The 280,073-nt window shown below is 33.3% G+C and overlaps 1 protein-coding gene across 3 annotated transcripts; it reads left to right on the top strand.

Annotated features, from left to right (window-relative positions):
• The first annotated feature begins 58,587 nt into the window (after nucleotides 1-58,587).
• On the top strand, nucleotides 58,588-277,312 carry LOC145296668 (F-BAR domain only protein 2-like). Of its 3 annotated transcripts, none has more exons than XM_080142609.1 (26): nucleotides 58,588-58,750; nucleotides 98,893-98,984; nucleotides 115,319-115,393; nucleotides 152,934-153,075; nucleotides 156,902-156,973; nucleotides 159,250-159,330; nucleotides 160,789-160,813; nucleotides 166,692-166,771; nucleotides 170,274-170,372; nucleotides 172,078-172,174; nucleotides 190,905-191,024; nucleotides 198,412-198,498; nucleotides 220,813-220,885; nucleotides 222,714-222,735; nucleotides 224,466-224,526; nucleotides 228,244-228,294; nucleotides 229,256-229,389; nucleotides 239,993-240,060; nucleotides 247,159-247,331; nucleotides 252,121-252,332; nucleotides 254,904-255,106; nucleotides 258,220-258,375; nucleotides 261,281-261,413; nucleotides 269,066-269,268; nucleotides 271,318-271,547; nucleotides 276,570-277,312. In XM_080142609.1, the coding sequence occupies exons 1-26, from the start codon at nucleotides 58,715-58,717 to the stop codon at nucleotides 276,611-276,613; spliced, it is 2,769 nt and encodes a 922-aa protein (XP_079998735.1). In that variant the 5' UTR covers nucleotides 58,588-58,714; the 3' UTR covers nucleotides 276,614-277,312. The 3 variants fall into 3 exon arrangements, with proteins under 3 accessions (XP_079998735.1, XP_079998736.1, XP_079998737.1); XM_080142610.1 differs by lacking the exon at nucleotides 198,412-198,498 and adding an exon at nucleotides 204,603-204,635 and having other exon boundaries at nucleotides 58,611-58,750; XM_080142611.1 differs by lacking the exon at nucleotides 198,412-198,498 and having other exon boundaries at nucleotides 58,611-58,750.
• The last annotated feature ends 2,761 nt before the right edge of the window (nucleotides 277,313-280,073 follow it).

Below are 280,073 nucleotides of genomic sequence, written 5' to 3'. Positions count from 1 at the left end.
AGTAGTTCTTATTTTTCCCTCAGTATCTACCGTCCTCTTCCCGCACCCAGTCTACATCCGGAAGATATATACACATTGCATCTATGTTTTCCAGGCACATTTCTTAACTGGATCATAAACTCCTATATAAACCATTAACTTTCCATTTTCCGTTACACAAAAAATAAGTTCTCCCTTACACAGTTCCGGCACTTCCTATTGGTTGCTAGCTATCAACTCGCCTATTCGAGAATACTTTATTGAATAAACGAACATGCTAGATGTTTAAAAACATGGCCGCTCTGTATACGCGCCACAATAGTTTAAACCTAAAACAAACTAATTGTTTCTTTCTGTTTTATTTTCTTTTTCTCAACTTCAATTCTTCTACTGTTGTTAACTACAATTATTTTTTCTGAAAAAAAAAAAAACGTAAGCACGATATTCGAGGTTTGCCATAACAGCGAGCGAACGAGCAAGCGACAGATTTTGTAAACAAATGCACATGGAGACAGATAGATACACCCACAGAGTAAGAAAGATAGGAGAGAGGGAGAGAGGCATATAGATAGATACAGAGAGAGAGAGAGAGAGAGAGAGAGAGAGAGAGAGAGAGAGAGAGAGAGAGAGAGAGAGAGATAAACAACTTTTTAAAAAAGATTGCACACTTTATATTTATTTTAAACGGAAAATAATCTTTATTTTCAAACAATACACATAGAAGTTTTTACATTTTTAAACATTATAAATTTTTTATTTACTTATCAACAATATGGACAGAACTGTTTTTACATTTTTTATTTTTTATTTCATGCATGATAAATAGAACTTTGGTGCTTGTTTATTTGTGGTACCGCGCTATTTTACATTAGTTCTTTTCAGATTATATTCACGTATCACGATAACTTTTTGTATTTTATATTGTTAGGTGGAAGCACAGATTAGTTACAAAACACCCTCTCCCCTCATGTTAAGAATGGCTTACCGAACTTTTTATAATTTTAAACTGGAAAAATATGCTGACAACAAATACCACATTTTAATAATAAGTAGTTTTTCGATTATTAAGCAATATAATTTTTTAATGACTATTTAAAAAGAAAAAATATACTGTGGGGGTAATCTACGTGTTTAAGCACAAAATTATTTTATAGAAAATACAGTTGCGAAATTATTTTTAAAAATCATTTTGGTTTACTTGTGACCTTATTGCATTTTAAAAAGATAATAGAAGTGTTCTGACAAGGTAGTTAAGACCTTGCTGAGAGAACGATTGGATTGTGATTTTCACTGTTATGAAAATCGTTGACAATATCATTTTTTTGTAAATTGTACTCCGAAAATGGAATGACTCAGGGTTCGAAACTAAGGATGTTTATAGTTTGAGTACAATGCCAGCGACCCTCTAGGTCGCTCAGAATAACCTTTTGGGGCATGAGAACGTTTGTAAATCCATAGGTGCACACGGGAAAGAGAGAACCTCCCCTAGGGATGATGTAACTGGATACAATTGGTCCAGTAAACGTCCCCGGTCTCACCTCTTTCCTGAGTATATGAACGGGTCCCAGAGTCGAAACCGGTAGTTAAGCTGTAGTTTGGAGCAAAGTTGAGCGCAGTTGAAGAGTCGCTACACCTCTCTCTTTCTGCATCATTCCACCGTGACACCAAGAGAAATCCACCCATTGACTCAACGAGGTCTGTCAAAATCAACATTGAACTATGGACAATTGTATATAACTATATATTTGTATACCTTATCTTGAATTTAAACAGTAGAATAGAGCACCGAGTTGTTTTTCTTTTGTGTGCATGAAATTGCTTTCCTTCTAGTGTGACAGATCGACAAAGTGGCGACATATCAACCCGATCACAAAATTAAGACCAACCAAATTGATTGACGGGTCCTGCCACACTGAAACACCTTGCTAACCTATGAAGGACGGGTCACAGAAGCACAGATTACTTACAAAACACTTTCTTTTAACATGTTCAGAATGGCTTTCAAAGTAATAACATTATTATTTCAGCGCGGTAACAAAAATACATATATACCCAACATTTTCATTTTTTTTTCAAACCGAGACTGCACACCAACAAGTTCCACATATTTAGGGCAGATATTCGGACCCCCCCCCGCCAAATGGGGTATCTATTCCGAAAGCCGTTCTTAACAGAGGGAAGTTGGGGCGTCCATTCTGAAAGCTATTATTGCTATGAGGATGTTGAGGGTGTCTATTCCAAAGGCCGTTCTTAACATGAGGAGGTTGGGGGTTGGGCAATACCAACAATAGCTTAAACTATTTACGAGGGAGAGGGTTGCTTCCACCGGGCAACACTAGTTAATAGCTCCTGCTAGTTTTAAATAAATAGAAAAAGGGGTTTTAAAATGAATATCAATACACATGAAACACACACACACACACACACACACACAAATTTATAGAAGTATAGATATAAGATGGCGGCTTGAGAACCTTCCAAAGTGGTATCAGATATCTCTTGGCGGGGGGGGGGGTCTTTTCTCTGATTATACTCTTTAAAGTGTTTCATGTATTTGACTTGTTATTCTTTTTATCTTTCTTAAGAAGTTTTTTTTTTTTAATTTTGTTTTGCAACACTGTGTCGCTTTTTACTGATTTACATTCCAAAACCAGAAGATGGATTTAATTCTCACGCTTAATATTTTATTTATATTTTTTATGAAATATGTCTTACAGGTGTTTAATTGCAAAGCGAAAGCCCACCAAACAACCTATACACACACATGAATTTCCAATATATATATATATATATATATATATATATATATATATATATATATATATATATATATATATATATATATATGTGTTATGGGGTTTAATAGTAATAAGAAAGAAGGAATACAGGTTTTTAGGAAACGAACATGTTTCTACCAGTGAGACTGCTGCTGGTGTGTTCGGGTTGGGTATAAACTTATACACGTGTAGAAATTGTTGAAGTGCTTTATCTGTTGGGGTCCCTTGACCCTTCTTCAGTGCTGTTTCAAGAGTGTCCACAAAGCGTTCCGCTTGCCCATTCGACCTCAGATGGTATTGAGGAGTGGTGATGTGATTAATTTGGAACGTATCACAAAAGCTTTTGAACTCAGCAGACGTAAACTGGGTTCCATTATCACTTACGATGCAATCGACTACACTGAAACGTGCAGACAGTTCATGTAAGAAATTTATAGTCGTTCCAGTTGTTGGTCTTCTGCACCTCAATACCTCAGGCCACTTGGTGAAACTATCGACTACGATTAAGTAATAATTGTCCTCAAGTGGACCTGCAAAATCGATGTGCACCCTAAACCATGGCTGATCAGTCTTCGGCCAAGGTTTAAACGTAATCGGTGGTGATTTAGCCACAAGGGCACAGCCTGTGCACGAGTCTATCCTCTCATTGATTTCCTTGTCCATTTTAGGCCAGTTGACATAGCTCCTCATCAAACTCTTTATACGATTTTTTCCAGGATATCCTGTGTGAAAATCCTGCAGAATTTGTTTTTGGAGACATTTGGGAATCACCACTCTTTCGCCATACAGTAAAACCTCATAGCAAAGCAAAAATACTTCTGGAACATTGCCCTTTGTGGCGATCTTATTTTTTATGTCACAGATGAAGTCATCCTTGTCTGCTTCCCTTTTAATCTCCAGTAGAGACATCGGGAGTTCTCTGATTGTGTTGCCCATCATCGTTTTTATTTCTCCGTCCGTCCGAAGAGTGGAAATGATGGAATCTTCAAACGGATCCCTTTTCAGTAGTATCTGCCTAGATAGGGTATCCGCATGGCAAATTTGTTTCGAAGACAAGTACTCCAGGGTGAAATCATAATTTAGTAATAATGTACTCTATCTCAACAGTCTAATAGCCGTATATGTCGGTAAGCCTTTTTTGGAACCAAAAATCGTGAGTAACAGCTTATGTCTGTCTGCAATGTAAATTTTCTGCCGTGTAAATATCTATGAAACTTTGTCACAGCAAATATAATACTCAATTTGTCTTTAGGTCTTTAGTAGAGTTCTAGATGCATGTGCGATCGGTTTCCTGGTACCGTCAGGGATTATATGAAGTGTGCAAGCCTTTTCTAATCGCACACAAAAACACGCGCTTACATTTCAAGCCACTTTTTTTGTCATACACATATGTGCACACAAACGTATGTATGCATGTACACACATGTACATATATTCATGTGCACGTACATACACTCACATTCATGTGCATACACACACATGCTAACGTACACACTAACGTACACACACATACGCGCACATGGGCAACGTCACTTCTCTTTAAAGGAAATCCACACATGTGCGAAGGACACCAGAAACAACTACAAAAGCAAGAGACCTAAGCTTTTTCCTTCTTTTCAATTCGGCTCCCGACTTGATTTAACACGTTGTTCGTTTCTTTCTCGATTCAATTCAATTTTCCTATTTTGTACGACTGGGGGATATATATAATATACCACCAGTCCGCTACAGAAGTATGCAAGCTCCCACACCAAATGAGCTTGCGTCACACGCTACTATTATTCTCAACATTGGATCATAGTGTGTCAAAAAGAAGTTAATGTCCCTTTGATCTTCTCAAATGCCTTCTGCCATTCTGGCGTCCAGTCCCAGGCTTTCTCTTTCTTCAGCAGTTCATTTAGTGGGGCGCACAAATCATGCATATTCTTGATGAAGACTTGGTAGAAATTAATAACATCCAGAAAGCTTTGTAGGGCTTGCACGTTATTGGGAGCCGGAATGTTTTTTATGGCTTCCACTCTCTTAGGATCGGGGTGTCTACAATTCGACCTCGGATGGTATTGAGGAGTGGTGATATGATTAATTTGGAACGTGTCACAAAAGCTTTTGAACTCAGCAGACATAAACTGGGTTCCATAATCACTTATGATGCAATCGACTACACCGAAACGTGTGAACAGTTCATGTAAGAAATTAAGTAACGTATTTCATCAGGAAGTCACATTTTGCTTCTGTTACTTTCAACCCGAAACTTTGAATTCTTTCAAAAACTTCATGTATGTGTTTTCGATGCTCATCTGTGGATTTACTGGCTATGACAATATCACACAAGTAGACGCAAGCGAAATCAAGGCCACCCAGCATAGTGTCCATGACCTGCGGGAAAATCGCAGGTGCGACCTTGACTCCAAAAGCTAACCTTTCAAACTTGTAGAGTCCCTGTGTGTAATTTATACAGGAGTTTTGAACATTCCGCCTCGATGGGGATCTGCAAACATGCGTCGCTCAAATCCACCTTAGGAAATACTTTACCACCGTTTAATTTGTTGAATATCTCCTCTGGTGTGGGGAGTAGATAGTTGTAAGCTTTGAGGGCTGCATTCAGACCCGTGGATAAATCCGCACATACATGAATCTGGTTTGTTTTCTTGGTCACATATACGGTAGGGACTGCCCAATCACTGCTGCTTACTTTCGATAGTATTCCGGCCTCTTCTAGCTGATCTAATTCCTTGTCAATTTTCTCTGTTGCTACAAATGGGACGTTTTGTTTCTTCTTGAAAAGGGACAGAGTGTTTTCTTTTAGTTCGAATCTTGCTATAGCCTTTGTACATTTTGCTTGTCCTGGTGAAAATACTTCTGGAAATTCTGTTTTAACTCGTCCTTCAGTTGTTGCGCTTCCGTAGACGAGTCTTCTACACTATGACAGAATTTTTTCATAGGTTAGTCCCACAATTCGAATCACTCCATCCAATCAGTACCGAAAAGGTTTTCGGGTGTCCTATGTACATACACTTTCACTTTTTTAGTAATACCATTTAAGGTCACCGGGAGTGTGAGCTCTCCCTCAAATTCCACTTTATTGCCTGTCACAGCTCAAGCTGATTTGTTCGTCTTCTGCACGGTTGGTTTCCTTAGCCTTTTCCACGTCTTAAGGTTAATGATGGACAGGTCTGATCCAGAATCCAATTGTAGATGCAATTTTATTTGCGATGTTAACTGTGATATATTTGCGCTGGTTGTTATCCGAATCTAAGTTAGATCTAGTCTGTCGTACACTGTTCTTGACCTTGTTCTTCCTGCACTGGGTCGCTTTGTGGCCCTTCCTGTCACATTCATTGCAGTACTTATCTTTCTAAAAACTCGACCAATGTTTCCTGCCGCAGTGATAGCACGGGCTTGTAGTGGATCTGGGTCTTGTGACTGGGTGATACTTATTAGGTGTAGTCTGAGTTTTTGTACTTCCAGCTTTGCTTTTTTGGGGTGAGTATTTTTCCAGTCTGAAGGTCATCCTTCTAATGCATGTTGCACCTGACCCCTCAACGTGTCTTGAGTTGTTCCTTATGCAGACTACCCATTGACAATCCTCAGCCAAATTCTGGAGGGTGAGGCCCTGTTCATTTTCAAGTCTAGAAAGAACACATTGTCTAAGCTCAGCGGTTTGGGATAAGACTAGACCCTGCGCAAAAATTAAACACTTGAAGTCATCTGCCGATAAGTCAGATAGACTGAAATCATTGCAGTATTTATTAACCATGGGTGCGAAGGTCAGGTAATCGTCGTCGCTTTTTTGCAGGTTCCAGTGCTTTCATCTTCTATGAATTTGGGCTGCACAGTTTGGATAAAATCAGAAAATTCCAATTCACTCGTCTTCCTGGGGAGAATATAATTCACAAACTTGCTATTTTCAGTGGTCCCTACTTTCCCTGCTAGTCCATCTGGGTCTTTATTAACTGTATTAATATTGCTTTAACATCCTCCATCTTTTAATGGCTTTTCCAAACGCACGAGAAAAAAAAAATTATTTCCGTTTTTGACTAGAGAAGAGAGATAAAATAATTAAAAAAAACCCCCAGAAAACTTCCTTTCGTATTAGGAAGGAACAATTTATCCCTTGCTTCTTGGTAAAAACCTTAAAGATAACCCAATATGAGGGTGGACAAAATAATTTTACTTGTGAAACAAAAACAAGCAAAAAATGTACTGTGATACAATACAGTTGCAAAAGAATAAAAATACTTGTGGAATTGTCTGGAAGTTAACCAAAATGGCTGTTTTTTTTCCACACACGGAAGAAAAATAAATTTTCCTTTAGAACTGACAGTTAAAAATAGAATATTTCAGAAAATTCCACTCAATGAAAAAGTATCTTTCTTTTAGTCTAAATAAAACAAAAGGGCAGAAAAAAGAAACATTTCTCTCTCATTAAAATATTGCATAAAGTTAACAGCAAAAACAAAAGCAAAAAACTTTTCACTTCATTTGAAAAATGTTCAAATTTGCATACAAATAAACAGTCGACAGTTTACAATAGAGTTGTTCTCGCGGTGAAAATTGGGTCAACATTTCTTTCTTTTTTTTTCCTGCTTTTTTCAATAAACAACCAAAACTAACTTTTACAAACTTAATAAAATGCGTTAAGCACAGTTTTTTTTCAATTTAAATATAGAGACAAAAAGATTAATTACAATTGCGTCGATAACTTTGCCATGTGTTCGTTTTCTTTTTTTTTGTTTTTAGAATTTTGTTTTTAGAAAGTAATTGCCAGACGACTTCTTAGCTTGTAAATCTGAAGTTCTTTTGAAGTCAATAAGAATTTTGTTTTTTGTTGTGAAAGTCGAATTCGTCGTCGCCAGTTGTTATGGGGTTAAATGGTAATAAGAAGAAAGGAACACAGGATTTTTAGGAACAAAACATGTATGCACATATATTACAAGCAAAGCGAGTTGAGCAATACCATTCAACGGTGGGGCATGTGTACCCGACCTCCTTGGTCACATGCCAATCTTTGGGCACGTTTTGTTACCGGAAGTGACGTCATCAGAGGAAGTGACGTCATGAGATAGTCCATTAAGAGGGGTGTCTCCAACAAATACCTACGGACACTAGTGTTTCATCCTTTCAGGAATCATCAGTGCAGGGTGTTACGATTAATGATTATACACACACACACACACACACACACACACACACTCACACACACACAAACACACATATATGTATATATATATATATATACCATAAGCATGAATAAAACTGCAAATCAGAAATTTATATCTACAAATTTATTTTTTGACAGAATACCTCCAATAATTGTATCAAACTTTTTTTATGATTTACATTTACCTAGTAAACTTCTATTAATTACATAGTTGTGTGTATATATATATATATATATATATATATATATATATATATATATATATATATATAGTAGTGTTGGGATGATTAATCGGGAATTAGAAAAATCGGAACTTTTTGGGGTATCGGAATCGGTATCGGAATCGGAAAAATTATAGTCTAAGTTCCAATTCTAAACCGATTCTTTAAAATTTTTAAATAAAAAATGAAACAAGCACAAATTATTATTTTTATTAGAAGTTGTTCCTTTACAACATAAGACTGAGAAGGGCACAAAATGAGTTATAACTCTCATTTACAGATTTAACATTGATTAGCAGAGTTTAATTTATTTTATTTATTGGTCATTTATAACTTCCCTATTGCCTTTGTAATCGTTTAGCATCTATTCAAGAGAATATGATTAATATCGTATGATTCATATGATTATTAACAAATTTTAAATGCTCGGGGAGAGTTAAATTTCGTTGGCGCCAGCTGTACATTAGGATGTTTGTCATGGACGACTTCTGAAATAATTAAAGTTTTATGGCACAAGGAAATCCTTAGACTCTCCAAACCTAATTTAATTTGTTTTTATTAGTTTTTATTGTAAACAAAGCAAATGTTCTAGAGGTCACTTGCCTATTCAATATCACTGATTTTAAATAGCTTTTCATACCTATTTGATAAATGGCCATATGGCGTCTATTAGAGACTTTGGACTTTAATATCAAAGATTTAACATGCTTGGAATTTTTTTTCTGGTGTCGGTTTTGTATGATCACCACATCCTTTGAAATATTTCATGTTTCCTTATATTTTGTTTGGTTTTGGCACAAGTGAAAATATAGATGAAAATCTCACAAGTTCATCGAAAGTTTGAAAGAGCAAACATTGAGAAGTTTGTTAACTTAAAAAAACTTTCATTTACATTCAAAATACCCTAAACATGAGATTGTACTTTTTTAAGGCGATTATGTGTGAGCAAACTGAAACGTAATTTAAAAATTTAGAATGGGGTTCAGTTGTACATATAAATATAATGTAAACGGATCCCATTTCGGTACATTATAACTTTTTAAGCAGTTCAGTAATTTTTACCACTAATTCTAAGGTCGATCAACAAAATCATAAAATCACATGTAATTGCTATATTTTTCGTATTGCCGCCCGTACTTAGGGTTATGACTTTTAACAATAGGGTTAGTAGTAGGAAAGGAGCGTGGTTTTTATGACTTTTAACAATAATATATATTAATACGATAGCGTGTGTGTTATTTATTTTGTGTGTCACGATTACATCCGAGTGACTATTGTTTAATTATGGATTCCCATTTCTTATAATAAATAATTTTCATAAGTTTTGGTTTTGGTTGGGATTATAGCTGATGGCACTCAAGTCATTTATTTTCTTATAAATAATTTTACCAACAATTATTCATAAGTTTTGGTTTCGATTTCGATTATAGCTGATGGAACTCCAGTGATCTATTTTTTTTGATAAATAATTTTATCAACAATTTTCATAAATTTTGGTTTGGGTTCCGAGTATAGCTGAAAGAATCAAGCTGATGCACCAAAGGCATATTTTTTAGAAATTTGAAAATTTTGAAAACTTAAAGTGTCAGAAAAATGCTAAAATCATTTTTATGTCCGTTTGTTAAAAATAGCCTCATCAGGGTAGTTAGTCAGCTCGTAGTTTGTTTGTTTTTTTCTTCATTTTTTTGTTATAGAGGAAGTAAGCCCTGGAGAAGAAATTTAAAAGTACGAGCTGTACATTTTTGACGTGTGCGTTCGCCCCAGTTTCGAGCAGAATATATGAAATATGAAAATTATAGTGTACAACTATTTTCTTATTTAATTTTTTTTTTAATTTTTGAAATCGCAACTTTATAATATATAAAAATCGATAGAACATTAACTCTATAATAATAATATATACAAAATCTACAAGAATTAAACTATCATATTTAAGCGTACTTTACGACTTGGCTACGCTGGGCGTCCTTGCTAGATTAGATAAATACTTTTGCAGTTTTAACAAGAGTTACAATAATATCAGAGCATCTCTATTTACGCCATGAATACCACCATCAATATATTACATATGAATCAGTCGCCTGTGGAATTTCCACAGGTCCCGCTAGTTGTTATTATTTACATCCCGTTTTTATTTATTTATTTTTTTCTACAATCAATTTAATAACCCACCAAATTTAAAATAAAATTAAACATTCATAGAAGGAAGGCACATAATAGTTAACGAAGCCCAACGCCCTCTCCATGTTAAAAATGGTTTTTCAAATAGTAACATTATTCTTTAGAAATTCATTTGCAACAATGCGAGGGGCGTTGTTAATATCTTGTTTTTACATCGTTTTCTCATTTTACTTACCAATCGTCGACTATTTTCAACTGTTTATGAAAACTGTTGGAATTTTTTTTGTACCAATAATGGTGCATTCCCCCCTGTTTACATTTATTATTTTTTATCTGGTTCTTATATATGATTTTTTGTATTTTATATACATTATGATTTTTAGTTTCGTATATTTTCGGTTTGTATGAAACTCCCTTTAATTTGGAGAAAAGGGAAATGCTAGTTCTGTGGTGACGTCACACGCCCAGCATGTATTTCTTCCTCTTTTGAAATTCTGCTGACGTGGAGAGTGAAAGTGTTCATTGCCCGGCGCTGAAAATGGAATTTTGAAGAGCCTCCTTCAAAGAAGTAAACCCGGCAAGAAATTAATACTTGGCTGTGACGAGACAGACTTCTGGAAATTAACTACGTGGCTGCGGTCTTGCGCATATTTATTTTACAAGGAGTGGAATTTAAAGAAAATACCTTTTTATGTGACAAGGAATTATGGAATTTCCTATCCGGACAAGCAACTAGGTCTTGCTCCTGTAATACATGTGTGTCTACAGTTTGCATGCAACATGGAGGGATGGAAAATTCTAAAAGAACTTTAAACAAAAAAAAAGGAAAAGGCACGTGCCTAACAGGCTTTCAATTGTGAGTACACTCCTAAAATTAATTTCATATGCGAGTGTGATTAGGAGATACTACTATTTTGTACATTATTGTTGCATTCGTTAATGGATGCACACAGCTTCTTTATAAGAACCAGTGTTGTTATGTTTTCATTACATGTTACGTTGGCGTTTCTTAAGTTTAATGCCCGCAAAGGGAAAAATTTGCAACTTATTGTAAATAAAGTTTCTTCTTCGTTTCAAAGCAAGACATTTATATTTTATTCTTTAACCCCCCCTTTTGTTTCATGCTTTTTTTTTCAGCTTAGTTACTTTAGCGTCGAATTTATCTGGAAGCAGGATAAATTCCGACAAAACTTTCAAGTAGCATGTTGTATATTAACGACGAAATGATACAATTTGGCTTTGTTTAAAATCAAAATAAACCTTTAGTTGTCTTTCAATTTGTAATACATTGCAAGGAAAGCATTTAAAAAAAATATACCCGGAAATTATCCGGGGATTTATGTAATAATTTGAAAATTTACGAAAAAAAAACAAAAAAAAAAAAAAAAAACAACAACAACAACAACAACAACAACAACAACAACAACAACAACAACAGTCTCTAATTAAATATTTATAAATATTAAAAGAATCGGAATCGGAATCGGAAATCGAATCGGAAATTTAGAACAGAATCGGCCATTGGATCGAAATCGGAAAAAATTTTTGGAATCCTTCCACCACTAATCTATAGTCATCCATATACACCAAACTGTTTTGCTGTATCACAGCTTTTTAATACGGTTAGACTAGCAACTACCTCGAGATTTTGAATATATATCCTTTCTGGCTTGTTCAATCAGAAGCCAGCTCTCAGTCACGTAACTGAGTTTATTAAAGGTGAAACACACGGTAATTCTCTTTCTTCCTAGTACTCGGACTGAAGACATCTCCACATGGCACGGATCAATCCGCAACATCTCCACGTGGGATGCCACACAACCCACCCCGGCCTTCAGGCACAGGGTTCGACTAAGGTAGAATACAAATAATCCAGCAACCAGACTTCAATATGATACATAAATTAACTTTTATCATCCTACAGTGCTGTCTCTAATCTTTTGTGTCCGTCCATACACATAGACGCACGTTTCTACTACTGACTTTGACACACACATAAACATGAACCCTTTCTCTTTCAACAAGCCTGTTTAATAATTCATTAACGTCTCTACACAGTAACTCCTTCACGACTAACCCTTTCTCTATAAAAATCAAACAAAGATAATCAATAAAGATGTTTTTTTAATGTTAGAATGAGACTTCTTGTTTTTCTCATTTCTATAAGGGGTTCGAAAGGATTCAAAGCAATGCAGTATTAATCCAAAAAAAAAAAAAAGCAAAAATTTAAAGGAAGTTGTTCAATTTAAAATTGTAGAAAATATCAATCCATTTATAACACCATTTTGAAATTGTCTAAATAAAATATTGCAATAATTATACACCAAATATGTGTTTTGTTTGAATTCTTGGAACCGATATAAATAATGTGCTAATTTTATTTATCTCTATAATAGTAGGAAAAAGTATAAATGCATGTGGTGTAGAATGGGATCGTAAGAGAACTTATGGAACTACTTCCTCTGCAGGTTATGACGATGATGAAGATGGCGCCTCTAGGAATAAATGTAATGTTTTAATATTACGAAATAATGTGTATGTAATGGCATTCTATAATTAAATAAGGTAATGGCTAATAGCATAAACATAATAAATTTGTATGTAGCATCTGTTGTTGTAAACCTATAGCAAGCCCCACTCTCCCCAATGGTTTACTTCTACTTGTGCAGCTGCCATAGCGCAAAGGCAGCATGTGTACCGCAAATGTAACTGACATAAGTCCAGATCAAACAGACAGAAGTACATGGAAGCCAGAAATAACTGTAAGAAAGAAATAGCGACAGCTAAGAGAGAATTTATTGAAACCACCAAAAACCGCATCGAAGCACAGAAATTAGGAACACGAGACTTCTGGAAAATCTACAACAGTGTAGTAAATAATGGGCAATCAACAATTCCCCCACTATCCAACAATCATGAGGTTGTTTGCTCTGCAACTGAGAAGGCTAACACGGTTTTCCTCCAACTCTACACTGGGCTCTGCTAACCACCCCCTCCGTGACTTTCCTTTGCGGACAGACGCCACACTAGACGATCTGAAAATCACCCCTTCTCAGGTGAATGCTATCATAAGAAAGCTTAACATTGCAAAAGTATGTGGACCTGATCTCATCCCGGCTATGCTATTAAAAAAGTGCTCCGCCGAAGTAGCTCCAGTTCTCTCCAAACTTTACAACAAATGCCTTAGTGAATATTGTTTTCCTGCCTGCTGGAAAACTGCTTCTGTAGTACCAGTTTTCAAGAATTCTGGCGAAAGAACTGACCCACTAAATTATCGCTCCATTAGCCTCCTTCCACTTTTCGCCAAAATATTTGAGACCATAATTAACCAATCTCTAGTCCATCATCTTACAGATGTTAAACTTCTGACTGACAAACAATATGGATTTAGGCAAGCCCGTTCCACAGCAGACATCCTAACTGTAATCTCAGAACATATATAACGTTCACTGGACAAAGCGGGGGAGAGTAGAGCGGTAGCTCTAGATATATCTAAGGCTTTTGACAGAGTATGGCATGAGGGTCTTCTCAAGAAAATCAGATCATACGGCATCACTGGAAGAATACATAATTAGATCCTTCTTAGATAAGAGAAAAATCCAGGTTGTCCTTGACAGTCGTACATCTAAACAATATGATATAAATGCGGGAGTGTCTCAGGGGTCTATTCTTGGACCACTATTATTCCTAATATTCATAAATGCCCTCCCTGACAAAATTGTCTGTGAGATGGGTATGTATGATAACAACACCACACTCTATAACAGACACGACAGGAAAACAAATGAACACAAGCTATTAACCCCTGAAAGTATATGTCTCTCGCTCTTAGACAGGGTTCAAAAGAGAGTCGCCAATCTGATAGATCCTGAACTATCTTCTAAACTTCAGCCTCTGTCTCATCGACGAAATGTTGCATCCTTCTGCCTGTTCTACCAGTACTTTAATGGTGAATGCTCTGACGAACTGCAAGCATTTGTACCCCCTCGACGTAAATACCCCCGACAAACCCGACAAGCAGCTAAATCCCACCCCTTCACAGTAGAGATCCCTAGATGTAATAGAGCCTTCTACTCCAGTAGTTTCTTCCCCAGAACCACTAGACTTTGGAATTCCCTTCCGAGTCCCTGCTTCCCCAACTGTACTGACATGCAGAAGTTCAAGTGTAATGTGAACCGACATCTTGCTGCCCAACTCCCTACACAGTACCCCTGATGCTTATGTCCCTGATAATAGCCCCCTACAACAAAGTTGCAATGTGCCTTGTTTAGGGTGAAAAAGCAATAAAAAAAAATTTTGGTCCAGAGGGGGAAAACTGCACCTCTTTTATTATATAGAAGATTATTAAACCAAGGATACATCTGCAAGGCAAAAATGAAGAAGAGAATAATTATGTTCTGTCTAATCTTAAAAATCATTGAGCTACACTATTTGAAGCATTAAGATATATTCACTACGTCACTATCGACTTACTTTATTATATAGAGAGAAAGAAGAAAAAGAAAGAATATAGATAGATGTGTGTGTGTGTGTGTGTGTGTGTGTGTGTGTGTGTGTGTGTGTGTGTGTTGGTGAAGTCAAATGTAGTAAAAAGTGAAGAATGCAGGGGAATAAATAATTCAGATCAACATATGTCCTGATTGATGGATTCAATATTGATTGGTGGCTTGTGAATATCCGTCTTTTTAATTTTTTTTTTGATGATAGATTACTGGTGATTAGTCAGAATGCTGCCTCTCTAGATTCATCTATCTATTTATTGATTAATATATATATATATATATATATATATATATATATATATATATATATATATATATATATATATATAATCTTTTTCCATATAAAAAATTATTTTATATGAGGGTCATTCCAAAAGTAAAGTCGTCTATATATTTTAATTCAAAAAGTTGAAGAGCTATGAAAACGAAAGTGTAATCATTAAAACTAGCAACCTTTTGTGCTCCATATATATATATATATATATATATATATATATATATATATATATGTATATATTTTTTTTTATTTTATTTTATATTTTATATTTTTTTTATTTTTTATTTATTTATTAATTTATTTATTTATTATATATTTTTTTTCATTTAGTGTCTTTTAATAACTTTTGCTGACATTTTCTTAAGTAATAACCTGTACATTTCAGTTGACCTCTTTTTTTGCCTTATATTGTTCTCGCCTTTTAACGTCATCTTGTCTGGGTCATTTTGATATTTGCTTTTCTATTTTATATTTAATTCTATCACCATTTAATTTTTTTTCTCTTCTTAATTACTCATTTTTCTTAATTATACTTTGTTTCGCCAGTCGTGTTAAATGCATGTCTTATTTTTCTTTTATTAATATTATTGGAATTTTCCCCCTTTTTCCTTGTACCTTTTTGTGAATTATTCCACGGATTTCGGCCTGTTGGATTATTTTGGACCATCTTCCAATTACGCGATTTCCTTGGATTTTACTTGTGCGAATGGAAATTTAACTAACTTTCTTGGATTTACATTTTTGGATTTTACCGTCATTGGATACTTTACCTTTCACCAGACTATCCATTCACGTGAAATCACTTTTTTCTTCGCCCTATTCTCTCCGTTTCACGTTTTGTTATCAAGTAAGATCTTTGACTTACTTGTAGTTTCATCAAATACTTTTCCAAGCAAAATCCGATCCCGCATTTTGCTAAATCCTACCTTCTGATGAGAAAGAAAGTATTTCTTCGACACTCTGCAGATTAAGGACTATCCACTTATTTAAATTAAATTTCAAATTAAATTTTTTAGTTCTTTTTCAAAGTGATTTTAACATGTTTTATTAACTACTTGCTGTTAAATATATATATATATATATATATATATATATATATATATACAGTGATGATCATATTTATTGGCACGGTAAAATAAAAGTTAAATTTTGTCTAATAAATTCTAAAAAAGGGATTAAATTAAAGAAAATAACAAAGTATATTATGTATTTTTAACTGGCCTTTCCGATGCAGCAATCGGATTTTAGAAAAAATAAATAACAAAGGAACAACAAACATAATTGCAAAAAAACCCTTGTTCAAAATTATTGGCACGGCTTTGTTTTTCTTTTACTATCAGTATAATATCAATCAATTTCCGGTTTACGTGCTTTCTGAACTTTTTTATAGCCATATTATGCTTGTTTAACGCTAATTCAGTGAATAATTTTTTTCAGATAATTTTTAGATAGCGATTTATTTAAACTATTATAAGTGACTAAATTATAATTTTCAATCGCCATGGTTAAAACTAAGGAACACAGCGAAGACGTCAGGAAGCTTGTTGTAGCATGCCATACCAATGGGGAGAGCTATGATAAGATTTCAAAGAAGCTAAACCTTCCCAAATCCACTGTTAGAGCCATAATAAACAAGTTCAAATCGCAAGGCCACGTTATGAGTTTAGAGGGTAGAGGGAGAAAAAGGATTCTTTCCCCAAGAGATGAACGGAAAATTGTTCGACAAGTAAAACAAAACCCAAGGATCTCTGTTGGGGAGATTGTTGATGAACAGAGCACCTCTAGAGTGAATGTATCTCGACATACAGTTGGTAGAGTTTTGAAGAGAGCTGGTTTAAAAGCATGTCGTCCGAGAAACTCCCTTATTGAAGCCTATGCACCTGAAAGCAAGGCTAGCCTTTGCAAAACGTCATATTGATAAAGATGTTGCATTCTGGAAACGTGTTCTATGGACTGACGAAACGAAAATAGAGTTATTTGGCCATAATAAAGTGTCTTATATTTACAGAAAATCTGGCGAAGCTTTCCTGCCTAAGAACACCATACCCACAGTGAAGCACGGTGAAGGCAGTTTGATGTTTTGGGGATCCTTTGCTGCCTCTGGACCAGGGCGACTTGTTAAGGTCACAGGTAGCATAAAAAAGGAAGATTATGTTAAAATATTGGATGAAAACCTGAAAGACTCTGCTAAAGAGCTCTCACTTGGTCGTCGTTGGTGGTTCATGCAAGATAATGACCCAAAGCATTCGGCTAAACTGACTAAGAAATGGCTTGAGGACAATCATATTAATGTTTTGGAGTGGCCATCACAAAGCCCAGACCTTAATCCAATTGAAAATTTATGGAGAACATTAAAATTGAGGGTAATGCAAAGGAAGCCTAAGAATTTTATTCAATTGGAGGATTATTGTCAGGAAGAGTGGGCTAAAATTACTACTGAAGAGTGCAACAACTTGGTTGTAAACTATGAAAAGCGACTGAGGAAGGTAATCAAGGCCAAAGGCTATACAATTGATTATTAAATAAATCGTGCCAATAATTTTGAACAAGGGTTTTTTGCAATTATGTTTGTTGTTCCTTTGTTATTTATTTTTTCTAAAATACGATTGCTGCATCGGAAAGGCCAGTTAAAAATACATAATATACTTTGTTATTTTCTTTAATTTAATCCCTTTTTAGAATTTATTAGACAAAATTTAACTTTTATTTTACCGTGCCAATAAATATGATCATCACTATATATATATATATATATATATATATATATATATATATATATATATATATATATATACATACATATATATATATAGAGAGAGAGAGATAGAGAGAGAGAGAGAAAGAGATTGATAGATAGATAGATAGATAGATAGATAGATAGATAGATAAATCTACCACCTTTTTTGACAATTTTATAAGTTCGTAATCCCAGCGACTATTGATCAGAATGTAACAAATGAAAGCTTGTTGGAAAGTTATTAACCTGAATTGTGTAGTGTAAAACTTTATATGTATATATATATATATATATATATATATATATATATATATATATATATATATATATATATATATATATATATATATATTAAGTAATGTGATTTACAATTTAAAAATTTAAAAAAAGTTTTAAAATTTAAAAATCAAATTTTAATTAAATTAAAAATCAGTGTACTTAATATTGAATTAGCTCTAGGACATTTAACTATCGAGCTTATTATATATCTAAATTACAACGAGCACTTTCTATTTCCTGTATTTTAATTAAACTAGTAATTTCACTGTTACATTAAAATACACTTAGCTCTTTAGACTATTGTTCTAATCTCCTTTATATATATATATATATATATATATATATATATATATATATATATATTGGTTTGAGAAAATTCAAAATGGTGTAATGGAAAAATACAAAAAGTATATGCAGCTTCTTTTCCAATTTTCGGATTTTAATCATGTCAAACCACACTTCATTTCCTTTTGACGGATTGATTGTTGCTATTTCTTCTGATGAGTTAAGGACATAATAGATTCACTGATTGATATAATAATTAAGTGATTGATTTTGCGCTACGAAACAGATACTGTTAATAATTGTATAAGTCAACTGAATTAAAGGAATAAATTATAAAATGGTCAATATCACAAATTTTGGAATATAATTTTTTGTTATTTATTCTCTATATTGCTCTGTAATTACATTGAGCTTCTTAAATAAGGTTTGGTATATATTATAAGAAAATATATTTCTACAGAAATACACACACACACACACATATATATATGTATAAAACGTATATATATATATATATATATATATATATATATATATATATATATATATATATATATATATAAACTTCGTTTACATGTCAAATATCGCATAATCATCCCCACAGTACTTACGCTCTTAAAAAACATTGTCTCTAATATAGGTAACATCACACACACAAAATAGCACAAGCTATCAGAAAAATATTACACCTTCTCGTCTGCTGGAATTTTTTAAGGATACAAGGCGCCTTTTATTATTCATGAACAATGGATTACTATCATTATTTTGCATTCTTACTAAAAAGGAAAGAAAAAGCAGTTATGATTACAGATTAACAAGAGTTTCATTGTCACACTTGTGAGTAAAGAGGTATTCATTGGATTTATTTTATATGGAAAATAAAATTATTAATATAAACATCTTCAAGGCGGTTGCATGTTTAGTATGATTCATAGGTGCAATGTATGTGAAGAATGAACCTGAGAAAGAAAAGAAAAATCACTAAAGATATTGGAGATATTTCTGATTTAGGATTTGGCCACACAGAATTGTATTTTTCCACTTGAAAAATAATATTCCTTTAGATATGACGTTCTCTGCTTATGGTTATTACCCACTCGAGTTTAATAAAAATTATCATTAGTCAATTTGATTTTCTGGAGTCTAATAGTTGATTTTTGGTAGTCCGCGAAAACAAATGGTCTATTGGTATTCAATTGGGCTTAAGTAATTTGAAATTGTATTCTTAATATTGCCCACTATCAATATTAAACCAAGAATTTTATCCATTATGTATTACTTTATCAATTAAAACTGTGATACAATGGATAAAGTACTAGGTAAAATTCAGCTTTAAATGAAATTCTTTGGGAGGTTTTAGGTTTAATCCTCATTGCAGGCGATAGTAAGAATATAATTGCTAATTACTGCTGGAATGAGAGCATGCTACATTTGTGGAGTTTGAGAAGACACACCTGAAGAAGCTCGGAGGTTATGTCAGCCGAAACGTTGTAAAAAATATATCTCAAGATGAGGATAGTAGTTTGAATAATCCGATTAATTCAAATTATAACTATTCATCTAAAAAATTTCGAAACATAATTTAAGTTGAGTTTTGCCTTTTAGGTTATAATTAAAACTGTTATCATTTTACTAATCTTTCAGACCCCAATAACTATTTTTTTTAAAGAAACTGAAGTAAAGCTCGTTTTTTATTGTAAAATATATGATAGAACAACAATAAATAAAAACTAGCTAGGTAGAATAAAATATCGATTTATGAAATGTAATACTATTTAGGTCTAGAGTCGAGAATCAGGCTGACTTTTCTTCTTTTCATTCAGTGTGTATGTCTTTGAAGTGTGTGGTCATATAACAGTTTCTCATTTTTTTAGCCGTCTTTTGAATTATTGTTGTGCAACATCTTTCAAGCTGCACTGGTTGGGCAGTCGAGGTCTGATAAGGCAGTTTGCATGGTATGATTCTCCTCTCCATATTCATAGATGGTCAGTTTTGAAGTCACACAACTTTTGATCATCCTATTCCTGTTCTCATTCGATTGGGTGTTTCCACTTTAGTCAGGATGCTTCTGAACCAGGATAAGATCTCAGAAAGGGGAGAGTCTCATGTCAGTAGAAGGTGAAAGCATATTCTCGTCGTCTGGTCCACAGCTGTAGTCTGATCTCTTCTTGAAATATTGTTGGGGGTTTGACATTGCTAGGGAAGTTTATCTTTAGTTTCAGTCATTGGTCTGTCTAAGAGAAGACGTTATTAAACCACCTGAAGCAGGAAAAACTGGCTAGTTAGAAACAAATAGCGATTTTTCACATACATTGCTATATATATATATATATATATATATATATATATATATATATATATATATATATATGTATGTGTGTGTGTGTGTGTGTGTGTGCACTCAATCTGGTTACCTATGTAACTATTATCACACTTATCAATAATTAAAAGAAATCTTTCTTTACAGAATGTCTCCTGTAAAGAATACATTTCTTCCCGTTACGAAAGCTTTTCGCGCTCAATCTGTGGTATTGCTCTTTGAGACAAGGTATCCAATGCTAACAAAGTGCAATATTCATGAAGTGCCATATTTCTGGAATTGGGTCATTCCTTATTCAGTGCCAACTGCGGTGGACTGGTCATGTCCCGAGAATGCCTGATGACAGGATACCAAAATTCCTAATGTACAGTCAGTTGGACAGTTGGACTGCGGTACAAAGATAAGTTAAAGAGTAATCTGTCTTCAATTGGTATCGCAAACAGCAGTCTTGAGTACAAGATCTTGGATCGCAAAGAGTGGACACCAATTTGTTTTGAGGGTTTTCGCTGTTTTCATTCTGACAGTTTGAATCATTTGCATGCAAAAAGATAAAGAGCTATACCATCCATCCCATAAATGAGGGTGAAGCATAATTGAATTTGAACAATAATTTGTTGGAATCTTGGAATCTCATATATCGAAATCGATGGGAGAGTCTAATATATATATATATATATATATATATATATATATATATATATATATATATATATATATATATATATATTGTAAAGAAGATACAAAATTATGACATATTAATCTAAGTATACAAGCTCCAAAATTCAACGTCAACAAAGATTTAGTGTACATATTATTAATTGAGATGGTATTAAGTCAATAGTTGTCAGTTGAGTTATCTCCCATTTGCAGATTGGTTGTTTAAAATGTTTAAAGCTAGATGGCTCTGATTTGCAGTCAACATGAATAGGTGGTTGTATTATTGTTGGAGACGCCTCTCCATGGGATAAATGGACTATCTCATGACATCACTTCCTCTGGTGACGTCACTTCCGGCAGCGAGACCGATGCCCAAAGTGAGAGATTGGCATGCGATCAAGCAGCTCGGGGGAACACGCCCCACTGTTGAGGAATGGTATTGTTCAACTCGCTTTGCCTATAATATATGTGAACCCTATGTTCCTTTCGTTTATTACCATTTAGCCCCATAACAACTGGCGACGACGGATTTGACTTTCACACAGGTTAACTCAATAAAAAAACAAAATTCTAATTGATTTCAAAAGAACTTCGGATTTACAAGCTAAGAAGTCGGCTGGCAATTACGTTCTAAAAACAAAAAAACAAAAAAGGAAAAACGAACACATGGCAAAGTTATCGATTAAATTGTAAGTTAAACTTTTTGTCTCTATATTTAAATTGAAAAGAACTGTACGAAACGCATTTTCGTAATACTTAAAATTAATTAAGAAAGAAAAAAAAGAAGAGAAAAATGTTGACCCAATTCACTGCAAGAACAATTCTATCGTAAAATGTCGACTGTTTATTCGTATGCAAATTTGAACATTTTTCAAATGAAGTGAAACTTTTTTGCCTTTGTTTTTGCTGCTAACCTTATACAATATTTTAATGGGAGAAAATTTTTTTCCCCCTTTTCGTTTTACTTGGACTAAAAGAAAGATTTTTTGTCATTGAGTAGAATTTTCTGAAATATTATATTTTTAACTGTCGGTTCTAAAGTGAAAAAAAAATTTTTTCTTCCGCGTGGGGACAATTCCCCCCCCCCCAAAAAAAACAAAAAAAAACACTAGCAATTTTAGTTAACTGCCAGATAATTCCACAATTATTTTTATTGTTTTGCAACTGTATGGTATCACAGTACAATTTTTTTTGTGTTTTTGTTTTGCCATTAAAATTTTTGGTCCACCCTTATATTGAGTTATCTCTAAGGTTTTTACCAAGAAACAAAGGATAAATTACCCCCTCCTTTATATGCACGCATTTGGAAAAGCCATTAAAAGATGGAGGAGGTTAAAACAGTATTAATACAGCTAATCAAGGCCCAGATGAACCAGCAGCAGAAAGCTGAGGAAAATTTAAAAGAACGTGAAAAACAGCTCCAGTTACAATTTTAAGAGAGGCAACAAGCGTTGAAGGAGAGAATGCTACTTCAACAACAGAGACAAGAAGAAATATTGTTTAAAATATTCGATAGAACAGAACACAGGGACGACAGTTTTGCTTTTTCCCAAAGTATAATATGGAACGCTATAGGAACATTCAACTACCAACCGGAGTTGGATGGGATGTTTGACGTTTTCTATCGGAGATATGAGGACCTATTCACCGTGGATTGTCAAGAGTGGAGCAATGCTAAGAAAGTTCGCCTACTTCTGAGGAAAGTAGGGACCACAGAACATAGCAAGTTTGTGGATTATATTCTCCCCAGAAAGACGAGTGAATTGGAATTTTCTGAAGTGCTCAAACTTTTACCGGAACTATTCAGCCCTAATTCTATGCTCTTTCATAGATGGAAGTGCTTTAACCTGCAAATAAGCAACGATGACGATTACCTAACCTTCGCGTCTGTGGTAAATAAACACTGCTATGATTTCCGTCTATCTGACTTATCAGCAGATGACTTCAAGTGTTTAATTTTTGCGCAGGGTCTAGTCTCATCCAAAAACGCTGAGATTAGACTTGAGAGCGAACAGGCCCTCACCCTCCAGAAGTTGGCCGAGGATTGTCAATGGATACTTGGTGTAAGGAACAACTCAAGACATGTTGAGGAGTCATGTGCAACATGCATTAGAAGACCGGAAAAATACTCACTCTGAAAAAACAAACCTGGAAGTACACCCAATAAGTACCACCCAGTCACAAGACCCGGATCTCCTACAAGCCTGTGCTATTGCTGCGGTGGGAAACGTTGGTCGAGTCAATGTTTTTACAAAGATAAGTACTGCATTGATGGTAAACCCTAAAGGGTAGAGGTACTGACAGCTTTTATGAACAAAAAGCTTGGGAGGGGGGGTGTTGGAGACGCTCCTCCATGGGAGTAATGGACTATCTCATGACGTCACTTCCTCTGGTGACGTCACTTCCGGTATCGAGACCGGTGCCCAGAGTGAGAGATTGGCATGCGACCAAGGAGGTTGGGTGCAGACGCCCCACCATTGAGGAATGGTATTGCTCAACTCGCTTTGCCTGTAATCTATGTGAATACATGTCTGTTTCGTAAAAAATCCTTTTGTTTATTACCATTTAACCCCATAACAATTATTGACATAAAAACTGCATTATAAAAGAAGCGTTATTAAATCATCTGAGGGAGGAAAAACTGATCCAGTTTATCTCTGATCAAATTCACTCATGAAAGGAATACAAAGAATATATGTATTGCTGATGAGCCTGGCCAATATCAGATGGGTGACCATTTGAGAAGGCTAGGTGCTATATGTACTGTGCTGAACCGTAGAAATTTCCAGGTTGATATTGTAAGGCGCATTTAATTCACTGGGGGAGATGCACACCCGAATAAACTTGCCTGGCAGGTAGGCAACAACGCGGTACTTCACATAATGGTGTACCAGCAACCTGCTGCAAGATGCCTTCCTCAACCTGCATATATATATATATATATATATAGGCATTCACATACAGTACTGTTTCACTGTATCACAGCTCCTCAGTGCGACTAGACAGGCAACTAGCCAACTACCTCAAGCCAGGATCGAAACCTGACTGCCCGTACAACAGTCAAGGCTTCTGACCATTATGCTAAACGGCTGCTGCTGTGCGAGTAGTGAATTAACGATGTTTTGACATCGTCTGAAATACCTAAGCTCTATTTATTTACAAAAAGAGCATTACTTAATATGCTAATAGTAAATCGTATATCACTTCCCAATATGCTCAACTCAAGATAAGGAGTATTATAGCCATCCACATACAGTAGTGTTTCGCAGTATCACAGCTCATCAGTGCGGCTAGACAGGCAACTATCTTAACCAGGATCGAAACCCGACCGCCCGTACGACAGTCAAGGCTTCTAACTATTATGCTAAATAGCTGCTGCTGTGTGAGTATATATATATATATATATATATATATATATATATATATATATATATATATATATATATATAAGGTAGTTTGTTTGAAACATTGCTGGCAATCAAATATATAAGAGTATAAAAAGGCTGTAGCAATGAAGAATATATATACACAGACCATAAGGTTGAAATAAATTATTGCATCGACAATTATGTAATTTCTGTTATGTAATTGTCGATGCAATAATTTATTTCAACCTTATGGTATTTTCAAGCATCTAAACTAGACAATTACATTTTTGATACTCAAAAATGTAATTGTCTAGTTTAGATGCTTGGAAATACCATAAGGTTGAAATAAATTATTGCATCGACAATTATGTAATTTCTGTGTTATATTTTTATGTTATTGCTCTGTTTACCACATTGAGCTCTCATACCCGGATTTCCTCCTGGAATTATTCCACTATAACACTATATATATATATATATATATATATATATATATATATATATATATATATATATATATATATATATATATATATATATATATATATATATGAGGAGACTGCAATAACTTTCCGGACTTTTTTGTACAGGAATTTAAAATTGTCATAGATTCTTGAAAATTCAGTATGGTGTTGCCATACATTTTATGAGATGACTGACCAAGTTTATGATTTCAGGTTCAAATGAAGACTACAGCAGGAATTGGAATGCACTCTACTAAAGCTTGATAGTCACAGCTGGTGAATTTCAAAAATGCAATCTGAACATGAGAACACTTAAGTCGAATAAAATAAAATTCTGTTTTGAACTTGATAAAATGCCACCTACTGCTTTTGGACCATGAATCGAGCATCAATTTTTGAGTGGCATAAAAGATTCAAGAGAATCCGTGAGGGATGATGATAGGTGTGGAAGGAGTAAGAAAGTCAGAACATTAGAGTTTATTGGCCAAATAAAGAATTTCATGGATAAGTGTCTATGGAGACAATAAGTGCACAATTTGATGTCAGTGTGGGAACTGTACACATAATTTACAAAGAACTGAAACTATTTAATCAACATGGCATCAAGACATGAAGTCCAGACCTTGCTCCATATGACTTGGTTATTCCCTAAGCTCAAGGAAAATCTTAGAAGCTATCGTTATGAGAATTGAGGAGATGAAAGAGGCTATGACAAGGGTCATTGACATGGTCACACAAGAGACCTTCCATGGGGTCTTCCATAAGTTGTAGGAACGATACAACAAGTGCATTGCAGCTGGAAGAGATTACTTCGAAGGGGACTAAAGTTTCATGAATATACTATGAATAAAAGAGCCCATACGAAAAAGTCTGGAAACTTATTGAAGGCACCTCGGATATATATATATATATATATATATATATATATATATATATATATATATATATATATATATATATATATATATATATATATATATATTTCCTTCAGAGGATACATACTATTATCATTCAAAACCCATAAGACGTAATTAATTCACACTTATAAGTACTTATCCTTTTTTTTTTTACTAATAAAAAAATCTAATTTCAGAGCATACATACCATTAATTATGATTTCAAAACCAGAGAAAGTTGAGTTTTTTTTTTATCAAGTCTTATGAGCGTTTTACTGAAAAAAAAAAAAAAAAAACACCAAGCAACTCATCACAGACAAATGTATGTTCCTAAAAAAAGCTGTTGAAAAAATTTTGAAATGGAATGAAAAACGATTTAGGAAAGAAAAAAAAATAAAAGGAAATGGAGATACAAAAACATAATTAAATAAAAAAAATAACACTTAATTAAAAAAGCTGTCTGAAATTCATACTCTACTCTCTAGTACACAGAATCTGCACCATAATCACAAACTCTTAACCCCACTAAATGAACTACAAATAACCCTGAAGAAAAGAGGATACCCACCACAATTAATACATAAAGGTATCGAACTGGCAGAAAAAATACCAGTAGAAAAACTAAGAACCCCCTCAAAAACGTAACAAAGAACAAATTCTAGCATACGTCTCTACACACAATGCAAACAAACCAGAACTATTTGTAGAGATAACAAAAACCTTGTCCTATTCAGCCAAAATGATAAACTAAACATCATACTCAAAACAATAAAAAATACTAAAAAGCAAACACCAACCCAAAAACTTAAAATATATTCGAACCTCCTCCAAACTCAATCAATACACTTCAAAAGGGGTTACAAAATGCAACAAGCGGCAATGTGCATTTTATGATATAATAATAGGGGAAAGCACATATGCATTAAAAAACCCAACACAAACATTCAAAATAAAAAAAGACTTAGACTGCACCTCCAGATATGTAGTATATGACTAAAATGCACAGCATGCAGCAAATCCTACATAAGCGTCACCAAAAATCTCAGCAATAGAGTGGCCTTACATAAAAGTAACATAAAAAGCACAGAAAACAGATATCTATATGTTTAAAAACACATACATGCATACAATGGAAATAACTTCAAGATAATGCCAAACTTTCAAACCGACAATTACTTCTACTTACTCACACAGGAAAAAAACAAAATGCAAAACATACTCTTGGGGGTACAAAACTTTATTAAAGCAATTATGAAGGGAAAACGTATTCCTTTGGAATTCATTTTATATAAAAAAAAAAAGACCGAGGAGAAAAGGAAAATGGATAGCGACTAAAAAATAAAGTAGGGAAATAGAAAAAAAAAAAAATCAAAACGAGTCAATTGACATGTTTCCCCCTCACTCATCAAAGTTGGAATCGAGGGATTTATTTTTTAGTAATTTGTTTTCCTTAATGATAAAATCTAAAAAAAGAAACGGGAACAAGAGCAATCGTATGGTGATGAATTTTAGAGACTGATCACGTTCAAACCCAACAAGCAGTCCTTTTGCTTACAAAGGGAAGACTTAGATGATATACGGAGTGAGCTCGACTCAATACGGAGAAAGAGTTGATGCTGAAGTTTGTTGCACAATCCCGGTATTTAATAAAGTGTTCCGTTATAGTGGATCCATATGTGTTGTTTACAGCGTCAGTAGGTAGGAATGTTCCATTTCTGATTTTGCTCGGTACATGTTGTATACGACTTACCAATTTTAAAGACGTTCGATCTACGTAGTCGGCACCGCAACCACATTTAAATGAATAAATGACATTACTAATATGATGAGGGGGTAGAACATCTTTTTTATTGGAAGCCATTAATGGTTTTGCATTATACGCAGCACGAAGATTTGAAACAAAATAAAATCCTTCAACAGTTGAACTAATTTGTTTGGTGAATTTTTCACTTACTTTCCCCAACCACGGCAATTGAATATAAACCAGATATTTATCCACCATATTGGGTTTTATTCGTAAAAAATCTGCTCTTTTCCTTTTAATGGTGGTTTCAATTACATCTAAAGGATACCCATTATTGGACAAAGCCTCTGTAATTGTATTTAATTCCTCATCCAATTTTTCTGGCGAGCAGATCATTAGGGCACGATGTGTTAATGTCCAAATTAAATTATATTTGCGCTTGTTAGGGCAGAATGAATCCCAGCGTGTATACAGCCCAGTGAATGTTGGTTTGTGATAAATCGATGTAAGGTAACTAGATGGAGTTTTCGTTACCAAAACATCGAGAAACGCCAGGGCAGAATTATCTTCACTTTCACACGTATACTTTAACGCCAGATGCATACTGTTTAGTAACGAGAAAAATTTGTTTGCCTCCGAATTACTATCAAATAGGCAAAACGTGTCGTCTACGTATCTAATGTTTTTATGGGTCCGGACATTAATTTTTCCTCATGGAATCCTACAAAAATGTTGGCCAATGTGGGTCCTAACATGGAGCCCATCGACACCATCAATTTGCCTATACATTACATCATTAAAGCTACATTCAACAGATGTAACGGCAAATTTAATTAGTTCAACAAATATGTGTTCAGGAACGGAAGGTGTTGGACTTTGGCTGCGATATAAAAAGTCAGCATAAATATCTATCGTTTCTAAAACTGGGACGCAAGTAAATAAATTGCTGATATCACACGAACACATAAATTTATTTGTACTTGTTGATTTTTACATGTAGTCAGCGAAATGAAATGAATCTTTCAGACAGTATTTACTATAATAATTTGATACTGGCTGAAGAATATTGAATATCCATTTTGCAAACTTCTGTTGTGAGGACCCTACCATAGATAGAATGGGTCTTAAGGGAATATCCACTTTGTATGTTTTGGGTAGGCTATATAATCTTGGACGGATAGAGCCCGAGGGTCTAATCTCACTAGCTACCTCAGAAGAAAGTAAACCACTTTTTACCCATTTAACTAATTTTTTCTGGAATTTAGATTCCAGAGTACTCGTGGAATCATGGGTGTCAACAGGGCCTAATTTAACAAATTTGTCACTATCGCTTAATATAAGTGACATTTTGTTGACGTATTCCTCATGATTCATTATGACTACCCCAGACCCTTTATCGGGTCTAGTTATCACGATGGATCTATTTTAACGTAGAGTTTTAATGACGTGAAGGTGTTCATTACGCCATTTAAACTCTGAATGGGATACTTGTGTACTAGCGTAACGGTGGGCAAGGTTGTTTAAACTTGCTTTTAAGTCCCTTAATTTATTCACGGAAACCGGTTGAAGTTTATCTGAGAGCCTAAAACTTCAAACTCAGAGAATATTTCTTCTCGTTTTGTATTACTTGGTGGAATGCAAAATTCCAACCCATGATCGAGTACGAGAAGTTCAACTGGGGACAGTTTCCAAGAAGATAGATTTAACACGTTACCACCTACATTTGCGTTGGTAAAGCAACTTTTATCGCTATCCATTTTCCTTTTCTCCGCGGTCTTTTTTTTTTTAATATAAAATGAATTCCGAAGGAATACGTCTTCCCTTCATGATTGCCTTAATACATATGTATGTACACACCTCCATACATAAATCAGAACCAGCACATTAAGACATCCATACACACACGCACACATGTACGTCCACACACAGAGACACAAAATTCCTCTCATCTAATGTAACACATTGAACAACATCAGCCTAACTTTACTATTAGATCAACAACACTAAGAAATACCTAAGATCACAGTGTAGTATCTGTTCTGATGCTACACTTCATTTTTTTCTGTTCTCAAACACTGGAGAAGAAATCCTTCATGACTGAGACAATATCAAGAGTGCCCCCTTTTGGGGACCTGTATTTTCTTTGCGTTGAAACCGACCTTGTGTCTAGCTCTACCCTTGTAGGCAGACAAGTAAATAGAAATGCTAAGAAGTACCTTTATTCATGAGTATTGCCACTTTCTTATCAACAAATGCTTTTAATCAATACCATATAATATGAATAAAAACATTAGGATGTTCTAGATTGTTGTTGGTTTATGTTCTTACATAGATATAGGAACATGGACCAAGAACTGTCCAGAAAATTCTAACTTCAATCTCAGAAGTGAATAACAGTATCCAGAATGTTATAATTAGTGATATAATTAGTTATCTATAGTATAAATCTCACTGGTCTGTTTAAATGTATGGATGTATGTATGTGTTTATGTATGTATGTATGTATGTATGTATGTATGTATGTATGTGTGTATATATGTTTGTATATCTCACAAAAACTTTCAACAGAGGCGATGGATTTTCACGAGATCACTATCGTTTTGAAGCTCGACCCTTCGGATGACAAATATCGAAAAATTGGCCCAAAACATTAATTCCTTCATCCTCAACTGAGCAGTTTTCTTCAGAAAGGGTCGTTTTTTTCGCTGACATTTTTTGCAAGTCATTCAACCCTCGTGCCCACGACGTCAGATAAAAGGCGTTATTTCGACTGGCTGTGACGTCACAACTACGGTAGGCACATCGGTTTTTACACCTCTTTTTTCACTGGCGCGTTACTGATTCAAGCCTGCTTACTATTCATACTTTTTTTTTTTTGCACTCGCATTTTTTTTTTTTTTTTTTTGCTCAACCAACACCTTTACACACACCTCCACTTTCTTTTCTGCCTTCTCGTCATGGGTTCGAGCCTGCCTGCCTAGTACAACTTTTTTTTTTCAATACACACCTCCAAACACCCGGGCAACGTTGGGCACCCATGCTAGTCTATAATATAAATCTCACCTGTCTGTTTAAATATATGCATGTATGTATGTTTGCTTGTCTGCCTAAAACTTTTGACAGAGGCGACGAATTTTAACGAGATCTGTATTCTTTTGAAGCTCAACCCTTCGGACAAATATCGAATGATGGCGATGGACACAATGGCAAAGACGTCACGTTTTTTTTTTTGTCATGTTCTTCTCCTCCTTCACGGTATGGGTTTGAGCCTGCCTGCCTACTACCACTTTTGTTTTGCTCAACACACACCTCCAAACACACGGGTAACACCGGGCACCCAGGCTAGTTAAATTATAATTATAAAATTATAAGTACTTCTAATACAAAAATGTTATATATATCTTAACAGACTAAAACGAAAATCGCAATAGAAAGAAATTAAAATCTAAAAATCAAAATTAAATAAGTCCCCCTTCAAAACTACCAAATATAACTTCTATTTTATAAGTCAATTCAAGAAACTCCCCACTCACACACTCTACCCCACACGCGAACACATACACACAGACACACTTATGAGACGAAGTAGCCTCCACACAAGAAGAAAAAGAAATAAAAAGAAAAAATGGAAAGCAAACAAGGCCGAGATCACTCAATGATCCTGAACTTGCCCCAGCAAAACCAAGGGAGGGATGAAACACACTCAAGTTTGAGAATGTTTAGAGGCACACAGTATATCTTTACTCCTTCGGAAAAGCATTTATCTCAAAATGGCTGTGCGAAAACAAATTTTACAAATTTTCTGAAGAGGGTGCTTAAAAAGATACAGCAAAAATCGTCCAAGACACATTAAAATTATTTCAGAAAATGAAAATGAAAGGCAAAAATAAAAAAAAAAACTCTTTTGGCCATGGCATTTTGAAGCTAGATGCTTCTCATCAGAAGTTATTTATATAGTTATTGGGACTCAGAAAATTAGTAAAATGTTGATATTTTTTCCTTATGACTTACAAAGCAAAAATCAAATAATTATGAGAAATGAATATAATTTTTTATCCAATAGTAAAAAAAAAAGAAGCAATTTACTTATTTATCTGATAGTTAAAATAAATAGAGCAACACTGAAATTGTTTTTTTAATTAATAATAGAGGTTGATTTTTTTTTTTTAGGTCATAATTAAAAAATGCTACCATTTTATCAATCTTCCAAAACCCAATAACTACTTTTTTTTTTTTTTAAAGAAACTAAAACAAGTTTTTTTATTTTTTTATTTATTATTGTTCTTAGCCAGAAGTTTTCTCGGAAGCTACTCGATCCATCTGGCTACAATTTTGTATGAATCAGAAGAAAAATAGATTTAAAAAAAAAAATGGAAAGCAAACAAAGCCGAGATCACTCAATGATCCTGAACTGGCCCCAGCAAAACCAGGGGAGGGATGAAACACACATCAGTTTGAGAACATTTAGAGACACAGAATCTCTTTACTCCTTGGGAAAATATTTATCCTCAAAATGATAAAGTGCGGCAAACTAAGTATTATGGTATCCGTTCAATGCACTGTTAGGAATTAATAGGGATTAATATGGATTAATAGGGATTAATATGGATTACTATTAAATGCAAAAATGAGCACAAATTTAACTATATTCAATCATCAGTTTGACATAACACATTCATTCTTAGTCAATGAGCTATAACTTTTGCCTGTTTGGTACTAGTGCACTTATTGATCCGTGCTGAAATAATAACGTTATTATTTAAAAAGCCATTCTACATGGGGAGGGGAGGGTGTTTTGTACCTATTCAATATTTTAACCTTATAATTGAATAAAAAAACATATAATAAAACTTTAATTAAACTTGGAAATACGATTTTAAAAAATAATGCGAATCAGTAAGTGCACTAGCACCGCCTGTTTTAAATAACATAAATAAATGGCTGCCATTTTAATGTCTACAATGCTCCTATTTACTTGCCTCCCCACGAGGGCAGAGTTAGATACAAGGTCGGTTTTTAACATGAGGAAATCAAGCTCTTCAAAAACAGGCACGCTGGATTGGAACAAAAATAAAACTTGCTTCAGATTGTTTCTAACTCAAATTCATTACTTATTGTCAGGTTAGTCAAATAATGTGAAGACATGAATGCACAAAATATTATTGCTTATCCAATTTAAAAACAAAATGTATAATTGTTTATTTATCATTTGATAAATAGCTGGACCCATGAGAAATATGTTTAATTAACAAATGTGTTTTGATAAAGCTTATATATTTCTAGATAGCTCATAAAAATTAGTTTTTGCACAGAGAAATCAATAACACACAGCAAATATAAATATTAATATACCTACAAAAATAGTGCCCACTGTATTTTAAATTTTAAATATAAAACTGACCCAAAATGAGATAAATAAATACTAATAAATACTCAGAAAATAATATTGTGCTACATAGTTCAATACAAATAAATTAATTACATTGTAAGAGACAATCTTTAATTTACTTCTTCAGTCCAGAACCTTTTGGCAGACAATGTCTTTTTATTTCCCTGTTTCTTTCACATGTTCTCTTTTTTACGTAATATTTCACTGACTTCTTTCTTTGGTGAAGAATTGCTGCATGTCGAAATTACTAAAAACCCCTTTATCACACTTACAACAATGATCATATATTATTATAATCATATTAAAAAAAAAAAAACGAGGCTACATCAAAGGAAAATCACTCTCATCTTCTTGTCCAGGGTTGCCAGATTGGCCTTTTTATAGCCAAATTTTTCGAATGTGATCTTTTTTTTTTAAAAGCAGCTTAGCCTTCAATTGACTGTTTTCAGAGCGTAACGAAACAAGCAGAATGTTATATAGGTAAATAAATAAAGCAACACTGAAATTGTTTTTATCAATGATGTAAAAAAATGCAAGAGAAAAGTGGTTAAATAAATGGAAAGATGAAGATATTATTTGGAAAGAAAAGAAAGGAAAAAATTGTAGATCAAGTGTTAGCTAGACATAGTTCGATAAGAAGGGAGAGTATATATTAATCAATAGATGTAGAAAAAAAAAGAGAGAGACAAAATATATGAAGAGAATTACCTATCTGAAATGGTACGATTAATGCAAAAGAGGCAAAGGTAGTTAAATGGATCAAGAAATATGCTTAGATGTGTGGATTGTTAGGTAGTCAAGCAGGTTGGTTGATTCGTTACGGCATTAATCCTGCCCAAAAGCCGGGCAGTTTAGTCTATGTGTCGTGATCCAGCTCTTATCTGATTGGCTGTTTCTGTTTGACTGATGTCAAAGCTTAAAACGACGGCCATCTTTGTTATCTCATTCAAAATCAATTTTTGATTTTTTTCATACGCAACTTTTAACTGAAATAATTCGGATATTTCTCTCAGTTTTGTGATTATTTTTTTTCAACCATTTGATAAATCAAATTCATAAAAACTTGCTCCACAAAAAAAAAAAAAAAAAAAAAAATCAATTATATTTTAGAAGAAACCCCAAAAGTACAAGAAGAAGACAAGAAGAGGACGACAGTGATTGTGTCCCCCTGGGAAAGTTTCTTCAACCTTAGTATTCATTCCATTTTAATGCAATCTGACATGTCTTTCATCTATTCTGAGCAAGACAGTATAATGTCCCGAATGATGGACACCCTGAAGAGCATGTCGCCCTACAAGGAAAAAGTCGTTCAGTCATCACTTGTCGATGAGGTGCCAACATTGACTGTTTCGAAAACAGATACAAATTTGCAAATTTTCCCAAAAAGTTCAATTTTCTCATTTCAAGACAACAGTCCGCAACTCTCACCATTTCGAGTAAGTTAAATTTTTATATTTTCAAATTTGATATTATAATCATGTTTGATTAAGCGAAAAAGGTTCAGCCCTCTTGTTTATTTATTTACTAGAAGATGTACCCGGCGTTGCCCGGTATTAAACGTAACGTTAAATTCCTTTTAAAAAAAATGAAGTAAAAGAATAAACAACAGAAAGAAACTGAGACATATGCATACGAGTATTATATTTTTTTTTTCTAAATAGTTCACTTCTTGTAAGTAAAAAAAAAAAATACTCGAACTGAAATCGAAACCAAAACCTAAAGACAGTGAATCAAATATGATAACCATTAGACCAGCTTGACACGTTCTTTAAAGTGTTTTCAAACCTTATGAAACAGTTGGCAAATAGATAAAAATCCGATGACACCTTCCCCAAGTACCAAAGTTTTCAATTTTGACCCCTTAGCAGCCCTTTCTTCCAGATGAAAACCGATTAAAAAGTTTTCTACCTGTCTGAATAGTCTATATACCAAATTCCAAGTCTGTAGATCAAAAATTCGTTGAGGTTGAGAAGTGTTCACACACACACACACACACAAACACACACAAACACACACACACATTTTCACTTTTATAGATTATATAGATTTAATGACAAGGCATAAAGCCACTTGATATAAGGAGATAAAATAAGAACGAAAGATCATTTATGCAAAGACAAGGGATGCCTATTGACATTAGGAATAGATCATAACTTGTTGAAAATCAAATTGGTCCCTTTAAGAAATAAAACATTTGCACACAAATGCTAAATATTTGTCCAGGGAATAAAATAATATTGCGATATTGAACTGTTTGTTATATCAAAATTAAAACAATCATTGAAAAACAATAACAAATAATAATTAATTAATGAAAATGTCCATTTTTTTTTCAAAATTAATATGCAGAATAGTTAACCTTGTGATTGATATTGCACGTACATATGCAAAATTTGAAGTTAAATCTTGTTTTTTTTTTACGTGTTGCAAAACAAAAACCCCTCTGGATGTCATCTTTTTTTATTTATTTGTATATATGTGTACTGATGTATTGAACCGTGCTGAAATTATAACGTTATTACTTAGAAAGCCATTCTTAACATGGGGAAAGAATGGTGTTTTGTAACTATTCTATACTTTCACTTAACAATTTAACAAAATAAACGATATTGTAAAACTTGAATTTAACTTGAAAATACTATTTAAAAATAACATGGTTCAATAAGTGCATTAGCATATATATATATATATATATATATATATATATATATATATATATATATATGCTAATGCACTTATTTATATATATATATATATATATATATATATATATATATATATATATATATGGGGGGTCTGAGTTGACATTGTTATATACCAGTGGCAAATGAAGTGTATGTACAGGACGACTGGAAACAAATGCCAAGATAAGCGGAGAACACGTACAGCGCTTAGAATTCACAAATATATGGCATAATAATGTTGACACACCAGTTCTCGTCAGATCACTGAAGTTAAACAACATTGAGCCTGGTTAGTACCAGATCGGTGATCATTTGGGAATTCAAGGCGCTGTATGTACTCTCCGCTTATATATATATATATATATATATATATATATATATATATATATATATATATATATATATAAGAGCAAACAGTTAATAAAACATGTTAAAAAACACTTTGAAAAAGAGTTAAAAACATATTTAATCTGAAAATGAAACACTTGATAAGTGGATAGTCCTTAATCCGTGGAGTTTCGAAGAAATACTTTCCTTCTCATCAGAGGGTAGGAATGAGCAAAATGCGGGATCGGATTTTGCATACAAAAGTATTTGATGAAACTACAAGTAAGTCAAAGATCTTACTTGATAACAAAAAGTGAAACAAAGGGAATATGGTGAAGAAAAGAGTGATTACACGTGAATGGATAGTCTGGTGAAAGGTAAATAATCCAATGACGATAAAATCCAAAAATATAACTTCAAGAAAGTTAATTGAGTTTCCATTTGCACAAGTAAAATCCAAGGAAATCACGTAATTGGAAGATTGTCCAAAATAATCCAAAAGGCCGAAATCTATGGAATAATTCATAAATATGTACAAAGAAAAGAAAAGGGGAAAATTTTCTTTGTACATATTTATGAATTATTCTATACTATAAGGACTATCCACTTATCAAGTGTTTCCTTTTCAGATTAAATATGTTTTTAACTCTTTTTCAAAGTGTTTTTTAACATGTTTTATTAACTGTTTGCTCTTATTATAAGCTCTATCTCCTATTTGGTTTTATCGAGCTTTTACATCTGGTTGAGATTACTTTACAAATATTAATTCTTTAATATTTATAATATACTTTAGTTTTACCATCTTGGATCAATTTGGTAAATTTAATTGTAATTTTTATTTTATATATATATATATATATATATATATATATATATATATATATATATATATAACTACTTAATTTACTCACATAAAATTAATATACGAAAGTATAAATTTATGCGTAAACTTTAAGTATTTACTTCAAAAGTGTTCAATACGTAGGTAGAGCTAGTTAGTAATTTATAAAATATATATGGCGATTAAGCTACACTGAATATTCCGCATTTCATCTACTCTAGGACTCTTCAGGCTTATGCGCCTAAGCCTGAAGAGTCCTAGAGTGGATGAAACGCGGAATATTCAGTGTAGCTTAATCGCCATATATATTTTATAAATTACTATATATATATATATATATATATATATATATATATATAATTAGCTGGCTTCACTGGTCTGTTTTCGTTCCGCAAAATTTGCTTAATATAAATACTCGAAACATTAATTTAAAAGTAATAAACATTTCATTCATAAACTGAACTGATTGTTATATTGAAACAATCAAGAACTTTTTTATCAACTTAGCAATAAACATTTCATTCATAACTTTGTTGTAAACACAAAACAAAATATTTATCATTTCTTCATATAAATAGATAGACATTAAAATTTTGGTAATTTTAATACAAATTTATTTATCTTTTAAATGTGACCAAAAAGAAAAGAAAAAAAAAATCAGTTCGACTTTTCACTTGCAATTTAGAAATAGATCGCAATCAATCATGTTGATCTCTCTAAAGAAAAAACAAAACAACATTTGAACACAAATGGTAAATATTTGTCCAGGAAATAAAACAATCTTGCAAAACAGATTTTTTTTTACAAAGGAGTCACCACTTATCAAGGCCCGGAGGTCACTCGAGGATAAAGGTTAATGAGTGTATGGTAGTCAATGGGAAAATATTGTAGTCATCGTTAGTAGTGGAAATTTGGTAAACTGGATTACTTAAGGGGACGGCTCATCAAGAATTTATTTACACTGGACTTGAAGACGGCCATATTGTAATCAGTTGGAAAGCAGGAAAACGGAAGAGAGTTCTACAGGATTACTGGAAATAATACTGAGGTAAATAGAGAACACATACAGCACCTAGAATTCCCAGATGGTCACCCCATTTAGTACCAACCAAGCTCAACGTTGCTTAACCGGTGATTTAATGGGGATTAGTGTGTCAATGTGATTATGCTGCATATATTACCTATTTATATTACCTACACTATTTGGTATAAAAACATAAAGTTAGACAATGTCTAAGTGAAGAAAGGAAAGATAGAAAGTTCCTTGGGCTGTCGATGGTCTGTCAGCAATTATCTTTAAGTTACAATAGTCGATGCTTGAGCATCTAGTTGACAAAGATAGAAGTGAGGAAGAAAACATCTGTTATACTTTCTCTTGCTGCAGTTAGTATTTGTTGTTGCATTTAGAAGAATAACAAAATACGAAAACATCTTTACATTTTTTTAATATAAATCTCACCTGTCTGTTTAAATGTATGTATATATGTATGTATGTTTGTATGTATTGACCCACCGGCGTGTGGAGTATGCTCTGATGCCCAGCAACCTAAGTCCCAGTCATGAATCAAATGGAATGATGGGTGGAGAGGACTCCGTAAGCCGTTGTGAAGACAACCTCTCTAGGAGAAGGAAAACCCTCATATAAAACCTGCAGTGACTGCTGCATCCCTGATGTTGACTTGCTCTACTTTTTGGTTCAATGTGGCAGTTGTTCAGAGAGTGGGATTGTCTCGGTGCAAAGTCTTTCCTCACTATAAAAAGCTTCAAACAGGAGCATTACTTGATATGTAATGGAATACACATTTTACCATCAGTGTGTATATCTCAATAGCAAAAAGGCTGACTGTAGCCTAAAATGACCAATGGACACTCAATGAGGTCTGATGGGGATATGGACGTCAATGGAAATAAAGGCTCTGGAACATCCAAGGTCTGGTCTGGCAGGTGTTCAGGGTACCACAGCTTGGACCCAGTCATCGGCAGATGTGCAGGACTATAGAAGGTTCATAGAAGTGACCGTCCAGCACGTGCTTCTGGTGGCGCTCATGTCTGCTCCATTTGAGCCAGAGATGTATTAATCTCTGAACGTATATACCATTCACTGGACAAAGCAGGGGAGGTTAGAGCAGCAGCTCTAGATATATCTAAGGCTTTTGACAGAGTATGGCATGAAGGTCCTCTCAGGAAAATCAGATCATATGGTATCACTGGAAGAATACTTAACATAATTAAATCCTTATTAGATAAGAGAAAATCCAGGCTGTCCTTGACAGTCATAGATCCAAACAATATGATATAAATGAGGGAGTGCCTCAGTGGTCTATCCTTGGACCTCTATTATTCCTAATATTCATAAATGACCTCCCTGACAAAATTATCTCTTAAATGGATATATATGCTGATGACACCTATAACAGACACGACAGGAAAACAAATGAACACATATCTAAAGAAATGGCAGAAACACTAGAGGATGACCTCCAATCTGAAGTGGAATGGAGACAAAGATGGATAGTCACATTCAATGCTGCTAAGACTAAACTTGTTTCCTTCAATTACTACAAGAAACCTTCTCTACCACCAATAGCAATGGCCAAAAACTCTTTATCTGAAAGTACATCTTTTAAACTCCTCAGCCTAAACGTTCACAGGAAACATGAGTTGGAACAATTACATTGAGAGCATTTCCAGGACTACTGCGAGAAAGGTAGGTTCTCTCTACCGTGCTAGAAAGGTACTAACGCCCGAAAGTATCCTGTACCTTTATAAGGCCACCATTCACCCATGTATGGAGTATTGTTGTCATATTTGGGCTGGTGCATTTGCTACTAGTCTCTCACTCCTTGACAAGGTTAAAAAAAGAGTCACCAACCTGATAGGTCCTGAATTGTCATCTAAGCTTTAGCCTCTGTCCCATCGACGAAATCTAGCATCCCTCTGTCTGTTCTACAAGTACTTTAATGGTGAATGCTACAACGAACTGCAAGCACTTGTACCCCCTCGACGTAAATACCCCTGACAAACCCGACAAGCAGCAAAATCTCACCCCTTCACAGTTGAGATCCCTAGATGTAAGAGAGCCTCCTACTCCAGTAGTTTCTTCCCCAGAACCGCAAGACTCTGGAATTCCCTTGCGGGTTCCTGTTTCCGAACTGTACTGACATGCAGAAGTTCAAGTGTAATGTGAACTGACATCTTGCTGCCCAACTCCCCACATAGTACCCCTGTAGCTTATGTCCCTGATAGTAGACTCCTACATCAAAGTGGCAATGTGTCTTGTTTGGGGTGAAAATGTAATAAAAAAAAAGTAATGGCAATACACGAGAACGAGTTTGCTGCCATTATGTATGTATGTATGTATGTATGTATGTATGCATGCCGCAAACTTTCAACAGAGGCGACAGATTTTCACAAGATTGCTATCGTTTTGAAGCTCAACCCTTAGGACGACAAATATCGAAAAATTTGCTAAAACATTAATTCTTTCACACTCAACTGGGCACTTTTCTACAGGGAGGGGTAGCTTTTATCGCCGATATTTTTTAAAGTCATCCCCTCTTTTTGATTGTCTAACCTTAATTTAAACTTTTACCACTTCCGGTTTGGCGATGGACGTAATGGCAAAAACGTCAATTTTTTTTTCTTTTCCTTCTTCGGTGTTAGGGTTTGAGCCTGCCTTCTTATTACCATTTTTTTTTATTTTGCTCAGCATACACCCCCAGACACCCGGGCAATGTCATGCACTAAGCTAGTTATAAATAAAGTCTCATATTTTTGTAGCTGTTACACATCTTTCTTTATTGCTGATCAACCGTGATTCCTAAAATGGCTGAAGTAATTCGGTGGGAAAAAAGGTAACGATATGCATTCAAATTTATGACTGTGACCGCAGCATAGGTCATAACCCCTTTTCCTTAGAAGAAAATCAAACAAAAAACGTCAATAAATAGCAACAACTAGGAAACAAATTCTAAACTCAAAATAATAAATTTTATTTTACCAGAAGTTTCTTTGTATATATGGGAGATGTGTATTCAATCCTGCATGTTTATGATCTCTCATGAGTATGAAATTAAAAAGATTAAAGTCCATGGATAAAGCGGAGGAATATGCATTTTTATAAGACAAAAGTCCAGAATTATAATTCAAGTGAAAAAATAATATTTGTGTAATTATGAAGGTATTGGTTGGAAATATTTTGTGACTGAGGAAATCGTTATTGTTAACATATTTTATAAAGAAATACTGCGAATAAAGTTATACCAGGAAGGTAAGAGCAAGGAAAAATACTTCTCCTTTTGTTGTTTGTGTAAGCTACATTAGTAAAGGATTGAGTAGTGCAGCTTGAGCTCGGCATTGTTCGCGCTGCAGTTTTGATTTTCTAGAATGTTCCAGCCTGTTCATTGTCTATATGCGCAAATAGACAAAAATATCGTTCCATGGATTTGTGTGTAAAAAGGTTACGTCACAACCATGATTCTACGTGCTGATAGAATTATGTGGGCGAATGATGACAAAACAAAATTGTTCCTGAAATGAATAAAGTCTGGAAGAATACATTCCTCTGATTATGTGACAAGCAATTTGATTTAGCTGGTCACTACACTTCTTCAGGGGACAGGTGGAGTCAATGCACCCTACAAGCTGATGGTTCAGTGTGTAACCAAATCATCTGGCAGGGACATTTTTACATGAAAGAAGTCCTTATTTATGATTGCTATAAGTTTTCAAGACTTGATTTATCACAATTAAGATTTCCAAATCGCTATTTTATTTACCTCTCTGAGTGCATGTTCCCACCCTTCTGCTGCCTCCGCACGTCACTGTACTAGTACTGTGTAATCTTTTCCTTCGAAGCGCCTTGTTTATTGGCTTAGGACTAATGACTGTGACATAAACAGCAAAATGAAACAATAAAAAGGCCCTCTCTAGACGACTGGTACCCAGGATTAAGTAAAATGTTTCATGTGTGTAATGAATTGCTACAATTATATGCGGAAGTTTTGAAGAAGAAAAAAATCTGCTGCATTTTTTTGTCTTTTTTTTGTTACATGTTTTTGTTGTGAGTCATCTGTTGCTTTTGTTGTTGTTGTTGTTGTTGTTGTTCCGAGTTATTGATTATTGTTTTGGAGGGAAAATGCTTCAGGGGAGATAACTCGCTATTTTTATTTACATGGTATTTCTTTCTTTCTTTTTTTGCTATTCAGTTTGTTTGTCTCCTTCCTACGGTGTAAAAATGTGACACAAGGTCACTAATGAAATTTTGAAACCCGCTCCATAAAGGAAGAGCATGGTTGGAGATATGCGACTCTCCCTTTAAAATTTATGCTATTTTTTTAAAACAAATTTCTGATAAAAAAAAAAAAGATTATTAAAAAAATCAAAAAATCTTGGTTCTTATTTAAAATTTAACCATATTAACAAACAAAAATACAAAATAATGTTTATAATTTACGTACCTGTCATGGAACGAAGATGTTATGTCCCAACCAAAACTCACATAAATTAAGCCAATAGTTTTATTTTTAACTAAGAAAATCAAATTTAATAAGCAAAAATTGCATTGCCATTTTGAAAAAAACAAGGGCAGATAAGTTCACAATAATTATGACTTGTGAGATCAGCCTTATAAATGCTAACGATTTCACATTAATTGCTTTAAATCACTTAAAAATGATTTTCTAAAACTCTTTGATCAAAATACATGGTTTTTGGAATATTAAATTTTCGTTCCATGATGGGTACATGCACCATAAAGGTATTTCTATAGTTTTGTTTGTTTTAATTCGGTTGAATACTAAATAAGAACCAAAAGCGTTAAAAAATTACTTGTATAATATTTAGAAAATGAACTTCAGCTTTTCTTTTTTCGGTGCTTGTACAGTATTGTTGATTTTTAAACAAATGCATTTCAGATGAAAACATTATTACGTACTTACATGTCATGTTAAAATTAGTATAGATTCCAAAAATTACAAAAAATAATCCAGTAGAAAAATAATTACAAGTAAAAATAGAATTCCTCAAATTATCAGGTTTTATCATACATTTTAATGTGGAAGAGTTGTGCGACCAATTCTGTATAACAAACTGACTCATCTCCCTTGATTTTCTTGAAACCCGCCATTTAAAAAATAGAAAATGTCCGACTGTTAGTTCCTACAATTTTTTCTGAAAAATAAATCTAGCATATCTTCTACTGGATCATTTTACATAATTTTTGGAACTTATACTAATTTTGACATGATATGTAAGTATGTGATAATGTTCTCACCTGAAATGCGTTTGTTTCAAAATTTACTATTCTGCACAAGCACCGTTTTTTTTTTTAATGTAAATTAAACATAAAATGCTCCTCTCCTCCCATCTGGATTTTTGATCATTTTTAGCTAAAATAAACCCATGTAAACAACGTTTTTGCCAACTATTCCTCTGGCCTTTGTCAAATGGTAACCACGACGGGATAGCAGCTCTAAATCTCCTAACTGCATCCTTCGGGGCCCATAGCGCAGTTGATAGAGACATTGAATCTCTACGGTTCCAGGTGAGAATTATCTGAAGATAGCAGTTTCAATCCTACCTAAAGCTGGCCAGAGGCTTACTTGGACAAAAACGAGAGAGAGAGATAGATAGAGAGATAGAGAGAGAGAGAGAGAGAGAGAGAGAGAGAGAGAGAGAGAGAGAGAGAATGAATATCTTTAATTGATATTGTGAGAAATTAATCTCACAAACTCAATAGCTGAGGCAAAAATAATTCCACAATTACAAAACCATACCTTTAAACTCAAATTTTATTCAGTCATAACATCAAAGAAAGGTTATTGGTTCGGGTACAGTCCTTGCAAAACGGTGGGTCAATTTTGCCTCCCAAATTGGGAGCCAGTAGTTAACTCTTTTTGTTGGAGTGGTAACGTGGTTTTCCCCCGAAAAGGTTCATGATAATTCATGGTGTTCTCGGCAAGAGTTCTGGTGCCTTTAAGTAGGCATAAATCGAGTCCCTTGGGACACTAATTGAATTGAGAAAAGTTCAAACATTTAGGTGATATAAACATGATGAAAATATTCAAATGATGCCTTCCTTCAATTGGGATATCTTCGGCACAATATAAAGGTGTCTCTGCTTGTAGAGATTTCAAGTCCTTTTTTTCACCAAACATTTAGGGGATTTAAACATGTAGAAATTGTTGCGGCTCCATTCTCGATAAGGCATTCTTCTTGGAGCCAACTTTTGGTGAGTCTCGCTCTTGCCGCATGTTTTTTCGTAGACTGAAAAACAAAATGGATGTTTACAAAAAAGGCGCCAAGTAATTATCTTGGCCTATACAAATTAACCAATCACAGGCTTCTACAAGAAATGTGCGTAGGTGGCTTAAAACATGAAAATGGCATTGTAACTGGAATTTCTCACAATATTCATACAATATGATTTCTTGTATAAAAAAGAAGAAATTGCTTTATCACCGAATAAAAATATTAGACATTTGGTTTATTTAATTTTTTTTTTTTTTTTTTTTTACACAGTGATCACCACTTATCAAGGCCTGGAAGCCACTCAGGGATAAGGGTTATTGCAAGTACATTAGGTTAGTGTGGAGATTTGATGAAGTGTTTACTTAAGGGGGCGGTTCATTAGGAATTTGTTAACATTGGACTTGAAGACATCCAAGTTGTAGTCCGGTGGGAAGCAGGCAGACGGAACAGAGTTCCACAGGCGTGCAGTTCTAAGAAAGAAGCTTTGTTCATGGAATCCGCGTTTTGATTTAGGCACAGATATAGAGTGGGGGAAATTTTTCACAGTGGATTCAGCTAGACGGGTGTTTTTCGTGAAAGATTGGCGAGGGGGGACCAGAGATTGGAGTTCAGACGAGCACCTGCTATGGAAATAATGATAAAACAAGGATAGGCTCGCAACGTCTCTTCTGTGGGAGAGAGGTTGCAGGGTAGAGAAAAGGGCATCCCCCACTAAGCCACGAAGTCTATTTTGTACTCTGACAAGGCAGGATAGGCTGTTTTTAGCAGCTCCTGCCCAGATATGGCAACAGTATTCCATCCTTGGACGTACAATTGCATCAGTAGTGAGATATCTTCTGGAGCGGTAGAAGGATCCCACCATCTTTCCAGCGACCCTGGCAACAGACTTGATGTACGTGTTCCATTTCAGATCAGGAGTAAAGGTCAAACCCAGAAGCTTGTCAAAACACGGGGCCTCACCCAGACGAGAGCCATCCATCACAATTGATGCCAGATGGGGATTTAATAATAAAGTTGCATGTGTTTTTTGTGATTAATACTCAACAACTGTGTGTGTTTGTGTGTGCGTGTGTGTGTAAGAGAGAGAGAGAGAGAGAGAGAGAGAGAGAGAGAGAGAGAGAGAGAGAGAGAGAGAGAGAGAGAGAGAGAGAGAGAGAGAGAGAGTGATTTCTTAGAAATCAAGCGAGTCCATTCCACAGGCTAACACTTGATCTCTGTATGAGAGACATAGATATGTGATCTGGTCTCTGGCTTTTGTAGAGGCCATTTTAAAGGATGATAGCGTTTTTGTGTACAGCCAAGAAACACACTGATACTTAATATGTATTGGAGTATAAAAGTTATTGTTTTAGTGAAAGAAAAAAAGAATGGACGAGTATGCATATAGAAATGGAAATAAATGAAACATTAAGAGAATAGAAAAGTCACAAGTGCTACTTAAAAACCTGAATAGAGTTTTGTAAATAAAGATTTGAGAAAAACGAAATTTTCTAACAAAACATTGTTTTGACAAGAGATAAGAATATAAAAGTTATTTCCAATCATGAAATTTGTGAAACACGTGTTTGTATAAAGTTGAGGAAGTGGTTATAAGTCAAAATGTTCGTTGTGTGAATAATATGCGTGTTTTTTTTTGTTTTTTTTTGTTTTCCAAAAGAAGTCACCACATCAAGGCCAGAGGCCACTCGAGGATAAGAGTTAATGAGTGTACACTGGTCAAGAGGAACATGTCGTAGTCATCGTTTGTAGTGGAAATTTGATAAATTCGATTACTTAAGGGGATGGCTCATTAAGAATTTGTTCACGTTAGACTTGAAGATGACCATATTGTAGTCAGTTGGAAGGTAGGAAAACGAAACAGAGTTCCACAGTCATGCTGTTCTAAGAAAGTAGCTTTGTTCATGGAATCTATGCTTAGATTTAGGCACAGATAAAGAGTGGAGGAAATTATTGATAGTGGTTTTAGTTAGACGAGTGCTTTTCGTAAAAGTCAGGCAAGGGGGACTGTAGATTGGAGCTCAGATGAGCACTTGCCATGAATAATGATTAAGCAGAGACAGACTTGCAACGTCTCTTCTGTGGGAAAGAGGTTGCAGGGAAGAAAAAAAGGGCATCCCCCACTAGGCTACGAAGTCTATTTTGAATTCTATCAAGATAGAATAAGGTGTTTCTAGCAGCTCCTGCCCAGATGTGGCAAAAGTACTTCAGTTCCATAGTTATCACGAGCGCTTTCGATTTGACTATGAATTATTTTCACGTGTTGATGAAGTGAAGGTGATTAGAATCGAAAACGGAAAATAGAAAAGCGAAAAGTAAAAGGCACAATAAATTGTGTCGCCTGATGGAAGGTTAAAAGTATATAATTTTAAAATTCTTTTTCAACCTAAACAAGACATATTGCCACTTGAAATATAAGGGGCTACTATTTAGGATTATGTCTAACAGGGAACCGTGTGGAGTTGAGCAGCGAGATGTCAGTTTACATTACATTTAAACTTCAGCAGGTTAGTACAGTCAGGGAACATGAGGGAATTCCAAAGTCTAGCCCTCTGAGGGAAGAAATAATTACAGTAGAAGGCTTTCTGGCATCTAGGAACCTCGATAGTGAAGGGGTGGAATTTTGCTACTTGTCAATAATATGTACGTCGAAGTAGCATAAGTGAGATGAGTTCTCCAGAGCGCATGCCATTAAAGTACTTGCAAAACAAGCAAAGGGAGCTTAGCTGACAGTGCGGGACTTATTAGATTTGAGACTTTATTACGGAGCGTGTCTAAAAGTGAGAGAATGGTGATAGATGCACCAACGTACATACTAAAGAATAAGTTAGCTTCGTTTTTAATATCTCCTTCTTAATCAATGACTAAAAAATAAAAGCAGATCATCCGCTGATAATAATTTAATAAAAAGAAAACAACTAAAAATAAAACTAAAAACAACAAATAAAAAACATGCAAACTGTTAATCTCTGAGGCCATGGCATTAACTTAGATTTTGGACCCTTGTATGACTAGGTAAGTAATTTGAAATCTTTATAAAGCCATATTATCATGATTTCCTTTGTTTTTAATTAAACAATAGGATGTTTGAAGTCGGAAAAAAAGGACAATTGTGCAGTATAGTTAATAAGAAAAAAGGATTCATCAGCCAACTGTTCTCATCTTGAGTGTCATTTTTACAACGTTTCGATTGATGTAACCTTCAACCTTCTTCAGATGTATCTTGCCAAACTCGGGAATCTTTCTATTGAACTCATGAACTTGGACAGAATTTTGAATGGGGTAGCATGTTCTCGTTCCGTCAGACATGACTGGATAGAGATCCTAAATAATTTGCAGTTGTATTTTTTGGTCGCTTCGACTGAATTGAACCATCAACCTTCAGGAAAATATCAATTTCGCAATTAAATTTTCCAAGCACTCTAACCACTATGCCATGGGTCCTTGAGGATAGTTCTAGTATAAATGTTGGGACCTATTGTTTATTTCTAGTTGTAAATATCACTATTTTATTACTAGTTATTATTACTATATATATATATATATATATATATATATATATTATTTTGGTCCCCCAATTTATCAGAGAGGGGCCTATGTTTTCAGTGGCGTCCGTGCGTCCATGCGTCTGTACGTCCGTGTGTCTGTTAGTCCAGACCATTGCCAGATAACCGTCCATTAGTTTTTCCTGAAATTTTTTTTATTTATTGTGCACTGTATATATTATCTATTATTTACAATTAACGGTTCCCCATATCATTTTAAATTCTACATTAGGTCTACTTAGTAACTGAGTGTCTCCCAGCATATGTGCTTCTTCTTTGAGTCGTCTTACTCTCCACCGTTTTTCTCTGTCTATAATGATAACAAAAAACAGACGAATTCAAATTTATTGGCACCAATGATTTTTATCATAGAATTCACGATATTTTATGCAAAATAATGCTTATTTATTATGATTTGGGTATTGCATAATCTTCTAGAACGTTCCAAAGCCTTCGTGCATTAGTCAATCCTTCACTTTATCAATAACACCAGACTGCAAAGATGGCTAAAATTAAGGAACACAGTTTCGATGTTAGACAGAAAATAGTGGATGCACACATGAAAGGTAGTGGTACTCCATTTTTAAGCATTTTGAAGTCCCTGTGTCAACAGTGAGAAATATTATCAAGAAGTGTGGGTTTTTCAATACGATTCAGAACTTGACGGGTCCAGGCCGTAAAAAGAAACTTTCTCCCAGAAGTCATTCGAGAAGTGGAAAAGGACCCGAAAACTACTGGTAAAAAAGTAGTCCAACAATTGAGCGATTAAGGTATTGAAATTTCTGTTTCGACATTGAGGAGGGCACTGAAGTCACACAGGATTCAGGGGTACCAACCAAGGAAGATTGCTCTCCTCTCCAAGAAACATGTTAAAGCCCGCTTACAGTTTGCACTGGAGTTTATTGACAAGGATTCAACTTTTTGGGGTTCAGTTTTATGGTCAGATGAGACTAAAATTGAACTTTTTGGCAGCAGAGATGTGTCGTTTGTGTGGCGGAAGAAAGGAGAAGTCTTCAACCCAAAGAATACAGTCCCTACAGTGAAGTATGGTGGAGGAAACCATATGTTTTGGGGTTGCTTTTCGGTCAATGGTACTAGAAAATTTGTCACTGTGGATGGCATCATGAGGCAAGATCGATACATTAAAATACTGACTGAAAATCTGAAACCTTCTGCAGAAGCCCTTAGTCTTGAAACCAACTGAGTCTTCCAACAGGAGAATGATCCAAAACATACGGTGAAATCGGTGAAGAAATGGCTTTTGGATAATGAATAAAACGTCCTGAAGTGGCCAAGTCAAAGTCTGGACTTGAATCCAATGGAAAACTTGTGGGCTGTGGTGAAGGCGAACGTGAAAAAAGGGAAACCAAGGAACCTGAGGGAATTAGAAGACATCGCCAAGGAAGAATGGTTTAATATTCCTGTTGATGTGTGTAGGAATTTAGTAATGTCGTATAGAAAACGTCTGAAAGCTGTTATTAAAAACAAAGGTTTTTGAATTGGTCTGTTTTTGTGTAATAATATTTATTTTGAATATTTTATAATAAACTAAAAGTGTTTCAGGAGATCTGTAGATGGTCGATATAAATGCTCATCAACACTTTAATAAAAATAATTAGTGAAAAAATGTTTTATCTCCCAAAATCGTAAAAATTGAAAGGTTGCCAATAATTTCGGCTTCAACTGTATATACAGTGCACAATATATATATATATATATATATATATATATATATATATATATATATATATATATATATATATATATATATATATATATATATAAAATAAAAATCTTGTTATTAAAAATTTGGATAAATTTTCAAGACCTTATAAACCTGTAAGGAAGGTATACAAAATTTTAATTATCTGACAAATAAACAAGAAAAATCTTATTCCATGGAGTTTCGAAGAATGCAATTCTTCTCATCAGAGGGAAGAAGTTTGCAAAATATACAATAAATTTTGCAGGTTAATGCATTAAAGGAAACAAACAAATATGAAATTAATCATAATTGCATCAAAAAAATTATTTAACAATTGTGACAGTTTATAGGGATTCAATGAGATTAAAAAAGCAAGAATTGGGAAAAAGGGAGAAAAAGGGAGAAAAAGGATATGGAAAACATCCAATGAGAAAAACGGTAAAGTCCAGAACAGAAAAAATTCATTATATATATATATATATATATATATATATATATATATATATATATATATATATATAGTAATTTATAAAATATATATGGCGATTAAGCTACACTGAATATTCCGCGTTTCATCCATTCTAGGACTCCTCAGGCTTATGTGCGAATTCTGTGGTTGTGTATCGTTTTTATATGCTCCTCTTCTATTGAGATTTTAGTTAGCCAATCAGCTTTCTAGTATCCACCGCGCCCTTCCTATCAGCCAATGGGCATGCATTTTATCGGACAAAGGATCTGTTTTAAAATTAGGTTAGTGTTTTTTAAAAATTATTTTTATTGTTAGTTTATATATAAATATATATATGTGTGCATACATATATGCACATATATATACACACACATATATATATATACATACATATATGTGTGATCGTTTATGTATATTCATGTTTATTTAATTTATTTATTTGTTTATTTTCTATTGTTTTTGTTAGTTTTAAAACTATTTTGTATTACTATCCTAGAGTAAATTTCTACATATTGAGCACTTTTGAAGTAAATACTTAAAGTTTACGCATAAATCTATACTTTCGTATATTAATTTTATGTGAGTAAATTAAATAGTTATATATATATATATATATATATATATATATATATATATATATATATATATATATAACGTAGATTCCATGAACAAAGCTTCTTTCTTAGAAGTGCACGACTGTGGAACTCTCTTCCATTTGCCTGTTTCCCACTTGACTATAACTTGGATATATTCAAGTCCAACATAAACAAATTCCTGATAAACCGCCCCCTTAAGTAAGGCACTTTATCAAATTTCCATTACTAATGATTACTATGATATTATCCCATTGATTACTGTACATGCAATAACCCTTATCCCCGAATGGCTCCCGGGCCTTGATAAATGGTGACTACCATGTAAAATATATATATATATATATATATATGCATATATACTTGGATTTTACCGTCATTGGATTATTTATCTTTCACCAGACTATCCATTCACGTGTAATCACCTTTTTCTTCACCATATTCCCTCTGCTTCACTTTTTTGTTATCAAGTAAGATCTTTGACTTACTTGATGTTTTATCAAATACTTTTGCATGCAAAATCCGATCCTGCATTTTGCTAATTCCTACCCTCTGATGAGAAGGAAAGTATTTCTTTAAAACTCCGCGGATTAAGGACTATCCACTTATCAAGTGTTTCCTTTTCAGATTAAATATGTTTTTAACTCTTTTTCAAAGTGTTTTTTTAACATGTTTTGATTAACTGTTTGCTCGTATATTTATATATATATATATATATATATATATATATATATATATATATATATATATATATAAACAGTTTTGAATTACTTCTTGGCGTTTGTTAAGAAGGTTTTCTTTGGATATTATTATATGATACGATTCGAGATTGCAAAGGTTACATCGGCCCAACTTGTTTGATGAGTATTTACTAGCACTGCCCAATATTGACCATTTCAGTTTGTATTCAATTTTGTTTTTCCTTAATTCCCTAATACAATTTACTAGTGATGTTGTTTTCTTCTTATTGTTGACATGTAGTCTTTTGAAGGATGCTATATGATTATTAAATCTTTCTTTAAAGCTACAATTTTTAGCCCAAATATATGTTCTAATTCTGTTATCATCTGTTACATCACATTTATATATTACATTAGAAATGAGACATTTACCTTCTAATGGACATTCATCAATATTCCTGCAGTTGCAAAACAAGTTAGGCCAATGTAACATTTGCAATCTCGAATCGTATATATATATATATATATATATATATATATATATATATATATATATATATATATATATATATGTATATATATATATATATATATATATATATATATATGTATGTGTGTATTGGGTATATTTAGGCAGCATATTTTCATTGAGACAAATGTTATTGAAAACGGAATTCTTTTTTACTTTCTTTGTGTTTTTTTTCAAAATTATTTAGGTGGAGCCGTATGTTTGTTTAACGTGCACTTTCGATCGGAATACTTCCATCATCCTCAGGCATATTATTTCTTAAAATTGCATTATAAAAATTATGTTTTGGATTATATATATATACATGGTGGCTAATTAAGAATTAGGTGGGCGGACAATTTTTAACAGGGGGGGAGGGGGTTCACATTGATATTTACATTATTTTTTTTTATACATATTTAAAATTTATGACACTAAGCATTTAAAAATATTTCGACTACATTCGTAATTTACAATATTTATCTGTCTTTATATATAATACTTTAAGTATTTTCAATCTATTTATATTATTTTCGCTTTGTAAAACTTTAGTATTTGCAACCATGATTCTTTGGAATTCAGAATGATGGCAGCCATGTTTTTTTTTAAAAATGTTGCAATATTGAACTGGAGTCAGAAATGGGTAGAGTTAGTCTTCGCAACAACGTGTTTGTAGTATAGCCTATGTAGTTAGCAGTATTAAAGATACACTCTCCTAATGGGCAGTTAAATTGGTAAACTACAGTGTTTTTTCTAACGAGTTATTTGTCTGTGAAATGTTTTTGATTATGAGGTTAGTCATCTGTAGTTTTTAATAATAGATAATAAATTTTGTTTTTTTGTTATCATTGGAAACCATGTATCGACGGATTATATCTTTTAGAATACTTTCATCAGTTTTTGAGTTCTTGTGTAGCTGGTTATGGTAATATATATAAATATATATAAACAGGTTGACGATTTTCTTGTTGGATATTAGTAGCTTGTTTTAAGTTGTTGATAGTTTTATTTGTTTATCTACAAGAGAGTTTGGGAACTGGTTATTGTCTAAAACCTGTTTTATATTTTTAATTCGATAAAGAATTTTTTTTGTGTGAGGAAATCACCTTTGTGTGATGTAAGACTTTTTTTTTATTATTGCGTTTTTTAATGAAACGGACATTCATTTTTGAAATTTCAAATGCAGAAATTAATGGATGTCGGCTTTTAAAAAAATGGATGTGATAAATTTATGTTGAGGCATGCTATTGATGACTGCCAACTGTGGACGTATCACTTCTGTAATATGACCTGGTTTGAATTTTAATATACAAGGTACTTGTCGATTTTTTACCAAAACTATGTCTCCCTCTCTATAATATGTAGAGATCCTTCAACGAACTCAATGAGACATAAAATTGCCCCCTTTTACTCTGATTTGGTATAAGTGCAGCAAGTTGGAAGATGCTGACAAGGTGGACACATCATCTTTGGGGGTAATGCTGTACAAATACACAACTGGGCAGCTCTTTCATGCAGCAACATATAACACCTTTCTATTATACCATTTCATAATGGCTTATATGTGCAGCATGGTTGGAAGTTGATACTGCATTCATTTATGAACTGCCAAAATTGTTGACCACAGAAAAATTATCATTATCAGAATCTCGAGTGGGAGGTCACATTAAAAAACACACACACAAAAAAAAAACACTGATTCGAATTGATTTGCTGCATCACATATGCAGTGTCTTGCTGTTGTAGCAACTGCCAGACTGAAAATAACATGAGAAGTCAGAGTTAATCAGTGTCAAAAAATGGCAAGAACTGTAGTGCGTCATGTCCATGTCTAGTTGGTTCCATACTTCATTTGTACTGAGCCCTTCCTTTTTCCCTTCTACTAGAGGTAGGTCTATTGTCTGATATTTCTCACATCTGATGTAGGCATGAAAAGTTTGATTCTGAACACAAATAATAATATTCGCCTGACTCCAGGATGTCCGCTATGTTGGTGGACTTTGTTCAGCAGTGTTGGGTTCAGCTTCCCTGTGGCAAAAGAACATGTTAGCTGTGTAGCAAGAGTAACGATTATAGATGACCAATACAGCAACAGCAGCGACAGCTCATAGTTTGTGATTTTTGATCTGTGTTTGGTTTATAAGCTTGGTGCTGATTGGTGCAAGCATTCAACGTTCTTTTTGGTTTGTCCAATCAGAGATCCTTTCTCAAGTGAGCTGAGCACATGATAGACGTTAATAAAAAGGGTAAACACACGGTCTACTTCCTCTTTTCCATCCAGATTATTGAAGCATGTAAACTCCTTTCACAGTACTTCTTCCAACCCCAATCTTCTCTCTTAGGGAGCAATCATCCCCCACCCTCGACCGTGCGGCCCAGATGTTCGACAAGAAGCACTATAAACTCAACATATTCACTATAGTCGCCCACATTTAGACTTGCTATAACACACACATACACACATGCACACACATACCTACATGGCCCTGACTTCAACACTGCTGCATGATACACATTCTTAATTAATGGACACTTTCTTTTTCTTATACAAAGGATATTCATCCTTTCTTAAAAAATGAACACTTTTCTCTTCCCTACCAACTAGACATTCATTTAACACCACATGAAGTTCCTAACGTTTTTGTCTTCATTCATACTTGCCCACTTATTCCAATACTAACACTTTTCTTCTTTTCCATACTTTTTCTCTTTTATTAACACGTAAACAAAGATGATCAATAATGTTGTTTTCAAATGTTATAATAAGACTTTGTCTTCTATTCTATAGCTGTGTGGATTCAATCTCTCTCTTCAAATCATTGTGCCGCTATTCTGGAAGTCAGAGAATCTGTGTGATTCTGCTCAGATCTTACTAGTGCTGTATCATCTTAAACATGCGTTTTTTACAATTGTGAGCAGCTCGTTTGCAACCTTGGTACTCAACTGAGACTTTCTTATAAAGGCATTGATGACTGCTTTTATGCATAACATTTAAGCACAAGGTTTAATACATTTAGCACGGCATCCAGCTCTGCCATGTTCATATAGCTTCACTAGTGTCCAGGTCCATACCCAAAGTCAGCCCAGCGAGCTTGTGTCTAACCAATATCAATAATTCCCCCCCCCACTCTTTATCTGTGCCTAAACCTAAACATAGATTCCATGAACAAAGCTTCTTTCTTAGAACTGCACGCCTGTGGAACTGTCTTCCGTTTTCCTGCTTTCCAGTTGACTACAATATGGTTGCCTTCAAGTCCAATGTAAACAAGTTCTTGATAAGCCGTTCCCCTTAAATTAACAAATTTACTGAATTTCCATTACTGACAATTACTATATTGTCCAATTGACTACTGTACACTTTTAACCCTTATCCTCGAGTGGCCCCTGTGCCTTGGTAAGTGGTGATGCTTATGTAAAAAAAAAACAAAAAAAAAACACATATCCAGTTCTTTTATGCCCATGCACCACTTTCCTTGGACGAGATCTGATTGCTGTACCCGAGCAAAGTATATCTGCTATCATGCATTCCAGAAAAGCATTGATAATTTTGTTAGCCACTCGTGTGTTTCAGTTGCAGTGCAACATTTGATAAAGCCTCTCTGCACTCAAAGTCACCAATACATGGTGTGTGCCGACATTGCTCTCCTTATTTTCTCATCCTGGGTTAACATAACCCGGAGCATAACCCACATTACAAGCAGTGCCATATTTAAACTAAACTGGTTAGACAATATTTTTATTCTTTAAGTATAACTGTCTGATACGGGCAGAAAGATTACTTAACATGGATCTGTAAGTATGTAACGTTTTTAGCAATAAAATGTTCCTTTTTTTTTTTCTTTTACTCAGGAGTCACCACTTATCAAGGCCTGATAGCCACTCGAGGATAAGCGTTAATGAATGTAAGGTGGTAGTTTAGTAATCGTTAATGGTGTAAATTGGGTAGAAATTGATTATTTATGGGGACGACTCAACAAGAATTTGTTTACATTGGATTTGAAGGCTACCATGTTGTATTAAACCAGGAAGCAGGCCAGCGGAACAGTGTTCCACAGATGGCCAGTTCTGGGAAAAGAAGCTTTATATGAGCATTTTGCGTTCTCTTCTCTTATGTAGCTTTCGCGTTTAATTCATTCAATCTCTTTCTATTTCTTTTTTTAATAGTCAGCAGCAAGCTTGAATCAGAAAGATGACACAAGGAGACAGTTGCTGAGATTTCTACAAGGTTTTATTTGGAGAGAATTTACTTATGGAAAAAGAAACTAAATATTTAAATAATTATTTCCTTGTAAACTTATTCTTTCTAGCTTAAGAAATAAGTAATTCAAACAAACAGAGACATTGGTAACCTTCTGATGAGATGATCAGTTTTCAACATCATTAGCATGTCTCGTTTGCATGGCTTCCAGCGGAGAGACTAATCTGCTTCCCAGTTGAATACAACATGGTAGCCTGCAAATCCAATGTAAACAAATTCTTGTTGAGTCGTCCCCATAAATAATCAAATTCTACCCAAATTTACACCATTAATGATTACTAAACTACCATTTTACATTTATTAACGCTTATCCTCGAGTGGCTATCAGGCCTTGATAAATGGTACTCCAGGTTATGTTAACCTACGATGAGAAAATAAGGAGAGTAATCTCGGCACATAACATGTATGAAAACCTATATTTCTCTCACTGGAAAAAATGAACATCATGTTTGTTCTGTCTACCGTGGTTTAAGCTCTGCTCTGGCTTTGTCACTCATCTTTCAGAGATGCAACATTGCGACAAGGAGACAGAGATTAGAATTTGGATAATAATGCAGGAGCTATTAGATTTGAGACTCTTTTTGGACCCTGTCTGAGAGTTAGAGACTATTAGTAGATATACCAACCAGTCCAAATGTGGCAACAATACTCCATGCATACACAAATTGTGGCCTTGTAAAGATCTAGGATACTCTCTGGTGTGAGTGATTTTCTAACATGATAGAGGGAGCCCATCTTTCTTACAGTAGCTTTAGCAATATCCTCAATGTATTTGTTCCAATTCATGTTGTCTGTGAATATTAAATGCATGATGTGGATTAACGGTGTCGATGCCAAGTAGCTTATAAAAGTCAAGAGTTTTTAGTTGCATAACCAGCAAGTTGATTGCGGTAACCTTAGTAATTTATGTATGAATCCTAATACTGCCATTTCTAAAGCTGGTCTGTGTTGCGCTGGTTGGTGTGATTATTGCCATCTTCTGCTTTAACCAAGATTGACATAGCTTTGTGCTCAAAATGGAACGTGAACACCAAAACGAGGCTCTGGCAGTAATACCTGTTGTATCACTAAAGAAAGCTATCAGACAATATCTCATATTTATGTATTTATCGTGCATACGTAACTTTCACACACACACACACACACACACACACACACACACATATATATATATATATATATATATATATATATATATATATATATATATATATATATATATATGTAGCAGACGCAAATAGCGAGGTTGAGAAACAATATATATACGAGACGATCACATAAAGCTCTGTAGCAGACGCAAATAGACCTCTTTCTTCTTGCACATATTCCTCTCTAGTGATTTGGCCATATCGACATGGACTCACGTGTTCCTTAGAAAGGACGCAGTAAAAGCCCCCCCCCCTAACTCCACTTTACACTGGCGCACTGGCCCTTATCGCGTGCTTTCACGCACTGACAAAACGTTGATCTTAGATATTAGTGGTAAAAAAGAGACAGTATCGGTAGATAGGGTAAAAAGAGCCTTTCTGGACACATTAACACCTGAGCCACACATTCCTCCAACATACACACAGCATCATCATACACCTGTGTATATATATATTGAAATATTTTTGTATTGTTGTAGATTAATACCATGAGTTACTCCTCTACTCCTCCCTAAAAAAATGAGGTTCTACTCTTTTTTTTTTTAGCTGATTACGTGAACAAACAGTCAACAAACACCATGTAAAACTTAGCGGGAATAGAAAAAAAGGCACATTTATTTTAGAATTTAGAGTAGGGAATCAGTGTTGTTGCTGCAATCGTGTTAGGGGTGTCAAAAATTCCTACAAAAATTCTGATACTGCTAAGTTGCATATAAATTAAATGTAAAATGATTCGCTCATTTATAGCGTTTTAGAGCAATTAACTAATTTTTTTTAATTGTGCTATGGTAGATATTCCTGTACGTTTTTTTTTAATTTTATTTTTTACTTTTAAGGCCATTAATTTAAGCGCGTTTTTATAACATTGTTAATCAAACTTAGCCTTAAGTTCGGAAATGGGTGGTCATTTTACGTTTAATTCGCATTCAGAACTGGTCCCCACTCTAAATTAAAATATAATTGTTTTCCGCTAAGGTTGTTTAAAAAAAAAAAAAAGTAGAATCTCATATTTCGGAGGTGAGGTGTGCACTGATTCACGATTCAGTAGAGTGCGGTGATCTTTTGTCATTTTGGTACTTATACGGAATATGGACCATACTTAAATAACAACGTTATTACTTAGAAATCCATTACATGGGATAGGAGAGTGTTTTTTTTTTTGTTTTTTTTGTAACTATTCGGGTAATTTTACTTAATAAACAAAAAATACCGTAAAAATTGAATTTGAAAATCCTATCTAAAAACAAAGCATAGTTCAATTAACCATGCTATATTTTTTTTTAAAGCTTACTATTAATTAATATGTACGTTTCAAGAACGAGGAGGTAATTCCTGGGAGAGTGACCTCCTAAGAGAATTCCAGCTGTTGAAGGAGAGGCGTGTATTGTTGTTGTTGTCAGCTGAGCGGAAGTTACGCTCGCCCGCGCGCAAAGCCACGTGTGAATCGGCGAGACTTGCAACGCACATGCGTAGTGCGGCCATTTTCTATCCTAGGATATCACGCCATTTTTGCTCGTAAAATGTCAAAGAAATGTCAGTAATGACTTCGTTTTCCGACAATTTTTGGGTAAGTACTTACTTAATAGGACTCACCAGCGTTGACAATCCATACATGAATCCATCAGGAAACGTGTTGAGTTTCTAATCGCGACATCGTCTTCTCCTTTGTAGAGTATGGGCGCTTCTGCTATGTGTTAAAGAAAATAATGGGGTGTAGCCTGTTATTTTTTTTTCTTACTGAAATGACGACGATTTATTTATTTATTTTTCTCTTTGTAAAAAAAAAAAAATAAAATAAAAGGACAGCCTTGCGTTTCATATTAGATTATTGCTGACATATATTTACGATTAAGATACGCCTTTTTGATTCCATTAAATGTTAAAAGATCGCCAATTTTTAAACTGTCATAAAGCGATTTTAATAAAAGAACAGAGCGAAGTGTTGAACTTCATATTAACTTATGATGTTTTTAATAAAATAAAACAAAAACGTTTTTGTTTTATTCCCCTTTTATCAAAATTAACCTACATATATTATTTTTCCTTTTTTTGTTTATTTTTTGTCTTACTAGAAACTAAGTTCTCAATGTTTACTTTTTATAAGTTTTTACCGACAATTCTAAAAATAGACTAAAAAAATATTTTAAAAACAAAACGAGACTTTTTAAATGTCTCGTTTTTATTATTAAATTATATAATGTCTACAATAATAATAAAAAAAAATTGAGATAATTTTTATTCGCGCGTCAGTGGGTTTGTGTTTCTCGTCTTTACATACACATACTTTTATTTAATTATTAATCCAGCATTGAAATAAAAATAAAACGAAATATGAAAATCCTATATTAAAAATATACAGAATTAAATCTACCAAAATGCATTTGACTTATTCGCAAAAATTAGCCGTTTGAATTTTTAGTTTATTAAAAAAAAGCAATTTCGTGACCCTTCAAAATTTAAAAGGGATTCTGAAGCATTTAAACTGTTGAATATGCTATTTTTTTTTTTAAACTCTCTTTAAACTATTTAGCAAATCTTCATGTGGCGAAAGTTTTGGTAGCTATTTATATCCATTAATTTTATAAAGCATAACCATTCAGTTTAATTTAGATGAAAGTACTTTCTAACTAAATATTTCAGCAAGGTCAGTAAACTGCAGAAGAGTATTTAGAAAACTATTTTTAACACGGAGGGGGATCTCTGTACTTTCACCTAACAATATAAGTACATTGGCAACTACATTGCTTGTCAAAATTTGTCAAACCACAGACAAGGGTAAGCGACCCAAAACAGGAAATCTTTAATATCAGGAATTGAATCTGACTGGAAACCGTTTGCTGTGGACTTTTGAGTTGGGAATTATTTTGGTTTGCTTTTGGTTTAATACAAGGAACCAACGTTCAAAGAATGTTGGCACTTGCGGAATCAGTTCCCAGACCCAGTAGTATTGACAGAGAGAATCCCGCGTCAATCTCGGAAATGACCGAAATCGTTTACGATTTGCCCCCCCCCCTTTTTTTGAGAGGCTAAAATATTAACTGTGCTTAATAACGTAAATTATGTAGAAATCCATTGTTTACATTTTAACTATTCTGTACTTTCACCTAACAATTTAGATATCCTAACTTGAAAATTGAATCTAAAAATAGCACTGTTCGTTATCTGCATAAAAGTACCTTTAATCCTAACTCAGCCCTTCTTTCCATACATATTTTTACTACTTCAGCCATTTCCGGGATTTACCCGAGATTACTCAGAACTGACTCCGCAAGTACTGAAATCCCCTGGGTACCCATTCCTTACAAAAAGCCACCATCCTTCCAAGCGAAACAAAAAATGATAGTAAAAGAGGTACTAGTGCACTTATTGATCCGTGCTGAAATATTTAGAAAGCTATTCTTAACATGGGGAGGGTGTTTTGCTTTCTATACTTTAACCTTATAATGTAATAAAAACTCTAATTAAACTTGAAAATACTATTTAAAAAATAGCGCGGATACTAGCATCGTAAAATAACTCCCGGGCATCGCCGTGTATGCACAGCTATTTAATTACTAATATCTTTGCGAATCTATTTAAAACAAAACTGAGGAAACAACCGATATCTGGTAGATTTTAAAATTGAATATTTATTTACAAAAATCTTTTTGACTTGCGAAAAACAAAACAAAAAAAATCAGGTTACGAACAGACTTGCGATAAAACGATCTCGTGATTTTTGTTGTTTTTGTTACGACTCCAACTCCAACAAGTGAACATTCTAATTTTTCATTGTATTATACCCTTTTATTTTTATTTTTTAAGTAATGATAATAAAATAATCTGGTATTATTATACAAACACCGTGACAGCGTTAGGGTTAGGGGGTTAGGGTTAGGGTTAATTCGCTGTCACGGTGTTTGTATAATAATACCAATAATCTTAAGTTGTACTTTTTATAACGGAAAGATTGTTTCAAGTTAAACTATGTATGTTTTTGAAATAAGCGCTACTTAAAATATAACCTCCTCCACAAACATTCAACGTGAATGAACTTAAAAAATTGCAAGTTTTCAGAATCAATTAAATGAACGAACTATAAAATTATTTGGGATTATTTATTTGTATTTGGGCTACTATTCTCATCTTGGTCGTTATGTCCACAACGTTTCAACCGATGTTAACTCCGACCTTCCACATGCATTCTTCAAACTTGGAAGGCCAAAACATACTTTATTAATATACTCAATACTTATGCAAAATGCGGACTATGCTATTTAAAAAATTCTTTTGTTGTAGAATTTTGACGTTAAATGTAATTTTTACGGTATCTTTTGTTTATTAAATCATTAGAACATCCCATCGCCCCATCATTCTCCATGTGACGAATGTGTTTCTAAATAATTGTATTGTTTCAGCATATATAACATAATTAAATACACTATACATTCAATACATTCATAGATCGAAAGTTACATCGGCGGGAACGTTGCAATTATAAATAACCGAGATGAGAATAGTAGTCAAATTTATCAATCCTCATCTCAAAGGTTGTCGACATAATATTATCGGATTCGTTATTGATTATTGCCAATATTTCAATTGCAGTCAAAAAGCAAATGAAAAAATATGGTTTTTGATTTATGAAAACAAACAACAACAAAAAAAAAAACATGATTAGGCTTATCATTATTTCTTGTTTTATGTATTGTCATATTATAATTAATTGTATTTTTACTGAAGTAATTAATATTTTCTCAATTGTGTACCATACAATAATTTGATCTAGAGGGAGAAAAAAAGAGTTCTTATGTTACCGTACTGAAATAACGTTATTATTTAGAAAACCGTTGTTAACATGGGGAGGGAAGGGTATTTTGTAATTATTCTGTACTTTCACTTAACAATTTAATAAAAAATATACCGTAAAACTTGAATCTAACTTAAAAAATACTCTTAAAAAAGAAAAGAAAAAAGGCAAACAAACAGCACGGTTACATAAGTGCAGGAGCACCGAAAAAAGATACTTGTATAAATCGACTCCCATGGCTGTCCAGATTATCTCGCAACGTGTCACAAAACGAAAAAGCACTTATTAATTTGCATTAAAAAAAAATTACTTTCATTTATTTGTATTGTATTTATCATTTTGTAATTATTTTTACTTAACCCCCCCCCCCAGAAAATATGGTACTTATATTACCGTGCTGAATTAATAACGTTATTAATAAAGCCATTCTTAACATGGGCGGGGGGGGGGTGTGTGTGTGTAATTTTGCTGTACTTTCACCTAACAATTTAATAAAAAGGATATCATAAAACTTGAATTTAACTTGCAAATACTATTTTTTAAGAACATAAGTGCATAAACACAGACAATTTTTGTGATGTATGTATGTATGTATGTACTTGTCACAGAACGAAGATGTCATATTCCAAAAATCACATAAATTGATCAAGTATTTTTTTTTTTTTTTTTTAACTAAAGAAACCAAATTTTATGAAGAAGTGACATAGGGGTCCGGGAACCGCCATTTTGTTTTAAAATTCAAGGGCGACAATTCAATTTGGCTATTGAGATTTTGTTTGTATTCAAAATAATTAAATCTTTTTAATCGTTAAAAATCGTAAATTTTGATTTTCTTAGTGAGAAAAAAAAAAAAAAAATTTGATTAATTTACGCGATTCTATGGAATAGGACATCTTCGTTCTGTAACGTGTATGTACATCATAAATATTTTTTTTCTGAATTTTTGCACGATTCGTAAATTGCACCTAAAAAGGTAACAATTTATACAAAACTGTAATGCAACAAATGTAAATGAATAAGTTTTTCCATTTCCGGAACCTTGGTTTCATTTTGTATAATCGCCTTTCGGCCTTTGTAACTCGTTACCGGATTTTACCGTTCCAATTGGTGGACTGGATGATCTATATAAGCACCCTATAAACTTTATTTTCCACTCAAAATTACCTTTAAATTGACAATTTAAAAGCTTGAAAAAAATCTCTATCGAATTGTACACGCTCTCTGGACAGCCATTTTTGTATCTATAATAAGTGTGCGTGTGTGTGTGTGGGGGGGGTAGAGAATAGCCCGAAACTGTGTTTACTTCGAAAGTGATTTTAAATTAGCTAATTTTGATGAAAATTCAAGTTTATATAAACCAAAGTCAAGTAGTATGGTTCATTTGTGCTGATAAGTAACATTTCACGGTTATATCAAGTGACTTGTTTTGATATTAAGAAATTCGAATTTCATCACCTGATCTGTTCATTCTTTGAAATTAACAACACTAATTTCTTCCTTCATTCTTTTTTTTTATGAATCGAACATTTGTCGTGGCTGCTCTATTCGTAGATAATTATTAATTTGACTGATTTCATGACCTTCATATTATACTTTTCGAAATTTATTTCGTTAATAATTATTTTGAAAGTAAAAACCGAAAAACGCCCCCCAAATAGGCAAATTTTCACTTTAATTCCAAAGAACGAGAGTCAGAACGTGGTTCAATTGTAGAATAGGGTCACCGTGGAAAAATATATTTTTTTCCCCCGCATTTCTTTTTTGGATAAATCTAATTTTTGAGAGTGCTCAAAACGGTACAAAATTGAAAAATGAATTTGGGACGTTTCGAAGAAGAAGAAAAAAAAAAAAAAAAAAAATGATATTCACGGTCTATCTTTTCTTCGTGTACGTACACTAATTATTAATTATAATTAAAGTTTCTAAAAAGAAATTTTTTTTAATTTTAATTTTCATTTATTTAAAATCAACGGAAGTGGAACAATATATTTTTCTTTAGTTATTTAACTTAACACTAGATTTAAGTTAAGGCGATTAATATTAATATATAATATAATCACTTAATACAATGCGCAGAAAAGAAAAAGTTAATAGTTTAATCGAGTTGAAAATTCATTTAATGGTTCGTTTCAAATCCACGATCGACCTTAATAATCATCTTGGCCGCCAGTAATTAAAACATTGAATCAAAGTTATATTTTCATTTAACAAGTAAATTAAAAAATATAGTTTATGATTAAACAGACGAAGGAGGTGTGTTTTTAATAGCCCCTGTTCTATAATTGAGTTAAAAACATTTATTTTTGTATAAAAACTTTCTTTTCCTTAAAAAACAAAACAAAAGAAACTTGGATGAAGGATTTTATTTTTTTGTTCTTTGATTTTTTTTTTTTTTTTGGATTTGGATTATTTTATAATGACAGTGTAATAATAATAATAATAATAATAATAATAATAATAACCACAACAACAAAATAATGTAAATAGTTAATTTTCAGTTTCAAATAAAATGTGAATAAAATGTTGCATTTCTCAGGCCAAAATAATCTCGAATTTCCAGTACAGCTTCTTTAAAGATAAATTTGAATGATTCTTTCTTTTGACTGTGCCAACCAATGAATAACATAAAAAAATGTTACAAGAATTTTTTTAATTCAAATCATTGAATAATATCAGGCAATCATTTGCGGCAACGATTTTTTTTACTTGATGTATTAACATATGCTAATTATATTGCTGTTGGCATAACAACGCATCATCAACAATTGATGAAGAAACCCCAAATCGTTCGAAATGTTTGGAAAGCGGTTGGTTCAATGGTTCACTTGGTAAACATATTTAGTCTCGAGCGGTTTCAACTTTTTTTAACATTATACACAGGAAGTCTTTATTTTATTGACAGTATCTATTGAATAAATTCTTTTTGTAAGGCGTCGCACTTTTAAGTCTCCTCTATCTTCTAGTGTATTTATTTTTATTAATTAAAAAAAAAATACTTAGTGATAATGGTTATGAAATGAATAGATTTCTTGTTGAATAAGGATGAATATTATGAGAAGATTGAAAATAGTTCTGATTTATTAGGACGTTTATTTTTTTGTCGACGTTAAAATGATTTAAAAAATTTGAAATTGTATTAACAAAACAAACAAAAACAAAAAAACCCTGAGTTTTTATAATCTTCCCAAGGATAATTTCGATGCTAATGTGTTAGAGCGATACCAATAAAAAAAAAAAAATGAATCTTGGGTGTTAAAACTTACACAATTAAAATATGGTCTGAAATCCAATGCCTTTCTTTTTGTTCCTATGCACTAATTGGAATTAATTTTAAAGAATACAATTGGAGAGTGGAAAACCGTGTCAAAAATAATTAAAATTTAATGTGCAACAAAGAAAACAAAGGCAGATGGTGGATTTGAGACCATTTTTCAATTCTGTAGGTTTTAGCGTCCCAAATTCATCTTTCAAATTGGTACTGCTCTCATACTTTAGCATCTAACTTCTGTTAATAGGTACGTACAAAATGAATGCCGATGCTCAAACTGTATAAGTATTTTGACCCCTCCTTTTACTTAAAAATTCACTAAAAATCAGGAAATTAACCAATTTTAGTGAAATTTTCAGTATTTATCAAATAATGATCACGGAATATAATGAACTCATTATTTTTACTTAAATCTTAGTGGAAATGTACTATTTTGTTTAAACAAAAAAATACCTTTACTAAAGTTATGGCTTTTAGTATTAAAAAAAAAAAATGCATGAATTTATTTTTGCTTTTTTATAAAAATAAAGCATTGTAAATTGTAACAATTAAAAAAAAGCCCCTAAAGTCGATATTAATGAATTCGATATAACTCGAAGAAAAATGAATTTCTTGAATTACCGATATCATCATTGAATTAAACATTGTTTAATATTTTCACACAAAAAATTATAATTGCAAAAAATATTTCTACTATTTTAGATTACAGGTTTCGCATGATTTTTATATGTAAGATTCTAATATTTTTCCTTGCTTGCATGAATGTGAAACTTTTGGCGTAATATAATTTTTATATAATCTTGAAAAATAAAAAAAACATTTAAATTTAAAAGCAGGAACATAAAAAAATAATTAAATTATACAAACAATCATGATAGGAATGTATAGATGCATAACTGGTGGGGGTGTGTGTGAAGAAAAATAGCACCCCCCGATCTCCTTTTAACTACTTGACGTCATTTTCAGACAGCCTTTCGACTGTCTAAGATTTTGGGCTTCTGTATAATCTATGTGACGAGGACTTCGTTTTGTTTTGGTTGAATGAAGCAAGAATATCTCGCTTTTTGGGGCTAATTAAGCTATTATTTTATACAAACATGGTGTTTTTTTTTTATTTTTTTTATTTAATTCAATATCTTAGGACTTAATTTTATTACTTGTCTTTGAAATAGACCCAGAAAACTAATATTTATCTTTCAAAGGATTTTTACAATGAATTTGTTTAACTTCAAAATTTAGCTGAATTTGTTAGCTCACTGTAAAAACATTTTTCACAACTTTTTTTTTTTCATTTGTACAAATATTTTTTTCCTTTTGGAAATAAACTTTAGTCTTTAAAATACAATCAAAAAGTAGTCGGAAACCTACAAAAAATTATGACAAATCGGCTACCCCCCCCATCTTTATACCATCAGTTTTGCTCGTGCCTATCTGATATTTTATTAAAATGTTTTTGTTGAATTACAAAATATGAAGTTTAACAAAATAAAGTAATCATATAAAAAAATATGAAGTTTAACAAAATAAAGTAATCATATAAAAATATGAAGTTTAACAAAATAAAGTAATCATATACAAAATATGAAGTTTAACAAAATAAAGTAATCATATAAAAAAATATGAAATTTAACAAAATAAAGTAATCATATAAAAAAATATGAAGTTTAACAAAATAAAGTAATCATATAAAAAAATATGAAGTTTAACAAAATAAAGTAATCATATACAAAATATGAAGTTTAACATAATAAAGTAATCATATAAAAATATGAAGTTTAACAAAATAAAGTAATCATATAAAAATGTGAAGTTTAACAAAATAAAGTAATCATATAAAAAATATGAAGTTTAACAAAATAAAGTAATCATATAAAAAATATGAAGTTTAACATAATAAAGTAATCATATAAAAATATGAAGTTTAACAAAATAAAGTAATCATATAAAAATATGAAGTTTAACAAAATAAAGTAATCATATAAAAAATATGAAGTTTAACAAAATAAAGTAATCATATAAAAAATATGAAGTTTAACAAAATAAAGTAATCATATAAAAAATATGAAGTTTAACAAAATAAAGTAATCATATATAAAATATTAAGTTTAACAAAATAAAGTAATATAAAAAATATGAAGTTTAACAAAATAAAGTAATCATATAAAAATATGAAGTTTAACAAAATAAAGTAATCATATAAAAAATATGAAGTTTAACAAAATAAAGTAATCATATACAAAATATGAAGTTTAACAAAATAAAGTAATCATATACAAAATATGAAGTATAACAAAATAAAGTAATCATATACAAAATATGAAGTTTAACAAAATAAAGTAATCATATACAAAATATGGAGTTTAACAAAATAAAGTAATCATATACAAAATATGAAGTTTAACAAAATAAAGTAATCATATACAAAATATGAAGTTTAACAAAATAAAGTAATCATATACAAAATATGAAGTTTAACAAAATAAAGTAATCACATACAAAATATGAAGTTTAACAAAATAAAGTAATCATATAAAAATATGAAGTTTAACAAAATAAAGTAATCATATAAAAAATATGAAGTTTAACAAAATAAAGTAATCATATAAAAAATATGAAGTTTAACAAAATAAAGTAATCATATAAAAAATATGAAGTTTAACAAAATAAAGTAATCATATAAAAAATATGAAGTTTAACAAAATAAAGTAATCATATAAAAAATATGAAGTTTAACAAAATAAAGTAATCATATAAAAAATATGAAGTTTAACAAAATAAAGTAATCATATAAAAAATATGAAGTTTAACAAATTAATCATATAAAAAATATGAAGTTTAGAAATTAAAGTAATCATATAAAAAAATATGAAGTCTAACAAATTAAAGTAATCATATAACAAATATGAAGTCTAACAAATTAAAGTAATCATATAAAAACAAAAACATTGGCATAGCTTTTTTATTGCTTCCTAACGTTCAACTTTTATAATTATTCATTTGGAAAACAATAAGCAAAAAAATATTCTTCTGTTTTATTCACAAATTTTTGTTTTCAACATAAAATTTTGAAATTTTCAGGCAAGGATTTATAATTTGCATTTTCTATGGATGTAGCATGCTCTTGTTCTGTCAGCCATGACCAGGTAGAGGTGGTATAAAGTAATTCACAATTGTATTCTTGGTATTGCTCGTACTGAGGATTAAACCTTCAACTTCTAGAAGACAGTCACTTAGAATTGAATTTTACTTAGCAATTTATCCATTATGCCATGATTCTTGCAGATATGGCTGATGGAAGAGAGCATGCTACCATCATGGATTAAATAAAGAGTTCCATTCGAAATTCTGCATAGATTCCAGAGTTCAACAGAAACATTCCAATCAGATACACTTGAAGAAGGTCAGAGGTTACATTAACTAAAACATTGTAAGCATAATACTCAAGATAAAAACAGTAGTCCAAAAATAATTCAAACAATACAAACTCAACATACAACTTTTATAATTAAAAAAAAAGTTATTTTGATTACCAATACTTCAATTCAGTTGCTACTGATGCTTGCATTCACTTGAAATATATACTGAATTATTTCTTTAGTGTCAAGCGCAAAAGAATATTAAAGAAACATTATCATTTATTTTCGTTATATATATTTTTCATCTTATGTCAAGGTTAGACATTTTGTGAATGATTTCCAACTTTTCCTATCTGTTGCCATTTTAATTGTGCTGTCCGCCAGCATCAGATTGTCATCAATTAATCCCCTCCATCTTTTAAGCAGCCTATCATATGGCTTTCAGCCATTGACATTAAAATATGGGACATGTTTTGAAACATTTCAGATAACTGATGCTGGTTGACGTGGCTGTATCAGTTATGATGTTTTCGTGTGATAGAATTTCTCACGGAGACGTGTACAGTAAGATTGTCAGTTTTCTTTGTCTGATGTGCTGGATCATGTCATTTTGTTTCAGTATCAACCACGTCCTACAACCGTACAAAAATACAGGTTGGACATATGTGGTGTAAGCTAACAATTCTTGTATATGATTGGATCAGATTTTCTCTTGGAGAATAAAACATCATTTAGATTTTGTGCAGACTGCCACCATATCGAAAAAAAGAATAGTTTTATTTGAAAAAATTGTTTATTACCTCAGCTGATTTGTATAATTTGTATTAATGTTCTCATCTTGCGTTATTTGCACAACGTTTCGGCTGATGTAACTGCCGACCTTCATGTGCATCTTGTCGAACTTGGGAATGCACTGAATTTTGAATGGAGGAACCCTTTATTTATTCCGTGAGGATAGCATACTCTTGTTTCATTAAGCATGACTGGGTAGAAATCGGTATTTATTTCTCACAATGAGAACATGTAACGAAAGTTGAAATATGGAATTGAAGGACCAGTGCCTTAGAGAATGAGTGCTGGCCTGCAAAACATGCCTGGATAACTCTGTTGGCATTTCTTGGTAGAAGCACCTCAAGAAATTAGCAATACACTAACTCTTTTACAGAGAGAGAAGGTAAAGCCTGGTTGGGTGGACCTCCTAGATTGTTGCTTTGAGGCAGTAATGGTTGAAGAACATCATGACTAAGCAGTTTGTGACGCCCCCATAAGACATTCGCTCTCATACAATTCAACGACGAATCTTAGAAAAGACACTCAATTTGAAAGACACTTTCGACTTTGCTCATTCTCTAGAAACAGCAGCGGGGGGGGGGGGGGTTCTTCTGCGGTAATCGATTACATCCGCGTATTAAATGCCTCGCTGGTGATGTGGTCTGTAGAAGCTACGGCAAGAGAGGACATTTTCAACTAGTCTGCCAATCAAATCGCTCTCATAAGAAAGTGACTTCTGCTGATGAATCATCAATCACATCCGTTGTAACCGCTGAGTCACTTGATTGTCTGTTGAAAGCCATAATTAAACTTTCAGTGAATGTAATAATCCTGGAGGCTCTGGTGGATACTGGTAGCTGAGAAAGCTATATATCATTGAATATCATCCATAAGTACAACTGGCTGACACAATCTTCTCATACGAAGATATCAATGGGGTCCACAGCCTTATCAAGCAGTACATTAGGTCACCGCTACGCAATATTAGTATATAAAGGGTTTATCTATATGCGTTTCAGACTTTCAGTCCTTTCTTCTCTTTGCTCAGATGTCTTATCTAGAAGTGTAAGCCATTTTGAGTTTCAGAACAGTTTCAGATGGTTCGCTGTTACACACAAGTCCTGGGAGGTGACTTGTTTGTAGTAGACAGTTCCACAGAACAAAATATTCTTACCGTGTCGAAACGGAAAAGAACATGTGAAATTGCTCCAGAAAAGGTTTAATATTTATGAAGCAATTCTGGTTTCTGATTCGTTGGTAGCAGCAAGTGAATTGATTTGATTCGTCAGTTCTTAGCAGCATCGTTTATAAATAGAATCGTCCAACTGTGTGGGATCATACCCCATTACAACTCCAAAATATTGCAACATCTTACTTGGCCGCAAACTACACTCAAAGGTAGAAATACTCGTTGGGGTTCACAAAGATCTCTTCACTGAATGCGCTGTAATGGCGTCCCATCTTGTTTCTCCACCACTATTTGCCTGGTTGCCAGCCTATTGCTATAAAATTCAGAAGACACTCACTGATCAATCAGCAGTTTATACAATACAAAATTCATGACCTTTTAAAAGACGATGTTATCGAACCCTCTTGTTCTCCTTGGAGAACACAGGTTGTAGTAACCACTAACGATCGACAGAAGAAGCATCTTGTCATTGACTATAGTCAGACCATCCACCGGTTCATGTACCTTCATGTTATCCTTTACCAAGAATTGCTGAACATGATAAAAACCTTAATTGTTTCTTGATGTTGCCAGGAAGTACAGCATAAATTTCAATGAGAACAAGAACATTATGCAAACTGAGAGTCACCTTCTTAGGGTGTGAAGTGTCATTTGGAGATGTAAAACCAGATCCTAAACACTGGCACGCTTTGAGATATCTACCTGCACCACATGATGCTAAATCACAACAGCAGGTTGTCAGAATGTTTTCGTATTATGCTCAATGGATTCCTTGTTTCTCAGATAAAATTCGACGGCTCACACAGAACCAAGTTTTCCCTCTACCTGAATCCTGCTTAGCAGATTTTTTTTTTTTTTTTTTACACGGTGGTCACCACTTATCAAGGCCCGGAAGCCACTCAGGGATAAGGGTTATTGCAAGTACAGTACGTTAGTGTGGAGATTTATTGAAGTGTTTAAGGGGGCGGTTCATTAGGAATTTGTTTACGTTGGACTTGAAGACATCGAAGTTGTAGTCCGGTGGGAAGCAGGCAGACGGAACAGTTCCACAGGCGTGCAGTTCTAAGAAAGAAGCTTTGTTCATGGAATCCACGTTTTGATTTAGGCACAGATAAAGAGTGGGAAAAATTTTTGACAGTGGATTCAGCTAGACGGGTGTTTTTCGTGAAGGATTGGCGAGGGGGGACCAGAGATTGGAGTTCAGACGAGCACCTGCCATGGAAATAACGATAAAACAAGAATAGGCTCGCAATGTCTCTTCTGTGGGAGAGAGGTTGCAGGGAAGAGAAAAGGGCATCCCCCACTAAGCCACGAAGTCTATTTTGTACCTAGGATAGGCTGTTTTTAGCAGCTCCTGCCCAGATATGGCAGCAGTATTCCATCCTTGGACGTACTTGGCTTTTATATAGATAGAGAATTGCATCAGTAGTGAGATATCTTCTGAAGCGGTAGAAGGATCCCACCATCTTTCCAGCGACCTTGGCAACAGACTTAATGTACGTGTTCCATTTCAGATCAGGAGTAAAGGTCAAACCCAGAAGCTTGTCAAAACATGGGGCTTCTCCTAGACGAGAGCCATCCATTTCAATTGATGCCAGATGGGGATCAGAGCCTTGATGATGTAAAGATAGGAGTTTGGTTTTAGATGCATTAAAGGTAACCAACCATGTCTTCCACTGAACCATGTGCTCAAGATTAGAGGAGAGAGAATCAGAGAGAACTTTGTCATTTACAGCCTTTGATGTGTTGCCGTAGATGGTCGTGTCATCAGCATAGATGTCAACGAATGATTTAAGTATGTGTTTAGGGAGATCATTGATGTAGATCAGGAAGAGAGTTTAACCCAGGATTGACCCTTGAGGGACTCCAGCATTAATACTGCAGGCCTCTGATTTTTGTCCATCGGCCACTACTCTTATGAGCCTATTGGAGAGAAATGATTTAATGATTGAGAAAACATTTCCAGTTATACCGTAGCTGGAAATCTTGTGGAGTAGGCCCTTATGCCATACCTTGTCGAAGGCCTTTGATATGTCAAGAGCAATTGCCCTAGAAAGGAAGCCTTTGTCAAGAGATTCACTAATCCTGTGAGATATAACCATTAGCACATTTGCTGTAGATCTTGCAGAACGGAAACCATATTGTGTGTCACTAAGAAGGTTATTTCTGCTGAGGTGGTTGACTATTTCTCTATTTAATATGGATTCCAGCAACTTACTCATAACACACAGGAGACTTATTGGTCTGTACTGAGAGGGAGATGACTTATCACGTAATTCTTAAATACAGAGCATACTGATGAGGTTTTCCAGGGAGTCGGAAAGCACTTCACCTTAAGGCAACGCTTAAACAGTTTTGTTAGTATGGGAGCAAGTTCTGGTTAAAGCTTTTTTGACACTATAATTGGGATGCCGTCAGGGCCAGTTGCTTTACTGGAATCTAGGTTCTTGATTAGCTTGGCGACCTAATGCACAGATATTTGTATGTTACCTCGCGTGTTCTGCGTTATAGGAGGAAATATGGGTAGATTTCATATTTGTATGTTACCTAGCGTGTTCTGTGTTATAGGAGGAAATATGGGGAGATTTCATATTTGTATGTTACCTAGCTTGTTCTGTGTTATAGGAGGAAATATGGGGAGATTTCATATTTGTATGTTACCTAGCGTGTTCTGTGTTATAGGAGGAAATATGGGGAGATTTCATATTTGTATGTTACCTCGCGTGTTCTGTGTTATAGGAGGAAATATGGGGAGATTTCATATTTGTATGTTACTTAGCGTGTTCTGTGTTATAGGAGGAAATATGGGGAGATTTCATATTTGTATGTTACCTAGCGTGTTCTGTGTTATAGGAGGAAATATGGGGAGATTTCATATTTGTATGTTACCTCGCGTGTTCTGTGTTATAGGAGGAAATATGGGGAGATTTCATATTTGTATGTTACCTAGCGTGTTCTGTGTTATAGGAGGAAATATGGGAAGATTTCATATTTGTATGTTACCTCGCGTGTTCTGTGTTATAGGAGGAAATATGGGGAGATTTCATATTTGTATGTTACCTAGCGTGTTCTGTGTTATAGGAGGAAATATGGGGAGATTTCATATTTGTATGTTACCTCGCGTGTTCTGTGTTATAGGAGGAAATATGGGGAGATTTCATATTTGTATGTTACCTCGCGTGTTCTGTGTTATAGGAGGAAATATGGGGAGATTTCATATTTGTATGTTACCTCGCGTGTTCTGTGTTGTAGGAGGAAATATGGGGAGATTTCATATTTGTATGTTACCTCGCGTGTTCTGTGTTACAGGAGGAAATATGGGGAGATTTCATATTTGTATGTTACCTAGCGTGTTCTGTGTTATAGAGGAAATATGGGGAGATTTCATATTTGTATGCTACCTAGCGTGTTCTGTGTTATAGGAGGAAATATGGGGAGATTTCATATTTGTATGTTACCTCGCGTGTTCTGTGTTATAGGAGGAAATATGGGGAGATTTCATATTTGTATGTTACCTAGCGTGTTCTGTGTTATAGGAGGAAATATGGGGAGATTTCATATTTGTATGTTACCTCGCGTGTTCTGTGTTATAGGAGGAAATATGGGGAGATTTCATATTTGTATGTTACCTCGCGTGTTCTGTGTTATAGGAGGAAATATGGGGAGATTTCATATTTGTATGTTACCTCGCGTGTTCTGTGTTACAGGAGGAAATATGGGGAGATTTCATATTTGTATGTTACCTAGCGTGTTCTGTGTTATAGAGGAAATATGGGGAGATTTCATATTTGTATGTTACCTAGCGTGTTCTGTGTTATAGGAGGAAATATGGGGAGATTTCATATTTGTATGTTACCTCGCGTGTTCTGTGTTATAGGAGGAAATATGGGGAGATTTCATATTTGTATGTTACCTAGCGTGTTCTGTGTTATAGGAGGAAATATGGGGAGATTTCATATTTGTATGTTACCTTGCGTGTTCTGTGTTATAGGAGGAAATATGGGGAGATTTCATATTTGTATGTTACCTCGCGTGTTCTGTGTTATAGGAGGAAATATGGGGAGATTTCATATTTGTATGTTACCTAGCGTGTTCTGTGTTATAGGAGGAAATATGGGGAGATTTCATATTTGTATGTTACCTCGCGTGTTCTGTGTTATAGGAGGAAATATGGGGAGATTTCATATTTGTATGTTACCTCGCGTGTTCTGTGTTATAGGAGGAAATATGGGGAGATTTCATATTTGTATGTTACCTAGCGTGTTCTGTGTTATAGGAGGAAATATGGGGAGATTTCATATTTGTATGTTACTTAGCGTGTTCTGTGTTATAGGAGGAAATATGGGGAGATTTCATATTTGTATGTTACCTCGCGTGTTCTGTGTTATAGGAGGAAATATGGGGAGATTTCATATTTGTATGTTACCTCGCGTGTTCTGTGTTATAGGAGGAAATATGGGGAGATTTCATATTTGTATGTTACCTTGCGTGTTCTGTGTTATAGGAGGAAATATGGGGAGATTTCATATTTGTATGCTATCTTGCGTGTTCTGTGTTATAGGAGGAAATATGGGGAGATTTCATATTTGTATGTTACCTAGCGTGTTCTGTGTTATAGGAGGAAATATGGGGAGATTTCATATTTGTATGTTACCTCGCGTGTTCTGTGTTATAGGAGGAAATATGGGGAGATTTCATATTTGTATGTTACCTCGCGTGTTCTGTGTTATAGGAGGAAATATGGGGAGATTTCATATTTGTATGTTACCTAGCGTGTTCTGTGTTATAGGAGGAAATATGGGGAGATTTCATATTTGTATGTTACTTAGCGTGTTCTGTGTTATAGGAGGAAATATGGGGAGATTTCATATTTGTATGTTACCTCGCGTGTTCTGTGTTATAGGAGGAAATATGGGGAGATTTCATATTTGTATGTTACCTCGCGTGTTCTGTGTTATAGGAGGAAATATGGGGAGATTTCATATTTGTATGTTACCTTGCGTGTTCTGTGTTATAGGAGGAAATATGGGGAGATTTCATATTTGTATGCTATCTTGCGTGTTCTGTGTTATAGGAGGAAATATGGGGAGATTTCATATTTGTATGTTACCTAGCGTGTTCTGTGTTATAGGAGGAAATATGGGGAGATTTCATATTTGTATGTTACCTCGCGTGTTCTGTTTTATAGGAGGAAATATGGGGAGATTTCATATTTGTATGTTACCTCGCGTGTTCTGTGTTATAGGAGGAAATATGGGGAGATTTCATATTTGTATGTTACCTCGCGTGTTCTGTGTTATAGGAGGAAATATGGGGAGATTTCATATTTGTATGTTACCTCGCGTGTTCTGTGTTATAGGAGGAAATATGGGGAGATTTCATATTTGTATGTTACCTCGCGTGTTCTGTGTTATAGGAGGAAATATGGGGAGATTTCATATTTGTATGTTACCTAGCGTGTTCTGTGTTATAGGAGGAAATATGGGGAGATTTCATATTTGTATGTTACCTCGCGTGTTCTGTGTTATAGGAGGAAATATGGGGAGATTTCATATTTGTATGTTACCTAGTGTGTTCTGTGTTATAGGAGGAAATATGGGGAGATTTCATATTTGTATGTTACCTAGCGTGTTCTGTGTTATAGGAGGAAATATGGGGAGATTTTACCAACCTCAAATAAGAATTTGAGCACACTCCACTTATGGCAATTGATCCCAACATACCTTCTTCCATAGAAACCAGCACTTTGGATGTTGTCCTGGCTGCCGCTCTCAATCAGAACGTCTGTCCAGTTACTTTCTTTTCCCCAATCTCTTTCAGTCAGTGAGCAACATTACTCTTTGGTCGAAAAAGAAGCACATGCCATCATCAAAGCAGTGCGTAAATGGCATCTCTACCTTGTTAGTTCTGCCTTTAAACTCATTACAGACCAAAGCTCCATAACTTTCATGTATGACCTGAAACACTCAAGCAAAATAAAGAATGAGAAGATAGAACATAAGAGAATTGGACTATCAGCCTTACATTTGGAATGGTAATATACCGTCCAATGAATGATAATATACCGTCCAGGGAATGATAATGCAGCTGCAGACACACATTCTCGAGCGGTTTGCTCCTCGACTAATTCAACCAGTCTACGAGACCTACACGTTTTATTGTATCATCCAGGCATCACATGAATGTCTTATTTTGTACGTCTGCATAACCTCCCTTACTCCATGGAGGATGTTCGACAAACTATTAGGAGCTTCTGTTCATGCAGAATTAAAACCCCTATTTTTTTCATCCCATTAATTTTAAGTTTGTCAAAGCAATGGAACCATTTAAATACTTAAGTGTTCACTTTAAAGGTCCCTTGCCATCTAATAGTCAAAACAAATATCAATTAATAATTATCGACAAATATACACGCTTCCCTTTTACCTTTCCTTGTCAAGATATGTCCTCACAGTCATGAATTGTTTATGTCAACTTTTTTCACTGTTTGGCATGCCTTCCTTTATTCACTCTGAGAGAGGTCCATCATTCCTTTTAACAAAACTAACAGATTTTTGCATAGAAATGGAATAGCAATGAGCCACACAACCGTCTATAATCCGCAGGGAAATGGCCAGGTAGAATGACTAAATGCCATGTTATAAAAAATGATATCACTGGCATTGAAGTCCTGAAAACTGTCGATTTCTCATTAGGAATCGGTTTTGTGCGATGCCTCGCATACCATTTGTTCGATATTGTGTAGTGCCACTAACGCTACACCTCATGAGTGAATATTCCAGTATAATCAGAAATCAATATCTGGTGAGTATGGTCATATAAATATATTGAATTGCTAGAATGCAACCCTCAATACACCCAAGTTAGACTTCCAACTGGAAGGGAGGAAATAGTGTCGCTGCATCTACTTGCCTCAAAGCCACAAAATGTAGCAACTAATACTAATGACTCTGTTCTCACTGGAGACTCCATCTCTACAACCCGATGCCTCATTGGAATCAGGTGTATCCAAAGAACCGTGCGAAAACTCACAGGCTGATACAATGCTTGATAAGCACCTGTCGAAACTCATGCTTAAACAATGTGTCCATCTCTATCATCTAAGAAACAGATGCTTGAACTTGAACCTTTGTATATCATTTCATAATCCCTCCCTGAACTCTTTCCAATCGGGGTGAATTTCATATTAGCATTGTTACTTTGTGAAAAATCTTAGCAATTTTTCATTCTTCTATTTCAGCATTCATATCTGTGATTCTAGATAAATAAAGCCTTATTAATGGGTAATCATTCGTCTTTTGTGTTCCGAATCATTAGAGATTTTCCTCAGATGTGAGAAATGTGTCCTTTTATGTTAAAGCTGTCACTAAATGTGCCGTTAATTCTAACATGGTTGTGAACATGGTTTTGTACATTGCTTTCACAATCTTCAACAACCACTCATGTACCCTTAATTTATGCAAAGCATGCCAAACAATATCTCTTGGCATTCAATTAAAGACTTTTAAAGAGATTGTTTGCCAGTGTTTCTCCAAATCCATAAAAACAAAATGCAGGTTCTTCATACTAAGGTACTTATATTTGTCTTCAACATTTTTTTGTAACCATGCCTGAATCCTGCAGCCGTACCCTTCTTACAGCTTCCTGTACCATTTCTTTATCATTTTTTTTATCTAGTACTACAAGACCAGGCTGTCTGAAGATACTAGCTTCTTTATTTAAAATACACTAAACATTGATGTTATTTTTCCCTTTGCAAAACTCAATCATATTCTTCAAATCCCAAAACAAATACACCAATTTTTCTCTACGAAACAACCAAACCAAACCAAACACCATAAATAAATATTTGAAGATATAAAGAAGTTGAAGCATAAAAACTTTTATCAAAATTATGGGATTTGACATGATACCGTAAAGCAGAATAATAAATTTATCGGTCTTTATAGGTGGACTAGAGTCTCCTTCGGCAACTTGTACATTTTCTTGGTCTCATGAAAACTCAGTTTTTAACAATCTCTCACAATACAATTTCCAAGGCTCTCTCCTGTCCTATTCATTTAATGCACCACATTGTCATTTCTATTGCACTTGTCTCCAACAAGCTATCCTGAATACTCCATTCTTCTTGTCATCAGTTTGTAATATATTTGGAAACCTAGATTGCTCAACCTTTACTTTGGTTTTGTAGGTTATTCTTCTTAATACTAAATATACATCCTTATTAAATTTTTTCTTCACTCACTTCATCGTTTCTGCTTTTTTTTGAGATGCTTGTCCACTTCCTCATTCCACCATTATATCATCCTATGTCTTGATGACCCTTTCAGCTACATTTTAAATTACATAAAATTTAACTTCAACCTCACATCATATGTAGACATTAGTGTCAGCTATTATAAAAGATACATTTGTCTGTATGCTTGTATGTCCAACTAAAAGTAAAAAAACATACACAACAAACCACAAAGTTGGTAATGTCCTGACAAGTGTTGTTCTGGATCTATAATATCTAAAATTTTGAAAATGTTAGTTCTTTAGGGATCAACTAGGCTAGGTTTCTTCATGGGGGTGGGGTTGGTTTTTCATCTATTTCCAATATTATCTATTACATAAAGAAGAGGTTAATGACCTACATTATTATTTTAAATATATTTAAATGAGAGGGGAATGGGTTAGGCTTGGATGAAAGGAGTTAGGGAGAGTATGTGAAAAAATGGGGAAGTGGGGAAAGAGATGGATTGAGAGCTGTATATATATATATATATTTTTAATATAAAGATGTTGCACACACTTTTTAATCTCTTTTATTGTTTTTTATAACTCCGGGCTATACCAGATATACCTGCTAGTTTTTTCTTTTAAATATTTTTTAAAGTGCACTTTATTCTAAATGTATACAACTGCATTCCCAACTGCAACGATATGCAGAAGTTCAAGTGTAATGTCAACAAACATCTTTCTACTCATCTCCCTTCATAATGACCCCACTAATTAAGTCCCTGATAGTAGCCCCCTGCTTCAAAGTGGCACTGTGCCTTGTTTGGGGTGAAAATTGAATAAAAAATAAAAAAAAATAATGTAATCTTTTTAAGAGTTATATATTAGGAAAACTGAAATCTAAAGTCAAATAAGTCTTTTTTGATTTTTGTTGTTGATAACTTTCATCTTATAAAATCAATATTTGATTCTTGCTCATCGATCCCTTTAGTGAATTGTTGCAGCATGTTAATAACAAAATGTAATTTAACTTTTTCCAGAAAATACTTTAACTGGGTTGGAATTATTTTAATGCAGACACTATAAAAAAAATACAAAGTCTTAACTTACATATTCAAAGAAAGAAGCAACATTAGTAGAAGTTAGTGTCCTCTGGGTTAAATAGAGCTGAACGGGAAAAGGTAATGAAATACCAATGTCTTATGTATGACATAAAAAGAAACTGGAATCTTAGGAAGATCTCTATCATCTATATATTAATATGATAGCGCGTGTGTTATTTTCTGTGTCACACTTAAATCCGGGTCATTTAATTGTTATGTATTTGCATTTCTTGTCATAAATCATTTTACCAAGAATTCTTCATAAGTTTTAGTTTTGGTTTCAATTATAGCTGATGGCACTTAAGTCTTCTATTTTTTTTATAAATAATTTTATCAAGAATTCTTCATAAGTTTTTGGTTTCAGGTTCGTTTATGGCTGAAGGAACTCAAGTTATAAGTTTTTATTTCGGTTTTGATTCAAGCTAATGCACCCAAGTCATATGGGTATATTTATTTATTTTTGAAATCGCAACTTAATATATAAAAATTGATAGAACATTAACTCTATAATAATATATACAAAATCTGCAAGAATTAAAATATATTTAAGCATACTTTACGACCGGGTTTTGCCGGGCATTCATGCTAGCTTAGATAAATACTTTTGCAGTTTTAACAAAAAAACTACAATAATAATAATATCAGAGAGTCTCCATTTACACTGAACATCTACAGAATGCCAATATCAATATATTACATATGAATCAGTTCCCTGTGGAATTTCTACAGGTCCCGCTAGTTCCAGTTATTATAGAAGCAACTGGACTTTTGAAAAAGAATTAAAGAAAAAACTACCTGGCAAATATACCAGATGAACCAAGTACAAGAGAGATTCAGACAATTGCACTTAAAGGGGCTGTTAGAATTTTAAAACAATCTCTCGGTTGGAATATCTGAGAGTGGGTGAATGTTTAACATCCGGTAGGATGCTCCATCCCCAGCTTGAAAAAACTGATAAGAAAAATAACAAAAAAGAGAAAAACTTGAATGCTTACTGGAGAGAACTTGAACCTCTACTAGAGACTGTCCTCGAGTGTCTAAAATTTTTCTTTACAACCTGGCACGAAGATACTTTTCCCTACAAGTAAATCACAAAGTCGTCGCAGCCCAAATAAGATCTCCTCGGATGGTGCTAAAACACAGTGGCTTTTACGAGGAATGGTGCACTTTCTTCATGTGATGTTGTCTCAAATAGTAACAGTACTAAGTTGGATACTCCACCAGTCTAGATGAAATTTTGTTCGGGAATCCAGTAAAACTAAGAGACTACAAGAAAGATTTACTATAATATAATTAATTGGTCAATTGACGGAGAGAGGAAAATTATGTTCTCAACTTCTTTACTCACTCAGCATTTGAGAGGTAAAGAAGAATTTTAATTGAATGTTCGAATATCTATGTATCTCATATAGATATTAAGTGTTTGCTCCTAAGAAGGGGGTCCCTTGGCTTTTGAGAATTTTGACTGAAGTAAAATGAAACAAGGGAGTGCCATAATGCTTTGAATAGCTGATAGTGTAGGTAGCAGAATTCTTGAGTTCCTTACCCCTGAATTAGACTACTATATAGCTCTCTATCTAACCTCTTGTATTTTAGGCTACGTGACACATGTATTAAATTACTTTTTATTTTTATTAAAAAGCCTCTGTCTGCTTTTTTTTTTTTTTTTTTTTTTTTTGCCACTTTTTCTTGAAAACTACTGGGCCAATTTGGCTGAAATTTTGTATGTACCTTTGATATAAAGTGCGGTGGATTAAGTATTATGGTATCCGTTTGTTGCACAATGATTAATAAGGATTAGTTACCACAATACCATATTTACTCTAGAAGTTTTCTTGGAAACTACTGGGTTGATCTGGCTGAAATTTTGCATGGACCTTTATGATAAGGTGTAGCAAACGAAGTGTTATGGTATCTTGTTGAAGTACAGTTAAGTATTAACAGGAATTAATATTTAAGGCAAAAATGAGCACAGATTTAACCATATTTAAATCATCAATTTGGCATGAAGCACCCATTTTAAGGCAACACGGTTATAACGTTTTCTCATTTTTAGTCTCATATAATTTGCACTTTTTATGTCATTTGCCTCTTTTGAAAATCTGGTGACTGGTCATCTATTCTTTTTTTTTTTTTTTAATCGGTTACTTTTCGTCTCATGTTCTGACTTTCATCTCTTGTAAATCTGTCTCTGTATTCCCCCCCCCCATCTCCTCATCCTCCTGCACCTCAGCTGTTGCTGCTGCTTACTTTGTACCCTCCAAGCTGGTAGTGCTGTCTCTGTAATAAGAGACCCAACCTAGTTACTAGTTAAGTTTCTACAAGTGCACCCTCTTGTTGGTGTTGGCTAAAACCTGGTGCGGCAGTGGCTTTCCATATCATCCTCTTCCTCCACCCATTGTCATACTGCTGAGACAGGCTACATTATTCTTATTACATCTATTACCATCCACTTGAAGCAGGAGGAGGACACACACTTCTGACCTGGTCTTCTTTTAATTCAAATAATCATTTGTTTACTGTTCTCCATTTCACTCCATGTTAAAAGCAAGATAAACCATTGTAGATAATTTTAATAAAAAAAAACATTTAAGCATCATGTTGACCATTTCTTGAGTTTTTTTGCAGTTTCCACACAATTTTTTTTATCTCAATATTATGAGTTGGAATTTTATGGAAAAACTGAAAAAAAAAATTTTAAAATTTCTACTCCTTATATAAATTATCTAAATTCTAAATATTAATTTACTTGTCTGACGTCACAAAAAATCATCATTGCAAACCTTAATTAATGAGAAACGAATTACCTCCCTTTATAGTTGCTCTTTATCGGTTAAAAATCATTAAAACCGTTTCCTCTCCAAAAATTTTTAAATAAAAAAATGAATGTCTACGGTTTCAAATTGGTTATTTTATTTTATAATTAAAAAAAAAGTGTTGAAAGGAGACTAAGTTTTTTTTTTTATTATAGTTTCTTTTTAAAATTAAAAATGTGCAAATGAATCGACATCTGTTCCTTTATAAATTATATTAAAAAATATTAAAAACAAAAAACAAGACAGTGTGTTGAATTTTCATTGAAAAAATCTAAAGAAATAAAAAAATTCTTTTTAGTTTTAAAAGATTAAAGAATTAGCTAAAAAAATTGTTTTAAGTTTTTATTTCATTTTATTTATATGTTTTAAAAGTTTTCAACTACCGTGGAATTTCCACGCTTCAGCTAGTAAAGATAATTGATTGTAATGAAATTGAAAGTTTGCTTAGCTCAAAATGTTTTTTTTTTTGTATTGAACGACTAAATCCATCTTTTGAACATTTCCATCTCCAACCATCAATTGACTGTGAATAACGGTTCAACACACATGGTAAATTACAGATTTCACATGTCCAAGAATTGGCTATTGAATCATTTTGAAATTGTCAGGCAGCTTTATAACAAGCTGGAATGTTATTTATTTTAGTTTACATGAAATTGTCATAAACATCATTTACAAAACTTATTGGACAAATTTTCTTTCTAGGCTGCTGTGTCTACACATTATCCCCCCATTTTTTTTTTTTTTTTTTTACACAGTGATCACCACTTATCAAGAACCGGAAGCCACTCAGGGATAAGGGTTATTGCAAGTACATTACATTAGTGTGGAGATTTGATGAAGTGTTTACTTAAGGGGGCGGTTCATTAGGAATTTGTTTACGTTGGACTTGAACACATCCAAGTTGTAGTCTGGTGGGAAGCAGGCAGACGGAACAGAGTTCCACAGGCGTGCAGTTCTAAGAAAGAAGCTTTGTTCATGGAATCCACGTTTTGATTAAGGAACAGATAAAGAGTGGGGGAAATTTTTCACAGTGGATTCAGCTAGACGGGTGTTTTTCGTGAAAGATTGGCGAGGAGGGACCAGAGATTGGAGTTCAGACGAGCACCTGCCATGGAAATAACGATAAAACAAGAATAGGCTCGCAACGTCTCTTCTGTGGGAGAGAGGTTGCAGGGTAGAGAAAAGGGCATCACCCACTAAACCACGAAGTCTATTTCGTACTCTGTCAAGGCAGGATAGGCTGTTTTTAGCAGTTCCTGCCCAGATATGGCAGCAGTATTCCATCCTTGGACGTACTTGGCTTTTATATAGATAGAGAATTGCATCAGTAGTGAGATATCTTCTGAAGCGGTAGAAGGATCCCACCATCTTTCCAGCGACCTTGGCAACAGACTTGATGTACGTGTTCCATTTCAGATCAGGAGTAAAGGTCAAACCCAGAAGCTTGTCAAAACACTGGGCCTCACCCAGACGAGAGCCATCCATCCCAATTGATGCCAGATGAGGATCAGAGCGTTGATGATGTAAGGATAGGAGTTTGGTTTTGGATGCATTAAAGGTAACCAACCACATCTTCCCCCACTGAACCACACGCTCGAGATCAGAGGAGAGAAGCAGAGAGAACTTTGTCATTTACAGCCTTTGATGTGTTGCCGTAGATGGTCGTGTCATCAGCATAGATGTCAACGAATGATTTAAGTATGTGTTTAGGGAGGTCATTGATGTAGATCAGGAAGAGAGTTGGGCCCAGGATTGACCCCTGAGGGACTCCAGTTTTTCTAATGTCTCCATCATAAAATTGACTTTCTAAAATGTCACAAATTTGAAATATTTAGAATTATTTCCCTTGTTTTCAAGATGATGCCATGCTTTAGTACCTGTTCAAATCACAATTTTGATTTTCTTATTTAAAAATGAAACTACTTGATCAATTTATGTGATTTTTAGTGTATGATTTCTTTTTTCTGTCACGGGTGCACACATACAGACTTGTGTTTATATTTTTCATTTAGGGTGAATTCTGTACAAGCACCAAACATTGTGTGAATGCTGAAGAATATATATATATATATTTTTGTCATTTTTGATATATCGCTGTAATATTGTTAACAAGATCTTTTGTGTTTATGAGAGTCCTAATTCTAATTAAAATTTCATTTCAAGAAACTTTTACAGAGAAATATAGGAACCTCGTGGAGTCAACCAGTTAATTTAAAATCTTGTCAGATCATTTATTTTTACATTATATCTTTCGCTAACATATAAACCTATAAAAATACTCTACATTGTTTGGAAAATGTTTTGGTCAATGTAACCTCTGACGTTTAGGTTCATCTTGCTGAACTCTGGACTGGAATTTCTATGGAATTTTGAATGGAATCCTTTAGTTAATCTATGGTCGTAATTTGCTCTTGTTCTGTCAGCTATAACTGTGTAGAATTGTTATGTAATTGTACTGATATTGAATTTGATCTTATTAATGCTGACACGCTTGATCCTTTAATCATTTGAATCAGGTCTCATATAAGGGTTGACACTTGATCCTTTAACTGTTTAACTATCCTGAAACGTAGTCATCACTTTACCCTAAGTTTTTGGCAGGAAAATGCCAACATTATATAATTTTCTATAAACGATCAAATATCAAAACCGTGCTTTGTTAAAATCCGTTTAATGTTGAACAGTGATGAGATAAAGGTGCTATATTTTTATTGTTTCTTTGTTTACCTTCAATTTTGGTATGCAATTGCTGCCAATAGTTTGTGTGCAATGGCATGCTCTGCACGTTAAAACTCACGCAATCAAATATTCTGTAAATAAACGGTTGCAACTTCTTACGACTAATGACCTCACATTTGTGGTGTGGCTCTTACATCACTAAATCACTGCAAAGCTGTTTTATGAAGACATGAAATATCACTTATAAAATCGCTAAAAAATATAATCATATGACACCAATATGAAAAAATTCATCAAACGATGGAGCAGTTTGTAATTTGCGACATTTTTGCAAACACATTATCTGATTGTTAGTTCCACCCATAACTTGATTATAACATTTCATGACTTTTGCACTCTGCATTGGCATTCTTTTATGTTCATCAGGTTTATACCATTTTATTTTTACTTTTTTATTAATGAATCATTGCTTATCAAGCCTCATATATATGGATATTACTCCAAACCTTTTTTTTTATATGGATATTACTCCAAACTGTTTTTTATATGGATATTATGCAAGACTTTTTTTATATGGATATTATGCAAAACATTTTTTTATATGGATATTATGCAAAACATTTTTTTATATGGATATTATGCAAGACTTTTTTTTTATATGGATATTATGCAAAACTTTTTTTTATATGGATATTATGCAAAACATTTTTTTATATGGATATTATGCAAAACATTTTTTTATATGGATATTATGCAAGACTTTTTTTATATGGATATTATGCAAGACTTTTTTTATATGGATATTATGCAAGACTTTTTTTTTATATGGATATTATGCAAGACTTTTTTTTGTATATGGATATTATGCAAGACTTTTTTTTATATGGATATTATGCAAGACTTTTTTTTTATATGGATATTATGCAAGACTTTTTTTTTATATGGATATTATGCAAGACTTTTTTCTATATGGATATTATGCAAGACTTTTTTCTATATGGATATTATGCAAGACTTTTTTTCTATATGGATATTATGCAAGACTTTTTTCTATATGGATATTATGCAAGACTTTTTTCTATATGGATATTATGCAAGACTTTTTTTTGTATGGATATTATGCAAAATTTTTTTTTATATGGATACTAGCGGGAGTACCCAGCGTTGCCCGGGTGTTTGGAGGCGTGTATGTAGGAGAGGATGATCCTGTTTAAATATTATTAAAAAAACACAATATTAAAAAAATTGGAAAAAACAAAACAAAGCAAAACAGCGAACAAACGTAAAAAAAAGGGGGGGAAAAAGGAGGGAAAATGTTTAGGTTGGAAGATAGGCTTGAACCCGAAGCATCGAAGCTAAGGCGTAAAAAAAAAAAAGCCTGACACGTTACCCCTACGCCAAAGAGACATACAAGTGAGAATGGATAAAATTAAACCTTTAAAAACACTTGCAGGTGGTTTAAACTAACGTCAATGTTTTCTAGGTCAGACATGACATCATTGTCGTAGTAGCAGGAAGAGAGAAAATGAAGGAACGATTTTTTTGTACCCCTCCTTGTAGAAAAGGGTCCAGTTTAGGGTGAAGGAATGAATGTTTTTGGCCAATTTTTTGATATTTATTGAGCGAAAGTTTGAGCTTTAAAATGATACCTATTTGGTGAAAATCCGTGGCCTGTGTCGAAAGTTTTTGCGAGACATACAAGCACACATACATACACACATTTTCGCTTTTATATATAGAGAAGACTAGTGGGGGGTACCCGGCGTTGCCCGGGTGTTTGAAGGTGTGTGTGTTAAAAAAAAAATGTTTTAGTAGGATTGAACCCCCGAAGCCTTGACGCGGAGGTGAAATCAAAAGCCAACCACTTAACCATCTCGGCCACGAGTGAGAGAAATTGATTATCGTGTTAAGTTAAGGGTTATAAAGTGAGTCAAAGAGGTTTGATTGACAGGTAACCGCTAAATGAGGTCATCGCAGGAGCGTTACGATGACGTGGCAGTATTTTATTTACTGCGGGACAGCTTTTTGAAGTTTGTTTGCTTTGTTTCAATGCGGGGCAGTTTTCGCTTTCCCAAGATGATGGTGGGAGGAAATCAACTCCCCATTTAAAGGGGATTGTCCAAATTGAATAGCAATTGTCTGATATAAGAAGAAACTCCACATTGATAAAAAGCTAATTGCTTTCTGGACGTTCCGACGTAAAAGCCGCGAACACGCAACGTTTCAATTTAGTTTCACTCTATTTATACTTAAAAGTCGAACAAACAGGCGACACGGCGAAATAGCGCGGTTTTTATAAAAATCGATGTAAATAATCTAGATGCGACGTGCGTTCGCAAATCCTCTATATTATGATTTAGACGGTATATAAAAAGTTTTAAGACATGGTGAGCCCCTTGAGAATGGTGACGGAAAAACCCTTTGCGAGACATACATAAAATGATCACACACATTTTGCCTTTTATATATATAGACTAGCGGGGGTACCCGGTGTTTAGAGGTGTGTGTGTAGGGGGGGGGGTACAGAACTTCTTAAAAAATCAGAAAAACCCAAACAAAAAAAAAACAGCCAATGAACGTAAAACTTCTTTAAAAAAAATTGGTAAAATAAACCCCCTCCCCTAATAAAAGGACGGCGTTGCCCGAGTGTTTGGAAGTGTGTATGTAGGGGGGGGGGCAAAGAATAAGCGAATTAATAACCCTGTTTAAACTATTTTTAAAAATCGGAAAAAACAAAACAAATAAAACAGCGAACGGACGTAAAACTTCTTTAAAACAATCGGATAAACAAAAACCCAAAAAAGGAAAAAAACCCAAAAACAAAAATAAAAAAAGCACAGCGAAAAGCGAAAAACATGGTATAAATAACCTCGTTTCAATATTAAATGTTTAAAAATGGAGAGAAAAAAAGTTTTTGGGTGTGTGTGGTCGGGCGGAGTGGGGCGGTGTTAATGAAAACGAAAGAATAAGTGAAGTAAAAAAACAAAAATCTGAAAAACATGTGAAAAATGGCTTAAATAACCCTGCTTCAGTATTAAAATTTAAAAAATCGAAAAAAAAGAAACAAGACATCTCGCACCACGATTTGAACCCAAAACCTTTAGGTAATTAGGCCACGCTCTAACCAACTGAGCTAAAACGACGTCGCTGAAATTGTGTTGCTTTTTCAAATATTTAAAAGAAATCAGGTTACGACGTCGTATGACGCATGCGTAGAAGCAGAATTGTCATGAGAGGACGGTTTTTGCTCCCCCCCCCCCTCCCATAGAAAACTGATCATTTTAGGGTGAAGGAATTAACGTTTTTGGCCAATTTTTCGATATTTGTCGGGCGAAGGTTGGAAGTTTAAGTTTAACCTTTTTTTATATGGATATTATGCAAAACCTTTTTTTTAAATGGATATTATGCAAAACCTTTTTTATATGGATACTAGCGGGTTGCCTGGGTGTTTGTAGGTGTGTGTGGTGTTAAATAAAAAAGAACCTGGGGGGGGGTAGGATCAAGCCCGAAGCCCTGAGGCGAAGTTTGAAAATAAAATCGGCCAGCCAGAATGAGTTACTGAAAGATGTTTGAATTTATATAAGTAAGAACCAAATTGACAGGTGCGCGCCCGTCGTCGTCGATGACGACAACATAGGTTTGTTTGTTATAAGCGAAGTAAAAAAAGAAAACAACGTTTTAATTAAGTGGGGGGGAAAAACTAACGTAAGGCAAACGAACGATGAAAACAGAAAAACGAACACATGAAAAATGGCTTAAATAAGCCTGTTTCGATATTAAAATTTAAAAAATCGGTGGGTAGCCGGGTGTTTTTGGGTGTGTGGTCGGCGGTGGATAAGCGAAGTAAAAAAAAAACAAAAAAAAAAACGAACGTTACGTGAAAATGGTTTAAATAACACTGGTTCAATATTTAAATTTAAAAAATCGAACAAAAAAAAATGACATCTCACACCACGATTCAAACCCAAAACCTTTAGATAATGAACCAACGCGCTAATCAACTGACCTAACGCGACGTAGATGAAATTTGTTCAGTTTTTCAACTATTTAAAGTAAATCAGGTCATGACGTCATCTGGCATATGCGTAGAACCGCTCGTCGTCATGAAAAGACCTTTTTTTGTTGACCCCCCCCACCCCCAATCCCCGTCGAAAATTGTTGATTTCGGGGTGAAAAATTTAACGTTTTTGGCCAATTTTTCGAGCGAAGGATGGGGCTTCGATATGATACCGAGTTTGTGAATTTTTTTCGTGTCTGTCGAAAGTTTTTAGCAGGCACACAAACATACACACATACATACATATATTTTCGCTTTTATATATATAGATTATGCAAAACCTTTTTTATATGGATAAAACCTTTTTTTATATGGATATTATGCAAAACCTTTTTTTTATATGGATATTATGTAAAACTTTATTTACCTGGCAAAACTTTTTTAAATGAATAATACGTAAAACTTTTTTGTTTTTATTTCTAAATTCTTAATTTTTTAAACTTTACAAAAGTAAAGTTACAAATTTTTTTCTGTAAATAAAAAACATAAACAAAAAATAAAACCAAAATAAAAAACATTCCTATGTACTATTGTCTTTATAATTTAACTTTAACCGGAAATTAAAAAAATCTGATGCTAATGAAAAAGTGTCCATTTGATCATGGTTTATTTTGAGATGCTCGAAATCTATATAGCCTGCAAAAACATAGTAAAGTGCAACAAACTATGCAAATGGAGAGTTAGAAGATGTGTACATCTAAACGCTGTCTGAATGTTTTGTCCAAGGTGTCTTATGGACATGATAGACAACATTACCATCACCACCTTTGATAGGTTATTCTACGAAGCAGAATCGAAGGTAGATTGCGCCTTTCTTCTAACAAGACGAAAGCAGCCATGGCATATCCTTTGCTATGTTCCATAGAGACCATGACTTGGCTCTGTGGTGAAAATCTTCCTGAAAGATACATTTAAACTCTGATTTATGCTTTATACCAAATGCGCAACCACATGCTCCATCTGACAATTGCTGACCTCAATATTCTTTCTGTAGTCTTCTTTTTCATCTTCTGTGTTGTCATCTCTCACATTAGCGATTGCCAAGGGAGCGAGCACTAGCTCACAAATCTAAAAAATAAACAGCGCAAGAGAAAATACAGAAAACACAAACTCTCCAACTTTCTGTGGTTATCAGTTGGACTCGAGTTGCATGTGTGACACTATCATAGAAAACAACCCTCTACAAGCTAACACCCATATCTTAGTCTTCTGCTGAGATTGTGTTTATCAGTTGACATCAACTCATTTTGATCTGCTCTCAGCCATGACCCGCATTCAACTGTACCAAACTGCAAAATTCACTGCCAACCTTAAAAATGTTGGTAAACTAACTTTAAATCTTTGGACTGGCCTCATCGAGCATCAATCATGTTTGAGATTGAGTAATTTTAAAAATAAATTTTAGCAAAGTACATTATTGTTATGCCAATAACATGGTACAACAATAACAAATAAAACTTTGCTTGTCGAAACAAAGTTGTCAGCTTAGCTATTGTTTGGGTCTGACTTTACAAACCCAATAAATAATTTTAAAAATTTAAAAACTTTTAAGTTTCATCTGATTCACTCTTTCCTGCATTGATAGTGTATAAAACTGACTTTGAAATCTCGTGGATAATTTTCTCCTCCCTATTTCATCTTTCTCACAAAAGAGACGTTACGAATCCTTTTCTATTCTATATCATTATTTTCATGGTAGGTGCTGAATTGAGCTTTAATCCATGCCCCCCCCCATAAAACATTCACAACGAAAACTCCTCTAGGTACAACCGCTGACAATAGTTTCTCTTTCTCTCTCTCTTTTTGGAAGCTTTTAATTTTAAGTAGAGAAAACTAAACAAAACTTCTACAAGCAAAAGTTTCTTTCCTAGAACTACCTGTCTGTTGAACACAATACTGTGGAGCTGCTTCCCAGCTGACTACAACATGTTCGTTTTCAAGTCCAATGTAAATTAATTTTTGTTGAGCCATCCTCTTAAATAATCAAATTCTGCCCAATCATTAGCATTGTCTCACTGTCCACCTGACAGTTAACTGTTATCCTTGAGTTGCATTTGGACCTTGATAAGTGGTGATGCCTTAAGAAAAAAAAAAAAAAAATTACCGTAAATGCTGTTTATCATTTCTTTAGAAAACAGGCAAACACTATTCTTGATTAACGGAATCTGTATTTCTATTACGTGTATTATACTTCATATCGTAAACAGTGTATGACTTGACTATTGTTACGTGCTTCAGTGTCAATGGATGTTTGGTTTATTGTAACAAGGAAATCCTATACTAAAATATTCTGCTTTATTTAATAGGTCATCTATTTTAGTTTAGTTTTTCAACTGTTCTGTTTTATATGAAACTAGTCGGAGGAGGCGCCCGGTCTTGCCCAGTTGTAAAATATGCTGAAATATATTTTAATTGATGCAGATTTCATATTTATTATTACAGAGCCAATTTTCTATTGATTATTATATTGTACCTAATATATAGTAGTGATTTTAAAAGTTTTTTAAAAACATGACTTCAGTGCCATCAGTTAAAAAACTAAAGCATTTAATACTCCAGCTGCGTTCCGTTACTGTTTGAGCTTTCGATAGATAGATAAGAGTGATTTAAAATGAAACCACTGCAAGGTATGAATGAATTTGCGCATGCGCAAAAGTAATAGAAATATGTCGGCAAGTTGAAATGAACATTTTGCATTTTAACTTGCTGATACATATTTCTGTACGTGTTATTCATCCATCCAAACAAAGATTTTACTCGTTGTAAACTATCCTTGGTGTATGAATACTATTTTCTGTTAATTTCAGTGTTATGTGACCAGTAGTTTAAGAGTTTATTGGTTAAATATTTTAACGCATGCACATCTGTTTTATTTATATTAATAAGAGAGAGTAATGATTTTTAATGAAGGAAGATGCTTTAAGCAAGGATAAGGAGTACTTTTTTTTTTTTTTAAATTCAGGAAAAAAAAAACTAGTATTCTAATGGAATGTGATGAGCTCATTGCACTTGTACCCGTTCGATGTACATATCCCCGACAAACTTGTTTAGCAACAAAATCTTACACCTTCAATGTAGAAGTCCCTACTCTGGGCAATGTTTGTGTCGAATTTTGAAGTCTATATGGTATTTTGAATTGAACCCTTTATTTGATCCATGGGAGTAGTATGGACCCATAGCATAATGGATAAAGTACTTGATAAAATTCAGTTGTAAGTTATTCTTCTGGAAATTAAAAGTTCAATCCTTTCAACAAGTTCAACAAGCTTTATTTCTACTAGGATAAAGGGATTCCTGCAACAGTATACGATATTAAGGTTATGAAGAAGTTGCTTGGATACGATGTTTGCAGCAGTCTTCTGTTCCTGCGTGCATTCAGGGGGATGCGATATCACTTCTGTGGTTTTTTGGAATCGGAAAAATATTCGCTCTACACAAGGTTTTGAAGAGAGACTCTGTCTTAAAGAGTTATGCTAAGATGTTTTCCACACCTGAGAAAAACATAGCTGGGATTGAAGTCGCTGAGTGTAAAACGATGGTGGCATTGTTCGGGGGCAAAATGAGGTATTCTAGTTTCTGCCAAAAAATTTGTTTAAATAATCCAATTTACCTACTACTTTCTACTACTAACGATTACTAAGAAATTATTCCATTGACTACTGTACACTTAATAACCCTTATCCTCGAGTGGCTTCTGGGCCTTGATAAGTGGGGCCTTCTTTTGTAAAAAAAAAAAAAAAAATCTTTAGTGAGAGTGATACTAAAAATACAATTGCAGATTACTTAAAAAATAGTGATGACTGACAGAATAAGATCATGCTATCCTTGTGGATTGAATAATAAAGGGTTTCGGCCAAAATTTTGTGCAGATTTCTGAGTTTGACAGAAAGATTCCAGAGTTCAACAAGATACACCTGAAGAAGGTTGCAGATTACTTCGACTGAAACATTGTGAAAAAATAAATCAAGATGAGAACAGTAGTCCTATGAATCTAAATAATACGATTCACAAATTAAAAAGAAATTAACTATATTTATATATTTTCGCATTCTAAACGAGGCTTGTTTGTTATACCCATTTAGTCCAGTTGGATTTCAACGCAACACAGTTGACTTTATTGACTGTAAATGGTATCCATTTGGACAATCAAAAAAGCTTGATGTGTATCTGATTGAAAATCTGTCTTGAGTGCATGATTGTATTATTTATTTGCTCCCTACAAAGGAGGGATTGTACCTAGTAATTCACTCCCGTTTGTCCGTTTGCACTTTTCTCAATAACTACATCTTGGTTAAAAAAAAAAAAAAATTGCACAAACATTAGTTATGGTGAAAGTAAATTTTTCACTCATGGAGGGGGACCTTGCATGCTCGACTTGTTAGTATCAAATATTATATGAGGAGAAACCTTCTCATGATGATGCGATAAAGAATGAATGTTGGATAATTTATCACTCCAGTTTCCCGGGTTTGGTTGGATGAGATTTCCTTATATAGCTTTTGAAAAAGATGAGATTGTGTGAATTCTCAATGACGACTTCCTCAAAATTTGTATAGTGAATGTTTGGAAAACTGGTTGAAGTATCCATCTCTGCTCAGTGGAACCTTATAATTATAGTCTTTGAAATTATTTCATTTCTTTAGAGTTTTTCACGCGAATATTAAAGCTTTTTTATGATAAAAAAAAAAAATTACACATTGATGTTGCTGGCATCACAAAGTGTTTCAGTTCTTCCAACATTATATACCTGCGTCCAATCGAATTAGCTGGAGACGATAATTAATCTCTTGCTTGCGTTTAGATGACTAGATACTTGTATTTTTTTAAATTTTTATTTTTTTAGCTACGGTTAATATTCTGGTCCCCTTTTTTAATTTAGTGATATTCCTTTCTCAGTATTCCAAATTCTCTTGGCCTGCTCAGAGTAAGGGTCACTAATTCTCTATACCCAACCTTTTATTTAGCCTGTCAGTTTTCCACTGTATTTAGAGTAATTTCATTCTAGAGCCTTCCATGAATGAGTTTTCTGCTTTTTGGTTGAAATGGTTGTTTTTTTTAATCAGGAAAAGCTTTTTTTTTTTTAAACCTATTCATTTCACACTATTTGGTTGGATTTTATTTTTTTTCTCTCTCTTTCTCTCTCTCTTTCATCTTTGTTTCTCTTTTCTTTCTTCATCTTGCCGTGCATTCACTTTTCCTCCTATGACAGTTTTCTCTGAAAACTGAAAAAAAAAAATATTAATTCTGCCATGAAGGCTAAGACTTCAATTGTTTCATGATGTGGGTAGGGGAGTTAAATAATTTTTGCTTCATCAACAATGACTTTCTGGTGCACACTCTTTCTGTTGATTTTGATTTGGTTGAAACTGATTGGAAATTGTTTAGGGGAAAAGTTTTTTTTTTTTGTGCTGACTTATCTCTCTCTCTCTCTCTCTCTCTCTCTCACTCACTCACTCACTCACTCACTCACTCACACACACACACACAGTCTGCGGCTCCCAGATTGGGAATTCATTTTTGTTTCAGTTTATCACTAACATCGCTGACATATTTACTGCCTCCTCCTAAGTGTTAGTGCTACCAGATCAGACTGTGAAAAATCTAAAGACAAAAACATGTCCAAGAGGGTTAATAGAGAGCTTTACGTGTTGCATATCGTGAGCTACCAAATTCCTCCTGAATTGCATTTGCTGACTAGGCTTTACAAGGCAATGATTCGTCCCCACTTGGAATATGGGTCCCTAGTGTTCGCTGGATTTGGCAAGGTGTTCTCTGATTCTCTTGAGCGTCTACAGCGTCATGCTATCAGATATATATTACATATTCCCTACTGCGACCCTGTTCCCTCTGGAGTATATGATTTGCTTGGATTAGATCTGTTGTCTACTCGCCGGAATTTAACAGTTGCTTCTATTGCCTACAGGTTATTTCATGGTTCTTGCCTCACCACGATATTTAAATACTGCCCTGTTCTGCGGCTGAACAGACCAAACCTGTGATGATATACATTCACGTTAGACCTTCTGCATAATCACACCGGTGTTTGCTCAGATGTACTGGCGATTTCCTTTTGCATTGTGTTCTGCCATCTTGAACGTGCTGCTTCAGAATTGTGTGAATGAGCATGTATCACTGTCATATTTTCAGAGTTCTGTATTGTCGAACTATTGTGATATTTTTAAGTTTTATGCATCCCTAATTAGCTTAGTAGCTTCTGTCTATTGCTAATGGTTTTATGACTCTGGCTTAATAAAGGAAAAACCAAACAACCAAACGAAACATTATAAACAAATATTTGAAGATATAAAAAAAAAAACTTGAAACACAAAAACTTTTACTAAAATGACTCGATTTGGCATTTAATAACCTGAAAAGGGTTGATATACCGTACAACAATGAAATCATAATCCTGATCACAAGACCTGTTCAAATATCTGCTTTCTTGTGCTGGTATCAGCATATGTAGTACTAGCTAGCTTGGCCAGCTTGCTATCACTTCACAAACTGCATTACTTGAAAATGTAAATTAATAAAATCAAATGTATGTGTCCGGCTTTTTTCAATGAATAAAATGTGAATATCCCGTTAATAATCTTGTGACTGAAATAGGGATTAATCAGATGTTTTATTTACAAATTAAAGAAAGAAATGTAATATCAACACTAGATAATTAGTGTAGACTTCTTTGAATACCATCTTGAATTGATTGGGAATTTATTTTTGGATTATTGGAACTATTTTTCTCATCATAGATGTTATTCTCACAGCATTTTGTCCGATGTAACCTCCCACCTTCTTCAGGTATGCTTTGTCAAATTATAGAATCTGTATGGAATTTTGAATGGAACCCTTTATTTAATCGACAGGATTAACTTGCTATCATTCTATCTGCAAGCAATTTGTAATTATAATCTTAGTCTCTGAAGATTGTCATTTAGAACTGATTATCACTTAGCACTTTAATCATCATGGATGCTTGTGAATAATTCTGGTATGAATTTTAGCAGCATTAAACTTATTCTTGTTCATCTGATATATGTGCTGCTGCTTTTAAGATTTACATTTTTTTTTTACCCTAGTGTAACAGATTCTCTAAATAAATATTGTTTTTATTGCTTCCTAATTCATAAAAGTTATTTCATGTGAATGTTGTAAAAACAATATTTTCTGTGCAAACACAATTTACCCCTCTTGTGAGCAAATGTTTGAAAAACACTCTACATTATTTGTATTCTTAGAATTCTTTTGGACTAGTGTTCTCAGCTTGTGTCGAGTGTTATTTTCACATTTCGGCTGACGTAACCTACAACCTTCTTCAGGTGTATCTTGTTGAACTCGGTCATGTTTCTGTCGAACTGTCGAACCAAAACGTAGATTCCATGAACAAAACTTTTTTCTTAGAAGTGCACGTCTGTTTCTCACCTGACTACAACCTGGATGTCTTCAAGTCCAACATAAACAAATTCCTGATGAACCGCCCCCTTAAGTAAGACACTTTATCAAATCTCCAATACTAATGATTACTACGATACTATCCCATTAATTACTGTACACGCAATAACCCTTATCCTGAGTGTCTTCCGGGCCTTGATAAGTGGTGACTACCTTGTAAAAAAACAAAAACAAAAAAAAAAGACTGTGGTATAGTAGCCAAAGTACTTAGTAAAATCAGTTGTAAGTTCAATCCTCAGGGAGTGCGACAAAATATGATTGCGAATTACTTAGGATTTCAGAGTTTGACAAGATACACCTGAAGAAGGTCATAGGTTACATTGACCAAAACATGAAAATGACACTCAAGATGAGAACAGTAGTCCAAAGAATCCAAATAATATGAATAATGAATCCTCATCTAAAAAAATTCAGTAACATAATTTAACTTTACAGAATTATTTAAATAAAAATAGGTTTTAAAAAAAATAAAGTTTCAAATAATTTACTAAAATTTGACGTTTCTGAATTTTTGAGATGAGGATTGGTTATTCGCATTTGGATTCATCGGAATATTTGAAAAAAATCAATTGTGAAAACTGATATTCACCTGAAGGTTGAAGGTTCAATTCTCAGCGTGGGCGACCCCAAAAAAATACAATTGCAAATTACTAAAGACCTCTGTCCAGTCATGGCTGATGGAACAAGAGCATGCTACTCCCATGAAATAAATAAAAGGGTTCCGTTTGAAATTCCGTCCAAATTCTTGAGTTTGACAGAAACATTCTCGAGTTTGACAAGATACACCTGAAGAAAGTCGGAGGTTACATCGAATGGAACGTTGTGAAAATGATACTCAAAATAAGAATAGTAGTCTGATTAATCTAAATAATGAAAATTAAATTTTTTTTTTTAATAAAAAATATTTTTTCTTATTTGTAAGCATTGCATAATTTGAAGTAAAAAAAAAAAAAAAAAAAATTAATTTGCCCCAAACAAGGCATATTGCTACTGAGATGTAAGGGGTTAGCATGATTAAAGAGCCAAACTAAAAAAGGGACATCCTAACTGGGGGCTGTGCTGCATGATGTTTGTTCACATTACATTTAAATTTCTGCATATTAGTACAGTCAGGAAATGGAGCAAAGAGGGAATTTCAGAGGGAAGCGGTCCATTAGGCATCTGGAGATCTTCATAGTGAAAGAGTGTGTGACTAGTCTGGTTAGTTGAGGGTATTCACCTGGATGGGGTACGTGTGTACTAAGTTCATCACAGCACATTCTGTGGAAGTTCCGCAGGTTTGTGGAAACCTCTTTTTGCTGATTGTTTTCCTCCTATTTATATACTTGGTCTTTTCAAGAAGGTCAATAGGCATCTATCTTTGCATTCATCGTCCTTTATTTGTTTTAACTCCTTACATAAAGTAGCTTCATGTCGTGTCTTGAGCTATTTTCATGAAAAAAAATAAGGTAATAATATGGCTTCCTATTTTTTTTCTAAAAATGGCTAGAAAAAAAGTTTGAAAATTTGTAAACAAAACCACATGGGTGTTCTAAAAATGTGTCAAGGTTGCAAAGGGTTGCAACAAATGTATGATTAATAATTAGATAAACACAATTGTTTTCAGTTGTGCTTTTGAAATTATCAGTAAAGAAATGGATTATTCCGACTTTTGTTCTCATTTTGTGTGTTATTTTTATGTTTCAGTCAATGTAAGGTGTATCTTGTTGAACTCGGGGAATCTGCATGGAATTTCGAATGGAGCCCTTTATTTAATCCACGAGGGTAGCATGCTCTCGTTCCATGTAGAAGTCCTTAGTAATTCGCAGTTGTATTTTTGAGTGTCGTCTGCACTGTGGATTGAACCTTCAGCCTCCATAAGAGTGTAACTTACAACTGAATTTTACCAAGTACTTTATCAACTGTGTCACAGATGAGAACAGTAGTCCGAATAATACAGATTATCAATCATCATGTCAAAATTTCAACCGCAAGTAGTGAATTTCTCTTTCACTTTTCTTTTCTAGGGCGAGAAGAACAATGGCTTTTTTGTTCTCTACCATAACATGAAACAGGGCCAGACAGCGAGCAAGGAATTTATAGAATTTCTGCGAGAAAGGTATGTATCAGGTTTTATTGTTAATCTGAGGTTTAAAAACAAATTACCCCCCCCCCTTTTTTTTTTGCACACATGTGACCCACTGTTGACTTATGAAGATATTATTTACCTGAAGGAGAGAGTGGGTCATTCATTAAATGCACTATGCATTTAAAGCAGTCATTTATGAAGTTGTCTAATAATTTCAAATACTTATCTTTATGATCGAGGAACTGTCTGTATTTTCTTGCCTCCCCACAAGGGTAGTTATACAGTTTATTTTAATGTGAGGAACATCCAGTTCCTAAAAAAAAAAAAAGGGCGCCCTAGATTGGGACAAAAATAAAAATTGCCTCAGTTTAGAAGTATTTTTTTCTTCACTTATTTAGGACAGAAAAGATACTACACTTTGCTCCGAGACAAAAAGCCAAGAAATTTGTCAAGAGACTATCTAGTAAATTATGGGCCGATGTTTAATCTTTGCTTCAGAATTAAATGACATCTGTTTTGGAATGGATTTGTATATACCTTGCCTCATTGCATCAATATTGTTTGGTGATATTGTGAGGTATTGCTAGTGCACTCTGGCTTAATAGTAATGATCCTTTGGCCATGAAACGATTTCTGATGGAAATTGTTTGCCTCCTTACCAGGTTAGACACAAGGTCAAATGTTGTTTTGAGAATGCCTAAATAGTTCTGCTAGCATTCCCTAGTAAGGATGCTTCAGGTGATTAGCAATAAACTAAGCCCTGGTAGGGTAAACCTTCTAGGGCTAAACAGAATTATACCTCAGCCCATATATGTCTAGGTAAAAGCACAGTTTAGTGACCTGAACATATGCAAAGAAAAATTGTGTACTGGCGATATTGTTTTAACGTGTTGATTTATTAAATATTTGAACATGTTCGAAATGTATACGTATGCTGAAATTATCGCTAGAAAAAAAAAATCAATGGAGTTAAACACTACAAATGATAGAGAAGTAATAGCGATTATTTTAGCATATATAAGTATTTCAAGTGTGTTCTTAGTATTAGCAGCGTAATACTCAATAGATTTTAACTCTAAGTGGTTCCTCATTTCCTAATATTTAACAAAAACAAAAAGATAAAACAATATTTATAGATTGTACACAATTTTTCATCGTGTTATGTTCAAGCCACTAAACTGTGGTTTTACCCTTATATCTTACTTCAACAAAAATAAAGTAAAATATTTTTTAATAGAATTTTGTACTGCATCTATTTGAATTGTTTGTAATGAAATAGTTTTCATATTTTAGACAATAGTGTGTATTTTTCTTTTAAGAAATATAACAAACAAAATAAGTTTAAGAAATATCTTTTTCCTTATGAATTTAGAAATAAAATTCAATAAAAACATAACCTTTGAAAAAAAATGATTTTAAAGTTCATGAAAATATTTTTCGATCACCAAATTTAAAAAAAATAATGTTTAGAACATTGTAAAGTTTCATTATTTTTTAATTGTGGTTAAGTCGTTTCCACAATTGTCTAACCCAGCATTTCTCAGCCATGAGTTCATCAAGGAGCCATAAGAGGACGCTGAAAAATGTAATTCAAAATGCAGAAACTTGCAATGTATAAACAAGGTGATGAAACTCTAGTCATGAAAAAAATGTTATTTATTTTTATATACATTAAAAATTCTAGTCAAAATTAATTGGTTCAGGCTTGGATTTCTTATCTTGAAATTTTCTTATCCCGAAAGGTGTTTTCCATGTAAATCGCCTAATCCATTTTCAACGCTATGAAAACACTCATTAAATTTCATAATAAGGGTAACATCAGAACGAAATAAAAGCTAGATAAACAACAGAACACGAATTCTGCACTTTTTTTGTTTAAATGCAGGAGGGGGGGGGGAGGTACGCGAATGTTGAGGTGTTCAGTAAGGGGGTCATGGGTCATCAGAGGTTAAGAAACACTGGTGTAGCCTGTAATTAATAGACCCAGACTGTTTAGAAAGTTATGGCAGGTTTATCAGATTTTTTTTACAGATTGCATTTATTTTTTAATTTAATTTAAAAAAAAAAATTTTTCTATTTTTTTTTTTTATCAACAAATTTTTATTTTGTTAATTTTTTAATACATTTTTTATATTTAATTACTCTTTTATAATTTCTTTGTTTATATTCTTTTATTTTTTTTTAGATTTTTGTTTTTAATTTCAAAAAATAATTTCTTTTTTATTTTTTAAATTAACAACATACATTAAAAGTTCTATTTTAAAATCAATTTACAAAAAAAATTTTAACTAAATATTTTTCTGCTTAGGAGTGAATTTATTTAAAATCTTACTCTGAATTAAATTTCCTGCTTAATGTTCATATGTCTGATAATGGTTTTGAAGTTTTCACCATTTGTACGACCTTGAAATGGAGGAATGTACTTTAAATTAGGACGCCATTTTGAGATAATGACACCTACTTTTCTGACACAGCTCTTAACGACTCTTTACACTAACAATGTCAGCATTTCAGTGGAACTTTCTACTTGATGGCTTTTGATATGAAAAGATTTTCAGAACTTTTCAGACGAGGGTAATAATTTATCTTTGAATTATTAGGACTATTTTTGCCTTGGATATTTTTCTCGCTTTGACATTATGTTTAGGAATAATACAAATTATCAATCCTCAAATGTTCCAGGGACTTATGCAGAATAAGGACCACAAATTTTCAGGGCAGTTTACATAAAACACTGAAAGGTGTTGAAACGCTGACGCAATGAAGTCACAGCAGTGAACATCATTTAAGACATTTGCTATCATTGGTTTATTTTAAAAAAAACATTTTCTATCATTGGTTTATTTTAAAAAACATTTTCTATCATTGGTTTATTTAAAAAAACATTTGCTATCATTGGTTTATTTTAAAAAAAACATTTTCTATCATTGGTTTATTTTAAAAAACATTTTCTATCATTGGTTTATTTTAAAAAAACATTTTCTATCATTGGTTTATTTTAAAAAAACATTTTCTATCATTGGTTTATTTTAAAAAAACATTTGCTATCATTGGTTTATTTTAAAAAAACATTTGCTATCATTGGTTTATTTAAAAAACATTTGCTATCATTGGTTTATTTTAAAAAAAACATTTTCTATCATTGGTTTATTTTAAAAAACATTTTCTATCATTGGTTTATTTTAAAAAAACATTTTCTATCATTGGTTTATTTAAAAAAAAACATTTGCTATCATTGGTTTATTTAAAAAAAAACATTTGCTATCATTGGTTTATTTAAAAAAAAAACATTTGCTATCATTGGTTTATTTTAAAAAAAAACATTTGCTATCATTGGTTTATTTAAAAAAAAACATTTGCTATCATTGGTTTATTTAAAAAAAACATTTGCTATCATTGGTTTATTTAAAAAAAACATTTGCTATCATTGGTTTATTTAAAAAAAACATTTGCTATCATTGGTTTATTTAAAAAAAACATTTGCTATCATTGGTTTATTTAAAAAACATTTTCTATCATTGGTTTATTTAAAAAAACATTTGCTATCATTGGTTTATTTAAAAAAACATTTGCTATCATTGGTTTATTTAAAAAAACATTTGCTATTATTGGTTTATTTAAAAAAAACATTTGCTATCATTGGTTTATTTAAAAAAAACATTTGCTATCATTGGTTTATTTAAAAAAAACATTTGCTATCATTGGTTTATTTAAAAAAAACATTTGCTATCATTGGTTTATTTAAAAAAAACATTTTCTATCATTGGTTTATTTAAAAAACATTTGCTATCATTTGGTTTATTTAAAAAAAGGAACATATCTTAATTTGAATAAAAAAATGTATATGTAAAAATATTAAAAGATAATTTTTGTTTGCTATCAGAAAAATTAATTCATGAAACTTACCTTAGAATGAGTGTTTTTCTTGATTTGAATTTTGTTTTCTTAAAGTTTTGTAAAAAATGACTAATAATTGTTCATTTTCTTCATAATGACAAGAAAAATATTGCTTTCATGTTGTCTTCGTAATAATAAATAATATATTTTTCATTAAAACAATTGGACAGTTTTGCATAACAAGCAAAAAATGACAAAATTTTTGTTCAGCACCGTCTGGCATCAAACCCGGAAAATTCTGCATAAGTGCAAAATTCTAAGTCTATATATATATATATATATATAAAAGTGAGATAAAAATCCAAGATGAGAATGGTAGTTTGAATAATGGAAAAAAAAGAAGTTCATATCATTTAGATTATTATTCTCATCTTGCTGATTCACATTTTGTCCAATGTAACCTTTGACTGTCTTTGGAAAACTTTAAAATGTTGAACTTTGGAACTTGTTTGGAATTTCCATTTTGCGATGTATGTACATTACAGTAATATCCCCACTCTCTTCCTGCTTATGATACTTGAAAATAAATACTCCTTTTCAATCTATTTAGATGTAGAACAGTTGAGGCAGCATGTTCAGTTCAGAGGAAGGCGAAGGAAAATTTTGGGAGGGAGTGATAAGGATGGACTTGAAAAGAGATAGATTGGCCAGAGGAATAGGTTAGATTGGAAGTCAATTTCTTAGCCGTCCAACTCAAACCAGCATGTAAAATGGACATTGAATGAAACAGAATTATGTAGTTGAGTTTGCATTTTTAAACCTTTTTTTTTTTTTTTTTTAAATGTAAATATATAGAAATAAAAACAAATTATTTTTTTATGGAAAAAATCGCTCTAGACAAAGCATGAGGTCAACTGATGTAAGGAGCTAAAATATATATTTTTTCAAGGTCAAAAACTAGTCAAATGTTTGGTATATAGATTTCGATCCAGAAATTTTTCCTCCTTTGTCAGAAACATCAATTTTTCCTCCTTTGTCAGAAACATCACTCATTGAATGTGAGGATTAAAGGACAAAATAAAATATTCATTATTGATTATTGATCCACGGACAAAAGGAGGGGGGGGACATGTAAATTCACATTTGTCCGTTCATCTGTCCGCACTTCTCAATAACTACATCTTGGAATATTTTAAAATTTTGCACAAACGTTAAACATGATATGAGTAAAAAAGTAACAGAACGGATTTTCCGGGAAAACTCCGGTTACCCCCCCCCCCCCTAGGAGTTCTTTTCGGGTTAAAATGGCTAAAATTGACATGTTTGCGCTTATTTAAAAAAATTAGATTTTTATAAAACTTGCTTAAAAGTTGTAACTAACTGATTTCAATATAATTTTGTTTGTCTATACTTTGCGATAACTCTTGGATGTGCCCCTGGGGCTCTTTTAGGGCTAATAAAAACACTCCAGTTTTGGGACTATTTTATCATATTTGTCCACAATTTTCTGTGTATGTCTATTTAGCAGTTTTGCATGGTGCTGGACTCAAATTTAAATATGTTAAGACTTTGGGGATTAATGGGGGAGGGCAATGATGGACTTAATCATTTTTTTTTTTTGCATGGTGTGGAACTCAAATTTACATATGTTAAGGCCTAATACTGCACCGTTTGCTCATTTTCACCAGTATTTGACGTCCCCTAAGGACTTTTGGGGCTAAATGGGTGGGGGCAAATGCTGAACTTTGTCATTTTTTTATGCCTGTTCATTGTTCACTCACGGGGTGAGGTGGGGGACCATGCACGCTTCACTTGTTCTGGATGGTTTTCAGTCTTTGTTTTTTTAAAGTTTTTTTTTTTATGCTAGAAGATCCGTTTCATCAGAAATGAGAGGAATATGAAATTGATTGAGAGAAAAAGAAACAAACTTGATATTCATTACCGGATGTGTTTAGTTTTGCTTTCATTATATACTTCAAGTCAGTTTTCTCAAATTTTCATCCACTTCCAGTAGAATAAGCAACGATAATCTACTTCCTAAGTTTTAGAGAAATGGTCACCATATTGTTTTTTGTCAAGTTTAAGCTTTGGCATACATTGGAGGGGCGGGCGCAGTAATCATAAACTTATATATTTGGCCAATAAAATACAATCCAACAAAAAACATGAAATAGAAAAAAAAAAAAAAAAACATGAAATAGAAAAATAAAAATCACTAAAGACAAAGTTAGCATGTGAAATTTATCTCTTAACTCATCCTCTATCTAGGTATGGCCAAAATGAATGCCAATGCTCAAAATGTATAAACATTTTCACCCCTCCCTTTACTTAAAAAAATCACCAAAAATCAGGAAATTAGCCCATTTTAATGAAATTTTCAGTATTTATCAAATAATGATCATGAAATATAATGAACTAATTATTTTTATTTAAATCTTAGTGAAAATGTATTTTGTTTGGACAAAAAATACCTTTATTAAAGTTATGGTTTTTTTAAATAAAAAACACAAGAATATATTTTTGCTTTTTTTTTTTTATAAATAAAAGCATCGTAATTTGTAACAATAAAAATAAAATAATTTTTATAGGAACATTACTAAAAAAGCCTCTAAAGTCCGTATTAATGAATTCGATATAACTCGAAGAAAAATTAATTTCTCAAACTACCGATATTACCATTGAATTAAGCATTGTTTATTTGACATTTTCACACACAAAATTATAATTGCAAAAAATATTTCTACTTTTTTTTTTTAAATTACAGGTTTCGCATGATTTTTATATGCAAGATTTTAATAATTTCCTTACTCGCAAGAATGTGAAACTTTCAGCGTAACATATTTTTTATATAATATTCAGCAATAATTAAAAAAAAAATTAATTTAAAAACAGGAACATCGAAAAATAATTATATTAAAAAATGGAAAAATTTATACAAACTTTCAGAATAGAAATGTACGGATGCACATCTAGGGAGGGGGAATTATCACACCACTTCCTCCTTTTAATTACATGATATCATTTTCACAGTCTTTCGGCTGGCTGAAATTTTGGGCCTCCGTATATTCCGTGTTTAGAAAAACTTTAGTTTGTTGCGTTTTGCGAACGGCAGAATCACTCGGTTTTGGGCTAATTAATTTATGTTTTGTACAAACAAGGTGGTTTTTTTTTTTATTTAATTCAATATTTTAGAACTTTACTAATTATCTTTGAAATAGACCCAGAAAACTAATATTTATCTTTTAAAGGATATTTACAATGAATTTATTTAACTTCAAAATTTAGCTGAATTGAGTAGTTCACTATGAAAACATTTTTCATAAATTTTTTTTTCATGTGTACTAATATATTTTACTTTAGGAAATTAACTTTAGTCTTTAATCTTTCAAATACAATTAAAAAGTAGTCGGAAACCGACAAAAAAAATTATGATAAATCAGCTTTCAAAACTAAGTCTCCCTATCGTTGTTCGCCCATACCTACCTATCAGTTTCATTGTATTATCAACTTCAACTTGAAAACTTCAAATATCTTGGAAGCACTCTAAGCACTGATAACCGTGCTGACAAAGAAATAAGCTGCCGAATTCAAAGCGCATGTGCCTCCTTTGGCAAGCTAGAAAAGAGGCTCTGGACAAGAAGGGCTGGTATCCGGCTAGAGACGAAGTGCAGAGTCTACAAAACCATCATCCTGCCAGCCCTGCTGTACTCAGCAGAGACCTACACTCTGTATAGAGAACACGTAAGGAGATTGGGAGCCGTCCAACAGAGACATCTGAGAAGGATCATGAAGATCAAATGGAGTGACTTTATACCAAACATGGAAATTCTCAGGAGAGCAAACCTAAATAGTGTGGAAGCTACCCTTGTTACTATGCAACTACGATGGACCAGGCACATTACTAGAATTCCAAAGATGATCTTCTACGGGGAACTGGAAAATGGAACCTGCAAGGTAGGAGGTCAGAAGCTTCGCTACAAAGATGTAACAAAGCGGCACCTGAAGGCAATGAACGTCAATGTCGAGAGTTGGGAGGAACAAGCCAAAGAAAGGAGTGGTTGGCGGAACAGTCTCCACAAAGGAAAGAAAGAAATAGAGAGAAAGATTGGAGAAGCCTTAGAGCTGAGACACTATAGACGACACAACCCTGGCACCCACATATGCAGTGCCTGTGACCGGATGTTTCACACAGAAAGAGGACTATGTCAACACCAAAGGATAAAGCACTGAGGCCCCGACTAGTCATCGTCAAGACTGACGGACTACATGATGATGATGATGATTATCAACAGTATCTAAGGGCAGGCTAACATACAAGTGAGTGGTAAATGATGAATTATATAGTATGTCATGCAAATGTATTTATGACAGTGAAGCTACACAGATCTTTATGCATTTCACCCCCATAGGGAATTGCCAGGCTAAAACACAAAGCCTAACTTTACTCAAGTATTGATCACTTGTTGAAGTAAATCGATCAATAGATGAAAACCAATGCATAAAATATAACATTTAATGCGACTGCATATATTCAGTGGAACCTCTAGATATGAAAGACTCTGTTTTCAAAATCTTCAGCTTATGACACGTGATGTGAAAATATTTTTGTCCTTGCATACAAAAAAATTTTCTGGATATGAGTGACAGACTATTTTTAGGCATTTAATCCTTTGAAAATCTTTTTTTAAAATTGCGGTTTTATTCCATTTAGAACATTTTTAGTATTTTTTTCTGGAAATATTTGTTTATCTGGAAAAACATTTTTTTTTTTTCTTGGACTTGAATTTATATTTCTACTTACCCTCTCTCCCTAAATTAAAATTATTTTTACAATGGAAAAACTATGTACACATTACAATTTGTACCAAATTTGAAGAATATAGATAGAAAAAAAATTTTGTTTTCATTTTTTTGGTACACCCTCTGAAATTTTGTAAGGGGTGGGGGAGTTTATTTTTTGGAACTTAACTGTAAGGAAGTAAATAATCAATTTCACTTTGCATCCTTTTTCTTCAAAGCGCCTGAGCATCAATGGATTTGATTACAAGTAACGATGAAAATAAAAAGTTAAGTTATATCTCCCAATCGTTTGTTATTAAATAGAATTTTATATTTGGATGTCAAAGTAAGAAAAAAAATCAAGTGAAGGTATTAACGGTTAGGTTGGGTATTATTTGGCTCTTATTTCATTCTGTTTTACACTTATTAATGACTGTTTTCATAGGGCTTGGAACAGAGGGGATGATTTACGTGGAAAATGCCCTTCAGGATACCGAAAATTGCAAGATATGAAAGTCAAGTTAGAACCAATTAAATTCATATCTAGAGCTCAGTGTTGTGGAGTCGGAGTCAGTTGGAGGTTTTAGTTGGAGTCAGATTTCTAAGAGTTGGAGTCAGAATTTTTTTTTTATCTGACTCCGTCTCCTTAAGTTCAATAAATTTATTTTTTTTCATGGTTTTCCTGTTTGGTTTTACCAGTTGCACAATTTAGCAGTTTTTGTATGGTTTTGCTTTTATTTTTGGAGATATATCATATTTTGTATTGTACTGCAATGCTTCTACTTCAAGATATTTTGGTTCATCGGATCCCTGCAAATCCTATCTGGACAGCTGTTTTCATTTTGGTTGTGATGTCATACAGGATCAATGAAAATTCTGTCTTTGAGTGAGATCACTGTGGATTACATCGGATGAAAAATTAGATTGTAATCTGAAAGTTATCCAGTTCCTAAATCAAATGGAATTTGGCAATTGGATTAGTCTGGGATCGATCCAGAATCATAATCTTATCCAAAAAAAAGGACCTAAATCAATAAGAATCAATGCTACTATAGTCCTTTATAGCCTTTTCCTGTTTTTCCTTGGATCCTCTTTCCATAAAGGCAATATTATCTTTTAAGAGATTCTTTCTCTGTATAATATCTTTACTCCCCTCTTCTGATAAGAAGCATTTGGCTTCGAAATGCCATGGTCTAAATAGGTTTTCCCATCCCTAAATATTGTATTCCTGATAGCATAATGAAATTCTATTGTAAATTTTTTTTATCCCTTTATCTTATTCTATAAAGCTGGTTGAGTGTATATATTTATCATACAAATGAATGTTAAACATAAAAAATAATATATATGAAAAGTATTTATGAAATGCTTGCTGAATAGGTGTGGGAGGCTGGTATAAGGATCTGCAGAATAGATTTACACATAAGGGTCAAGGAGTCGAAGTCGGGAGTCAAAGTGGAAGATATCAAAGGAGTTGGAGTTGGAATTCTAGAAGTCAGAGTCGAACTTTTATCATCCGACTCTGCAACCTTGCTTGAGCTTCCACAATATATATATATATATATATATATATATATATATATAAATTATTTCCACAGACAAGCAATGTTGCAGCTCACACAAGCTATGAAAGCTAACAAACTGGAAGTCCAAGACTTGAGTTTTGCCCTCAATTTTAAAATGAAAATTCTAATATATATGTACATTTTTTTTTATGTATTAATATTAAAAACCTTTTTTTTTGTATTTATTTTGTACTTATTTAAAAAGAAAACTTTGATATATATTCCCTATTAGTTTTTTTTGTTTTCTTATGGGATGATCATCTTTAGTTAACGATTACATGTAAGTATATTCATGCAGATATTCTACATGATTTATACTAGTGTAATAAGCTCATAGTATACATTTGTTTAAAACATTTTTACTATCAAACTCCTATATCAGTTTTTTGTTTACAGACACGAAACTTCATATGTAGGGTATTTGAACCCATATGAAACTTTATATTTGGATTTTAGCCGCGAAAAATCAGTGCACAAGTGTGAAAATTAAAAGAAATTTGCCAGTTGAGGGTCGAATAATGGCATTATGAATATGCATGTGACGTAATAGTTATTGGTGTATGTTTTAATTTTTAGCTTTTCAGAAAACATGTCTTCATAGCACAATCATTATTGTTGAAGGAAAAAGTAAATCGTTAGCTAAACTCGGTGGTGGCGCACAAGTTATTTTTAAAAAAAATATATTTAAGCATATTTTGACTAGGCAATGCTGGGCGGCCTGCTAGTAAATATATATATATATATATATATATATATGTATATATAACTACTTCATTTACTCACATAAATTAATATATGAAAGTATAAATTTATGCGTAAACTTTAAGTATTTACTTCAACAGTGCTCAATACGTAGGTAGAGCTAGTTAGTAAGTTATAAAATATATATGGCGATTAAGCTACACTGAATATTTCGCATTTCATCCACTCTAGGATTCTTCAGGCTTATGCGAGAATTTTGTGGTTGTCTTCAGTTTTTTATATACGCACCTTCTATCGAGTTTTTAGTTAGCCAATCAGCTTTCTAGTATCCACCGCACCCTTCCTAATCAGCTAATGAGCAGGCACTCACAGGACAAAGGCCCAGTTGACCTCCAGTTGACCCGTCCCTTTGTGTGTGCTATTTAGCGTAGATATATAGTATCTTGACCTGTTTTAAATCTAGGTTAAAGCACATAACAAAATATTATATAAGAGCAATGAAAACAACAACAAAATAAACAATAACAAAAAGTGGACACCATGACAAAAATAAAACTAACACAAAACACACGTATGTAACTAGTAGAAATAATAATAATAATAAACCAACTCCGGACAACGACAACCATACTAGAAATAAAAATACTAATAACGAACAAGATAAATGCAACTGTAGATACCGCACACTTTGCCCACTTCAAAATAAATGTCTCACCAAAGGCATAGTTTACCAGGCCACAATATTTGCGAAGAAAACCCGAATAACAAGAAATATTACGTAGGTATGACTTCCTTAGGTTTCAAAACTCGATATTATGACCACAAAAGTACATTCAATAATAAAAAACACCGTATGAAAACAACTTTAGCAAACAAATACTGGGAACTCAAGGAAAGCGGTAGTCAAATGGAAAATAATAAGACAAGCAAACACATGTAGAGACCTAGACGATCCATGTAGATTATGCTTTCATGAAAAATGTGCTATCCTATACTTTAAAGAACCCCAATATCTATTAAACTGTAGGAGAGAAATAGCGAATAACTGTTTTCACAGGATAAAATTTACTCTAGGATAGAGATACAGAATAATTTTAAAACTAACAATAACGATAGAAAACAAACAAATAAAAAAATAAATAAACATGCATATACATAAACTATCACACATATATATGTATGTATATATATATATATGTATATAAACTAACATATAAAAAAAAAATTTAACCTAGATTTAAAACAGGTCAAGACACTATATACCTATTGCTAAATAGCACACAGAAAGGAACGGGTCAACTAGAGGTCAACTGGTCCTTTGTTCTGTAAGTGCTTGCTCATTAGCTGATTAGGAAGGGTGCTGATTGGCTAACTAAAAACTCAATAGAAGGTGCGTATATAAAAATGCGAGACAACCACAAAATTCTCGCATAAGCCTGAAGAATCCTAGAGTGGATGAAACACGGAATATTCAGTGTAGCTTTATTGCCATATATATTTTATAACTTACTATATATATATATATATATATATATAAAATGTTTTTTTATTATTACAACCTCAAGTGTATTAATTTAATTTGTTACAAATTGTTTCAATAGACAAGATAAAAATATCTGTCCATATCGTCAGATGATTCAAGTTAAAATAAAAAGGAAAGATATGGTTTTTTGTGATTACATATGGATATTAAAAACCAAGAGAATGGAAAGAGGGAAGAGAGAGGGGGAAAAGGTAATAAAAAAAATAAATTAAAAATTTATGAAATTAAAATTATAAAGATAAGATAAGACAAGGCAAGAGAGGGGGGAAAGAAGAAGGAAAGGAAAGGAAATTAATAATTGAGCGTGTTAAAGTTTGTTGGATTCTGGATAATGACATGCACAAGTTGCAAAGCCGAAGCAGAGTTAAAGTCAGTAATTGTCTTTTGCCGACGGTGGTGGAGATACGCAGAAAGAGCTAAGATGCGTCCAGTCAAATGGGTAAACAGATGTGTCGAATATAGCTCATATAAAATCTCTTTTGGGTAGGAAATCAGTTTTAGATTTTTTTTATACTTATTTTATTTATTGTTTTTATCTATTTCCCTTTCTTCCCTAAACTAGACTTCAATTCTTAAATCTACCCAACAGATCTTTATCCTTCTTTTTTAGCACATATACCTCTTAATATATATATTGTGGCTGGGTTCAAATTTCCCGACTGGTAGTAACCCTGCACTGATGATTCGTGAAAGGATGAAACACTAGTGTCTGTAGGTATTAAAATTATTATTGTAATAATTATGTCAGCCCATTTAAGAAATTTGGTTTCTTACTGTTGAGCACTTTTAAGTTGAAATAGAAAGTTAGTCGCCTAAGTTCGCTGTGCAGATCATGATGTTAAAATCATTAGATCACTATGGGCGAATGTTACGACATTTAAAAAATAAATGTTAATTTCAATGATATTTTTTGCGGTTGAGATTGGCCTTAAGGTTAGTTCTTTGCTAATGAAGTTAGAGATGGCTTTGTGGCTGGGTTCGAATCTCCTGACCGGTAGAAATCGTGTCATCCTGCACTGATGATTCCCGAAAGGATGAAATACTGGTATCTGTAGGTATTAAAATTATTATTGTAATAATTATATATATATATATATATATATATAGTATTTTTCCTCATTCCAACATTATTTTTTTATGTAAAAATTAAACTACTTAATATACTCAATCATGCATATACAAGCAATTATATGAAGTTTAACTAATTTGCATATTCCTTTAAAAAACAAACATTAATTAATTACTCATTCATTATTTATGGTTTCTCATTAGATGATTGGTTTTATTTCACTATTATGTTGAATTCTATTTATGCATAGTTTCTACATTCTGCATAATTTGTGTAGAATTCAAGATGAAAAAATTCCAGCACATGGAAAAATATATATAAGTGACCATGTCGGTATGTGTGCAAAAGTCTCTACCAAATTCCTCAGAATATTAATCTACAGAGTTGAAATTTGATATATAGGGTATTTGGTCTTGTGGCACACTTTCAATTGGATTTCAGCCAGCAAAAATTGTTGCTAAGGGGTCAAAATTGTAAACAAAACAGTTGATCTCAGCAGAGTAAGTCAAATAAAACATTACTCCTGCTGTTACTTTTGCGCATGTGCAAAATTAAACATTCATAACTCAAAGTTGTTTAACTTTCAACCATTCCTGTCCATCTGGTGGTTGCTCATATGGTAAGGACACTGGACAGAACGACTAAAACTAGAGTGCTAAACATCTGGTTTCAATTCTAGCAGATGGTATCCAAGACATTTTTATTTTTTTTTATATAACTTTTGAAATCATTACTATATATTGAATAATAATCAATAGAGAATGGGTCTATAATGATAAATAAGAAATCTGCACGAATTAAAATATTATATTTATATGTATTTCACAGCTGGGCAATGCTGGGCAGCTTGCTAGTATATCTATATATATAATCTAGCAAAAAAAATTTCCTTTACTGTTTACCACACTTTTTTTTTTTACCATTTTCTGTTTAATTATTATTGCAATTAGATAGCAAGACATAAAAACTATTATCATAAGCATTATTAGCTAATCTAAATTATAATTGGTCTTTAAAATTTTTTCTTTTATCATTTGGTAACTTTTTTTTCATTTTTTAATCAGTTGGTAATTTCTATGCTCGAAAACTCTTCTTTTAACTTGTAGAAAGATAAAAAAAATATTCATGCTACTAATTTATTGTCACAAACACTCATAGGCTCCCAAACTGGTGAGAATTGTCTCAAATTTGGCTTGAAGCACCCTTGACATCCAGATTATGTTTTATGTAGGATTACAATTCTAATGTTAGTATTGTTACTGTAATACTATCTAATAACAATATTATTAATATAATAATAATAATAATAATAATAATAATAATAATAATATTGATATAATAATAATATAATAATAAACATTGGTGGGTTAACAAAATACTGAGTAAAATGACATCAAATTTGAGATGAAGCATTTTCTAACTAACAAGTGTTTACCAAAAAAAAAAAAAAATAAATAATGGTTCATAATATTACTGTTTCTATTACTAATTGATTGGAATTGTGCCAAATTTGGTATGCCAAATTAAAAGATTCAAAGAATGATCCAATAAAGTCTTTACAACCATCTGTAAGAGATAAGCTAAAATCCTCTTTTAGAAATGTAAACCTACCTGTAGATTTAAGGGTGCAAGTCCTTACCCCCCCCCCAAAAAAAAAAGTATAGGGAAATTTTATGGCGTACATACCTGTGACGGAAAGAAAATATTGTACACCAATAATCACATAAATTATTCGAGTTTTATTTTAACAAAGGAAAATCAAATTTTATAGTTAAATGACTATTGATGATTTCTGGACACCATTTGTGCAAATAGTTTGAATGACAAGGGAGATAATTTCAAATAATTAAAACTTAAGATTATAGAAAGCCATTCTTAACATAGAGAGGATCCTCATTGGAAAAACTCAAATTCATAACTGCTTCCTCTTCAAACATTCTTCAAAATTTTTATTTTTTTACATGGGAGTCGCCACTTAACAAGGCCTGAAAGCCACTTAGGGATAAGGATTAGCAAGTGTACGGTAGTTGTTCAGATAACAAGGTATTAATAGTTAGTGGTGGAAATGGGGTAGAAATTATTTAAGGGAGCAACTAAACAAGAACTTGTTTACATTTGACTTGAAGATGACCATATTGTAGTCAATTAAAAAGCAGGCCAGAGGAACAGTTCAATAGGTGGGTAATTCTTTGTTCATGGAATTTGCATTTAGTTTTAGGCACAGAGAATGAGGGAAATTGTTGATCGTTGTTGTAGTCAGATGAGTGTTTTTTGTGAAAGTTTGACAAGGAGAGAGATCATAGATCGAAGCTCAGATGAGCACTTACCATGAAAATAGCAATAGTCTTGCAACGTCTCTTCTGTGGGAAAGAAGTTGCAGGCAAGAGAAAAAGGCATCACCTACTAGGTTTCAAAGCCGGCCTTGAACTCTATTAAGGTAAAAAAAGTGCACGTCGAGCATCCCCTGCCCAGATGTAGCAGCAGTACTTCATTTAAGATGTACTTGGCTCTTATACAGGTAGAGAATTGCATTGGCAGTGAGATACCTACTGGAGCAGTAGAATTATCCAGCCATTTTTCCAGTGATATTGGCGACAGATTTGATGTGTGTGTTCCATTTTGGATCAGGACTGTGGGTCAGTCCCAGAAGCAACCCACATTCCCAAATTGTAGATATTATTATCTAGGGGCTATATAAACAGTTCTAAGCAATAGTAACCCCCCGGAACCGTCGGCGAAAAAAGCCTTTTCGGGACATACAAAAAATGTGCGCGCATTTGCCTTTTATGTATATAGATGTCTACATTTTCATGTGATTTTATTGCTTAAACAAATGATTCACTGTTGTTTTTTTCTTTTTCTTTACTAGCTGTAATGTAGAAGAGAATTATAGCAAATTGCTCACCAAATTGGCTAAGAATGTTAGCAATTGCATTCAAGAAGGGTAAGTATCTTTTGTTTTTTTTGTGTGTCTAATCTTTGTCTATATAGTACTAGTTCTAAGGACCCATGACCATAGTACAGGCTTCCCACCAGAAGTCTATTATTATTTTTTGTTTTACAGTGTGTTAAATTTAGTTAAATCACTAAAAATAAAAGAATGATTCAATCCTTATGAAATTTTCTGTATTTATTCAATTTTCTATAACAAAATTATGTCTGATTTTTATAATCAGAGCCAAATAGCAATACGTCCACCTAAAACTCCTTAATCCTTATCCTTAAATGAATTTTGGGCCTTGATAAGTGATGAAAAAAACATTTTCATGACTTTAATTTGTGATCAAATTATTTTGTGAAGTAAAAATAAAAAAAATATTTCAATATTTGGCGCTAATCAATCGTAAAGAATAAATAATCAGGCTGTCTTAAAGATACTGTCTTCTTGCCCCCAAAATGCACCAAACATTGATGTTATTTTTTTTTTCCATTTCCCTTTGCAAAAACTCAATCATGATCTGCAAAAAAGGTAAAAAACAAAAGCAGCAATTTTCCTATACAAAAGAAGCAAACGAAATACCATGAATAAATATTTGGAGACATAAAAATAATTTAAAGCATTAATTTTTTTCTAAAATTACTGGATTTGATATTAAATAACCTGAAAAAAGTTGATATGCCGTCAGCAACCAAGCCAACCATCATTGATGTATTAAAAACTAAGGTTGTGTCTCACCTATGTTAGTTCAACAAAGTCTTCCATAAAAGATATCCGTTTGCTTTTTCTTTTTTTTTTTTTTCAAATTTGTACTTTTTCATTCTTGCTGATAAACACTCCAACTAGAGTTGGCATTTAAAGTATTAGAGTTGTTTACGATTTTCCAGCAAGAGGTTACAATTGCCCTTTATTTTGGTTAAGGTCAACTAGGACAACGTAACCAGTGCATTCTCTCTATGAAATAAACTATTTTTGAAAGTCAAAATTGACAACTACAGCTTTTTTGATTCTTGTCCAGATTTCCTCTTATATTAAAAACAAAAGTAAAAAAAAAATCTGTATGATGTACGTACCTGTGATGAAATGAAATATCATATTCTAAAAATCACGTAAATTGAGCTAATATTTTATTTTTAAATTGTAAACTAAAATTTTATGTGTAACCAAAGAACGATGGTCTTGTCTGCCATTTTGAAAACAATCTAAAAATGAAGGGAGATAACTCAACAATTCAAACTTGCAAGATTTATGTTGTAATGCCTATAGGATTTGACAACTTTATTCTACATTAAATAACCCAAATATGGTTGATATGCTGTAAAACAAGCCAAACCTCTCTTTTAACGCCCTGCTCTTTCTATTCCTTGTGTATTTTTCTATTATTAAATACTAGCGAGGTGTACATGGCGTTGCCCGGGTGTTTGGAGGTGTGTGTGGATTTGGGTAGATCAAAACTCCGGGGGGGGGGTAAAATGTTTTGGTAGGTAAGTATGAGGATTGAACCTGAACCCTTGAGGCAAAGTTGGAAATTAAAGTGTGAAAAAAAAAAAAGTGCAACGTTAACCATTGCGCCACCGCGACATACTAACAGAAACATGTTTGAATTTATTTAATTACTTAAATTGGCAGGTGCACGTTTTAATGACTTAATGAGGTCAACTTTTGACTGCGGGGTAGCATTTCATTTAGTGTGGGAATTCTTTTTTTTTTTTTTTTCCCAAGACGTTGGGGGTAGGGGGAAACAGCTCCACTTGTCGAAATTGAATAGCAATTGTCTTCTGATATAAGGAAATATTTCCACATTGATCAAAGCTGATTGCTTTCGGACATTTCCGGCGATTGAGACCGGAAAAATAACGCAAGAATTAGTGTCGCTTTTATTATAGGAAAAGGCCTAACCCACCTGCGGCGAGTGAAAACTGTTGAATATTTATCTTCCCGAAGTCGAACAAATTAAATAGACAGGCGAGCTCCGTTGTTAACTCTGAGATATTACGATTTACATGTGATATAAAAAGTTTTAAAAAGTTGTTAGGCGACCGACCGCTTCTCTGAAAAAAGCCTTTCTTGGACATACACAAAAAGCGAACATACATACACACATACACACATTTTCGCTTTTATATATATACTAGCATGAGCGCCCGGCGTTGCCTGGGTATTTGTAGATGTATGTTGAGCAAAAAAACAAAACAAAAAAAAGGTCAATTTTTTAAACTTTGACCCCTATTATTACCTCTTAAAATTTATTATTTTGGGCTTAAATCAAATTGTTAAGTTAGATCCATGTCCAAGGAACCTATATCTAAAATTTCAAATGTGTAGACCGAAAATTGTCGGAGGAGTTTGGTAGAGTTCTCAAAGGTCAAATTGTTGAACTTTGACCCCTTAATCGCCAAATTTCTGTCCGAAAACCGATCACATCGATTTTCCCAAATCTCAGTACCCTGTATCTCAAATTTCGAGTCTGTAGACTTAAAATTGACAGAGTTATTGCGTAGGGAAATGTACACACACAGACACACAGATACACACACAGACTGACAAACATTTTCATTTTTATAGATATACTAGCGAGGGGTACCCGGCGTTGCCCGGGTGTTTGTAGGTGTGTGTGAAAAAAATCAGGTGCCCGTGAAATAAAAAAAAGCCTTGACGACACGCAGTTGGAAAATAGTAAAGTGTGAAAAAAAAAACAGTTGCGCGTTTTTGATTGACGTGACGGCGATAGCTATTCAGCAGTTAGCATTTTGTGCAGGACAGTTTTTAATGAGGTCAATAAATCGGTTTGTTTGTTTTTAAAAACCCACTCCCTCATCTTGAAATGAAAGCTACCGTCTGATATGATGAAGTCGACATTGACCAAATGTTACTTAGCTCTCTAGAGATCACTGGCTCTGGGCCTGTGATTAGAGTCGAGTTTCGCTTTTTGTTTATACTGAAAACCGAATGTAACGCATGCCGATGCGGGAAATGTGGAATAATTAACATTTGAAAGTCAATAAAATTAAATAGACAGGCGAGCTCCGTGGTTAACTGAGATATTACAATTTATAGATAATATAAAAAGTTTTAAGAAGTTGTGAAGCGAGCGCTTCTCTGAAAGAAGCCTTTTGTGGACATCGAGGAAAAGCATACATACATACATACATTTTCGCTTTTATATTTATAGATAGATTTATCCTTAGGACAAGGTGTGATAGAATCAATGTTCTCATTGTGATTGGTCAGATAAAGTTTAATGACCAGCTAATCCTCAACTATCCATGAGATGCAACACACTTGATAACACATCTCTCTCCCTTTATTTAAGCATATCTTTTTTTTCTTGTTCATTTTTAGTGATATTTGTCCATCAATAAAGTTTTGTTCTAAACCTTCTTGTGTCTACAGACATCCAAGTGTTTCAATGATTTTTTTTTATTTTAATATAAATAATTCTGTTTCGTAATATTTTATTTTCTTTGACAAATATTTAGCATTTTATGTTTAAATGTTTCTTTCTTTAGACCAATTTGATTCTCAACAAGTTGCAATCTATTTCTAAATTGTGATTTCTTTTCTTCACGGTCACATGAAAAAGATTAATAATTTGTATGAAAATGTTCATCCTCTATTATATAGATCTCAGCTGTGTTCGTGTTTGTATGGCCACTAAAATCTTTTGTCATTTTCATTGAATCATCATGAACCTGATAGTGTTAGAAAGAGCGATCTCAGACACATAATATCGAAAAATTAGGACAAAGTTGTCAATTATTTCATGGATAAATGTTGTTTGGTCAATTATTTCATGGATAAATGTTGTTTGGTCAATTATTTCATGGATAAATGTTGTTTGGTCAATCATTTCATGGATAAATGTTATTTGATCAATTATTTCATGGATAAATGTTATTTGATCAATTATTTCATGGATAAATGTTATTTGATCAATTATTTCATGGATAAATGTTTGATCAATTATTTCATGGATAAATGTTTGATCAATTATTTCATGGATAAATGTTTGATCAATTATTTCATGGATAAATGTTGTTTGGTCAATTATTTCATGGATAAATGTTGTTTGATCAATTATTTCATGGATGAATGTTGTTTGGTCAATTATTTCATAGATAAATGTTGTTTGGTCAATTATTTCATAGATAAATGTTGTTTGGTCAATTATTTCATGGATAAATGTTGTTTGGTCAATTATTTCATGGATAAATGTTGTTTGGTCAATTATTTCATAGATAAATGTTGTTTGGTCAATTATTTCATAGATAAATGTTGTTTGGTCAATTATTTCATAGATAAATGTTGTTTGGTCAATTATTTCATGGATAAATGTTGTTTGGTCAATTATTTCATAGATAAATGTTGTTTGGTCAATTATTTCATGGATAAATGTTGTTTGTTCAATTATTTCATGGATAAATGTTGTTTGTTCAATTATTTCATGGATGAATGTTGTTTGATCAATTATTTCATGGATAAATGTTGTTTGGTCAATTATTTCATGGATAAATGTTGTTTGATCAATTATTTCATGAATAAATGTTGTTTGGTCAATTATTTCATGAATAAATGTCGTTTTGTTCAAAGGTTTTCTTGGCTTCGACATCGATAATTGTGCATGCACAAACAGTTTTGTTTTTTCATTTCAAAAAGCTAAATTTGGAATGTCATAACATGTGTTATTGTGGTCCGATTGATAAGATGCTCGCTTACAAACTTAACTTTTGCAAGTTTGTGTCCACCATGCAACATTTTTTTTTCTCTCTCTCCTATCTTTTAATATTCTCAACTTACGTGCGTCCACCATGCTGCATTTTTTTTTTTACTTTTAGTGACATAAGAGCCATTAAAATTTTTTTTTAATCATATTTTACAACCAGGCCCCCTCCCCACTAGTTATATAAATAAGAGAGAAATTTTCTTTTATGTTTATTACAAAGTTATTAATGAAACCTTTTTTTTTAAAGTAACTATTTACTAAAGCAAACTTTGCAAAGCGATATTAAGCCAACTAGTATATATTAGGGCGTTAAGTGATTTAGTAATTTTTGCAAGAATTTGTAAAAATGCAATGGAATTTTTAGTACTTATACAGAAGACGGCCTGTGCTATCATCAGAATTTTCCGGGCAGTTTATATAAAACACTGAAAGGTGCAAAGTCAGTGAAATTGCAACAGCCAACGTTATCTAAGAAAACAAACGAAAATTCCATGAACTGTCTGTCTGTGGAACAACATCGCTAAGGCTGCTATCTAGCTGATTATAACATGGTCATATTCAAGTCTAATGTAAATAAATTCTTGTTGAGCTGTCCTCTTATTTAATGAAACTTTATCCTAGTTCCACCATTACCGATCATCACAGCATTCTCTCAGTCAATTCGACACTCATTAGTCCATGTCCTTGAGTAGCCATTGGTGACCCCAGTAAGCTATCATTGGTTTATTATGAAAAAAATTATGCAAAAATATTAAAGAATTTTTTTTGTCTTTGTTATCAGTTTTTTATTATAAGAATAAATCTTTATTTATGAAATTTACCTATTTTTTTCTTGATGTGAATTTTAATTTTCTTAAAGTTTTGTAAAAATTGTCCAATAATTATTCATTGTATTTTCTTTGTAATAAAAAGAATATTTTTATTTTTAAAATTTTTAATTGAATTACCATTGTAATAACAGAAATAATATATTTTTCATTGAAAAGATTGATCAGCATCTTCTGACATTTTACATAAACTGTCCAGAAAATTCTGATCATAACATGGTCCTTATTCTGCATAAGTATTACATTTTATATAGGACTAGCTGAAGTACCTGGCATTGCCAGGTTGTATTTGATATATTTGAATATTCCGTCCTCATACATAATTATCTTATTGGTTTAAAAAAAACATTAATTCAGAATGGCTTCTTTTTACATATCCCCCATGAAGTAGGAGCAGTAGGTGCGTTTTATTTTATAGGTCTCGTCAGTAGCACTATTTCTCTTTTCTAGTTTAATCGTTTATCCTTTTGTCCTTCTTTCAAAATATGATGCAAGAATTTATATATTAATATGATAGCGCATTTGATTCCGGTTGCCGTAAAATATGGTTAAATATATTTAAAATCATGCAGATATTCGCATTTATTAATATAAAAATATGATGGCAAAAGTTAAAAAACAAAAAAAAAAAAAAAATATGACTTAGTGTCGTCAGCTAGAATCGAAACCAAAACATTTCACGTCCCAACCGCATTCTCTACCGATGTTGGTATCGAGACAAAGATAAAGTTTAACTATTAAAAACACCTGAAATAATGAATTTTATGTGATCATACGCAGAAAGAAGTATAAACATTTCGGCTAATTGAAAAGAACATTTCGCATTTCAACATTCCGATATATATCTGTATGCTTTATCCATCAACCCAAATAAAGATTTTACTCGCTATAAACCATCCTTGGTGTATAATTACTATTTCCTGTTAATTTCAGTGTTATGTGACGAGTAGTTTAAGAGTTTATCTGTTAAACACACACACACACACACACACACATACATCTACTGTTTTATATATATAGATTGCATTTCATTTTAATTGGGTGTTAATGACAACTTTTTGTTACATTAGCCAATTGCAATTGTAGTTTTGAACATAACAAGTATGAATGTTACCAACATTGTGATTCTTGTTGATATTTTCAACCAATATTCCTTAGGACAGGATCTTGATGGCTCAACCATTCTTCTGCTTTGACACTTTCTTAGCTAGACCGGAGATAGGAGAGGCCTGATTTGATCAATCAGCTGGTCACATCATAACTTAGTATCTCCAAGCATATTATTCAATCTGATTCCCCAAAAACCTCATTTCTCCTTATTTTCTCCCTAATTAGACACTGCATGGTGATGCCTGAGGGTCAGTCATGTTGAACAAAAGTTGACAATGCCAAAGAGCAATATCAATGGTGGGGTGCTCTGTTTTCCTGTTCTTGAGTATTATGAGAGCAATATTTTCTAAAATTATAAATAACTAGATAAAAGTTACAGTCTGTTGACTTAGAATGTGCGCTTTATGCCAGATTGATGGTTGAATATGGTTAAATTTGTGCTCGTTTGTATTAAATATTAATCCTTATTAATCTCTAACTGCATGAAATGGATATCATCATAATTAGTTTGCTGCACCTTATTATAACAAAGGTGCATACAAATTTTAAGCCAGATCAGCTATGTTAAAAAATGGAATGGGCAGACAAAGAAATATAATATAGATTATCTAACCTATATTTGCCAATTGTTCAGCATTGCGTAACCCATGGGTGGTTGATATGCCATAAACTGAAAAGGGTTGATATGCCGTAAAACAGCCAAACTAAACACCATGAATAATACTTGAATATATAAAGCATTTGAAGCATATAAATCCTTTTTCCAAAATTATTATATAACCTGAAAAGAGTTGATATGCTGTAAAACAAAACAATCGAACCGTAAGTGTACTTTGATATTCATAACAAGTTGAGACAAAACTGTCTGATCAATTACATAAGAGTTTGAAATGCAATTTGTTTAATAGGAGTAAAGTTTAGTTAGACAGTAAATAAAGAAAAAAATCAAGGCTTTCTTTTTGAAAATGTATTAAGTGTGAAGCAACAATCATAACACAGATTCAGAACTGATTGGTTGGATTAGATAATAAAGAAAGAATTTAATCTTATCAACCTTTTTTTATCAAGTGTAGTTCAAGGTCATTTTTTCCTTTTTTTTTTATCCAAGTAATTGGTGTCATCAAATGACATTAAAGAATTCTCTTTCAAAAATTCTAGGTTTTGATTAACATTTTTCTTTAAAATATATGAAAAACGGAAATAAACACACATTATTTTAGTCATTTGAAATCACATAGAAACTCAGTTGAAAGCTCAATAGGAATTAAAATACTACATCTTAATATATAATTAAGGAATAGTCTGCGTTTTTAGTTTAAAACATTTTTATTTACTCCATACAAATTTTTATATTAAAATTGCAGTTTTGTTGCATTAACCCTCACTGAAGAGACTCACTGAACATACCTTGTTTTTATGAGAAACAATGAAATGTATTAATACAGTTAAAACAATCATGTGGAAGTAAAACGATTTTAAACTACCAGGACCTGTTTCTCGGCATTGCCCGAGACAATATAAGAAATTTGTCACCACTTATTAAGGCCCAAAGGCCACTCAAGGATAAGGGTTAATGAGTGTATGGTAATCAATGGGAAAATATTGTAGTAATTGTTAGTAATGGAAATTTGGAAAATTGGATTATTTAAGGGGCGACTCATCAAGAACTTGTTCACGTTGGACTTGGAGACGACCAAATTGTAGTCAGCTGGAAAAAGTAGGGAAACGGTAGAGAGTGCCAAAGGCATGCAGCTCTAAGAAAGAAGCTTTGTTCATGGAATTTGCCTTTAGGTTTAGGCACAGAGAAAGAGTGGGGGAAATTATTGATAGTAGTTTCAACTGGACAAGTGTTTTTTATGAAAGTTAGGCAAGGGGGGGGGGGCATAGATTGGAGCTCAGATGAGCACTTATCATGAAAATAATGATAAATCAGAGACAGGCTCGCAACGTCTCTTCTGTGAGAAAGAGGTTGCAGGGAATAAAAAGGGCATCCTTCACTAGGCTACAAAGTCTATTGTGACCTCTGTCAAGACAGGATAATGTGCTTCTAGCAGCTCTTGCCCAGATGTGGCAGCAGTACTCCATACTTTGAAATACTTGGCTTTTATGCAGATAAAGAATTACATCGACAGTGAGATATCTACTGGAGCAGTAGAATGATCCCACCATTTTTCCAGCATACTTGGTAATGGATTTGATGTACGTGTTTCATCTTGGATCAGGAGTAAAGGTCAAACTCAGAAGCTTGTCAAAACATGGAGCCTCCCCAAGATGAGAGCCATTCATTTCAACTGATGCCAGTCAGGGATTAGAACGCTGATAATGTAAAGATCGAAGCTTGGTTTTAGATGCATTAAAATTAACCAGCCATCTCTCTTCCCATTGCATCACATAATATTTTTTCTGAATCCTCCCTTCCAAAAAATCAAATGAAAATATGATTATCTGGTGCATCATCGTACGTGAGTTGCATAAAATAGTGATTACAAATAAACTGCTGAAAAAATTTAAACAGAAAAATGTACTATATTGACTGTGGAAGGAAATAACTGGTTTGTTAGGTAAATTTTAGAAAAATAAATGGAAATAAGTTATTGTCAGATTTGTTGTTTTGTAACATCTGAAAATATGATTAGGCACGAACAAACATTTATTCTTACCAGTGAAAATGTTTTGTAATTTAGTTGACCAAAATGGATGCACACTTGCTACTAAGTTTTGTGAGTGAATGTGTTTCCAAACAACATTAGTATTTCAGCCCAATCACTCAAATGCAGAATATTTATTGATAGTATTTTTGAGTAAATTTTTATGGCATTTTTTGTATATTATATAGTTAGATTGTTAGATGAAAGTACAAAATAGTAAGGAAGACCTCAATTGCCATGTTGAGGATGGCTTTCAGAATAATAATGTTAGTATTTCAGCACGTTATCTCAGATGCATAAGTACCCACTTTTTTTTTTTTTTTTTTTTTTTTTTAGAATGTTTGTTTTTTTAAATGAAAAAAAAGTAAAGTTGGAACAGTATTGTTACTATTTAGAAGGTACTACGGAAGGAATGGTCGATTCCTAAAATTTATAAAAGTTTTGACCCCTTTCTTCAATAAAAAAATTTACCAAAAGTCAGGCAATCAACCAATTTTTATGAAAGTTTCAATATTTATTAAATAATGATCACGGAATATAATGGATCTTTTTTATTTTTTTTTTTTAAAAGTAAATGTTTAAATGAAAAACACCTTTACTAAAATTATTGCTTTAAGTACAAAAAAAACATGGATTTATTATTGCTATTTTGATGAAAATAAAGTATCATCAACAATGTTAACAATGAAAAAAAATTAATTCAGGAACATTACAAAAGAAACCTGTAAAGTCTCTGCTAGTGATATCAATATAACTTTCTTTCAAGTAAATTCTCGAAATAACTATGTTAGCATTGAATTAGCAATGTTTATCCCTATTTTGCGTCCCCAAAATTATAATTACAAAAAGTTATGTTATTTTAAAGGTAACATTCTTAGCATAAATATTAAATGTAATATTAAAAAATGTTTTTATAATCGTAAAAAAAAAAAAAATGAATAAAATTAAAAATATTGAAGAAAAAAAAAAATGAATAAAATTAAAAATATTCAAGAAAAAAATGTCTGAAAAAGTTAGGAAAATTCAATCAACATTTAGTTTTAATGGGTATGAATACATGGCATTGCAATAGAAAAACAAGACATCCCCACCCCAATCCAAACCTTACATTCTCTGTCATTCTCAGAGAAATTTATGAGCGAATTAGTCAATTATAAAAAATTACATTCAGATATTCAGGAAAATTAAATCTTTTTTAAATTTTTTTTGAGTGTGTGTAGTATATTCATTAATAAGTAATTATTTTTTGTCAAATATGGATGGAACACACTGATGTCAGTATAATCAACAAATTGATTTCTACAGTTTCTAAGTTTGAAATAAATTTTTTGTAAACACAAACCGTTAAAAAATCTTTTTTCCGATATAACTCATTATTTGTTGAATAATTATGGCCTTATCAGCATAAAATAACTACAATTAATTTAGTGAATCACAATCTGTAAAGTCGAACAGAATGAAGGAAGAAAGCGACCACGTGTCTGCGCGTGTTGTCTTACCTGCTGGGAGGATCACAGGGAGGGCAGAAATTAAAAATGGCGGCTGTGGTTTTTGTAAGATTAATGAGCGATGACGTCACCCCTCACGTGACTGTTTTTCTGGCCACCGATTGGCTGATGACGAACGCTTGGACAATAAAAGGAGTATGTTCAGAAGATCGAGAACAGTGTGTATCAACTGCATCAGTGTGATTAGAAGTTCGACGTTTGTGTTAATCGACTGCCATAGTTGCGAAACGAATTCAAGCTAGTTCGGCGAAATGGGGGAAAAAATTGACCTCAAATTAATACCAGAGTTTGATGGATCGACCCCGGTACTTTACTGGGTGGAAAAGGTGGAATTACATTGCCTTTTGTCTGGTGTAAAAAACTTTGAACGTGTTGTTCCTCTGCATTTGTCCAGCGGCGCCTTTGCGGTGTATCAACAGCTCAGCCATGCAGGCAAACAGGACTACGAGAAAATCAAGGCGGCGCTGTTCAAGGCGTTTGCGATTGACCCCACCACTGCTTGGGAGCAACTTGAGGCAAGGACCTTGCGTTCAGGCGAAACGGTCGACGTGTACTTGGCAGAGCTGACGAAGTTGACAGTGTTGTTTGGTGGACTGCCTGAGCGGGCCTTAGCATGCAAATTCCTAGCAGGACTCCCGACAGGAGCAAAGCAACTACTACGAGCTAGCTCAAGTGCAGATTCGTTGCCCCTTAATGACCTAGTAGATCGGGCCAGAACTGTAATGAAGAATTACTCCGAGATGAGGGAACCAGTAATTGCTGCTGCTCAGTCCACACCGAATGATAAGAAACCGTATCAGGGACCCGGTCCACGTGGTGGAATCATATGCTACAGATGCAATGGACAAGGCCACATTGCAAGGAACTGCCGGCAACAACCAACGGCTGTTCGCTGCTACCGGTGTAAGGAAACTGGCCATATAGCTCAAGAGTGTCCGGAAAACGGAACCGGGGACAAGGTGTCAGCGTCGACCTCTTCTCCACGCAGAAATTAAATGAGATGCTGCCGGTCATCCCGATATATATCGACGAAACACTGTGCTCAGCACTCCTCGATTCCGGGTGCTTCCGCACTATCGTATGTGCAGATCTCTGCCACACTTGGAGAAAGAAGAACGTCAGAGTGACTACCATCAGTGGAGAGACGCGCACATGTTGCGGGGTGGGCAATGTAAACATTCGGACGAAAAATGGAAGCTCCGCTAACCTAGAGGCGCTGGTAGTGCTCGAAAAACCCCTGAGTTTTGACCTGCTCCTAGGATATGATGCCATCAGAGCCCTTGGTGGTGTCTATATAACGGCGACGGGGGCAGTACATTTTCAGGAGAAAGCCCCAGTGTGTGCTGCGCTAAGGATCGACCAACCAGACTTCAGCGTCGAATTTGATGAGCAAAAGAGGGCTTGGACTGCCTCATGGAAGTGGTCGGAAAACCGGGAACCAGCCAAACTGCAGAATGGAATAACTGAATACCATGTGCCCGACTACATGAGGCCCGCGTACGAAGAAGAACTTCGCAAATGGATCGAGGATCACTGGCTGATTCCCTACCCCTACAAGGAACTTAGACCTCCTAAGGATCTGATCCCATTAATGGCGGTTGCTCAGCACAACAAAGCCAAAGTCAGGCCCGTAATGGACTACCGAGAACTGAACTCGTATGTTGATGCATTCACAGCTGATGCTGACGTGTGCGCTAGCAAACTACGAGAGTGGCACCAGCTGGGTTCTAATGTGTCCCTGTTGGATCTGAGAAGAGCATATCTGCAGGTCCGGGTTAGCGAGACAATGTGGCCGTTACAGATGGTAGTGTTTGCCGGTAGGAGGTATTGCCTCACAAGACTGGGCTTTGGGCTGAACGTTGCGCCCCAAATAATGAAGACAATCGTCAATGCTGTATTGTCACAGGATAAGACCGTAAAAGAGGGGACATCAGCATACCTTGACGACATATACGTGAATGAAGACATTGTGCCGTCATCACGTGTGAGGGCCAAGCTAGCCGAACTTGGACTGATGTGCAAGGATCCAGAACGCAGAAATTAAAAATGGCGGCTGTGGTTTTTGTAAGATTATTGAGCGATGACGTCAGGCCTCACGTGACTGTTTTTCTGGTCGCCGATTGGCTGATGACGAACGCTTGGACAATAAAAGGAGTATGTTCAGAAGATCGAGGACAGTGTGTATCAACTGCATCAGTGTGATTAGAAGTTCGATGTGTGTGTTAATCAACTGCCGTAGTTGTGAAACGAATTCACAATCATAAGACTTTAAAGGAAGAAATTTATTTGTAAGAATTCCAGGAAATCAATATCAACCATTGTGATAAGTTACCGATCTGAATGCTATGGCACACACGTTTAAAGTAATGCTCGGCTGCTAGCTTTCAAACACAAGCAAAGTAAAAACGAAAACAAATGTACAAAGAAACGATAAGGCCAGTGTGATGTGTTTTTTTTTTTTTTAACAAGTTGAATTGAAATGAACTATTGTTTACAAACTAAAAGACAGTTTATGTAGCTATGTTTGAAAGAACGTAAATAATGTTTCATGCATTCACATAACATATGCAATGAGCAAATAATGGAATGTTAGAAAGTAACCAATGGAATCACTGGAAAAGTCTGGAGTGGGAGAGCAAGGGGCGGGTCATTATCTGTGCTGTAAATGAGTTGTGTCGAAAGTATAAAAACACAAAAGAAGAGACAAATAATAGTGGTCATCGGCAATAAGCTTATACTATGAAGAATTTTTCCCAGTGTTCAATCGGAACGTAAGAGGAACAAATAATTAGTCAGTATCATGCTATCACCTTAGAAAGCCATTTGCATGGGAGAGTGGTTTTTGCCGGGAGGAAAAGAGGAAGTTATAATAGTAAATAAAAACGAATGGTAATAATCGTAAAACATACACCTAATGTAGACAGTTAATGTGGACATATTGAATGTGTAAGTGGCCAGTGTGTTTACAATGCTATGAAGTTATTTTCTAGATGGGGAGAAAATGCGTTGATTTTATTATGTATAGAGAATAGAAACTCTGATTCTTATCCCTTTCTATTTACGGGGGTCGTTCCAAAAGTAATGCATCCTATTTTTTACCCCCCCCCCCCCAAAAAAAAAAAAGATTGAAGATTTACAAAGATGGTTGTTGTACCATTAAAATGAGTAACGTTTTGTGCTCCAGAATTTATTTTTCTACATAGTCACCATCATTCTCAATGCACTTTTGTCAGACTAAACAAAGTGTCTTTGAAACCATATTAACATGGAAATATTTTAGTAAAAATTATTAGATGTTTTAAAAAACGTCTTTTTGTTAATTTTGGATAGTAAAATATCTATCATCAAAGGATTTTTTTTTATTTTGTAAATAAAATGCAGATGATGTTGAGCGCTGTAGTGTGAATAAAATCTCTTTGAACTTTTTTGTTTAGGTGTATGTGGTGACAGTAGAATGAGAATTTGTAAAAAAGAAACTCTCAGAAGCATCTTTAAGAAAACTTAAAATTTTGAACAAACAGACAAAATGTCTTTGAACCATGTTAATATGCAAATATTAAAAAAAAAAAAAAAATTAGTTTTTTTTTTTTTAAATTTAAAATCAAAATTTTTAAAAAATTTTCGGTAATCATCATCAGAGAAAGTAAGTTTTTTTTTTGTAAATAAAATTTTCTTGGATATTTTACCATTTGAAATTAATAACAAAACACTTAAATTTAAATAAAAAGAAAAAAATTGAATGATTTTTAATCAAATGCTCTACACGATTTCAAAAATGTTCATTGTACATATGTACGTCTGGTGTTTGTATGTGGTCACAAAAGTTCATTAAAGTATAAAGTATGCGGTGCATGTTCATTGTGTATGAAAGAGTTTGTTATGGTATACATGTGTATTCTTTCTTACCTTGAAAAAGAAAATGCCCTGTTAAGGCGTGTGGAAAAAGCGTATTTTCACACACGATTCGAATGAAAGAGATAGAAAGTGAATGTAACAAGAAATAAAGAACATCACCTGTTGGACAAATCGGAAATCATAACAAAGGCAGATAACTGGTGCATACTTGAGATACGTTTGTGTGCGTGTGACCTATATCAGTTTGAAAAACATCTGCCCATAATACTCCCCCACCAGATAGTCAGAAGCTAAGGAGAAAAGAAGTTGTGGCAGGAAAAGATATCAACAAAGAGAGTTCTAAGCCTGTGTACTGTGTGAAAAGGTCCCAGAACGACTGTTGTGAATTTTAAGTGGGAGATTGTGGTGGTAGACTGCATAGTGTTGCCTAATCTAGGAAACATGCGCAAGAGGTTAGCACACTTGGTTGAAGTTAGTCAAAATTAGACACGTCGGTTGCAAGTGAGTCTGCAGGAATTATTCTGTTCTGAGAAAAGCGTTGTCGTGATTATGCGCGCCAGTTGCAAGTGAGTTTACAAGAAAAATGATTTTGTTCTATTAAAAGTGCCGAAGTTCAAATAATCGATGTAACCAGTGAGTCGGTTGGATCGTAAATGGCCAGGAATGAGTTTCGTAGTGTGCGAGTTGCAGCTTAACTCATGTTGGTTAGTGTAACTTTCTTTCAACATTGATATGAAGTTAAAAACTCGCTGTTGTTGATGACGTATTGTGTGCATGACAACACGAGCTACTATGTCGACATGGCAATTATTTCTTTTTGTGTGGACGCATGGCGAGTAAAAAACAATTAAAATAATGTGCTGTTTTACTCTGTGGTTTTGAAGTCGCCTGAGTGTCTTAATCAGTATATGTTGGTTGTCTTGTCGCTTATTCTCTTCCATATTAATTTGGAAAACTGGAGGTTGGAACAGCATGACTGTCGCTATTTTTAGTTTTCGGTGGGCTTGTTGTTTTCCATGATATAGAAAGCTGGAATATTTTTTTTTTATGCGCACACGAAGAAAAAAATATTTAGACAAAGAAAAAGACTAGAGAAAATTGTTATTCCGATCTGTTATTTCTTTTTTTTTTCTGCACACAAAGAAACAATATGTGTGTTTAACCAGTATTAGTGCGGTTGATGCCATCTTTGTTGTACACGTGGGTTTTGGGTCATTTACTTGTTGCTGACATGTCAAAGAAAAATCAAGACGTTTTTTTTTTCTTTTTTTTGGCTGTACTCAGTCATGGAGGACTGTTTAACCATTGTGTGTGAATGATTGAATAGTTCATTCTGCTGTTGATGTGTTCGCCATTTTATTTGTGAACGGCAAGTATGAGCTAACATCGGATAGACCACGTGTCGGGGTTTACCACTTTGTAGAAATATGCATTATGCATGTTCCAAAAAACCATCAACAATAAAGACCAAGTTTACTGAGTACATTCTTTCTTACCTTGAAAAGGAAAACGCCTTGTTGAGGCGTGTGGAAAAAGCGTGTTTTCACATCTACAATTGGAATGAAAAAGAGATAAATAGAGAACGTAACAGGAAGTAGAGAACGTTGCCTGTCGGACAAATCAGAAATCACAAGGGCAGATAACTGGTGCATACTTGAGATACATTTGTGTGTGTACAACCTATGTAATAGCATATCAGTTCGAAAAACATCTGCCCATATATCCACCCCTCCTCTTTTTCCGTTCTAGGTAAAATATTGGTTCATCTTGAAGAAATGTTTTGCAATCGAAATAATGTTTCAATCTTTAAACAAGTGTTAATATACATGAAATACAAACCAATCGTTGTTCTTTCATATTTTAGGAGGAATTGGACCTAGTAATTCACTCCTGTTCGTTTGTTTGCACTTTTCTCAATAACCAGCTTCGGATTTATTTGAAATTTTGCACAAACATTAGTTAGGGTGACGTGAAACGTATCAGTGCATCATAGAAATTTGATTTCAACAGTTAAACTCCTGTAAAAAGAGAATGATTGAATGACAAAATTGACTTAATAGAAATAGTCACATAATTCAATGAGATTTGGATTAATAGCTAATCAGAAAAAGTGAATGAATGGCTTCCTTAGAAAGAAATACTAAAAAGAAATTTAGAGTAAACAAAGAAAACCCTAAAAATTTCATTTACATATCACCCAATTCTGCTATTTATAAACTGATTCCCACACTGGGAAAAACTTGATATTATTGAAATTCTAAATAAGTAGCCTGTAATGGAACTTCAGTTGATGTCAGTCTCGGTGTCCAAAATTGGGTCGTTGGAAATTTTCTTTGTATCAAGTTCCATGTGTTACTGCTGTGCTTAAAATAACGAAAAACTATATTTTTATTGCTTGCTTGTGGCAAAGAGGAAAGAGAAGGCTGAAGGAAGCACAACAATTGCAGAAGATTGATCTCTTTATTTGTGCTAGTTTATATCACCGTTTTGAAAGGCCAAGCATCCATTTATAAATGCCATTCTGAAATTTCGCCTTTGCCATCAATGTAGCCATGCCCCAATAGCATTTATTTAGAGATAAGTGTATTCCTATCTACAGATATGATCTTTGTATGTGTTTCTGTATGGTAGCAGTAAATATTTTATTTTTTGAAGAGTAGTCTTTTCATGTTGTTCAACTGGGTTTTATTTTTCCTGGCCTGGTGTATGTCTGCGTCAAGTAGGTTTTATTTATTCTTGCCATTTCTGTTACACCAAAACCAATATTCAATACGTACATATTCACAAAATTTCATAGTATAAATGATGGTTCAATTCTATTATTAATATTGATTAGAAATTGTAGTTTAGATGTCCAAATGGAAGTTTTTCAACCGATGGGAAAAATGTCCATATTTCATTTGATGTGGATTATTTGGACTATTGTTCTCATCTTGAGTGTTATTTTTTTACAATGTTTCAACTGATGTAATTTTTTCAGGTATATTTATCAAACCTGGAAATCTTTGTGTTGAACTTGATAATCTACATGACATTTTGAGTGGAACTCTTTGTTTAATTCATGGAAGTAACATACTCTTGTTCCCTCAGCCATGACTGAGCAGAAGTCGTAAGTAATTCGCAATTGTATTCTTTATATTGCTAACACTGATCATTGAACCTTCAACTCCAGAAGAGTTACTTACAACTGGATTTTTACGCAGTACTTTTTCTGTTTGAAATTCCGTGCAGATTACAGAGTGCAACAAGATACAGGCTACATCAACCGAAACATTTTGATAATAATCTGCAAGATGAGAACCATAGTCCGAATAATCCAAATAGTATGAATTATCCATCTTCATCTAAAAAATGTCCATATTTGTTAACGTTTTTTGATGAAATATCATGCAGATTGGGGTTTCTCAATTGAAATTTTTAAACGGTTTGGAAATCAAATGAAAATATGTTTATTCTGTTCTCTAAAATAGGGAGATTTGATTTATTTATCCATTATGTTTTTATGCAGAACTTATCTGTTGCCTCTGAGTACTACCGATATATCAGTATGTTATGCTCTTCCTTTTTTAGCAGCTGAATAATTTGTTATATTTCTAGGAGAATGAAATCCAGGTATGAATATTTGCTGCTGGCTCTATCCGGTGCTTGTCCAGGGCAGTAATTCTTTTGATCTTTTCGCAATTTGATTTTGAGATTCTTTATTTTTCTTATTTATTTTGCTTCTTTGATTTTCTTGTTAAAACATTGTGTATTCCATTGTCTGCCATTTTGTAAAAATCCCCAGTTATATTTTTTCTTTGCTGATTAATGGTTTCATCATGGATTAATACACATTATTTTACTCTGCAAAAATTTGGAAATTACCCCCCCCCCCTCTGCAAATCTAATTAGCTTCATGTATTTTGAATATTTGAATATTGTTTGGTTTGTTATTTGGAGAGGAATTAAAGGATTTCTTACCTGAAACGATCATGTTGATGCATCTGGGGGAATTTTTTTTTTTTTTTACATAGGCATCACCACTTACCAAGGCCAAGAGGCCACTCTAGGATAAGGGTTAAAGAGTGTGCAGGAGACAATTGGACAATATAGTAATTGTTAATGGAAATGCGGTAAATTTGTTAACTTATATGGAACAACTCATCAAAAACTTGTTTACCTTAGACTTGAAGACAACCATATTGTAGTCAGCTGGAAAGCAGGAAAACGGAAGACAATTCCATAGGCGTGCAGTTCTAAGAAAGAAGCTTTGTTCATGGAATCTACGTTTAGGTTTAGGCACAGATAAAGAGCGGGAGAAATTATATATAGTGTTTTCTGCTAGACGGGTGTTGCTTGTGAAAGTTTGGTGTGTGGGGGGGGACCACAGATTGGAGCTCAGTCGAGCACTTGCCATGAAAATAACGATAAAGCAGAGACAAACTTGCAACATCTCTTCTGTGAGAAAGAAGTTACAGGGAAGAGAAAAGGACATCCCCTATGAGACGACAAAGTCTATTTTGAACTCTATCAAGGTAGGATAAGTCCTTTCTAGCAGCTCCTGCCCAGATGTGGCAGCAGTACTCATCCTTGGACATACCTGGCTCTTATATAGGTAGAGAATTGCATCAGCAGTGAGATATCTACTGGATCGATAGAAGGATCCCACCATTTTTCCAACGCAATGGATTTAATGTATATGTTCCATTTCAGATCAGGAGTAAAGATCAAGCCCAGAAGCTTGTCAAAACATGAGGCCTCCCCAAGACGAGAGCCATTCATTTCAATTGATTCCAGATAGGGATTAGAGCATTGAGGACGTAAAGATAAAAGCTTGGTTTTAGATTGATTAAAAGTAACAAGCCACCTCTTTCCCCATTATACCACTTGCTCAAGATCAAAGGAGAGAGAACCAGAGAGAACTTGGCCGTTTACGGTTTTAGATGTGTTACCATAGAGTAGTGTCATCAGCATAAATGTCTAAAAATGATGTAAGGATGTGATTTGGAAGATCATTAATGTAAATCAGGAAGAGAGTTGGGCCCAATATCAGTTTTGCTAGCAGAACACTGTCTCAATCTGTTAGGGATGTGAATTTTACACCTATTTTATTTTTAAATTGAGAGAAAACATTTTTGCTTAAATTGCTAGAACCTCTCACGGATTGTTTTATGAATGAAATCCACATTTTTTGTCAATATGAAGACATTGATTTTCATCTCTTTATAACTTATAATAGTTTTCTCTGAAAACTAAAAATGTTAATTTTGCTGTAAAGATTTAGACTTCAAATGATTCCTAAAGAGGGTAGGGGAGTTGAATGACTTTTGTTTCTCAAAGAATGACTTCCTGTCTTTTTCCTCCTCTCAAATGTGCACTCAACATCTCTCAGTTAAAACTGATGTGAGTTATTTAGGAAAAAATTGTTTTTATCCTGTCTTCCCTCCAACACACATAGGGAGCTGTGACTCGCCAGGTGGGAAATTTATTTTGCTTTCAGTTTATTTTTTTTTGTGATTGGCTATCCACTTTCCTGATAATGTATAATTTACTGTTAATAATAATATTCCTTTTGAAATAATCTCTGTTAAGGTCAATATTATTAAAGGAAAATATAATCCCTACTTCCCACGGACTATTGTCCACAGTCAGTGGATTACAAGTTAAATGCGATCCCCAACTGCAGGATCACAAATCTAACGTAGTTTAGTCTCAGACCCCTTTGAATGTATTCAGGGATTCGCTGAATGTTGGAACGATGCATATGCTGTAAGAATTAATTCTGAGGTGCACCAGAATAGACACAGAACCTAATCACATCCGCAGATTTTCAGAGGTACTAAATTAGGACTTTTGCTCTTAGGGATGTATTTGAGGTTGGTCGTCTGGTCACTGGTCGTTGCTAGTAGATTTTTCTCTTATAAAAGGGCACCATTCGGCAGAAAACCCTTGCCATTGGAAAGGTTTGGTTTGTTGATGTCTGAAAAACTGAATCACTTCCAAAACACGAAAACGGCAAAAAGAATGATTAACAAAATTATTGATAATTGTTTATTTATAAAAAAATAATTATTCAGTTGAATATTCCAATAACATATATACATAGTCTGTATACAAAGAAAGTTAAATAGTAATTTAAATTATTTTTCTTTCTGATTTAAGAATTAAGTTTTGGATTGCTAGAGTCTCTGTTTTCAATTTCATGCTTTTTTTTTTTTACTAAGTTCGTCTGGCTGAAGTTGGAGATTACATTCCAAAATGACATGGATTCCTTGGGCAGAGACAAGGAAACTGATAGTGTGAAAACCTGTTTTTATTGAGCCATTATTTTCTTCCCTCTCTACAACTGCTATTTTATTTTCCCTTTTCCTTCTAATAACCATATGCTATCTTTTCCTTTTTTCTTTTCTCTATGTAAATAACTTTCCCAGAAATATTCACTGCAAGAATTTTTCTGTCAGTAATTTGTCAGAAACACTTTAGTTGACCTTCTTGACACCTCCTGTTTTTACTAGCTGGTCTTTTCAAGCCCACGCGTTGCCTATTTCTATAATAGTTTGTGAGAATCCACCAGCAAGGTCGGTCAACTTTACCTGGGATCCATAATATCACTAGAAAAACAATTTCTTCTATAAAAATAGTTGTCACTGTCAGCAGCTAAATATTCTTTAAATAAAATTTATATCTCTTCTTCACTTTTAAAATTATAGCAAGTTATTTTTAAAACAATATTTTGTCTTATCAAATATTCTTCAAATTAAAACGAAAAATTAAAAATTTACTGAATTCAATGAAATGGGAGTATTTGATTTTGGAACAATTTAATCCCAATCTGATATATTGAATTTTTCAAATAGGAAGTTGTACCCATGTTATGCCCCCTAAAATGTCTTTAAAATATTCTAAAGAAGTTGAAAATTGAAGAATATTTTTTCATTGATGTAGAATTAATATTTCACCAAACTAGAAATATCTGAATTTTCACAAAGGGTTTCCACTCCCACCGACTTTCCCTCTTTGCATAAAAATAAATTAAACTAAATATAATCCATATTACTACCCCTTACACCTAACAGCTGTGTTTCAAAGTTCATAATGATTGGTTATAGTTTAGAAATGTATTTTGTATATGCAACTATATAAACTATTAGCAAACCGCCTGGCATTACCCAGTTGTAAAAGACGCATAAATATTATATTTTAATTCATACAGAAACTGTGACATGGCCATGCAAATATTGTTTTTTGAAACAGTTCACTTCTTGTAAGTAAAAAAAAATACTTGAGCTGGAATTGAAACTGAAACCTAAAGACAGTGAGTCAAGTACAATAACCATAAGTCAACTTGACACGATCTTTAAAAAGTGTTTTCAAACCTACTTATTAACATAAGAATCTCTCATGTGAGTGATTCCTGCATGTGCATTCGTGAAACAGTTGACAGATAAAAATCCAATGACACCCACATACCAATTTTTCAGTTTTGACCCCTTAGCAGCTCTTTTTTCTGGATGAAACCTGATAAAAGTTTTCCACATGTCTGAATACCCTATATACCAAATTTCAAGAATCAAAAATTTGTTGAGTGTATAGATTGAGAATTGTCCTCACACACACATTCATAGATATATAGATATGCATGCCTAACTTTTTTGATATATCAAATATGCTCTTGTCTTTGCAAATGAAGAGAATAAACTCAAAGCTTTATTTGCATAATGCACATTCTGACAACAAAGTTACAATTATTTAAAAAAAAAAATTTTTTTTTTCAAAAGGCGACTTTATATATTTTTTATGTACTAGTGAGTCACCACTTATCAAGGCTCATAGGCTACTCGAGGACAAGGTTAATGATCTTTCAAGAGGATAGTGACACAACAATGTAAGGATTGGTTACAATAGTTGAAGCTAGCGAGAAATTAGATTATTTAAGATGGTGGCTCAACAAAAATTTATCAACAGACGACTGTGTTATAGTCAAATAGGAAGTAGCCCATGGTATTGTTTTACAAATGGATAGCTCTTGGAAACAAACTTTGCTCATGGATAATTTAGGTACATAGAGGGAAAAATTCAAAATAGATGATTTTAGGTGTTACTTTGGTCAACTGTATAACTGATTTTTCTCTGCAATATGAAAATTCAGCTTGGATATGTCAAACAAAAAACTTTGCGTCCATTTTTCCATCAAAAACAATTTAATAACAATATAAAATAAAGAAAAACAAACAAAATGTTTTTATTTTGGCATATCTACCTTTAATGAGATTACAGTATTTCCAAGGTCTATTTGCATTTGGTCCATTTGTCTAGAAGGAATAATGGAAGGGTGCAGAAAAAGAGGAAAATCACTTAGAAGAAGAAAGAGTGATAACATATTTGTGGATTTCCATCAGCTTAACAAAGTATTGAGACATCCTGTCTTGGAGAGAGTTAAGATATGATCGTATTCTGTAGGATGCGGAGAAAATGATGATGAAGAAAAGAATTTTCATCCATTCATTCTTGCGTTCTTCTGCCTTTGTGTTGAGAGTAAAAACATAGAATAAAAATAACCTTTTGTTAAAAGATAACCTAAATTTCTTCCTTCCATTCTTCCATCATAGTTTATATGAAGGTTATCTTGTTGGCAGGTTGTTGTTTTTTCTCATCTGCCCACAAGTGCTTGCTGCATACTCTCTCAAGCACATCTTGGATGATGTTATTCATTGAAATACCAACCCCTCCCCCTCTTTGTTTTTTTGTTTTTTTTTACCTCAAATTAATTATGCTCTATTTTTCTATCTTTCTCTGGACATGAACTCCTTTTTTAAGCTAGTTATTATTTAAGGTAAAATGAATTGTTTGTATTTCATGAATGTAACTTTCTCTCTATATATTTATATATTTGTATTCTTGTAAAAAGAAGTGTTTACATTTTTTTTTATAATATTTTGTATTTATGCACGTCACCAATAGAAAATGAATAAAAAAAATGTTATAAACTTTTATACTTTTTCTATTCATTTTTTATACATTTTCATATAGATATGTTCAAGGTTCGCTACACTGACATGACCAGTTTTCAATCTGTAATTATTAATAACTAAGATCTCTTTGAGTAAAAAAATCTGTCTTTTCAATTAGGTGTTCATATTGAAACAGTTTGTACATGTCTGTATGAATAAATATTAATACAAATAGCTCTATTCATATTTAGTATTGTGCACTATTATATAAACCGTCGGGAATTATCGTCTGAATACATTCTTAATCTGGGCTACCTCTCTCTCTCTCTCTCTCTCTCTCTCTCTCTCTCTCTCTCTATATATATATATATATATATATATATATATATATATATATATATACTAGACCACCCGTGACCCGTTGGGTCAGTACGTTATATTAGCTATGAAATTCATGTATGAGCGTGACACTTGTGGCATAAAGAAAATAGTTTTTTTTTACATAACAGAAGCATTTCTATGAAAGTATATTAAAATGAAAAAAGAATATAGATAGATTTCTATGAGTCGTTCTGTTTATTATAATTGTTATTGTTTTTTAAATTACAGTTACTGAATTATAAGTGGTTGGTCATACTTATAGGTAAATATGCACTGAACAGGTATCATAATCCTTATTATAGTTAAATTCAAATTTTGATATATCATCTTTTAAATGAAATTGTTAGTTGAAAGTACAGAATAATAAAAAAAAACACTCTCCACATGTTAATAATGGCTTTTTAAATAGAAAATGAAAATAAAATGTAACTTTTTTCATTTAATTTAAGCAAGCATTCAGTACCCATTGTGTAAAGGAAAACACTATTTAATGTAATAGAAATGTGTGCATTTACCGATTCAGCTTTCCGTTTGGAAATGTAAGCAGAAATGTAAGCAGACGACTTTAAAAAACATGGGAAGAAGAAAAAGAAATTTTTTTGTAATAACGCCCTCTAGTAAAAAGGTCTGCATTAGTTAAGGGGGATAACTCTATCCAGTTTTACATCGCTCCCTTTTTCTCGCGTACGTAACGAAAACAGAGGGAGTAGGAGTGTTGAAATCTATTAGAGGGAAAGTGAGAGGTGTTTTCTTTCCATAAATTGTATAGGGTAATATTTCATATTATTAATAGATTCATAGATAAATAGATTTTATAATATATATTATAATTATCTATGAATCTATGTATTATTTGTATATATAAATAACTATTTGATCAAATTAAATGAAATTGTTTTTATTAAAAGCGATATAAAAATTCCGGAATTGGAATAACGGATTGAAGACGTTGCTATTTACGCATGCGCAACCGGATGTTGAAAACCGGAAATCTGATTGCAAACATACAAGATCCATAGACTTTTAGTATAATACTAGACCACCCGTGACCCGTTGGGTCAGTACGTTATATTAGCTATGGAATTCATGTATGAGCGTGACACTTGTGGCATAAAGAAAATAGTTTTTTTTACATAACAGAAGCATTTCTATGAAAGTATATTAAAATGAAAAAAGAATATAGATAGATTTCTATGAGTCGTTCTGTTTATTACAATTGTTATTTTTTTTTAAATTACAGTTACTGAATTATAAGTGGTTGATCATACTTATAGGTAAATATGCACTGAACAGGTATCATAATCCTTATTATAGTTAAATTCAAATTTTGATATATCATCTTTTAAATGAAATTGTTAGTTGAAAGTACAGAATAATAAAAAAAAACACTCTCCACGTGTTAATAATGGCTTTTTAAATAGAAAATGAAAATAAAATGTAACTTTTTTCATTTAATTTAAGCAAACATTCAGTACCCATTGTGTAAAGGAAAACACTATTTAATGTAATAGAAATGTGTGCATTTACCGATTCAGCTTTCCGTTTGGAAATGTAAGCAGACGACTTTAAAAAACATGGGAAGAAGAAAAAGAAATTTTTTTGTAATAACGCCCTCTAGTAAAAAGGTCTGCATTAGTTAAGGGGGATAACTCTATCCAGTTTTACATCTCTCTCTTTTTCTCTCTCTCACACATACACGTAACTATTTCTCGCGTACGTAACGAAAACAGAGGGAGTAGGAGTGTTGAAATCTATTAGAGGGAAAGTGAGAGGTGTTTTCTTTCCATAAATTGTATAGGGTAATATTTCATATTATTAATAGATTCATAGATAAATAGATTTTATAATATATATTATAATTATCTATGAATCTATGTATTATTTGTATATATAAATAACTATTTGATCAAATTAAATGAAATTGTTTGTATTAAAAGCGATATAAAAATTCCGGAATTGGAATAACGGATTGAAGACGTTGCTATTTACGCATGCGCAACCGGATGTCGAAAACCGGAAATCTGATTGCAAACATACAAGATCCATAGACTTTTAGTATTATATAGATATATATATAATCGTGAGGATGTGTGTATATGTGAGAGGACACGTTTCAACCTATATGCTCTACAGACTTGAAATTTGCTATATACAATATTCAGACATGTGGAAAATCTTTAATCTGTTTTCATCTGGAAAAAAGGGCTGCTAAGGAATCAACTGAAAAATTGGTATGTGGTAGTGATTGGATTTTTATCAATTTGCTAACTGTTCCACGAATACAAATGTGTGAATAGTTCACATTACAGATTACTTATGTTAAGGATAAAAATACCTTTGAAAGATTGTGTCATGCTGGTGTAATGGTTATCGTATTGATTCATTGTCTTTAGATTTTGGTTTCAATCTCAGCTTGAATATTTTTCCTTTTTTTGTTTACTTACACGAACGAAACAGGTTAGAAAGAAAGCAATACTCGCATGCACATCTATCAGTTTCTTTCCATTTTTATTTTACTTCATTTTTTTTAAGGAATTGAACATTACGTTTAATACCTATGATATTTCTGTTCATAATAAATGAGAATTCTGCATTAATTAAAATATAATATTTATGCATATTTTACAACTGGGCAACGCCGGGTGGACTGCTAGTATATATAGTGACCTTGTCTATCTATGTGCGGAACAGGTTTTGTCAAAATACTCTGTCAATTTTTAGCCTACAGACTTGAAACTTGATATATAGAGAATTCAAACCCGTGGGACAAATTTGATTTAGTTTTTTAGCTGGTAAAAATAGCTGCCAAGTGGTCAAAATAAAAAAAAAATGGAACTTGCCAGGTGTAAGTTGACTAAATGTGTGTCTTCTACGCATGCACAAATATACATCCATATGTTTAACTACATTAATTTCAGATTTTGATATGCATATGGACTTAGCTCACATGATAACGAATAACATTAGAGAGCTATATGTTTTGGTTTCGATTCTTGCTGATGGCATCCAAAACATATTTTGAAAAAAAAAAAAAAAAAACTTTTGAAATCACTAATATATATTGGGTACAATATAACAATCAATAAAGAATTGGCTCTATAATAATAAATACGAAATCTGCATGAATTAACAATATTTAAACGTATATGACGACCGGGCAATGCTGAATGGCTTGCTAGTAATATATATCTGGTTTTGCTTGTTTGCTATTGCTTTTCAAAGTTAACTATTTTGAAATATTTTAAACATTAATTAAAAATAATATTTCATGACTTTTGTAAACGTGAAAATTCATAAACAATACCATTTTGTAATCTGATAATTCTTTGGATTCTTCTGACTACTCATCTTGAGTGTTATTTTCACAACGTTATGGTTGATATTACCTCTGATCTTCTCCAGTTGTATCTTTGTCGATTAAATAGTTCTATTTGAAATTCCATCAAGATTTCTGAGTTCAACAAGATACACCTGAAGAAGGTCAGAGGTAACATCAGCCATAATGAGGTTACATTGACCAAAACATGAAAATAACACTTGTGAAGAGTAGACAATGCATTTTTTTTTTTTTACACGGTGGTTACCACTTATCAAGGCCCGGAAGCCACTCAGGGATAAGGATTATTGCAAGTACAGTACGTTAGTGTGGAGATTCTATGAAGTGTTTACTTAAGGGGGCGATTCATTAGGAATTTGGTAACGTTGGACTTGAAGACATCCAAGTTGTAGTCAGGTGGGAAGCAGGCAGACGGAACAGAGTTCCACAGGCGTGCAGTTCTAAGAAAGAAGCTTTGTTCATGGAATCCACATTTTGATTTAGGCACAGATAAAGAGTGGGGGAAATTTTTGACAGTGGATTCAGCTAGACGGGTGTTTTTCGTGAAAGATTGGCGAGAGGGGACCAGAGATGCGTTATCGGCAGCTCCCATAAATCTTGCTTCTCCTAATTTGTCCTCAGTCCTTATTTAGAATGAGTGATTTTCCTGACAAAGGGAGAAGACAAAATTGTATTCTAGATAGGCATTTTTGCATGATCAGTCGCTGGAAATTTTCTGTTTCTATGTTTTTCCTTGTAGCCATGTCACTAATAAGGCTGTTGGCGGTAAACATTTTAACTGGGCTGACGCTATCCGCCTGATAGTCAGAGACTCAAACCTTGGATTAACCTCTAGGGAGGCTGTCCTATCAGCAGGTGCAAAGTACTAGGCTGCTGTATTGCCATTTTGTGAATGGATTCTGGACCATGCAGTGCTTCTGGTGGGGATTCACAATGCCATATTAGTGGGTAATTGCTACGGCTTTATCTTATCATAAGCTAGAAAAAAAGAAAAATTATATTTCTTTTTCTCCCTGACTTTCTCTCTCTGCCCTGCTCTAGCCGAGTTTGCTGATCTCTTCCACAAATCCCAAAATTCCATCATGAAAAGTTAAACAAAAAACATTTGATTAAATTGAAAACTCCAATTTACAACATAGACCCCCCCCCCACTACTATGTCTCCTTCTCCAACATCAGGGGTCTATGTTCCAACCTTCCAGAGGTTGAAACCCAATCACAGGAGACTAAACCAAACCTATTATTCCTAAGTGAAACTGGCATTGGACTGACTGTTTCTCTAGATAAGTCCGTAATCAAAAGAAACTCTAACTTAATATCAAAATCTGACCCCCAAGATCTCCATGGGCATGCAATATGTGCCTACATGAGAGATGGCTTCCTATGTAGTAGGGACATCTCCAGAGAAGATCCTAACATCCCCTATATTTGCTTCTGGGTTGCACTTGCTCACACCACTGTGTTTATATTTGCCCTCTATCGCCCCCACAACAGCAAAATTACTTTAAGAGCATATCTGAGAAAATTGGCCACATCCTGTCGGCTAACATTCACATTTGTGGAGACTTCAATGTTCATAATGTGGAATGGTTAGTCCACTCAAACAATATAGTTCTGTCACGATTTCTCCATTGCTTGTGACCTAACTCAGAATGTTCACCAACCCACTCATGTGCCCGACACTGATGGCCAGTATGCAAGTCTCTTAGACCTTTTTCTCACAACTTGCCCTGAGCTATGTTCATCTTCCATTCTCTCTCCACTGGGATCTTTCGACCACTCGGTTGTATCAGTTAAGATAAAAATGAAATGTAATAAGTCTTTGTACAGTGTATCTATACTCTATGGCTGACTGGAATAGCTTCTGTACATTTATATCAGAACTACCTCTGCATTTCATATTAAAAAAAAATGTGTCCTCTATAGTATCAGACCTGACGGAATGGTTAATTGTAGGTATAGATCGCTTCATACCTTTCAAAAAATTCCAGGAAAAACCTAACAAACTAATTAAACACCTTGATTCCAGTAAAGCCACTGGCCCTGACGGCAATCTTATTATAGTGCTCAAAAAGCTTAAACCAGAACTAGCCTCCATACTTACAAAGCTGTTTAAGCATTGTCTTATGGAGAATTGCTTTCTAACACCCTGTAAAACCTCATCAGTATGCCTTGTATTTAAGAATTCAGGTGAACGGTCATCAGTACAGACCAATAGTCTCCTGTGCATCATGAATAAGTTACTGGAATCTGTGTTAAATAGAGAAGTAGTCAACCACCTCAGCAAAAATAACCTTAGTGACATGTAATATGGTTTCCGTTCTGCTAGATCTACAGCAGATGTGCTAACAGTTATATCTCATAGGATTAGTGAATCTCTCAGCAGAAGCTTTCTTTCTAGGGCAATTGCTCTTGACATATGAAATGCCTTTGATAGGGTATGACATAAAGGTCTACTTCGCAAGAAATCCAGATACAGTATAGCTGGAAATGTTTTCTCAATTATTAAATCATTTCTCTCTGATAGGTTCATAAGAGTAGTGCTTGATGGGCAGAAATTAGAAGCTCACAGTATTAATGCTGGAGTCTCTCAAGGGTCCATCCTGGGCCTAACTCTCTTCCTGATCTACATCAATAATCTCCCAACTCACATCCTAAGATCATTTGTAGACATTTATGCTGATAACACTACCATCTATGGCAACACTTCAAAGGCTATAAATGATCAAGTTCTCTCTGATTCTCTCTCCTTCAATCGTGACCATGTGGTATAATGGGGAAAGAGGTGGCCGGTTAATTTTAATGCACTTAAAATGAAGCTTCTATCTCTGTATTATTAATGTTCTAGGGTAGGCTAGACTCTTAAGCTTTGGTTGTGTAACTATAAGGGAAAACTTTGATACAACACTATTTCTTTCTTTTTTGCTTATCCTGGCGTTGTTCCTCACTAATCTGAAATTTTTTTCCATTGGCCTCTAGTGTTACAGTTTTCGATAATAAAAATCTGTTCTTTATACATATGTGAACCCTTAATGTGGTTATCTGCTGGCACCACTTCTCTTCATTATTGTTGTTTCATCTAGTGGTTGCTATAGAAATAAGCTGCTTTTTATGAAGAATGAGGACACAAAGAAACATTTGCTGAGAGTTTTCTTCAAGGTTTTATTTGGAGAGAATTGATCCAGGAGAGAGAGAAAGAAAGACTAATGTTATCTTGGTTAATTATTTATTTAATATTCTAACTTACGTGAAACGGATGATTCAAACAGAGAGACATCAAGGTAGCATTCCACTCAGATTATCAAATCCTCTACATTATTTGTGGTGTCACATTCATAGTCTTCCATGGAGAGAGGCTGATTTTGAAAATGTTTGTTTCTTTCAGAAAAACATGACATCATTCGATTCCTACCTTTGTTTTGTCAACAGCATTTGACCTGCTGCTCCCTGCCCCAACTTTATATGACTCCTCTTTGGAAACGATTCTGTTTTGCAGATTAGGGTTATTATAATGCACTCACTGTGATCCTTGTCAAAATTCTACACTAGCTAATTTAATCGCTATTGACATAAAGTCCCTAATATGTAACACAAGCAATGCTGGTTTAATGGGTTAGGATTGCGCAACCTTTGCTTTACTATAATCTTCTTGTGCAGGCACCCCCGTCTCTTAAAACTAAAATGAAGCCAACTCTTTTTAATAAAATTGTTTTCCATTTTTTTATATTTGAAAAAAAACCTGGTCAGAGATAAATTAGTTTGGAAGTAAATTTCTACAAACCGTCCAACACATGGCAGTATGTAAACAAAAATGTTATACTAAATATGATGATGATGGAGGTTGTTTTACTGTTTTTGTTTATTTCTTTCCGCATTCATACAATGATCAGATCCTAATTGAAATATTGTCAGAGATTCATCTTTGGATGAGAAATTATTAAATTTTGAAACTTCTTATGATTTAAAATTACAAGAATTGGTTAATGTTAAGGCTATTATTAAAAATTAAAAATGTTGGTTAATGTTAAAGCTATTATTAAAAATTAAAAAAATTGGTTAATGTTAAAGCTGTTATTAAAAATTAAAAAAATTGGTTAATGTTAAGGCTATTATTAAGAATTAAGAAATTGGTTAATGTTAAGGCTATTATTAAAAATTAAAAATGTTGGTTAATGTTAAAGCTATTATTAAAAATTAAAAAATTGGTTAATGTTAAAGCTGTTATTAAAAATTAAAAAAATTGGTTAATGTTAAGGCTATTATTAAGAATTAAGAAATTGGTTAATGTTAGAGCTATTATTAAAAATTAAAAAAATTGGTTAACATTAAAGCTATTATTAAAAATTAAAAAAATTGGTTAATGTTAAGGCTATTATTAAAATTAAAAAAATTGGGTAATATTAAAGCTATTATTGCTGTCATAACGCAATTGTGATTCATCTAAATGATCATCATGAGTTGTATCTTCTGGTTGATGCAGATTGCGAACCCACATGACTTTTTGCCATTCCTTCCAATCCAGGGCAAGTCAGTTGATGGACGCCCAACTTTTCAGAGATGTCCAATCAAAAACATTTTCTCTTCACCTTATCTTTTGTCAAAGCATAACTTTGGCAGGCCAATGGTTGATCGTTTGACATGGCCAAAAAGTTTAAGGGTTTTATTTTTTATTTTTATCAAATAGAGGGGTTAGGGAAGTAATTTGATGAAGAGTGAATATTTGGTTTTATTTTCGATTAGATAATGTCCCATAATAAAACATATTACGTGATTTTGAAACACCTCAATGCGATTGGCTAGTTTTTTAGTCCATGTGATACAATCAGGGCCATATAGAACTACTGGGAGGTCAGGAATTTTTTAAAAAACTAATTCGCTTGTATCATTTAAATTTGAAGAAACAACCCTCAAATTTAAATGATATAAAGGAAGTAACTTGTTTAAAAAATCCTCTGCTTCATTGCTTTTGTTTGCATATATTGAAGCTTATAAGTTGTTGAATAATTTGAGTTTTTAAAAAATCTGGCTGTTTTTTTTCTAAGTCTTAGCAGTAAGCTGTGTTTTCAGAACATATTAAAAATAATTTCCCTCTGGATCCTCTCTAAATCATAGTTCAAAAAAATGTTAAATTCTTTTTTTAAATAAACAGATAAACTGTTTTAAAAGACCACTTGAAGGTACAAACATTTTATTAAATGAAACAAAAAATCATTCAGGTTTTTCCTTTAGTTCTTTTGACATCTTTTTTTTTTTTTTCTCTTTTTGTAATTGAAATGTATCTTAATTTCGGATCTTAGAAAATTCATCATCTGAGACTGAAGGATCCTTTTTTTTTTTTTTTGTAATTGAAATGTATCTTAATTTCGGATCTTAGAAAATTCATCATCTGAGACTGAAGGATCCTTTTTTTTTTTTTGTAATTGAAATGTATCTTAATTTCGGATCTTAGAAAATCCATCATCTGAGACTGAAGGATCCTTTTTTTTTTTTTTGGTGTGTGTGTTTTCTCTATAAGTTGAATACCCGTACCCTCTTATTGGTATTTTGAGGATATAAGCTGGTATTGTTATTCGCATGCAGGAGAACTCTTCAATGTGAGATGCTTAGGTGTGTGGTAATCCAATGTTGATAAAATTGGCAGAAGCTCTTATTTTTAAAATTTGATTGATACCAAACAAGGCACATTGCCACTGCGACATAAAAAGAGCTATTGTGAATTAGGGACCAAATTGTGGGAAAATCAAGATGTTTGGTCATATTATATTTAAATTTCTATATGTTGGTACAATCAGGGAAACAGTAAATAGGGAAGGAATATCAAAGGCTAACAGTTTTAGAAAAAGATTAAAGTAGAAAACCTACAGTGAAAGAGTAGGATGTAGTTGATTGTTGAGTTGGTTGGGAGTATTTATGCTGGGGAGGGGGGCACCAGTATAGCAACTTCGTTGAAGCACGTTCTATTAAAATACTTGTAAAACAAGCAAGGGGATGCAACAATGCGGCTGGGGTTTAGTAGATAGTTTGGGGTCTATTCGAATAGAGGTCCTTTTTTTTGCACCCGATACAAAGTTATTGACTCTCAAAGTCTGACCCAAATAGCATTGAAGCTGATAAATCAAACTTTGTTTCTGAATAGTCAATTTTTCTTTGTTATTGTTGTACCATGTTATTGGCAATATAATAACATACTTTATTACAAGTTTTTTTTTCTGAAAGTAGAAATCAGCAAGGGCAATAACTCATGTTTAATTGAATAATATAATAAAAGGTGTCTACCTGAGAATTAAGTTTTTCTTTTTCTGTTCAAAAATGTGCAAACCAATAAAAATTAAGAACTAAAATAACTTCTGTTCAGGAAAATATTACTGTATTAAATTTACCAAATTTTGCAAAGAAAACTTAATGAATGGGTTTTGGTGCATTGCTTTTTGCTTTTTTACAGATGGCTTGATCTTTTCTATTACTCTTCAAGAAATGTACTTTCTTCAGTTGCTGGTGCCTTTTCAAGAAAAAAAACTTGCATCATTTTTTAGTTTTTCATTTGCTTTATTGTTGTTGTTGTTATTTTTATTTCTGCTTGTTCAAATTGTAAACAAAAAATTTTTATTTTGCATATAAAAAAAAATTGTTTAGCATTTGTATTGTTTTTCTTTGGATTATTGTTTGCAAGGACTCATGGCATAATGGACCAAGTACTAGGTAAAGTTCATTTTTGAGTGCAACTCTTCTGGAGATTAAAGGTTCAATTTAAGCAATAGTAAAGGTACAATTGCGAGATTGCTTAAGATTTCTACCCAGTCATGGCTGATGGAACTTGAGCATGCTACCACCATGAAAAGTTCTGTATGAAATTCTGTGCAGATTCTGAAGTTCAACAGTAAGATTTATGAGTTCAATAAAATATACCTGGAAAATGTTAGAGGTTACATCAGTCGAAATGTTATGAAAGTAATGCCCAGCATAAGATTAGTATAAGTATTTCAAATAATTTTAATAATGTATGTTGTCCTCACAGTTGATATCTTTTTTGACTATGCTTCAGTTGATGTGCCTGCTAGCCTGTTTTTTTTTTTTTTTTTTAAATTTTTATTTCGGATCTAATATTCGTAGATGAGGTTTTCCTTCTATTCAAAGTTGTTGATTAGTCGTATATGTTCAATACTTAAATCTAATGAATTACAGGTGATATAAAGTTGTTGGGTATCGTGGAAAGAGAAGCGCTCACCTGTATATGTATAATAAAATGATAGAGAACCGTATAGGTGGAAAAAATGTTTGAAAAAATCCACTTATATTGTATGTTTTACATGATCAATAGAACTTGTATAGATATATGAGTTTAATAACGAAAATATGCAAACGGGAGGAAGCATATCTTGGCTAGCCTGGGAGGATGTTATGACGAACAAACATATACTATCTTTGCCTCCAAGAAGGAGTTAATGCCTGGGAGAATAGTATCATGACTATAAAACAGATACTATAGTCCATCCCTAAAGGAGGAGGTAATTCCTGGGAGAATTGTCTCACGATAGAACAGATCCTCCTAAATTGAGCATTGAAAAATAACGCATTAGCCTGAACTAAACTAAATTGAGCATTTAAAAAAAAAATACAATAACTGAATAGAGATAATAGTATATTGTTGGCTTCAGACACGGATACCAAATCTCCATTAGTACGAGATAGATGAGAAAAGTTGATGAAAAAAAAAATAGTACTAAAAGATTTAAGAGAAGAAAAAAATTAATGCAACCGTTTGTCATGCTTTGCGTGATTGCTTATCCAAGGGTTTCCCAAAGCGGGATCCATGAGTGAGGTTGCAGGCATTTAATTATTGATCTTTTTTACTGGAAAGAGATATGATACATAACTACAAGTGTTTCTGGATGCTTCACGAAAATAAAAAATAAATTAAAAAAATGCAACAAATTTTGATTTAATCAAGAACAAAAAATGGTTGTAAGCATATATACATTAATTGTTAAAATTTGAAATTAACATTAATATTTATTTTAGAAATTATCTTGTTAGTGCTCCATGAAAAACCTTTGCCCTGCTCTAGGGGTTCCATGGTGTCCTAAACTTTGGAAAACTCTGGCTTATGCCATGTTAATCACAAACTCAACTGAATTAGGATTGTTAATTAAGGTGTGGCAGTGAATTATGTAACAGTTTAAAACAGGCAGTTCATGGACAGTTTTTAGCTTGCGACAGTTGTAGGTAGGTTATGGCCTGGAATAGATGAGGAAATGAATGGATTAACCGACTGATGAATGCAGCCTCAACAAACAAGATGTGAATGTTAAAGCTTAAAGGATCATTTCCCATAATGGTCCCACACATGCATAGCGTAACTGATATTTACAGAAAGTGTCAGTTTGTGTTTATTTTTCTTTTTTGCATTCCTTTATTTATTTATTTATTTATTTTTATACTAGTTAACCTGTGCTCGCCTTTTCAGCAGTTGCCAGTGTGAGAGATGATGATATGGCCAGAAAAAATAAAAAAAAGAAGAGCACGGAAACAATGTTGGGGGTTGACAACTTGTTGAGCAGGGGAGTATGTAGTTGCACAGTTAAATACAATAACAAATAATTGACAAAATATTTGGATCAACAATCGACATGAAGAAGGCAGAGTAAACATTGTCTGAAACGTATACCAAAAAAATGAAATAGCAGCACTGAGGACAATAGTCCAAATAATAACAATGCAATTTATGTTTCGGATGAAATTTAATAATTTTTGTTTATTTGGATGACTATTTTCCTCTTGGAACGTTTTGGATGATGTTCATCTTTCTAAATTTGTCAAAGATTTTTGAATTTGGAAATATGCACCTGAAGAAAGTTGGAGATTGGCTGAAATGTTTTGATAAGAATATCGACGTTGAGAATAGTAGGTCACATGATGCAATGTAATATATTTTTTTTTGGCTTTACGCTTTTTTTTTTTTTTTTTTTAATGACGATTATTTGGATTATTATTCTTCGGACTACTATTCTCATCTTGGGGATTATTTTCACAATGGCTGATATAACCTCCAACATCATTTAGGTGTATATTGTCGAACTCAGAAATCTCGATTCATGGAATTTCGAATGGAACCCTTTATTTAATCCATGAGGATAGCATGTTCTTATCAATCCTCATCTAAAAAATTCAAAAACATGACATTCGGTTATTTAAAAAAAAAGTTTCAATCAAATCACCTTTCATTCTTCTCTATAGTAAAGTAGTTAATCCTAATGTTTTCAATCTTTCCTTGGAACTATTTCTTGTACTCTTTATTAGATTTGTCTCCGTTCTTATATGCTTTCCAATCTCGGTATTTGCATTCCAATTTCCATGTCTGGACACTGTGGCTCTGGCCAAAGTGAAAAATATGAGGTCTTAGAGCTTTTTATATCTTTTAAGACAATGTTTGGCTCCCTTTAAATAATATTCCTAACCTTTCATCCAATCATTTCAGTTGCCCTTGATACAGTAGACAAAATAACATTACTATCTTTTAAAAGTATTATCACGGTGCAAAAAATGAATTTGAATAATTTTCACACTCTCTGCCCAGTTCCAGCCTTTGTTGCATCTCTGTCCTTGTTTTACAAATACTTCCACGGAATTTGCTCCCACAAACTTACTGCACTTGTTACTCTTCAATGTAAATACTCGTCCAACTAGCAGCAAATCCCCCCTCCCCCCTTCACAGTAGAGGTCTCTAAATGCCAGAAGATTTTTCACTCTAATACCTTCTTTCCTCAGGCTGCTTGCCTTTTAAAATGCCATCCCTACTCTATTTCCCTACTGTAATAATATAGAAATTTAAATGTAATGTGAACAAACATCCTCACCCAGATTGTTCCCTATAAATTTGATCCCTATCACAGTAGCCCTTATGTTTCAACAGCAACATAAAAAAATATAAAGTCCAACTTCCAAATGGTATTTCTCGGGTACTTTTTGATTTGCTTGTTTTTTTTTCTTCATTTTATTTTTAAATGTTTTAATAAATTCAAATTACAACTGAATTTTTTTTTTTTTTGCTTATCCATAATTTTGTTTTCATTTTTGTTGTCCCAAAAAAATTTGTCCAGTTTTGAGCCCCAAAATTGAAACCAATTTTTGAATGGAAAAATGGATGCATGTTTGTGTTTGATAATTTTTGAATTGTCTTTTAAGTAAAATGAATTTAAAGCAAATTTTTTTTGTTTTTTTTTTTATGTAGAACCTTCTCGCCATTTTGGAATTTGTTGAAATCTCTTGTGGAAAAACTGGCCACGTTACATATGCAATTGGTCTATTCATGGTCGGAACTCATCAAAGATGTTGTCCGCTACAATGAAGAACAACACAAACGGCACAAAAATGTAAGTAACAAATCCATGTTCTTTGATTGGTTAATAATTTCATATGACTGTCTTATAATATATTCTAAACTAGCAGATGTTTTTTTACATCAATTTGTATAATTTACTTTTAATAACATTCTTTTTGACGTGTTGTCTGCCAGTGTCAATACTATTAAGGAGACAAAAATGACTTTTCTAACATAAAAATAATTACCATTGTCCGCTAAATATTCTTTAAAAAAGTAAAACGAGTATCTCTTATTTAAAATTAGCAGAGTGACCTAACGTTGTCTGGGATTGAATGATGAACAGCGAATATTTCACACTCCCATATTTTTATTGTCATTGAAATCGATGTTCGGCCTTTCGGCTTGTGTGGTAATAAAACTTCTCAAATACACTCGTGATGTTAGGCTGTGTAAGGTGTTAACTTTATTCAAAATCGTCTGTTTCTTCTTTCATCGGATTTTTTTGATTATTGATACTATTGAAGACATTCCGACACAAAACCCATCTAAGAAGACTGTCATTCACATAAAGTACCGTTGTGTGAAATCTCATGAAAATCGAGTCAGATACGCAGACAAAGTTTGTTTTATATAATAGTGAAGATAGAGATTATAGAAATTTAATTCTTTAAAAAAAAAAACAAAAAAATGATTCGTTTTTATAAAAAAATTTGATCTGTTTTTAAAAAAAAAATTTGATCTGTTTTTATAAAAAAATTTGATTCGTTTAAAAAAAAAAAAATTTGATTCGTTTTTTAAAAAAAAGTAAATTCTTTTTTAAAAAAAAAAATTTGATTCGTTTTTAAAAAAAAATTTAATTCTTTTAAAAAAAAAAAAAATTTGATTCGTTTTAAAACAAAAAAAATTTGATTCGTTTTAAAACAAAAAAAAGCTATTCTTTTTAAGTGCGTGTAAAAGGTGATAACGTACAGCTGAACCTGACATGCCCAAGTATAGCCAGACGTGTGAAAATTCCACCAAATGAGAATAATCAGCAATCATGTTTTGACTAGCAGGACCTGTTTCTTTTTAATTTTTTTTTTTCCATTTTTACCTCAAACAAGGCACAGTGCCACTTTGATGTCTACTATCGTGGCCATAAGTTGCAGGGATACTATGTAGGGAGTTGAGTAGATGTCTGTTCACATTACACTTAAACTTCTGCATGTCACTACAGTTAGGAAAGCTGGAACCCAAAAGGGAGTTCCAAAGTCTCGCAGTTCTGGGGAAGAAGCTATTAGAGTAGAAAGCATTTTTGCATCTAGGGATCTCTACTGTGTAGGGGTGGGATTTTGCTGTTGGATGTATTTACGTTGAGGGAGTACAAGGGCTTGTAGTTTGTCTGAGCACTCACAATTAAAATACTTATAGAACAGACAGAGAGATGCAGCAGTTTGTTGATGAGACAGAGAGACTGAAGCCTAACTGACAGTTCAGGACCTATCAGGTTGGCAACTCTCTTTTGAACCTTGTCCAAGAACGAAAGACTAGTAGCGGATACATCAGCCCAAATGTGACAACAATGCTCCATACATGGATGAATGGTGGCTCTGTAGAAGTACAGAATACTTTCAGGCATAAGTAACTTTTTAGCACGGTAGAGAGAGCCCACCTTCTTTGCAGCGGCCCTGGTAATGCTCTCAATGTATCTGTTCCAACTCATGTTCCCTATGAATGTTAAGTCTCAATTTTTGTTTCCATTCTACTACAGATTGGAGGTCTTCCTCTAGTATTTCTGCTATTTCCTTAGATATGTGTTCATTTGTTTTTCCCTTGTGCCTGTTATAGAGCATAGTGTGATCAGCAAATATACCCATGTCAGAGACAGTTTTATCAGGGAGGTCATTTATGAATATTAAGAATAATAAAGATCCAAGGATAGACCCCTGAGGTACACCCACATTTATATTGTTTAGATGTACGACCGTCAAGAACAATCTGGATTCTTCTCTTATTTAAGAAGAATTTAGTTAAGTATTTGTCGAGTGATATCGTATGATCTGATTTTCCTGAGAAGACAATTGTGCCAAATCCTATTAAAAGCCTTAGATATATCTAGGGCTCTACCATCCTCTGGTTTGTCCAGTATATGGTATGTACGTTCAGAGATTACAGTTAGGATATCTGCTGTAGAACAGGCTTGCTTAAATCCATATTGTTGATCGATCAGACGTTTAGCAGCTGTAAAGTGATGGATTAGAGCTTAGTTAATTATGGACTCAAATATTTTGGTGAAAAGCGGGAGGAGACTAAGAGGGCGATAATTTAATGAGTCAGTTCTTTCGCCAGAATTCTTGTAAATTGGTACCACAGAAACAGTTTTCCACCAGTCAGGAAAGCAAGATTCGTAAAGGCATTTGTTGTAAAGGTTGGAGAGGACTGGAGCAACATCAGCGGAGCATTTTTTTTTGATGAACACAGCAAATATGAGTTTATCAACATTTCTATAAAAATAGTGTCCATTATATTTTGTTTCTCGGTATTGCTCAAGGAGATGTAAAAGAATGTTAAGTAAAAATGAAAGGTACTTGTACAGTTTAATCAAGATATTAAAACATGAAACTATTGAAAAAAAGTTATATGTACGTACTCTTTATGGAATGAAGTTTGCTGAAAAAAAATTTCACTTCATTTGATCAAGTAGTTTTTTTTTTTACAATGGAAAAACAATTTTTTATGACAGCGAGCTGAAGGTAGCCATGTTTGAATTTTTAGACCACAAGGAAGGGAGGGAGGGCTCCATGGGAGATAACTCGGTCTAAAACGCTGACACCAACCTCCTCATGTTAAATAATAGCTTTTCTTCCTTCCTCGTGGTCTAAAAATCGAAACATGGCTACCTTTTGCTCGGTGTTATAACATTATTTTCCGCTGTACAAAAAAAAAAAAAACTACTTGATCAAAGTAAGTGAAAATTTTTTTTCTGGATAACTTAATACCATGACAGATATGTACTATATATATATATATATATATATATATATATATATATATATAGATATGAATAAAAAAGAATGCGAAAAGTATAAAAGCTTATAACTTTTCTTTATATATTTTTTTTTTTTATACTTTCATTTTTTTTAATGTCTTGTACAAGTATCAAATAAATGAATAAATAAATAAATATTCCTTTTGGATTGATAAGCGTAATAAATTATTTATTTATTTTTTTTTGGACAGAAAAATCAATAACACGCAGCAAATATGAGTTTATTAATATTTCTATGAAAATGATGTTCATTATGTTTTAAATATAGAACTAACCCAAATGAGATAAATTAATAATTACTAATAAATATTCAGAAAGTAATATTATGCTACATAGTTCAATATAAATAATAAAATCATATTGTAAGAGATAATCTTCAATTTACTTCTTTAGTCCAGCATCTCTTGGCAGCCCCCCCCCCTTCTAATGTTCACGTTTTTACATAATGTTTTGCTAACTTTCTTTAGTAAAGAACCACTGCATGTTGAAATTACAGTTTCTTTTTCATACTGTTACAACAATGATCATGTATTATTATTATAATGATGTTTGAAAACAAGACTACATCAAAAGGAGGTCACTCTCATTTTCTTTTCTAGAGTTGTCAAATTGGCCTTTTAAAAGCCAAATTTTGCGAATTTAGCCTATTTTGAAGGAGTTTGGTTTTCAAAAATTAAATTATATTTAGTCTCTTTCAAAGCGTAACATACGGACTAATCTTCATAGATAGATAGATGACTCTTGGGTATCATTTCCACACAGGAGTAGATGACTCTTACCTGTAATTAATTGTTGATATAAAACAAAACAATTGTTTTATTCTTTCTTTTTCTGCTTTTTTCTAAAGATGAAAGAAACGGAATCTGCAACGTTAGAAGTTGTGCAATCTATTCAACAAACGACAACTGCTCTCCACAAAGTAAGTCTTTAAACATTTTTTCAATAGACATGTTCTCTTTTTTTACTTATTTGATCAAGATCATTCATTTATCGTAGAAATTTTAATTTCAGGTTTTTGCCCAGAATTCTCCCTATATTAAAAAGCAAATAAATAAAGAAAAATCTTTATGATGCATGTACCTGGGATGAAACGAAATATCATATTCCAAAAATCATAAATTGATCAAATAGTTTTATTTTTAAATAAGACAATCAAATTTTATGAGTAACAGAAAAGCAGCTGTGTTGTTCACCATTTTGAAAACAATCTAAAAAAAAAAAAGGGAGATAATTCAGTAATTTAAACTTGTAAGATTTATGTTGCAATGCCTACGAATTCACATTAATTACTTAAAAATGATTTTCTTTATAAAAATAGAACTACTTAATTTATGATTTTTGGAATATGTTGCTTTTATTTTCTCACGTACATTGTACAGATTTTTCTTTATTTTTGTTTTTTAATATAGGGGAAATGTACTTAATTTCTTAAATGTACTTAATTTCTTTAAAGAGTTTATTAGATATAATAGTGTGTAGTATGCTTGGCCAGATAATAAAAATGCAAAACTAGTTCACTATCATGTTAATTTGCTGCCTTTCTTTTTCTATCGGGGTTACTAATTGAGACCTTACCTAAACAGGCACTATGTAGGGAGTTGAGCAGTGAAATATCTGTTCACATTACATTTAAAATACTATGTTAGAACAGTCAAGGGAGCAGGGAACAACGAGAAATTCCAAAGTTTGAAGGAAGAAACTTTTAGAGTAGAAAGCTCCTCGGCATCTAGCAACCTCTACGGTGAACCATGAGATTTTGCCGATTGTGCGGTTAGGGGTATTTATGTTAAAGGGGTCGCAGAAGTGCTATGAGTTTGAGAACATTCTGTTAACATACTTGTAAAACAATAGTGCGGCAATGGGACAGAGGTTGGAGCTTGGTTGCTAGTGCTAGACCTATGATTGGAGTGTTCTTCACTTTTTAGTGAAATTCTGATTTTTATAATCCAAAAAATAAATTTCTGTTTAAATTGTTAGAGCATCCCATGGCCGACATGAAATCACAATCTGAAAGTCCAGATTTATTAAACACTTGTTCAGATGATCCTCTGTACAGCTGCAAAATCTGGAAAATGAGTCACTGATCTCAAAAGTCTAGAAGTGGTTGACCTATACTGCTGCATATTGACACCATTTTCGTCTCAAATACCAAAATTGGGACACAATGCAGGACAATACCCTTCAGCCAATCTCTTTTAAAAATGAAGATTTTGCTGGTTCATTCATACTTGGAGAGTTCATTCACTAGGCAATAACTCCTGAAGCATCCAAGGTTGACAAAGATGCCAGAAAGGCCAGCTGAATATGTGGTTACGCATCATGAAAGCTAATGTCGAACTTAGTTATCGTCCACAGTGTTTGCTGCTGGTCCGTGGATTGGCTACCCATCACTATCTTAGCTACTGCAAACCGTTGTGTGTGTTCTATGGGAAGGAACCGGCTCTACTCATTTTGAGTGAATGTTGGTGCCAGTCAGTCAGGTCCTCCCACTTCTTGTTTAAAATCTGCCGTTTTTCAAATAAGAACAAGCAATTTTTCAAATTGTTAAGGCCTTACCTCCTTATTTTATTTTTTTTTTTGTCATTATTTAACTGAATTTTTGTTTCTTTCCCTTCCAAATGTTATTTTTTCCGTGAAGGCTAAGACTTTTGTTTCATCTTTTTTTAATTTTGACTTATTTTGACTTTTCTCAATTTTGACTTTTCTTAATTTTAACGCCCTTAATTTTGATGCCCTTAGTTTTTACACCCTTAGTTTTTACTGCTCTTAGTTTCAATTAAGCAGAGGTTCTTCTAGTTGGAACTAGTATAGTCTTTTTGTTCACTGGATCATCTCCGAAGAGGCCTCAAGGTTTTCAATGGACATTTGTTTTTGAAAATAAGTCTCTATTTGTTTATTAGCTGGACTTGTAATTTGTTTGGAGAGAGAATTAGTTTGTTGCAATGTTGACTGGATCAAGCAAAAACTTTAGACTGGCACAACAGATGGATTAATCACGGGCTGTGTAGTGAATATAGATGTATTATTGTTTTTCACTTTAATATTTGTTCATTTATTAAATATGACCTTTTTGTTTTCTATAAAGTTAATACTTTTATGCTTCTAATAATTTCATCATTATTGATATCCATATTTTTTTTTTTTTTTTTTACCTAATATTTTTTTTCTTGATATTTATTTGTTATTGATTAAAAGGCTAAAGAGCTGTATCACACCCGTGTTTCTGAGCTGGAACGACTCAAAAGAGATGGTGCTTCACAGAAAGACACAGAGAAGGTCAGTATGAAGAAAATGCATCTCCTTTTGTGTTGCGTCTCTTTTTTGGGGATATACATTAATACCATGAAGAGGGCAATAGTGGTTATTGTTTGGATTATAGAAGTGGTACGCCTAGTTATTTAATTGTCTAATGCTACCAGATCAGGCTTTCTGAAGTTATCAATTTCCTGACCTGAAATGCAACAAGCATTAATGTTATTGTTTTTTTCTTCCTTTCTCTTTGCAATTCTCAATTATGTTTTGCAAAGCCAAAAATAATCGTTTTTCTTTACAATCAAACCAAATGCTATGAATAAATACATGAAGATATAAAGAATTGGAAGTATAAAAACTTATAAAATAATTGAACCTGAAAAGGGTTGATATGTCGTAAAACGAAACAATCTAAATGCCATGAATAAATATTTAAAGATATAAAGAACTTTAAGTATAAAACATTTTTTCAAAATTACCAGTGCATTAAATAACCCCAAAAGGGTTGATATGCCATAAAACAAACCAAACGTTGTTACATTCAAATTGGATCTATTCTCTTCATTTTCATTCTTATTGGGAAAGGTATGAACATCAACATCCTTGCAACTATGGATAAAATATCATTTCATCCTCAACCGGGGGGGGGGGGCTATTACAGGAGTAAAATTGCCCCCAAATCATTTGTTTGTTCATTTGTTCACACTTTTCTCAATAACTACGCCTTGAATTTTAAAAAAAAATTTGTGCAAATATTAGTCATGGTGAAAGTAAATTTTTCACTCATGGAGAGGGACCTTGCATGCATGGCTTGTTTTTTTTTCTTTTTTTTTCTTAGAGTGAAAGGGATAAAAATGAACAAAAAAATCATAAATCATTTAGCGTTTAGGCACTCTCAACAGTCAATCTACAAGAAAAGGGAGATAACTCAACTGTAACTATTGGCAATGCCATCTCAATTAACAATTTATATACTAGCAGGCTTTGCAATTTCTATTCATTACTTGAAATCATTGTAATGATCTATGGTCTGACTGTTGAGGTGGCAACATCTTTACCAGATTCCTCATTTTGGTGATTAGACTGAAAAGGAGCAAAGTACTGCTCCTATTTTGTCCAGGCCAGTCCTGCAACATGCCATCAACTGACTAGTTCTATCAAGGTGTTAAGAAAACATGTGGTCAGTTGTTGCTATGTTCATACTGGTTATGTTCAATCTGCCCCTACACATCTTATTAAGTCCATTTTGTTTTGTTTCTTTTTAATAGCTACATATTAGGAAGTTTGACGTTTGTTCATATTTTGGTGCATTGTGAGCAGAAATGAATCCGATTATATTTATAAGTAAAGTTTTGTCTTTTGTTTATATGCCAGAACAATTAAGAAACCAATAATTCTCATGACTGGAGAGAGAGTCACTTAGAGTTGACCATTCATATTTCTTTAAACCAATTCACTAATTTTTAATTGTTTTATTTACAGGCTGAGAGCAAATTCAAAAAAGCAAGTAAGTTCTCATTCAAACATTTACTTTTTTAAAATGTTATTTTTCAAATATTTGTTACTTTGATTTTACTTCTATCTGTTTAACTGCATTTCAAGAATTTTGTGTAAAAATTGACTTTCCCCTCCACGTTGATCATATGTAAAATGTTGATTGTCACAGCACACAGCACCATTAAATGAATGCAGCTATTAATATTTCCTTGTGTTTGGCTGAAAATACTTATTTTAAATTTGTTTTTTTTTTTTTATTTAAAAAAAAGTTGTTTTTTTTTCATTCATCTGCTGTGGCCTTGCAGGCCGGTAATAATCAAGACATACACAATGGCATAGTTAACAAAAAAGGTAACAAAAGTTTGTTATAGAAGTTATTGTTATTGGAGTACATGTAATCATTCTGGGGAAGTCTATTATTTCTGAAATAGGTATATTAGGTTATTCCATAACATTATCCTAAAGTGAAATGCTGAGTTTCATATAAAATAATTAAGATCAGATTTGTGCAAAAGTTTTTGTCAATTTAATATTTTATCTTGAAAATGAAAACCGGTGCTTTTTAAAATCTTCATTTAGAACACTGACTTTTGCCCTCTATAACTTGATTCCATCTGTCAATGCGCTTATAAATGCCTCACTTGTAAAAATTCTTTGGATCATCTAAATAGTTTTCTAATACTGAAAAAAAGATTCCATTAGAAATTCCGTGCAGATTCCTAAGTTCGACAGCAAGATTCGAGAGTCTGACAAGATACACCTGAAGAAAGTCGGAGGTTATGAGCAAAACGTGGAAACAACACTGAAGATGAGAACAGTAGTCCAAATAATACAAATTATCAATCCTCATCTCAAAAACTAAGAAACAGGAAAAAATAACAATTCTTACGTTTTAAAATTGATATCTATTATATTTCACCTAACATAATAAGTTTGGTAGTTTTTAAATTTTATGTAATAAATGTTCCAAGTTGACATTGATGAATTCTCTTGAATGTATGTGGTTTTTCTGGGAGAAGCGTTTACTGAAATTGTGAAATATCATTTGTTGGTCCCTTGACAAACGAGAGATTGGACCTAGCATTTCACTCTCATTCATTTGTTTGCACTTTTCTCGATTACCATGACTTGGATTTAAAAAAAATTTTTTCACAAACATTAGTGATGGTTAAATTAAATTTTGCCAAAACAGATTTTCCAGGATAACTCTGGTTGTCTACCCTAGGGGGCATTGTAGGAGCAAAATTGCCCCCAAATCGTTCATCTGTTCGTTTGTTTGCACTTTTCTCAATAACCACGCTTTGGATTGTTTTTGAGATTTTGCGCAAACATTAATCATGGTGAAAGTATATTTTTCACTCATGGAGGGGGTCCCACATACTCGACTTTTAATGTAAGAAAGATAGTTTTTACTGAAGAAACAGGGTTTAGTTTTAATGTGTTAAGGTTGAGAATTAATATTAGGAAAACAAGTTTGGGTTATTGACTAGTTAAAGAAAAGTGCTTAAAAGTCTTTTTAAGTCTTTGATGTATTTGGATTATTCAAATATCTCATTGTGAGTAATATTTGCATACTATTTCAATTGATGTAGCCTCTAACCTTCAAGTGTATCTTAAACTTGGAAATTTGCATAGAATTTTGAACAGAACTTTATTTAATCCATGAGATTAGCATGCTCTAAGTAATTTGCAATTGTATTCTGAGTATTGGTTACACTAAAATATTGCAAATCATACAAATTATCAATTTGCATCAAATCTTCAAAGGGAGAAGAAAAAGCTGTTTTCTAGGTTGGCAGTATTTTTGCGAACAGTTGGCTGAGATGGCGGAAATTTTCTGTTTCTATGTCTATCCTTGTAGCCATGTCACTAGTAAGGGTGCTGGAGGTAAACGTTTTGTCTGGGCTGACGTTATCCGCCTGATAATCAGGGACCCGAACCTTGGATTAACCACTAAGGAGGCTGTCCTATCAGCAGGTGCAAAGTACTGGGGCTGCTGTATTGCCATTTGGTGAATGGATTCTGGACCATGCAGTAGCTTCTGGTGGGGCCTCTCGATGCCATACTTGTGGGTAATTGTTACGGCTTTACCTTATCATTAGCTACAAATAAAAAAAAAATTCTTTGTTTCTTTTTCTCTCTTAATTTCCCCTCTCTGTCCTGCTCTAAGTAAATCTGTCGACCTAGTCCACAAATTCCAAAATTTCATCATGACAAGTTTCAAGAAAAAATACACGATTAAACCCGGTTCTCCAACTTCCAACGTAGACCCCTACTACCATGTCTCCTTCTCCAACATCAGGGGTCTTTGTTCTAACCTTCCAGAGGTTGAAACCCAATTACAGGAGACTAAACCAGACCTTTTATTTTTAAGTGAAACTGGCATTGGACAGGCTATTTCCCTAGATGAGTTTGCAATTTCAGGATACTCTAACTTAACTTCTAAATCTGACCCCCAAGATCGCCATGGGCATGGAATATGTGCCTATATTAAAGATAGCTTTCCATGTGGGAGGGACATCTCCAGGGAAGATCCTAACTTACCCTATATGTGCTTCCGGGTTGCTTTAGCTCACACTACTGCATTTATATTTACTCTCTATCGCCCCCACAACAGCGGAGTTACTATCTTTCAAAGCATATCTGAGAAAATTGACCAAGTCCTTTCTACTTATCCTTCAGCTAACATTCACGTATGTGGAGACTTCAATGTTCACAACGTCGAATGGTTGACCCACTCGAACAAGACCGATGATGAGGGGTGGTTCTGTCATGATTTCTCCATTGCCTATGACCTCACTCAGATTGTTCAGGAACCTACCCGTGTGCCCGATAATGACGGCCAGTATGCGAGCCTACTAGACCTTTTTCTCACAACTTGCCCTGAACTATGTTCAGTTTCTTTTCTGTCGCCTCTTGGATCTTCCGACCACTCTGTTGTATCAATTAAGATAAAAATGAAATGTAATAAGTCCCCAGACGTACCTCTTCATCGTACAGTATATCGATACACTAAGGCTGACTGGGATAGCTTCCGTACATTTATATCTGATCTACCTCTGCATTCCATGTTTAAAAAGGATGTGTCCTCTATAGTATTAGACCTAACTGAATGGTTAATTGTAGGTATTGATCATTTCATACCCTCTAAAAAGTTTCAGCAAAAACCTAACAGCCAGCCATGGTTCTCTCCAGAATGTGCTGCTGCCATTGCGCACAGAAATCACTTTTTCCACTGCTTCAAACGTAATAGATGTATGGAAACTAAAGCCGTTTTCAGGACTGCCAGCAACCATTGTAAGAAAGTAATAAAGAACGCAAGAGTGTTGTATGCTCAATCTGTTAAGTCCAAAGTAGCTGAGCAGCGGCTTGGTTCCCACCAGTTTTGGCAAATAGCAAACAGAATCCTAAACAGAAGCGTGTGCTCCATCCCAACTATTATCAATGGACCTGAGGTAATCTCGTCAGCATCAGACAAAGCCAAACTCTTTGTCAAGAACTTTGCAGCTAATTCTACCCTTTGCGACCAAGACCGCCAACCCCCAATATTTCCTCCTGTATCAGAAAACACGCTATGTGATATACGTATATCTGTACGTGATGTTGCGAAGCTAATCAAAAACCTTGATTCGAGTAAAGCAACTGGCCCTGATGGTATTCCAATTATAGTACTCAAAAAACTTCAACCTGAATTAGCGCCCATACTTACAAAACTGTTTAAACGTTGTCTTAAGGAGAATAGTTTCCCATCTCCCTGGAAAATCTCATCAGTATGCCCTGTATTTAAGAATTCAGGTGATCGCTCATCCCCCTCTCAGTACAGGCCAATAAGTCTCCTGTGCGTCATGAGTAAGTTGCTAGAATCTGTGTTAAATACAGAAGTAATCAAACATCTCAACAAAAATAACCTTCTTAGTGACACTCAATATGGTTTCCGTTCTGCTAGATCTACAGCAGATGTCCTTACAGTTATATCGCATAGGATTAGCAAATCTCTCGACGGTGGCAATCTTTCTAGGGCAATTGCTCTTGACATATCTAAAGCCTTTGATAGGGTATGGCATAAAGGTTTACTTCATAAGATCGCTAGCTATGGTATAGCTGGAAAAGTCTTCTCAATTATTAAATCATTTCTTTCTGATAGGTTCATAAGAGTAGTAGTTGAGGGGCAAAAATCAGAAGCTCACAGTATTAATGCCGGTGTCCCTCAGGGATCCATCCTGGGCCCAACTCTTTTCCTGATCTACATTAATGATCTTCCAAATCATATCCTTACATCATTTGTAGACATTTATGCTGACGACACTACTATTTATGGTACCACATCTAAGACAGTAAACGACCAAGTTCTCTCCAATTCTCTCTCCTCTGATCTTGAGCACGTAGTACAATGGGGAAAGGAGTGGCTGGTTACTTTTAATGCATCTAAAACCAAGCTTCTCTCTTTACATCATCAACATTCTAATTCACATTTGTCTTCAATTGAAATGAATGGCTCTCGTCTTCAGGAGGCCTCAAGTTTTGACAAGCTTCTGGGCTTGACCATTACTCCTGATCTTAAATGGAACACGTATATCAAATCTGTTGCCAAGGCCGCTGGAAAAATGGTGGGATCTTTCTATCGATCCAGTAGATATCTCACTGCTGATGCTATTCTCTACCTATATAAGAGCCAGGTACGTCCAAGGATGGAATACTGTTGCCACATCTGGGCAGGAGCTGCTAGAAAGGACTTGTCCTGCCTTGATAGAGTTCAAAATAGACTTCGTAGCCTCGTAGGAGATGTCCTTTTCTCCTCCTTGCAACCTCTATCTCACAGAAGAGATGTTGCGAGTTTGTCTCTGATGTATCGTTATTTTCATGGAAAGTGTTCAACTGAGCTTCAATCTATGGTCCCCCCTCGCCAAACTTTCACAAGAAACACTCGTCTAGCTGTAAACACTATCAATAATTTCCCCCACTCTTTATCTGTGCCTAAACCTAAACGTAGATTCCATGAACAAAGCTTCTTTCTTAGAACTGCACGCCTGTGGAATTGTCTTCCGTTTTCCTGCTTTCCGGCTGACTACAATATGGTTGTGTTCAAGTCTAAAGTAAATAAGTTCTTGATGAGCCGTTCCATATAAGTTATTAAATTTACCAAATTTTCATTACTAATGATTACTATATTGACCAATTTCTGCTGTACACTCTTTAACCCTTATCCTTGAGTGGCCTCTGGGCCTTGATAATGTGGTGATGCCTTTGTAAAAAAAAAAAAAAAAAAAAAATCATACAAATTATCAATCAGCATCTGAAAAATTTAGAAACATAAAAAGTTATCAATGTTCTTCAAAATCTTTGACAATAATTTTCTGCTACAATCCCTAAGTACGCAAATGCCATTTTAAAAATTTTGAATTGAGGACAAAATTTCTGGATTTTAATCGCAAGTCATAAAAGTTGCATTATATAAGTGAGTATATTTTGTGAAACACATCTGGAACTGGTTTTAAAGAATCTGGTGTTGCCAGATCAAACTGTTTGAAGATACTGGATTTCTTACCTAAAATGCACCAAACATTGATGTTATTGTTTTTTCCTTTTACAAAATTCAATCATGTTCTGCAAAGTCAAAAGCAAAAAAGATTTTCCTTTACAAAAAACTAAACAAAAAACATGAATAAATATTTGAAGAGATAAAGAACTTGAAGCCTAAAAACTTTTTCAAAATCATTGGTTTTGACATTAAATAATCTGAAAAGGGTCGATATGCCGTAAACCAGAATAACCAAATCAATCTAGATTATTAAATTTGACCACAGAACACACGCAAACACACAATTGTTTTTTTTTTTTTGTTTAGTTTGGTTTTTGAGATTCTAGTATATTTTTGTTTCCTTTACCAGGTGATGAATACCGAAGTCTCGTTGATAAATATGCTGAAGTAAGAAATGAATTTGAAAGAAAAATGTCCGTATCTTGTGATGTAAGTCATTTTAATTTTTTTTGTTTCTTTGATTTGTTTTTTAAACATAATTTTTAGAATTACTTTTATTTTCTTGATACAATACTTTATAAAATAAACTATGATCTTGTGAATAGAATTAAATTAAAATGTATATAATAATGTGTTTGTTCCATCATTTGTGTGGCCATCATCATCTGTTATTCCTGATTTCAAATCGTGGATTCTTCCAGATGCTTTTGTATAGGAATAAAGTTTATTATCTTTCCTGATACTATATTTCATCTCTTCTGCCGTTGGTTAATAAAAGAGAAATCGTTAAAAACTGAGACAATCTTGTTCCAATTTAGCAGGTCCCTTTTTATGGAAAGATGTTTCCTCACATTAAAAATTTACCTTGTGTTTTAACTCTGCCCTCGTGAGGAGGTCAGTAAATAGACTTACTTATATGCAAAGAATATACCTTATGTCATTAATTTTAATAAATAAAAAAAAAAAATAGGGTTTTAAAATTAATCCTTTCAAATTTAACTTCCTGGATAGATATGACGTTTTGTTGAATAGAATTAATATTCTAAATTCTATAAAAGACATTTTGGTGGCGGCTTAAATGAAATGTGTTCTTTATTCAAATGGGTGAAGTTTTTTAGTTTTATTTTCATAATTAATATTTTGAGAGGTGAATAATTGTTTTAGTTTTAAAAATGTCATTTAATTGTTACGTTACAGCATAAACGAAATATTGCTTGTAAAATTTACTCTAACATTGGGTAAAGCTATGAAAATTAATATTATGTTAAAATCATTTTAATTGTAACAATTTGGAATGTAACACCCCTTCACTGTATGGGTTCTCAGGTGCCAGAAAGCTTTCTACTCTAATAGTTTCTTCCCTCAAACTGCTGGAATTCCCTCCCAGTCTCCTGCTTCCCTCATTGTACTTAACACACAGAATTCTAAATGTATGTGAACAAACATCTTGCTAGCCAACTACAAAGTGCTCCTTGCTCCTGTATGCATGGTCCCTCATAGTAGCCCCTTATGTCCAAGTGACAATATGACTTGTTTAGAGTGAATAAGAAAAGAAAAAAAAATTAAAGAAATCTATATGTATAAAAGGCAAAATGTGTGTGACCATTGCGTGTATGTCTCACGAAGGCTTTTCTCGCACACGGTCCCATGGGGGGGGGGGGGGCTAACGATTGCTTACAACTATTTATATAGGCCGTAGATAATAATATCTAGGATTTGGGAAAGCGCGTCACGTCTAGATTTATTTACATCGACTTTTACAAAATTATTGCTATTTTGGCTTCTTGCGTGTTGATTGGGCTTTTTCGTATAAAAAGCGAAACTAATTCAAAGCTAAGGGAGCGTTCTCGGCATTGCGCCAGGAAACGTCCAGAAGCAATCAGCTTTGATCAATGTTGTATATCAGACAATTGCTATTCAATCTGGACAATTGGGAGCTGGTTTCCCCCTCCCCAACATCTGTTGGGGAAAAAACAGTCAAATTTGGGTAAACAAGCCCAAACGCTGCCTTGCAGCAAAAGTTAACTGCATGACTTCTATTTGACCTTCTTAATTAGGTCAAATGGAAGCAGCAGAGTTAACTTTTATTGCGGACACCTGTTTTTAATAGTTAAATAAATAAATTCAAACGTGTCTCTGTTGTATGTCGTGGTGGCCCGATGGTTAACGTTGCACGTTTTTTTTTTTCACATTTTAATTTCCAACTTTGCCTCAAGGGTTCGGGTTCAGGTTCGATCTTCATACTCACCTATCAAAACATTTTTTTTTATTTTAACCCCCACCCACCCCCGGAGTTTTGATTTACCCAAAACCACACACACCTCCAAACACCCGGGCATCGCCGGGTACCCTCCGCTAGTGAATTATAAAAGATAATTTTTACTATTTTTTTTATTGATTAAAAATCAATGGCTGTTTATTTTACTAAAGAGATTTGACTGTCATGGGTGAGACTTCTATGATCATTTCATTTACTCTTTATGTGATCGATAAAGATGTTCAAAACTTAACAGGGTTTAATAATGCTGTGTGATTTACATGAATCCAACTAGTATTAAAAAAAAATGATGATACTTAAAGGAATAGGCATCCAGAATACTTAAAGTTTAATAGAGAATCTGGAGTCGATCCCTTAAATAATCCAGAGCCATTTAAAACCGTTTAAAAAAAAAAAAAACATGTAAAAGGGGCAGACAACATAAAGGATGCAAAAGGATTAAGAGTTAAAATCTTTTTAGCTCTCAAAAAAAAAAAAAAAACGAAAAGAAGGTAAAAAAAAATTTCCTTAAAAATGAAAAGGTGGCTTTCAAATTATAAACTGCTTCGGTTATTTCCAGGATGAACTCGGGATTCTTTAAACTAAAAGCTTTTGGTTATCCATTCATTATCAGACGCATCTGTTCAGTCTTGAGAGACAATGAATTCCTGCTGTAAGGCTGCCTATACTTGTGGATAATTGTAAAGCAAAGGTTGCGCAATTTCCAACCACAATTTTAAAGTGAAATTGCTTGAACACAGTGGCAAGGAGAATTTTCAGATGACTAGAAACAGTACTGGAATAAGCAGAGAGCACTTCCACATGCAGCACCTCATTGCCATCATCATATTTGGTTTAACATCCGTTTTACATACTGACATGCATTGGATTGCTTTAAGAAATTGACTTTCAAACCAGCCTATCTCTGGGCAAGTCTTTATTTATCCCTCTTTCACTCATGCCCATTTTTATCACTTTGTCCCATCTTTTTTCTTTTTGGCCTCCCCGGTGAAGTGAATCTGCTACTGCAACTGTTCTATATCTGCTAATCTATTGAATCAAGAACTCCCATCCATTCTTTCTATGTGACCATACCATCTAAGTGTCCTGTTCTGCACACATCTCCTTATACTTTTCAGATTTAATCTTCCTCTGAGGTCATCAAATCTAAGCCTGTCTTTAAGACTTGCATTACATTTCTTAGCACTGCATGCCTGTGGAGCTCTCTACTGCTTGTCTGTTTCCCTCCTGACTTCAACCTAGATGTCTTCAAGTCCAACACAAACAAATTCCTGATGAACTGCCCCTTAAGTAATGACACTTTATCAAATCTCCAATACTAACTATTACTACGATACTATCCCATTGATTACTGTACATACAATAACCCTTATCCCCGAGTGGCTTCTGGGCCTTGATAAGTGGCTACCACCATGTAAAAAAAAAAAAAAAAAAAAAAATTACATATACATTGTATCACTCGTACAATTTCTCTCTATGCAATGTATGCCCTCATATTACAAAATTGTTACCCATTCAATATTGGCCAGCCTCAATGCTGCTTAACTTTGGTGATCTAACTAGAACCGATGTGTCAATGTAATCATGTTGTATATACTCATTCACACCAAAGTACCAAAATTATGATTTAAAAAAGAAAAAAAAAAAATTTTTATTCTTTGATATATTAAATAAATTTCTCTCTCTCTTTTTTTTTCTCTCTTCTGCCTCCAGCAATTTCAACAGCTTGAAGAGGAACACATTTGTCAAATGAAAGATTTTATTGATGTATATTCTAAAGCCTGGGAGAATGAACATATCTTGTTGGGGCAGGTAGGTTTAAAGATGTTTTAATTTTATTGTTTATCGGATGATTAACTGTGTCTTTGTATTTTCTTGCTGTGATTTTGTCATGTTTAATTAACGTAGTAGAATCTATGTATACTTAACGTAGTAGAATCTATGTATACTTAACGTAGTAGAATCTATGTATACTTAACGTAGTAGAATCTATGTATACTTAACGTAGTAGAATCTATGTATACTTAATGCTGAAATTCTGGTGCAGTTGTTATCTTGCTTGTCATCGTGCACATTTCATTGGTACATGGATGTTTTTAGTGGTGAAAGAAAGGATGAATGATTAGAGAAATGGAATGATGTAAATAAAAGAAAAGAGAGAGAAGGAGCGGGAAAGAAAGAGAAGGTCTATTATGATATTATAAGAGTTTTATAGATATTTGAAAATTTTCAAATGGTTGTGTGTGTGTGTATATATATGTATATATATATATATATATGTATGTATATATATATATATATTTTTTTTTTCCATGATGTTGTTGGGGCAGAGGACCAGAAAGTAAAAGTCCGTTTGTTGTTTTTTAAATCTCGGAACTGCGCGTTAAGTCACACGGGATTCACGTTAAGATTTTTGATGTTCCTTTAGAAGCGCTGGTTGAGTTTGAATAAAAACAACAAACGGACTTTTACTTTCTGATCCTCTGCCGCAACAACACCATGGGGGGAAAAAAAGAAAAAAAAAAGAAAGACATACTGATGACGAGGCTTTGTCTCGAAATATATTTATGAATTTCAACATAATTTTCAAACAAAATAAATGTCTGTTTATTTTGTAATAATGCATTGTTTTTGGTTTCAAACGTATATAATATGTATTTATTTTATAAAAATACATTTTTTTTTTTTTTTAATTTAAAAAAATAAGTTATTTATTTGAATTTATATTATAAATGTATTTTCATGAAAGTATGAAAATAAAATTATTGAAATCAAAATAACAAATGAAATAACAGAATTTCAAGTATCATAAAATGTATTCAATACATAATATTCCCAAAATAGTTTTAAAAGATTTTAAAGTGTTTTCAATAATTCTTTAAAAAACAAAAAAACAAAAACAAAAAGAAATAAAACTTATTTCAATAATTCTTACTTAAAATAAGTCTGAAAAAACTTTTCAATGATTATCAAATAAAAAAGAATGATCTGAAAAACATAAAAAAATAAAAAGGAGTAGATGCATAGATATAGTCATAAGAGAAAAAAGTGAAGGAACTGATTTGCCTGGTAGCAGCCACGCCGGAAGTTAGAAAGTACAATAATTGATTATAACTAATTTTTATTGGTAATCCACCATGTTAATCGTCCTTCAAGTTTGAAACATTTTTGAATCCTAATGTAATGTAATACTAATGTAATACTAGTTCTAATTTTTGCATCGGCACATCTTATGATCCTTAAAAAAGAAAAGAAAGAATTGTGTATTTCATGTCGTCGTTAAAAATGAGTTGTCAATCACAAATCCAAATGCTTCAGAATTCTTTAGAGTTCATAATAAGCTATACACTGATTTAAAAAAAAAAAAAAAAAAAAAAAAAAAAAAAATTATTTTTTAATTTTATATTTTTATCTAAAAAAAAAAAGAAAGATTTTTAGTTCATTTGCTGCAGTGTGAAAACAAACACTTGCCACTAATTTGTCTTTTTTTTTTTCTTTTCTTTCTTTTTTTTGTCAGGTGCATACAGAGTTCCGAAGTAACTGTGATCAAATGACGGTCCATAAAATGATACAAACATTTATAAAAGCTAAGGCGACAGGTCTGGAAAAACCAGGTGAATGATTTAGAATGATGATCCCTCTACCAACTTTCTATTTTTTTTTAGTGTATACATGCAGTGAGCATCTGTGTTTTTAATAATGTACCATTTTGGCTTGTGTGTGTGTATTTATTGGTGCACATGTTTACCATGTGCACACACACACACACACACACACACACACACACACACACACACATCATGAAAAAATAGACAACTACCATTATCCTAACCTTATATCAAAGCACTGACCAAATCTCAAGTATCAAACACTCAAATATACCGACATCCTACTGGAGAGAACTTGAATGCCTGCGAGACACCGTCCTTAAGTTTCTAAGAAGGTCACTTTGTACAGGGGTTTGTCAAAAAAATACAACATGAAGATACTTTTTTCTTGATTAAATATTCAAAATCACATAGTATTTATGGCCAAAATAAAATCTCCTCGGTATGGCTAACCTACACTGGCTTTTACGAGGAATGGTGCACCTTCTCCAAATGATGTTACCTCTATCTACAGTAACAGCATGAACCAGAGTATTCCATAAAACAAAGTGAATGCTTGTCCTGGAATCCAGTAAGACCAAGAGACCACAAGAAAAGCACACTATAACTTATTTAAATGATCAAGCCAGTGCTCAAAACAACGAGATATTATAAAAAGGCTGACTGGGAAGCCATCAGGGAACAAATCAGAGATGCCCCATGGGGAAATATTTTTTCTCTCTCTGCTGAACAGTGTGCAAATGAGACCACTGACTGGTTCAAAACTGCAATCGAAGCGCATGTTCCCATGCGGAAATTTTATAGTAAGCCCCACTCTCCCCAATGGTTTACTTCGACTTGCGCAACTGCCATTGCTCAAAAGCAGCATGCATACCGCAGATTTAACCAACATGTCCAGTTCAAACAGACTGAAGTATATAGAAGCTAGAAATAACGTTAAGAAAGAAATAGCGACAGCTAAGAGAGAATTTACGGAAACCACTAAAAAACGCATCGAAGCACAAAAACTAGGAACTCGAGGCTTCTGGAAAATCTACAACAGTGTAGTAAATAATGGGCAATCAACAATTCCCCCACTAACCAACAATCACGAGGTTGTCTCCTCAGCAACCGAGAAGGCTAACATGCTTGCCAGTCGGTTTGCTTCAAACTCCACACTGGACCCTTCCAACCACTCCCTACCTGACTTTCCTATGCGGACAGACGCCACGCTAGACGATCTGAAAATCACCCCTGCTCAGGTGCATGCCATCATAAAAAATCTTGACACTTCAAAAGCATGTGGACCCGATCTCATCCCAGCTGTGCTATTAAAAAAGTGCTCAGCTGAAGTAGCTCCAGTTCTCTCCAAACTCTAGAACAAATACCTTAATGAAGTTTGCTTTCCGGGCTGCTGGAAAACTGCTTCTGTTGTACCAATATTCAAGAATTCTGGCGAAAGAACTGACCCATCAAATTATCACCCCATTAGCCTCCTCCCACTTTTCGCCAAAATATTTGAGACCATAATTAACCATGCTCTAGTCCATGACCTTACAGATGCTAAACTTCTGACTGACAAACAATATGGATTTAGACAAGCCCGTTCCACAGCAGACATCCTAACTGTAATCTCTGAACGTATATACCATTCACTGGATAAAGCGGGGGAGGGCAGAGCGGTAGCTCTAGATATATCTAAGGCTTTTGATAGGGTATGGCATGAGGGTCTCCTCAGGAAAATTAAATCATATGGTATCACTGGTAGAATACTTAACATAATTAAATCCTTCTTAGATAAGAGAAAAATCCAGGTTGTCCTCGACGGTCGTACATCTAAACAATATGATATAAATGCGGGAGTGCCCCAGGGTTCTATCCTTGGACCTCTATTGTTCCTGATATTCATAAATGACCTCCTCGACAAAATTTCCTCTGAGATGGGTATATATGCTGATGACACTACACTCTATGGCAGGCACGACAGGAAGACGAATGAACACATTTCTAAAGAAATGGCAGAAACACTAGAGGAAGACCTCCAATCTGTAATGGCATGGTGATAAAAATGGATGGTTACGTTCAATGCCGCCAAGACTAAGCTTGTTTCATTCAATAATTACAAGAAACCCTCTCTACCACCCATAGCAATGGCCAATGACTCTTTATCTGAGAGTACATCTTTCAAACTGCTTGGCCTAACGTTCACAGGAAACATGAGTTGGAACAATTACATTGAAGGCATTGTCAGGGCCGCTGCAAGAAAGGTGGGCTCTCTCTACCGTGCGAGACAACTACTAACACCCGAAAGTATCCTGTGCCTCTATAAGGCCACCATTCGCCCATGTATGGAGTATTGCTGTCACATTTGGGCTGGTGCATCTGCTACTAGTCTCTCGCTCCTTGACAAGGTTCAAAAGAGAGTCGCAAACCTGATAGGTCCTGAACTGGCATCTAAGCTTCAGCCTCTGTCCCATCGACGAAATGTTGCCTTGATTTTTTGAGGAATTTGACTGAAGTAAAATGAGACAAACATCCACTTGGATGGAGTGTGTAAATATTTCCACTTGGAAATATGTAATAAGCTGCATATCCAGTATATGCCTGTTCTACTAGTATTTTAGTGGTGAATGCTCTGGTGAACTGCAATCACTTGTGCCCCCACGACGTGAGCACCCTCGACAAACCCGACAGGCTGCTAAATCCCACCCCCACACTGTAGAGATCCCTAGATGTAAAAGATCTTTCTACACCAATAGTTTCTTCCCCAGAACCACTAGACTTTGGAATTCCATTCCAGGTCCCTGCTTCCCCAACAGTACTGACGTACAGAAGTTCAAGTGTAACGTGAACCGACATCTTGCTGCCAAAATCCCTACATAGTACCCCAGTAGTTGTTGGCCCTGATAGTAACCCCCTACACCAAAGTGGCAATTTGCCTTGTTTGGAGTGGAAATGTTAAAAAAAAAAAAAAAAAAAAATTGGGAAGAGAAAACTTATGTCCCCAATTTTTTTATTCAGTGTTGGATCGGTAAAGGTGAACTTGAATGGAATATTCAAATATCTATGTATTTCAAATAGAGATTAAGTGTTTGCCCCAGGGATTGGAGCCCCTTGATTTTTTGAGGAATTTGACTGAAGTAAAATGAGACAAACATCCACTTGGATGGAGTGTGTAAATATTTCCACTTGGAAATATGTAATAAGCTGCATATCCAGTATAGCAGCAAGTCTTGGGAAAATATAGCATATCTAGTAAATAATCAATTCTTGGGAAAATATAGCATATCCAGTATAGCAGCAAGTCTTGGGAAAATATAGCATATCCAGTATAGCATCAAGTCTTGGGAACATATAGCATATCCAGTAAAGCATCAAGTCTTGGGAACATATAGCATATCCAGTAAAGCATCAAGTCTTTGGAAAATATAGCATATCCAGTATAGCATCAAGTCTTGGGAAAATATAGCATATCCAGTAAAGCATCAAGTCTTGGGAAAATATAGCATATCCAGTATAGCATCAAGTCTTGGGAAAATATAGCATATCCAGTAAAGCATCAAGTCTTGGGAAAATATAGCATATCCAGTAAAGCATCAAGTCTTGGGAAAATATAGCATATCCAGTAAAGCATCAAGTCTTGGGAAAATATAGCATATCCAGTAAAGCAGCAAGTCTTGGGAAAATATAGCATATCCAGTAAAGCATCAAGTCTTGGGAAAATATAGCATATCCAGTATAGCATCAAGTCTTGGGAAAATATAGCATATCCAGTAAAGCATCAAGTCTTGGGAAAATATAGCATATCCAGTAAAGCAGCAAGTCTTGGGAAAATATAGCATATCCAGTAAAGCATCAAGTCTTGGGAAAATATAGCATATCCAGTATAGCATCAAGTCTTGGGAAAATATAGCATATCCAGTAAAGCATCAAGTCTTGGGAAAATATAGCATATCCAGTAAAGCATCAAGTCTTGGGAAAATATAGCATATCCAGTAAAGCATCAAGTCTTGGGAAAATATAGCATATCCAGTAAAGCAGCAAGTCTTGGGAAAATATAGCATATCCAGTAAAGCATCAAGTCTTGGGAAAATATAGCATATCCAGTAAAGCATCAAGTCTTGGGAAAATATAGCATATCCAGTAAAGCATCAAGTCTTGGGAAAATATAGCATATCCAGTAAAGCAGCAAGTCTTGGGAAAATATAGCATATCCAGTAAAGCAGCAAGTCTTGGGAAAATATAGCATATCCAGTAAAGCATCAAGTCTTGGGAAAATATAGCATATCCAGTAAAGCATCAAGTCTTGGGAAAATATAGCATATCCAGTAAAGCAGCAAGTCTTGGGAAAATATAGCATATCCAGTAAAGCATCAAGTCTTGGGAAAATATAGCATATCCAGTAAAGCAGCAAGTCTTGGGAAAATATAGCATATCCAGTAAAGCATCAAGTCTTGGGAAAATATAGCATATCCAGTAAAGCATCAAGTCTTGGGAAAATATAGCATATCCAGTAAAGCATCAAGTCTTGGGAAAATATAGCATATCCAGTAAAGCATCAAGTCTTGGGAAAATATAGCATATCCAGTAAAGCATCAAGTCTTGGGAAAATATAGCATATCCAGTAAAGCATCAAGTCTTGGGAAAATATAGCATATCCAGTAAAGCATCAAGTCTTGGGAAAATATAGCATATCCAGTAAAGCAGCAAGTCTTGGGAAAATATAGCATATCCAGTAAAGCATCAAGTCTTGGGAAAATATAGCATATCCAGTAAAGCAGCAAGTCTTGGGAAAATATAGCATATCCAGTAAAGCATCAAGTCTTGGGAAAATATAGCATATCCAGTAAAGCATCAAGTCTTGGGAAAATATAGCATATCCAGTAAAGCATCAAGTCTTGGGAAAATATAGCATATCCAGTAAAGCATCAAGTCTTGGGAAAATATAGCATATCCAGTAAAGCATCAAGTCTTGGGAAAATATAGCATATCCAGTAAAGCAGCAAGTCTTGGGAAAATATAGCATATCCAGTAAAGCATCAAGTCTTGGGAAAATATAGCATATCCAGTAAAGCATCAAGTCTTGGGAAAATATAGCATATCCAGTAAAGCATCAAGTCTTGGGAAAATATAGCATATCCAGTAAAGCATCAAGTCTTGGGAAAATATAGCATATCCAGTAAAGCATCAAGTCTTGGGAAAATATAGCATATCCAGTAAAGCATCAAGTCTTGGGAAAATATAGCATATCCAGTAAAGCAGCAAGTCTTGGGAAAATATAGCATATCCAGTAAAGCATCAAGTCTTGGGAAAATATAGCATATCCAGTAAAGCATCAAGTCTTGGGAAAATATAGCATATCCAGTAAAGCATCAAGTCTTGGGAAAATATAGCATATCCAGTAAAGCAGCAAGTGTTGGGAAAATATAGCATATCCAGTAAAGCATCAAGTCTTGGGAAAATATAGCATATCCAGTAAAGCATCAAGTCTTGGGAAAATATAGCATATCCAGTATAGCATCAAGTCTTGGGAAAATATAGCATATCCAGTATAGCATCAAGTCTTGGGAAAATATAGCATATCCAGTATAGCATCAAGTCTTGGGAAAATATAGCATATCCAGTAAAGCATCAAGTCTTGGGAAAATATAGCATATCCAGTAAAGCATCAAGTCTTGGGAAAATATAGCATATCCAGTAAAGCATCAAGTCTTGGGAAAATATAGCATATCCAGTAAAGCATCAAGTCTTGGGAAAATATAGCATATCCAGTATAGCATCAAGTCTTGGGAAAATATAGCATATCCAGTATAGCATCAAGTCTTGGGAAAATATAGCATATCCAGTAAAGCATCAAGTCTTGGGAAAATATAGCATATCCAGTAAAGCATCAAGTCTTGGGAAAATATAGCATATCCAGTAAAGCATCAAGTCTTGGGAAAATATAGCATATCCAGTAAAGCATCAAGTCTTGGGAAAATATAGCATATCCAGTAAAGCATCAAGTCTTGGGAAAATATAGCATATCCAGTAAAGCAGCAAGTGTTGGGAAAATATAGCATATCCAGTAAAGCATCAAGTCTTGGGAAAATATAGCATATCCAGTAAAGCAGCAAGTCTTGGGAAAATATAGCATATCCAGTAAAGCATCAAGTCTTGGGAAAATATAGCATATCCAGTATAGCATCAAGTCTTGGGAAAATATAGCATATCCAGTAAAGCATCAAGTCTTGGGAAAATATAGCATATCCAGTAAAGCATCAAGTCTTGGGAAAATATAGCATATCCAGTAAAGCAGCAAGTCTTGGGAAAATATAGCATATCCAGTAAAGCATCAAGTCTTGGGAAAATATAGCATATCCAGTATAGCATCAAGTCTTGGGAAAATATAGCATATCCAGTAAAGCATCAAGTCTTGGGAAAATATAGCATATCCAGTAAAGCATCAAGTCTTGGGAAAATATAGCATATCCAGTAAAGCAGCAAGTCTTGGGAAAATATAGCATATCCAGTAAAGCATCAAGTCTTGGGAAAATATAGCATATCCAGTAAAGCAGCAAGTCTTGGGAAAATATAGCATATCCAGTAAAGCATCAAGTCTTGGGAAAATATAGCATATCCAGTATAGCATCAAGTCTTGGGAAAATATAGCATATCCAGTAAAGCATCAAGTCTTGGGAAAATATAGCATATCCAGTATAGCATCAAGTCTTGGGAAAATATAGCATATCCAGTATAGCATCAAGTCTTGGGAAAATATAGCATATCCAGTAAAGCATCAAGTCTTGGGAAAATATAGCATATCCAGTATAGCATCAAGTCTTGGGAAAATATAGCATATCCAGTATAGCATCAAGTCTTGGGAAAATATAGCATATCCAGTAAAGCATCAAGTCTTGGGAAAATATAGCATATCCAGTAAAGCATCAAGTCTTGGGAAAATATAGCATATCCAGTAAAGCATCAAGTCTTGGGAAAATATAGCATATCCAGTAAAGCATCAAGTCTTGGGAAAATATAGCATATCCAGTAAAGCATCAAGTCTTGGGAAAATATAGCATATCCAGTAAAGCATCAAGTCTTGGGAAAATATAGCATATCCAGTAAAGCATCAAGTCTTGGGAAAATATAGCATATCCAGTAAAGCATCAAGTCTTGGGAAAATATAGCATATCCAGTAAAGCATCAAGTCTTGGGAAAATATAGCATATCCAGTAAAGCATCAAGTCTTGGGAAAATATAGCATATCCAGTAAAGCATCAAGTCTTGGGAAAATATAGCATATCCAGTAAAGCATCAAGTCTTGGGAAAATATAGCATATCCAGTAAAGCATCAAGTCTTGGGAAAATATAGCATATCCAGTAAAGCATCAAGTCTTGGGAAAATATAGCATATCCAGTAAAGCATCAAGTCTTGGGAAAATATAGCATATCCAGTAAAGCATCAAGTCTTGGGAAAATATAGCATATCCAGTAAAGCATCAAGTCTTGGGAAAATATAGCATATCCAGTAAAGCATCAAGTCTTGGGAAAATATAGCATATCCAGTAAAGCATCAAGTCTTGGGAAAATATAGCATATCCAGTAAAGCATCAAGTCTTGGGAAAATATAGCATATCCAGTAAAGCAGCAAGTCTTGGGAAAATATAGCATATCCAGTAAAGCATCAAGTCTTGGGAAAATATAGCATATCCAGTAAAGCATCAAGTCTTGGGAAAATATAGCATATCCAGTAAAGCATCAAGTCTTGGGAAAATATAGCATATCCAGTAAAGCATCAAGTCTTGGGAAAATATAGCATATCCAGTAAAGCATCAAGTCTTGGGAAAATATAGCATATCCAGTAAAGCAGCAAGTCTTGGGAAAATATAGCATATCCAGTAAAGCATCAAGTCTTGGGAAAATATAGCATATCCAGTAAAGCATCAAGTCTTGGGAAAATATAGCATATCCAGTAAAGCATCAAGTCTTGGGAAAATATAGCATATCCAGTAAAGCAGCAAGTCTTGGGAAAATATAGCATATCCAGTAAAGCATCAAGTCTTGGGAAAATATAGCATATCCAGTAAAGCATCAAGTCTTGGGAAAATATAGCATATCCAGTAAAGCAGCAAGTCTTGGGAAAATATAGCATATCCAGTAAAGCATCAAGTCTTGGGAAAATATAGCATATCCAGTATAGCATCAAGTCTTGGGAAAATATAGCATATCCAGTAAAGCATCAAGTCTTGGGAAAATATAGCATATCCAGTAAAGCATCAAGTCTTGGGAAAATATAGCATATCCAGTAAAGCATCAAGTCTTGGGAAAATATAGCATATCCAGTATAGCATCAAGTCTTGGGAAAATATAGCATATCCAGTATAGCATCAAGTCTTGGGAAAATATAGCATATCCAGTAAAGCATCAAGTCTTGGGAAAATATAGCATATCCAGTAAAGCATCAAGTCTTGGGAAAATATAGCATATCCAGTAAAGCATCAAGTCTTGGTAAAATATAGCATATCCAGTAAAGCATCAAGTCTTGGGAAAATATAGCATATCCAGTAAAGCATCAAGTCTTGGGAAAATATAGCATATCCAGTAAAGCAGCAAGTCTTGGGAAAATATAGCATATCCAGTAAAGCATCAAGTCTTGGGAAAATATAGCATATCCAGTAAAGCATCAAGTCTTGGGAAAATATAGCATATCCAGTAAAGCATCAAGTCTTGGGAAAATATAGCATATCCAGTAAAGCATCAAGTCTTGGGAAAATATAGCATATCCAGTAAAGCATCAAGTCTTGGGAAAATATAGCATATCCAGTAAAGCATCAAGTCTTGGGAAAATATAGCATATCCAGTAAAGCATCAAGTCTTGGGAAAATATAGCATATCCAGTAAAGCAGCAAGTCTTGGGAAAATATAGCATATCCAGTAAAGCATCAAGTCTTGGGAAAATATAGCATATCCAGTAAAGCATCAAGTCTTGGGAAAATATAGCATATCCAGTAAAGCATCAAGTCTTGGGAAAATATAGCATATCCAGTAAAGCATCAAGTCTTGGGAAAATATAGCATATCCAGTATAGCATCAAGTCTTGGGAAAATATAGCATATCCAGTAAAGCATCAAGTCTTGGGAAAATATAGCATATCCAGTAAAGCATCAAGTCTTGGGAAAATATAGCATATCCAGTAAAGCAGCAAGTCTTGGGAAAATATAGCATATCCAGTAAAGCATCAAGTCTTGGGAAAATATAGCATATCCAGTAAAGCATCAAGTCTTGGGAAAATATAGCATATCCAGTAAAGCATCAAGTCTTGGGAAAATATAGCATATCCAGTAAAGCATCAAGTCTTGGGAAAATATAGCATATCCAGTAAAGCATCAAGTCTTGGGAAAATATAGCATATCCAGTAAAGCATCAAGTCTTGGGAAAATATAGCATATCCAGTAAAGCATCAAGTCTTGGGAAAATATAGCATATCCAGTAAAGCATCAAGTCTTGGGAAAATATAGCATATCCAGTAAAGCAGCAAGTCTTGGGAAAATATAGCATATCCAGTAAAGCATCAAGTCTTGGGAAAATATAGCATATCCAGTAAAGCATCAAGTCTTGGGAAAATATAGCATATCCAGTAAAGCATCAAGTCTTGGGAAAATATAGCATATCCAGTAAAGCATCAAGTCTTGGGAAAATATAGCATATCCAGTAAAGCATCAAGTCTTGGGAAAATATAGCATATCCAGTAAAGCATCAAGTCTTGGGAAAATATAGCATATCCAGTAAAGCAGCAAGTCTTGGGAAAATATAGCATATCCAGTAAAGCATCAAGTCTTGGGAAAATATAGCATATCCAGTAAAGCATCAAGTCTTGGGAAAATATAGCATATCCAGTAAAGCAGCAAGTCTTGGGAAAATATAGCATATCCAGTAAAGCATCAAGTCTTGGGAAAATATAGCATATCCAGTAAAGCATCAAGTCTTGGGAAAATATAGCATATCCAGTAAAGCATCAAGTCTTGGGAAAATATAGCATATCCAGTAAAGCAGCAAGTCTTGGGAAAATATAGCATATCCAGTAAAGCAGCAAGTCTTGGGAAAATATAGCATATCCAGTAAAGCATCAAGTCTTGGGAAAATATAGCATATCCAGTAAAGCATCAAGTCTTGGGAAAATATAGCATATCCAGTAAAGCAGCAAGTCTTGGGAAAATATAGCATATCCAGTAAAGCATCAAGTCTTGGGAAAATATAGCATATCCAGTAAAGCAGCAAGTCTTGGGAAAATATAGCATATCCAGTAAAGCATCAAGTCTTGGGAAAATATAGCATATCCAGTAAAGCATCAAGTCTTGGGAAAATATAGCATATCCAGTAAAGCAGCAAGTCTTGGGAAAATATAGCATATCCAGTAAAGCATCAAGTCTTGGGAAAATATAGCATATCCAGTATAGCATCAAGTCTTGGGAAAATATAGCATATCCAGTAAAGCATCAAGTCTTGGGAAAATATAGCATATCCAGTAAAGCATCAAGTCTTGGGAAAATATAGCATATCCAGTAAAGCATCAAGTCTTGGGAAAATATAGCATATCCAGTATAGCATCAAGTCTTGGGAAAATATAGCATATCCAGTATAGCATCAAGTCTTGGGAAAATATAGCATATCCAGTAAAGCATCAAGTCTTGGGAAAATATAGCATATCCAGTAAAGCATCAAGTCTTGGGAAAATATAGCATATCCAGTAAAGCATCAAGTCTTGGGAAAATATAGCATATCCAGTAAAGCATCAAGTCTTGGGAAAATATAGCATATCCAGTAAAGCATCAAGTCTTGGGAAAATATAGCATATCCAGTAAAGCAGCAAGTCTTGGGAAAATATAGCATATCCAGTAAAGCATCAAGTCTTGGGAAAATATAGCATATCCAGTAAAGCATCAAGTCTTGGGAAAATATAGCATATCCAGTAAAGCATCAAGTCTTGGGAAAATATAGCATATCCAGTAAAGCATCAAGTCTTGGGAAAATATAGCATATCCAGTAAAGCATCAAGTCTTGGGAAAATATAGCATATCCAGTAAAGCAGCAAGTCTTGGGAAAATATAGCATATCCAGTAAAGCATCAAGTCTTGGGAAAATATAGCATATCCAGTAAAGCATCAAGTCTTGGGAAAATATAGCATATCCAGTAAAGCATCAAGTCTTGGGAAAATATAGCATATCCAGTAAAGCATCAAGTCTTGGGAAAATATAGCATATCCAGTAAAGCATCAAGTCTTGGGAAAATATAGCATATCCAGTAAAGCATCAAGTCTTGGGAAAATATAGCATATCCAGTAAAGCATCAAGTCTTGGGAAAATATAGCATATCCAGTAAAGCATCAAGTCTTGGGAAAATATAGCATATCCAGTAAAGCATCAAGTCTTGGGAAAATATAGCATATCCAGTAAAGCATCAAGTCTTGGGAAAATATAGCATATCCAGTAAAGCAGCAAGTCTTGGGAAAATATAGCATATCCAGTAAAGCATCAAGTCTTGGGAAAATATAGCATATCCAGTAAAGCATCAAGTCTTGGGAAAATATAGCATATCCAGTAAAGCATCAAGTCTTGGGAAAATATAGCATATCCAGTAAAGCATCAAGTCTTGGGAAAATATAGCATATCCAGTAAAGCATCAAGTCTTGGGAAAATATAGCATATCCAGTAAAGCATCAAGTCTTGGGAAAATATAGCATATCCAGTAAAGCAGCAAGTCTTGGGAAAATATAGCATATCCAGTAAAGCATCAAGTCTTGGGAAAATATAGCATATCCAGTAAAGCATCAAGTCTTGGGAAAATATAGCATATCCAGTAAAGCAGCAAGTCTTGGGAAAATATAGCATATCCAGTAAAGCATCAAGTCTTGGGAAAATATAGCATATCCAGTAAAGCATCAAGTCTTGGGAAAATATAGCATATCCAGTAAAGCATCAAGTCTTGGGAAAATATAGCATATCCAGTAAAGCAGCAAGTCTTGGGAAAATATAGCATATCCAGTAAAGCAGCAAGTCTTGGGAAAATATAGCATATCCAGTAAAGCAGCAAGTCTTGGGAAAATATAGCATATCCAGTAAAGCAGCAAGTCTTGGGAAAATATAGCATATCCAGTAAAGCATCAAGTCTTGGGAAAATATAGCATATCCAGTAAAGCATCAAGTCTTGGGAAAATATAGCATATCCAGTAAAGCATCAAGTCTTGGGAAAATATAGCATATCCAGTAAAGCATCAAGTCTTGGGAAAATATAGCATATCCAGTAAAGCAGCAAGTCTTGGGAAAATATAGCATATCCAGTAAAGCATCAAGTCTTGGGAAAATATAGCATATCCAGTAAAGCATCAAGTCTTGGGAAAATATAGCATATCCAGTAAAGCAGCAAGTCTTGGGAAAATATAGCATATCCAGTAAAGCAGCAAGTCTTGGGAAAATATAGCATATCCAGTAAAGCATCAAGTCTTGGGAAAATATAGCATATCCAGTAAAGCATCAAGTCTTGGGAAAATATAGCATATCCAGTAAAGCAGCAAGTCTTGGGAAAATATAGCATATCCAGTAAAGCAGCAAGTCTTGGGAAAATATAGCATATCCAGTAAAGCATCAAGTCTTGGGAAAATATAGCATATCCAGTAAAGCAGCAAGTCTTGGGAAAATATAGCATATCCAGTAAAGCAGCAAGTCTTGGGAAAATATAGCATATCCAGTAAAGCATCAAGTCTTGGGAAAATATAGCATATCCAGTAAAGCATCAAGTCTTGGGAAAATATAGCATATCCAGTAAAGCAGCAAGTCTTGGGAAAATATAGCATATCCAGTAAAGCAGCAAGTCTTGGGAAAATATAGCATATCCAGTAAAGCAGCAAGTCTTGGGAAAATATAGCATATCCAGTAAAGCATCAAGTCTTGGGAAAATATAGCATATCCAGTAAAGCATCAAGTCTTGGGAAAATATAGCATATCCAGTAAAGCAGCAAGTCTTGGGGAAAATATAGCATATCCAGTAAAGCATCAAGTCTTGGGAAAATATAGCATATCCAGTAAAGCATCAAGTCTTGGGAAAATATAGCATATCCAGTAAAGCAGCAAGTCTTGGGAAAATATAGCATATCCAGTAAAGCATCAAGTCTTGGGAAAATATAGCATATCCAGTAAAGCAGCAAGTCTTGGGGAAAATATAGCATATCCAGTAAAGCATCAAGTCTTGGGAAAATATAGCATATCCAGTAAAGCATCAAGTCTTGGGAAAATATAGCATATCCAGTAAAGCATCAAGTCTTGGGAAAATATAGCATATCCAGTAAAGCATCAAGTCTTGGGAAAATATAGCATATCCAGTAAAGCATCAAGTCTTGGGAAAATATAGCATATCCAGTAAAGCAGCAAGTCTTGGGAAAATATAGCATATCCAGTAAAGCAGCAAGTCTTGGGAAAATATAGCATATCCAGTAAAGCATCAAGTCTTGGGAAAATATAGCATATCCAGTAAAGCATCAAGTCTTGGGAAAATATAGCATATCCAGTAAAGCATCAAGTCTTGGGAAAATATAGCATATCCAGTAAAGCAGCAAGTCTTGGGAAAATATAGCATATCCAGTAAAGCATCAAGTCTTGGGAAAATATAGCATATCCAGTAAAGCATCAAGTCTTGGGAAAATATAGCATATCCAGTAAAGCAGCAAGTCTTGGGAAAATATAGCATATCCAGTAAAGCAGCAAGTCTTGGGAAAATATAGCATATCCAGTAAAGCATCAAGTCTTGGGAAAATATAGCATATCCAGTAAAGCATCAAGTCTTGGGAAAATATAGCATATCCAGTAAAGCATCAAGTCTTGGGAAAATATAGCATATCCAGTAAAGCATCAAGTCTTGGGAAAATATAGCATATCCAGTAAAGCATCAAGTCTTGGGAAAATATAGCATATCCAGTAAAGCATCAAGTCTTGGGAAAATATAGCATATCCAGTAAAGCATCAAGTCTTGGGAAAATATAGCATATCCAGTAAAGCAGCAAGTCTTGGGAAAATATAGCATATCCAGTAAAGCAGCAAGTCTTGGGAAAATATAGCATATCCAGTAAAGCATCAAGTCTTGGGAAAATATAGCATATCCAGTAAAGCATCAAGTCTTGGGAAAATATAGCATATCCAGTAAAGCAGCAAGTCCTGGGAAAATATAGCATATCCAGTAAAGCAGCAAGTCTTGGGGAAAATATAGCATATCCAGTAAAGCATCAAGTCTTGGGAAAATATAGCATATCCAGTAAAGCATCAAGTCTTGGGAAAATATAGCATATCCAGTAAAGCAGCAAGTCTTGGGGAAAATATAGCATATCCAGTAAAGCATCAAGTCTTGGGAAAATATAGCATATCCAGTAAAGCATCAAGTCTTGGGAAAATATAGCATATCCAGTAAAGCAGCAAGTCCTGGGAAAATATAGCATATCCAGTAAAGCAGCAAGTCTTGGGGAAAATATAGCATATCCAGTAAAGCATCAAGTCTTGGGAAAATATAGCATATCCAGTAAAGCATCAAGTCTTGGGAAAATATAGCATATCCAGTAAAGCATCAAGTCTTGGGAAAATATAGCATATCCAGTAAAGCATCAAGTCTTGGGAAAATATAGCATATCCAGTAAAGCATCAAGTCTTGGGAAAATATAGCATATCCAGTAAAGCAGCAAGTGTTGGGAAAATATAGCATATCCAGTAAAGCATCAAGTCTTGGGAAAATATAGCATATCCAGTAAAGCATCAAGTCTTGGGAAAATATAGCATATCCAGTAAAGCATCAAGTCTTGGGAAAATATAGCATATCCAGTAAAGCATCAAGTCTTGGGAAAATATAGCATATCCAGTAAAGCATCAAGTCTTGGGAAAATATAGCATATCCAGTAAAGCATCAAGTCTTGGGAAAATATAGCATATCCAGTAAAGCATCAAGTCTTGGGAAAATATAGCATATCCAGTAAAGCATCAAGTCTTGGGAAAATATAGCATATCCAGTAAAGCATCAAGTCTTGGGAAAATATAGCATATCCAGTAAAGCATCAAGTCTTGGGAAAATATAGCATATCCAGTAAAGCATCAAGTCTTGGGAAAATATAGCATATCCAGTAAAGCAGCAAGTGTTGGGAAAATATAGCATATCCAGTAAAGCATCAAGTCTTGGGAAAATATAGCATATCCAGTAAAGCATCAAGTCTTGGGAAAATATAGCATATCCAGTAAAGCATCAAGTCTTGGGAAAATATAGCATATCCAGTAAAGCAGCAAGTCCTGGGAAAATATAGCATATCCAGTAAAGCATCAAGTCTTGGGAAAATATAGCATATCCAGTAAAGCAGCAAGTCTTGGGAAAATATAGCATATCCAGTAAAGCATCAAGTCTTGGGAAAATATAGCATATCCAGTAAAGCATCAAGTCTTGGGAAAATATAGCATATCCAGTAAAGCATCAAGTCTTGGGAAAATATAGCATATCCAGTAAAGCATCAAGTCTTGGGAAAATATAGCATATCCAGTAAAGCATCAAGTCTTGGGAAAATATTGCATATCCAGTAAAGCATCAAGTCTTGGGAAAATATAGCATATCCAGTAAAGCATCAAGTCTTGGGAAAATATAGCATATCCAGTAAAGCATCAAGTCTTGGGAAAATATAGCATATCCAGTAAAGCATCAAGTCTTGGGAAAATATAGCATATCCAGTTAAGCATCAAGTCTTGGGAAAATATAGCATATCCAGTAAAGCAGCAAGTCCTGGGAAAATATAGCATATCCAGTAAAGCAGCAAGTCTTGGGGAAAATATAGCATATCCAGTAAAGCATCAAGTCTTGGGAAAATATAGCATATCCAGTAAAGCATCAAGTCTTGGGAAAATATAGCATATCCAGTAAAGCAGCAAGTCTTGGGAAAATATAGCATATCCAGTAAAGCAGCAAGTCTTGGGAAAATATAGCATATCCAGTAAAGCATCAAGTCTTGGGAAAATATAGCATATCCAGTAAAGTATCAAGTCTTGGGAAAATATAGCATATCCAGTAAAGCATCAAGTCTTGGGAAAATATAGCATATCCAGTAAAGCATCAAGTCTTGGGAAAATATAGCATATCCAGTAAAGCATCAAGTCTTGGGAAAATATAGCATATCCAGTAAAGCATCAAGTCTTGGGAACATATAGCAGAAAGAACAGTTGGAAATAAGTCATCAACCATCTATTATGACTATGAAATTTCTACAGATTCGTATCTAGAAAATGGAGCTGTTAAGCCTGATATAGTGATATGAGACTAGAGGAAGAAAATCGCAACCTTAGTTGAAGTAGAATTTTCCTAATGATGCTGGCCTTAACAGAGCTGCGAGGGAGAAGATAATGAAATACCAAGACCTTATGTATATGAAAAGAAATTGGAATCTTAATCATTCTAGTAATAATAGGAGCAGTCGGACTTGTGAAAAAGAATTTAAAAAAATACTTGGTAAATATACCTAGTGTACCAAGTGCAAGAGAAATACAAACAATTTCACTCAAAGGAACTGTTAGAATCTTAAATAAAAAGATCTCTGTTGGAGTGACTGAACTAATAATTGAATGTCTAACATCTGGCATATATATACACACACACACACACACACAAACTTGATTAAACTTTTTATTTAAGCAATATCACCTGAAGAGGTCTTTAGTTACTTGTAATTGGCTGATTGAAGCCTGCTTATGAATGTGTACTGACATATTAATGCTTATGTAAAACAAATGAAAAGTCTATTTTGCCCTACTTTGGTATTGAGCACTCTTGCATTAACCTTGTTTAAAATTTCATTGGTTGCTTTACCGCTGAAAAATATTAAACTGGAATTATATATGCATGTGTATTAGAATATCAATCCTAGCACAAATAAAATTAATTCCCAGAATAATTTTGCGTCACTTTTATTATCCCTTACAAAGCTTAAAATCTAAATAGAATCCTTATTCTAATTTTAATCGAAATTAATTATATGATTTTTATTCTAGAAGATGTCTAAAATTTAAGGTGTCTTTAAAATAAATTATTCAAACTACATAATCTGAAATGCAACAGATTTTTTTTGTGTGACAACGGTCATAGAAACAAGCATCCAAGGGTGGCATGTGCATATTTTAAAAAGTCACCGATACTCAACTTGAAACCCGACCGATAGGAAACAGAAAGGTGACATATGCAAATTAAGACGTGGCCGAATTTGAATCGAATATAAAAAGCCGGTATTTCTTTTATTGCTGAGAACATTCTTTTTTTGACTCTGAGTCATTTCAATGTATGGTTAATTCGTATGTCAGTAGGAAGAAAGAAATGTGGATTTTCTACGAACGTTGAAACAGGAAAAGAAAAGGATTGTCGTTTTTTTGTTTGTGCCGAGAACGTTGCGAGCTAAAGAAGAAAAAACTTTTTTTTTTTTGCAGGAACATTTAACAGTATTCGGCTGTTCAAAAGCAAACTTTAATTTCAACTCTAGATTTTGAAAGTTATTTAAGAGTTGAAGCAACATTTTTATAGACCAGATGACCTTAATGCTAACTTGATGAGATGATGGAGACCAGTGTTTTTATTGATGCACCATCTTTAGATGATTGCCTGTCAAGGTTAAAGAGTGCATCATAAAATACACCCAAGTTTCAAATTGTGAATTGTTGGTGTGAGTTGGAAAGTCGTTTGTCAGAGACTGGACATTTTGTTGAGTTAGCCGTATCTGATTAAGCTAGTTTGTAATGAAGGTGAAGAAGAAAATAGTCACCTAGTTCCCAATATTTTCATGATAATAAAACTAACTGTAACGTTCCATTAAAACGGGAACATAAGCATGTAAGGCAATTTTGTTCGTCAGGCAGGTTTAGACTAACAACAAAATAATGAATTATTTAGCTACATAACCGAAAATTTGACAGATTTTCTTTGGAAGTTATTTCTTTGGTTGACGTAGGATTTTTATAAGCCAGGTGCCCTCTTAACACTAACTCAGTGAGATAAGGAGGTTCAGTGTTTTTATGGAGAAACCATCTCTAAGAAGAAAGCGTACAAAAAACCTTCTCAACCACTGATTGCCACGACTAATAATATGCTACCTGAAAGTTTTCCATTCAAACTCCTCGGCTTAACATTCACAGATACTGTGAATTGGAACAAATACATCGATGGCATTGCCAAGGCTGCTGCGAAGAAGGTGGGCTCTCTCTACTATGCTAGAAAATTACCTGCACCTGAGAATATCCTATATTTCTACAAAACCACCATTTGCCCATGCATGGAGTATTGTTGGCTATATTGTTGGGCTGGTGCATTTACCATTAGTCTTTTGCTTGTAGACAGGGTCCTAAAAAGTCTCCGACCTAATAGGTCCTGCACTATCAACCAAACTCCAACCTTTGTTCCATCACCGAAGTGCCTGTTTTACAAGTATTTTAATGGTATGTGCTCAGACAACCCAAGGCACTTGTACACCTTCAAGATAAATTCCCATAACTAACCTGATAAGCAGTAAAAGCCTCCCTAGATGTCGGAAAATCTTTGACTAATAGTTTCTTCCTTAACAACTGCTCAACTCCGTACATATCTTTGTCCAGTAATTATATTGAGAAACCATCTGTAAGTGATTACATGCCAAGGCTAAAGAGCAGTTTACCTGTTATGGTTTGTTTGTTAGATTATTCATATTTTTAATTTGTATGATATATTTTTATATTGTTTTTGTAGGTCCCAAAGAATTTATCGAGCCTGACTTGTCCTGCCTGCCCATTCCTCGTCCTTCGTCTCCTGAAACAGTTACCAAAAAAGATTGTTCACTAGAAACAGAAAAAAGACAAAAGAAAGAAGGTAGCTTCACATTTCTTTTTTCTTCATCTATTTTAACACTTGTTTTTTTTTCTTTCTTAGTTTTCACCGATTTGTTGTTGTTGATGATGTCCTCCTTAAAAAAAAAAAAAAAAAAAATTGAAACCCTTGACCCCTTAACCTCTTGCGAGAGAGATGGTTTCCATTTATCTCTCCAACAGGGTTACATCAGTCTCTCATCTGCATTTTTCCTCTCTCTCTGGTCAGTGTTATAACTCCAATGTCTCATTCTTTAATCTTGTCTCTCTTTCTCTTTTGGCTTTTCATTTAACATCACCAGCAGCAGCAGGAGCACTGCTCCCTCTCCCCTTCCTCCCTCTCTTTTTTTTTCTTTTTTCTTGTCTTCTCTCTCCTCCCTCTCCTCTCTGCTTCATTAAATGTGATGTGTGCGCAAAATGTTGCTTCAGTGTGGCTAACTTCCACATTTGTGCAACTAATCTGATGCTTCCTGTTGCATGTCATATAATACTACTACTATTACTACTATAACAGCTATTATAAATATCAGCAATTCATCTGGAGCATGCTGTTTGCTAGAGATTTTTGTCTCTTTCCCTCTCTAAAGTTATCCTTATCTTCCCTATCTTTTTTCTTCTCTCTAAAGGATTCTAAGTAAACATTTTTTTTTTTTTGGTTCATTATTTTTCTTATATATATATGAGACAAAAAAAAATATACAACACAAACTTAGCGTAATCTCATAAATTTATTTTAACCCTCTATGAGCATTTTCAATTGAGGAGAGCTAATCGGGTTAGCATCTGACTTAAAAAGAGAAATTTACAACGGTTTTTGTGTTAATAAAAAGAGGAAACGGAAAAAAGGGAGAGAAAGAGAGGATGAATAAAATGGAGTTGAAAAAAATGAATGAAGAAGTAGAGAAAGAAAGCTAATATAAAGGATGACGTAGAGAAATTGTGCTTGTCAGGAGAGAAGGTGGACAAGTTAGAAAAAGACACAGAGAGAAAAAAAAAAAAAATGAGAAAACTGAAAAAAAAAAAAAAAAAATATCGGAGGCATGATCCAGAAAACCCCAAGCTGGATGGCATCTATGATCAACTTCAGCATCTTGACTTATTAATAGACTTATTAATAGAGCTGTGGCAACAGCATACTCTTTCATTGTTTTGATTCTCAAGTATATATCCAACAGTTAAACTCAATTAATCAACCGAGAACCATATCACTCTATATAAAAACATAAAATATTAACTGATATATACCTGAGAGTCCAAACGATGAAAAGAATATTTTGTTGTCATAGCCCTACTTATTAATGCTAGAACTAATTAAACACTGGCTTCGGTTTAAAACTATTTAAATAGGAGATAAATAGTTTTACTTTTAATGTGTGTGTTTGTGTTCTCTAGAATTTATTCAATAAATATATAATTGATCGAATAAAAAATCTAAATATTGGTTCATGAAAATCTTTTTCAACCTCCAAATTTAAAAAAAAGCCTGTATTTGGAACACCAGGAAGTTTTAGATATCTTGTTAGCTTGGCACAGTGAAAATAAAAAAAAACTGAAAGCATTCTCAAATAATATTAGAGAGCTGATCGTAAAGGCAGTCACTGATGCCAGTGATTGTCTTCATGGGTTTTTGTTGTCAATCACTGTTGGTAAGAAGAGATTGTAAATAACCCCTCCTCCCAAAACATCATATTTTTATATATATTTATTTTTATATATATATATATATATATATATATATATATATATATATATATATATATATATATATATTGCTTACGTGACTCCTAAAGAAACATTGCACTACTTGCTGCTCTTTTTTATGCATATTTGTTGTTTTCCAACAACAAATAGAAAAATTGCCAAAAATTATAAATTTTGATTTGTTTTGTGAAGGTCAGAGATATTGAGAAATATGTTTTGCCTCCATAATTACTTGCTACAAGTCTTTCTGGAAGTCGGCTCAACTTGAAGACATGTAGTTCAAGAACAATTAGATCACGTACATAAAATATCTATAAGAAATCCTGAACAAAAGGGTTACTAGATCAAAGCCGTTGCGGATGTTGTGTGTGTCTGGCCTAATTGTTCCATTTTTCTCCACAGTGACTGGTTCAAATATAAATCTGTCAAGAAGGACAACATATTTGGATTACTTGTGGTCTTTTACATCCTGGATTTGTTATCGATTCCATTATTATCAGCTGGCTATTTGTAAAGGGAAATGCTGTACAACATTTGCTTTGTGTTCAGGCCAATGCATTCGAGGATAAACAGGAAACCATCTTCATACAGAGATTGACATCAGAAAGGATTGGTGAAGTGAACAATGATTCCCACCTTGCATTAACGTAAACGCTTTTCCACAAACATAATTGAATGTGTTCAATTATCACAAATGAAATTAGTATGTGTTGATATAGTGTGATACACGTTTCCTGCTACTAGCAGAGTTGGTGGTTAGTGATAGAGTATCGGACATCAGCCATTGGGGGCTCCTGGTTTTGAACCTCGTTATGTTTAATCACACTGATGATTTGTACATGGTGAAACATATCGTAAGGTCTATAGGTGAAACGGCCTTCAAAATGTACCAAAGTTTAAGATTTGAAAAAAAAGTGACTAGCAAAATCTTTGTCACTGGAATTTATCTTAGTATTGTTCATTTACATATGATCTGTTATGTTAGCAATTATTGAGTTTTACCTTGAAAAGGTTAATCTATAAACAATAAAGAAATGTATGCACAAACATTTTCTCACACACACGCACGCATAGATAAAAATGTTACATAAACATGTACTTGGTTGTGTGTTTGCCATTGTGAAGGGTTGCATCTGAAAAATAAATATGCAATCATCTGTCAAAGAGTGAGTGTATCTGAGACACTGTGGGTGTATATAGATAACATACACATGTGTATGTATGTATGTATATATATATATATATATATATATATATATATATATATATATGTAGAGAGATAGAGGGTGAATTTTTTTGTTTCCTTTTAAGATTTTAAAATCTTGTTTTATGGTTATTTTTCATTTCTCAATTTAATATTTTCTCCTTTTTTCAAAGTACACTTAAAAAAAAAGTTTTTCTTCTTTTTTTTTTTTTTGTATGTCTGACGTGTTGCGTTGAAGCTGTTAACAAATTATCAACATGATGTGCCCATGCACTGGATTCCCTCAATCTCTGCTCATCTTTTTACAATTTTTACCTGAACTATCGTGATTTGTTGATTTTTGTGATTTTCTAATTTATCTTGAAATATTTCTAACTTGATGTGATTCCCCGTGAAGCTCATTTTGAACGTCACCCATACTTGTGTGATTGAAGAAGTTATTGCTGTTTTCAACTTTGGTTTTTCTTTTTAATTCAACACTTTCTTTTGTCAAAGCTTTAAAAACAAAAGTATTTTTAAAATGAGGAAAGAAAATAGCTTTTTATTTTATTTGGATGAAAATTATTACTTTAGTTAACTATTTTGGCATTTGTAAATAATGGCTTGTTTTTCAGTTACTGCTAAGTCCTACATTTTAAGCTGATATTTTTTTTGTATGCATGTGTCCATGTTAATCATACTTTTGCTTGTTTTTTTTTTTTTTTTTTTTTGCACTTTGACCTTTTTAAATCATATATCCTTGCTTGGCATACACATTCTTATGTCCATACTGCAATTGGTCATACCAATTTATTGCTATTGTTGAGCAAATTTTTCTCTACCCTCCCCCCTTCCACCTTACACGGTCTTGTTTTTAAATTTGCTTGCTTTTCCCTGACAATTTGAATTTTTTCTGACCCCCCCCCTCAACCCCCGTTTTGCTACATTAGTAGTATGCCATCTATAGTAATTACCTTCTTTTTTGTCAATTATCTCCCCTTTCTACCCAGCTCCAGATCTCTCCAACCAATCAGTGATGTTTTCTTCATTGTTTTGACCAAGTCGAATTCCAACTGATGTAACCCCTATCAACAATTTGACCCTGTTTTTGTCGATCCATTTTTCTCAAGTCTGAATGTCTTTAAATTTCAAGAGACCTAACATTTCTTATCTTTCAGTTTCATGTTTTCAAAAATTTCCACTAAGTCAATTGCTGCTGCTGCTGTAATATTTAATCATGATGATGATAGTGGTGGTGGTGCGGGGAAAAGAAGCAGATTACAGAAGTGAAATTGAGAAAAGCGGGGTGGGGAATGACATTTTCATGTATGCGTTCCTACTTTGGACAATTTTAAGTTTAAGTTTTTTATGACAAACAAGATTAGGGCGTGCTTCTGCATTTTCCTCTTTCATAAAGGAAGGCTGAATACTGAAGAATCGCCCAATGGTTATTGATATGAAATATAAAATTTGTAAGTGGAAGTAGAATCCTAACAAATGTATTGCAGTCATTTTTACACTCTGCTCAATCATCTGTGACCCATTGGGGCAGTATTTGTTATATCTATATACTACGAAAACTATAAAACAACAAATATGTAGATCTTTGTTTATGAAGTTAAGTGTGTGTATGTGTGTTTGTGTGTATATATATATATATATATATATATATATATATATATATATATATACACACACAAACATACACAGAGAACAACGAATTAATAAAACCTGGTGAAAACACTTTAAGAAGAGTTAAAAACATATTTAATTTTCAAAAAGGAGACACAAATTAAGTGGATTGTCTTTAATCTGCGGAGTTTCCAAAGAAATACTTTCTTTCTCATCAAAGGGTAGGAATTAGCAAAATGTGGAATCGAATTTTGCTTGCAAAGTATTTAATGAAACTACAAGTAAGTCATAGAGCTTACTTGGTAAAATTTAAAAAATATTGAAGCAGAGGGAATGGGGAAAAAAGGAAAAATGATTTCACGTGGTCGGGTGAAGAGTAGAATATCCAATAACGGTAAAATCCAAGAAAAGTTGGTAAAAGTTTGTTATCCAGAAGTAAAAATCCAAAAGAAATCCTGTTACTAGAAGATAGTTCGATGCCATCCAAAAGGCAGAATTCTGTGAAATAATTCACAAATGGGTACAAGGAAAAACGAGTTCAAAATATTATTATAAAAAGAAAGATAAATTGTGTGTAGAATGGAGAAATGGAAAGATATCAAGACGCTTCTGCTGAGGTCGACTTTTTAAAGACGAATAAAGAAACAGAAGCGATGAGTGATAATTGAGATATTTTTAAAATGGAAAAGAAATTTTATATATATATGGTAGCTTCCTCCAATCTTGACAGACTTTGGATACCCACTGTATCACTGTGTGTGAAATTTTTGTGGCAAGAGTAGTGCAATCTCTAACCACAACTCTCTTGACTCAGTGTTGTTAAATACTAGTGGCAAGTGGAGGTGCAGGATGACTGAAAACAATGTCGAGATAAGCGGAGAGTGCATACAGTGCCTAGAATTCCCAAATGGTCACCAATGTGATTCTAGCCAGGCTCAATATTGTTTAACTTCGATGATCTGACGAGAAGCGGTGTGCTAACGTGATTATACCATGTGTGTGTGTGTATATATATATATATATATATATATATATATATGTGTGCATGCACCTATCTACAGAGGGGAGTGCATAAAAAAATAATTATGCACTGATCATTATGAATTTGAGAATAAATATTCTCAGTAAATAACATGGGCATGTTGTTATTTTATTTATTTTTTGTAAACCTTACCATTTACCTTCCCCCTTTCTCCCTGAAAATAAAAACAAAAAACAAAACAAGGCATAAATAGATTAAAAAAGAAAAAAAAATCAATAGGGAAAAGAATTGCAAACTATGTTTTTATAAAAAAGTGTAGATGTCTTAACGGACGGTTGTTAGTTTACCAGAACCATGGATGTCATGATATTGTCTGTCCAAGTGATACTTTGGTGACATGTTGAATGCTGGTGGTGTTTGCAAACGCACAATTACTGCTCACTGTTGGGTTGCATTGGAAGTAGCTTCTGGAACTTTGCTGATCTTTACATTTCTTTCAAGATTTGTGGCAAAATTTTTTCAGCCTGTGTTCACTCTGCCATTGTGCATGACGGTGAAAAATATGCCCCAAACACTTCTGATCTGCATTATGCTTTGGCATGATGTGTGACTGCAAACCAGAAGAAAGGATTCCATCAATTGTGCTTCATCTGAATTTTGTTATTAGTGAGAATACGAATGCTTTACATATAAGGTAGTTTGGCCATTTACAGCGTGCCACCTCTTGTATTAACCCCACACCACACCTTGATAACTTATGGTAGATTGAAAGAAACCTGGCTGAAGGGTTTAAAAAGTGATATGGTTTCATACAACTTAACTAGACTGTATGATGGTGTGAGACATTGTACGGTGTTGGAGTCCAAGACACTCAAGCACCCTAAATAGCAAGATCAAAGGAAGAAGGCGGCATTTTGAATTTTTTTGATTTTGTTGAACATTGAAGTTTAAAAGATTTCAGGATACATTGTGATGTCATAATAAACTCTCTCCCTCCCTCTTCTCCTCTCTCCCTCCTTGTTCTTTCTCTTTAATTATTTACATCATTCCATTCCTCTCACCACTTCTGTTATCATTCATCCATTATTCATGGCATTCATTTTTCCTCCCACCATCGTAAAAGTTCATGTACAGCTGAAGTGTGCACGATGACAAGCAAAGTAAGAAGTTTTAGCTTCATGTAGATCACTCTTTAATAACTAACAATAGATATTATGTTTTGCTTTTTAGATGGTTCATAAAAGGGTTGATATGCCATATAAATAAAACCCATGTCTTTAGAATCCTTATATGATGTTTACAAATTTTTGAGATGAGGATTGATAATTTGTATTATTTAAACTACTGTTCTCATTTTAGATGTTATTATTCTCACAACGTTTTGTCTACAGTTTGACAAAACGCACCTGAAGAATGTCTGTGGTTACATCAGCCAAAAACGTGAGAATAACATCCAAGAAGGAAGCTAAGTAGTTAGCGACATGGACTGAACACCTGAGTGTGCTAAGTTCAAATCCAGTTCATTTCATAGAAACACTTTCATCAAACCCACACTAACCTTTTATAGAGGAGGTAAATAAAATAACATTCTAGATGAGTGCAGTCGGCTGAATAATCCAAATAATCCTTTTGTATGATATTTGCTGATATGTATGTGCCGATCTATTATTTGTAAATTAGAAAATCTTTTCAAATTGAACTTTTTTTAACAGCAGCAGCAGTTGTCAGTATATATATGTATATATATATATATATATATATATATATATATATACGCACACATGTATTCTAATTTCTGTTATAACTTTAAAAAAAAAATGTCTTTGTAAATTGGTGACTCTTTGCTGTGCTTGTTGCTTAGTTGAGTGAGATGTAAGTACCATTACTTTGCAGACTCCAGCGGGAGTCCAAGTCCTGTGTTAGCTGAGGCCCAGCCGGGACCCCTGAGTCGCAGTGTCAAGTTGAGAGTGTCTCGAACATGTAATACAAATAATATTACTTTTCCAACACAATGTCTCCAGTTTGTTGCTCTGGGTGACTCTCAGCTTTTTTTTGTTTGCGTTTTATTTTCTTTCTTTGTTTTTTTTTCTTTGTGTTTTTTTTTTGTGTTTTTTTCTTCCTTCTCTTTTTTTTTCTAAATAAAAAATGAATTATTTTCATGCATATATATGTATTATATATATATATGTATTATTCATTGTTTTTTTTTTGTCTTCTTTGCTTATAACTATTACTACTCCTACTACATTTGCATGCCTTATTGTATGTTGATGACCATTTCATGTAGAAGCAGTAGTAATACTAATGGTGGTGGTTTAGGTGGTGGCAATTGTGATTTTAGTACAGCTTGGTACATTTGTAGATTTTTGTTTTGGTAATCTTTTTGAAACTAATAATAAAAAAAAAATGTCTTAATGGTGTATCTTTGATAATTCTCCTCTTTACTCATCTTAATCTAACCACTCCCCCATTACTACCCTTCATCTTCTCTACACGTTTTCACTTTTTTCTTTCAATGTCAAGTCTTTTCTTTTTTATTTTATTACTTTTGTAATATTCTGATGTAGATTAGTGTTAACGCGTTCATCAGTATTTTTGAAATTGCAAATATGCCAGTATGTCAACTAATTAAAAAATTTTTTTATTTCTATTTCATATGTAATATTAAATTGATTTTAATGTCAATATGTTCAGCATGTCACAAACCTAGTAGGTGATGCCCTTTTCTCTTCCCTGCAACCTCTTTACCACAGAAGAGATGTTGCGAGCCTGTCTCTGTTCTATCATTATTTTCATGGCAAGTGATCATCTGAGCTCCAATCTATGGTCTTCTCTTGCTGGACTTTCACAAAAAACATTCGATTAGCTACAACCACTATCAACGATTTCCCCCACTCTCTATCTGTGCTTAAATCTAAACGCAGATTCCATGAACAAAGCTTCTTTCCTAGAGCTGCCCACTTGTAGAAGACTGTTCTGTTGGCCTGCTTCCTGGCCGACTACAATATCATAGCTTTCAAGTCCAATGTAAACAAGTTCTTGTTGAACCGTCCCCTTAAATAATCAAATTCTACCCAACTTACACCATTAGCGATTACTACACTACCACCGTACATTCATTAACTCTTATTCTCAAGTGGCCTTGAGAGAAAAAAAAAATACAATTTTTGAGCTACTACATATCATCATTCCAGTAAAATTATCATGTCAGGCAAATGATGTGATGACTACAGTGTTAGTATATTTTCCAAGTTATCAAAGTGAAGTTAACTTTATCACATAAATCTTTATTTTTGTTATTTTATCACGCTAATCATTATTTTATCACGTTAATCGTTAGGATAAATGCAACGAATCTTCAAACTCCTTCATTGTGTTACAAAACCAACGTTACTACAAATTTTAACTTTATTTGTTTAAAATGTTTTTTGAAATCTTTTAATGTAATTGCTATAAAGTAAATATTTTAATATCATTAAATAAAATCTTTGGACGAAGGTGTCTCATAATTCCTTATCCGTTGTCTCTTATACAAGAAAATGACAAACAGCACAATTTTTTTATCAGTGTTTTATTTTCCAATGTTGAAATGCAACTGTTACAACTTCGGTTAAGATACTGTCGTTGTATGAGAACATGGGGGGGGGTATGCGTTGTGGTGCAAACGCAAAACTCTAACAACCTTAGGTTTACTTTCAGCGGCATCGTAACTCTCACTTTTATTTTTTCCTTTAGTTCTCATATTCCATAATGTTTCTGACAAAGGGGGAAGAATTGTTGTTTTTTTGGGCCTGAATCTAATACTCATTGTTGGCTAGGTTTTGATCTTGGAGTAGTTTCTTTTATTAGAAAAAAAAAAAAAAAATTTAATTCTTACATCACATGGTTTCATGCCTTGTCTGGAGCATTTTCCATAAAAACAAAAACAAATAGACGGTAGGTACATTTGACACAAGGAGGGTTCTCTCAAAAGCACATGAAATGCAGAGTTTGATTTCCGAAAATATGCAATTGAAATATTGAAAATATTTCTATTAAAGCAAAAAATTATTAGTGAATTTATAGATATATTTTTATCTTCTGAGAACAGATGTTTGTTAGAAATGGAATTATCTAAATATTAATTTACTTGTCGATACGTTCAGTATCACAAAAAAAATCATCGCAAACATTAATTAATGAGAAACGAATTACACCTTCCCTTTATAGCCACTCTTTATCAGTTAAAAATCATTAAAACCATTTCCTCTTCAAAAATTAAAAAAAAAAAAAAATGGTTGTCTTTTTTTTTTTTTTGTCTGTTTATGGTTTTGAATTGGCTATTTTTGGCGATAAATAAACAAAAAGTTATGTTGAATGAAGACTAATTTTTTTTATTTTATTATAGTTTGTTTTAAATATTGAAAAAATATGCAAGTGAATTGACATCTGTTCCTTTATAAATTATAAAAAACATTATTCAGAAAAAACAAAACAATGTATTTCATTGAAAAAAATCTAAAACCTTTTTAAATCAATTCTTTTTAGCTTTAAAAGGTTACAGAATTTGCTAAAAAATTGTTTTAAATTCGTCGGTATTTGTATTAATTTTTATTTATTTAATTCTTAATGTTTTGTTTTAAATTTTCAACTACCATGGAATTTCTATGGGTTCTACTAGTTAATATGATTCTCGTATGGTAGCTTGTGAAACAAAAAAAAAAAAAATGAAACCACATAAAGTATTGAGTATTTGTAAAAATTAAACTAATAAAAGTACTTGCAAGCAGTGGGGGAAAATGAAATTTTTTTTAATAAAAAATTATTTTTCTACTTCTGTTTGATCTAAGGTTTCTTGTGTACATTAAATTTAAAAAAAAAAATTAGATTTAAAAACTAAGTGTTCATGAAGTGTAGATGTAATTCTTAGGTGTAATGAATTATGTGGTATGATTGACGGGAAATATTCTTGAGACCAACTGAAGTGCAATATAAAAAGTCAGTTGGTTAAGTTAAACTTACCTAGGAACATTAATTTTGGTTCTAAGAATTTCTTTTGTGGAATTCTCATGTTTGCTGTACTCTATGGTTCCAGAAGTGTTGGTTGAAGTAAAATGTTGAGGTTTTAAAAATTGATGCTATTCCACGATAAAGCGTTTAGAGCAGTGGTATTCACCAACTGTGATTTTGTATTGTGATGTGCCACCAGATTACCGAATTGTATTGTTACTTTGCAGCATGATAAAATAGATCTAACAATCATAAAGAGAAGTTATGGCACAAGCGAACTTTAACTCGCTGGAAGTATTTTTTGCTTTCATTTTTGGAAGAATGATACTAGCGGAGAGGGAAGAAAATCCAAAATTAATGTTTTTGTTTTCTTATCAAACTTGTAATTCAAAAGAAGTTCACTAATGTAATAAAGTAACACAATAAAAAACATTGAATTTATTTAAAATTGTAAAAAAAAATAAATAAATAAAATCAATAGTCAAATAGGAATATTTTTAATGTTTTTTTTATATATATATTTAAATAGAAGTTACTACCCATTTCTGGTGATTTTTTTTTTTTTTTTTTAATTAAAATTTAGCAATAATACTTAAAAAATTATTTAAAAGTTTTTTTTTACAAATGTAACATTTTATATTCACAAATAATTTTTTTAAAAATAAATAATTTAGAATGCATAAATAAAATATGACATTCAGTTTAGAATATTATGAAATGGATGGAATGTATTTTTGCATAACTTTTTTTTTTTTTTTTTTGAAATGTCTTAAGAATTGTAACAGTCATTTTACAATATTTAGAAAGAAAAACTTATTTTGGATTGTCTTCACTTTTTGCTAGTATCACTCTTCCAAAAATAGAAACAAAAAATATTTCTTGTAAGTTAAAATGCATTTGTGTTGAAATTACGTTTAAATGTAATAACTTTTGCTGATCATGTTTGTCAAATTTAGCTGTTTATTTTCACCAAATATTTATTTTACTTCATGCAATTGACAAGTAACCATTCTTTGGTGTTTTGCTAGACGCAAAGTGAGTATTTGTTCACATAGACCTTTTTCTTGTCCAGAATCTCTCCTTGACAATTGTTGTTCAATTGTGGCTAACAAATGTAGGCATCTTGTGTTCGTCGTTAAATATCGATTGGCAACAAGACCGATTTTATAGAAGTAAAAGTGAAATGGATGTTTTATAAACGTTAAAACTCTGCTCATTAGAGAATTTCTTTCTAATGTGCTAAATATAAATTATGTGTTTTTCTTTAGAAAAGAGTTATGCGTTATTGAGTGTTAACAATTCTGTAGTTTTACCCAATTTTGAGGGTCTAGACATGATTTTAAAAGATATCTAATGCAGGCCCTATTTAGAGGCTATGAAAAGTGTGGAGTTGTCCTTAATGAGTCCACTTTGGCCCAGGGTGATATAACCTTTTAGGGCATATGGTGCTACCAGAACAGGCTGTCTGAAGATACTGGCTACCTGATCAAAAATGCGCAAAACATTGATGTTTTTTTCCTTTCCCTCTGCAAAACCCAATCATGTTCTACAAAGTCCAAAACAAAGACAACAATTTTCTTCTACAATTTAGTCTAATATAATATCTTTCAAAATTTTCAAATCAAGTCTCCTCAGTTGGTAGTTTATTACATCTCAAAAGGAAAATTATTACAATTTTATTTTGTTTGCAACTAACAAGTCAACAAAATTATGTCTGTTGCATTTTTAGTGGCTAACACATCAGATAAATTTCTTAAAAAAACATAGGAAAAACATTATTTTGAACAACTTACATAGTTCAAATAAGCAACACACCATCAACACACACACGCATAATATTTTGATTGCAGAAATTCCCCTCTGGACCAAAGTACCATAGGTTTGCAACAACAGATGCCACATATAAATTCAATTCATTTACCCTGATAGCCACTATCTTATGTAGCTTACGACAACCATTTCTGCCATATTCACTTGTGATAATTTTTACATTAGTTCCACCGCCACAATTTTCTTTAACATGACTACTTTATAGGTTTTCGACTATGCTGATTATGAAAATCTCATTTAAATCTGGCAAAGACAAGTTCTTTTCAATGGTTGTGGGGGTCTATTCCAAAATCCATTCTTAACATCAAGCAGTTGGGGTTGTCTATTTTGAAAGCTGTTCTTAACATGAGGAGGTTGGCAGTTGGTCACCAACAACAACAACAACAACGGTACTTTAATTTTTTACGAGGGTGGGGCTACGTCAACCGAGCAATGCCGGTTATATATATATATATATATATATATATATATATATATATATATATATTTATTTAGTGGGGCCAAAAACTGCAAATTTAAGCCAAATTAAATGTAACTGTTTAAACAACCTCATTTAATTTGCCTTTTATTCCTCTATAATTTTACCTGTTCATATTCAATTTTTAATTTCCTAGTGTTCACGTCAATTTAAAAAAAATTAACTTTAAAAAAAGCACTTCAATGTAAAGACAAAAAAAAAAAAAATTTCCAAATCTGATTTAACTAAAATGAGCAAGTTCGATCTAAAATAAGAGTTGGTTACGTTTCTGAATTTTTTTTGAGATGAAGACTGATAATTTGTATTATTTGAACTACTGTTCTCATCTTACATGTTATTCCTACAATGTTTCAGCCAATGTAATATCCGTCCTTGGTCAGGTGCATCTTGAACTTGACAATCTGTATGGAATTTCAGAATAGAACCTGTTATTTAATTCATGGGGGGGGGGGTAACTTGCTCTTGTTTTGTTACCCATGATAGAAAGCGCTAAATAATAATCAGTTTTAAATGACAGTCTTCTGAAGGTTGATGGTTTGATCCTCAGTATGTATAATACTAAGAAGACAATTATGAATTAGTTAAGCCTTCTCCCCCATTATGGTTGATGGGATGAAAGCAAACTACCCCCATGAATTAAATAGTTCAAATAAAATAATTAGGTCATTTCATCTTGGTGCTGTTGAACGGTAGTCTTTATGCTCCTTTTGGCATTGCGACAAAATGTGTCTATTTTCCGTCAAGAAACTGATTCTTAAAGGTTGTTTTTTGTTTTTTGCCCATGTAGAAAGCAGGCGTACACATGCAACGATGGCTATATGTGAGTAAATAAAAAGACAAAGAAATTCCGAAGACTAATCAATTATAGTAGTAAATCCTCGTTAATAGTAATCCTAATACTTAACATTCCAATACTACTAGTATTACTACTACTACTACTAATTTAACCATTGTAGATTAACATATCCAATAACTTTTCTGTTTATACACTTATATATATTATAAATATTATTTTTATACCTACAAACACTAGTGTTTTGTGCTTTTGTAATCATCAGTGCAAGAAGTGATAATTACTGCTGGGCCAGGGATTTAAACCCAGTTACAAAGTCACCTTTGACTAAGTTTGCTAGGATGTCACCCCTGGACCAGCATCAATAGTTAGTAATTAATTTGTTATGTATTTAATTTTAATTATTAAATTTATGTGCGATTTTAAATAGAATTTTTTCACATATAAAAGTATTACGTTATTAGAATGAAAAAGAAATGGAAATATATTGAAAATATGTTGAAAAGACAAAAATGTGATTAAAAATACTTTTTTGGTTATAGTCAGCTAACATACTTCCTAACTTCCAGCATAGTGTTACTGGAAGCGGTGACAAGGCAACTCAGTTCCTTCACTTTTATTGTTCTTTAGTATTTCTATTGTGAAGTGATTTATTGAAATAAAATAGAAGAAAAGGACATTATTGAAAAGTATATGATAAAAATGAACAAAATTATACAGATAACTAACATATTCCACTTATTAATGGGTTGAATGGTGTATCAGTTAGGTTCAGCAGTTGGTAATAAGATGAAAAAAAAAGGTATAAAAATCTACTCTGCTCTGCAAATATTAATTGCTATGAATTTTAAGTAAATGATCACAAGTAATTTTTCCATTTTTCTTTAATCAAAATATTTTGAATAGCAATTGTTTCAGTTTTCATAATCGAAAACTTAAGTGTCATAACATTGATCAAAATTGACTAATTGTACGAGTGGAAGCTTTCATAGGTAATTGATCTCACGTTAAAACTGCAGTGTTTCATTTCTAAGCAGAATTTTTCCAAATCTATCTGCACCTGTGTAATTTACACTGTATTATTTATCTTTCATTGGTGTCTGAATTGTTTTTTAAAAATTTTGTTGTTGTTCATCAGTTTATTTATATTTTGGCTTACCGCAGATGCCACTATATTTTACACAAATTTCTCTTTAAGATTTAAACATTTTCTGATGTATATTGAGCATATTTTATATCGATCCTTCTCATGCTGACATGAAAAAAAAAATATGTGCAAGGTAGCTAAAATAGGTTTAATTTTCATGGAGCAATTCTGGTTTCTGATTGGTTGATAGCAGAATATGAATTAATTTGGTTTGTCAGTTCCTAGCAGCGTTTATAAATAGAATCTCATAACTCTGATGGACCATATCCCCCACCCCCCAATTATGAGTCAAAAATATTGCAACAAACGTCATAAAAATAGATTTTTTTTTTAAAAACATAAAAAAAATATTAGACTTGAAAATTTCTCCCTTAACCCCCCCCCCCCAAAAAAAAACCCAAAAAAACTTTAACATCAAATAATTAGTACATTTTTTCTATGTTGGTCATTAAAATAATGTTAAATATATTATTTGTAGATTTCCCTTACACATGGCAATGGCTGATAGCACAATGATAACGTTTTTTAACTGCAGATAAGGTGATCAAGTTTTGTATCAGTTTGTAATCATCCGCCCATTTCTAGTCACATCAAAGAGCTGTGATACAGGCAATCATAACTAAAACTTGGACAGATCAGAGGTAGACTGAAGAATGAATATTGGACCATGGTTTTGCTTTTAGCAGCGGCAGCGTGATTTCCCTTATTTCTTTACATACTACGAGCGATGTTTCTTACAAAGGGAGAAGAATTACTGTTTTCTGGATGTAACACATATCATTGGCTAGTTTTTTTGTTCTTTTTACTTTAAGATGATATTTTTTTATTTATTTTTTTTAGCTCCTCATATTAAGTGGCTTCATATCTTGAGCGATTTTTATATATAAAAAAAATCGTTTAATTATTGTGGATTTTATTAGAGATTCCATATATAACACTTTTGGGAGTGTGTGTGTGATGATAGTCACCATGTAAAAGACAAACTTGTGGTGAAGTCCAATTCTTTCACTCCGCTAAATTATAACATTTTTATCTTCACCTGTCGGTATAGGTAAAAATTAGTTTCTCATTTCAACTGCTTAAAAAGAAGAAACAAAAATTAACAATATGGGCCGTATTGCTGTTTACAAAAGAATAAGTTTCTTCCTATTTTAATATTATTATGATAGGATATGTTTTATTTAAATTTTTTTATTATAAACTATAGAGTTTCTAGGTGATCTTTAAAATGCTACTTTTCTGATGATATATCTGGTCCGTTAAAACATTGTCAAACATTTGTAACGTTAAACCATTTTTTCTTTTTTAATATCACACTTCTGGAATTCATGAACATTTTTTTTTTAAACACAATTGTTTTGAATTTGATTTTTTTTACTCATGTTTTTCCCTCATTTTCTGAAATCATTCATTTTTATCTTTAGTTTTTTTCATTTGAAAAAAAAAAAGAAAAAAAGAAAAAAAAGAATCATTTTTTTTTCTCTTTTATCCATTGCTTTGATCTTTTTTTTTTTTATCTCTTTTTTTTTTTTTTTTTTTTTTTTTAAATCTCTTTTTGGGTTTTTATTGCAGCATATACACATTTTTTTTTTCTAAAAGCAAAAGCAAAGTTATCAGGGTAAATCACTAGAAAAATAAAGTACATTTTTGTGATTTTTGGATTGGTTTTGTGTGATATTTTTTTGTTATTTGATGTGACATTGCTATTTTTCATGATTTAAAAAAAAAAAAAAATATGTACAATTTTTTGAGTGATGTACCCACTGATAAAACCTTTATTAAAGTTATTGAATTACGGATTTTTGTCCAGAATTCCACCATATTAAAAATAAAAATAAAGAACATTCTATATGATGTATGTATCCATGATGAAACAAAAATATCATATTCCAAAAATCATATAAATTGATCAAGTAATTTTATTTTTATCTAAGAAAATTAAATTTTATGAGTAAGAGAGAAGCGACTGTCTTACTTGAAAACAATCTCAAGAAACAAGTGAGATAACTAAACAACAATTCAAATTTGCAAGATTTTTGTTGTAATGTACATTAATCACTTAAAATGATTTTCTTATTTAAAAGTAACACTACTTGATCAATCTATGTGATTTTTGGAATATATTTTCGTTCTGTCACGAGTACATAATACATCATGAAGATTTTTCTTTTAATATGGGAGAATTTTTGACAAGAACTATTTATTTTATGAGATATAAATGAATGCTATGGAGAGAAAAATCATTGCTGCTTATTAATTAACAGTAAATCAATTTAGAAAAAAGAAAAAAAAAAACTTACAAAATTTTAAATGAAAAAGAAACAAAAAAAAGTAACTGGTTATTTTAAAGTTCTTTGTGAGGTTTTACTTTTCTCCAATGTTTTATTTTCATTTTATTTTTGATTCCTTCCGACACGGATTCAACATTTCTCCAAATATTTATCTTGCCAATAATTATAAAGATTAAAATAAAATCAAAAAAATCCTCAGAATGTAAAAAGTTTTTTTTACTAATGTGGATATTGATATTTTACACTCTCAGTTGATTGTTTAGCACTCATAGCTTAAACTGCAACCAAAAAGACTATATTCATTTTTACTAATTAAAAATAAAGGTTATTTTAAAGAAATATGTTAAAAAAAGTGAACTCAACTTTCATGTCCACAACTGATCTCCCAAAACTATCTGCAGCTGACCACCCCCTGTAACATCCATGACTGATTTACCCCCTCCCAGCAATGTCTGCGATTGATTTACCCCCAAAGCAACATCCACGACTGATTACCCCCTCTCCTCAAAGCCACATTCATGATTGACCACCCCTTCCCCAGCAGTGTCCATGACTGATTATCCCCTCCCCCAAAGCAACATTTATGACTTAGTACCCCCCCCCCCCCCAGCAATGCCCACGACTGATTACCCCCTCCTCTCAAAGTCACATTCACAACTGATTACCCCCCCCTCCCCAAGCAATATCCACGACTGATTACCCCCTAAAATCAATGTCCAAGATGGAATGCCCTCTAACAATCACTCAAAAGCAATATCCATTACTAATTACCCCCAAGAAAGCACATTACCTCCCCCTCCCACTAAGAAAGCAACATTCATGACCGTTTATGCTCTTTTATCTCTTGCTGAAATGCCCCTACCATGATTCTCTCAAACCTCACCTATTTGTTATTTTCTTTTGTTTTATGATAACATTTTTATTTTTGTGACAGACAGTGATCCCCCCAGCCCTTCTTCACCAAAAAGTGTGCTAGACATTTTCACCTTTTCTGGTATGTTTTACTTTGCACTTCTGGTTGACAAAGCATAGCACACTGTCGCCTCAAGCATCTCACAAAGAGATGCCCTATGCGCCCCAACACTTCTTGCTCCAATTGTGAGTCTTGCTTTCTGATCACTTTCTAAGTTCTAGACCAAACTACCAAAGCAGAACTAACATTACTCTGCCTCCTCATAAGAGGATCACATTGGCCTGACCACTTTAGCTCCACCTCCTCAATGAGTTTTGTTGTTGTCGTTGTTGTTATCACCCACACACTGCACCAATAATCTTTTGTGTTGTTGAATTCAAGGGAAAATAACCTGTGTGTACCCTTTTGTGTTACCTTTGAACAAATGTTTTTTTTTTGAATTGGTTGAATTGTAAATCTGAGATTTTCTTCCTCTAATAAATTTTCCTAAAATATTTTGTACATTTGGCAAACATTGGATGCTAACATCTGTCTGTAACAGTTTTTGTTTTTATAAATATGCAAACAGGATGATGCATGGAAAATACAATTGATTGTCTGTTGTTTTTGATTTCCGATTTCTGCTGTCCGTTTGAATGGATAATTAGACATGGTCAAGTGGAACAGAAAGCCATTCTTAACATAGGGAAAGGGAAACTTTCATGTTATCTGAGAGAAAGATAATCATTAATTAGAAGAGATATATCTTGCTTCACAACATTGTCCTGTCTGCAGAGCAAAAACCGAAAGTCAGAAAAAGCAGACAATCTTATCTATAACCATACAATTTTCTCAATTTTAAAATTAATCCATTTAAGAATCGTTTAATTTTACTAGTGTTGTAACTATGTAATTCATATTGATTTAAGGGATCATAATAAGTTACATAGCTAATATATATATATATATATATATATATATATGCTAGCAGGGAGATCTGAAATTGCCCAGAATTGAATGATGATCAACAAATGTTTCACACTCATATTTTTATTGTCATCAAAATTGGTGAAATCACCCATGTTTCAATCAAATTGATTGATTTCCTGTTCTAGCTGGGGACCGATCGCGTTGCACCAAGAGGAAGCTTCACATGCCTCCCCGCAGTAACTTAGTCCACAATACATTATAGTTTACATTGCACTGTAGAGAATCTACTGTTGATTTTATAGAATTATTTTTTATACATAATGGCTTGAATTAAAGTTTAAAATGCAAAAGGTCAAGTATCCTGCTTCAATTGTGCTCTAAACAGAAAGTCATTTCGAACACGCCTCTGTCATATCAAAGAACATACTGTTGATTTTATATGTCGGACTTTTCGGCTTGTGTGATGATAAAACTTCTCAAATGCACTTACGATTTTAGGTTTTATAAAATGCTAACTTTGGTTAAAATCACCTGTTCCTTCTTTCATTGGATTATTTTGATTATCAATACTTATTGAAGACATTCTGAGACGAAACCTATCTAATAACACTGCCAGACACATAAAGTACCATTGTGTGAAATTTCATAAAAATTGACCCAGTCGTTTTCAAATCCAAAGAAAATGAACTGTCACATACACACACAAACCAAGTTCCTTTTATGTAATAGCAGAGATATATATAAAGTAACATTGTTTGTGTCTGTGAGGAACAGTCTCTACCAAGCTCTTCAGTCAATTTTTGGTCTACAGATTTGAAACTTGTAGTATAGGAGATTTGGACTTTTGGAACAAATTTTTGGGGTTTCTGGCCAGTAAAAATAGCTGCTAAAGGATCAAAATTGAAAAAAAAAATGCTATTTGGCAGTATTTAATCGATTTACAGTGCTCTTGTATGCATGTGCAAATATACATTTATATGTTAAAGTCATTTAAATTTTAATGTTTTTTATACATCTGTCGATAGCTCTGTTAACAACTAAGGCAAGAGAGCTATGGGTTTTGGTTTTGATTGTAGCGGGTGGCACCCAAGTTATGTATGTACTTTTTTTTATTTTTAAAAAATCACTACTATGTATTGGGTACAATATAATAATCAGTAGAGAATTTGCTCTTTAATAATAAATCGGAAATCTGCATAAATTAAAATATCATTTAAGCGTATTTTACGACCGGACAATAAGTGACCTTGTCTATGTAAGGAATGGTCTCTACCAAATTCATCTATTTTTAGTCTAAAGACTTAAAACTTGATATATAGTTGAACCTGTAGAACAAATTCAATTTGGTCTTTAGCCAGTAAAAATATCTGCTAAAGGGTGAAAATTTAAAAAAAAAAAAAAAATTGGATGGAATTTGGCAAGCTTAAGTTGACTTCCAGAAAGTGCAATTCTATACATGCACAAATATACATTTATAGATTAGACAATGTTTTTGAACTACGTATATGCATGGCGCAGAGGATAGTAAACAAGGCTGGAAGGTTATATCTTTTAGTTTTGATTCTAGCTGATGGCACCCAAATTATATATATATATATATATTGTTTACTTTTAAAATCGCTACTATATGTTTAAAATTTTTTTTTTATTACATTTTCACCCCAAACAAGGCACATTACCACTTTGGTGTAGGGGGCTACTATCAGGGCCAACAACTACTGGGGCACTATGTTGGGATTTGGGCAGCAAGATGTCGGTTCACATTACACTTGAATTTCTGCATGTCAGTACAGTTGGGGAAGCAGGGACCTGGAATAGAATTCCAAAGTCTAGCGGTTCTGGGGAAGAAACTACTGGAGTAGAAAGATCTTTTACATCTAGGGATCTCTACTGTGTGGGGGTGGGATTTAGCTGCCTGTCGGGTTTGTCGAGGGTGTCTACATCGTGGGGGCACAAGTGTCTGCAGTTCGCCAGAGCATTCACCATTAAAATACTTGTAGAACAAGCAGAGGGATGCAACATTTCATCGATGGGACAGAGGCTGAAGCTTAGATGCCAGTTCAGGGCCTATCAGATTGGCGACTCTCTTTTGAACATTGTCTAGGAGCGAGAGACTAGTAGCAGATGCACCAACCCAAATGTGACAGAAATACTCCATACATGGGCAAATGGTGGCCTTATAGAGGTACAGGATACTTTCGGGTGTTAGTAGTTTTCTAGCACGGTAGAGAGAGCCTACCTTCCTCGCAGCGGCCCTGGCAATGCTTTCAATGTAATTGTTCCAGCTCATGTTTCCTGTGAATGTTAGGTCAAGCAGTTTGAAAGATGTACTCTCAGATAAAGAGTCACTAACCATTGCTATTGGTGGCAGAGAAGGTTTCTTGTAATTATTGAATGAAACCAGTTTAGTCTTGGCAGCATTGAATGTGACCATCCATTTTTGTCCACTACAGATTGGAGTTCATCCTCTAGTGTTTTTGCCATTTCTTTAGATATGTGTTCATTTGTTTTCCTGTCATGCCTGTTATAGAGTGTGATGTCATCAGCATATATACCCATCTCAGAGGAAATTTTGTTGAGGAGGTCATTAATGAATATTAGGAACAATAGAGGTCCAAGGATAGACCCTCGAGGCACTCCCGCATTTATATCATATTGTTTAGATATACGACCGTCGAGGACAACCTGGATTTTTCTCTTATCTAAGAAGGATTTAATTATGTTAAGTATTCTACCAGTGATACCGTATGATCTAATTTTCCTGAGGAGACCCTCATGCCATACCCTGTCAAAAGCCTTAGATATATCTAGAGCTACCGCTCTGCCCTCCTCTGCTTTGTCCAGTGAATGGTATATACGTTCAGAGATTACAGTTAGGGCTTGTTTGTCAGTCAGAAGTTTAGCATCTGTAAGGTGATGGACTAGAGCATGGTTAATTAAGGTCTCAAATATTTTGGCGAAAAGTGGGAGGAGGCTAATGGGGGCGATAATTTAATGGGTCAGTTCTTTCGCCAGAATTCTTGAATACTGGTACCACAGGAGCAGTTTTCCAACAGCCCGGATGTTTGGTACAATATAATAATCAATAGAGAATTGACTCTATAATAATAATAATAAATACAAAATCTGTATAAATTAAAATATCATATTTAAGTGTATTTTACATCTGAGCTATGTTGGGTGGCCTACTAGTGTGTGTGTATATATAAGGATACCTGTCATAGAATAGGTAAAATAATTCCCTGAACAGTTTTTCATGACTTTTGTGTAATTTTATAAAGATTAAAATCAAATATTGTTTTATTTGTGTCCTATGACTATTCAATGCAAATCTGAAATATACTTTCTGAAGACCCTTCAAAATACTTCAAAGAAACAGAAATTTGGGAAATAATTATTAATTGATATTTAATACCTATCGCTTACATTTTGTGAAGGTCTTCCAGCCGTATTTTACAAGTTTCGCATGAAACTAAAATATAGCATACATTACCTACAATTACATTTAGCAGCTATGTTTAGTTTAGGAGCGAATCCCGTACATATAAACATACTTAACTTTATATATAGACTTGTGTGAGTCTGCATGAAGTTTGGTTGGGACACACCTGCTATACTAAGAAGTTTGAGTAATTTTATCGACAACAATTTCAAAAATGAAAGAACGGATAAAACCATGAAAAAGTAGTATATGACAACCTCTCTACCAGATATTTTGGCAGAAGGGATATGAAGAGAAGCTATTCTCTGGATATTGAGCACTTTTTGTTGCCTGTGCACTGGGTTGTTGGGTCCACATAAAATTCTGTTTGAATCCACCTGTTATAAAGATATTGAACACTTTTTCATTATTATATATTAACTCCATTGTGGGCAACATCGACACAAGTTCAAAAATAAGATACGGTAATCTTACTTAAAAAAGGATAAAAACATAAAAATGTAATCGCCCCCAAAAAAGAAGTATGTGACAACTTATCCACCAGATCTTTCGGCAGAAGGGATACAAAGAGAAGAAGCTATTTACCAGATATTGAGCACTTTTTGATGACTGTATACCAGTTTAAGCAAACTTCTTTAATGCTGCCTCAGTCTTGAAAGATTTCTTTTTATGGTCTGTTCCAATGGAAACAAACTGAAAATAATTCAGTTAAAAAAAATAACAAAATAAAATTTGTTTTAACCGAAATAAACGTTTTTATGTTATAAAAATGATTAGTTATGACTTATTGTGTTATTAAAAGAAAAAAAAATTAGCAGTTATGATATAAAAAAAATGTAATTTAAGTAACCCTTGAAATAAGAAAAATGATTTGTTAATCGACGATAAAAAAAATGCCAAATTAATAATACAAGATTTACAAATCTTTTAACCATGTTTAAATGCAAAAAAAAAAAAAACTAAAAAAAAAAAATGTAAATGAAAGTTTTTTTTTTGTTGTTCTTGTTTTAATTAAAGAATCGTAATTGGATTAGAATTTTTGTTTCTTTTAAATAAAAATTTAACCCTCAGTTGATTTAAACCTTAGATAAAAAAAAAATCGAAATAAGGAAATTGTTTTTTGTTTTAATATAATTATCTGCTAAAATTACAAAACAACCTTGTTTAAATGCAAAAAAAAAAATCCCCAAAAACAACAATAAAAAAGACCACCTGTAGGTGTACACGAACCTCAAAACTAATACTTGAGAGCCAAACTCCTGAGCCATAGTGCTGATTGCGAAATCATGTTGGAAATTCTTTTATTTAAACAAATTAAAAAAATAATGCTTGACGCATGTGCAGTTGTGTAAATTGGTTAGAAAGAGACGATTTTAACTGCCCACCTTCATTTTAAACTCTATTTCTATACAAAATAATTGGCCATTTTTTCCAATTTTTACATATGCATCTGAGGCATTGCTCTTTCAGATGGCACTGGTTTTGACCCGGTCGGATGTGGATGACAAAAGTTTTGAGTAGACATACACACACACACAAGGGATTTTGATTTTTTCCTTTGTATAATTTTTTTTTTTTTTTTTTTTTTTTTTTAGATCTAATCTATATTTCTCTTAGCCTGTTTCATTCTTTTTTCAGAAACTGAACCAATCTGGCTTAAATTTTGTATGTATCTTTATGATAAAGTGCGGTGAATTAAGTATTATAATATCCATTTGATGCACAATTAGGGATTAATAGGGATTAGCATTTAATGCAAAAGTGAGCACGAATTTAACCGTATTCAACCATCAAGTTGACATAAAGCACTCAACGTTTTTAACAGGCTAAAATAGCTAGTCATTTCATAATCCAGATGACATTTTTTTCATTTTAATTTCAAATTTATTTTATTGTCCAGTGAAAATATATCTTAAAATAATAAATTAGATATAACTGAGCTGTTTTATTTTTGTCTCGTTCATAAGTAAAAGTACTTTATTTATACAAATTCTACTGGGGTTGCATGTGAGTAGCCTTTTTATTGATATTTTTGTGGAATTAGTTGTTTCCAGTTACAAGCCAGTTGGCTCTATTATGCTCTAATACTTGTAAGAAAGGTATTAACCTTCTATTTACACCTAGATTATGGGTAAAATACCAACTTGAATTCAAATAAATATAAAAAGAACTATTTATAATAGGTACTGTATTTCAACATTAAACTCTCAAAAAGGGTTGATATGCCATAAAAACAAACCAATGAACTTTACTAATATTGAAAACTTTTTTTTTTTATTTTTTATTTTTTAACCAAATGCTTTTTATGCTAATTCTGAATGCCACTTTTTCTTTGGATACGAAAATCTTTGGGAAATTATTTTTTCTTGAAATCGTTTCAAAGGTCAGTAGAGATTAAAAAACTTTTCTCTTGAACACAAAAACAATAATGCATATCTGCAGGAGCTTTTGTGCACTGGTGCTAAGTTGATGCACTTGTTGTTGTCACACTTGTTGTCGCACTTGTTGTTGTCATTAAAAGAAGAAACCAATTCTTTGATGTTGTATGCTCTTTTCTTCTGATTTTCTCACTCTTTAAGTATGCCTGCTGTGAGATGTAAGTATAGATTGATGATTATATTGTCAAACATCACTCTTTTCCTCCCTCTCTTCCCCTCTCTCTTCCCCTCTCTCTTCGCCTCTCTTCCCCTCTCTCTTCGCCTCTCTTCCCCTCTCTCTTCCCCTCTCTCTTCCCCTCTCTCTTCCCCTCTCTCTTCCCCTCTCTCTTCGCCTCTCTCTTCGCCTCCCTCTTCCCCTCTCTTCCCCTCTCTTCCCTCCCCTCCTTCATCTCTTCCCCCTCTTTATCTCCTCTTTTTCTCCCTCCCTCTCTCTTTCTCCACCCCCGTCACCACCCTTACCTTCCTCCTCTCTCTTCTCTTTCTTCTCCCTCCTCTCTGCCCCCTTCTCCTTAATCTTCCCCCTACTCTCCCTACCTGTTCCTCCTTCTCCCTTAGTAACTATTTCATTTCTAAATAAAAGTTATTTGAACCAAGTAACACATTTGCATCCGTAGAGATCGACGCACATTCCAAGCAATCTAGTGTAAAAGATAAGGCAATATCAACAGTGATGATCGAGCTGAATTTGATTACTTAAGAGGTCAGTGCAATAAGAATTTGTTTACAGTGGACTTGAAAATGATCTTATTGTAGTCAGCTGGATAGCAGCCCTACAGTATTGTGTTCTACAGACAGACAGTTCTAGAAAAGAAACTTTGTTTATAGAAGTTTTGTTTAGTTTTAGGTAGAGAGAAAAGAAACTATTGACAGTGGTTGTAGCTAGACAAATTTTTCTTGTGAATGTTTTACAGTGGGGGGGGGGCTTGATTGAAGCTTAGTCGAGCACCAGCTATGAAAATAACAAAAAGACGAGTTAGAAAAATTTTAAAAGAAAGATATTACACATACTTTTTAATTTTTCTATTTTGATATCTATACCCCTCCCGAGCAACACCAGATAGGCATTAAAATAAATATTGGGTTCTTGTCCAGAATTAACTCTACATTAAAACTACAAAATAAAGAAAAATTTGTATAACGTACACATCCCATGATGAAATAAAAATCTTGTATTCCAAAAATCACCTGAAATTTATCAAGTTGCTTAACTAAGAAAATCAAATTTTATGAGTATCTGAGAAGTGACTGCTGTGCCAAACATTTTGACCATTTCTTAAAAAATTATAGGGAGATAACCCAATAAGAATTCCAAACATTTTGACCATTTCTTAAAAAATTATAGGGAGATAACCCAACAAGAATTCCAAACATTTTGAACATTTCTTAAAAAATTATAGGGAGATAACCCAACAAGAATTCCAAACATTTTGAACATTTATTAAAAAATTATAGGGAGATAACCCAACAAGAATTCCAAACATTTTGAACATTTCTTAAAAAATTATAGGGAGATAACCCAACAAGAATTCCAAACATGCAAAATTTATGATGTAATGCCTCTCAAATCCCATTAATTGTTTAAAAATGATTTTCTTTATAAAAATAAAACTATTCTGACTTATGGTATTGATGTAGAGATTCTGACTTCTTATGGTATTGATGTAGAGATTCTGACTTTTATGGTATTGATGTAGAGATTCTGACGTCTTATGGTATTGATGTAGAGATTCTGACGTCTTATGGTATTGATGTAGAGATTCTGACGTCTTATGGTATTGATGTAGAGATTATGACGTCTTATGGTATTGATGTAGAGATTATGACGTCTTATGGTATTGATGTAGAGATTATGACGTCTTATGGTATTGATGTAGAGATTATGACGTCTTATGGTATTGATGTAGAGATGATGACGTCTTATGGTATTGATGTAGAGATGATGACGTCTTATGGTATTGATGTAGAGATGATGACGTCTTATGGTATTGATGTAGAGATGATGACGTCTTATGGTATTGATGTAGAGATTATGACGTCTTATGGTATTGATGTATAGATTATGACGTCTTATGGTATTGATGTATAGATTATGACGTCTTATGGTATTGATGTAGAGATTATGACGTCTTATGGTATTGATGTATAGATTATGACGTCTTATGGGATGGATGTATAGATTATGACGTCTTATGGGATGGATGTATAGATTATGACGTCTTATGGGATGGATGTATAGATTATGACGTCTTATGGGATGGATGTATAGATTATGACGTCTTATGGGATGGATGTATAGATTATGACGTCTTATGGGATGGATGTATAGATTATGACGTCTTATGGGATGGATGTATAGATTATGACGTCTTATGGGATGGATGTATAGATTATGACGTCTTATGGGATGGATGTATAGATTCTGACGTCTTATGGGATGGATGTATAGATTATGACGTCTTATGGGATGGATGTATAGATTATGACGTCTTATGGGATGGATGTATAGATTATGACGTCTTATGGGATGGATGTATAGATTATGACGTCTTATGGGATGGATGTATAGATTCTGACGTCTTATGGGATGGATGTATAGATTCTGACGTCTTATGGGATGGATGTAGAGATTCTGACGTCTTATGGGATGGATGTAGAGATTCTGACTTCTTGTAATTTTATTGATGTAGAGATTACAAAGTTTAAACTGATTAAAAGTTCAGATGCATGAGATGATGGTTGCAAATTAGAACTGCTTTAAGAGGCACAAACTTGGTTATCAAATAATTTTGATTTAAAGTGAGAATGAGTTGAGGGGAATTATCTAATGTGGTGTTTTGGTATTTTGATAATGTATGGATATCAGATGAATATCTCTTAAATGTATCGTGTTTTTTTTTGTTGATATCATTCTATGTATTGCCTGCATGATATTCAAGATGCTTTACAAAATACATTTCAATGTCTATATAGATCATGCTTAATAAAGCAGCAAAATGTATTTATTCAACAAAAACCAATTGTTGGTTTAGCTTATAATTGATAGTTTCATATTTATAAGTCGTGACTGACTTGATTTACCCTATGCCATTAAGCATAGGTGAGACGTTAATAAATTTCCAGCTCCAGATGTGGTGCTGTGACTTTGTCACATTTTTTTTTTTTTTTTGAATGACGAGATATATATATATATATGGATTGACACTCCTTCATACAGCGCCTGGTATTCCCAAATGGTCACCCATCTGGTACTTACCAGTCTTAAGATCACCTTTAACTTTGATCTAACAAAAACTGGTGATCATGCAATATACAAATATTATATTTATGAACAAGGAAGAAGTGTGGTTTAATATGCACAAAATGGTCTGTGAGGCAAAAGTTGCACAATTCCAACCACTCCTATCTTGAGTTGGCACTGCTTGATTCCTGTGGCAAGGAAGAGTCCAGGATAACTGGAAACAATGTCAAGATAAGCGGAGAGCATATACAGCAGTTGGTATTCCCAAATGGTCACCCATTTTAGTACTAACCAAGTTCAGTGTTGCTTTAACTTTGCTGATATAACTGTGTGTTTGTGATTATGCCACATATTTTTGGTATTGCGTTATATATCAGAGTTCATTGGGGACATCCTCGTTTTTATCTCAATTATTTATTTCTTAATAGGACAGCAAGAGACTTGAAAAAAACCAACAGTAAACAAAATGTTTGATCTAATTGTGATTGCATTGTCCTTTTTCATAATCATATTGACACACCGGTTCTCGTTAGATCATTGAAGTTTAGCAACAACTAACCTGATCTGTATCAGAGGGGTGCCCATTCAGGAATACCAGGTGCTGTATGTAGGCGAATGTCAACATGTCCCTGCAAGAATCACAAAAACCTAATGTTATCATCTGCTGTAACATATGCATGCAACTGGAGATCGCTTGTGAATTTGATATTTTCATGATTCACACGAAGCCGTTTCAGTCTGCATAGAGTAAGTGCTGCTGGCTTTTGGCATTGCTCTATTACTATTTATTAGAGCAGAGTTAGGCACAAGGTCATTTTTTTTTTTTTTTTTTTTTTTTAAGGCACTCTGGATTAAGACAAAAATTGAAGGATTGCTTAGTCATTGACCGAGAACAGGAAAGATGAAGTGCAGCAGTATTGAAACAGATATTACATTTTGCTTGTAGACGAAATAAAAATTGTTTCTGTCTAGAAGGATTTCTTATTCACTGATTGAGTGTGGAACAGATACATTTTACTACTAGTCAACAAAAAGGCGCTTCATTGTCTTTAAATGTAGCAGCAGTCTTTCACTCTAGATGAAATTTAGTGTGATTAGATCCTACCCAGTAATTGAAAAGCCTATTTTCACAACGTTTCTGTCAGTGTAACTTTCATGAGTATCTTAGCAAATCGGGAATCTGCACGCAATTATCAGTTATCTTGTGCCATGCATAATGGATAAAGTAAATTTATAATTGTATTTACAGTCATTGTTTAGGATTCATGTACATTCAATTGTAAGTTGCACTCTTTTGGAGGTGGAAGCTTCATTCCTCAGTGTAGGGAGGGGGGGGCGATACTCAAAATACAATTGTGAATTAAGACATCTAACCAGTCATGGGTGACAGAAAAGAGCGTGCTACCCCTTTGGAATGAATAAAGGGTTCCATTTAAAATTCACTGCAGATTCTTGAGTTTGACAAAGATTTTCTAGTTCAATAAAATACATCTGAAGAAGGTCGGAGGTCACATCGGCTGAAATGTTGTGAGTAATACAAGTAAAATTAATTTTTTTTTTTTTTTGTCTGAAATAAGTTTCTGACATTTCATTTTAAGCAAACATTTGATGCATAATTTCTGTTGAATAACTTTTATTTTACTTTTTTTAACAGTAAATTTTGTTTGATTGCTTGAAATATTAACTGAAAAAAAAATGTTTAAAATTGCTTGTTGTCATCTCAAATAGTTTTGGTTGAATTTATCAATTTTTTTATGCTAGAAATTTATATATTTTTTTGTTGTTGATTGCCAAATGATATTAAATATTCATTTTTTTAACCTCAGGGTTTTTGAAATCTAAACGAGACAAAAAGAAGGAAAGTAAAAAGAAGAAAAAACGAGAAAAGGATGAAAACCTGTAAGTTTTTCTCTTCTTTCCTCACTTTTCGCTTTTGTTTTTGTTGTGTAACAGGATCAGAGATAGGTGGGTGAACAAAATAATGTGAGAAACGGTAGTTTTTCACACAAGGCTAGAATAAGCATAAGGTTAGAGTAGTGAAAAATTCCATGTGTAGTTAAGAAACTAGAGTTATGGTTCAAACTCTAGGGTGCGCAGCACCAGACAATGCCATCCAATCCAAGCGGTTGATATTGGTCATGTTGCATGCAGCCAAAGCATTTTTTACGCACTCCAGCAAAGTCGTCCTTGATCTACAATATGAACCAGTCTTTGTACCAGTCATGTACCTTCAAAATTAGGTACTATTTCAGAAAACGACCCATTTTTTTATGCTTGTTGCAGTAACATATTATGTCGGCTTACTTAAACTGCTGCAATATGTTGAGCGCTGAGCAATTTATTTTAATTTGTAACATTTTATTATAGAGTTATTTGAATGAGACAAAATGAAAATACAAAAAAAAACAAAAAATGAATAAGTTTCATTTATTGTAAAATAATATGTAGCAACAGATGACCCCCCCCCCTCTTTTTTTTTTTTTTTTTTTGTAAGAAATAATGATTAAGATTTTTTTTGATTGGAGGAGGAGGCTACAAAAAAATTATTTCATGACAATGTTTTTTTGCTGACTCGTTATTTTTTTTTTTCTGTTAGACTATTTTATTTATTTATTTTATGGAAGATTTTTGATTATCTGTCGAAGATGCCTAAGGAAGTATTCTTTGCAAATGTATCGTGGGAAATTTTTCTCATCTGTTACAGTGTGTTCTGATCTGATGATACACTTTTTTCCATAAATTTTGAACAGTTACAAAGTTGTGGGACTACATGTATTTCTCATTGATTTCCATTCCTGGCAAAATTAAAGAATGTTTTTCCACTAGCTATATAATCTGTAAACCTATTAGAATTGATTGTGATGGCTTTACTAAATTTATTTTAATGATTTCAATTTTTGCATGATTAAAACTAATATTTTCTTCCAATTTATTAACTGTCGTCTGCTGCACTGGCTAAGTGTTTTGCAAGCTGCTGGAGTATTCCATTCATAGAAAAACGGATCGTTTTCTGCATAAATATTAAAAATTGAGTAGGACTGCCAATATGCCAAGATTTTCTTCTTATAATATTCAGATATGCAGGTGCAATATATTTGTTTTTCTCTGATTTTGATAAAATATCACGCATGATAAGATTCTGTTTTTTTAAATGGTTTTGTCTGTGCATCTTTAAAAGAGACTGCCTCTCAAATTAAAAAACTTATGTTGTTTTGACTTCCGCTTTTGGTATAACGGAAGTCATGCCCATGCATACCAAGGTAAAGTCCCATCTAGTTTAATTTGAAAACTTTACATAAATTTTTACTTTGAAAGTGCTTCTTTTTTGGAATGGTTTTCTTTTTAAGAAAATGTTATCAAAATATAATTTTTTTTTAGTCTTTAATTGAAATTTTTTTTTTTTTTTTTTTTTTCAGAATGGTTTTATATTAATAAAAATAGATTTTATAAGTTTATATAAAAAATATTCTTTACTTTAAAATGTTTTTTTTTTCATTATATGTCATGAAAAAAAAACGTATGCAATAAATATTTACATATTTTTGTATTTTAAATTCTAGGCTGGTTTGTTATACCTAATAAGTAGCTCTGTAAAGCAATGTGTCACGCTTATGCTTGAAATAGCATTTTCTTTATTAAATGTGCTCATTAAATAAACCCATCTTAAAAATTGACCCATTTGTGTTTTATTACTTTGAGAATTTCTTTGTATAATTTATTTTTTCAGAGAAACAGAAAGTTCTGATGGCGTGAGTATAATGCTATTCAATCCTGTTTTTATAGTTTAAGTCATGTGAAATGGTTTAAATTTTCTTTCTGCAAGAATTTCTTAATCATATTAAGTGCTGCATAGACATTGAAATTTCTGTTCTTGTCCAGAATTTCCCCTATATTAAAATAATTAAAGAAAAATCTCTATGATATACAAAACAAAAATATCATATTCCAAAAATCATGTAAATTGATCATGTTTTATTTTTAAACAAGAAAATCAAATTTTATGAGTAACAGAAGAGTGACCGTCTTTTCTGCCATTTTGAAAACAATCTAAAAAAACAAAGGGAGGTAACTTAACAATTCAAACTTGCAAGATTTATGTTGCAATGCCCACAAATTCCCATTAATTATTTTTTAAAATTATTTTCTTTGTAAGAAAGAAAGAAAACCACTTGATCAATTTATGCGATTTTTGGAATATAATATTTTTGTTTCATCACATATACAGTTATTTTTTTTTAATATAGGGCATATCTGGACAAGAGCGTCATTTTCTTATCGTATTGACTTGCTTGTCGATGCAAGTAGAAGCAATACTCTGTTTATAATGGAAAAAAAAAAAAAACTAATGTAGATCTGTTTGATATTCTCTGTGCAACACAATTACTTTTAGATTAATTGAATTATTCTAACTACTGGTCTCATTTTGTGTGTTATTGTGATGTATCTGTCTGGAATTTCAAGCAGAAACTTCGCTTAATATACATAAATAGTTTGTTCATATTCTGTTAGATATGACTGTAATTGTATTTATATCACCCAGACAGAAGATTGAACCTTTAACCTTCAGAAGATCATCACTTACAACTGATGATTATTTAGCATTTATCCAATGCATCATGGTCCATGTAAATAAAATAAAAAAGTTTTGTTTGAAATTCTGTACAGATTCCTGAGTTCAACAATAGCCACCTACAGGTTGGAGATTACATTGGCCAAAACATTGTGAGATCCAAGATGAGAACAGTATTTTGAATAATGCAGATGATACGAATTATCAATCCTCATCTAAAAACTTTTGAAACATAATTTTGTTCATATTTTAATCATAGTTATCGTCCTTTCGACTAGAAACAATTATTTTAACAAACTGGAAAACGAAATAGGGCATGTGTTCGGACTCCACCCCTCTCAATTCTTATGGAAAAAACTAAAGAAAAATCTGTTTGATGTACATACTCATGATGGAAAGAAAATATTGTATACCAAATCACGTAAATTGATCAAGTAGTTTTTCTTTTTTAATTTTTATAAAGAAAATAAGTTTTAAACAAATTTGAGTTTTTTTCTAACGTCCTCTTCTCCTTGTTAAGAATGCTTTTTTTTAATCCTACAAAAGTTTTAATTTTTTAAAGTTATCTCCCTTGTTCCTTTGGACTGTTTTCAAGTTGGCATCATGAGATTGTCGTTCATTGTTTAAACATAAGATTTCATTTTCTTATTTAAAAAGTAACTACTTTGCACATTTACATGATTTTTTGGTGTAAAATATTTTTGGCTACATACATCATACAGATTTGTTTATTTTTTTTTTTTATTATAGGGATAGAGTTTAGGACAAGTAGCTAAAATAGTTTTATTTAACAAATTTTTAAAGTGCTTAATTACATTCACATGAAGCTAACCATTTGTTTAAATAGAAATTTATTTTCTCTTTTATTTTTTCTTATTGGCATTTTTATGTTTCTATTTGTTTTCTCAGAAAAAGATGCCAGATGTGGATGATGAAGGCTATAGTCGACAACCTGAAACTCTATTTGACTGTATCCTATTTATTATGTCTCTTGGGCATTTTTTACTGTCATCAATAAACCCATTTCAACATTTAATGAAAAATAAAACCCATTACTTATTGCATTTTGTTATTTTCAAATTCTTGTGTTTTCAATTATCTGTATAATGATCTTTAGTGTTTTTTTTTTTTTTTTTAACCCGTCACGTTTGCATAATGTCCAACACTTAAAAAGATAAAACGATCACAGTCAGAATTGAGCACACAAGAGTAAGTTTCGTGTTTTGCTGATATACAGGTCGTCCTTAATAGTTGTACATTCAAAACAACATGATATAAATGCAAGTGTGCCACAGGAGTTGATCCTTGAGCCTTTATAATTCCTGATAGCCATAAATGACATCCCTGATGAAATTGTTTCAGAGATGGGTGTATTAGTTAATATCACTATGCTCTATAATAACCTCAAGGGGAGAAAACATAGTCAGACACCAATAGACAAAAACATGAAATAATCAGTCAGAATGAAATCCATAAGAGTAAGTTTCACTGATATACGTAGCCATCAATATTTTGTGCTCATTTTACATTTTATCCAATTTTTTGGGAGAATAAGCAATTTAATATTTTTATCAAAAATGTACACTAGTGCTTTTGTTTACGAGTGGTTGTTTAGGACCAGTATGCATGATTAGTTGATGGTATAAAAAAGAAATGGTGGATTTTATTGTTGAATGTCATGTGATTGTTTTTTAGAGAATTGTCTAATGACACCCAAACATTTTGCTATCGTATCATGTGTCTTTTGATTGATCAACAACTCGAATTCACTGCAAGTTTTACCAATCTAGTTGGAGTAGAAAGTGATAAATTCACATTCGGGTGGAGTCGGGGGTTCACTAAAACTTATTTAGAATTTTTCGTTTTATATATCTATATTTTATTTCTCTTTGTCTGCCCATCCATTCCACTTTTTCTCAGAAGCTACTGTGCCAATCTGGCTGAAATTTTGTATAAACCTTTATTATAAGTACGCTCAAGGGGGGGGGGTTCACTAATTCTTACAACTTTTAATATACTCCATAGATTATAATATCTCCGATTTATGAAAGGAGGTCATCTCTTTCTTTTATTTGAGCGACTTTTACATGCTATTTTCACACGATTTCTTGCTCTCTGCGTGTTTGGGCTTTTCCGTATAAAAGCGAAAAAAAATTGAAAGCGAATTGTGTTCTCAGCCTTTCACGACCATTAAGCAATCAGCTTTGATCAATCTGGGGGAAACCTCTCATATCAGACAATTGCTATTCATTTAAACACTCCCCCTTTTATGGGGAGCTGGTTTTCCCCAACATCTTGGGGAAACAAACAAATGCGCAGAAAGCTTCAAGCTTAACTGGCTCTGCGTGATTTCATTTCTCTATGGCGTGATGTTTGACCTAGAAAACTAGACGTTCGTTTTTAAGCATTTAATTTCAACCATTCTCACTTCTCTGCCCTCTTAGTGTCACGGTAATGTGTCACACTTTCTTCTCCGCTTTCGCCTCAAGGCAATGTATTCACCTGCCTATGAAAAGTTTTTTTTTTCTTTTACACCTCCAAACACCCGGGCAATGCCGGGCACCCTTGCTAGTATAATCTATAAAAGGCAAAATGAACATGAGCATTTGTGACTTTTTGCGTCTGAGTTTTCGCGTCGCTTAGATTCCAGGAGAAGTTTTTGCATACCTTCCAGATCTTAATATCTCAGATTCGCAAACGGACATCATCTCTATCTTTTTGATAAAGTTAAACAAAATTCCCACTGTGCTGTCATGTCAGCTGTTTGTCTGTTTTTTTTTGTGTAAATAAAGGAAAACTATTCTAATGCCAATCCCTGGCCTTCGAGCCAGGTAGTATCTGTTCTGTAATTGGTCCTTGTCAATGTAGGGGAAACCCTTCATAGTGACACAATTACTATTTATTTGGATACTGCCAGAGTGCCCCCTTTTTGAGGGAGCTGGTTTTCCCTCCACATTAAAAACGACCTTGTGTCTAATTTGCTTTCATGGGAGGTTTAAAAGCAACGCCAGCTTTTGTTTTTGATTGACTAAATTTGAACGCTTTGCACTTCCGATTGCATCATGGAGTAGCGGTAAGACGTCAGGTTTTCTTTCACTTGCTTTTCTGCCTTCACGTCGCAGGTTCAAGCCTACCTGCCTACTACCACTTTTTTTTTTTTTTTTTTTTTTTTTTTTTTTTTACACCTCCAAACACTCTAGCAACACCGTGCACCCAGGCTAGTTATATCTTATTTTCCCAAATCCTCATGTTAGCCAGATTATAAAAGTATTTTAAGAATTGTTTTAGATTGTTTAAAAGCATTTTAAAGTTCCATTCTTAACCCCATAATGGAATTAGTTGATTGAAGAGATCTAATGAACACCTCAAAGATATAAAACAACAAAATTTGCCATTTCTTTTTGCTGCATAAATATCATGTCCAACACACTTGAAGATGACTTGTATGGGTTTAAAGCTCTAGTGTGCACGTGAAATTGTTTTGGAAAGGTTTTGTCCACAAACGTGAAAAATTGGATAACATTGAACTGATAGAGAATTTACCAAACATGCTTTAATGAAAGAGTGCTGTCTAAATAAATAAAAATATATATATATATATATATATATGTATGTATGTATGTATATATTTTTCAGAGGTGAGACAAGCAATGCATTTTTTTAATGAGGTTCATTCGTAATTATAGATTCTACTTTTGTATAAGCAGCATCACCTGAAGAGATCTTCAGTTACTTCAAATTGGCTGACCAAAACATGCTCATGAATGTGTAGCGACATATTAATCTTAATGCTTATGTAAAACTAATAAAAAGTGTGTGTATATATATATATATATATATATATATATATATATATATATATATATATACACATACATACACAGTAGAACCCCTGGATACAGCGAAATTAGTAATAAAATACAATACAGTATATAATACACATGTATATAATCAAATGACATTATAAATAACACTGTAAGATGGGGCAAATACTGTAACCAGGGGCCGGAAAAACATAGTATTTCACATAAATGTATCCTAGGGCCACCATATCCCGGGGTTCTACTGTATATCAAATTCTTGTATGTGCCGTGATGGCTCAAGTGGCAATGTATTCACCTCACATGCAAATAACTTGGGTTTTGAATTCAGACTTAGAACATGTTCTAATAATGCATATAAGGAATGGTAAAACTTTAGTCTAGAACTTTCGGTCTGACTTTCATGCTTTATGTGGGCTGCGGCATTGTGTGATTGTGGAAATAATTACATATACCATCTCACATTAAAAATCTACTTTATTTATATATATATATATACATTATGAAACCATGGTACATTTCTAAAATATGTAACAGTTTTTAAGTAAATTATCTGTTTTTTATCCCTCATATTTGTGATCAAGCCATTTATTGACTTATTTTCCTCACGTCCCATCGCTTTATATATATATATATATATATATATATATATATATATGATGAAAATAATGGAAATAGTATTCCGACAAAATAGAGAAATAAAAAGGAACAAACCGTATTATATGTTCATCAACGTTTCATCTTTATTTTGAGACTTCCTTATATATATATATATATAAATATAAATTTTTATTTTCAATTATTTGTATGACAGTTTGTTTTTTGTCTTGTGTTCCTGTAATATCAATTTCCTTAATGTTTCTAATTGAATGGTGATAAAACCAGTTGGAATTCCAGTGAAAGTGACAGCGACTCAGGTAAGTTAAACTCTGATTGTGTTGTTATCATAGTACAGTTAAGATTATATACTTGTGTTTAATTTAGCTCTGAAATGAAAACTGCCAAATGGAAGTAAGTGTTGATTTTCAATATTCAAATGTAAGAGTCTATTTTTGATATTTTCTCAGTTTCTCTTACAAAATCTTGTAATTCTTAAATTTCTTCCCAATGAACTGTTTTTGAATGTTTAATTGAACTTTTTTCTGAACATTAAAATGATTCTAATCTTGTTTTACATGGATCAATTCTCATTTCACCATTGTAGTTTTTTGATGTTTTTCATGGACACATGAAATTTTTATATGCATTTGACAATGATCTGACAATAGGAGATTTTTTATTATTTAATTTTGTTGCAAGTATGTTTTGATACTTTTAGAAATGTGTTAGCTTTTCTGTGCTTCGAAACTGACAACAAATTATAGTTTGATTTGCCAATTCATTTATTTAAATTCTATTGCTCAGTTAAAGGTTTGAATATTGAGCTTCACTTTTGCTCTGGAATTTGATTCTTATAAGAAGATATCTAATCTATATAAACTTTTTTTCATATTATCATGCGTTTTAGTTGTACGTTTTCATGTTACCTTTTTTTTTAAAATGGAAATCGCTCCAAATGATGCATAAAGCCACTTGACGTAAAGAGCTAAAATATTACATCAAGGTCAAAAACTAGCTAATGGTAATTGTTGGATAGATTCTTACTCAGAAAACAACAATTCTTCCTCCTTAGTCAGAAATATTAGAACAAAATAACAAAGTCATGTTTTTAGTTTAAAAAGTAAAGCATTTATTCTGGAATTACTTCTGTAAAAACTTGTCTGAAATAGCTGAAGCCATATTTTTAATTAAAAAATAGATTTCTTAAAACTCTTCTGATATCTCTACATATAAGGATGGCGTGTGTGTATACTTTTCAATTTTTTTTTTTTTCATTAGAAGGCGATCCTGATGTAAAAAAGAAAATCAAGGTAGAAATCCGCCCACTGAGCCCTAATGGAACACCAACAGGAACTGTGGAAGATATCAGAGCGTCCATTGAAGGATTACGATTATCCCCGACAGTCACACACGTATGTCACAAGTACTCATTTTGTATGGTTTATTTTCAAAAGGATCTCATTTTGTGGAAGGGTAAAGTTCAGGTAAAAATTAGATTTGTAGTTTGATCCTGGTATTTTATACTAAAAAGCAACTTGTACTGAGGACCTATTTATAAAATTGTTTCAATTTCGTATTTTTAAAAATATCAAATTAAATCTATATATATAAAAGGCAAAATGTGTGTGACCATTTCGTGTATGTCTTCAAAAGGCCTTTCGAGCACACGCTCCCGGGTTTGTTACTATCGCTTACAACTGTTTATATGGGTCCTATATCATAATATGTAGGATATCGGAACGCGGGTCGTCTCTAGATTTATTTACGTCGACTTTTATGAGATTCGCGCTATTTCGCTTTGTGCACGGTTTTTCCTGTATTGTAGTATAAATACAGTGAAAAACGTTGGGTCCTCAGCTTTCGCTCTGCTTTCCCCCCCTTCCCACCATCATCTGGGGAAAGTGAAAACTAAAAATAATGATCCTGCGATGACCTCATTTAGCGTCGTCCTGTCAATCAAACCTCTTTAAGCTTTATAAGCTTTAACTTAACATGTTGATCAATTACTCTCACTCGTGGTCGAGACCGTTAAGTATTGGCATTGGTTTCCACCTCCGCGTCAAAGCTTCCGGGTTCAATCCCTCCTCCCGACCAAACGTTTGTTTTGTTTTTATTACTTCGCTTATTCTTTAGTTTACCCCCCCCCCTCCCTCATACACAGGTTTATTTATGCCATTTTTTTCCGTTTTGGTTTTGGATTTTTTTTTTTACATCGTCTTTTTTATAATATTTAAGCAGGATTATTAATTACCAATACACACACCTGCAAATACCCGGGCAACGCCGGGTACTACCCCCCCTTTTTTTTTTTTAAAATTTGAGACTATACATTTTTTTTTTTTTAAAGAAGACCATTGGTTTTTTATTTTTTCGCTTCGTTTTTTTTGTGGTATTAATCTTGAACAGTTTGCCCCTTATGGAGAGAGATAAAAAGCATATGTACGGTGTTGTTGACGGTTGTTGTAAGTCTGAAGTTGATGTGTGTGTGTGCATGGTTTTGGCACAAATTTTAAATAGGAGCTTCATGACATTTTTGAAAATTACTATTTTAAAATATTACATTTTTTTATCTTTGTTTAAACTGAAATAATTTTTTGATGTTTTTTTTTTTTAAGAAAAAAAGCCTTACTAAAATAGAAATTAATCAATGTTTTTTAATGAGTAATCTTATTTAAAAAAAAAAAACTAATGGAAAACTTCAGAAAAGATATTTTTATTTTTAATGTGATTTTAATCTTTAATATTTTTATAAAGACATAGATGAAAAATAACATTCCAAATATAAACTCGTTTCTTGTTCATAATTCGCCTGATATTAAGAAAAAAAAAAAAAAAAAATGTATAATGTACATACCCATGATGAAATGAAAATATCATATTGCAAAAATCATGTAAATTGAGCAAGTAATTTTTTTTATTTAAGAAAAATAATTTTAAATGATGGATGGGAATTCTTATGCCATACAATATAAATTTACTAAGTATGAATTGACTTATTTCCCTTTGTTTCTTGAAATTTTTTTTCAAAATGGCTAGTGAGATGGTCACTCTTTGAATACTCATAAAATTTGATTTTCTTATTTAAAAATTAAACTACTTGATCAGTTTACGTGATTTTTGGAATGATATTTTTTTATTCCATCATACAAATTTGTATTTTCAATATGGGTGAAATTCTGAGTAAGAAATAAGAACTCTTTTGATATTAAGTAAAAAAAAAAAGTATGACACTCGTTATCATTTAGTAGAGGAAACCAGCTTCCTGATCAATGATATCAAACGATAGGCACATTGAAACCTCAACAGGTCGATATGTCGTCGGCTATAACCAGCTGGCATAGTTCGCTTCTTGAGTCTTCATTGCATGCAGGCAACGCTTCCATTGTTGTTATTAAATGGCAAGGACCGTAATGCTGAAATTGAATGCTTGTACAAAAATAGCAAACAAATGCATTTTTATAAAAAATATAAAATTTATTTAACGTTTAACAATGGCGGAGCATATTTAGGCGTCGACCCATGTGTGCGGCAAAACTGCTATTTTGCATCTGTTGCAAAAAAATACTTTAAAAAAAAGTACAATTATAATTCAGTTCTCATTGGAAGAGAGTGAAAGAGAGAAAGAGAGTGAAAGAGTGAGATCCATACATAACATTCAAGTATTGTTTTGTTTTTGTATCCCATCATGAGTTCTTTTGGGGTTGACCTTCCAAATTCTAAGGTCTTATATCGTTTTGACTTAGTTCAATATTATAAACAACTGTCACTCTTGGCTCGAGTCATATCTGATTGACAATATAGTTACTGAAGCCGTCATGTTTTTCAATAGTAACGCCTTTCTTTCTCGTCTCCCCACGAACACAGTCAGTCACAAGTTAGGTGTAAAGTTTATTAATGTAGAAGCCCCAGCTCCCCCAAAAGGGGCGCTCTTCTTTGTGCCACAAAAGTATCCTTATCAAAAATTAGTAAAAACCTGTTTAGTAGAAATAAATAAATAAATATATATATATTTAGTAATGTGATTGATAATTTAAAAATCAAATTAGAATTAAATTAAAAATCCGTTTCATAAGAAGGAACAACAACAAAATCAATAATTTGTACGATCGTTTCGGAAAACAATGTTTTTATTGTGGTAGACATCAAGCTACAGACAATAATTTTTACATATAGTGTTTTTAACAAACAAAGTTTCCTCATCAGCAAAGTATTGGAAAGGGTTTTTAGTATATGTAAAAGACACCATAAATAAACCTAGCATTAAAAGTAAGGCAGATGTATCTGGAAAAAATTAAAATAAAAGTATAGATTTACTTGATAAGAAAATTAATATGGGTTAAAGATAGAAATAAAATAGAGTAAAATTATAAATCTAAATTTGGTTTAAGTACAATATTATAATAATATACTTCTAATAAAACTCAGACACATACACACACATATATATATATATATATACATATATACACGCATACACATACATACATATACACATATGCCTACATATATACATAAATACACATACATATATATGTGAATAAAAAGAAAAAACCTAAAAGAGTAAAAACAAAAATAAAGTCAACGTTTCGTCCCTATTTCAGGGGACATCATCAGGATTTCTAGGCGAGGATGTACAGGAAGACGGTCATATATCACATGCGAAAGAGGAGAAGTTCAGTTCTCTTTCTGTTCTGGAGAGAAAAACTTTCGCATATGATATATGACTGTCTCCCTGTACATCCTCGCTTAGAAATATCCTGATGATGTCCCCTGAAATAGGGACGAAACGTTGACTTTATTTTTATTTTTACTCTTTAAGGTTTTTCCTTTTTATTCACATAACGTCTAAAGCATCGTTTATATCTTGCTTTATTTTATTCATACATATATATATATATATATATATATATATATATATATATATAAATATATATATATATAAATACACACACACACACACACACACACACACACACACACACACACACACACACATATATATATATAAAAATATACGTAAAAATATTTACCTTTTAATTTTTTGCCTTTTGAAATCAGGAACTAAGGTCAAAGCACTCATATGGATGCTTGTTATAGCTTTTCAGCTCATGAAATGATAAATTTTCAAAAGGAACGCTAATGGAATATTTTATATCCGTTAGCATACGTTTGATTAAAAAACGCTAAAATTTAAACTCGAAAGAAAGGGGAAGATAATCTTATTTGTATAATTAAATAATGCAAGGGAGATAATTAGTTATATTTCTTTAATTAAAGAATGCAAGGGAGATAATTAGTCATATTTCTTTAATTAAAGAATGCAAGGGAGATAATTAGTCTAACTTAATTTATTACGGAATAATAAAACAATATTGTAATCTATTTTTAAATTATTGAATTTAATATCTGATAATTTATTTATTGAAATTAAAATATATCATAGGTTAATGTTAATATATTTTAATAATCTATAATAATGATCGATATATCAGATTAATTAATAATAATAATATTTTTGAAAAAAAAAATATTAATAATCATTTCACGATATCGTTTCATTTTACTATTGAATACTAATAAGTAATTTTTAATGATTTAAGGTGGTTTATATTTATTAAATTTAAACCAACGTTTATGACTGCATGTGAAGATTAGTTCCTCTCTTGAATTTAATAGGGTGGTTGTATTTTTTATATCTTCATATTTCAAAATTTTTAGGGTCTCTTTTGTACATAGTGCACAGAATTAATCTCCTGGTTTATATGGTTTGCAAGATCCAATTACTTGCCATTTCAACTTGAAAGAAATATTGTTATTCTTGAGTTGCCAAATATGCTTGCATAGAGTAGTTTGGTTTGACAGGGAGTTATTTTTAAAATAATATTTGTGCGTTGAAATTCTATGTTTTATTAGGCCAGATGTGGAACCAAAATATATTGCCTCTTGTTTATTGTGATTATTTTCCGGTAGATCTGGTGTTGGATTATTATATGGTGGGTTGGTTTGTAATTGATTGGTAGATTGGTTAAAGTTGGTGTCATTATTTAAACGGGTGGTTGAGTTATGGTTGCTAATAGATTCATGTAGATTTGGGGTTTTTGATACTGTGCAGCTATAGATTACATTTTTTATTTTACATGAGCCTTGTAGGGGACATTTTCTTTTACAGTTACAGTCTGCTATATTTTGTATAATTGTATTTTGTAGCTTATTAATTTTTTTACTCTTAGAACTAATTATTTTTTGATGAAGGTTGGGCATAGTAGAGTAAGACACTTTGATTGTATTCTTATTGAATATTTTATTATATCTATGGGGGGCTTTAAAGTTCCTATCTAATATTTTTAAAAATTCTCTGGCTAAGTTTGTCTCTAGATTTTTGGAATATGGAGGGTTGAACCATAGGGTCTCCTTATGTCTATTCTTACGTTTACGGGTTTTGGTTTTCTTAACTTGTATACGGGAAGACATTGCCATATTATAGGTTATTATGCTCTTAATAGGTTTATTTTCAATGCAGTTTATGTTTCTATCATTTTTATTTATGAATTTAATTTGCGAATTGTATCCTGAGTTTTTAAGGGCTTCATTGTAATATTTTTCATTTTTGTTAAATATAGTTAAGAAAAATGACCAAGAGACAAAAAAAGATAAAACCAAACCACAAATATTAGATACTAATACAAATAAACAAACCAAAACCCGTAAACGTAAGAATAGACATAAGGAGACCCTATGGTTCAACCCTCCATATTCCAAAAATCTACAGACAAACTTAGCCAGAGAATTTTTAAAAATAAAAGTGAAATGATTATTAATAATTTTTTTTTTTTTCAAAAATATTATTATTATTAATTAATCTGATATATCGATCATTATTATAGATTATTAAAATATATTAACATTAACCTATGATATATTTTAATTTCAATAAATAAATAAATAATCAGATATTAAATTCAATAATTTAAAAATAGATTACAATATTGTTTTATTATTCCGTAATAAATTAAGTTAGACTAATTATCTCCCTTGCATTCTTTAATTAAAGAAATATGACTAATTATCTCCCTTGCATTATTTAATTATACAAATAAGATTATCTTCCCCTTTCTTTCGAGTTTAAATTTTATCATTTTTTAATCAAACGTATGCTAACGGATATAAAATATTCCATTAGCGTTCCTTTTGAAAATTGATCATTTCATAAGCTGAAAAGCTATAACAAACATCCATATGAGTGCTTTGACCGTAGTTCCTGATTTCAAAAGGCAAAAAATTAAAAGGTAAATATTTGTATGTTTTTTATATGTGTATATATATGTATGTACTAGCGGGCGGGGTACCCGGCATTGTCCGGGTATTTGTAGGTGTTTCTATGAGGAGGGGTGGTAATTAATAATCCTGCTTAAATATTATAAAAAAGACGATGTAAAAAAAAAAATCCAAAACCAAAACAGAAAAAAAATGGCATAAATAAACCTGTGTATGGGGGTGGGGGTAAACTAAAGAATAAGCGAAGTAATAAAGAAAACCGTTTGGTCGGGAGGAGAGATTGAACCCGGAAGCTTTGACGCGGAGGTGGAAACCAATGCCAACTACTTAACGGTCTCGACCACGAGTGAGAGTAATTGATTAACGTGTTAAAGCTTATAAAGCTAAAAGAGGTTTGATTGACAGGACGACGCTAAATAAGGTCATCGCGCGATCGTTATTTTTAGTTTTCACTTCACCCCAGATGATGGTGGGAAAGGGGGGGGGGAAGCAGAGCAAAAGCCGAGAACCCAACGTTTTTTGGCTGTATTTATACTTAAATGCAGGACGAACCGGGGACAAAGCGAAATAGCGCGAATCTCATAAAAGTCAACGTAAATAAATCTAGAGACGACCCGCGTTCCGATATCCTACATATTATGATATAGAACCCATAGAAACAGTTGTAAGCGATAGTAACGAACTTGGGAGCGTGTGTGAGAAAAGCCTTTTGAAGACATACACGAAATGGTCACACACATTTTGCATTTTCTATATATAGACTAGCGGGGGGGGGGGGTACCCGGTGTTGCCCGGGTGTTTGTAGGTGTGTGTATGGAGGGGGGTAATTAATAATCCTGCTTAAATATTATAAAAAAGACGATGTAAAAAAAAAAAAAAAATATATAGATGTGTATTTATGTATATATGTATGTATATGTATGCGTGTATATATATATGTGTCTATGAGTTTTATTAGAAATATATTATTATAATATTGTGCTTAAACCAAATTTAGATTTATAATTTTACTCTATTTTATTTCTATCTTTAACCCATATTAATTTTCTTATCAAGTAAATCCATACCTTTATTTTAATTTTTTCCAGATACATCTGCCTTACTTTTAATGCTAGGTTTATTTATGGTGTCTTTTACATATACTAAAAACCCTTCCTAATACTTTGCTGATGAGGAAACTTTGTTTGTTAAAAACACTATATGTAAAAATTATTGTCTGTAGCTTGATATCTACCACAATAAAAACATTGTTTTCCGAAACGATCGTACAAATTATTGATTTTGTTGTTGTTCCTTCTTATGAAACGGATTTTTAATTTAATTCTAATTTGATTTTTAAATTATCAATCACATTACTAAATATTAAATTAGCTCTAGGATATTTACCTATCGAGCTTATTATATATCTAAATTACAACGAGCACTTTTTCTTTCCCTGTATTTTAATTAAACTAGTAATTTTACTATTACATTAAAATACACTCTGCTCTTTAGACTATTGTTCTAATCTCCTTTAAATTTTATATATATATATATATATATATATATATATATATATACTAGCAGGCTGCCTGGCATTGCCAGGTCTTAAAATATGCTTACATATAATAGTTTGATTAATGCAGATTTCATAATTATTATTATATTAGACCAAATATATAGTAATGTTTTAAAAAGTTAAAAAAAAAAAAAAAATGACCCGTGTGTTACAATCAAAATCAAAATCAAAACGTTTAGCTAACAGTTTACTTTTTCTTTGACATTAATGCCTGAGCTATGAAAAAATGTTTGCCATTAGGCTAAAAAATTAAAACATGAACCAATATCTATGACATTACGCATGCATATTCGTAATGCCGTCGTTTGAGCTTCACCTGGCAAATTCTATTTATTTAATTTTCACACATTTGCACCAATTTTCCCCAACTAAAACCCAAATATAAAGTTTCGCATGGCTTCAAATACCCTATATATTATGTTTACATCTGTAGACCAAAAACCGATAAGAGTTTGGTAGGCAAAATTTTTTAAACAAATATATATATATATATATATATAAAGAGGATTGTGTTTACTATAATCTTTTTATGCAAATATTATGCAAATATAAATCATGTAGAATATCTGTATTAATATAATTACACGTAATAGTCTCTGAATTTTTGATCTCCAGACTGAAAACTTGATATATAAGGGATTTGGACCTGTGAAACATTTTCAATTTTGTTTTTAGCCTGTAAAAATAGCTGCTAAGAGGTCAAACGTGCAAAAACAACAAAACAATTGATCTTGGCGGTAGTAAGTCGAATAAAGCTATTACTCATGCTGTTACTTTTGCGCATGTGCAAAATTAAATTTTTGTAGCGTAAAGTCGCTTAATTTTTTATCTTTCATATTTATTTGTCAGTAGGTAGTGACACTAGAGCGATAAATAATGACCAGGGTTGGAGCACTAAATGTTTTGGTTTTGATTCTGGTGGCTGGCACCCAAGCCATATATTTTTTTTTATAAGTTTGGAAATCATTAGTATATTTTGCATAATAATAGAATTGGCTCTATAATAATAAACGTGAAATCTGCATGAATTAAAATATATTGATGTTTCATGACTAAGGGTAACGCTGGGCAGCCTAATAGTTTAAATATAAAACTACTTAATCTATGTGATTTTTGGAACATGATATTTCCATTCTGTCACTGATATGTACATATATCATACAGTTTTCTTTCTGTTTTCAATATCGGGGAAATTTTGGACAAAAACCAAACATTTTATCAATAGAATATATCTATCATAAGAATAATATTATGTTGATTTAAGCAACAAATAACATTATTTTAAACAGAGTTTTAAAATATGCTTCAATTTGTATCAGGAGTTTGGCTGGATGATCGAACATGATGGGTGTGACTAAATTGATCTGATCCAAACATATATATGACTACTAGAGTATTAATGGATCACCAATTGTATTATGCTGTATCGTATTACTTGAAATTCAGCGTACAATGTTTATGAATAAAAGGTACACAATTCTGAGGTATAAATAAACAATGTTTGAAGTGGGTTAAACAGTGATGAGAGGGAAAAGATAACAAAATACCAAGGTCTTATGCACGACATGAAAAGAAACTGGAATCTTGAGAAAATCTCCATCATTCCAGTAATTATAGATTCATGAAAAAAAATGTCAATAACCTCTGACAAATATACACTGAAGTGCAAGAAAGATATAAATAATTACACTTAAAGGAACGGTGAGATCTCTCAGTTGGAATGTATGAGATAGCCAGTGAATGTCTGGCATCCGGCAGGATGCCTCATCCTCAGCTAGAAGAAAATGAGAAAATTAAAAAAAAATATAAATCATTTTGATTATTTTGGTGGTTACTGACAAATACATTAAAAATAGTAGAGGTACAATCAGACATGGTGAAATGTGTATCCATAGAAACCATCTTGTACGATTTGATCATCCTGTTTTTGTTGAGTGTTACTGCCTGAAGTGTTCTGCTTAAAGCTGCATCATGACAAGAAATATAATTGTTTATCTAACAGTTATGTCCCTTTGATTATAGTTTTTTTTTTTTTTTACTCAGATTATGACACAGCATTTTTCTGTCTGACAATGGCTCTCTCTGGCTGAGATATGATTCTGTTTAGTCCTAGAAGGTCCTCCTTCCACAGGCTTTACTTTCTCTATGAGAAGCAGTTAGGGTTACATGAAATAGCAATAGTGAGCTATGAATATAAATGAAAGATCAATATTAGCTATTAAATGAATTTTTGACCCAAATCAAAGAGCAACTTCCTGCTGTCCACTATAGACCATCCGAACATCTCAGAGAAGGTGATAAAAAAAAAGATGGGTTGCAACAATCAATTTCAGTTAAGAGTATTAATAGTGTCAAGAATCATTAATCCAGTCTGCAGTAATATCCAAGTTAATTTGCATAATTAAAGTCCAGGAGTAAACATTAAGTCATCGTTAATTATCGTCCTGACAAAAAAAGATAATTCATTTCCAGTTTTGAGTTATCTTCTCCTTTTTGTCCTCGACATTTAATGACTTTTTTGCGCTCAAGCTGATGTACGCTTCCGAGCAGTTCTAGGGGGTTCACCCTTATAGGATTCACCTTCTCTCTCAGAAGAATCTAGTTTATTGCTAATTCTCTGGGATGCCCCCTACAGAGAATGTTGAGAGAGTTGCTCAGACATTATTTCTAGACCAGAGTGCGCTGCTTCTAGCTTTTCAAAACTACACCTGAACTTGTATCTAACCACATGGCGAGAAGATAAATAAACTGTTTTTTTTTTATTCTAAGAAAATCCATCAAAAAAGGATTATTTGGTTTATTCAGTCTACTGTCCTCATCTTTCATCCAATGTAAAGTTAAACCTTCTCACATGTATCTTATGAAATTTGGGAATCTGCACTGTTTGTTGTTCTCAAGCCGATATACTGTTCTGTTCAATTTTAAGAGGTACACCCTCCCAGACTCTACCTTCTCTCTTAGAAGGGGTTTATTGTTGATTGTCTGAGGTGTTGATGGGGTAGCTCAAGAATTTTCTGTAGGCCAGAATGTGCTTATCCTAGTGTGCTGGTTTCTTAAAATCACACCTGACCTTGTGTTGAACCTCCTGGCAATGAAATAATGTGTTTGTCTTACCTAGCATCACAATTTATTGTTGGTAATATTTTTCCATCATTGTTTTATATATTTTTTTTCTTTTCCAGAGAAAACGTAGTCAGACGCCAATAGACAAAAAGATGAAACGATCACAGTCAGAATCCGACACACTAGAGTAAGTATCATGTTTTGCTTGTATATTCATAACAATCGATATTCTCGGCTCATTCAATCTTATATCCAATTTTTCATGTGTGCGAATAACTGAAAGTGTACACTTATGTTTTGTTACACATTTGAGTGATTGTTTAGGTTCAGTATGCATAATCAATGGATGGTATTAAAAAATAAGGAATTTTTATTGTTTAATGTATATATGCGTATACTAGTCGACCATTCCAGAATTGTCTGGAGAAATTGAGTAATTAAAAAAAACAACTCCTATTCCCAATCCTGAACCCCATATTTTTTTTGAAGTTTGTGAATTTTTTTTCATAACTATTTTCAAAAACCGTTTATGGATATGGTAAAGATATATTGACTGGAGGAGGGCCCAAACAAAAATAACTGTATTAAAATTTTTTTTATTTTACTAATTATTCAATCAAAATGAATTTTTAGAACACATTTGCTAGGCTGAGGGGATTGTAATGTGGGTTACACTTTCTTTGAATTTCAATTTATTTTCAAGGCCTCTTAAATATTAGACATTTTCTAATCATGTAATTAGCAATACACATGAAAAAATTTAATTGGTATATATAGAAAGAGCTTGATAAGCTAAGAAAGAATCTGTAAAATTTTTTAAAATCCAATTAATATCAAGGAAGTTATGACTATTTTTATGTCCTGCGTGTTTGAATATTTTCCCCTCTTTAAGACCATATGCGTTTTGTCACATTTTTTGTACTACTTTTTCAGTAAAAATGCTATATCTTTGTTAAAACACAAGACTAAGCAATGAAATTTGCCATATAAGTGTATTTTTGTGCAAGGAATCTGTATATGCTATTGAAAATCTCCAGAAATTAATGGTTTCCAAATAATCTGCAGTAAATGCACATAAATATGCTGTGATTGCTTAAAAATGCTGTGTATTCATTAAAAGAAAAGAAGTTAGAGAACTCAAAGTTAATTGTAATGCATTTTATGTGCCAAAAACTGAAATCGAAATCTAGGATTGGTTAAAAATGAATATATTGTTATCCCCCCCCCCATCTGACCACCTCTCCAAAATATGTGATTAAACAAAAATTATTTTAGAATTTAATGTAAAATGATTTCTCATTTTGAATCATTCAAGCGTTTTAGGGCAGTTACCCCCCCTTTTTTTTATGATAGATAAATCCTGGATGTTTTGTTTGTTTGTTTGTTTTCTAAAAGGTGATTATGCGTGGTTTTAAGAGGGTCTTTGTGCAATTATGAGAAGTAGGGAGGTTGCCACTCTGACTTTGGGTTAATGATAGGGCTAAGGAAAATTATGTGTGAACATCCTGAAGACTTGATAGAAACAAAACAAAAACAATTTTTGAATTTAGAGTGGGGGTTGGTTTCACATAAATGTAAAATAATTCACCATTTCAAGATGATCCTAGTGTTTTAGGAAAGTTGATCAATTTATTTATTTATTTATTTTTTGGGGGGGGGGAGGTTAATCATGTGCACTTTTCTTTAAACGTTTTTTATGCTTTTTTTAACGTTTATATGAGCTCACAGAGGAAGTTTGTTTAGTGGGGAGCTCTGCCATTTGTACTTAGCGTTATTGTTAAGGCTAAAGGTTTTAGGAGGAGGCTTGCCACTCATACCTAGGATTAGACATAGAATTAAGCGAGTTTTTTTTTTAAGAGGGTGTTTGATACCCATTGTGAAACTTTACAAGAATTATGACAAACAGACAAAAATAAATGTTATTTAAAAAAGTGACGTCCGTCTAACAGAAAACATGATGCTTGGAAAAATATCAAGTATTTAAATTCTATTTAAATATAAAAAAAGAAACAAGTTTTTGCTAAAGCTGACAAATTGTTAAAAATTTTGAATTAATGTTATTTTGATTTTTAATTACATTTCATGTCTTTTCCTACTGTTGTTATTTTTTAACTGAGCACCTCCTACAAATATTTAAATATTGATTATTTAAAAAAAAATTTTTTTTTAATAATCGGGTAGATTAGTTTCCTTCGAAAATTAGAAGTGTTTGTACCGTTCGTACACGTGAAACAAAACATCATATTTCACATTTTTGCTTGTTAAAATATTTTTAAATTTACTACTACCCAATTTTTAAAAATATTTGTATGGTTGATAACAAAATAGCTCTAACTAAACATGTAAGAATTTTTTTTATAACCAGATTTACAAGATCTTACCGAAAATGCTGTTTTATGATATTCACATTTTTATCACTTTATTTGCTTAAAACTCTAAAAATATATAATGTATGTTATTATTTACTACTTCATTTGAAAGTATATTCATTTCCGAACAAAGCGGTGGTATTTTGAAGACTTAAAGTGCTTTGGTTTTTAAAATATGACTATTTTAGCAGAAATCCCTTGAAATCTGTGATTATCCAAAGCATTTTAACGGCCATATGTATTGCTAATGTAATGAATTTTGATTGAAATGGGAATAAGCATTCTCCAAAGTGTTTCATTTTTTTTTTTTTTTAGATGTGGCAAACTATAAATTGACAACTCTATTTTCTTTAATTGTATATTTGGCAACTATTGGTTATTTTGAGTTCATTTTGGTTTAGCAATTCATCATGAAAGAACTGACACCTGAGCTGAATTTACAAATTTCAAATAATACGATCAATTTACTAAGGGAAACACTCGATGAACAAATAATTTCACAAAATTGATCTGTTAACTGACCCTCTAGTTCGTACAAGTAAACTCCTTTAGGTTATTTTCTTTGGGGATATGTAAAGTCTCATAGCTACGCTGATAAACCAGATGCTTTGAAGACAACATTTGACGTGTTACTGCCGAAATACAGCCTAATTTAATGCATGGAGTTTGAAAATTGAACCTATAGATTACGCCAATGTGTGAGCCATGATTCTCTATGGCCGAAATTGTGTTTAAATTATAAATGGCAAAAATTAATCTTTCAAATAAACAACATATTTATATAATAAAATTATTTTGCTGTGATTTATCTTCGTTTTCTGTCTCTAAAAAAACACTCTTTATATGTAAGGCTTAGTATTATATACTGATTTTAATGTTTGGAAGACGACAAAGTGGTGCAAAACTGTCCTGTTCAGGAGCAAGTATTGTTCTAATCTAAATGAATTAATGTGAAAGTTTTGTTCCATTTATTATTTCTACAGTACCATCAAAACGACTGTTAAATCAATAATCTAATTTATAAAACTCACTATGTCTGTCTCCATATTTTCAAACTCCATCTCTTCCAAAACTAAATGTCGCAGAGCGGCACTAAGGGCTTCAAATTATTGGATTTTATATGGATGATTCTTTTATAGGTCTTTAGCCGTTAAAATAGTTTTTACAGTCAACAAGGGGACAAAAATGAAAAAATCGTTATACATTTTGTACATTCATCTTTGTTTGTTTTTAATCAGTTCATATTCGCGTCACGTTGGTACAGTGGTAACATCACCAGCTTTTAATGCTATAGTTTTGCTTTCGGTTTTGATTCTAGCTGATGGCATCCAAATACTTTTTTTTTTACTTTTGAAATCACGACTTATATATATATATATGAAATCTGGACAAATTAAAATATCATATTTAAGTGTATTTTACGACTGGACAAAAATCACCCCCCCTCCCCCCACACCTTCCTGCGCGCTAGTATAACATATTTTGAAATGCATATCGTATAGACAAAAGGCTCAGAGACAGTTATTTGAATACCTAATTTGAACAACTATTTTTGAACACTTCACATTATTTTTATGTTTGGTCTTATTCATTTGTAATTTTATTATTCTAGTTTTCCTGTATATATGCAATAGTTTATTTTTGGTATTAACTAATTACTTAAAGTGATTTAATAAAAAAAACGCTTAAGTTATTAAATCTTTCTTAAAATATTTGCTGATTAATTTTCTGAAGAAATAAAAACTAACTAGAAAGGAACATATACAAGGTAAAAGCAACAGTTCAGAAAGAATTAGGTGATTGCTTGGTCTCTTTTGCTTTCCATTCTCTTTCTCCCATTAATACACCAAATTTTTTTGCTGTTTTTAAATTCATGAACAAATTGTAAATTAAAAGTAAATAAATAAAAAGAGCTCATTTCTTTACTATCTCTCAGGTGGATAAATTTCCTCTTTCTCTTCATTTCAAAACCCAAATGAGACATTATCAGGAAAATAATTAACAAGGTAGATCCAGAAAGAATTTACGAATTACTGAAGAAAACAAAAGTATATAACAAAATATAACCAGAAGGTTTCACTAAAACATTAATAACATTCAACTACCGTTTACTATAATACAATTAATGTTTCGCTATCAAATAACCCAAAAGAGGTTCATATATCGTAAAACAAACAAAACCAATCTAATTTTCTTTTTCTATTCAAACAATATTTATTTAACATTTTTTCAAGCAGTCTCTGTTTTTGTTAACTGAACTAAAACCTATGAATTAAGATGACGGCTTCCGTACTAGTATTTCAATGCCTCTCAAAACTATTAGTAAGTTGATAGATAGAAAGTCGTTCTGACCTGTTAGTCTATTTGCAATCAATCTTTCTTGCATTCTTTTTCTCTTGCTCTGATTCTTTTGTTATTCCTGACTGCTGCCATGTATATACCCTTAACCAATACTGCAACCAAAGTGACTTATTAGTTTATTTTTCTTAACATTTATACCCCGCTTTGTTTTTATTTATTTCTTATTCATTTATTTTTAAGTTGCTTTGGTGTTATCTCTTCTCCCTAAAGCTTCAGAGTTTCATAACATTCAAAACGCTCTATGTTTCTCTTGTAGATGTAATTCAATCCTTGTTGTGTGTGTGTGTGTGTGTGTTTTTTTTTGTTTGTTTTTTTTGTTTTTTTTTTCAAGGAGTATGCTTCTGTATTGTTCTGGCAGATTCCTACATTGCTTTGCTTGTTGTATCATAGGAATTTCAATAAACAAAAACAATATTCCGATTTCAATTTATAGTACACAGGCATCTTCATCTTTTTTCTTTTTACTAGTAGGGCCACTGCCTATCAAGGCACAAAGGCCATTCGAGGATAAGGGTTGATGATGAGTAATGGTGAGAATAGGTATCTCTTCTCTCTAAAGCTTTAGTTTCTTAACATTCGAAAGGTTCTATGTTTCTCTTGTAGATGTCATTCAATCTTGTGTGTGTGTTTTTTTTGTTTTGGAATTTTTTAGGTAACTTTTATTAGAATTGTTTTGATGATGCATATGAATACAATAACTAATTGTGAAGAATCCAAATAATATAAAGTCAAGCATTACATCAACTGAAATGTTTTGCAAATAACATACAAGATGAGAAATAGTAGGCCAAATAATATATACAATATATTTACAAACCTTGCATCATCAAATTCAGTGTAACATGAACTGGTTATGATAACAAATACTGTAATATTAATTCCCTTGAGGTAACCAGAGATCAGGTTAGTGTAGGGTGAGAGGAAATTACTTTTTTGTTTATTCTTAGTAGCATTCCGTCAGATTTCTTATTGTTTTAAATTATTTTTTTACCTTTCTATTATACCAGCATTCCCCAGGTCAAAAGTATAGCACATTTTTATTAAAACTTCTATCTCTTTATCCTTCTCTCGTTTTCTCCTCTTTCCCTTCCCCTGCTGCACATTCTTCTATAGCTGGACACACACACATCTGTGATGAACCATTACTGATGACATCAAACAGAAAAATGACAGTGTTCTATGACAAAGACATACAGGCAGGCAGATACATAAAAGACAAGGCCATTAAACCAGACATTGTAATATTGAACAAGCCTGAAAGAACTACACTTATTATCAATGTCACCATCCCAAATGATTATAGCCTGAATAGAGCTGAACGTGGAAAAATAACAAAATATCAGGACCTAAAGAATAATTTAAAAACGAGGTGGTCCCTTAAAGAAATGAACATAATACCAGTTGTGATAGGAGCAACTGTCCTAATGAAAAATAAAATCTTAAGAGGTACTTGGAAACAATCCTTGGAACACCAAGCTGTAATGAAATACATATAGCAGCCATAAAGGGAACAATGTCTATTCTTTAAAGAGCCCTCGAATATGAATTTAAATTGTAATGAAATAAAGTGTTAGCTCCAGGATCTCTTAAACTAACAACCATGGATATTTGTTGACATTTTCTTTCCAATTTAGTACATAATAACATTGAAAAATTGCAATGAAAACTGGTCTAGTTGATCCTCAGAGAATTGATAATTTTTTTTCTAAATTTTAGATATTATTCCAGGCAAGGTTGATCAAGAATAACCAACTTTGTGCTCAGCTAAAAGTCAAAAACTACAAATACACACACACACACACATTAACAACTACCTTTTATATTAATAGATTGAACCAGTTGCAAGAGAGAATCTGTATGAAGTTTTAAAATCAAGACTTTTTAAACTATTCTATTTTGTTATGTATACTCTGCATAATGATGGAAAAAAACTTTAAATAAACATTTTTTTCTTTTATTAAAATTAAATCAACTTTTTTGTTATTAAATTATTTTCATTCTTGAACTAGGATTGTGCATCCCATATTCTGCCTGAATTTATTGCATGAGTAAAGCCTATTTTTTTTTTTTTTTAACATAAAAAGTTGAAGAGCTATGAAGATGGAAGTGGTACCATTAAAACAAGCAGCCTTTTATGCTCCAGATTTTTTCTTTCTATATAGTCACTATCATTCTTGAAGCACTTTTTCCAGGAATTCAGTGACTCATCTCTACTTCTGATGTACATTTATGACTAGTTGCTTTTTATAAATTTCACACCATCAATATCTGTAACAGAGAGATGAAACTTTCAGGTCATAAACGCATAAGTTCAGTTATGATAAAACTGTAATTTACAATCCCCTCTGATCCATTCGAGCAGAATAAAAAAAAAATAGGAGGCATTACTTTTGGAACATTCCTTGTATTTTTGTCCATAAGACTATAAAACTTGTCTGGAGTAAGGAAACCCAGCACAACCTAGACACAAAAATTTGAAGACTTAAATAAGATCTGTTTTTTTTTGTCTTGAAGATTTAAAAACTTTTAATATGATTCAATTTGTAAATTTTCAGTCCGAGCAAACCCAGCCATGACCTTCTTAAATTGGACCTCTTCAACTCTAGTGCTGCCTCTACACCCACTAGTGGCAACACTTACAATCTTCCTTCTCCGCTGATATCTTCACAAGCCGATGCTACTTCACACACTTCCAATAGTGGCTCAACTACAACATTATCAAGTTCCAGTAAGTAGAATTGTTATTTCTTATCTCTTAACAATTTGAACTTGGGTCTGTTTTTAATCAGTGAAAAATTTCTATGTATTTGACGTTACTGTTTCTCATAGAATCTTGACTTTGGCAAAGTGGTACATAATAAAATACATATAAATCAACAAATATCCTATTCCAGCTTCTAAGGACTGTTGGCTTGTGCATTTCTATTCCTGCTGTTTTCCTCCTACCTAAAGCAAGCTTTAGTTTTTTTCAAGACTATATACACAACTTAACACAATGGATGATTCCCTATTTCTAAATTTAGTAATTTGCATACTCTTCTATTTTCTATTTTTTTTTCTTTTATTTCAATGTGATTTCTATGTATGATTTGTGTGTGTGCATACATTTTATATATATATATATGTTTTATTTTTTTATTACCATTTTATCTGTTTGTTTACATATTTTTCGGATGTTTGACCATGTTTATGATCCAACAGCCTTACAGAAAACCAGTCTGACGAGGCTGTTGGATCGTAAATATGGTCCAACATCTGAAACATATGTAACCAAACAGATAAAATGGTAATAAAAAAATAAAACACATATTTGCTCTGCAATAGTATTGAGCACTCTCTTCAGGCTTTTACTAATTACCAGTTTTACTATATATATATATATATATATATATATATATATATATATATATTTTAAATAATTAATTTTATACCTTCAAACACTAGTCTTTTATGCTTAAACAATCATCAGTCTAAGAAGTGGTAATTATTGCTAGTCAGAAGATTCAAACCCAGTCACAAAGCCACTCTTCATAGGCTAGCATGTTACCTCAAGGCCACCGGCAATTAACATAAAAATTTAAGGAAATCAAGTGCTTATAAATGTCATATTGGCAGGCATTCATAGTAGTCTTCAATGACCGAAAGTTGGAATGTTGCATTTGTGCTAAATATTTGCACCTATATATGTACTAGCGGGGGGTACCCGGCATTGCCCGGGTTTTTGGAGGTGTGTGTGATTTTAGGTAAATCTTAAAATAAAAAAAAGTTTTGGTAGGTGAGTATGAAGGATCGAACCCGAACCCTTGAGTCGAAGTTGGAAATTGAGGTGTGAAAAAAAAAACGTGCAATGTTAACCACTGTGCCACCACGAAATAGTAACGGAAACATGTTTGAATTTATTTAAGTATTAAAACTTGGCAGGTGCCCGTACTTAATGAGGTCAACTTTGACTGCGGGGCAGTATTTTATTTACTGCAAGGCAGGATTTTTTTTTTTTGTTTCCCCAAGATGTTGTGGGGAAAACCAGCTCCCCATAAAAAGAGGATTGTCCAAATTGAATAGAAATTGTCTGATATAAGGAGAGCTGATTGCTTTCGGACGTTTCGGGGAAAAATGCAGCAAGAATTAGTTGCACATGCAGCGATCGAAAAATGTTGAATATTTATCTTTTCAAAGTCGAGCAAATTAAATAGATAGGCGACCCCCGTTAACTCGTGAGGGTGACCCTATTTTAATATTATAAAAACACATGATGTTAAAGAAAATTGGAAAAACCAAAACAAAGCAAAACAGTGAACAAACGTAAAAAAAAAAAGGAAAAAAAAAGGTGTAAAAGAACTAAAAAAAGTTTAGGTAGGAAGATAGGCTCGAACACGAAGCATCGAGGTTAAGGCGAAAAAAAAAAAAGCCTGACACGTTACCCCTATGCCAAAGAGGCATACAATTGAGGACGGATAAAATTAAACCTTTAAAAACACTTGCAGGTGGTTTAAACTAACGTCAATGTTTTCTAGGTCAAACATGACATCATTGTCTTAGTAGCAGGAGGAGAGAAAATGAAGGAACGATTTTTTCGGCACCCTTCCTTGTAGAAAAGAGTCCAGTTTAGGATGAAGGAATTAATGTTTTTGGCCAATTTTTCGATATTTGTCGTCCAAGATGTCGAGCTTCAAAATGAATTTGTGAAAATCTGTCGTCTCTGTCAAAAGTTTTTGCGAGACAAACACACACATTTTCACTTTTATATATATGGACTAGTGGGGGGGGGTACCCGGCGTTGCCCGGGTATTTGTAGGTGTGTGTCTTTTTGGGGTGGGTGGGTAAATCAGAACAAAAAGGAAACTTAACGATAGCGATTGTAAAAAAAAAAAAAGAGGGGGGGGAGCATGTGTGCTCGAACTCGGAGCCTTGAGCCTGAACACCTGCGCTACGGCGACAATGTTAAGAGCGATTAAAGTGAGTCAAGTCAAGTCAAATGATTGACAGCTGGACGCTTAATGAGGTCATCGCGGGAGCGTTACGATGACGGGGCAGTTTTTTGGCGTTTGTTTACTTTGTTTCACTGCGGGATCGTTTTTTCATTTAGTGCGGGGCAGTTTGGGCTTCCCCAAGATGATGGGAGGGAGGGAACCAGCTCCCCATTGAAAGGGATTGTCCAAATTGAATAGCAGTTGTCTGATATAAGGAAAAAAACCGCATTGATCAAAGCTGATTGCTTTTGGACGTTCCGGCGATGGCGCTGGGAACGATGCAACAACCTTCGTATTAGTTTCGCTTTTATTATACGAAAAAAGCAAATCTACACGCGCAGATCGAAAAATGTTGAATATTTAGCTTTTGAGAGTTGGGCAAATTAAATACACACGCGATCCCTGTTTGTAACTCGTAGATATTATGATTTTGACGTGATATAAAAAGTTTTAAAAATGAGCGACGGCCTCGAGAAGCTGCCAAAAAAAATCCTTTTGCAGACATACACAAAAAGCGAACATGCATACACACATTTTCGCTTTTATATATATACTAGCAGGGGTACCCGGTGTTGCCCGGGTGTTTGGAGGTGTTTGTGCTGTTAAATAAAAAAGAAACCCGGGAGAAGGGGGTAGGATCGAACCCGAAGCCCTGAGGCGAAGTTTGAAAATAAAATCGGCCGCCAGAATGAGTTAATGAAAGATGTTTGAATTTATTTAAGTAAGAACCAAATTGATATGTGCGCGCAAGGAAGTCGTAGAGCTATAGCTATTCAGCAAATAAGGTCAATGACCAGGTTTTTTTGTTATAAGCGAAGTAAAAAAAGAAAACAATGTTAAAACTTAAGCGGGGGGGGGGGGTAATCAAAACATTGAAAAAAAAAAACACAAAAAAATCTAACGTAAGGCAAACTAACAATGTTAAATGTAAAAATCGAAAAAACAAAAAAGAAACGTGAAAAATGGCTTAAATAAGTCTGTTTCGATATTAAAATTTAAAAAATCGGTGGGTACCTGGGTGTTTTGGGTGTGTGGTCGGGGGTGGATAATCGAAGTAAAAAAAACAAAACAGAAAAACGAATGTTACATGAAAAATGGCTTAAATAACACTGGTTAAATTAAAAAATCGAAAAAAAAAAAGAAAAGACATCTCACACCACGATTCGAACCCAAAACGTTTAGATAATGAACCAACACGCTAACCAACTGAGCTAACACGACGTGCATGAAATTTAGTCAGTTTTTCAGCTATTCAAAGTAAATCAGGTCATGACGTCATCTGACGCATGCATAGAACCCGTCATCGTCACAAGAGGACTGTTTTTGTTAACCCCTCCTCCCCTGTCGAAAATTGTCAATTTCGGGGTGAAAAAATTCACGTTTTTGGCCAATTTTTCGATATTTTTCGTGCGAAGGATGGGGCTTCAATATGATACCAAGTTTGTGAATTTTCGTTGTGTCTGTCGAAAGTTTTTAGCAGACACACACACATACATACATACATACACACATTTTCGCTTTTATATTTATAGATATAGATTGTATATTAGTATATATTTTATATGTAGATAAATTTAAATCTGTTATACCCTATATGAATTCATCCAAAATTACAGATCTTCTCATTGTGTGCCACTTTTAACTTTCTTAGTCTTTTAAAGCCTGCGAAATGTAGAGTTTTTAGGTATTTTCAAGACTAAGGCCAACAGGCATATTTTTTCTTTTTGATAATCGTCTTTTATTCATTTTAGCTCTTTACATCAAGTGGCTTCATATTCTGTTTGGAGTGATTTCTATAAAAAAATTTAAAATAAAGAAAACTCTCCTAATTTCTTCCCAACTTGGAGCCACACAGTTCAGAGGCAAATCTTTTAGATATTGAAATCAGCTTTAATTTTACTTTATTTCTTTTTTATTATATTTTTTTAAGTATATTTTTTGTTTTAAGAAAAATAACCTAAATTTGTAAGAGGAGACTCCTATTTATAAGTCTGGAGATATGACCATAAAGTAGATGTTTGTGAGAAAAAGGTTCTACCCCTTACCACTTAAGCTAAGAAAATCATTTTTAAATGATTAATGAGAATTTGTAGGCATTACAACATAGTTTTGAATTATTGCTGAGTAATCTCCCTTGTTTTTTGAGCTTTTTTTTCTCCCAAAATAACAACCTAAACAGACAACTTCTCTGATACTCATAAAATTTGATTTTCTTAGTTAAAAATAAAACTACGTGATTAGTTTATATGATTTTTGGAATGTAATATTTTCCAACATGAGTACATGCATTATATAGATTTTTCTTTATTTTTGTGCTTTTAAATAGAGGGGAATTCTGGACAAGAACTGAAAAATGTCTTGTATGAAAAGCTCTATTTTCTTGTGTTCCATTAAGAACAAAAACCTGAGTTTGAATTGAAAAGTAATTTTATGTGGCACTTTATATAATATATAATTTTATGTGGCACTTTATATAATATTTATATAATATTTATATAATATTTGGCTGAAAGTATGGTTTCATGCCCTTTTCTCTCTCTCTTTCAGATGCTAGTGACGCAGCTGGTGGCACCAATCATGACACATGTACACTGCCTCCTCCCCCTCCCCCCAGTTCCAAAGTCCTAGGCACTTCTAGTCAAGCCACATCCCCAGTCGGTTCTGCAGCAGCTGCGCCTGCTGTATCTGCACCTGTTGTCCATCCTGCTTTCCCTCCCCCACCAAGACCGCCATCACGCACCAAGACCCCACTCCCACAGGTGAGTAATCATCTTTCCTGCTCGTCATCTTCATCATCTTCCAGCCTCATAGACATCTTATTCTCGTCTCCTCCATCACTGATTGATTCCCCCATCTCTTATTTTTCTAACTGCTACCAATCAAGTCCGCAGTCTCCCAGGTGGATTTCTTTTGAATCGTTCAACCAGGTGAGTCAACACAGGGCACATGATGCATTCTGGCACATCTGCACATAACACCCACATATCAATGTCGTTCCTCCGTTAATGTTAAGAAGTAGGGAAGAAAGAGAAAAAGAAATGTGACTCAAAAAAAGGAAAAAGTAGGTTTATTGGTGGAACAATGGCTAAGAAATTTTTCACAAAGAAATACAAAAAGTATGTGACAGTGATTTGGGACAAAAGCTAAGTAACTGGTGCTACCATATCAGGCTGTCTGAAGATATTGGCTTCCTGAGACGAAATGCACCTAACATTGATGCTTTTTGTTTTTCTACTTTTTTTTGCAAGACTTAATTATGTTCTGCAAAAACAAAAACAACAACCCACCTTCTGCCCTTTTTTCCCTGTTCCCGTTTCCACTTCCTGACTAGTTTCCTAACTTAAAATGTACCAAACATTAATACTGTTACCCTTTCCCCTCTCCCATTGCAAAACTCATTCATGTTCTGCAGGACGGGGAATAAAAACGATAAAATCTACTATATAACAGCCAAACCAAACACTACAAACTAGCCATTAAAGATACAAAAAGCTTGGAGAATAAAGACCTTCTGGATGCAACACGAATACTATTTCCAAAATAGCTGGATTTGACATTAAATAACCCAAAAAGGGTTGATATGCCATAAAACAACCAAACCAAACTCTAAAAATAAATATTTGAAGATATAAAGAACTTGAAGCATAAAAACTGTTTCCAAAATAACTGGATTTGGCATTAAATAATCTGAAAAGGGTTGATATGCCATAAAACAAAACAGCCAAAAGCTAAGTAAGTTGAAATGAGCTGACGTCAACCGACGACAAAGAGGCCTTGATAAAGTATGTGCACCTTAGCATTCAGAGAGTCAATTGTGTCACATGCACACCCAGAGTACAACTGATATTTGCTGAATGTGTCGGAGTTTGTTTTTTTTGTATTTTATTTTAATTTTATGGATTTGTATGTATGTCCCCTCGACAATGTGAGAGAGAACACAGCCAAAAAAGGAGAAAAAAGAAATTCACCTACATCATGTTGGAGTTGACGAGGTTAAGCGGAGGTATACATGGTCTTATGACACACACCCACACACAGTTCAACATGTTATACCTAGTAAAATTAAGAATAGAACCTTCCATCCAACAGATATTCTATATAATACATACAGATGTTTACTATTATGGACCATTTGATTAACAACTCAACATGTGCAAGGGATTTCAGTATTCATTTACTGTCTTGAGTCATGATTGTTCATATTTTGTTTTCATTTGGATGAATGTTAAAATCACCTGAAAATTTTAGAGACGATCTACATTTGTTTAAAGCACTCCTCCCTTTGTAAACAGAAGGAATGTCTGTTAGGATTAGATGTGATTAATCTTTCGGGCAAATTTCTCATAGTATATATAGCATGATGCTGTTTTTGTTTTAAATATATGGTTTTCTTTTCCCTTTAAAAACATCTCTATACAACTACTGTTGACTAAAGGCAAAATCGGTTGTCTGGCCTTTTGTTTTACACTTTTACTTATGAATAATAAAATGTTTTCCCTTTATAGTTCCAGTAATAAAATTCTGTACTTCCAAAAAGATCATGAAATATAGATATATATGCATACATTACAGGATGGAACGATGAAATTGTCGCCCGGGAAAAGACATGATGCCATTTCAGTTTGAAGAAATACAGTTTTATATTGTTGCAAGCCATTTGCTAGTTGGCCAGTTGTGTACAAATCCCAAGAGCAATAAGAGCCTTCTATCATGTGTGAAAGTGACACAATGTTCAATGATCAAGATTGGAGATGTGCCACTGTATAACTCATGCTCTCTACTGATCCAAGTTATAACAACAAGATCATTGCCAGCACCCTCAAAATGCATTGCTGGATTGCCACGAATAACAGGCATGTGCCCATGTTGATGAAAACAAAGTTTCTGGCCATAGTTATGGTCTTTAGTGTGGTTTCAAGTGAGGGCGACATCATGCCATCTCACATTTTTGAAGTCAGCTTGAAAGTCAACACCAAAGTGTACCCGGATGTGTTGAAGAGAGTGGTGATCCCTTGGTGCAATCAGGTGGTTGCAGAACTCTGCGCCGGCCCACAAGTCCAAAGAGACCCAAGCTTGGTTCCAGGAGTGCTACGACTTTGTACCCTTTTCTCATTGACCTCCCTCGTACTGATTTTTCTTTGCTTTTATTTTTAATATAGGGGAATTCTGGACAAGAGCCAAAAATTCTGATCCAAATTTCTTTATTATTTTTCACCTTTTAAGCATTTTCTTGCTCTTGTCTTTTATCAGAAAAATGAACTCATGTTGTTTGGATAATTATGATGAGTCATTGCTTAGTAACATTTTGTTATGCTGTCATTATTTTTCAGGTGCCTCTACGTCCTGGACGTATAAGTCCAGCTACCCTGATCTCCCCTCCTGATGGCTCCAGTTCCCTGTTCAACACAACCTCCTCGTTGGGCTCTTCTCGGGGTTCAAGTCCCCTCACTTTAGGAATGGCTGATGTCATTCCTATGGCAGTGGCCTTCACAGAGAATATCAATGCCAGTTTTAGGGGAACAGATGCCACAAAGTAAGTATGGTACAAGAATAACATGTCCGTGATGATTAGTAGTGGTTGTTTATTGTCATTATTATGTACTAGTGAGAACTATGGAAATTCTACAGTGGACCTTTTCATATGTAATATATTGATGTTGGCATTCTGTGGATGTTCAGTGTAAATGGAGATGCCTTGATATTATTGTAGCTCTTTTGTTAAAATTGCAAAAGTATTTATCTAAGCTAGCAGGGACGCCCGGCATACCCCGGTCGCAAAATATGCTTAAATATGTTTTAATTTATGCAGATTTCGTATATGTTGTTATAGAGTTAATGTTCTATTGATTCTTATATATTATAAATTTGTAATTTCAAAAATAAAAAATATATCCATATGACTTGGGTACATCAGCTTGGATCGAAACCAAAACTCACAAAGAAATATATATTGAGTTCCTTCAGCTATAATAGAAACCAAAACTTCTGGAGAATTCTTGGTATTAAAAGAAATAGGTCATCTAATATAAATAAAATCTCACTTGTCTGTTTAAATGTATGTATGTATGTATGTATGTATGTATGTCTGCCTAAAACTTTTGATAGGGGCGACGGGGGTTTCACGAGACCAGTATTGTTTTGAAGCTCGACCCTTCTGAGACATATTGAAAAATTAGCTAAAAACATTAATTCCTTCACCTTCAACTGGGCACTTTTCTACAGAGAGGGGTCGCTTTTTTCGCAAATATTTTCGAAAGTCGTCCTCTCTTTTCGATTGACTAGCCTTAATTTAAACCTTCACCACTTCCAGTTTGGCGATGGACGCAACGGCAAAGATGTCACATTTTCTTTTCTTTTCCTCCTTCACGGTACGGATTTGAACCTGCGTGCTTATTACCACATTTTTTTTTGTTTTTGTGCTCAACACACCCCTCCAAACACCTGGGCAACACGGGGCAACCAGGCTAGTAAAAAAAAAAATAACACGCTATCGAATTAATATATAGATTATTACTAAGAGTTTTAGGATATCGAATCTCATATTCAGAGAATATGAATGCCAGTTTTAGGGGAACAGATATCACAAAGTAATTATGGTACAAGGATGACATATAAATGATGATTGGTAGAGGTTTTTTATTGTCATTATTACTGAAAGTTTTAGGATATCAAATCTTATAACGTAAAGAAATTGGTAAGAAGGATAGTCTGTACATGAATCATGACTCGTTTAAAATTAAATTACAACAGCGAAAGTCAAAATGAAGTGTTTTGAATTTAACGAAAGAAATTTATGTGTGTGTTCAGATAAAAGTTTAAAAAAAAAACATATACAAAACACACCCACAAAGGTGATATTTTTTTTTCCACCATAGTCACTTAAAAAAAAATATAAGCACTTTTTTCTAATCATTTGTTAGTCGACAAAAATCAAATTTAAACCTTCTTTTCCTTATACATTAATCGTAAGCTATTTCTGTTTGGGAATTCTAGGTGCTGTATGTGCTCTCCGCTTATCTCAGCATTTGTTTGCAGTCGTCCTGTACATGCACTTCACTTGCCACTGGTATTTAACAATGCCGACTCAGGAGAGATATGGTAGGATATTGCGCATCTCCTGCCACAAAAATTTCATGCGCAAGCACCCCTTCGTAGGTATCCATAGTCTGTCAAAGACTGAAGAAGTCTCCCCCCCCCCCTGCCTGTCTGAAGTGATAGATTTTTGTCAGCACTTGACATGATCACAGGCTTGGTGTGGGTGAAGATCAATTTTACAGAGATCTTTGTGCAGGGTATCTGTCCATCTCAGCATCGACCCCTTTCCAGCAACTTTAAGGATGGAGACAAGTTTTGCAACAATGTCATTGTTGACCCTCAGAACATGTTCAAGCCATTTGAGTCGTTATTCTTTCAATCAATGTGATACCATGATGCTTTCCGATGTTTTTACTGCAAATGTGCTCAATTGCACGTTTACATATTTTGACTGATTAAAAAAAAAAGTGGAGGGGGTGCTTGGCTATTTCCTCTTTAAAAGTTATGTACTAATCCGTCAATAATTTATTTTTCCAGTGGAGAGGTGGAGAAAGAGAAGTTTTAAAAGAAAAATCTTACAATTTTTGACTTTTCTATTTGTTGTCTATGCCTCTCCCGGGCACCACCAGTTAACCATGTTAGTCTATAATGTAAAGGAAAGCTATAATTCTGTGTGAGTGTCCCTGCTAGATGTGTGCATCAGATACTCTTACAAACCTTATATTATCAGAATCTGTTTAACCTAGTATTTGGGACAATTAATCGGAACTAGGAAGTGGAAAAATCAGAACTTTTTGAGATATCAGAATTGGAAAAAAACTGTGCCTGTTTTCTGATTCCACAAACGTTTCTTTTAATTTTTTTATTCTTTGTACCAATGATAAAATGATAAATATTTATTGATTTTAAATTATTTGAAAAAACTAAAATATAAAGGTTACCGCTCTCTCAAGTTTATTTTTACATTTGCAAAAATATATACATACATTATAAATATATACATATATTACATAGGTTTTTATTGTAGTCCAAAACTTCAAAGAACAACTGAATTCAATATCTCAATATTTAAAAAGAATCGGAATATAGAAAATAATCGGTAATTGTATCAAAATTAGAAAAATTTTGAAATTGTCCCATAACTAGTTTAACCCTGATCTAATCATAGTTAAAAAAATAAAGACAAAAAGAAAACTTTTAATATTCATTCCTTCAGGATTACCAAAGCAGTGCATGGGGAAGGAAGAAGACGTACTCTTTTATTCTTACTTGTAGTTGTTTTAAAAACAATACTGAAAATATGTCAGTCATTAATCTATTTTTCTTTTTATTATATTAAACCATTTGCCAAAGAAGAGAGTAGTTGAAGAGAGAGAGATAAAGGGAGAGAGAAGTTTTAAAAGAAAAATTTCAACACCAGCTATGTTTTACCGAATCATCTGAAAAAAAGTGTTTAATCTTTAGTGAAATGAAGATTGCCATCTAAATAAATGAAGATATAATTTTTCAAGTTTTTAACTTATTACCACATGTCGACTGCCATTTCAACTCTTACATAATAAACTTGTTATAATCTTCCTAAACACAATATTTGTTGGTTTTCTTCTTCAGGTGCAATGTATCACTGACAGGTAATTTAATGATGTCCTTTCCTGCTGGAATCATCAAGGTGCTGACAGAAAACCCTTCTCCATCCATGCTTAGTTTTCGAGTGAATGGTGCTGCCCGTTTGGAGCATGTCCGGTTTAATACTCAGTTGATATCTCAGTACGTTATTCTTCATCTTTTCATCTTATCATAAGTCGCATCTTCTGCTTGCGGTGCCATGTGACTTATTTTTCCATTCTTTCTGATCCAGGGCAAGTTGGTTGATGGATGCCCAACTCTTATTGATCTGAGTTTTTTTTTAACTTCTATCCCTGACATGAAACAATTTGATAAAGTTTTTTTTTGTTTTGTTTTCAATGATTCTGAAATATTTACTTTTAAATTGTCCATTTTCACATAATGACAAAGCAATGATCAGATAAATAATTGATATGTCAGGTCAAACCTGACATATCAATTATTTAATTTCAATCCAACCGAAAGCAGGCTAGAGGATTAGTTGGACAACAACTACAACAATTACTGGGGATACAGTTTTATACAAGAATCAGCATCCCTATCCTGTTGTGGTTAATCACCTGAAGAGGGCCAGAGGATAAGTTGGCCGAAACATGGTGAAACAACAATAACAATAAAGACGAGGATAACAGTCTGCAAAAAAAAAAAATGAATACAAAGATTATGAAGACCTTGTCTCAAAGGATTCCAATAAATAAAAAAATAATATACTCTTCGGTATGGACCCAACAAGGAAAAACCAAATAAGATTGCAAAATTGGATTTATAAGACCATAAAATCCAACCTCAATCACCCTCTATGTCCTGTGGCACAGTGGATAGAGGCAATGACTATGGTTCTAGGTAAAAATTTTCTGACGATAAGAAAGCAAGCCAGAGGATTAGTTATGGAAAGCAATAATTATTGGCAATACAGTTACAAGACTCAGCATTCCTATCCCGTTATGGTTAACCACCTGAAGAAGGCCAGAGGATAAGTTGGCCGAAACATGAAACAACTATCAAGATGAGGATAACAGTCCACAAAAAAATGAATGGCGACACATCAGCTCTGATACCCTGTTAGCAAGGCTGAATATATCAAAGCTTGATGAACTTTTGACGATTAATTGGCTATGTTGTTTTGGCCATGTTAAGAGTAGCAACCCCTGGATAAGAAAATACAAAGATCTTGAGGTGGAAGGCAGCAGAAAAGTTGGATGTAAACCATCAACAAAAATCTTAGTGGAATTTGAATGCAATCAATGCTCAAGATTTGGACACTGAGATTGCATGATTATAAGGGCTGTGATAATAGCATCTTTTTTTTATTGTTTTGACTTTTGAGTATATATATCCATTAATATCTTATATGTTTTTATATAGACGGATGTGGTTCTCAGTTGATTATGTGTGTCTGTGTTAGATATATACCTGAGAGTCAAAAGAATGAAAAGAATATTCTGTTGTCACAGCCTTAACCATTATCATATTTGGTTTAATGTTCATTTTTTTATAATGGAAATCCCTCCAGACAAGGCATGAAGCCACTTGATAAAGGAGCTAAAAAAACCCATCAATAACCGTCGATAATATTATATATATATATATATATATATATATATTCCAACTCAGAAAACAGCAATTTTTCCTCTGTTGTCAAAAACATTGCTCGTGGAATGTGAGGACTAAAGGGCAAAATAAGGAAAGCGAAAGTTACAAAACTGCTGAAAATAAACCCAACGTTCACTTTCTACTCTATTTTACATGTTGGCATAGTTTTAAGAAATTGTCTTTCAAACTAGACTCTGTCTTTATTTATCCCTCCTTCTCTCAAACCCATTTTTATGACTTCCTATCATGTTTTCTTTGCTATTGAATCTGTTACCTTAACTGTACTACATCTACTTACCCATTCTTTCAACATGACCATACCATCAAAGTCTCCTGTCCTGCATTCATCTTCCTATACTGCCCAGATTTAATCTTCCCCTGAAGTTATCATTCTCATTATTTCTCTCCATGCAACGCATGTCCTCAACCCTCACTGGCCAGGTTTCACTTCCATACATCATCACACTGCAAGCAGTAAGAAAACGTCCAACACTTGACTATAAAAAAATTAGACAATAAAATGGATGATGATACTCTGTTCTTGTTCAATTGCTATCATTTTTTCCTAATTTTTGGTGAGGATACTTATTTCTACATGCTATGTTAGATCAAAATGATTTTACTTGAAATATGATTTTCAATTGTGACATATACTATATTAGCATCATTTTTTACTTGAAATATGATTTTCAGTTGTGACATATACTATATTAGCATCATTTTTTACTTGAAATATGATTTTCAATTGTGACATATACTATATTAGCATCATTTTTTACTTGAAATATGATTTTCAGTTGTGACATATACTATATTAGCATCATTTTTTACTTGAAATATGATTTTCAATTGTGACATATACTATATTAGCATCATTTTTTTCAAATCTGATCAGACATTTTTATGACATTTTTGTTTTATGAATTTTTTTTTGGTGGTGGTGGTGGGTGGGGGCTATTTTTGCTTTATTGTCCTGAATTTCCCCTTATATTAAAAAAACAAAAATAAAGATAAACCGGTATGATGTACATACCTGTGATGAAATAAAAATATCACATTCTAAAAATCATATTAATTAATCAAGTAGTTTTATTTGTAGAAAGAACATTTTTAAGCAATTAATAAAAATTCAGACATTACAACACAAATTTTTATATTTATTTCAAAATGGTGGGCGAGTCAGTTACTTCTTGGATACTTATAAAATTTGATTTTCTTATATAAAAATAAAACTACTTGATCAATTTACATAATTTTTGGAATATGGCATTTTTTGTCATTTTTTTTTTTTTTTAATATTGAGGAATTCTGGACAAGAAGCAAATTTTTATCTAAATTTTTAAAATTTGTTTTTAAATTATTAAATGATGAATTGCAGTTTAAAAATTTATTTTGTTATCCAATCAAGCCTGTTAACAAGATGTAACAAAAGTAAATTTCTTTCTTTTTGAAGGGATACTATGCAGAGCACGTCTGAAAGCTTAATGTACTTATTTGATATGACTGCATTGACAGAACATCTTCGTGCAGAGGGAGAGATGAACAAATCTGCGTCCTATTTCAACGTCGACATATTGAAATATCAAGTGAGTTTTCAAAACAAAATCTCCATTTTTGCCAACCTGATTCAGATATTATTTTGAATTCATATAATATGCTTTATATTTTTTAGTGTTGGGATGATTAATCGGAATCGGTGATTAAAAAAATTGGAATTTTTTTGAATATTGGAATCAGAAAAATATATGCTTATATTTCGATGCCAAAAACGATTTCTTTAATTATCGATTTTTATTTGATTTTGTTTTTAAAAAGAACTTCCACTGTTAGTAATATTACAATAATAATATTTATTTATTTAAACTTCCAGTAAAACTAAAATCTACAGATATCACCTCACCATACAAGTGCGTTTGATAAAATATATGCACATTTAATCTGTTGTTTACAGTAATCATAACAATATATCGATTTATAGTTAAATATTTATAGATTTATAAATGAAAAAAATTTTTTTTTCAAATTCCGTACTAAATTACTGATTCTTTACAAATCTTTAAATATTTAACAATAGAGTTGTCATCTTTTCCCTTATTACCGTAAAAATGTATGCTAAATGTGGAGATATTTTTCTAAATAAAAAAAAAAATACACTTGTGGGGGACCATTTATTGATTTTAGTTTTACTTGTAATTAAAAATCCATAATTATTACCAGCAAAGGAAGATTTTGCTTTAAACACATTAAAATACAAAAAAGAATTAAAAGAATCATTCTAGCATTGGAAAAAATGCACAATTTTTTTTGATTCCAATGCAAATACTCCCATTTTTCTGATTCTGATTAATCATCCCAACACTAATTTTTTTTATATTATTTTTTATTATTATACTAGCAAGGCCACCCAGCGTTGCTCGGACCATGTAAGACAATGAGAAAAATTTTGAACATGCCTGTTATTCTTAGAATAGACGAAATTTTTATGTTTATGTATCATTTGCCATCTTGAGCAAAATAATATTTTACCTCCCCTAGGACGGGTATTACACAACATACGTATGGAATAATTATACCTTCATTGGACAGGAAATTTACAGCACGTATGTGGAAAAAATTTTTTATATGAATGTTATACTACTCGAATATATTACATGATTTTCGATTTTGATAACTTATGTACGTCACAGATAAGAATTTCTTTGTTTTTCATATGGGTACTTCAACCCTATTTAATATAAAAATCAACAACATAGTAAAGGAACTTACTCCTGACATAAATAGAACATTGTACGTGGATGATTGCTCTATAAGCTATCGTTCTAAGCACATCCATACTATTGAAAGAAAATTGCAACACAGTATATACAAAATGAATAAATGGGAGGAAAAAAAAAAAGTTTTAAATTTTCAAAAAATAAAACCAAATGCATTCATTTTTGCAATCAATACAAATTACACAATGATCCCAAATTACAACTCGATGGAGAAGATATCCTCTTTGTTGATGAATACAAGTTTTTAGGAATGGTTTTTGATAAAAAACTAAATTTTATTTCCCACATAAACTATGTTAAAAAAAATGTAATAGAACACTGCAACTTGTGCGTGTTGTGGCTCATACAAACTGGGGAGCTGACAGGCAGATCTTGTTAAACCTGTACGGATCCCTAATTCTATCAAAAATTGACTATGGCAGTTGTATATACCAAGCAGCAAGAAAATCCTGTTAAAATTTTAAATCCCATTTAACATACAGGACTGAGACTTGCACTGGGAACTTTCAGAACATTCCCAGTAGAAAGTTTGTATGCCGAAGCAAATGAACCTCCACCTAACCTCAGATATAACAAGTTAGCATTGCTATATTATACAAAATTGAAGGCAGATCCCGACAATCCTGCACGTTTTATCCCAAGTATAAATATTTCAACAAAAACAAAAAGCCATTAAAACATTTGGCCTATGAATGGAACCCATTATTGAAGAAGCAGAGATCCCGATAACAAAAATTCATAAAACATTTACTCCAAAAATACCTCCTTGGAACATTATTGTACCAAAAGTTGACTTTAGTCTTAGCAAACACTGTAAGGGAAAAACTCACCCTCTTTTTTATCAAGAAGAATTTGAACAAATCAAATACAATTAACCTAAACATGCATACATCTTTACAGATGGCTCAAAACAGGTAGATGCAACAGGCAGCACAGCTGTATATAATAAAAAGATTAAAAAAAAAGCATCTCTTGAAAGAAACCTCCATCTTTAATGCAGAGGTTTGTGCAATAGATTTAGCACTTGATCTCATCTTCAGAGATAACAACACAAAATATGTAATTTTCTCCGACTCACTATAACAGCAATAAAAGCACAAAAATGTAACAACCCGTTGTTAGTAAAACTATAGTGAATTTAAAAAAAAAAAAAATATCAATGAATGCATTAAAAATCAATGGCAAATTTATTGAAATAGCTACACGAACAATAAATTATATGCCATTAAACCAACAGTTGGTAATTGGGAACAATATTCCAGGAAAAATAGAAAGAAAGAGGTTGTATTGACGAGATTGCGTATAGGTCACACATACCTTACTCAATCATATTTACTTAAAGGAGAAGACCAACCAATATGTATTGCATGTCAGGTTCCGCTGACAACAAAACATTTTCTTACTGAATGTATTGATTTTCTGCCCCATAAGACGAAAATATTACAAAGACAGCAATATAAAAGATCTTTTCGAAAACATAAAAGTCGAACACATAATGGATTCCCTTAAAGAAATTGGTATATATATATACAAAAATATAGATTTTCATGTACATGTGAATAAGCAAGACAATTTAATACAAATCAATACGGATTAGTATTTGTAAACTAATCCTTTGCACATTTAATATAAATAAATATAATTTGACTTTCTTATACAAATTAACACAAACGTAACTACAACTTTGTATTAGTAAATATTTACTACTAATTTAACACACGTAATGCAAATTTATTCTCAATAGTTTTACGCAAATATAACACTTTTATACAAATTTACACAAACACAACTACACCTAAGTTTTTTTATTTTTTTTTTTATTCAATTTTCACCCCAAACAAGGCACAGTGCCACTTTGAAGCAGGGGGCTACTATTAGGGAATTAATTAGCGGGGTCATTATGAAGGGAGAAGAGTAGAAAGATGTTTGTTAACATTACACTTGAACTTCTGCATATCATTGCAGTTGGGAAAGCAGAATCCCGGAAGGGAGTTCCAAAGACCCGCAGTTCTGGGGAAGAAACTATTGGAGTAAAAGGCTTTCTTGCACCTAGGGATCTCCACTGTAAAGGGATGAGACTTAGTAGCTTGTCGGGTTTGTCGGGGGTAGTTACGTCGGGGAGGTACAAGTGTTTGCAGTTCGTCAGAGCATTCACCATTGAAGTATTTGTAGAACAGGCAGAGGGATGCAACATCTCGTCGATGGGACAGAGGTTGAAGCCTAGATGACAGTTCAGGACCTATCAGGTTTGCGACTCTTTTTTGAACCCTGTCCAGGAGCGAGAGACAAGCAGCAGATGCACCAGCCCAGATGTGACAACAGTACTCCATACATGGGCGAATGGTTGCCTTATAGAGGTATAGGATACTGGCAGGCGTAAGTAGTTTTCTAGCACGGTAGAGGGAGCCAACCTTCCTTGCAGCAGCCTTGGCAATGCTCTCAATGTATCTATTCCAGTTCATATTCCCTGTAAACGTTAGGCCGAGGAGTTTAAAAGAAGTACTTTCAGGCAATGTGTTCTCGGCCATTGCTATTGGTGGTAGAGAAGGTTTCTTGTAGTTATTGAAGGAAACAAGCTTAGTCTTAGCAGCATTGAATGAGACCAACCATTTTTGTCCCCATTCCACTACGGATTGGAGGTCATCCTCTAGTGTTTCTGCCATTTTCTTGGATATGTGTTCATTTGTTTTCCCCTCATATCTGTTATAGAGAGTGGTGTCATCGGCAAATATACCCATCTCCGAAACAATATTATCAGGGAGGTCGTTTATGAATATCAGGAACAATAGAGGTCCAAGGATAGACCCCTGAGGCACTCCCGCATTTATGTCATATTGTTTGGATGTACGTCTGTCGAGGACAACTTTGATTTTTCTATTACTTAAGAAGGATTTAATTACGTTATGAATTCTTCCAGTTATTCCATATGATCTAATTTTCCTTAGAAGACCATCGTGCCATACCCTGTCAAAAGCCTTAGATATATCAAGGGCCACCGCTCTACCCTCCCCTGTTTTATCCAATGAACGGTATATACGTTCAGAAACTACAGTTAAGATATCTGCTGTTGAACGGAGTAAATATTTATCATTAGAAATTTACACACACACATAACGCAAATTCATTTTAAATATTTTTATCTATTTACTTGCAAATTTACTCGCATTTTAATACATTTATGCATTTACTTTTTTATTTTTGTATTAAAATGTTTACGAATTTAATCAAATCTTAGTGCAAACTATACTTCAACTATAAATATATTTATTCAAATAATTTTGTTTAAAAAAAATATATATTTAAACATTAAACCATGATTCGGCATAAAATAACTCAACAAGGGTGGACATGCTTTTAAACACAAAAAAAAAACTTTTTTTGAGTACTATACTGTACAAGTACCTTATTTCTCGGGTAGGATACTGTACAAGTAACTTTTTTCTAATTTAAAAATGAAAAAACTCGATACATTTTTGTAATTTTCTGTTGTGTCATATTTTCTGTACGCCAGGGGTAAAATTTGTTTATTTTATTATCTGGGTGCTATAGTGAAGAAGCACCTTATTTCTCAGATGTAAGTCATACTACTCAAATATTAAACGGGACTTTCGGTTTTAATAACTTTCATGTATGCCACATGTAAGATTTTCTTTCTTTTTCATGAATACTATACTACACAAGTACCTTACTACTTTGATAGAATTTCTTGTACACATAAATTCATTAAAAAGTGATCATTGTATGTGATTTTTGGAATATGACTACAAATATACAAACATATATAATACATTAAATTTATAATGATCAGTTAATTAGTATAGGAGTGAATCCAATACATACAAATATATGTATATACGTATACTAATCATTCATTTGGTTAATTAGTTTAGGAGTGAATCCATAGAAATATATAAACATAATTATAATGCACAATGATCGGTTAATTAGTTTAGGAGTGAATCAGATACATACAAATATATAAACATATACACATTAAAATTAATAATGATCAGTTAATTAGTTTAGGAGTGGAGCCAATACATAAAAATATATAAACATATACACATAATTAAAATTCATAATGATCGGTTAATTAGTTTAGGAGTGGATCCAATACATACAACTGTATAATCATATAAGCATATTTAAAATTCATAATGAATCTGTCAATTAGTTTAGGAGTGAATCCAAGACATAGAAATATATAAACATATACACATAATTAATATTCTTAATGATCGGTTAATTAGTTTAGGAGTAAATCCAATACAAATGCCATTACTTGATCTATTTACGTGATTTTTGGAATGTAACAAATAAGCCGATATATCATATATATATTTGAATATGACATTTTCGTTACGTAAAGCCAAAACATTACTCTGTGTTTTTTTTAAATACAAATATTGTGTATTCGTTATATAACATTTAAAAATCAAGAATATTGTAATGTAAAAAAAAAGAAATGATGGGGATCGAAACCGCAACACTCGTACTAGTAATCGGTCATGTTAGCCGTTTCACCAAAGAGACAATCACTTTCAAAACGTGAAATATCTTAATACATACATTTCTCTTTTACTTGCTGTAACGCATGCGCATAATGACGCCCATGTTCTACACTCGTCAAGGTGTTATTGCTTTCAAGTTTGAACACTTTTTTGAAGCCCTTAGCAATTATTTTACTCGATTAAATGCCCCTAATAAAATTCTGCACCAAAAATGCAATCTTTTGAGCTATTGCACATCGTCTAACGATCATCCGTCTAGGAGGAGATACAAATTAATAAACGGAGACACACACACACACACAGACATAGTGAGAGTTATATATTAGATTTTCACCCCAAACATGCACATTGCCACTTTGATGTAGTGGATTACTATCTGGGACATAATTTGCAGGGTTATTGTGCAGCAGGATGTCTGTTTACATTGCACTTGAACTTCTGCATGTCAGTACAGTTAGGGAAACAGAAACCTGGAAGGGAATTCCAAAGTCTAGCAGTCCTAGGGAAGAAACTATTAGAGTAGAAGGCTTTCTTATATCTAGGGATTTCTACTGAGTAGGGGTGGGATTTTGCTGCTTGTAGGGTTTGTCGAGGGTATTTACATTGAGGGGGTACAAGGGTCTGTAGTTCATCGGAGCCCCTACCATTAAAATATTTGTAAAACAGGCAGAGAGATGCAACATTTCCTTGATAGGATAGTGGTTGAAGCCTAGCTGATAGTTCGCGATCTATTAGGTTGGCGACTTTCTTTTGAAACCCTGTCTAAGAAGAAGAGACTAGTAGCAAATGTACCAGCCAAAATGTGACAACAATGCTCTATACATGAGCGAATGGTAACCTTGCAAAGGTACAGGATACTCTCAGGTGCAAGTAACTTTCTAGTATGGTAGAGAGAAACTGTTTTTTTTTGTAGCAGCCTTTGTTTGAACATAGTACTTTCAGCTAATATATTATTAGCCATGGCTATTAGTCGTTGAGAGGGTTTCTCATAATTATTAAAAGAAACGAGCTTAGTCTTGGTAGACTCTTGAATATTACTATCCATTTTTGTCCCGTCCCACTACAGACTGGAAGTCTTCCGCTGGGGTTTCTGCCATTCCCTTGGATACGTGTTCATTCATTTTCCTCTCGTGTGCATTATAGATTGCGGTGTTGTCAGCAAATATACCCATCTCAGAGACAATTTTATCAGGAAGGTCATTTATGAATATCAGTAATAATAAAGGTCCAAGGATTGACCCCTAAGGTACACCTGCATTTATATCGTATTGTTTTGATGTATGACCATTGAGGATAACCTGGATTTTTCTCTTATTTAAGAAGGATTTAATTATGTTAAGTATTCGTCCAGTAGTAGCATAGGATCTGATTTTTATGAGAAGATCACCGTGCCATACCCTGTCAAAAGCCTTTGTCTCCTTTGCTTTATCTAGTGCATGGTATATATGTTCAGAGATTAGTTAGAATATCTGCAGTAGAACGGGCTTGCCTAAATCCATACTGTTCCTTCTCAGCTCTGTTTAACCCAGCATCATTGGGAGTACTGACTTCTATGAAGGTTGTTTCTTTCCCCTTCTTGTCCAATATCACTGTTAGGTTTAATAACTCCATTTTTTTTTAGGTATGTAGCTGTAGGAATTGCATAGTCATAGTGGATGGTGTATGACTTATTTCCAACTGTTTTTGCTGGTAAACATGTTCTCAGAACTTGCTGCTTCATTGGATGGGTGTGGGTGTTTTTTAAAAAAAAATATACCCATGACATGAATTCAAAACCACCTATTTTTCAAAAGTACTTAATACAAAATTGAGCTTTTTTAAATAAAATTTGGTAAATATTAGAAACAGTCTGTCAGTAAATCAGTCAACGTTTCACTGTCAATACAACTCGTCAGGACTGTAAAATGTATTAAGAAATTAAAATTATTATATATTTTTTGTTTGTTTTTCCAGGTAAAACCCTTACCGGGTGTTGACAACACACCGTTGCCTTTGGTGGTGTACTGGAAGTGCACCCCGACAGATACAAATTATCGGCTAGATTATAAATATAACCCTAGCCCCATGTCACTGCCTGTCACCCTGAAGAATATTCAAGTTACTGTCCCTCTTGATGGTCAGGTGTCCAGTATGCAAAGTATACCTGCAGGAAACTGGTCAGTAGTTTTCAATCTTTGTGCTTTTTTTTCTAGAACTATTTTGCAATCTTGTTTTTTTGTTCTTTTTTTTACTGGTTTTGGTTTTTCTCCTTTCGTATCATGAAAACTACAAGGATGGGATTCTCTGCTATATTTGCCACACACACTGTCTCGTACCTTCAACAACAGCTGATCTCCCTCATTCTTGTAACATGGCCATTACTCTTCAACTGTGTTGTTACATTTCAGACCTCTCAGACCCACATGCCGTCTGGCACTGTTACAAAAGAACAAACAAATAAAACAAAAGAAATAAAAATCCAACTCTGCAAATTTTTTTAAAGTGCAAATGAAATGCATTTATTTGTTGTTCTTTCAAAACAACGCATTTTATATTTTCAAAGTCTTTTCACACACACACACACACACATGCTTTTGAAAAGTCTCTGTCCCCGTCACCTCACGCTGGTGCTAGCTAGCACTTTTCTCACTCCTGTGTTTGCACACCCATCTTCCCTGATACATGCTTTTCTTCTCTTGCTCAACTGTGTACTGTCCTTTTTTTTTATTCTGACACAAGCTCATGCCCACTTGCTAATTTGCATATGTGTTTTAACGGCTGCTGCTGGTAATATTTTCTCACACGTGCCCGTACGTGCTCTGTTAGACTCTATATGCCGGACACACTGTCTCCCTCATACCCCCAACAACTTCTGATCTCCCTTACTCTGAACTCCAGTATCTTTCTTCCAAAACCCTCCCCACATCTGAGACATTTTGTTCCTTCCATGCAACTTTACTTGCCTCTAACTTCTCTTCCCATAATGAGTACGTTTTCCTATAACCCATTCCCATAATGAGTACGTTTTCCTATAACCCATTCCCATACAAACGTTTTTTGCTTATATTTCTCCGTCTTATGCAAGTGTTCTTGTTTGTAAATGTGAATCTCCTAATCGTAAATAGATTTTATTTTTCACTGATTGTTCAGAATTTCCCCTTATATTACAAAACAAAAATACAGAAAAATCTTTACGATGTATCTGCCAAAGAACAAAGAGATTATATTCTAAAAATTATGTAAATTAAATCATTTTATTTTTACAAAGAAAATCATTTTTCAGTGATTTTCGACGATTAATGGGAATTCGTAATTTTTGTAAGGCTGAGCTTGAAAGTTTGAATTACTGTGGAGTTATCTGCCCTTGTTTTGTCCAGATTTGCTTACTCATAAAATTTGATTTTCTTGGTTAATAATAAAACTACTTGATCAGTTTATGTGATTTTTGGAACATGATATTTTTGTTCAATCACAAATGCATGCAGATTTGTTTGAATTTTTGTTTATTAATATAGGGGGACTTCTGGACAAGAACAATTTTTTTTTTTTTTTTTTTTTACTTCTCATCCATTTGAGTGTATTACGTTACAATTTTATAGAAATTTGTTTCTTTGATAATTGTCTGTACCTGATAACTAAAATGTTAGTATTTGCAAGGAACTTGTGATGATCAAATTTCTAACAAATTTTTCCTGTTAACCTTTAATGTTTTTCTTGCCTTTAACATTTTTTTTTTGAACTTCTGAATTTTAGAAATGAGAGTTGATTGGTTTATATTACTTGTATTAATCAGACTATTGTTCTCGTCTGGAGTATTATTTGTGCAATGTTTCGGTCAGATTGTCCTTTGACCTTCATCAGGCATGTCAGCTGTTGTTTGGAAAAGAAAGCAAATATGCTAAAAAGATAAAAATAAAAATTACTAAGCAGACCAAGCCTGGAATTTAGTAACATTTGGGAGCCTCTAATTGTAGAAAAAACAAATATTGTACATCCTTAAAACTTTCAACGCTGGAGGAGAGATAATCCCTTTGCCGATTTTTATTAGAGTGGCCTCCCCTTTGTTAACCAATTTTTTTTTTCTCATTGATACGAAGCAATGACAAAAATGTGGAGACTGACTCCCACGAAATATGAAAATATCTCTGGAGCTAGTAATTTTTCTCTTTTTTTTTTTTTTTTTTTTTTTTTTGTTTAAAACTACTTATTTTTTATTTTTCGTACAGGAATTCTGACGAAAAACGTGCCACATGGAAATTGTCTGACATCTCTGAGCTGAGTGAGAACGGTTGCCAAGGCTATATTCGGGCCAAGTTTGAAACTCCCAATGGACCAAACAATCCTTTGCCTACTGCCATACAATTCATTGCAGAAGGAGCGACACTTTCAGGGCTGGACTTTGAACTTGTTGGCTTTGGTTATCGACTCTCTCTGGTCAAGAAAAGATTTGGGACAGGTATGGCGAAAATGTTCTTGTCATGTGTATAATAAATGCAAGGAATTTGGGATTTGCTAAGTTGAATAGAATAAAAGTTTGAATTTAGCCTCAGATTCATGATGTAAGCCATCTCAAGATTGAAATTAGTATGAAATCATGGTTATAGCATGTTTTTTTTATAAGGGAATCACCACTTATCGAGGTCTGAAAGTCACTTGAGGATTAGAGTGTATATTGGTCATCGGGACAATAGTGTAGTAATTGTTAGTGGTTGAAATTCTCAACAAGTGTATGTTTACATTAGACTTGAAATTGACTACATGGTAGGCAACTGGAAAGCAGGCCAGCAGAACAGAGTTCTACAGGCAGGCAGTTCTAGAAAAGAAGCTTTGTTTATGGAATTTCAATTTAGGCACAGATATGGAGTAGGGAAAATTGTTGCTAGTGGTTGTAGCTAAATGAGTGTTTTTTTGTGAAGGTTTAGTAGTGTGTGACCATGGATTGAAGCTTAGACGAGCATTTACCATGAAAATAGCAATAAAGTAGGGACAGACTTGCAACGTCTTTTCTGTGAGGAAGAGCTTGCAGGAAGAGAAAAGAACATCTCCTTTTAGGTTTTGAACTCTGTCAAGGCAGAATAGTGTACTCCGAGTAGTTCCTGCCCAGATATGGCAACAGTACTCTATTTCAGGATGTATCTAACTCTTATACAGGTAGAGAATTGTGTCAGGAGTGAGATATTTTCTAGAGCAATAGAATGACTCAGCCATTTTTCCGGCGATTTTGGCAACAGATTTGATATTAATCTTCCATTTCCGGTCAGAAGTAAAGGTCAGGCCTGGAAGTTTGTCAAACAAGGGAGCTTCTTTGAGATGAGAGCCATTCATATCAATTGGGGCCAAGTTGGGATCAGAGTGTTTATGGTGAAGAGATTGAAGCTTGGTTGTTGATGCATTAAAATTAACCAGCCATCTTTTGCCCTATTTTTTTTAATTACATTTTCACCCCAAATAAGGCACATTGCCACTTTGATGTAGGGCGCTACTATCAGGGACATAATCTACAGGGGTACTATGTGGGAAGTTGGGCAGCAAGATGTTGGTTCATGTTACACTTGTCAGTACAGTTGTGAAGCAGAAACCCGGAAGGGAATTCCAAAGTCTAGCTGTCCTGGGGAAGAAACTACTGGAGTAGAAGGCTCTATTACATCTAGGGATCTCTACTGTGAAGGTGTGGGATTTAGCTACTTGTCGGGTTTGTTTACGTCGAGGGGGTATGAGTGCTTGCAGTTCCTTGGAGCATTCACCATTAAAATACTTGTAGAATAGGCAGAGGGATGCTACCTTTCGTCGATGGGACAGGCTGAAGCTTAGGTGACAGTTCAGGACCTATCAGGTTGGCGAATCTCTTTTGAAGCTTGTCTAGGAGCGAGAGACTAATAGCAGATGCACCAGCCCAAATATGACAACAATACTCCATACATGGGTGAATGGTGGCCTTATAGAGGTACAGGATACTCTCGGGCATTAGTAGCTTTCTAGCACGGTAGAGAGAACCTACCTTCTTCACAGCGGCCCTGGCAATACTCTCAATGTAATTGTTCCAATTCGTTTCCTGTGAACGTTAGGCTGAGGAGTTTAAAAGATGTACTTTTAGATAAAGAGTCTTTGGCTATTGCTATTGGTGGTAGAAAAGGTTTCTTGTAATTATTGAAGGAAACAAGTTTAATCTTGGCAGCATTGAATGTGACCATCCATTTTTGTCCCCATTCCACTACAGATTGGAGGTCATCCTCTAGTGTTTCTGCCATTTATTTAGATATGTGTTCATTTGTTTTCCTGTCGTGTCTGTTATAGAGCGTGGTGTCATCAGCATATATACCCATCTCACAGACAATTTTGTCAGGGAGGTCATTTATGAATATCAGGAATAATAGAGGTCCAAGGATAGACCCCTGAGGTACTTCCGCATTTATATCATATTGTTTAGATGTATGACTGTCAAGGACAACCTGGATTTTTCTTATCTAAGAAGGATTTAATTATGTTAAGTATTCTCCCAGTGATACTGTATGATCTGATTTTTCTAAAAAGACCTTCATGCCATAGCCTGTCAAAAGCCTTAGATATATCTAGAGCTACCGCTCTACCCTCCCCTGCTTTGTCCAGTAAATGGTATATACGTTCAGAAATTACAGTAAGGATGTCTGCTGTGGAATGGGCATGCCTAAATCCGTATTGTTGGTCGGTCAGAAGTTTAGCATCTGTAAGGTGATGGACTAGAGTTTGGTTAATTATGGACTCAAATATTTTGACAAAAAGTGGGAGGAGACTAAATAGGGCGATAATTTACTGAGTCCTTTTGCCAGAATTCTTGAAAACTTGTACTAAGGTGTTGGGAAGCATTGCCTTATTGCACATTGCCCTATTGCACATTGCCCTATATGTTAAAAACCAGAGGAGTGAGACTCATAAAAATCGTTGCAATAGATGTTAATTTCATCTGCACATATGTTGACAAATGAATTTATAATGTGATTTAGGAGATCATTGATGAAGATAAGAGGGTTGGGCCTAGGATGGATTGTTGAGGCACACCAGTATTGATACCTTGAGTTTCAAACTTCTGCTTATTGACGACTGCTTGTAAAACTCTATCAGAGAGAAAAGATTTGATGCACAAGATTTCCAGATATTCCATAGCTGGAAATCTTGTGAATAGACTTTTATTCCAAACCCTATGAAATGCCTTTGATATGTCAAGAGCTATTGCTGATAGATTCACTGATCCTATGTGAAATTAGTCAGTACATGTTGCAGGACTGAAACCATGTTGCTAGTCTCTGAGTAAGTTGTTTTTGCTGAGGTGGTTGACAAGTTCTCTATGCAACTTACTCATGACACACAAGACTAATTGGTCTGTATTGAGATACAGAAGACCGATCTCCAGTATTTTTTTTCTCCAATTGCAGCTTTTTGAGTACTATAACTGGAATATTGTCAGAAGCAGTTGCTTTGCTGGCTTTGCACCCCAAACAAAGCACAGTGCCACTTTGATCTAGGGAGCCACTATCTGGGACATAATTTGTAGGGGCACTATGTAGGGAGTTGAGCAACAAGATGTTTGTTTACATTATCCTTGAACTTCTGCATGTCAGTACAGTCAAAGAAGCAGAAACCACAGAGGGAATTCCAAAGTCTAGCAGTCCTAGGGAAGAAACTATTAGAGTAGAAGGCTTTCTTACATCTAGGGATTTCTACTGTGTAGGGGTGGGATTTTGCTGCTTGTAGGGTTTGTCGAGGGTATTTACGTTGAGGGGGGTACAAGGGTTTGTAATTCATTGGAGCACCTACCCCTAAAACACTTGTAAAACAGGTTGAGAGATGCAATATTTTGTTGATGGGGCAATGGTTGAAGACTAGCTGATACGAGAACAACAGGTAATTGTATTTTAGCCCTTGGAAGATTGAACATAGACCCCTGATGTCAGAGAAGGAATTCTGGGTTTTCTCTTTATTTCTTTGTTATACTTTTTCATAGTACTAGCAGGCTGTCCGGCATTACCCAATCGTAAAATATGCATAAATATTATATTTTGATTCATATGCAAACTGAGACATGTGCCTGCAAGTATTATGTTTTTTCTAAACAAGTTACTTCTTGTAGGTAAAAAAAAGAAAATAATACTCAAGCGGAGATAGAAACTAAAACCTCAAGACAATGAGTCAAGTACAATAACCATTAGGCCAACTTGACATGATCTTTAAAGTGTTTTCAAGCCTACTTATTCTTAACATAAGGAAGCTGTCATGTGAGTGATTCACGCATGCGCATTTGTGAAACAGTTAACAGATAAAAATCTGATGACCTCCATGTACCAAATTTTCAATTTTTACTCCTTAGCAGCCCTAAAACCGATTAAAAAGTTTTCCACATGTCTGAATACCCTATATACTAAATTCCAAGTTTGTAGATCAAAAATTTGTTGAGTATATAGGTTAAGAATTGTCCTTATACACATTCTCACTTTTATAGATATATAGATTACCATTATTTGCAATGTCATTTAAATAAGATTTTTTTCTGAGCCCCTTAACTAAGCAAATTTATCTCCCTTTGTAAGCTTTCTCTATTAGGCAATGTAACAACGAGAGATGCACCTATTTCCAAACTTCTTTTTCAAAATTATAGTTAGGAACTTAAACTAAGTATAATACCTAGTTTTTTTTTTATTTATTTTAATTTTATTCTTTATTTGATTTTTTTTTCTTTAACGTTTTTTTTTTTTTAAAGAAACCTATAAAAGACATTGCAGATGCATTTTTGGTTGCCCAGAAACTCTCACTTCTCTTATTTTGTCCCTCAGTTCTCATTTCAAACAAATGAGTGATGTGGCTGATAAAGGGAGAAAAAATGCCGTATACTCAGTTGGCAGTTTTGTGCAAGCAGTAGCTAAGGATAACTAAATTCTCTTTTTATTTTATTCTTATTGCCATGTCACTAATAAAGATGATGAAGGTAAATATTTAACCAGCTGACATTATCCGCTTGATAGTAAGGGTCCTGAACTTTAGAGTAACTCCCAAGGAGGCTATTCTATCAGCAGGTGCAAAATACCGGGGCTGCTGCATCACCATTTGGTGAATGGGTTCTGGACCATGTAATATCTTTTTGTGTGGCCCCTTCATGCCATATTAGTGGAAACTGTTACGGCAGGATACCTTGTAGTGAGGGTCTACATTGGAAATTGTGGTTCTGAGTTTTCGCTTGATTTCTTTGTTGGACTTTTTCATAATAAGGTTTTGGAGTTTGTGGAAGAGGTTAGAGTTATTAAGAAACAAGAGAGAGCATAGAGATGAAAGAAAATTTTTGTAGACTATTGAAAAGGAAAAGTATTTCATATATATATATATATATATATATATATATATATTTGTTTGTGTGTGCATATTTTTGCATATTTATAGTATTTGTTAATTTAAGTAAAACTTTCTGTCTGTAATAATTTTGCCTTTCTGATTTTTTTTGTTGTTCTTCTAGGCAAGTACCTTGTGGAGCCAGAACCTGATACAATGTATCCATAACGACCGGCGTTGCGGACTTATATCATCTATTAATTAACCAACCGTGCTGTGACTGTTCAATACTTCTGATTCTGGGGGGAGGGGGTGAAGCCAGTAAGCACACTGCCTTGCTCCGTCTGGCCGCCCTGTACTAACTGGGGGAAACATTAAACCCTACTATTCATCATCTTCTGATATGGCAGCCGTAAGATGAAGAACAATACCAAAACCGGTGGTGGGGTTGAGAGCAACTCACGGTTATCACAATTCCTAATTTTTTGATCCTGAGGATCACCCCCTCCCCTCTCCATTTCATTACTAATGCATCAGAAGAGCGACTATTTGAAGCATGGCTGACTATTGTCAAGTGATTTGTCTGGCGGTGGGAGGAATTCTTCCTAACCTCGTTCACTTCTATTTATTTGGTTCTAGGCAAGCAGCAATTTTCTAATTTCTGGAAAGTCACCCTTATTCATTCCCCCCCCCTCCCTCTCGGATATCCCTTCCCCCCGTATAACCTTTTCTTTCATACCTCACCTCTCAGATAACCACATTCTCTCCCTTCTCTTCCCCCTCCTCATTTACAACCATCAATTCCCATTTGGACATTCAGTTGGCATCGCAACATATTGAACTTCAAACTAAATTTTCCTTCAATCCGGCTGCATATAAGGAGACAAGTATATTTGGACTTATGCAAAATAAAATTTAACAAAGCAATCTGGAGAATCGTACTAAGTATGGGGTCAGCGTTTCTCATGAAACAAGCTGGCAAATTGTATTAATAATTGTTAAGGTATTGTTACTGCCACTTTTTGAAAGCCGATCATTATGACCTGCTCTGCCCTTTAGCCTGGACCTCTTATACAGCCATCATGTTGCTAAATATCCAATCTTCATCAAGTTGAGAAAGCCTCACAGAACTACTCACTTTTTTGGTCAGTTTTAAATTTTAATGTTATTATTTGTTTCTGAATATTTTGAGATGAGAATTGATAATTTATATTATTTGAATTATTCTGCTCAGCTTGAGTGTTATTTAAACATTTTGGTTGATGTAACCTCCAACCTTCTTCAGGTGTATCTCGTTGAATTCAGGAATCTTCTGGGAATTACGAATGGAGTCCTTTATTTAATCCACAAAGGGTAGCATGCTCTTTTTCTGTCAGCCATGGCTGAATAGAAGTCCTAAGTAATTTGCAATAGTATTTTGTATTACACATAGAATTGAACCTTCAACCCCCACAAGAGTGGATAAATTACTATATAAAATTCAGTTGTTAGTTACACTCTTCTAAAGTTTAAAAATTCAATCCTCAGTGTGGGCAACACTTGAAATATAATTGTGAATTATTTAGAACTTCTATGCTGTCATGGCTGATGTAATAAATGCATGCTACCCCCACGCATTAAATAAATGGTTAAATTCAAAATTCTGTGTAGATTCTAAAGTTTGACAGAAAGATTTCAAAGTTACATTGGCCGAAACGTTGTGTGAATAGCACTCAAGATGAGTACAGCGATCTGAATAATCCAAGTAATCCAAATTTTGGTCTGTTAGCACATTTCCTCTCTAGATCTATGAAACTTAATGTTTGACAACTTGTCACTGCGAGAAAATGTTATTCTAAAATGGATTTCTTTGTAGATTCATGGCAGTTTCTCAATTGAACTGAATTTATAAATCAGTCATTGAAATGGAATAATTGGTCAGGATTGGCGTATTATTTCAATTATTCAAACTACTCTTCTTACCTTGGATATTATTCTCATGACAATTCTGCCAATGTCACCTCCGAATTTCTTTAGGTATGTGTTATGTAACTTAATTTAAAACAGAACCCTTTATTTAATCCACAGAGGGTAGATTGCTCTTGTTCCATCAATTATGACTAGGTGGAAGTATCATCAATTCTAATTTCCAAAATTCTGGAACAAGATTAAAACGTTCTTATTGTGATCAAGATATGCCCCCCCCCCCCAATGAATTTACAAGATGAGCAAATATTTTTTTTTATAATCTGAAGAAAGTTGGATATTTGCCAAACAACCTAGATTTGATGAAGGCAGCACAGTTTAACTCTTTATTCTTTCAACTTTTGTGCTCTCTCATTCGGCTCGCCTGTGTAAAGGGTCCAGGTTTTTTCCCTCCTTCCCACACTGATAGCTCCCCCGTATTTGGTGAAAAAGCATATGTTGTTATTCCATGGTTCTTGTTGCACTAAAAACATACACATGTGGGACAAAAAAAAAAAAAATGATAGCCTAACAACAGTAAGATAAGTGTCTTTTGCCTTTCATTCTTGTCTTTTCCGAGTGTGTCTGGTGCATGTGTGTATATCTGTGAGTTTATATAAGCGTATTTCTGTTCTTGAGCATCTGTCTGCGTGTGCTTGGATGAACTCCTCTAATCTTCATTTCGAAAGCATTATCTGTGTATTGAACGAATGGATACTGTTGGAGCCAGCATTGCATTTCTCAATTATATTTTTAAAATATTTTTCTTGCGTTATATACATATATACTAGCAAGGCTACCTGGCATTGCCTGGGCTAAAAGTGTAACATAATTTCTACTCCTTTCTCTCCCCATTCCCTTTTCATTTTACTCTTTCAATTTCTTGTATAAAATTTGAATTTGTCTGCATAATTGCTTTAATAAATAGATAAAAACTGTACTCAGCGACTTCTATCAACAACAGGTGCATGTAGAAAAATTGAGATTACAAACAAACTAGGAGAAAAGCCAACTAATATATATAAAATCAAGAAGTAAAAATTAAATTATACAAGCCAAAATATTCTGTAAACTTAAAGTGAATATAAATATTAATATTTATGTATTAATCTCAACCAAATAAAAAAGCTCAATACAACCAGAAATAGTGATTGTCATAGAAGAACACAAATTTTATTTTACATGAATTTATTGTTTGACAGGATATTCAAATAAGATATATTAACAACAGCAATAAATTCATGTAAAATATAATTTAGTCTTAAATTTGTGCCCACCCCTCTCTCTCGCTCATATATATAATGTGTGTGTATTTTGTCCGTTGGAATGATGAGGACCATCTGATCATCCTTTAGGGTGGGGTGAGGGGGGGGGAATCATTATTGGTGAGTGTGGAGATGGCTGATAAGCCCAATCTTTGCTTGAAAAGTTCTACTGCAGTGAGAACAGAATGGTAGCAGATGTCGAAGGTGTCAAAACATTGTCCTCCTTGTGAGTCTCTGTGACAACTTTTCGGTTACTTTCATATTTGCGGACACAGTCATGAACAGTGGCCCACCACTTGGCTCTATCTAAAGTGGTCTGCTCCATGATGGATCAACATTGAAGACCTTCAGTGATATCTTCAGAGTGTCTTTAAATCGTTTTCTTTGGGAGCGCTTGCCATGTTGGAGTTCAGCAAACAGAAGCTTCTTGGGTAGTCTGTTGTCTGGTATGCAGCCCAGTGAAGCTGGCATGACCAGCC

This window comes from Euprymna scolopes, chromosome 17 (assembly GCF_053919585.1).
Source record: "Euprymna scolopes isolate OS-2025 chromosome 17, ASM5391958v1, whole genome shotgun sequence".
Lineage (NCBI taxonomy): Eukaryota > Metazoa > Mollusca > Cephalopoda > Sepiida > Sepiolidae > Euprymna > Euprymna scolopes.
This window is presented reverse-complemented; position numbering and strand designations above follow the sequence as displayed.

Excerpts from the sequence above, each read along its gene's own strand:
- LOC145296668 (XM_080142609.1), top strand. The coding sequence starts at position 58,715 with ATGTCAGTAATGACTTCGTTTTCCGACAATTTTTGG. Across the intron at positions 160,814-166,691 it reads GAGCAAATTCAAAAAAGCAA|GTGATGAATACCGAAGTCTC; the intron begins GTAAGTTCTCAT and ends TTCCTTTACCAG. Across the intron at positions 220,886-222,713 it reads CGAGAAAAGGATGAAAACCT|AGAAACAGAAAGTTCTGATG; the intron begins GTAAGTTTTTCT and ends TTATTTTTTCAG.